The sequence below is a fragment of the Eptesicus fuscus genome, chromosome 22, assembly GCF_027574615.1.
Source record: "Eptesicus fuscus isolate TK198812 chromosome 22, DD_ASM_mEF_20220401, whole genome shotgun sequence".
Classification (NCBI taxonomy): Eukaryota; Metazoa; Chordata; class Mammalia; order Chiroptera; family Vespertilionidae; genus Eptesicus; species Eptesicus fuscus.
This window is the reverse complement of record NC_072494.1, coordinates 16,215,789-16,450,962: the sequence shown is the minus strand read 5'-3', so window position 1 is coordinate 16,450,962 and position 235,174 is coordinate 16,215,789. Positions and strand designations below refer to the sequence as shown.

The 235,174-nt window shown below is 52.3% G+C and overlaps 11 protein-coding genes, 2 long non-coding RNA genes and 1 other non-coding gene across 23 annotated transcripts; 8 read left to right on the top strand and 6 right to left on the bottom strand.

Annotated features, from left to right (window-relative positions):
• The first annotated feature begins 4,069 nt into the window (after positions 1 to 4,069).
• LOC129147874 (uncharacterized) lies at positions 4,070 to 10,826 on the top strand. The gene is made up of 3 exons (XR_008555092.1): positions 4,070 to 4,194; positions 9,812 to 9,888; positions 9,972 to 10,826. It is a non-coding gene; the product is annotated as an uncharacterized LOC129147874 (long non-coding RNA).
• Positions 10,827 to 17,320: 6,494 nt separating this feature from the next.
• RHBG (Rh family B glycoprotein) lies at positions 17,321 to 29,205 on the bottom strand. Its single transcript, XM_008155644.3, has 10 exons — positions 28,978 to 29,205; positions 23,572 to 23,758; positions 22,903 to 23,053; positions 22,634 to 22,781; positions 20,562 to 20,728; positions 20,121 to 20,258; positions 19,869 to 20,002; positions 19,041 to 19,162; positions 17,943 to 18,016; positions 17,321 to 17,758 (listed from the first exon to the last, which is right to left on the bottom strand). The coding sequence occupies exons 1-10, from the start codon at positions 29,162 to 29,164 to the stop codon at positions 17,690 to 17,692; spliced, it is 1,377 nt and encodes a 458-aa protein (XP_008153866.2). The 5' UTR covers positions 29,165 to 29,205; the 3' UTR covers positions 17,321 to 17,689.
• Positions 29,206 to 36,333: 7,128 nt separating this feature from the next.
• Positions 36,334 to 56,334, top strand: CCT3 (chaperonin containing TCP1 subunit 3). The gene is made up of 14 exons (XM_008155645.3): positions 36,334 to 36,481; positions 38,877 to 38,938; positions 39,736 to 39,786; positions 39,872 to 39,934; positions 40,887 to 40,983; positions 45,592 to 45,709; positions 49,417 to 49,603; positions 50,515 to 50,664; positions 51,559 to 51,691; positions 52,363 to 52,444; positions 53,316 to 53,496; positions 54,765 to 55,010; positions 55,287 to 55,418; positions 56,003 to 56,334. The coding sequence occupies exons 1-14, from the start codon at positions 36,451 to 36,453 to the stop codon at positions 56,105 to 56,107; spliced, it is 1,638 nt and encodes a 545-aa protein (XP_008153867.1). The 5' UTR covers positions 36,334 to 36,450; the 3' UTR covers positions 56,108 to 56,334.
• On the top strand, positions 50,819 to 50,942 carry LOC114227840 (small nucleolar RNA SNORA28). The gene has a single exon (XR_003613940.2). It is a non-coding gene; the product is annotated as a small nucleolar RNA SNORA28 (small nucleolar RNA).
• A 4,754-nt stretch (positions 56,335 to 61,088) lies between the features above and the next one.
• GLMP (glycosylated lysosomal membrane protein) lies at positions 61,089 to 64,066 on the top strand. Of its 2 annotated transcripts, XM_008155648.3 has the most exons (6): positions 61,092 to 61,253; positions 61,727 to 61,984; positions 62,184 to 62,384; positions 62,504 to 62,722; positions 63,184 to 63,440; positions 63,553 to 64,066. In XM_008155648.3, the coding sequence occupies exons 1-6, from the start codon at positions 61,134 to 61,136 to the stop codon at positions 63,716 to 63,718; spliced, it is 1,221 nt and encodes a 406-aa protein (XP_008153870.2). In that variant the 5' UTR covers positions 61,092 to 61,133; the 3' UTR covers positions 63,719 to 64,066. The 2 variants fall into 2 exon arrangements, with proteins under 2 accessions (XP_008153872.2, XP_008153870.2); XM_008155650.3 differs by lacking the exon at positions 63,184 to 63,440 and having other exon boundaries at positions 61,089 to 61,253.
• A 207-nt stretch (positions 64,067 to 64,273) lies between these two features.
• On the bottom strand, positions 64,274 to 70,682 carry TMEM79 (transmembrane protein 79). 2 transcript variants are annotated; one of them, XM_054712023.1, is made up of 5 exons: positions 70,617 to 70,682; positions 69,027 to 69,947; positions 68,541 to 68,754; positions 67,818 to 67,869; positions 65,160 to 65,349 (listed from the first exon to the last, which is right to left on the bottom strand). In XM_054712023.1, exons 2-5 carry the CDS (start codon positions 69,784 to 69,786, stop codon positions 65,224 to 65,226), a joined length of 1,152 nt encoding a protein of 383 aa, XP_054567998.1. In that variant the 5' UTR covers positions 69,787 to 69,947; positions 70,617 to 70,682; the 3' UTR covers positions 65,160 to 65,223. The 2 variants fall into 2 exon arrangements, with proteins under 2 accessions (XP_008153874.2, XP_054567998.1); XM_008155652.3 differs by lacking the exon at positions 67,818 to 67,869 and having other exon boundaries at positions 64,274 to 65,349.
• Positions 70,683 to 72,152: 1,470 nt separating this feature from the next.
• Positions 72,153 to 97,384, top strand: SMG5 (SMG5 nonsense mediated mRNA decay factor). Its single transcript, XM_008155654.3, has 22 exons — positions 72,153 to 72,365; positions 76,094 to 76,192; positions 76,822 to 76,945; positions 77,296 to 77,452; positions 78,939 to 79,028; positions 80,351 to 80,440; positions 81,127 to 81,205; positions 81,806 to 81,931; positions 82,036 to 82,104; positions 82,550 to 82,758; positions 83,380 to 83,517; positions 83,674 to 84,270; positions 85,739 to 85,914; positions 86,906 to 86,981; positions 87,715 to 87,890; positions 88,860 to 89,018; positions 93,093 to 93,152; positions 93,531 to 93,690; positions 94,353 to 94,443; positions 95,269 to 95,343; positions 95,729 to 95,867; positions 96,039 to 97,384. The coding sequence occupies exons 1-22, from the start codon at positions 72,292 to 72,294 to the stop codon at positions 96,120 to 96,122; spliced, it is 3,048 nt and encodes a 1,015-aa protein (XP_008153876.1). The 5' UTR covers positions 72,153 to 72,291; the 3' UTR covers positions 96,123 to 97,384.
• Positions 97,385 to 98,745: 1,361 nt separating this feature from the next.
• On the top strand, positions 98,746 to 102,502 carry PAQR6 (progestin and adipoQ receptor family member 6). Its single transcript, XM_054712024.1, has 8 exons — positions 98,746 to 98,793; positions 99,309 to 99,383; positions 99,685 to 99,812; positions 99,931 to 100,136; positions 100,268 to 100,394; positions 100,720 to 100,816; positions 101,032 to 101,182; positions 101,545 to 102,502. Exons 2-8 carry the CDS (start codon positions 99,333 to 99,335, stop codon positions 101,817 to 101,819), a joined length of 1,035 nt encoding a protein of 344 aa, XP_054567999.1. The 5' UTR covers positions 98,746 to 98,793; positions 99,309 to 99,332; the 3' UTR covers positions 101,820 to 102,502.
• A 202-nt stretch (positions 102,503 to 102,704) lies between these two features.
• Positions 102,705 to 103,522, bottom strand: BGLAP (bone gamma-carboxyglutamate protein). Its single transcript, XM_054712025.1, has 4 exons — positions 103,450 to 103,522; positions 103,194 to 103,235; positions 102,934 to 103,003; positions 102,705 to 102,834 (listed from the first exon to the last, which is right to left on the bottom strand). The coding sequence occupies exons 1-4, from the start codon at positions 103,511 to 103,513 to the stop codon at positions 102,705 to 102,707; spliced, it is 306 nt and encodes a 101-aa protein (XP_054568000.1). The 5' UTR covers positions 103,514 to 103,522.
• Positions 103,523 to 104,921: 1,399 nt separating this feature from the next.
• Positions 104,922 to 144,177, bottom strand: LOC103298870 (solute carrier family 25 member 44). 8 transcript variants are annotated; one of them, XM_054712020.1, is made up of 8 exons: positions 144,035 to 144,177; positions 136,708 to 137,345; positions 129,920 to 130,047; positions 126,300 to 126,487; positions 108,543 to 108,648; positions 107,410 to 107,510; positions 105,800 to 105,995; positions 104,922 to 105,357 (listed from the first exon to the last, which is right to left on the bottom strand). In XM_054712020.1, the coding sequence occupies exons 2-8, from the start codon at positions 137,330 to 137,332 to the stop codon at positions 105,304 to 105,306; spliced, it is 1,398 nt and encodes a 465-aa protein (XP_054567995.1). In that variant the 5' UTR covers positions 137,333 to 137,345; positions 144,035 to 144,177; the 3' UTR covers positions 104,922 to 105,303. The 8 variants fall into 8 exon arrangements, with proteins under 8 accessions (XP_054567995.1, XP_054567992.1, XP_054567991.1 ...); XM_054712017.1 differs by lacking the exon at positions 144,035 to 144,177 and adding an exon at positions 143,710 to 144,028; XM_054712016.1 differs by lacking the exon at positions 144,035 to 144,177 and adding an exon at positions 143,876 to 144,028.
• A 4,940-nt stretch (positions 144,178 to 149,117) lies between these two features.
• Positions 149,118 to 171,615, bottom strand: SEMA4A (semaphorin 4A). Its single transcript, XM_028131382.2, has 15 exons — positions 171,457 to 171,615; positions 170,477 to 170,644; positions 168,204 to 168,364; positions 166,563 to 166,625; positions 166,208 to 166,306; positions 165,894 to 165,999; positions 164,976 to 165,092; positions 164,485 to 164,609; positions 164,156 to 164,328; positions 163,004 to 163,157; positions 155,836 to 156,016; positions 151,509 to 151,627; positions 151,258 to 151,415; positions 150,855 to 150,955; positions 149,118 to 150,441 (listed from the first exon to the last, which is right to left on the bottom strand). Exons 1-15 carry the CDS (start codon positions 171,512 to 171,514, stop codon positions 149,849 to 149,851), a joined length of 2,376 nt encoding a protein of 791 aa, XP_027987183.2. The 5' UTR covers positions 171,515 to 171,615; the 3' UTR covers positions 149,118 to 149,848.
• Positions 171,616 to 182,916: 11,301 nt separating this feature from the next.
• LMNA (lamin A/C) lies at positions 182,917 to 202,941 on the bottom strand. Its single transcript, XM_008155664.3, has 12 exons — positions 202,371 to 202,941; positions 190,099 to 190,255; positions 188,253 to 188,378; positions 187,808 to 187,978; positions 187,508 to 187,633; positions 186,526 to 186,746; positions 186,206 to 186,431; positions 185,627 to 185,734; positions 185,412 to 185,531; positions 184,826 to 184,915; positions 183,823 to 184,092; positions 182,917 to 183,541 (listed from the first exon to the last, which is right to left on the bottom strand). Exons 1-12 carry the CDS (start codon positions 202,724 to 202,726, stop codon positions 183,515 to 183,517), a joined length of 1,998 nt encoding a protein of 665 aa, XP_008153886.1. The 5' UTR covers positions 202,727 to 202,941; the 3' UTR covers positions 182,917 to 183,514.
• A 3,269-nt stretch (positions 202,942 to 206,210) lies between these two features.
• LOC129147964 (uncharacterized) lies at positions 206,211 to 208,160 on the top strand. Its single transcript, XR_008555174.1, has 3 exons — positions 206,211 to 206,300; positions 206,687 to 206,795; positions 207,960 to 208,160. It is a non-coding gene; the product is annotated as an uncharacterized LOC129147964 (long non-coding RNA).
• A 21,525-nt stretch (positions 208,161 to 229,685) lies between these two features.
• On the top strand, positions 229,686 to 234,866 carry MEX3A (mex-3 RNA binding family member A). Its single transcript, XM_054712015.1, has 2 exons — positions 229,686 to 230,139; positions 233,751 to 234,866. The coding sequence occupies exons 1-2, from the start codon at positions 229,686 to 229,688 to the stop codon at positions 234,848 to 234,850; spliced, it is 1,554 nt and encodes a 517-aa protein (XP_054567990.1). The 3' UTR covers positions 234,851 to 234,866.
• Positions 234,867 to 235,174: the final 308 nt, after the last annotated feature.

Below are 235,174 nucleotides of genomic sequence, written 5' to 3'. Positions count from 1 at the left end.
TGAGTGGGTAGGAATTCTGAGGGGCACATCAGGGCTGGGAAGGATGCCAGGGATGTTACCGTGGGGAACACTGAGGCCCAGAGAGATTGAGAGGGTGACCCTCCTTGCTCAGCAGATCCAAAAGCAAACTGGGCCTGAACCCAAGGCACTGGGCCCCCAGCCCAGGCCCCCTTCCTGGGAGTGCAGAGCCTGGGAGTCGGGGTGTCTTTGAGAATGGCCTCTCCTCTTCCTCAGTGGCCCCAGCCCCCCATATCCAATGGTGCAGCCAAGGCCTTTGTGGGGAAACCATGGGGAAGAGAGGCCCCTTGTTGGCCCATTCATTGTGCCGGAGGCTCAGCCATGCCAGGCCCCCAGTACCGGCTGGGCTCTCCTTCCTGGGGGTGCTAGCCAGCCAGCCCCCACCTGCTGCCACTGCTCATTCCCCAGCTCTGTCATTTCCTGGAGCCTCAGGGATTTGGCCCTGGTCCCAACCGAAGGATGGCGGGGAGCCCTGGTCCCCACTCCCCCACCCCCCTGCACCTCGCCTTTTACATGCTGGCACCAGAGTCGTGGGAATGCTGGACAGCAGCTGGGCACCGGTGCCCAGCTCTGCCCACCCCCATTCAGGCCGACCTCAGAGAGGGGAGAGGAACAGGCCGCTCCGAAAAAGCCCCTCCAGGATGGGGCCCTAGAAATCCTTAGCACTAATTATGAATCCAGGGACAAACGAGACATTTGCAAGTCAATTAGTGAAAGAACTTTCCCAGGAAAGAGCTTCATCCCGGCTGGCTCCAGACAGGGCCACATACTGGGTCATCTTGTCCCTCCTCCTACCTCTGCCCTGCTCAGAGCCCACCCAGTGTTCTGCCAGCCTGAGTGTCAGCGGCCTGACCAGGCACGAAGGGCCCGGAGCGAGCGAGGCAGCACTCTGCTGAGGTCAGCTGGAGGTCATTATAGGGCTGCCCCAGGAGACCGCCTATCAGGGCCCTGCCCTCAATCCCACCTGCAACAGAACCTGGTGGCTCCTGGGCAGGATTGCCGAGCCAGACAGCTGGCCTGACGGGGTGGCCTGCGCGGATTGACAGAAAAAGAGAAGTCACTATGAAAGAGCCAGGGGAAGATGCTTGCTTCCCAGAGAACACAGAGAAAGCAGGACTAGAGGAGATGGGAGGGGGGGTGGAGGGGGGCGGGGGGAGAGAAATGGTCTCGGCGTCTCAGCTCGTGCCCAGGCAGGAGCCACACAGCTGGTGGGGCTCAGCTCCACTATGGGAACTTCAGGTGGACCGGCTGCCATCTGTGCATGAACTTGTTCCTCCCAGGGCTGGGAGGCCTTGAGCTGGGAAAGGGGCTCTCTGCCGAGGGGACCCCTTAATTGGGGGAAGAGAGGGAGGGGAAGGGGCTGTTGGGGCAAAAGCCCTAGAGCCAGCCTCACCATCTGAAGGAGATTAAGGGATTGTAATTAAAACATGTTTGAGAGACTCTGAGCAGGTGGGTTGGGGCTGGTGCTAACGATCTAATTGCTGCCTTTATTTGGCCAGAGCTTTCGCCAGGGCCTGGCTGCTGGGCTTGGTAATAAGTGGGGGTGGCTTTTTAAAAGGAGGGTGGCTGAGAGAGGCGGCGTTGAGGGCCCAGGAGCGATAGTCTTTTATTTTATTTTTTTTATTTCAGATACAATTTTAATTTTACTTGAATTTCACAAAAGAAAAAGAAGTTGACGGAATTGCTGGATTCATATAAATATTTCCTCTAGAAAGAGATACTTCCCCTAAAATATCACTTCAAGATTAAAAAAAAAGAAACAGTGAGAACATTAAAGGTCAAAGTCATTATGATTTGTTCCAAGGACATAGTTTCATTTTTGTTTGTATAGACTGACTTCTCGCTGTGAAGGATGAGTGCGTTGGCCCAGCCACACTGGCATGAACACGCAGTTCTGAAGATACTGAGGCCCTTCTGTACCCGTTAGAAAATGTCAGCCACTGGACTCCCCCCAGGCTCCCCCTCTCCCCTGGCTGCCCCATCCCACCGCCAGGACCAACCCCAACCCCCATCTCCCCCGGACCCAGAGCTACAGGGGAAAGGGGACTCTGGTCCCCTCTCCCAGCGCCTTCAACACCCACAACTTCGCCCCAAGCAGCTTAGTTTCCTTCTGTTGTATGTCATGGCCATCAGGTAAGGCATTGTTTGCAGAAAGTACTCAGTGTGAAAACCCTCTGAAGTCCCCTGCTCAAGGTCAGCCCTCGGGCCTTGCAAGCTTGCATGGTCCTGGATTTGGGAGAATGGAGGCCTTTCTCCCAGTTCTCCCAAACACTCAGCTCCTGATGAAGTCAAGTGCACGTCTGCATCCTGGTGTGATGACCTTGCCTCCAAAGGGACAACAGACACAGGCCTGTGGGTGTAGAGAGGACCCCTGAGCCGGCTCCAAATGGGATGAGGCAGAAGGTGCTGGAGCCCAGGCTCAAGTGGAGGCGGCAGGAAGGGAGTGGGCTTTGCTCCGTGCCCAGGCCTGTGCCAGGTGCTCACGGCCCAGATCCTCTCCAATCCCATGAGAGGTGTTTCTCTGCTCCTTTCCCTCCCTTCCTCCCTCCCTCCTTCCCTTCCTTCCGGCTTTACTGAGCACCTGTCTGTGCCAGGCGCTGGGGTACAAGGCAAAGGTAGCATCCCCAAGACCTCACCGCCCCGTGAGAGCATCATCAAGAAAATGGCTGTGACCGCGGTGGGTGCAGGATGCAGGGGCAGCCCCAAGGGACTCGGGGAAGATTCTCCAGTGGAGTTAAAGCCGGCTGGGACCTGAAGGCTGAGGAAGGGCATTCCAGGTGCACGAAGGCAGGGAGGCAGGAAAGAGCCCGCCTGGTCTGGGAACTGTGGGAGGGCAATGGAGCCCGGGTCCAGGGAATCTGCTGGGTGAGGTTGGGGTCCCAGAACCCACTCCCTGGACCCTCTGCCTTCTTGACCTCCTTTGCTCCCGGCTAAGAAGAGGCCCCGGCCCAGCTGCACAAATGGATGCTGTGACATTGGAGAGAAGGAGTGAGGAAGGAGGGGCCAGCTGGTGTGTGTTTTGGGATTGCTTCTCAGAAATCTGCCCCTCCTCCTTCTTCTCTTCCTCCTCCTCTTCCTCCGACACCATGGCAACCGGGAGGCAGCTGGGGAAGCCACCTGTGAGCTGCGCTGAGATGAGGGGCAGGTGGGCTGGGGGTAGGGACCTCTGCTCCCCCTCTCTGAGCCTCAGTCTTGGCATCTAGACTATGGGCACGGCAACCCAGTTGTGGGCTCCTGTCAACCCAGGTGCTCCAGGAAGCCCAGGCCCAGGCTGGACTCCTAGGGGAAGGCCCGGGAGGTAAGGGCGGGGCTGGGGAGTGCCCTGCCTCATCCTGCAGCTGGGGGCTGGGCAAGGCAGCAGGGATTCCCTGAGCCTCGGGGCCTGCGCTTCCCCACAAGCAGCTTCCCCCCAAGCAGCCTGCCTGGTGTGCCCACTGCACTGTCACTCCCAGGAGCCCCAGGGAGCAGGAGACAGGGCCCAGGCACAGACACAGGGATGGATCGCCCTGTGAGCCCTGCAGTGAGAGGTCTAGGGGGCGGGGGTCTCCCCAGACGGGAACATAGGGCTCAGCTGTTCCCAGAACCCGGTCAAAGCCCCAAAAGGACGGTCTATTTCCTGAGGCTGCTGCTCCGATGACTACAGACCGGCCTAAACCAACAGGAACAAGTGCTCTCCCGTCTGGGGGCCAGAATCTGAAATCAGGGCTCTAGGCTGTGCTCCCTCGGAGGGCTCCGGGGCAGGGTCCTTCCTGCCTCCTCAGCTTCTGGGGGCTCCTGGGGCTCCTTTGCTCCTGGCCCATCCCTTCACGCTCCCCTCGTCTTCACGTGACCTCTCCTCCGGCCTCACCTGACTCCTCCTTCATCTCCAGGTGCCCCCTCCTCCATCCTCACATAACCCCACACTGTGTTCACGTGTGCACACCCGGCTGGTCACGTGGCCCCGCCCCCTGTTCACATCCGGCTGTCCACGTGGCCCCGCCCTGATCACGTGCACACTTCTGGCCGTCCACGTGGCCACGCCCCCTGTTCACGTGCCCATCGTACAGGTGAAGCTACCGAGGCACAGAGAGGGCGAGTGGCTTCTTCCTTCCAGGGCACACAGCAGTGAAAGGACAGAACTGAGAATGGAACCCTCGGCCGCCCAGGGCCTCTGTCTCCGTGACCTGTGACCTCTGGGTAAGCGGCCCTTCACCCTGTGGCCATTTGCTCTGAGGGGCTTCACCCTTCCCCTCACCCCCTCCTCCACCCCCAGCAGACAGGGGCCCTGTCATGGCACCAGTGCCTCCGGGCGGCTGCTCTCTGTCCCTCGTCCCTCCCAGCTGGGAACCTTGGAGTCCCGCTGCCCTGGGGCGAGGGCCTTGCGTGGAGAACGTCCCGCCTCCCCTCGCCGTCTGTGGCTTTGATTACAAAGTGCCATGATTTTTCCCGTCTGGCTTACGCCGCCTGCCTCTCCTGGCAGATTTTGTTTTACCTCGAAATGAAATTGATTCGGGGTCTGCAAACCAGCAGACTTCCTGCATTCGCTCTGTGAGACGTGGCTCTGCCCCGGCGCCTCCTGGTCCAAGTCCCCGGTGCCACCCCACCTCCCTGGCAGCATCTTTCATCCCCTGGACCCCCATTCAGCACACAGCACCCTCAGAGCTCCCCTGCAGCTCCAGGGACCTGCTGAGCCCGGGCCACAGCCGGTCACCAGTTCCCCAGGTCCTGCCTGCAGCCCCAGGTCCTCAAACCAGTCTGGGAGGGGCAGGGGGGGGGGAGGTTGACCCCTTAGACAAAGGGGTGCAGACACCAGGTGGGCACTCCGCCCCCACACCCGCCTCCCCTCTCCCCGGAGGAAAAGCTGGGAGCACCGAGTCTGTGCTGACGTCCAGCTCCTGGAGGGCTCAGCCTGCGCAGTGCGGCCACCAGAGGGGACCCGTCCACAGGGTGGTAGGCAGAACAGGCCTCCCAGGGCAGCTGGGTGCCCACCTGGCCCCAAAGCCATCCTTCTGCCTCCCCCTTACCCCTTCTGAAGGGGAACCAGGTGTGGTTTCCGCCCAGCCCAGCTGCTTGAATTGGGAGGCGGCAGAGGCTATGGCCCTCTGCTGGCCAGTTCCTGTTACTGCAGAAAGTACGAGTCACCCTGCCAAGAGCCGGCCCAGCACATCATTCCCGTTCCACAGGTCAGAACCAGGCCTCGGCGCTTCCCTCAGCTGGGATGGAGCAGAGCTGGATTGGGAACCAGGTCGGTCTCTGCAGCTGACGTGTGTGGTCCCCATTTTCACGAACCCAGGAGGCTCCGGGGCCCTCTGTGCATTTGTAACTGTGGCTGTATTACCAGAGAGCCCTTCAGGGCCCAAGCTGGGACGAGGCGGCCAGGACCTGTACGCAGCCTCTAGGATTGGAGCCCTCTGCTCCTTCCTCCACACGCTGCAGGGACATCCCGCCAGGCGCTCCGTTCAGAAATAAGGGGGTCCCTTGCCTCCAAATGGGCAACAGACTCAGGCCTGCGGGTGTGGAGGCTGCCTCTGAGCCGGCTCCCAGTGGGATGAGGCAGAAGGTGCTGGAGCCCAGGCTCAAGTGGAGGCGGCAGGAAGGGAGTGGGCTTTGCTCGGGCTCGGGCTTAGCGCCTAGCCCTGTACCAGGTGCTCAGGGTCCAGCGGAGTGAAAGTCTCTTTCTTCACTTTGAACAACCCAACTCGCAGGGTCACGTGCCCAGAGAGGCCCTCCCCACTGCCCTCCCTGAGAAGCCAAGATAAGGCTGGGGCACACGGGAGTAATGGCAGGCCTGGAGAAGACTTTTTGGGGCCAGGAATGAGGAAAGAGAACACATAGGTCTCCGCAGAGAGGGGACATTGAGACGGGATGGTTAGGTTGTCCTTGGGACAATTATAACAGCCAACATTAGTTGAAAATGTACTCTGTGTCGAGCTTTGTATGGAACAGTTTGTACACTTAACCCTCACAACCACACTATACAGTAGGTCCCTCGGGACTAGACTGAGGGGAGACACCTGTCTAGAGCAGGGCTCAGCCCCCTCACCAAGCAGGTGCCACAGGTCCCACGACTCAGAGGAGCTCCTTTGGAGGAGGGGACCCGTGGACAAACCCTCTCTAGACTCCGAGAGACCTCAGGCTGAGGGTCAGAAACATGCAGGTTGTAGCCCAAAGGCCTCAGCGGTGCGAGTCCAGCCACTCCTGGGGGTGCAGCCTCCTCTCCTGCCTCTCCGCACCCTAAGCCTGTGCTGTCTTCTCCCCTGGGAGAGCCATCCCTTCCCTCGTCTGCTCTTCTGAGAGATCTTCCTTGCCCTCTGTCCCCTGGGACCCCTGAGCAAGCGCTGAGGGTTACTTGGGAACGCTGGTTGTCTCTGCACGCCGTGAGAACTGCATGGGGGGGGGGGGTGGCGAGGCAGGAAGGAAGCTTCTACTGGATAGTGCGCTTTTTTGTGCTTGTAAACTGAAGAAATTACTTATTCAGATATAAATTTAATTTAATTTAAATATTAATTATTGCACCTTTTTCAGGGTTGTGGAAGGACAGTGTTTAACCTCAAAGACCAGAGTATGAGCCTGGCTCATGTGGTTGAGTGTCGACCTATGAACCAGGAGGTCACGGTTTGATCCCTGGTCAGGGCACATGCTTGGGTTGTGGGCTCCATCCCCAGTAGGGGGCGTGCAGGAGGCAGCCGATCAATGATTCTCTCTCATCATTGACGTTTCTATCTCTCTCTCCCTCTCCCTTCCTCTCTGAAATCAATAAAAGTATATTTTTTAAAAAGACCAGAGCATGAGAGAACCTCTGAGACTCCTCATTTGAGAGGAAACAGTGGCATGTCAGTCCCTTCTCTCTACCTCCCCTTCCTTCACCCCGTTCCTGCCTCCTCCTAGGCCTGCTGGGCCTGGTTGCTGTGCCCCAGCCTCTGCCCAGGTCCTCCAAGAGCTTTACACGATTGGCTGGAGAGCAGACACGCCCCGCCCCCTCCCTATCCAGGTGTGTGGGCAGAGCTCCTGGACTCTCACTAGCCCTTGTGCACGTGGGCAAGTGACCGATGCTCCCTGAGCCAGCAGCTGGCCCTGTGAGGGGGACGGTGATGGCCTGGCTGCCTCCTTACTGCATCTGAGGGGCATGTGTAAGAGTTCACCTGGAGACCTAGGGCACTGCCGCCTGCCCTTCTCCGCGGAGGCCCAAGGCCCAAGGCAGTCTTGCTGCCCAGCCCCACCGTGGGCCCTGCGGATCTGCTGAGTGTTCCCTGGCGGGCCACGCCCCTCTCTGCACATCAGCGCCTCATCTGGGATGCGGGTGCACCCTGCCCTTCCTACCTCTGTGTGGCCGAGCTGAGGCTGAAGGAGCTCTGGGTGCCTAGTCTTAGCCTTCTCATCTGCAAAATGGGGATGTAAACAGTAGCCATAAGCCAGGGCTGTAGGGGACGTTAGATAAGATGATGGATGTAAAGTGCTTCTCACACGCAAGCCTGCTGCAGGGCTCATGAATGGTGGCCGCTGTTATTGGAGCTGTTAAAGGGAGGGACTCGGCAGAACAGGCTCCTCATTACTGCTCCAGCCGGGACTAATGAGGCCGGTGGTAATAGCTGCTCACACTGCAGGCCCCTCTGACAAAAGGACTCGGTGGTTGTGGATGAGCCCAACAAAGTGAGAAGTGAATGGTGCATAATGTGGCACTTCACAGGGCTTAGGGGGCTCAGCCCGGGGTGGGGGCGGGGCCTGGGAAGGACCCTCCAGCTGTGGCTCCAGGTGCTGAGGGACCCCACAGGCTAGAAACCCAGGCTGAGAGGCCACCTTTTTCCTGCTTCAAGGTGGTTCAGCCAAGAACCTTCAAACACAAACACAGCTCACCCGTGCCTTGCTAACGTGGACTGGGCACCTCCAAGTGCCAGGCGTTGCTCTGTGTGCTGGGCACCGGCCTGTACAGCAGACCCCAGGACCTCGGACCTGGTGAGGCTAGTGGGGAGACAAACCGGAATCCAAACAAAAAAAACACATCGACTGTCTGATGGTGAGAAATGATCTGGAGAAAAAGAAATCACGAAAAGGGACATGGAGGCAGGGGTTGATCGAGGAACTGCAATCCTATCTAATAAAGAGGGAATATGCTAATTGACCCTCACACCATCTCAAAGATGGCGGCACCCACAGCCAATAAGGAGGGGATATGCTAATTGACTATCCCGCCCTCAAAGATGGCAGCACCCACAGCCACAAGATGGTGGTGCCCAGTCCTCTCAGCCCCGCTGGGGTGGCGGGCCTGCCTCCAGAGTCCTCCAGTCCTCTCAGCCCCCCAGCCACCCAGGGCTGGCCCGAGGCGCAGGCAAGCCTTAGATGGTGGCTGCCCAGCTGCCCTTGGCCGCCCAAGGCTCAGGTAACCAGGGCCGGCCAAGGCTTGCGCTGCTGGCAGTGGCAGCAGCAGAGGTGTGATGGGGCATCGCCTTCCCCTGATTGCCGGGTCGCCTCCCGCCCCTGAGGGCTCCTGGACTGTGAGAGAGGGCAGGCCGGGCTGAGGCACCCTCCTTCCAGTGCATGAATTTTCATGCACTGGGCCTCTAGTTTAAAATAAGAGCTTAGGAAAAGTCAGATCCTTTTTTTCAACTCTTTCTTGTAAAAGTTTTTAAATAGGTGCAAAAATGCTCGGTGGCTCAGTGGTTAGACCGTCAGTCCACACACTGAAGGGTCCTGGGTTCAATTCCTGGTCAAGGGCGCATACCTGGGTTGCAGGTTCTATCCCCAGCCCTGGTGGGGCATGTGCAGGAAGCAACCAATCGCTGTGTCTCTCTCACATTAGTCTCTCCCTCCTTCCTTCCCTCCCTCCCTCCCTCCCTCCTTCCCTCCCACTTTCTCTAAAACTCAATGGAAAAAATATTCTCCGGTGCGGATTAACAAAACAAAACAAATAAGCAGACTAGTTTATGAAGCCTCACCGCTCAGTCATCCAGCGCCAACAACTGCCCGTCTTGTTCAACCTGCACCTCCACCTGGAAAGGTGGGAGTTTGGTGGCGCACAGGCCGGCTACATGGCCATCTCAGATGCTGAATAAAGGAAAACTGAATTTGTTTAAGGAAAAGGGGGTGGGGTGGGGATACCCAAAGGGAAGGGCTGCACTGCACTGAGCCAAAGGTGATGGGGTCCATGACGGCAGCAGAAATAGACGTAGGGCCGCGACACAAGGAAGGGCATAGAACAGCAACGGGAAAGCCCAGGGCGGGGCCGCTCTGGCCACTGGGAAGTCAGAGAGACGGGGGCCGGGGAGACGGGGCCGGGGGTGAGCCGGGAGGAGCTGCCGCTGCCCGTTGCTCCCGGGTTGCGCGTTTCCTGGGGTCCCTCAGAGGTTGGGATGTGCCAGTGAGGGAGTGGCACTGGGTCCTCTGTCCCGAGCATGTTTCTCTCTCTTGCAGGTGGAAGTCTTAGGGGAGGTCTCAGGGGAGGGTCTTCATAGAATCTCCAGCTTTCCGGGTGTGCGCCTTCCGGTTCCTGGTCTCCTGATTGGCCGGTGCCAGGGCAGGTGGTCATCAGTCGATACAGCCGGTGCTGAGGCCTCCGGCATCCCCTCTCTGGTTTTCCGGCTTTTCTGGGCCTGGAGCTGAGGCCTCGATGTTATCTTTAGGAGGAAAGGATCAGGGATCCACACAGCAGGACCAGTGACACGCTGGGTGGGGATAGGTCACCTGTGGGCAAGCTTCTTGTTTTCCCTGTTTTGCCCCTTGCTAGGCACCCAGGGCTTTCTGCCCTGGGGAGCTTCCTGGCTCTGCTCACGTCTGTCGGACACACCTCCTCTGCTGTTTAAAGCAAATCTCCTTTCAGGGAGGGCGTGATTCCAGCCAAGACCGAAGGAGACGAGGAAGCCAGTGGAGGAGGCCAGCCCTGCGGCGACTGGGGAGGTGAGCATTCCAGGCCTCCGCCGGCGAGGGCCAAAGCCTCGGGCCTGCTGTTTGAATGACCAGGCTCTCCTCTAACCTCACAGGAGCCTCTGAACTGCCCTGAACCGAGGTTTTGTCATCTGTGAATCGGGGCATTTGCAGGGGTGGAGTGAGAACCCCTGTGAGTGTTTCATAAAAGTGGAGGGATGCGGCAGAGTCCACGTCTCCTCGCAGGCAGGTCTGGCCTGAGAGAAACTGAGTTGGTGGAGATGAGACAAGACCCCTAGGTCTCCCAGACTAGGTGGAGGTTAGGGAGGGGGCCAGAGAGTGACTTCCGGTAGAAGGCTATGCTGGGACTCAGTCTAGTCGCCATAGTGATGGGGAGGGCGTGGCTGTGTTAGCTGGCCCACCCCTCACTCCCACCCGCCGTAGATGGGCCATGGGATCCCAGGCTGCCAGAGACAAGTGAAGGGCTGAAGGCTGAATGGCCAACTGTTCTCTGAGGAGGCTTGGCCCCCAATAAAGACCCTTATCACCACCTCCACCTCCCTCCCAGGGTGATTATCACCCAGAGGGGCCTTTCCTGGGGGACACAAAGAGACCCTCCATTCCCATCCTCTAGGCAGGACAATGGGCCATTCACACTGTGGGACCCCAGCCCACACCTGGACTCTCAGGCAGCCCCCGCGGCCCCATTGTCCCAGGCCGGCCGACAGGGGTGTCCCTGGCAGGGAGGCCAGCCCCCAGCTGGAGCGCTCCTGGCCCTTCCCCCACCTCTCCAGCCGTCTGGACTCGGGGCTTGATTTGGGGGGAGGTCGGCCCGCCATTCATCCCACAGTCCTTCACTGAATTTCTCTCCTCTTGAAGTCCTTACAGGGCAATGGGAAAATGGGAAGGAATAATTAGGAAAACCATTAGCGTCTCAAGGCCCATCTGAGAGGGATTAAAGGATTAAAGCCTTCCAACCCAAATCTCCTACTTTAAGGTTGTTGTGCGGGTTTTGTTTTCGGGACGTTTTTTCTCTTCTTTTTCCCTGGGTTAGGGGAGACTGAAGTCTTGGTGGATCCTTCCTTCAAAAGCTGCAGATAAAAGTCAGGACATTGAAGTTGGGGTGGAGAAAAGTGAAAGCAGGCTTTGGCGGGGGGGGGAGGGGGCCTTCCCAAGCTCTCCTGGGCCACCTTGGGCCTCTTCTGGGACATGAGTGGAGCGGGGAGGGGGTACCGAGGCCGGGCTGGGCCCGAGGAGGCCCAGACAGGCCTTCTGAGAGCCAACCGGCTCCTTCCAGTTCCAGCTGTGGCTCAGCGGCCTCTCTTGCCCTGATTAAGTCCAACTGAGGCAAACTGGGACAAAGGCCGACTTGCCATTCACCCTGCTCTGAGGGTGGAGGCCAGGGAGGGGAGGGCACAGGGGGCAAGGGCAAGGCTGCAGCAACAAAGCCTGATGGGGCTCTCATTGCCCGGAACAACGCACAGCCACGGGCTTCCCGTGTCCATGTCCGTGTCCGTTAGAACAGCTCCTGACAGCACCCTGTGAGAGAGGCTGGGTGTGAAAGGGGTGAGGACGCTGGAGGGCTTAGGGACAGTCCCCTGGAAGATGTAACCACTGGTACAGTTTATTGATGAAAGTACTCCGAAGGCCTGGCACCTAGTAGGTCCGCAGTCACTGTGCGGGGCGTGTTCTACTTAGAGGCATCACCCCCTTTTTACAGAGCGCCTCACGGTCCCACTGACGGTCCCCTAGCCACTGGAAACATTAAAACCCTCCATCCCCTGGCTGAGGGCAAGGGGAGCTGTAGAGGTGCCGAGAGCTCTGGGTGCTGGACAGCAGAGATGTGCATTAGGGTGTTCACCCCAATTCTCCCCGGAGTCTTCCCATGCTCCACCCCACCTGCCCCCGAAGGTCCTGGGGAAGAAAGATGCCCGCATCGCTGGCTCACACAGTCCCTCCCCCACGCACGCACACACCGGCGTCCCTGGTTTCAGTGTGGGGTCCCCAGGAGTGAAGGTTGTCCCTCTACTTCTCCAGAAGATTCAGCTAAGTCCCCTTGAGCCTCTGTACCCACCCACCTGTGCCTGGGAGGGCCTGAGGCCCGTGGGGCAGGCCTGGCAGGGGCAGCCTCCCCCAGGTGGAGGCAGGCAGATGTCACCGTCACCCTGGCGGATAGGTGCTGGTGGAATCGAGGCTTGAGGGGCATTGCCAGGAAGGGTGGATGGCTTGTCCACACAGTGTATAGTGCAGGGCCCGGCCACAGCAGAGGCCAGCCTGAATGGCTGGAAATGGGAAGAAGGGGGACCCTACCCCCCCACACCGGTTCCCACTGAGGGTGCCTTGACCCCCCCAAGGACACAGCCACCTCAGATGGTGTTGGGACAAAATGAAAGGTGAGGATGGCAGGGAGGGGAGACCTCTGTCTGGGCCTCAGAGCCAGAACTCAGACGCAGCCCGTGGGAGGAAGGCGAGTCTGTGAAAGCCCAAGTGCAGTGAGCTAGAAGGGGATTGGGAACAGGCTCCCAGTGTCCTGAGCGCATTCCTCGCCCTGAGGAGACGGAGATGGATGGTGCTGAGCTGGAAAGGAGGGGACACTGGAGTGTGTGTGTATTGGGGGGGGGGGGGGGCAGTTTCTCCAGCTGAGGATTCTCCTGCCAAGAAGAGCAGGGAAGGAAACGCAAGTTTAAGAATCCAGACAATGCCCGGGCACAACAAAGCCACTTCCTCTCTCAGCCTCAGAGCCCAGCTGGGCCTGCCTGGGTCCTGCCTCAGGACCAGAGGCCCGCAGAGCAGACCCACAGGGCCCTGCAGTACAGGCCAAAGGGAGAGGGCCGCACAGAGGGCTGGGGGGAGGCGGGAGGTGTGCTCTGGGGTTCAGGAGGCTCCAGCCCTGTGTGGAGACGTGTGAGCATGTGGGTTTGTCTTCTTTCTGAGGTGGCTGTCAGGGATGCGTTTCCATGAAACGGGGGCGGGGGGGGGGGGCCCAGGTCAGAAGGCTTTGAAGGAGAGCAGCAGAGTAAGAAGCTGCAGGAGGACCCCTTCCAAAGGTGGGGAGTGGGCAGGGTGCCGCTGCTTCCCTGCCTCCCCCCAGCCCAATCCCCTGGTCTGCCTTCATTTAATAGTCTCCCACAGGCTCCCCCAGGCAGCCAGGCTCTACTGCCCCCGCCCCCAAGACGGATCATTGCCCCTGGGTCCTCCTCCCGGAGGAGAAAAGCAGGGAAGAGCTCTCCTCCGGGGGAGGCTGGGCCAGCCCTAACACGAATAGGCTTGCAGGTAGCTGGGACCCGCCTCCAGGAAGACTGCCGGCCCTGCCAGCATCTCCCCGCTCCTCTCCCCTCACCCCTCCTCCTGCCACACTGGGGTGAAGACCTGGGCTCCCTGAGACGGCTCTCACGCTGGTGTTGCCCTGATTGGTTTTGTCCCCCTAAACCACGATGGGTCCGAGGAGCATCCCTGCACCGTCTCCGAAACAGCCTTTCCCCTGCGTGGCCTCCGCCCTCGATCTCAGTCTTCATGGGCATTTAGAAAAGATGGACTGGGGTCCTGCACTTGCTGGGTCTCAAGCCCATTTACCGGAGCTCAGCCTGGACCCTGGACTGTCCAAAAGCAGGGGCCGGGTTCCCAGCTAACAGGGACCCTGCTCTGCGCACAGAGCGCCCTTCCCACGGGCCAGGCTTCTCCTCCAGTGCCGGACCAGTAGCATCTGTTGGGGGGACACAGGCTCCTGGGTTGGGGTAGGTAGAGGGACTCGCTGCTTTCACTCGTGGGAGGGGGCTTTCTGTGGCAACACCCTCCCCCCCCCACCCCGACACACACGTCATTGGATACGTTCAGTCCAGTCCTGCCATGGCTGGCCTTTCTCCCAGTGAAACGTGTGGTTCCTTAACTGGTGGACAGCAGAGGGAGGCAGGCAGGACGGCCTGCACTGGTCTTGGGCTCAGAGTAAGAGAGGATCCCTGGGCATCTGAACAGTAACAGCCCGCTCTGGGGAAGCCAGGAGTGTTTGCCTTAGGGTTCTGGAAGGGAACTGGCTCCAGGGACCTGTGAGATCCCATTGGCTCAGGCCACGTGAAAAGGGGGCACAGAGATTGAGGAGGGGCGTGGTCAACAGGTAGGGAGCGTGGGAAGAGCACCAAGGAGGGACCAGGTGTAACGTCCCAGAGACAGAGCCTCAGAGGGAAGACGGCGGGTGACTGGGAGCGTGCAGGGGAGTGAGGCTGCGGCCCACCGGTCTGACCCTCCGTGGGGAGAGGCGCAGGTACAGCGGACAGGTGACCCGCCCTCCTTGGCCCCCCGGCCTGGTGTGAGCCACCTTCTGCCTTCCTCCCCGGGCTGGCTGGGGGGCTGGCGGTCAGACGGCGCACAGACAATGGCGCTCTGTCCCTGCGGGCGGGCGGGCGCCCGGCGGCAGCTCATCCCTATGCAGCGACCGACTCCCCCATCCCGCCCCTTTCAGGCGGCCGCGGGAATTCTCACAGGCCGCTGGCATTTGCATAGCCGGCTCGCCGCCCGGAGACATTGGCCCGCATTGTTCCCCGCGGTTCCCGGGGCGGCGGGCGCATGGGCCGGGGCCCTGGGCGGCGGGCGGCTGCGGGCCGGCGGGCGGGCAGACAAAGGAGCGGGGCGCAGGGCCGGGAGGCGGTGGGCCGGGCGATCCTGACGGTGGGAGAGAAATATCGAGTTGAGGTGGGGGGTCGCGGCTGCCCGGTTTGTCTGCCCCTGGACGGCTACCACCCCCCACTTTGGACACCCAGGCCGCGTCTAATGCCTACCCCCGCTGGGGCAGCTGCGCGCCGTGATGTGAATCCCAATGAGGGGGAGGGGGTCAGGTCTCAGGCCTCCTTTCCCAGGCCGCCTGGGCTCGGAGCCGGGTCCTCCAGAGGTCACAGGAGCTGCTCCTAGCCCCTGGCCAAGGCGCAGAAGCACCCTGAGGCCCTGGGGGACCTTGGGTCTCCCATCCGGAACTCTGGGCAGGTACTGCACCCACAGACGCTTGTGCCGAGAGGGACCGGTGGCCACTTCCAGAAACCCGGCTCTCCATCCTCTGGCTCTGCTGGCTCTGCACTGAGGGCCTCCGGGCCGCCTGCCTCCAGCAGTAGGGCCCTGGGAGACGCTCAGGGGCCGGTGTCCTCGTCCGTCATCGTCCCACAGCTCAGGCACTGGTGCCGGACAGAGTTCATGAGTGGCCAGTGTCTGACGGCCCTGCCCTGAGGGGAATAATGGTGGTGATCAGAGGGGCTGTCCCTGACCGGCCGAGGCCGCATTGTCCCGAGGGGGCGAGGAAGGAGCCCCTTGGCCCCTGTCCCTGCCATCTTCTTGACCTGCTCATTGTCACCCTGTTGACCCAGCCTGAATGGATGGGCCACCGTGTCGGGGACCAGCAGTGCTAAGTCAGAGACTGCAGAGGAGACGGGGGAGGTTGGTCCTGGTTCAGCCACCATGGGAATCTCACAGGTCCCTGGAGCCAGTTCCCTTCCAGAACCCTAAGGGAAACACTCCTGCTTCCCCAGAGCGGGCTGTTACTGTTCAGATGCCCAGCCGGTCCGCTGCCCGAGGGCTCCAAGGTTGGTCCTGCCCACTGAGCTCCCTGCCTGAAAGCAGCGATGGGGAAGATGGCCCCCCACCCAGACCACCAGTGATGGCTCAGCCCCACTAAGCAGAACAGTCTACGGGTGGCCCACTAAGGCGCTAGTCATTAGACGCAAAGTTGGGGAAGGGAGGGAGGGAAATGCAGAGTGAAAAACCAAGGGCCTGTTTTAGGAGAGTTCACCTCCAGACAGAGTGCCCTGAGCCATGGGGCCAGCGCAGGCGTCTTCCGGCCACAGGAGGACTCTGGGAGGGACAGAGCTTGGAACTACCCGGCTGCAGGAGAGGCAGGGCCATGGTTTGTGGGACAGCAGGCACTGTCCTTTCTCAGGGGCCTCTTGGTGGGCCTTCCGGGACCTGTGGCCTTTTCCTTTGGAAGCCGGCTAGATAACTGCTCTCCACCAGAGAGAGCTCAGTTGTCCCTCCTCCAGGAAGCCTTCCTGGATTGAGATGAGAGCAGTGACCAGCCTTTGTTTCAGACCTGGGGAAGGTTTAGCTGTGGCCAAGGAGGAACCAGCAGTGTAGGTCAAGGAAATGTAGGAGCCATGAATAAGTGAATATTCACAGCTTTCCCCACCAGAAGGAGTTGGGGCAGGGAGGGATCTCATCCTATCCTTGCATCTTCCTTGCCTGAAGTCTTCAGATCTGGGGACTGCTTGGGGAGCTTTGGGACAGAGCAGGTCAGCGGGACTGGGAGCCAAGACCCCAGAGGGTGGGATGCGGGCTGGGGCCTCAGTTCTCTCAAACTCCCTCCCGCCCAGCAGGGGCTGACAGGGCTGGGAACCTCTTTGCAGTATCAGCAGCCATCCTTATGCCTCAGCACCAGAATCTCCCCCAACACACCTACCCCGGCCAGCACTGGGCAGGGGAGGCTGCAGAGGAAGGAGGGGAGTGAAGGAGGGGGGCAGGGATGGTTCCCATACAGTGCTTGTCCCTCAGCTGCCCTCCCCTCTCAACTCTGGGCCTGACCTCTTTCCCCAGCCAAGCTCAGTCCATCCAACCACAGTGAGGATGGAGCCTGATGGGGTACCTGGGACAGGGCCAGGTCCCAGAAATCCCTCCACTGCCTCCTTGGGATCCTAGGTCTGAAGGGGTCTTGGTCGTGGGGGAGAAAGATCCGCAGTCATGCTCAATTCCTGCTAGAAGCATTGGGGACAGAGGGAGGTCCCAGTTCTTCAGGGTTGGGAAAGGAGTTTGGGTCTATTGGAGCGATGATTTCTCTGTTGGATGAGATCTGAAAGCCCTAGCACCCGCCTGACATGTAGTGGGGGCTGGGAGCTCAAAAAACGGTTGTGGCACGAGTGGCGAGGACCAGAGCTGAAGCAGAGTGGAAGGGTTAGGCTATAGGAAGAACTTCCATTCTTGATGGAGGGACAGAGGGGCCAGAAAGCCTCCTCCTCCTCTGCTGGGTCTGGAGTGCCCTCTGGTGGTCAGATGACTTGAAGCAGCGGGAGGCCCTTCTCAGAGGCAACTCGCCTGAGTTCCTCTACTCCTCAGACTTGGGACAGGGACCTCAGGCGGTGTCTGGCTGCTTCCAGCTTCTGAGGAGTGAACGGCAAAGAACTCCTTATGCCCCTCTTAGGCCCTGTGGGTGCCCTCTTCCTACCCTGCTCAGAAGCTGCCCAAGGTGAGGGTCAGCGTGACAGCAGTTCTGGACTGGATCTCTCCAGCAGCCCCAGGTTCCAGGGAGAGTGAGCTCCCTGTCTCTTCAGGCAGGCAAGCCCATGCCGGGTACCCACCTGGCGGATCACAGCATCCCAGAGGGCGTTCCAGAGACCCAGGGAGGCGAGACGTGTCCCACCCCACGTTTCTAACACTGCGAGCTAGAGGGTGGGAGGAACTCCCCGAATCCCCAGTGCACACAAGGAAGGAGTCAGCGTCCCTGGCGACAGTGGCGTTTATCACCCGCGGAGAGCCAGGCCCTGTCACACTGTAACGGTGTGATGTTGGGCCGGTGGGTCAGCAGTCACCTGGGTGCCTCACTGGCAGGGTGTGGCTGCTGGTGCTGGAGCTGAGGCTGCTGGGAAGTGCTCCCCTCACTACGGCCAGTTACAGCCCTGCTCCTCCTCCATCTCCCGCGCCTCCTACAGCCCTTCCCCGACTGCTGCCTGCGGAAAGGAGGCTCTTTCAGACGCGTGACTTCCTTCTTGCAGCGGGAAGGAAGGACGGGAGCGACAAAAGAACTTTCCAAGCGTAGCCAGGCATCATCTTCTAAAAGGAGAGCATCCTTTCAAGGGCTGGGAGCGAGCTAGGCCTGAGTGTCTCGTTCCTCCTCCTTCAGCGGTCCCTGCGCTTCATCTTCATCCTCCCCGGGCACCTGGAGGGCAGGGGTCGGGGAGCAGGTGAAGGGGTGGCTCCAGGTGGCTCGGTGCCTCCGCTCAGGGGCACACCCCCGAGGAGAATGAGCAGCAAGGAAGGGAAGAGGCAGGTTGGATCACAGGAAGTGGGGCAGGCAGGGTGACCGGGCCCTGTGGGCCGGAGGGGCTGCAGCTCGGTCTTACCTCCCAATAAACCCCGTCCTCGTAGCACTGAGAGTCCGGAGGGGCATCCAGGAAGGGCAGCTTGAGTAGGCACCCTGGTGGCGGTAGGGGAAGATGTGTGAGGCTTTCTGCTGTCCCCGTGGGAGAGATTGCCACCCAGTGCCACAGGCACAGAGGAGCCGGGAGGCCTGGGGTCAGCGTGATGCCTAGCCGCCCAGCCCAGGCAAGTCACAGCCATATTTGTGGAGCACCTACTGTGTGCCAGATGCCATGCCAAGGGCTTGACAAGCATTTCCTCCCCGAGGGATCGTAGTGATCCTGAAGGTGCATGTGATCCCTGTACTACAGAGAAGGAACTGAGGTTCAGAGAAGTTAAGGAATTAATTCACGTTTTGCACGGGTGGTAATGAACCAAACGGTGATTCTCTCATGAACCACAGCTGCTTTCCGTGGCCTCCTGTCCAGGAGGGTGCAGAAAGTGTGTACTGAATAATAATTAGATGGAAAAAATGGATTGAACCTTGTCTGAGAATGAAAGTCTCGAGTTGAGAGCAGGAGGGTGAAGATACCGAGTCAAAGCTTTTATTTTGAAGACCCCAAGGACCAGGGCCAGACATCAGGAAGGACTGCCTGACCCAGCATTCGTGGGCAGTCAGCCTCTGTGGAAGTTTTCTGTGCTGCAGTCTAGTGGTAAGCCAAGCCACCTCCTTGGCTCCCTACCCCTGCTGGGGGGGGAACAATATACACAGCCCTCCATCTCCTTCAGGGACTCAGCCTGAGCTTGGACTGCCCTCTAGTGGGTAGAGGGAGCAGCACAAGGAAGCCACAGAACCAGAGTAGAGAGGAACCCAACTCAGCCCCTTGCTGAGTGCTCCACCTTTCCTTGGCACCAGGAGGAGACAAGTGCCCTCATGCTCCTCCTTACCTGGAGGAGGTCACCCCCGAACTCGGCAACCCCACCCCACACCTGGCACAAAGTGGGTGCTCCATAAATATCCGAGTAAATAAATGTCAGGGGGATGGGATCCCATGGCCTTCCCTCCAGAGAACCCCCTTCCTCTGTCTTCTGCCCTCCCTGGAGCTCCTGCCAGCCCCCCACCCCCAGCCAAGATCACTCACCTCCAATACCCCCACCCACGGAGGCAAGTGTCAGTGTGACAAACAGCCCGAAGAGCTGGAACATGGCCTGAGACGTGGCAGTGCGCTGGCTCTCGGCGATGAGTGGAAACACGCTCTGGAGGCTGCAGGAGGTTGTGGGGAGGCGGGCGGTCAGTGCACGAGAGCATTGCGTCATGCAGCCGCTAAAGGGCCTCAGGGGAGCCCATCAGGCTGAGTCTTGTCTTTGCCCCAGTCAGGCCCACAGCCTGGAACCCCCACCCACCCTCGTGTGACAGCAGACACCCACATACCTTTCGAGACTCAGTTTGAGGGTCACTTTTGCCTGCCCTCTCCGCTGAGCCTTGATGTGCAAAAGTCGATCATAAGGCTCATTATCTCTCACTGATCCTTTAGTACAGTGGTCGGCAAACTGCGGCTCGCGAGCCACATGCGGCTCTTTGGCCCCTTGAGTTTTTAGCAAAGGCCAGCTTAGGAGTACCCTAATTAAGTTAATAACAATGCACCTACCTATATAGTTTAAGTTTAAAAAATTTGGCTCTCAAAAGAAATTTCAATCGTTGTACTGTTGATATTTGGCTCTGTTGACAATGAGTTTGCCGACCCCTGCTTTAGTAACACTATTGAAATCGTTTGTTCAATGACCTGCTAACCTTGACCGAAGACCAGGAAGGCAGTCCCCCTGGTTGGCCTTGTTCACTCTGGTTTCCTCATCATAGGGATGAATAAATGGAAATGCTTTTTTTTGTTCGTGCACATCGGGGTGAGAGAGGTCATTCCAAGGGGTAATGACTTCAGTGTGGACCAATGGGGCGGGGCGGGGGGACTTACCCATCTCCGTAAGCTTCGTGAGTGGCCAGCCCAGTCACGAGGACCCCCACGAGGGCTCCCAGGACCCCAGGCATCCCATGAAGGTTATGGACACCACATGTGTCTTGAACTTTGAATTTTGACTCAAGGATGGGCTGGAGGACAGGACACCAGTCATGAGTCTCGTGTGCGCCTCCCACCCCAGGCCTGTTAGAGAGGTGGGAGGGAGGGCCCTGAGACCCCGTTCTGCCCGGGGCTGGAGGGCATTTGTACCGTGAAGAACTTGTACCCCAGCGTGGAGACAGTCCCGGCCAGGAAGCCCGCTGCGAGGGCCCCGAAGGGTGTCAGCATCATCTCACTTGCTGTCCCCACCACAACCCCTCCGGCCAGTGCTGCATTCTGGATGTGGACCTGAGGGAGCAGGGGAGAGCAAGGCATTGGAGGCCCTTCCCCAGTGGTCACACCCACATCCAACCCTCGCCCATCCGCCACGGGGGCGCCCTCTGCTTCTGGAAGTCCCTCCGCCATCTAACCTCTGACTCTCCTGCTGCTGTCCCATCGTCTCCCACTCTGACCCACCGCCTCCAGGGCAGGTGGAACTCCATGTGCCTGTGCCCTCCCTGCGCCCCCGGGGAACAGGCCTTGCAGGGTCTCCGACCTCTCCTCCCCGTCCCAGGTCCTCCCTCTGCTTCTCCCAAGGCCTCCTTCCCATACCATGTCCAGCCGCCCATCCCTCCCGACAAGGGCTGACAGGGCAAAGGTGCTGAGGGTGCTTGCGGTCAGGGAGTAGTACGTGTTGAGGACTGTCCGATGCTGCCCGTCCCCCAGCGCAGTGGGTGCCGAGTTGAAACTAGGCCAGAAGATCCACAGGAAGATGGTCCCTAAATGGTGGGGAGGCAGGCAGAGTGAGAGGAAGGAAGTGGCTCCCCACGAGGTACAAGCTGTGTGACGGCAGGTAAGCCATCTCCTCTCAGCAGCCTCAGTTTGCTCCTCTGTAAAGTGGGGATAATAATACCTGCCTCATAAAGTGAGGACTAAATGAGATGACACACAGGAAGTGCTTAGCCCACGGCCTAGTAGGTACTAAATGCTCAACCAACAGTAGCTACGGAGGGGTTCTGGCCCACAAGGGAGCTACTTAATTGGAAACCAGAGGGCTGAGGGTGTGTTTTTTTAAAGTATCAGGAAAGGAAAGAAAAAAAAAGACAAAGCGCACTGCATTTCAGGCACTGAGCTGGGTACTGGATCTGCGTGTCAGGAAAACAATGTGGTTTATAACCTCAATGACTTTCTAGAAAGGTGGACCCTGCAGTGTGCAGGAGAGGCCGCTGTCTGCCGAGCAATGGCTGGGCCGGGCCTGGGCCTTTCAGGGTAAGAACTGGGGCTCCGTATGCCCTGCCTGTCCATGTGAGGGTCCCAGGGCGGTCCTGGAGGGAGAGGGAGGAAGGCTGGGACCGTTAGGGTAGGGTGAGCTTGGCAAGGAGGAAGGGGCTGGAGAGACTGCCCCTTGGTACTGAGTGGCCCTTGGGTGTGCCATGTAAGGTCTCCCTGCACCCCCACAGCCTGCCATAAAATCCACCCCACGTGCCCACGGGCGCTCGGAGGGAGAGCGTGGGGAGGAACCGAGGAAAGGCCACGTGTCTGTGTGGAAGGAGCTGGAGGCGGAGGAGAGCTGAGCATGTAGGCCTCTGGGGTCGCTCAGAAATCTTGGGGAAGTCTTTGGGCTTAAAGCCAAACGTATCTGGGCCTCAAAGGGCCGGGAGGCCTCCGCTGCCCTAGGGTTACATGTGCTCCGTTTCACAGCAAACCCGGAGCACGAAATACAAAGCCAGCCGCTCTCCAGTTGTTTCTCAATACTCCCCCGCCCGCACAAAGATTGGCCCGGCCCGGGTGGCCCAGTGGTTGAGCGTGGACCCATGAACCAAGAGTTCCCTGGTTCCAGTCCCAATCAGGGCACAAGCCCGGGTTTCGGGCTTGATCTCCAGTAGGGGGCGTGCAGGAGGCTGCCCACTGATGTCTCTTTCTCATCGATGTTTCTATCACTCTATCCTTCTCCCTTCCTCTCTCTCTAAAACCAGTAAAAACATATATATGTATTTTTTAAAACAGTCAAGTTTAGCAGTGGGGGTAAAATCATATCTTTAAAAAAAAAAAGTCAATTCCTTTCCTGGCTCGTTTATGAAGGTAGAGAGAGGAGCAGAGGCCAGGGTGGAGGTACCTGCTTAAAAGACTCGGGTGGTGACTGGTGCTCACAGGTCAGGCCCTACTGCTCCCAGGGGAGACGCACAAACTCCAACCCCCCAACCCCAGGGCGGGGGCTTCTGGGAGGAAGTGTCCTTAGGCGTGGGAGGCAGCCCTGGGGACAAAGGCCTGGGGGTACGAGGTGGGAGAAGCCTAGTGTGAGGGAGATGGAGTTGGGAGGGGGGAGGAGGGCGAGGGGCTGGGTGCCAGGCTGATGAGTCTCGTTTCTGACTTGTGGGTGGTGAGCCCTGGAGGGTTTAAGCAAGGGTTGGTGCCAACGTTTTTGAAAGGCCCATGGGAATGGGCCTCAGGGCCTGCGCATACCCCGGGCGGAGTTCTAAGAACCTGCCATAAACTGCTGAGGAGGAGGAGGGGCACAGGTCCCCGACTCTCAAGGAAGAGTCCAAGTAGGAAGGGAGTTCTCAGCCAGAACCCCAGAGACTACAGGCAGCACCCTGAGACCTTGCCTGGAGATCATCCTCTCTGGCCCCTAGCAGGGGCCCCTGGACCTGGTTCCCACCCCACCCCACCTTGGCAGGCCTCACCAATCATGGCAAAGAGGTCCGAATGGTAGATGGAGCCCTGGCGATGCTTGCTCTTCTCCAGCTGGGGCCGATAGAGCACCCGTGAGAGGACCAGCCCAAAGTAGGCACCAAAGGTGTGAATGGTCATGGAGCCTCCTGCATCCTTCACCTGGGGAGGCAGAGCTGAGGTGGAGGGGTGCCCTGCCCCACTGCCCCACCCCTCCCCCTGGCCCTGGTCAGGGCCCGGCCTTGGCCACCCCCTCCCTCGCTCCATCCCCATCCAGACTCACCCCCAGGAGACTAAGGAGCACAAACTCGTTGATGCCAAACAGTGCCACCTCCAGCAGGGCCATGAGCAGCAGCTGGGCCGGCCCGGTCTTGCCCAGCACAGCGCCGAAGGAGATCAGCACAGCCCCGGCGCAGAAGTCCGCATTGATCATGCTGGAGGGTTGGGAGAGGGAGGGTGAGAGCGGCCCGGACCCGGGGAGCCCTGGGGGGAAGGGCTCAGGGGAGGAGGCCATGAGCCGACTGCACATCTAAGCTCTTCCCCGGGAGGAGGGGGGAGAGCTCCTGCCTTTGTGTACACGAGGAAAACAGTCTCAGGGAGGGAGGTTTTGGGGCTCCGCAAACAAAGCCCACAGGTGGAAGAACCGGATCTTGAACTAGGAGCTCCTCCGAACCCTGCCGGTTTCCCTGAAGCGCTCTACCCTCCCAGCAGCTCTTGGGTAATAAGGGGCTTAAAGGAATGGGGAGAGAAAGGGGTGTGGCTGAGTGTGTGGAGCAAGGCTGGGAGAAGAAATCAGGCAGCAAGAACAGGCAGGGCCCCTAAGAGAAATCATCTGATGGGTCAGAAACCGGCATCCTTAGAGCAGACTTGAAGGTCAGGGCTTAAGTGGGGTCCTGGGAGCAGGGGCCTCCCAGGCAGACCTGGGGGAGCAGGGGCGGCCGCGGCGGCCCACCTCTCCACGCCAACGTGGATGTGGCCGCCGTGGAAGGAGTGCAGGAAGCCCTGGGTGAGCGTGGACCACTGCAGGGCGAAGGCGGCCAGGAGGAAGGTGAAGCCCACGCTGCTGAAGCCGTAGCGCTGCAGGAAGGCCATGAGGAAGCCGAAGCCCACGAACACCATGGTGTGCACGTCCTGGAAGCCTGCGGGGCAGTGGGGAGGCTCCGGCGACCACCCGCAAACCCAGCAGCCACCCAGCCCGGGCCCCGCTCTTGAGGCTCGAGCTGTCAAACGCCCCAGTGTTTGGGGAGCTTGGGACGCCCAGACTGAGCCACCTGTGCCGAGCTGGCCGGCTTGGAACAGTGGGACCCAGACCACCCCGATGTCCCCGTGTCAGAGCATGGGCATAGAGCCTTTTCCTGCTCTCTTCCCCGCCCCCCTCATTTGCCCTATCTCTGGTCCCTGACAACCACCTACCAAAAAAGTCCCACCCGTGTCTCTCCCGCTGCAACCCCTGTCCCACCGTGCTCACCATCCTCTCTCCCTCCGGGCGTCTCTCCAATGGTCCCTCTCTGCTGGGAAGTCCTTCTTGATGTCTAACCTCCCTCCCTCATACTTCAGAACCTATCCCTCTCCATTTTGAGAAATTTAAATTTAAAAAAAAAAATAATAATTCTCCAAATTAGCTTTAAGTTGTTAACAGATTACCTCAGGGAAAAGGGCATGGAGGGCGGGGCGGAACTGCTAGCACTCCACTCCAGGGCAAAGGATGCTCCTGGAGTTACGCAACGAGGCAGCTCTGGGAAGGAGGCTTTCGCCTTTTAGTTTGTCTCTCTCTACAGTACGATTTATTTTTATTTTTATAGAAGAATTACGTGAACTATTTTTATTTGTCAGTGGGGTTTCTGGGCAGGGAGATTTGGGGCCTCTTCTGTTTGCTTTCTGTTCTGCACTCCTGGGCATAAAAAACTACGCTAATAAAGTAACGTACAGCCCTCACCGGTTTGGCTCAGTGGATAGAGCGTTGGCCTGCGGACGCAAGGGTCCCAGGTTCGATTCCGGTCAAGGGCATGTACCTTGGTTGCAGGCACATACAAGTAGGGGGTGTGCAGGAGGCAGCTGATCGATGTTTCTCTCTCATCGATGTTTCTAACTCTCTATCCCTCTCCCTTCCTCTCTGTAAAAAAATCAATAAAATATATTAAAAAAAATAAAAATAAAGTAATGTACGGTAACACTGACAGTAAGGTACATACAAATAATTTGCTTTAGTGTTAGGTCTGTATCCCTCTCCCATCTATTGTCAATGGGGTTTGAAACACAAGCCAGTGTGACCTCGGGCGGGCAGCCCGGGGTCTCGGTATACAGTGCCACGCTCCGTATCGCTGGCTTTCACTTAAAACAGCACAGACATGCCGAAACCGGTTTGGCTCAGTGGATAGAGCGTCGGTCTGCGGACTGAAAGGTCCCAGGTTCGATTCCGGTCAAGAGCATGTACATTGGTTGCGGGCACGTCCCCAGTGGGGGATGTGCAGGAGGCAGCTGGTCGATGTATCTCTCTCATCGATGTTTCTAACTCTCTATCCCTCTCCCTTTCTCTCTGTAAAAAATCAATAAAATATATTAAAAAAAAAAAAAAAAAAAAACAGCACAGGCAGCGTTTCGTGCGTGCTGCTGTTGCATTTGTTGTAAATAAGTTATTGAGAAACAGGGTCAGCCATGACCCTAAGCTCCCCTGTTATAGCTCCAGGTGGGAACTTTTGCTTAGAACACAGTGCGAGGAAATGTCACTTCCCCCCGAGGAAGCAGCCTGCTTTCCCGCATTCCGGCGACAGGTGTTCACCGAGCCCGGGCCATCGGGCTCTCGGAATGCAGCAGCCACGGTCCCTGTGCTTACAGGCGTGGAAGACGGACATCGAGAAACCAAAGCATCACGTATGTGCGGCTTCCTTGGCTCTGATGAGAACACATAGCTGATGATATTCCCTTTTTGCCTTGGCCGCCTGGAAGCTCAGAGCTACACTGGAATCTCAACCGCAGCAACTACAGAGAGGCCCTGAAGGTGTTCGTCATTACGTTCCGCTTCCCTTTTCGTACACACATGGTTTTGTGGTGAGTGACCTCAAGTCCCTTGCAGAAAGAGACAAATCGTAAAGAAAACAAAATCACGGTCATCTTTTCTTGTTCAATCTGGAGGAGCACCGACAAGCCAAAAATGTATTCTTGAATTTCAGAATGTAATCAATGATGTGGAGAGAAGCGAGCTTTTATGCTTTTTTGTGCGGTGTGGGCGCTGACAGGAAAGGCGTTTGCGAGGCTGCCAGCCCCAGCAGCCCAGGGGAGTGAGGCTCTAGAGCCCCACCCGCCTTCCTAAACGGTCCCAACACCGCGTCCCTTCTCCAGCCCGGCCCACTCCCCACACCACCCAGACTCCTCTTCCCTCCCAGGTCGGAAAACCCAGGAGAACGTTCTCTTAGGCCTCACTGCCTGCCTGCGTCTCTCCTTGTGCAGACAATCAAGGGGATCCGTGTCGTTCTTTCGCCCAAGGACAGACAGAAAGATAACGAAGGGGGCTGGGTCGCCGGGCTCTGTGCCCATTACCTGCCGAAACCACTCCAGAACTTGTTTTAAATGGCAACAATATTTACATCTCCCACCTCAGGCTTGTTTGGAATCAAAACTCAATCCCTTGGCCTTTCAACTGAAGTCTAAACATCAAGAAATCTTCGGCGGAGAAGGTTGCTCACAGACACTCTCCATGGGCTATGCCAGCTGGAGGCAGGGGGATGGATAAGATGACCCCTCCCCGGTCCCTTCAGGGGGTCCCTGTGGGGGCAGGAGAGCCTGGGTGTAGAGAAGATAAAAGCTCTGTAGAGCCGTCTGGTGCCCTCTCTCTTTCCCTAACTGCCCCTCCCCAACCCCTCTAGATGGATGACTCCTGAACAAGATTGAGATTGTGGGACAAGGGAAGTTAAAGCTGGGGCTTTAGCATCTGACAGAGCTGTATTTAAATCCCAGCTCTCCCCTTTTAACTCTGTGACCTTGGACAAGCCACGTAACCTCTCTGAACCTCCGTTTCCTCATCTGTAAAGTGGGGATATAAAATAGGAGGAGCAGGACAAGTGAGTGTCAAGGTGGGGAGGCCATCCCCCCACTCTCCTGCTCCTGTCTTTCAGGGGACAGAGGGGCCTGCATTCTCCTAGAAGAGGTCACACAAACCACTCTGGTCCCGGTCACACCCCCTGCCCCGCCTCTTCCAAGACGGTTCCATCTATCCTACGGCCTTCTCCCGGGAGTGAGGTCCCAGAGGCGTATAAAAAGGACCTGCCTCTGCTTCTGTCTTGGACCCCTTTCTCATCTTTGTTTCTGTGCTCCCTGTAACCCCGTCTCTCTTCTCTCCTTTTCCCAATACCCGCTTAGCAGGATAAGGAGCGTGGGGAAAGGCTGCAGAGGGGGAGCCGAGAGACGGGGTTCCGGCCTGGCTAGCTTGCTGTGCGATCTTGGGCAGCCACACATTCTCTCTGGCTCTCCCCACATTTCGGCAGAGTCGACCCGATGGGCGTTGAGGGCCCTTCCTACAGACAACACAGACAGACCCTCACAGTGGCCATGCCCTTGGCATTGGCTCGTCCCCCAGCACAACAGTTGCAAAGCTCCCTTTCATCTCCCAAATCAAAGAGTGGTGGCTACACCCACTCTGGCCCCGATCCCGTCCCCTGTACACAAGGACAGGTGAAGACCCGGCTCATCAAAGCCACAGGCTCCAGGGACCTCACACCTCCCTCCTCCCCAACCTCCCCCCCCCCCCCCGCCCCCCGGACCAGGGTCCCAAGTCCACAGGGGTGGGAACCTGGGGCAGAAAACGAGGGAGGACTCCCAATGGCCATTCCTCTTACTGCACGGCAGGGCGGACAGCGGTGTCCAAGGCGAGCCCAGCACTGCCGAGGGGTGAGAAGCCGGCAGGTTTCAGGGAGGACTTGGGCTTGGAGGCCTTCAGTGAGGCCCAGGGGAGAAGCAATTGGGGGTTCATGGTAGGCAGCCGGGTCAGACCCTTGGACAAGAGCTTACTTCTCGCAGCCTGTGAACTGTTCCCTCCCAACGCCCTATCTCTCCGGACAATGCATGACCCCAAGAGTCTACCATCCCAGCCTATTGGCTCTGGCTGTGATCCCAGCTTCCATGGCTCACCTTGTCCAGCCAGGGCTAGGGTGAGGGAGGGGCTGTCATCCCCCCCCTCCCTCTGCCTAGGATGTCTGGGGGTCTGGCGCTTTATGCCCAGGTCCAATCCTCCACCTCACCCTCCAGATCCTCAGCACTGTGAGCTTCATTTTGTCACGCTGGGGCTGGGAGAGGGTCAGGTGGGGACAGCCTGCTGCCAGCTCTGCATACACAAAGTGGAGTAATAGCAGCCGGTGATTTTTTTTTTTATAGGAGACTCACACTCTGAGCCTTCTTTGCACGTATATCCTTCAAATGAGGCATCCTTCTCCCCATTGCCCAGATGGAAAAACTGAGGCTTAGAGAAGCCCTGCCCAAGCATTTGTGGTGAAGTTTGAGAGTCTGATGTCCTTGGTCTCAGCTACCCAGGGCCTGAATCTCAAGGCTGGGCCCCCAACCTTGAGAGGCTCTGTCCCAGCAGGGGTCAGGGATTAACCCTCCCCTTCCCAGGCCGTGTCAGCAGGCAGGTGAACTGGGGTGCAAGGAGCTTGGAAGTCCCACTCTGCCAATCACACGGTGGGGGATCATGAGCAAGTCACAACCCCTTTGAGCCTCTGCTTTTCCCCCTGTGAAATGGGCTGATGACCCTGCCCTGCCTCTTTCTCGGGGCTAGGGACTGCTACTCCGGTTGGCTGGTAGGTCGTAGGTCGTTGCCATCCTTTTCTCTCTGACTTGGGAGGGCCAGCTCTAGGCAACCAGGGAAAAAGTCCCTGAGCCCCCCTAGTCCAGACTGTCTTCTTGCGACCTGCCATTACCACCTGCTGCCCGCCGCGCCCTAGCTCCCCTGCCCAGAAGCCTTCTCCTTCCTGTGCTCAGGGTGGGCGCCGGAGGAAAGGCGAATTCTCCGCACCAGCCCCGCACACTGGGAGCGGGACAAGGGAGCAGTCAAAGCTGGGGCTTCGGCTCTGGGCTTCAATCCCAGCTCCCTCAATTCTGACAGCACGACCTCGAACGGCCCCTTAACCTCTCTGAGCCTCCGGTCCCCCACCTCTGTCTAGTTTACAGAGTAAAGGAGATAATGCATGTGCCGCCCTCAGCATAAACCCGGAGCATGGCAGACGCTGGGGAAAGGTGTTATTATAAATCTGGGGCATCTTCCTCTCAGGGCGAGAGGGTTGCCCACCTACCCCTAGAGGTAGATCTGGGCACCCAGATGCCCCCTCCTTGGGGTCCTTGCTCCCCGCGAGCCCTCGCCCACACTCACTTGGGTAGCGAAAGTAAAATTCATTGTCCGCGTTACTGTGGTTGCCCCCGTGCCAGAGGGCAGCGTCCGTTTCGTGGTTGTAGCGGACAAAAACCGCGAAGAGGATGGCGGTGGCGCCCTGGAGGAGGAGGCAGAGCAGGGGGAGCGGCAGGCGCCGGCGGGCGGCGCGGCGGGGGGTTCCGGCCATGGGCAGAGGCTCCGGCTCCGGCTCTGGGCGCCGACAGGCACTCCCGGGCGTGCCGGGCAGGTTTCGCGGGAGCCAGATCCAGCCCACCTGCAGGGCCCTCCCACTGGGAGGCCTCGCCCACGCCCACGAGGAGACCGAGCCTCTGCTGCTCCCGGGGGGTTGGGGGTTGGGGGTGGGGGGGAGAGCGGCGGGGTCCTGGGCCAGAGGCCTGAGGGGGGCAAGGACTGGGAGGGATGGGGGCGTTCGGACCCCAGATCCTGTTTCTGCCCAGCTGATCCTGGCGCTGCTCTGCTCAGTATGTATTGTGCCTGCTGGGGCACAGCGGCGGACCCAGTGGGGGAAAGGAAGGGAGGGGCCTGCACCCTGAAAAAAAAACAAAACACCCCCCCAAACCTGTGTTACTTTAAAGAGTGTTTCCCAAAGAGTAAGTTCCCCTTAAAGGCCCCACCTGCCCCTGCCGGTGTGGCTCAGTGGGTTGGTGTGGTCCCTTGCACCATAAGGTCTTTGGGTTCCCGTCAGGGCACACGCTCAGGTTGCTTGCTCGAACCCCTGTAGGGGGCGTGCAGGAGGCAGCCGATGGATGTTCTGCTCTCACATGGATCTTTCTCTTTCTCCCTCTCCCTTTACTTGACTCTCTCTCTCTCAAAATCAGTAAAGAAAAATTTACCCAGGCCCCTCCTGGGTTAACGTAACAAGGAGCTGAGGGGTTACTCAAGCTTTTCCAAACGGAAAGATGGAGAACAGAGATAAAGAGAAGGCTCTCCAGGCCTTGATGATTAACCCAGCTGGGGAGGTCTGGGCCTCAGCAGGCCAGGTGCTTACCCTGCTCCCACCTCCGTCTCCCCATCTCCAGCCTGCACCCCACCACAGTGCAGCAGGCTGGGCAGGGGCCTCATTGACACGGGGCTCCCCTGTGCAGCCCGGTCAGGATCTGGGAGGCTTTGGGCTGCCTCGGCAGCTGTAGAGAAGGGAAGCCAGATGGAAGGAGGTCTTCTCACTTAGGAGTCAACAGTCCTTGTTACAGGAGCAAGATTTGCATCCACTGGGGTGGTAGACGGACAGTGAGGACACTTACTGCGAGCCAGGCTTCAGAGGTGAACCAGATGACCCCTCTCCAGGAGCCCCCGTCCAGCTGGGAGACAGACACTGAGGAGGGAATTTAACTGCCATTGGGGTAAATATGTGACCTTGGGAAGCACAGAGGCCACGGGGACCTAGGAGGAGAGGCTGCGGACCCCACAGGAGAGGAGAGGAGGGAGAGGACCGAAATGGAGACTTCCCAGGAGGGGCTGTCCGCAGGCAGTCTAGAAGGACAACCCTGAACTGGGGCAAGTGAACAAAGAAGAGGGACATGTCGAGAAGAAGCTCGCTCGGTATAGGCACAAGCCTGGCTGTGTGAGTGTCCAGTGTGTTCAGGAACTGAGGCTGAGGGTGGGGCGTCTAAAAAGACCTTGAAGGCCCTGCTAAGGCACATGGCCTCTACCCAGTGGATGCTGGGCCACTGGAGGGCTCTGAACAGGTGAGGGACTTGGACTATTGCTTCTGACACCTGCAAGCCATAGGCTCTTCAGAGAAGAAAAGCTGAAGGCCAATGTCAGAGGGGCTAGTGAGAGGGGAGGCCCTCTGCCCCACCCTACCGTCTGAGGGGGCTGTCATGCTGGAGGGGATTGTGGGTGTTTGCGAAGGTGTTCCAGAGCCCTGCCTGAAGGGAGAGTTGCCCTTCCCAGGAGATGCGGTCTGGGTCCACAGGCGCCAGCCACTCCCCAGAGCAGATATGGAGTGGGGATCCTCCTAAGAACCACCCTGCCCCTTCTCAGGAGGCCCCAATCCTCCTCCTTTCCCCAGTTCACCTCCTCCCCCACCTCCCCTCATGGGCTGGAGCCTCTGGGCCAGCGTGGGCTCTGGGGGACAGTGTGGGCATTCTAGGTGTCCAACTGCCTGACCTAAGTGCCCAGCCAGGCAGGGGGGTTGGGGGGTGGGGGATCAGCCACTGGGTAGCAGCAGCCTCTGGTAGCACTGCTCTTAGCAGGCCAGGCATGCTCTCTGGCCATCAGTGGCCCCTGGCCCCTGGCCCCTGGCCCAGAGGCTCTCTACTTGATCAGCAGGAAAGCTGTTTTCCAGCTCCTCCTGTGGAGTGGTGTGGGCAGTGGATGTCTGGTCAACAGTCTTTGGGGTAATGATTCTTGGTAAATCAGCATCTGGATAGCCTCCCAGGCTCAGCCTTCTGCTCCAGAGACACAGCCTGCTTTCTGAGCCCTGTTTGGGTGTAGGAGTTGCTCTGGATCGCCCAGGCAGGGTCTGGATAGGCCCCACAAGGGGAAGAGTCTTCAAGAGCTGCAGAACCAGAGAGAGCAAGGCCTCCTCAGCTGGGCCTTCCTAGCATCTCCGGGAGTTTCCTCCGATTCTGGCCTCCTCCATCTCTTTCTTACCTGCTGACTCAGTTTTTCTAAATTCCTCAGGATCTCTGATTTTCCCTCTCTTCTGTTGCTCATCCATTCATTCAACAACTATCCATTTAGTGCCAATCCTGGCCAGCTCCTGGGGTTCTAGTCAAGGCCATAACAGGGTTGGGTCCTGGAGAACCCCTGCCCTGGCAGGTGTTAACCCTTTATGTGCTGGATTGTGGCGAGGTGGAGAGGGAGCCCTTGGAAGGGCCAGGATAGCTGGGCCAGCCCCTAGAGGGTACACTTGGAGACCTTTGGACAACAGCTCTTTACCAGCTTGTATGGGACAATGTTGATATTTTAACAACTAGTGAGCACCAGCTGGTTTCACCCTTCGGTCCAGCAGAGAGCGAGACCCTTGTGGAGGTTTCCCTGGCCCACCGCCTATTCTGGAAGGCTCAGTCCATGGTTTTCCTTTGGCTCACCCAGCGATGGCAAGCTCTCGGTGCCCCCTCCTGCCTCCTCTGGCCCTGGAAGCTCTGATGGATTTGGGGACCTCATCTCTCACTCCTTCCTCCACCTCAGACCTCCTCTTAGGGGCCCCTGACTCTGTCACCGGCTCCCTGCCTGCCTGGCCTGGGGTCTGTCCAATCTTCGACTTTCCATCTCTGGTTTCTGGCTGGGACTGGCTGAGCACCTGAAGGGTAGCCAAGGGGAACCAGTGTCTGCCGCTTGCCCTGGACCGGCCTGGCCAGGCCATCCATGGGGACCAGGGCTCAGGTTACTGAGTAACTCGGGGTTGCTAAGAGCTGCCCTTTATCAGGGTCACCTCCTCCCCACTCCCTGCTATTTTGGCTTAGAAATCCCAAAGCCACTTGGCTCCCTTAGTTCCAATGAACTTTCTCCAGGGTTATGGGCAACAAAAGAGAAAAGTAGCAAAGCACCAGAGTTAAGACATTTGTTTGTTCATTTATGTGTTGACTCATTCATTCACCACATTTTTTAAAATTATATTTTTATTGCTTTGGGAGAGGGAGAGGGAGAGATAGAAACATCAATGAGAAAGAATCATTGATCGACTGCCTCCTGCATGCCCCCTACTGGGGATGGAGTCCACAACCCGGATGTGTGCCCTGACTGGGAATGGAACTGTATGTTCCCTTATATATAGGAGTAATAATATTCCCCTTGCGGAAATGTTATGAGGATCCCAAATAATCGATGTAGAGAGCTGGCATTTCCTAAGCATCCAAGAGATGTGATTATTACTGTTCTCTCCTGCCCCAGCTTCTGGCTTCCTCTTCCTCCCACTTTCTTTGCCCACCCTCACCTGGAGACAGCAGGCCACCTGGCGGTGGAGCGAAGTTAACCCACTGGCCCCCCCTTTCTCCAACACCAGCACCGTCACCGTCACCCTGGGCTTGCAGCTTAGGTTAGCTCCCTGGAGGGGGCACCTGGGTGGGCTTCCACCATCGGCCTGGAGGGGAAAGGGGTGCACTCACTCATGCCTTTGGCTGGCCTATGTGTGCTCCGTGGTGGGTTCTCAGCGTGGTCTTCACCTTCCTTTCTTCTCAGCCAGATCATTTGTAAATAAAATTATCCTTCCCACATATTCATTCAATAAATATTTATCTCTGTACTTCATTTTATTAGCATTCAAATATGCAGCAAATATCTCTTAAGAACCAGCTATGTGTCAGGGACTATTCTATGCATTGGTTGTATAGCAATGGAAAAAAACTGTTAGGAACAGGAACAACCACCACCACCCTGATTTTTCATTAATGTGAAACATTAGTTTAAAAAATTTTAATTGTTTTTTTTATATTTTTATTGATTTCAGAGAGGAAGGGAGAGGGAGAGATAGAAATATTAATGACAAGAGATCAATCATTCATCAGCTGCCTCCTGCACACCTCCCACTGGGGATCAAGCCGGCAACCCAGGCATGTGCCCTTAACTAGAATCGAACCCGGGACCCTTCAGTACGCAGGCCAATGCTCTATCCATTGAGCCAAACCGGCTAGGGCTAATTGTATTGTTTTAAAATGTGTCACTACTTGAAACTGGTGACTTGACTATGCACAGAAATCCTGCCAAATAGTTTGTAAATGCCAGAAGATGAGAAAAAACCCAGTAGGTCCTGTGTTTGGAAGATGGGAGATGGGCTGGGGCAACATGTCTCAGGGAAGATGCTCCTTGGAGCCGGGAGGACCCCTCCAGGGTTCTGACTCTCCCCTTCCAAATTCTACTTTCCCAAGCTCTGTACACACCCAAAGCTCTGGATTCAGGCTGAAGTGCCACATCTAAGGTGGGCAATAAACAGAGAGGCAGGTTCAGATGAAAACTATAGGAAGGTATAAAAAATACCTGGGGATGCTTTACCTGGAGAATAGATGTCTTAGATTGTGAAATGAGGGCACAAATGGTCCCCATCTTCACCATGGAATTGGCTTACTAAACGCCTGGAGAGCCCTGGCCAGTGTGGCTTAGTTGATTGAGTACCATCCTTCACCATTTGAAAAATTTGTTAACTTCCATGCAAATGCACTTCTAAATAATTTGAGCCCTCCCTAGATATATGAGTACGCATTTCCTACTGGGTTGTAAGATTTGAAGAACACTTTACACACAATCCATACTAAAGAAGCCATATTTCTGACTAGACAATAACAGGATGAATTTGGGGAGCAGCAAAAGGTGGCAAAAGAGAAAATTCAAAAAGGTGCTTTACATTCTTTATTTTATATTTTATTGATTTTTTACAGAGAGGAAGAGAGAGGGATAGAGTGTTAGAAACATCGATCAGCTGCCTCCTGCATACCCCCCACTGGGGATGTGCCCGCAACCAAGGTACATGCCCTTGACCGGAATCGAACCTGGGACCCTTGAGTCCGCAGACCGACGCTCTATCCACTGAGCCAAACCGGTTTCGGCTACATTCTTTATTTTATATATTTCTCACAATAATCCTATGAAGTGGGTAGATTTATCCACATTTTGAGAAAACTTAAGTTGAGAAATTTGTTCAAGATTCCACCATTAGTATGTAGCAGTGCAGGAATCAAATCGAGGCCTGTAAACTCCAAATTCATGCTCTTTGCCACTGCACAACTAGCTCTGCAAAAAGAGCTAGTGCATTGATGTCTACACTACGACATAGTAGGCCTCTCAGATAAAGTAATCTCCTCCACCTACAGTTAAGTGGATAGTCCGATGGCCTCAGGCATTTCCCTGGCCACCAGTGTGACTGAATATCTGTTCGCTCTAGTCAACACTTTTGTCTTCTGGAATCACGGAATACAAAATCTTGTTCTAAGTATTAAGAGGAGATACAAAGGAAGAATATTATATTCATTTGACAAATAATTATTGAGCATTTACTATTTAGCAGATCCAGTTTAAGGCACTGGGAATACAGCAACATTCCCATTTAATGGGAAATGCAGAACAAACACGTTCCAATTAACCAAAGTAACAGGAAAAAACATATATACAACTAGAATCATTTTCCCAAATGCTGAGCAATTAAGGTCTGGCTTTTAAGGGAAGGGAAGCAGGGCCTCTGACACACCTTTTCTGTTAGGATGACTAGTACGCTGCTCTATCAGAACACCAATAGGTGTGGTGCCTGGGAAAGAATCTTAGGATCACATGATCAACAACCTGTGCTATTATTTTACTATTGACAATTTCACAAGTTCTCTCCAGCAGATCTTAGGCTGTTCCAGTTTGGGGAGGGAAAAAGTGTGAAAGGGTGTACTCTTCTATTTCATAGTCAAATATAAGTGATTCCTGTATTGTTCGTGCTCTCATGGTCCCTTCACTGGTTTGGAAAACAGCTGTTTTCATTATTATTGTTTCGTTTTTTTCGGGGGTGGGGGACACAAAAAAAGGAATAAATTTAAACCTTAACAGTGTCCTACGAACGGGCAATTACTCTGTGTTCTCCCCACGTTTAATTTTTGCAGTATCAGGCCTTTTCCTTTCCTATAAGGTAATGGACCAGCAGTTGAGTGGATAAAAAGGATAGGGGAGGCAATAGGTATGGAGAAAGAAACTCTCAAAAGCCTTACAGGGAACTTGAGGAAATGTTTTTGGATAGAATAATTCGGGGGAGAGGAGGGCAAATAGGCCATCACCATCTGGTACCACTCATAGCCTCAGTTTAAACATCTGCCTAAATAGGGTAAGGCCCAAGCACAGCAACGAGTCCAGAGGCAAAAAAAAACACACACACACAAAAAAAAACACAACTCGCAGCGTGCCCCCAAGCAATGCTGTTGACCACCTAGGCCAGCCCCATAGAACTACAACTCCCACATCACCCCGCAGCCAGGTCTTCCCTAACCGCCATTGAAGTCCCGCCCCTTTACTCCTCCACTTTGCTAAGGCTGAAGCGAAAGACTGGAAACTGTCACGCCGTTCCTGGCCTTTGCGGCCCGAGAGATGCTGAGCCGCAAGCCAGTCCAATGACCTACCCGCGTTATTCACTGAAAGCCTCAACCCCACCCAGCACCCACCCTGTAGTTGAAATACATGCGCAGTGGCGTGCGAGCCAAGCGCCCGAGCCCCCGCGCTTGCGCCTAGGTTCGCACCGCACGCGGCCGGGAGCGGCCACCTTATTGCGCAAGCGCCGGTGCTCTCCACTTCCAGCATCGCGCTCTCTCTACCGAGCTTGCCCTGCCGTTCTTGCGTGGAAGGCGGAGTCGAGAGTGTCCATTGGCCCATTTTCGTGCCTGTCAATGAAGGGCGTGCGGTGATTGGTGGCGACCCGGAGGGTAGCGGGTTTAGGTGTAAGCCCTGCGGAGGCAACGTTTTCTGGGCTTCTCTCAGGTTCCCTCTCCAGAAGCTTCTGCCGGTTTTCTCCGCTCTGGGTACCGGGCTCAGCATCGCGCCGCCATGATGGGCCATCGTCCCGTGCTCGTGCTCAGTGAGTTGTGGGGGAGCCGGGGGAGAGGCCCCGTCTTCTGCCCGCTCGGCCATACTTCTCGGGGTTGCCACAGCCCCGTCCCGCCGTGGTCCGGCCACTGTGGCTTCCAGTCAGCCTCCTTATTTGGGAAGCCCTTTTCTCCCTCGTTCCTGCCGTCCCTTAACCCGTTCCCGTCTTCACCGCCGCAAACTGCCCTTCCCCTCGCCCAGCCCCTTGTCCTTACGGCTGCTCGGCTCAGGATCCTTCCCACCCGGCCTTCGTTCTCCATCTCCCCCCTCCTTCCCCCGACCCCTTCCTGACGTGATTTTCAGTGTGTGGGTAAATGGACAATGTGGGGTTGGTTTGTTTTTTAGTTTGCCTAGCTTTATAACCTTGGTCCATCCCTTAGTAGCCGATGTGGCCTCGGCCATGTTGGGTGACTTAAGTGTTAACCTCTGTATCATTGGGGTTAACAGTATTTTCCCGTAGAATCGTGAGGATCCAATGACTAAGTAGATAAACTGCTTAAAAGAGTGTCTGGCCAACAGCAAGTAGGCATCCTGGCTCATTTTTCAGGATCAGCCCCCTTGCATTTCCGCCCAGCACCCCCCGCCCTCCCTTTTCCTGAGGGACTCGCGGGGCGGCCGTTACTCCCTCCGTGTCCCCTGCGTGGCCACCTTTCCCGCTAACCAGCCCGAGTTTCCCCAGATGTCTGAGCCGGCTCCCTTTACCCTTTGGGAACACCCCAGATTTCTTTATGACTAACAAGCACCTCAGTCATTGTCTTCCCCCGGTGTGTTTCCATTCTGTGTGTAACTTCTGCCTGACCACCTCAGATGGCCAGCTGGCCCTTTTCCCTGGCCTGCCAACTTCTGTTCAGAGAGTTCATCCATTTTCTCTATTCCTGGGAAATAACTGTTTTCAGGAAAAATTTCACTTAACCCAGAAAAAGAAACCTTTCTGATGAGTTGATCGGAAAGGTTCCTGCTCACTTAACCACAGTCCGGAATGGGAGCCTACATCCTGAGAGTCGTGAACGTTTTGATTTGAGGGGCCTGGATTGAAGTTTTCACAGATTTAAATTGTAGGGGATGTATAGTTTGGAGAGAGGAGGGAGACAGCACACGTTTGCTGGTTTGGTTATAACCACTGGCTTGTCTCCACTGAGCGGGCCCAGGGGTGAGTGGTGCATGGGGAAGGCCTTTCCAGGTCTGCATTGACCCCTGACATCAGTGGCTGTAACCATTTGGGTCCCCTGTTAAAATATACACACACGTCTTACTGATAGTAAGGGGGGGTGGTTTGTTGTTTTTTAAATAGATTTTTATTGATTTCAGAGAGGGAGAGAGAAACATAAATGATGAGAGTCATTGATAGGCTGCCTCCTGCACGCCCCCTACTGGGGAAGGAGCCCAGAACCTGGGCATGTGGCCTTGATTGGAATCGAACCCAGGGCCCTTCAGTCACAGGCTGATGCTCTATCCACTGAGCCAAACTGGCTAGGGTAAGGCGTTCTTATTATATCCAAACATGGAATGACTATCTTGCAAACTGTGTTCTCATTCCACAGGACACTGGGGGGAGAAGGGGCACGATCAATTTTTTTTTTTTAATATATTGTATTGATTTCTTACAGAGAGGAAGGGAGAGGGATAGAGAGCTAGAAACATCGATGAGAGAGAAACATGGACCAACTGCCTCCTGCACACCCCCTACCGGGGATGTGCCCGCAACCAATGTACGTGCCCCTGACCGGAATCGAACCCGGGACCCCTGAGTCCGCAGGCCGACGCTCTATCCACTGAGCCAAACCGGTTTCGGCACGATCAATTATTATAGAACCCTCAAACTCTTTCCCTTTTTACATAAAGCAGTGATTGGTGCTTTTTTAGCGCCACTAGCCCTTTGAGAATTCACTGAAAGCTATAGATCCTTTTCCCAGACAAAAGTACATTATCCCATTTTCTCATATAAGCTCAGGGATTTCACTTTCCTACTGAGGCCCATTCATGGATCTCGGTTATGCATCCTTGTTGTAAATACATGAATGTTTGGTTAGAGGGAAAGTGATGGCATGATTCCAAAGTTGAAGCAGTATGGGTTGTTTCTTAGTATACCAGGGGTTGAAGTACAATTAAAAAATTGTCTTTAAAATTTATTTATTGATTTTAGAGAGAGGAAGGGAGAGAGAGAGAAACATTGTTGTTCCATTTATTCATTGGTTGATTCTTGTATGTGCCCTACTGGATCTTTGATATATCGGGACCACGGTCTAAGCAAATAAGCTTCCTGGCCAGTTGCTTTCATCTACATATACACCCATGAAACTTGTGTGTTTTTCCAATGGTGAGGGAATAAATAGCTTATGTACAATGGTACAATCTTGAGCTGTTGTCTTTTGTTTTACCTGTATTAGGCCAGAACGTAAAGCGTGAATCTGGAAGAAAAGTTCAATCTGGAAACATCAATGCCGCCAAGGTAGCACATCTTTGAAGTTGTTTAAAGTATAATAGTCTTTCCTCCAGCTGTCTTCCCTAGTATTTCTGTATCTGTTTGCAGTTAGCGAGAAGGAAATCCCCCATCTCTGAATTAGGTCTAATACCCTTCTCATAGTAACGTTTTGCATAATTCCATTGCTGCATATTGTTTTATATTCTACTAGAGACCCGATGCACGAAATTCGTGCAAGGGGCTCTGCCCTTGCAGCCCCAGCTGCCTCAGCCAGCCCTCGCAGCCCCGGCTTCTCCAGAAGGTCGTCCAGAGGGTTGTTCTGCTGTTTGGGTCTAATTAGCATATTAGCTCTTTATTATATAGGATTTGTTTGTCTCATACTAGACTGAGTTACTTGAGGAGAAAGGCTATATTAATTCCCTTTTGTATTCCTAGTGCCACGGTAGATCCTGGATTGCTATTTAATTAATCTTTTGAATGAAATAGCTCTAGGTCTGATTTAGCATGGTGTGAAGGCCACTTTCATGGAAAGAAATACTAAGACATGGATTTCCATTTATCTGGACTACTGGGAAACTGAAGCTCTGGAAGGCCTGTCCCCATTTTTGGGAAAAGTCATTTCTTTCTACATCTACCCTGAAAGTATTCCCAAAAGGGAAAAACAAAGGACAGAATCTAGCCATAGGCATGAGGCTGCCAGCCCTACTTTAGAGGTGAAGTTGGTAAAACACTGGGCCTGTGGGTTACTGATGCCCCCTTTCTTAGCATACACACTGACATCATCCTCTGATTTGTACTTATGTTCTTTCTTTTCTTCCTAATAGACTATTGCAGATATCATCCGAACATGTTTGGGACCCAAGTCTATGATGAAGGTAAGGTTATTTCTTATTGAAACTCATCAACTATAGATTTTCCCTTATCTGAAACACTGAAATATAACTTTTGCTTTTGTCCTAGATGCTTTTGGATCCAATGGGAGGCATTGTGATGACTAATGATGGCAATGCCATTCTTCGAGAGGTGTGACTTTTCATTGTGCTTTCTAACAATTTGATAAAGTAACCCAAAAGATATGTGTAGATGATGCTTAGTTTCTTAGGGCTGCTGGAACAAATGAACACAACTTGTGTGACTTTAAGTAACAGAAACTTACTCTTTCATAGCCTGGTGGCTAGAAATCTGAAATCAAGGTGTCTCTCCTGAAGACTCTAGGCAAGAATCCTTCTTTGTCTTTTCTAGATTCTAATGGTTGACCACATCCTTGGCATTCCTTGGCTTGTAAACTTGGTCTCCTTCTCAGTTGTCATATGGCATTCTCCTGTGGCTCTCATTATAAGGACACCAATGTTTGGATTTAGAGCCTACCGTAATATTTGTATGACCTCATCTTAAATTGTTTATATTTTCAATGACCCTACTTCCAAATATAGTCACATTTACAGTTGCAAGAGGGTAGGATTTCAACATGTCCTTTGGAGGACATAATTCAACCACAACAGTGGTGTTCCCAGTAAATAAGCTGTAAGTTATTGTTCTGTTCTCAAAAAACTTTAGTAGTTCACTTGGCATAATACATTTTTCCCTAAAAAGAAAGGGACTTGGAAAGGTGATTTACTTAGATATTTTGGGGGCCACTTTTATTTATTCACTTACTTATTTATTTAAACCCTTGTGTCGAGGGCTGACTTTCAATAGATTGCAGCGAGGGAGCTGCTCTGCTACATACAAAACCCTGACCCAGAAGCAGGTCACCTACGAATGGTTTAGCACCAGGTTCCCCACGAACATGCGTTGCGTGAAGGGCGTGGGGGCGGCCGTTGGGGGCCACTTTTAATCTTTCAAGCTATGGTAAAACAAAGGAAAAGCGAGTAGGTATGGAGGCAAGAAGCTTAAGAATTAAGGCCAAGCAGAATAGATGAAAAGATCTTTGAGTAGTGTTGTTTTTAGTGGCAGTCTACATTTTTCTTCTCAGATTCAAGTTCAGCACCCAGCAGCCAAGTCCATGATTGAAATTAGCCGGACACAGGATGAAGAGGTTGGAGATGGGACCACATCAGTAATTATTCTTGGTAAGAGAAGAATGGAAGTTTGATAAGGAAAATAGGATTGAAACAGGAAGATTTTTGCCAGAAATAATGTCTGTCTTATTTTAAGAAGGAAATTGTTACCAATCTACTAATTACAAATATTTAAATAACATGTTGCTAATTATCCATGTATCCCCTCCAGTTGAGTATAAAATATTAATCAGTAGTATAGCATGGGCTGTGTAAATCTGGTTGAATAAAATACAGTCGATTCTCATAAGTCACAGTAAGTTACATTCTAAAAGTCACCACAAACTAAATGAGCAAATACTAAACCATCACTCCTGGGGGAAATATGGGGTTAGAGTCCTGCCAGCCTCTGGTCACATTCAACTGATAAATATATATATATACCTTATTTTATGTGTTTTTTATTTTATTTAAAGACATTTTATCTAATGTTGACTTATTAACACTGAGCTCGTGGCCAATAGCATTATAATTCATGGCTAAACAAAGCTAATATGCTTTTTCTATAAAGCACATCACAGCCTTCTTGCATTTAAAAACTAGACAGCACTTTAGTGCTATACTTGGGGGCCATTCTAAACAGTGAAATCAACACAATGAACAAAAACGTGAAAATCATTGTACTAAATACACTGAGTGGCCAGCTTATTGTGATCTCTGAACGCATAATAATTTGGCCACTCAGTGTATATCCTATATAATAAAAGGCTAATATGCAAATTGTCCCCTCAACCAGGAGTTCGACCAGCAGGCAGGCTGGCCAACTGCCCATGTCTCCTCCCCCTGGCCAGGCTGGCTGGACCCCACCCATGCATGAATTCATGCACCGGGCCTCTACTACACACACACACACACACACACACACACACACACACTGAATGGCCAGATTATTATGCGTTCAGAGATCATAATAATCTGGCCACTCCGTGTATATCACATAAAGGGAACTTGTTTACAATGTTTAGCTCTCTCTTTACAGTGAGAGCTAAAACAAGGCAGAAGGTTGTCTTATTCAACCTCATCTGGGAATGTATTCATTGTGTGATTCAAATTTCTCTGCACATGTCTGTGAGTGACCATGAAAGTGATGTAAATACCTATTTTGGTGTTACAAATTTTAATGAGTAGTCAAATTGAAAATGAGTCTTGATTGTTAAGTTTTAATGACTAATCGTTCCACTTATAGGATCATAAAGGATCACTTCTTAAAACTTGGTGTATGGCTTTTATTATATAAGTTTTAAGTTGGTGAAATTTTTTTTTTAAATATAGTTTTCTTTTTAAATATATTTTATTGATTTTTTACAGAGAGGAAGGTGAGGGATAGAGAGTTAGAAACATCAATCAGCTGCCTCCTGCATGCCTCCTACTGGGGATGTGCCCACAACCAAGGTACATGCCCTTGATCGGAATCGAACCTGGGACCTTTCAGTCTGCAGGCCGACGCTCTACCCACTGAGCCAAACCGGTCAGGGCGAGTTGGTGAAATTTTTATAAGAAAAACATTCATTTGAATTTTATTAAAAATTTTTTGTAATTGATTTTTAGAGAGGAAGAGAGACAGAAACATCGATGAGAGAGAGAAACATCGATGTGAGATAGAAACATCAATCTGCTGCCTCCCACACGCTCCCTTGACTGGGGATTAAACCCAAAACCTGGGTATGTGTCCTGACGGGGAATCAAACCACCACCATTTGCTGTAAGGGATGATGCTCCAACCAACTGAGCCACACTGGCCAGGGCCTGAAGTATTTTTTAAAAATATATACCGTATTTTCTGGCGTATAAGACGACTAGGCGTATAGAAGATCTTCCTGGGTTAAAAAGTCGTCTTATACGCTGGAAAATACGGTACATTTTTATTGATTTCAGTGAAGAAGGGAGATGGAGAGAGAGAGAGAAACATCAGTGATGAGAGCGAATCATTGATCAGCTGCCCCCTGCATGCCCCACACTGGGGATCGAGCCTGCAATCCAGCATATGCCCTGACTGAATCGAACCGTGTGACCTCCTGGTTTATAAGTCGACACTCAACCACTGGGCCATGCCAGCCAGGCCAAAAGCATTCATTTTTTAAAATCTGATTGCAGCAACAGTGTTAGGCAATGAGAAAAGAACTATATTTTAGAGATTCCAATTTCTGGTGTTGGCCCACATGCCTAAAAAATAGAGTCCTTCCTAGCGACTGGACTCTATTAAAAAAATTATTATATGAACTTTATATATTTTTAAATATATTTTTATTGATTTCAGAGACGAGGAGAGAGAGATAGAAACATCATTGATGAGAGAGAATCATTGATCAGCTGCCTCCTGCATGCCCTGCCCTGGGGATTGAGCCCGCAACCTGGGTCCTGGGTGTATGCCCTGACCGGGAATGGAACCCTGACCTCCTGCTCCATAGTGAACACTCTACCACTGAGCCACGCCAGCCGGGCTATTATATGAACTTTTTAAAGGGAGACATTTTAAATTATTTCTAAAATGCCTTTGTGTACTGCATTTTGAGAATGGTAAGTTGGGTGGCAAATTTATTTGTGTCACTAATCACATCTTTAGATTAAATTCTGTTGAGGATTGAGAATTATATATGACCAGTTCTGTACTCTAAAGAAAAACTTGGAGGATGAAACAGGGAAGACCAGATGCTTTCTCATTTTTTTAGGTAGATGATGAGCTTTAGATATCAGGCAGAATTTTCTAGCTAATAAATCCTAGTTGAATCTCCTGGAGATAATAGGTAGGTTAAGTATTCATGAATCTAGGTATCTCAGATATACTAGTATGTTGCTTTAAAAAAGAAAGAAAAGTGGCTGGCACCATTTAGAGGCTCAGCCCATCTGGTTTTCCAGATGGTCTAATCCTATATAATAAAAGCCTAATATGCTAAGTGTCCGACCGTTCGTTTTACCAGTCGCTATGATGTGCACTGACCACCAGGGGGCAGATGTTCCAACCAGTAGGTTAGCTTGCTGCTGGGGTCCAGCCAATCGGGACTGAGTGGGACTGGCTAGACATGCCCTAGAGCTCTCCCCGGCCCTGGTGGGGTCCCTCGGTCTGGCCTGTGGGGATCTGCCCGAAACCGGCTTTCTGACAATCTCCCAAGGGGTCCCGGATTGCTAGAGGGCGCAGGCTAGGCTGAGGGACCCCACCAGTGTACGAATGTGTGCACCGGGCCTCTAGTAAGTTCATAATTCTTTACAAAAGGGAGGGAGGGAATTTTGCCATCACTAAAGACATCTTCTGTTACTGTTCTGTTTAACAGGCCATATCCCCCCCTTTTTCTTTTTTTTCTTTTTTGCGTAGTCGGCAGGATACCATAATCCTTTTTAAGTTAACTTTTTTTTGTTCCTTACCTGAGGATGAGGATATTTTTTCCATTGATTTTTTTTTTTTTTTAAGAGAGAGTGGAAAGAATGGGGAGTTGGGAGGAGAAATATCGACGTGAGAGAGACTTCGATTGGTTACCTCCAGTACCTACCCTGACCAGAGCAAACCTGTAACCCAAGTATGTGCCCTTGACTGGGAATTGAGCTCTGGACCCTTTGGTGTGTGGACTGGCACTCTAACCACTAAGACACACTGGCCAGGGCTCTAAGCTAACTTATTTGAGCATCTTGTTAAAATATTTGATTATCTTTCAGTATACATAGTGGTCACTTAGAAATTAATATAAAGTATTGAATTCAAACATTTGAGTGCATAACAAGGAGTATACATGCAAACTTGGTCACATTTGTGTAAATTTAAAAAAGTATTGCCTGTGAGCAGGTAGTATAAGCAACTTGTGAAAAACCAAATACAGCCCTGACCCATTTGGCTCAGTGGATAGAACATCGGCCTGCAGACTGAAAGGTCCCAGGTTCGATTCCGGTCAAGGGCGTGTACCTTGGTTGTGGGCACATTCTCAGTGGGGTGTGTGCAGGAGGCAGCTGATCGATGTTTCTCTCTCATTGATGTTTCTAACTCTATCCCTTTCCCTTCCTCTCTGTAAAAAAATCACTAAAAATATATTTTAATAAAACATTGTAGTGGAAAAAAAAATAACCAAATACATTTACATTTTTCTTGTTAAATTATTTTTTTAGAAACAAGCTTTTGTGTTTATGTATTATTTTGTGTGTGTATTAATTACAAAGTAAAGACAAATTTGAAAAGAAAGGGACATTTTACTAATAATTCCTCTTCCAGAGAGTAAATTTTTTACATTTTTTGGGTATTCTTCCAGGTGTAAGGTTTCTGTGTTCTGTTTTTGTTTTTAGTACCAGCAATTTGCATCCTAGGTGTTGAAATAATAAGTCAATTTTCTGTTATGTGTTTTTCTTTCTATTTTAGAATCTTCGGAAAAATGTTTTCCTTTTGTTTAGAAAACTGATAACATATATAGTTAGATCAAGAAAATAAACCCTAGGATCAGTCTTTGATCATTATAATATGTACAATGAAGGTATTTTCTTTATTAATTGCCTTGTACAAAGTGTACAATTTGGGATAGTATTTACAGCCAAATGGACTATATTTTAGGACGAAAGGTAAGGTATCTCTAGAAGCATAATGAAGTTGCCTTTATATCCAGGTACTTTTTAAAACATTATGGTGTCTGTATCCTTTTTCAGCGGGAGAGATGCTCTCTGTGGCTGAGCACTTCCTAGAGCAGCAGATGCACCCAACGGTGGTGATCAGTGCTTATCGAAAGGCATTGGATGATATGATCAACACCCTTAAGAAAATCAGGTACTAGGGGAGGACCAGAAGTGGGTAGTATCAAATATGAGAGGCCTGGAAAAACGATCTGTTCTTAGGTGAAAAGAAGTCCAGGTATATCACACACATTGTGGTTTAACCCTTTGTATCATTTTGTGAGGAGGAACAAAGGGCAGAACAAAATGTAAAGGATAAGTGAAATAAAAGTTTTAGAAAATGGCAAAGAATACAAAGCAGCCAAATAATTTAATTCCTTGTAACATTTTGATTACATGCTATCTTCTGGTTCCCATGTTAGACACTGTGGTGGGAAATGTGTAGTAAGTAAAATAAACCTACCTTCTAAAAGCTTAGATTGTTTTTTAAATATATATATATATATATATATATTTTTATTTATTTTTTTTCAGAGAGAGATAGAAACATCAGTGATGAGAGAGAATCATTGATCAGGTGCCTCCTGCACAAGCCGGCAACTCGGGCATGTGCCCTTGATGGGAATTGAACCCCGGACCCTTTAGTCCACAGGCTGAGGCTCTATCCACTGAGCCAGACCAGCTAGGGTTTTGTTGTTTTTTAAAGAAAGGAGTTTAACTACCTCATTATTACTTTAAAAAATAAATAAATAAATAAATATAAATATATAAATACACACACACACACACACACATATATATCACACTCTAGTAGCCCATTTGCAGGAAGAATCCTGCAAGCGGCCGTTGGGGCTGCGTGCGCTGCCGCTGCCACCGCCTTTGCGGGCCACCACGCCTGCACCCGCTCGCCACTGCCGCCCGCCCCGCCTGGGCTTTCCCTTTGGCAGCCACCTTGCTTTCCGCTTTTCCTCCCTCTTCTTTCTAAGTTGTCTTCAGTCTTCGCTCCTCCCTCCCTCAGTGTATGCAAATTAGCTGCCATCTTTGTTGGGTAATTTGCATACTCGCCCTGATTGGCTGGTGGGCGTGGTGAAGGTGCGGTCAATTTGCATATTGTTATTTTATTAAGTAGGATATATATATGGTGTGTGTGTGTGTGGGGGGGTTTTGTTTTGTTTTTTTTCCCCCCAGAAAGGAAGGGAAAGGGAAAGGGGGATAGAAACATCAATGATGAGATAGAATCATTGATCAGCTGCCTCCTGCACACTCTGTATTGGAGATTGAGCCCACAACCTGGGCATATGCCCTGACCAGAGTTGATTCATGAGGTCAATGCTCAACCACTGAGCCACACCTGCCAGGCCGAGGTTATGTTTATTGATTTTAGAGAAAGAGAGAGAACCATGGAGTGGCTGCTTCCTGTATGCACCTCAACCAGGGACTGAACCCCCAACTTAAGCAGGTGCCTTGACAGGGAATCGAACCCACGACCTTTTGGTGAATGGGATGACGCTCCAAACAACTGCTCCACACTAGCCAGGGCATAGTTTAGATTCTTGTGGGGAGAATAAGGAGTTAGATAACGGTAATAACAGGTTTTTAAATATCCTACCATATATATGATTATAACTAATTCAGCCAGTATTCTAATAAAATGCTGTGAAGGATGGGGACTGTGACTGAAAATGCTATTTAAATCCCATGTAGTAATGGAAGAACTTGTTAATCTTTTTGTTGAGTCTAATAGGGTAATGAAAGGAATATAGAAACGCATGACTTCTAACTTCAGGGAATGTTATGCCCTGACCTGTGTGGCTCAGTTGAGGTCACTGGTTCGATTCCCAGTCAGAGCACGTGCCTGGGGTGTAGGTTCAATCCCCAGTAGGGGATGTGCAGGAGGCAGCCGATTGATGTTTCTTTCTCATCCATGTTTCTATCTCTCTCATCGATATTTCTATCTCCCGCTTCCTTCCTCTTTCTCTAAAATCAATAAAAACATTTTTTTTTAAAAATAACTTTAGGGAATGTTAGTTAAATCACATCATGCGGAATGCAAAATTCTTTTGATTAAAAATAAATTGTTTTAAGAGTAAAACCTATAATGTTCTACCCTTTTATATGGTTGGATTATTGGGTACATAAGTACCTAGTAATTTGGCAAGCTTTGTATTATATTGCCTGCTATTAATAAAGTATATGATAATCTATCTGGCACTCTTAGGGGATGAGGAGTTTGATTTAAATTATTTTTATGAAATAAATTTTATAAGACTGTAGAGCCACCCTAGCCAGTTTTTCTCAGTGGACAGAGTGTCAGCCTGCGGACCTAAGGGTCCCGGGTTTGATTCCGGTTAAGGGCACATACCTCAGTTGCAGGCTCCTCCCTGACCCGGGCCCTGGTCAGGGCTTGTGCAGCAGGCAACCAGTCGATGTGTTTCTCTCACATCAATATTTTTCTCTGTCTTTCCCTCTCTCTTCCACTGTCTCTAAAAATCAATGGAAAAATATCCTCAGCTGAGGATTTAAAAAAATAATAATTAAAAAAAAAGGAATGTAGATATACCCAAAGGATATGAGCATGTGAAGCAGAATCTTTAGAAAGCTTTTCTTTTTATCAAGCAATAACTGCATGTATATCTTAGATAATACTTTTGGAGCTATTGCTTCTCTAAAATGCATACTTCAACAATATTTAATGATTATATATTATGTGCCTTACACTGTTTTTATAAGAGTTAAGTAATATGTGAAAATTTGGACAAGATGATATCCAAGGACACTTACAATTTCATTTTATTGTTCTGAATGTTCTCACCGTGTACAAATGTTGTTAGGGGAGACAAACACATACTAGTAAAAACAATAACACTATGTGGTGCACCATGTATTAAGGTGCTAGATAGATTAGAACTAGGCGTTCAAATGGATAGTACAGACCAATGCTGATTATTTATCTTTTAGTTAATCCTCACCTGGCGATACTGTTTTCATTGATTTTTTTTTTTTTTTAGAAAAAGGGAAGGGAGGGGGTGGGGCAGAGAGAAACATTGATGTGAGAGAGACACATCGATTGGTTGCCTCCCTCATGTACCCCAAGTGGAGTGGGAATTGAACCTGCAACCTAGTTATGTACCCTTGGCAGGGAATCAAGCCCATGACACTTTGGTGCATGGCCTGACACTAACCATTGAGGAACACTGGCCAGGGCTGAGGCTGATAATTAAGAGGAACTCAGAATTTGCTAGGGGTCAGGTTTCAAAGACCAAACATTTCTTTCTTTTTTTTTTAATATATATTTTATTGTGTTTTTTTTTACAGAGAGGAAGGGAGAGGGATAGAGAGTTAGAAACATCGATGAGAGAGAAACATCTGTCAGCTGCCTCCTGCACACTCCCTACTGGGGATGTGCCCGCAACCAAGTTACATGCTCTAGACTGGAATCGAACCTGGGACCCTTGAGTCCGCAGGCTGACGCTCTATCCACTGAGCCAAACCAGTTAGGGCAAGACCAAACATTTCTTGACCCAAGTTGTAAAAGTTTTAGAATTTTTATTTGAAGCAGAAGGTGAAGAACAAATTATTTTACTGAAGGTCTATATGTAAGTGTAGAAGAGTTGTCAAACATGGGAACAGATTACTTGGGGGATTTGATATACCTTTCAGGGATGGGTTAGTTGTAATCTTGCTGAAAAGGCAGAAGGATGGACAAGATTACTTGATGTCCCTTTTAGTTTCCTACAAAGGAACAGATTCCCTAATTCTGCCTTTTGGCCCATTATTAGAGTCATTGAGATATAGATGAGGGACTTTTCTTGAATGTACAAGACTCCTATTGAGCATATTACCTGTTTTTCTTTTCCCCAGTACTCCCGTCGACACCAGTAACCGAGAAATGATGCTGAACATTATCAACAGCTCCATTACTACCAAAGCAATCAGTCGGTGGTCCTCTTTGGCTTGTAGCATTGCTCTGGATGCTGTCAAAACTGTACAGTTTGAGGAGAACGGTCGGAAGGAGATTGATATCAAGAAATACGCAAAGGTGGAAAAGGTAAACTTCCAGTTAGTACTTTGGAGACAAATTGTTTCCTAGCATGAGTCATCCCCCTTGTGGAGGAAATAGGTTTAAATCAGAGCAATATATCTTTATAGTGATAACTAGGAAGAATATTTGTTGCCTGGGAAACAAAAACTTGAAAAAGGGGGTATTCGTGGAATAATTCTATTACCTTCTCTGCTGTCTGTACACAAAGTTTATAGGGGCTAAAGAAAGGTTTATTGGTGTCTCCATGTTTGTGTATTTGTGTACATATCAGCCACTTGGTTGGTATATAAAGAAAGGCTCTAAAATATTCTGTTAATAAACCCCAGAATGCTTTCTGCATCTCCCTATTATTAATTTAAGATCAAAAAGTAGCATTAATAGCCCAGCTAATGTGGTTCAGTGATTGAACATCGACCTATGAACCAGGAGATCACAGTTTGATTCCAGGTCAGGGGACCAGCTCAATCCCCAGTGTGGGAAATGCAGTAGGCTGATCAATCATTCTTTCTCATCATTGATGTTTCTATCTCTCCCTCTCCTCTCCGAAATCAATAAAAGCATTTATTTTTTTAAAATAGCATTAATATGTTGTGGCCAGTAGATGGAGCCCCGAGCCTAAAATTCTGTGGGAATATCTTTCAGGAAGTAGAAGTCTGAGCCCCTTGTGATTAAATATTTGTCAGTCTCTGTTTCTGTGAGTCTCACCTGATCCTTCAAATTAGGTGTTATGGTCCAAGATTGTTGTGCTTCCTAGAGGAAAAAAAATGTGATTGTAACAGTATTTGTTTTTGAGGTTCATGGAAGAAAGATACTTTGGAAACCCAAAATAGTGATCCTTTGGGAAAGATGAACATTTGGGAAGAGAGTTGAGAAATCGTCTCCTCCTGGTTGTGAATTAAAGTGGATCTTTTGTGCAGATACCTGGGGGTATTATTGAAGACTCTTGTGTTTTACGTGGAGTCATGATTAACAAAGATGTGACCCATCCACGAATGCGGCGCTATATCAAGAACCCCCGCATAGTGCTGCTGGATTCTTCTCTGGAATACAAGAAAGGAGAAAGCCAGGTAAGGTTCCTGGTTCTATGCCTTAAAGTGGATATAAGAATCTAACTATTAATATGTACATGGGAAATAAAAGGTATGTTTATTACATGCCTACTAAATGTCAATTACTGACCTTTATATGTAATTCCTGATTCTTAAAACAATCCTTTATTGCAAGCACCACTCTGTGGCAGATGATCGACACTGTCTGACACAATTTGAGCTTGCTATAGCAACAAAGTCTAACCTATTCCGGTGCTCTCCTCTATGAGACAGGCCGTTATATAGACTTAGACAGTGTTCTGGCGGTTAGCTAACGTGCAGTTCAGCTGTGCCTGTGTTAACTTCATGAATGATGGGAGAGGGTGGTGAATGCTGGGTCTCCTGAGTCATCATTTTAATCTTACCCAACAGTACGTTAATATTTTGGAACATTCCATTTGTAACCTGAATACAGTGAATGCCTTTGGTCTGTGAATCCTCTGCGAATTTTGAGTAGCAGTGTGTTTGGTTTTCTCAGAGGAGGGTTCAGGAACAAAAGGCAGGGTTTTAAATATTCATGATGGGCAATAAGGTATAGAATAAGTCGTGATACTGAACTTTTTTGTTTCCTGGTAGAAAAAAAGAAAAAAACAACAACCCTTTAAGGCAGTTGGTTTTGACTTCCACTTTACAGATGAGGAATCTAAAGATCAGAAAAGTTGGATTAAGGAACACAGCTGATTCTGGTCAAATCAGGGTTTGAACCCAGCTCTGTTTGGCCTCAACTCGACACTACCATGTCACCTTTTCTAATGCATCCATAGAATAGTAGTTAATATAGTTTAGAAGTGCTAAAGGAAAATAAAGTAGTTGGAAGTTATTAAATAAGGATTGTGAATAAGAATCAATTTATCGTGACTTTCCACCACACAGACTGACATTGAGATCACACGAGAGGAAGACTTTACCCGAATCCTCCAAATGGAAGAAGAATACATCCAGCAGCTCTGTGAAGACATTATCCAAATGAAGCCCGATGTGGTCATCACTGAAAAGGGCATCTCAGGTGGGACTACACTTTTTTTTTTTAAATTAATTAATTAATTAATTAATTTTTTATATATATTTTATTGATTTTTTACAGAGAGGTAGAGAGAGGGATAGAGAGTTAGAAACATTGATGAGAGAGAAACATCGATCAGCTGCCTCTTGCACACCCCCTACTGAGGATGTGCTCGCAACCAAGGTACATGCCCTTGACTGGAATCGAACCTGGGACCCTTGAGTCCGCAGGCCGACGCTCTATCCACTGAGCCAAACCGGTTTCGGCAGGACTACACTCTTTTTTTAAAAAAATATTTTTTATTCATTTCAGAGAGGAAGGGGGAGAGAGAAACATCAATGATGAGAGTCATTGATCGGCTGGCTCCTGCATGCCCCCTACTAAGGATCGAGCCCGAAACCCGGGTATTTGCCCTGTCTAGGAATTGAACCAGGACCTCCTGGTTCGTAGGTTGATGCTCAACCACTGAGCCACATCTGCTGGGCTGGACTCTACTCATTTATTTAGCCTACTGTTGAGGTAGAAGAGAGTGGGTGATTCCCCCCCTCCCCATGTTGGCATAGATTGAATATAATAAACATGTGATGGTTAGGGTACATTGAGGATCTGAGGATAAACCAGTTCAGAACCCAGGAGTTCTGGTTTTTAGCTTACCTCTGCTCTTGGGTTTGCAGATTTAGCTCAGCACTACCTCATGCGGGCCAATATCACAGCCATCCGCAGAGTCCGGAAGACAGACAATAATCGCATCGCTAGGTGAGTAGGTCAGGTAAAAATAAGATTCTTCCTTTCCAAGTATTTCTATTTTGTATCTTCATAATGCAGTCATCATTTCCTGAAAAAGTCTAACATAGGATATAATCAGTCAAATCATTTATAGGTCCTGGGTTTAGCTGTCTGCCGTTTTCAGAAGTCCTTTATCTAATCCAACAGTTGTCACTTCTGTACTGCTCCTAACCAGTAGTGACCAGCTTCTACTTAAACATCTGTGATCGCTACCTTGGTGTAGGGGTCCATTGCAGAGTAGACTGTTTATAAGCTTGCCCCAACATCACAGAATATATCATAGATCCAAATCAAATTTTGGATCTGAAATGGCTCTGAGCATATGCACATATACTTAGTTGATTGTCTACATGTCCATGAGTGGGGGAAAAGAATGACAAATACATTATTGGTCCTGCATTTATTAAAATTGGGTCAGACATATACTTATGTACTTACCTTCCTCCTTACTTGCCTTTGCATCATCTTTAGTAGAGTCCTATTATTGGCCTTGAAATCTAACTAGGTAGTACAGAATGAAATCTTCTAGAAATGATTATTTTGTGGCATGTTCCTGTTAGATATGTGTAAGAGCTCATTTGTCCAAACTGTATCTGGTTATAGTAGTTACCTTAGCTGGGCACACTTTTATTTATAAAGCCGTATTAGTTTAGGGAAACTTCACCAATACATGTTTGAAAACCTATTTCACCAGGCAGCCAAGACCTCTTGAGTTTTGGGTAGCAATGTTTCTAGCAATCCACTTTTGCCCTTCTCCCAGCCACAGACTCTAGGGACTAGGGAGATGAGTAAAAATATCTGAAATCATCTGGTTCCTCCTACTCCCTCATCTAATCAATAGAGCCTGTGGGGCCCGGATAGTCAGCCGACCAGAGGAACTGAGAGAAGATGATGTTGGAACAGGAGCAGGCCTGTTGGAAATCAAGAAAATTGGAGATGAGTACTTTACATTTATCACTGAGTGTAAAGACCCCAAAGCCTGTACCATTCTTCTCCGGGGCGCCAGCAAAGAGATTCTCTCGGTGAGTCAGCCTTGGAAGTGTGACGGAGTTTCCTGAGTTTCCCAGAGGACTTAAAATCACCCTGTTGTCCATGGATAGCTATTTAATTTTGATCTGTAGCCACACATATCTGTCTCTCCTGCTTCCTTTAAAAAAAAAAAGTTTTTACTGTTTTTTTTATTTTATTTTTTTAAAATATGTTTTATTGGTTTTTTTACAGAGAGGAAGGGAGAGGGATAGAGAGCTAGAAACATCGATGAGAGAGAATCATCGACCAGCTGCCTCCTGCACACCCCCCACCAGGGATGTGCCCGCAGCCAATGTACATGCCCTTGACCGGAATCGAACCTGGGACCCTTCAGTCCGCAGACCAACGCTCTATCCACTGAGCCAAACCGGTTTCGGCTTACTGTTTTTTTTAGAAAGAGCAAGGAAAGGAATAGAGTTAGAAATGTCGATGAGAGAGAAATATTACCGATTTGGCTGCCTCCTGCGCGCCCCCTCCTGAGGATAAGCCTGAAACCCAGGCATGTACCCTGACCTGACCTGGAATTGAACCAGTGACCTCTTGGTTCCTGGGTTGACGCTCAACTGCTGAGCCACGCCTGTCAGGCCTGCTTACTTTTTAAGTATATTCACATTCTTGTAAAACAGGTCTCCAGAACTTTTTCTGGTTCACATCTTGCAAAACTGAGATAATACCCACTGAATAGTGATTCATCATTCCCCAGCCCCTGTTAATCATTCATTGCTTCCTTATTTTTTAAGTTGAAAATACTTTTTTCTTTTGTTAATCTTCATCCAAGGATATTTTATCCATTGATTTTTAGAGAGAGTGGAAGCGGGGGAGAGAGAGAAACATCAGTGTGAGAGAGACACATCGATTGGTTGCCTCCCACACATGCACCAACTGGGGCTGGGGATTGAACCTGTGACCCTTCGGAATTCAGGCAGACGATCTAACCATTGAGCTAGTGGCCAGGGCATAAATACTACTTTTTTTCTCCCTCAATGAGGTTAAGTAATTTACCCAAAGGCACATAACTAGTAAGAAACCTAACTCCACAGAGTGACACCTCTGTCCCAATCCCAGCCCTTTTGCAGTTGTAGTTACTGTGTTTGCCCAAGGTAACTAGCATCTGCCTTGCCCAGTAGGGATTCCAAGGACCTTTCTTAGTTGCCCTCCTTGGTGGGTTACTGAACTTGGCAGTCAGGAAGTCCTTTGGTGCCTCTGATTTGTCCCTGAGTCATCGAGCTTTTGCTTCATATTATCTGTTTGCTTTCCCAAGGAAGTAGAACGCAACCTCCAGGATGCCATGCAGGTGTGCCGCAACGTTCTCCTGGACCCTCAGCTGGTGCCAGGGGGTGGGGCCTGTGAGATGGCTGTGGCCCATGCCTTGACAGAAAAATCCAAGGCCATGACTGGTGTGGAGCAGTGGCCATACAGGGCTGTTGCTCAGGCCCTGGAGGTCATCCCTCGTACCCTTATCCAGAACTGTGGAGCCAGCACTATTCGTCTACTTACCTCTCTTCGGGTGAGTTCCTTTTCATGCTGTTCTCTTGATGGGGTAGAGAAAGCTGTGTTTGGCTTGAGGATGGTTGACATCTGTCTATCCAGGTTTTCTTTTATAGCTTGTTTTCTTAATGTCTCTGCTCCTAGTTTTTGACTTGTTTGTTGTCATTGACATTTCCTCTTACCCTTTCCTTACCAATCCAGTGTTTTTGGTTTAGTTTTTTACCTAATGTTCCCTGCTAGCTTACTTATTCCCAGTGTTTTCCCCTTTAACTGTTTATGCTTGTTCCAACTACAGGCCAAGCATACCCAGGAGAACTGTGAGACCTGGGGTGTAAATGGTGAAACAGGTACTTTGGTGGACATGAAAGAACTAGGCATCTGGGAGCCATTGGCTGTAAAACTGCAAATATATAAGACGGCAGTGGAGGTGAGGCACCCCAAGGCATATGCTATACTGTTTATTCCCAGATAACCAGAAACCAGTGTGTTCAGTCCCATCTTGAAGGGAGGGGGTATGGAAGGCAGAGTCTTCCCACAAAGACCCACAAGGAATTCCATTCCCCTGCTTACCTTTAGCTCATATAAAAAGGGCAAGGTGCCCTGGCCGGTATTGCTTGGTGGTTAGAACATTGGCCTGAGCACCAAAGTGGCAGGCTCAATTCCTGGTCAAGGGCACATACCTGGGTTGCAGGTTCAGTACAGTTGGGGCACATGCAGGAGGCAACCAATTGATGTGTCTCGTTCACGTCAATGTTTCTCTCCCCCTTCCCTTCCACTGTCTTGTTTAAAAAAAAATCAATGGAAAAAATATCCTCTGTTGAGGATTAATAAAAAAGGTGTACAAGCTGCATTCCTGGCTTAGGAAAAACTGCATTTTAATTTTAAGACTGAAAAGATAGCTTTCAGATGAAATGGTAATTGTGTAGGAGGAGCCAGGTGATAATGTCTAAAAGAAAACAAATGCCCTTCCCTTCTCTGCTGACCTCTTTGGGGCTGTGGTTTTTCTCCTAGACTGCAGTTCTGCTGCTGCGGATTGATGACATCGTCTCAGGCCACAAAAAGAAGGGCGATGACCAGAGCCAGCAATGCGGGGCTCCTGATGCTGGCCAGGAGTGAGTGGTGGGCAAAGTGACCTCAACACACAGAGCCAGCAGTCTCCTCCTTGCCTGCGCCAGACGGCCAGGGACACTGTGGATGTCTTTGTTTGGAAAGGATCAGGTTGAGGGGCAGCCCCAGTCCCTTTCTGTCCCAGCTCAGTTTGCAAAAGGCACTGACATGTAATTCTTCTCTATTGTAAGCTTTCCATTTAGTTTGCTTCCGATGATTAAATCTAAGTCATTTGAGACAGTTGTTATGTGTTTTTCAACCTTGGGTTATATCTCTGCCTCCTGGCAAAGAAGGAAGAGGCAGAATTCTTCTTTGGGGAGGAAGGGAGATGGGAATAGGGTCATTAAATGTTTTTATTTGCCTTGTTGAAGGGGTATTCTTCAGACTTCTCAGTAGATGCTGGTTGGAAAGACTCAAAGTTCAAAGGATGATACTATAAAGTTTAAAGAAGCTTCACCTTGCATTCACTACCCAAAGAACAGGAGGAACCTGTCCAAACCATGGATGTTTCTCATCTGTGGTTGTATGTAGAGCAACACCCAATTCATGGTAGGACTCAGACATGTGTCCTAAAGCACGTAGAACGTCTGTTTCTGGTATTGTAGCCTGTAGCTTTTAGAATCCTTCCTGTCTTACCTGGAATTCTTTTTCTCTGCCTTCTCCCAATGTTCTTCCTGATTGTGATCTATATTTTGACTTGTTGGCTTATTGTCAGGGCATGCTTTGTCAAGGTAGGACTACTCTGCCCTCCCTGCTAGCATAAGCAAAATAACTTAAAACTCATTTTGTGCTTTTTTTTTTTTTTAAGATTTTTAAACTGACTTTTAAGGAGAGAGAGAAACATTGATGTGAGAGCGAAATATCAATAGGCTTGCCTCCTTCAGGCCCTTACCAGGGATTGAGCCCACAATCTGGGCATGTATCCTGACTGGGAATTGAACTGGCAACCTTTCGGTGCACAGGATGACGCCCAACCAACAGCACACCAGCCAGGGCTGTGCTTTGTTTTTATCAAGAAAAAGACTTGAGCCGAAACCGGTTTGGCTCAGTGGATAGAGCGTCGGTCTGCGGACTGGAAGGTCCCGGGTTCGATTCCGGTCAAGGGCATGTACGTTGGTTGCGGACACATCCCCGGTGGGGGATGTCGATGTCTCTCTCTCATTGATGTTTCTAGCTCTCTATCCCTCTCCCTTCCTCTCTGTGAAAAATCAATAAAATATAAAATAAAATAAAATAAAAAAGATTTAAAACCAATAAAAACTTATTTAAAAAGAAAAAGACTTGAGTAATGGCCCTGGGATGTGGGAGGCTAGGTAAGCCTCGCCTTTGATTTTTCAGTTCCTTCCTCTTGGCTATTGGGCCTTCTACCCTTTGGCCTCATAATTCATATAATTAGCCTTTATCTCATACTTCCTGACCACAGGATTTACTTTTATATTAAGTTGAATACTAGGTAGAATAATAGTCTACTGTATAATAGACATGCTCTAATCACTTCGCATATATTAACTAATCCTCGCATGGCTATAGGATATGTACTGTCCCCCTTATTATGATGGGGAATCTAAAGCCATGGATAAAGAAGCTTGTCCAAGGGTCCCAAAACTGGTAAGTGGTAGACCTAGACTTTCTATGTAGGTAGTCTGGCTGAAGAAGGCACGCTGTTATTACAGCTGGCTGTGCTGGCTGGATTGAGGTATAAGGTGGAAAATGGCTTGTAAGAGGGCTTCTGGAGACTTGCTGCTCTGTTTATACCTAGTATTAGCTGCCTGCCTAGCCGTCTAAAGTCCTCACTCAGCCTTTCCTCATCTAGCCTACCTAACCTTTTTTTGAAATCCCTGCCTCTTGTGTTAATACTTCCCTCTAGAGTTTTAAGACCTTAGGTCAATTCTCAAATAAGTAAAAAGGATCTTGAAGAAATAGTACTCGTAAGACCTGCTAAATGATAGAGGAAGGAAGCTAGCCACACTGTGTGGATTCTTTTTCCCCCATTTGTCCCTTACTCTTCTAGGTTGATTCTGGTTTCAACTCTTAACGATTAAGCACTTGGATAACTGTACATGGCAATTTTCCCTTTAAGCATCTCCTGAACCTATGGAAATCCCTTCTGGTTATGTTAGATCAATCTGTACTCTTCTATCTGTCAAAGCCCCCTCGTGCTGTTGTTCAAAGCCTAAATTTAACATAATGATTAAATTTTGCCTTCTCTTTGTTCATGGTTCTTCCTACTGTCAAACTCCTAGATTCAGCAAAATTCTATTTCCCTTCTATAAAAGCAGTATCTTTTGGGTGGTGGAGAGACTTGAATTTCTGACCACTAGATCCTCGGTATTAAGCCCAGACTTGTTTTTACTCTCCCTTATCAGGTCCTAGAGGGAAAAAGTGAAATTGGATCCCTACTTGATTCATTACAGCAAAATTAATTCTGGGCAGCTGAAAGATTTAAATATAAGAAAAGGAAACTATAAGCAACCCAGGCTTGATCCCCAGTAGGGGGCGTGCAGGAGGCAGCCGATCAATGATTGTCTCTCATTGATGTTTCTGTCTCCCTTTCTGAAATCAATAAAAATATATTTTTAAAAATTTTGTGTAGCAAAAGACAAATGGGAGAGGGAGGATGTTTCAACAATACAAGAGTTAATTCCCTGAAACGGCTTTTAGGACTTGGAAGTCCTGTGTGGTTCATTGGTTGGGCTTGTCCTGTGCACCTGTGCACTGACAAGTTGGTTCAATTCCTGGTCAGGACACATGCCCGGGTTGTGGGTTCAATCCCCTCTAGGGGTCATGCAGCAGGCAGTTACTTTGACATCGGTGTTTTTTTTCTCCCTCTTCCCTTCTCTCTATAAAAAAAATAAAAATAAAAAAAGATAGGACCTGTAGAAAAATAGGCAGTTTGTAAATAGTTCCAGAAAAGCAAAAATAAATTACTGTAAAACATGACATGCTCACTCTTATTTATAAGGGAAATGCAAATTAAGTTTGATAAACACTTGCAAGGATGTGGGGAAATGGGCCTTCAACTCATGGTTTGAGCAGCAATTGATAAGTCTCAAAGGGCAGTTTGATCTGGCAATTCCATTCCTTGGTGTTTACCATATGGATTTGGTTACAAATATATATGAAATACTGGCCTGGTCTGGTACTCAGTTGGTTAGAGCATCATCCCAAAATGCCAAGGTTGTGGGTTTGATCCCTGATCAGGGCATATATAAGAATCAATCAAAGAGCCCTGGCTGGTTTTGCTTAGTGGTTAGAGCATCAGACTGTGGACAGAAGGGTCCTGGGTTCGATTCCAGTCAAGGGCACATGCTGGGGTTGCAGGCTTGATCCCCAGTAGGGGGCGTAAAGGAGGCGGCCGATCAATGATTCTCATCATTGATGTTTCTATCTTCCTTCTCCCTCTAAAATCAACAAAAATACATTTCTTTAAAAAAGAATCAACCGCCGAAACCGGCTTGGCTCAATGGATAGAGCGTCGGCCTGTGGACTGAAAGGTCCCGGGTTCGATTCCGGTCAAGGGCATGTACCTTGGTTGCGGGCACATCCCCAGTAGGGGGTGTGCAGGAGGCAGCTGATCGATGATTCTCTCTCATTGATGTTTCTAACTCTCTATCCCTCTCTCTTCCTCTCTGTAAAAATCAATAAAATATATTTAAAAAAAAAAAAAAAGAACCAAAGAATGCATTAGTAAGTGGAATAACAAATTGATGTTTTTTTTTAATCAATAAACTTAAAAATAACATTAAAAAACAATATATATGAAACATTACATACAGAGATATTCCTTTCAGCATTATTTGCCATAGCAAAATGTTGGAACTCTGAAGATTCTGGCTAAATATATCCATGCAACATCCTCCTGCAGTGAAATGCTTATATGGAGAGTAAGACCGCTCCAAGTGCACTGATACTGAATAGTGTTGTGAAAAAAACTGCAGAATGGTGGATGCCATTGTATTTTACACGTGTACCTAATGTATTATACACTTGAGTATGCATCAAGTATCTTTGGAAGGACACAAACTGGTAATAGTTTTCTCAGGGAAGAAACCAAGTTGCTAGGGAATAGGGGTGATACCCTGTGGTACCTTGAGAATTTTGTACCATATGCATTTATTATTAGTGAAAATAATTTTAAGATTAAGCAAAAAACAAAACCCAAGCACAACACAAAGTACATTCATTCAGCTGGACATGACAATGTTTTGCTCTCATATCCTATTTTCAAGTTACCTTTTTTTCTTTAGTTCCACCTGGGGGCTCAATAAATAGTAACTGACAAAAAGAACCTTCTAGAGCAGTGGTTGGCAAACTCATTAGTCAACAGAGCCAAATAGCAACAGTACAACGATTGAAATTTCTTTTGAGAGCTAAATTTTTTAAACTTAAACTTCTAATGCCACTTCTTCAAAATAGACTCGCCCAGGCCGTGGTATTTTGTGGAAGAGCCGCAGTTTGCCGACCACAGTTCTAGAGTATGCCGTTTTCCCTGCGGAATTCTTTCAAATTCCTCTCTGTGTCTTCTGTACCAGAGTCATTTGGGGGGATCTCATTTAGAACTTGAATCTAGACATCATGCCACTTTTAGGTAACTGTTCAGTGGGACTAGTTAGGTAGGAGTGGTCAGGAATATGTCTACTTGTCTGTCTAGTCCAGGGGTCCTCAAACTTTTTAAACGGGGCCAGTTCACTGTCCCTCAGACCGTTGGAGGGCCGGGCTATAGTTTTAAAAAAACTGAACAAATTACTATGCACACTGCACATATCTTACTTTGAAGTAAAAAAAACAAAACGGCAAAAATACCCGCATGTGGCCCGCGGGCCGTAGCTTGAGGACGCCTGGCATACGTCTTGCCAACCCAGCTGGGTATAACAAACTTCTAACCATTCTCAGTCTATTCTCACTCAAGCCTAGAGCTGGGTTAAGTGAGGCGGTCTCTTTAAGAACTGGTGTGATGGCTCCGCCTTTTAAAGAGATCAGCTGAGTCTGTAAGTCACATGACTCGGTGTCTTCCGCCCTCTGAAGCTGGAGCTGCATGTGCAGCTGTGAGGAGCCCCGCTGGGGTTGGGGGCATTGTGCCCCCAGCCCCATTCTCCTCCTGAGTCTTCTGTTGGCAGCTCCGTTTGGCCTGCTGCAGGGGGAGGAGACCCGCCAGGTGAGGGGCTAGAGCAGTAGCGGTTTCAGGAAGTGCTAGGCCTGAAGGGTGGTTGGAATCCAGGGCAATCAAGGGGTGGAGTGTGGACGGGAGGGTGGTTGCATAGAGAAGAGTTCTTTAACTTGGGGTTGGGGCCAGCCGTGGAGCTGGGCGGGTAAGAGGGCTTCCTGTCATCTTGGGAAGTCTGGATCCTGACTCAGCCCTGAGTAACCCAGGTCCAGGCAATGTTATTTTTTTCTTCCTCCTCTTAGCTCTATGCGCTCATCTCTTAACCAAGGTCAGGGCAGTTCTGGCTCATCCGCCCTCTCCTGTTCCCCACCTCTTCCCCTGCACCAAGATTCCCATACCTCCCACACGAACTTCTCGTGTAGGCCCCACCCTGTCCCCGCATTTTCCAAGTCCCCAAGCTTCTCCTTTGCCCTGTGTCTCTCCCTAATCCTGTTCTCTTGACCCTCCATTACTCCATGTTCCAGGTGACTCTGGAGGTCATCCCTGACTCGATGGGGCTCCCCCAAAACCTGCTTCATATCCGAGCAGTGGGCACCAATTCCACGTTGCACTATGTGTGGAGCAGCCTCGGGCCTCCAGCCGTGCTGCTGGTGGCCACCAATACCCCCCACAGCAACCTGAGCGTCAACTGGAGCCGCTTGCTCTCCCCTGAGCCTGATGGGGCCCTGATGGTGCTTCCCAAAGACAGCATCCAGTTTTCTTCTGCCCTTGTCTTTACCAGGGTGAGGAGGTTGGGGGAGAACCAAGGGAAAGAGGAGAGGGCTTATCCAATTAGAGGAAGAAACTGAAGCTGGGTGGGTGAAGTAGAGTCAGGTGTGAGAGCCCGAGCATGGGGTCTAGTGAGTGGTGGTGGTGAGGGGGGGTGGTTCAGGAGAAAGCTGGACTCAGGCAAGCCCCGTCCTGTCCCACCCCACCCGCCAGCTGTTCGAGTTTGACAGCACCAACACGTCCGATGTGGCAGCAAAGCCTCCGGGAACACCGTATCCCCCATACTCCTTGGCCGAGTTCTCCTGGAACAACATCACTGACTCACTGGATCCTGCCACCCTGAGTGCCACATTTCGAGGCCACCCCAATCACGACCCCACCCGGGCTTTTGCCAATGGCAGCCTGGCCTTCAGGGTAAGGGTGTGGGAAGAACTCAGAGGCTGGGTTATGAGGGTGGGAGTTAATGATGGTGGTGGCCTTCAAGGACAGGCCTCCATCTGCTTCCCATACTCCCCATGCTTCCTCCATCCTAGGTGCAGGCGTTCTCCAGATCCGGCCGACCAGCCCAACCACCTCGCCTCCTGCACACCATGGACACCTGCCAGCTAGAGGTGGCCTTGGTTGGGGCCTCTCCCCGAGGAAACCGCTCCCTTTTTGGGCTGGAGGTAGCCACCTTGGGCCAGGGCCCTGACTGCCCCTCAATGCAGGAGCAGCACTCCATCGACGACGAATATGCACCTGCTGTCTTCCAGGTCAGGCTTCCAGTGGGGAGACAGATGAGTGGGTGAATGTAGATGGAACCCCTATTAGGACCTCAATCATTCAACCATTTAATATTTAGCAACACTTTATTCAGCTCTGTTAAGTACTGGGTGCCATGCTAATGAATTTGGCCCAGTCTCTGCCCTCAGTGGGGAAGACAAGACAGGCAGTGCAGTGTGACTCAGTGCTCTGGCAGGGGGATGTGCAAGGCCTAGGGGCCCAGAGGAGGGATCTGGGTGCAGGCTTGCAAAGAGCCAGTGTTCATCCAGTCCAACTCCCCTCTCTATAGAGTGAAGATTGAGGTCCCAGTGCAAACAGCCTGTGAGTTCTAGAACCAGGCCAGGACTCAGGACGACTAGTGACAGATGAAGTCTGAGAAAGGCTGGGGGTAACAGAAGGGTCAGGCGAAGGTTAGTCCTCTTCACTCTGCACTGTCTGCCTTTCTCCCCAGTTGGACCAGCTGCTATGGGGCTCTCTCCCATCAGGCTTTGTGCAGTGGCGACCAGTGGCTTTCTCCCAGAAGCAGGGGGGCCGAGAATCAGCCCTTCCCTGTCAAGCTTCCCCTCTTCATCCCACCTTGGCATACCTTCTCCCCGAGTCACCCATTGTCCGAGCCTTCTTTGGATCCCAGAACAACTTCTGTGCCTTCAATCTGACATTTGGGGCTTCTACAGGCCCTGGCTACTGGGACCAACACTACCTCAGCTGGTGAGTCAGGTCCTGGGCCAAGGGACCGGGAAGTTGAAGGGGAGGAGGGCTGGGCCTCTTAGCCTCCCCTCCTAAGTCTGCTTACCTCTCTTTTCCACTCTGCTTGCTCTAGGTCGATGCTCCTTGGTGTGGGTGCCCCTCCAGTGGATGCCTTGTCCCCCTTAGTCCTAGGCATCATGGCAGTGGCCCTGGGTGCTCCAGGACTCATGCTGCTTGCAGGAGGCCTGTTTCTGCTGCTGGGCCCCAAGAGGTACTCAGAATATCAGCCCATAAATTGAGGCCCGCTCTCTAGACGGAAGGACGTTACTGGACCTGCCATGCTGTGTCTTAAAACCGCTGCAGGTTGAGGGTCAGTGTTCCCAGCCAGCTACTCCTTTCTCCCATCTCACTTTTCTGAAGAACCTGAGACTAGCCTCAACTCCTGGGAACCACCAGATGGACCTTCCTTCAGACTCTGTAGAGGGACCAGGACCAGGGTTATTGCTAGAGGGAGGGTGCCCTTCTTTGGAGCCTACCCACCCCTCCAGCCCCCATTTCTCTTGGATAGGACTCGGAGGCCAAAACGAAAGGCTGGCTGACTGGTTGCTGCTTTGCCGGCTTGAAATAGACTTATTTTTCCCACAGGACTTGTCTCTCTGAGTGAATGTTGTTGGGTTGGTTCCAGGGAATGAGAGGGCTAAGCGATGGGCATGGGAGGCAGGTGTCTGTGAATGGCCCCATTTTCTCACCAGGTCTGGTTCTCTCTCTCTCGAGGTTTCTGCCAGCCACTCTCCATGTGGAGCAGGGAGGTTTCTGATTCAGTATGAAGCAAACATGGAAGGGACACTTGAGAATAGGGTGCAAACACGAAGAAAGAGCCCAGTAAGACTGTGGTAGTCATTTATTGTTCCACCCACCCCACACACACATTCACACGGGGTTAACACCAGCCATTGTGCCTTCCAACCACTCCCCAGCCACCACATGCATGGACACGGATGGACACGCGCGCAAACACACACACACACACATCTCGGGAGGCAGGCCTCCCTGTCTGCTCCTCTCTTCTGGGCAGTTTGGAAGTGGGAAGTTACAGGGGCCTAATCGGTTGGAAGGCAGGAGGCAGCAGCTCTGTGCTGGGGCAGCTGTAATAGTCTTGACTGAGACTAAAGGGCTTGTGAGGGCCAGTCATGGAGGGTTCTCGACGCAGGCCCCCAGGATGGTTTTATTTACCCAGCGTGCAAGTCCCATTTGATCTGATGCCCAGCCTTTATCTTTAGGCAAGAGCAGTATTTCCAGTCTCCTTGAGGCCCTCTGCTTATACAGCTGGCACAGAAATGGTCAGAGTTTTGGCTGTGGCTCTGCCCACTGCCTCACAGGAGGCCAGAGAGTAGAAGAGTTCAGCAGTGGTGGGCGCTCGTGGCTGTGGTGGGAGGCAGGCACCTCAGGGAGGCTTCCCCTGGTCTTGGCCCTGTTCCCTCAGCATCCTTAAGGAACATAACTGTCCACCTTTCCCTGCAAGAAAACATCTGGTCTACCTCCCTCCCTCCCTCATGCCTATCCTGGGCTTCGAAGGTGAAGGCCAGCCCCGAATGGGGGAGAGCTGGGGGAGAGGGGAGGGCGGTCAGTCAATCCAAGCTCTGATTGGATGGGACCCTGTCAGGGCAGAGCGGGATTCATCTCACCAAGGTACCCAGGCTGGGGCAAGAGGACAGAACTGTTTCAGCCCCAGGGGCGGGGCCTGTAGTCCGAGCGGGCATAGTCGGGGTAGTCCAGGCGGCTCTCGGTGGCAGTGAACATGCGCTCAGGCTCTACCACGAACATGTAGTAGAGGTTCCACACTAGCATGGACAGCAGGGGCAGGAATGTCAGGCCGTAGCCAAAGCCGCGGAAGGAGCGGCCGATGGCAAAGGTCAGCCAGTATATCAGCCTGCCAGGGCGAGAAGAGAGAACAGGCAGTGAGAGAGGTTGATGGGTTGGTGGGTATGACTGATGCTTCTAAAGACAGCAAATGTTTATGTACAATGTGCCAGGCGCAATGCTAGTTACTCAAGGGGCACTATTCCCGATAGACTTCCGGATAGCTCTATGAGGTGAGTTTATTATTTCCCTCCCTCTGTTGTTTTTCAAATTTTAATTAAAAATTTTGAGTAGGCAATATAATCACATGGTTCAAAATTCAAAGGTACTAATGCATGTATTAAATATCTTCCTCCCTCTACTGATCCCTGCCACCCTTTTTGTTCTCTTTCCTCCCCTCCCTACCTCCACCCCTACCCCAGGTATCCAATATTATTGTTTCTTGTGTAAAAAGTGTTTTTTTATGCATGTATGAACAAAAAGATCTGTTTTCCTCCCCACCCCCTTTTGCAGTTTGGTAGCATACTATTTAGACTGTTCTGCACATTGACTTTTTCCCCTTTTTATATATCTTGGAGATTATTTTTATCAGTATACTAGAGGCCTGGTGCACGAAATTCATGCATGTGTAGGGTCCCTAGACCTGGCTGGCGGTCAGGGCCGATCGGGGCCTTCCTTCCCACTGTACCATCCCCTGGTGGTCAGCGCATGTCATAGTGAGTGGTTGAACTCCCAGTCAAACTCCCGAGGGGATAATTTGCATATTAGGCTTTTATTATATAGGATAGACAGTTTCCTCATTCTTTTACAGTTGTACCTTCCTTTTTATTTATTCCCCCTTTTGCAGATGAAGAAACTAAGATTCCATAGGGGTTAAGTAAGACTGATCCAAGGTCAAGGTCACATATGTGGGAAGTAGTAAATCTGTGATTTGATCCCAAGCTTGTTCATTACCCTTCCTCCTGCCATTTCAGAGAGCCAGAGGAAGAGTAAGGAAGGCAGCTTCCAGAGGGCTTGAAGCTCAGAGGGTTAGATAAGCCACAACCAAAGTTCTCTTGGAACATCCACTAAAAATACATACCCCTCCATGGGGGAGGAGAGCAGCTTCCTCTTAATATATAAAGGGCAACTTGTTATCAAGTTGATGTGCCTCCACATTTAAACCTGTTAAACAGAGAAGAGTAACCACTGCTTCTCTACCACACCAGGAGGCAACCTGTTTTAATAGTAAAAGTTCACGTTTAGCAGACCCTTACCAAGTGCCAGGCTACTGTACACACTCTACGTGAATTAACTCATTTAATCCTCACAACAACTTTATCTTATAGATGAAATGGATGATGAAAGTAGATACAGCCCAGCCAGTGTGGCTCAATGGTTGAGCATCAATCTATAAACCAGGAGGTCATGGTTCAATTCCTGGTCAGGGCACATGCCTGGGTTGCAGGCTCAGTCCCTCGTAGGGGGCGTGCAGGAGGCAGCCAATCAATGATTATCTCTCGTCATTGATGTTTCTATCTCTCCCTCTCCCTTCCTCTCTGAAATCAATAAGAAACGGAGAATAGCCCTGGCTGGGTGGGTCAGTTGGTTGGAGCTTCATCCCCCCTGTACCCAAAGGTTGTGGGTTCGATTCCTGGTCAGGGCACACATCTTTGTTGCAGGTTTTTTTTTTTTTTTTAATATTTTATTGATTTCTTACAGAGAGGAAGAGAGAGGGATAGAGAGTTAGAAACATCGATGAGAGAGAAACATCGATCAGCTGCCTCTTGCACACCCCCTACTGGGGATGTGCCCGCAACCATGGTATATGCCCTTGACCGGAATCGAACCTGGGACCCTTGAGTCCGCAGGCCGACGCTCTATCCACTGAGCCAAACCGGTTTTGGCATTTGTTGCAGGTTTGATCCCCAGTTGGAGCAACTACAGGGGGCAACAGATCAATGTTTCTCACATTGATGTCTGTCTGTCTGTCTCTCTCTCCCCACCCCCTCCTTCCTCTCTCTAAAGTCAATCAAAACATATCCTCAGGTGAAGATTTTTAAAAAATGCTTAAGTAACTTGCCTATGGTAGAAAAGAAAGGACCTTGGATGAGGGAGGGAAGGGACCTGGATTCTAGTCCTGCCACTTATGCTGACTGACCTGAGCGACTCTTCTCCCCAATCTGTCCTGATTTCCTCTGTATAAAATGGGTCAGATGGACAAGACAATCACCGATTCTTCTTTAGCTCCCTGATGATTCTTACAGCTTAAACCAACTTGTATCTGAAACCAGCATTCCCCGAGAGGGAGATGGGAAGTGGACTTTAATGGGCGGGAACATTTATCTTGGGAAACATCTACTGGGAGAAAATGCAGGGCTGTGTGATACAAGGCTGGTGGGACAGATGACCACTAGACTACATCAGAAGTAACAGGAAGATCAATTTCAGCTCAATAGGAATAGTGTTTTAGCAGTTAAATCAATCTGGAATCGTATATCGAAAGTGACCAAAGGAAATATATTAGAGAAAAAAATGTAAAGACAAATTCAAAGGTACCTTCCGGGTTAACAGTAGTTCACATGAAAGCACCTTTAAGGATTTCAGGTGGCTGTAAATTATAAATGAGAGTAATGAGGCTGCCATGAGGACTAACGTGGCCTTGGTTGGTATGAACAGAACAATACCCTTGACCAGGCCTCCCCACCCCATAGGACAAGTAGGAGAATTTCCTTCCCAGAGGGAAGGACTCTGGACAGCGAAGAAATCAGGGTCACTTAGCAAGTAAACACTAGGGGAGCAGGCTGTTATCAAATACCCAAATTTATCCCAGGCAGTTCCAGAGATCAGAGCCAGGGCAGCAGTTTTTAGCACAATATAAGGAACTTTGTAATAATTAGGGCCTTTGAAAAATGAAACAGACTGCCTTCTAAAGCACTGAGCCCTTGGTTATAGGGGGTGTTCAACAATGGCTACCTGACCAGAGCGTCACAGAGGAGTGGCTGCAATGCGTGGAGGTTGGTCTCTGTGACACCGGCAAGCCCGCTCAGTTCTAGGTGGCATAAGCGTCTCTGAAATCAACTTCTGGTGGGAAGACATACGAGCTGCTCCCCCAGGGGAGGCAAGTTGCAAGGGAGAAATGGACTCACCTTTCCGGGGCACACATTTGGGCTGATGCAGGATCCAAAAGCTCCCTGTCCCTGAACGGCTCTCCAGACATTCAGACCTGGGTCCCTCTAGCACCATCCCCTGCCCTGTGCCCTGCCCTCAGCCCCCACTCACCGGGAGACTGCGAAGAGGCCAGTGAGCAGAGGCAGCAGCTTGAGGGTGTCCTGGGACAGGTAGGTGGACAGCACGGCCAGGTTGAAGAAGTAGAGGATGAAGAGCTGGACCGACTGGGCCACGTACTGCCGGTGGATCTCCACCTCCCGCCGCGGCTCCTCAAAGGGTCGCAGGGAGGAAAAGCACAGCAGGCTCAGCCCGTACACCAGGAGCCCTGGGCGGGGGTGGGTGGGGTGGAGAACACGGGGTCAGGATAGAACAGGAGACAGGCAGCAGGGCAGGGCTTGTAGTGGAGAGATCAAAGGCACGGGCTCCCCACAGTGGGACTCGGGGTCCTGGGAGGGGACAGGCACACAGGGTGGCAGGGTGTGCGAGGCCTGAGGGTCCAGGCGGAGTGAAGGAAAACCCCTGCCCCCCAAGCCAGGCAGGCCCTGACCTCAAGGGCAGTTCCCAGATGCCCCCTGGCTTCTCGCGGCCCCGGCTCACCCAGCACGATGGGGAAGGTGGCGAAGACTCCGCAGCGCAGTGTGTAGACGAGGCGGGAACTCATGGTGGGCAGCCGAGGGGCGTCGAAGGGCAGGAAGGTGTAGGCCCCATACAGCAGGCAGGGGAAGAGGAGGAGAGCGGCTCCCACCGAGGCCACGGCCTTCAAGCCCTCATGGCCCCCGCAGCTCCCGCAGCTCCCGCAGGGGTGGCCCGGCGGCCTCGCCACAGCCTCGGCCCACTTGCGCTCACAGGGCTCAGGCTGGATGGTTCGGGCGGGCAGGAAGGCCCGGCGGCGCTCGCCCTCGCCCGCCTCACAGCGCACAACCAGGTCCTCCTGGGGCCGCCGCTCAATGCACTGTAGGTCGATGGGCACGAAGGCCCGGGCTGCCTTCTCAGGCAGCAGGTTGGCATCATCTTCAGGCAACTCCTCCAGTTTGCTGAGTGGCTCCAACTCGAGGGGCTCGGGCTCAATGTCCCGCCAACCAGGGGGATCTGGGAACAGGGCACTGGGCGGGGGGCCAGTGCCCCAGGGCAAGGTGGCAGCCTCGCTTACTGTGCTGTCTAGACCATCTCCAGTCCCCTCTTCAGCGGGGGAAGACCCAGCTGAAGACTCCACTCGAGAGGACTCAGCACCAGGGGACTGGGCCCCACCTTCCCCTTCCGGCTGCCTGCCATTGGGGACCAAGGCCTGGGGTGGGCTCTTCTCCGGGGCCTCGGGACTCTCCACTTCCAGCAGCTTCAGGGTTTCGGGTTCTGTCATCCTGGGGCCTCAGTTCTGGAGTCTACCCTGAGGTCATGTCACTGCGGAGGGTAGCAGGAGAGCTCTGTCAGAAGCTCCTGTCCTCTGGCCCTTAGGTTGGGTTGATAGAACTGGAACGTTCCAGGGCAGCCGGCCTCATGGGCTTTAGCCCCTTCTGGGACCTTAAGAAGAACATGGTACAGAGGAAAGTGTTGAAAGAGAGGGAGGCAGGAGGGCAGTGAGCAGCTGAAATGGAAGAACACTTTTGACATTAAATTCAATCCAGCAAGAAAGGGTGAGTCAGGGGGCACAGGCCCCGTCAGCTATGGCCTCAGCCAGTCCCCACCCATGCCTTCTACCGCCTCCACCAAAACGCCTGGGGTCACTGTCACCCTAATGCAGGAACGGGAGGAAGAGGAGGTGCCTAGAATTTTGTTAAGAGTTCCCTTCCCACTAAGGATCTCCTTGTGGACAGAGAAGCTGCCCCTTCACTTTCAAACCTCCCCTTCTCCTGTAGATACCCACTTGGAACTCGCCTCGCAACTGATACCAGTGATTTGCCAACAAATCTGTCCCAAGGAACTGGCAGTAGCAGTGTACCCTATTCTTTAGTCTCCAGTCTGGGTACTGGGACAATTTCTAAACCCCTCACTAGCGTACCTCATCCATTGTACGTCTGTGCATTCTGATTTCTAGGTCCAATCATGGCTGTTTTCTATGCCTCTTCTGTCTTCCTCCTCTCCCTGCCATCCGTCCTCTGTCTCACTGCTTCTTGGTGGGGCTGATCCCCTCCCTCCACCTCCTCGAGGGCCTCCTACCCCTTGCCATTTGGACCCATGACACCCTCTTACTTTCAACCTGGAGAGACGTGGAGGGTCCCCAGCTTCTGAGAAGGAGCTGCTCAGCTCCCTGCTGGCTCTGCAAGTAATCCTTTCTCTCCCTCCCTTTACCTGTGTCTCCAAACCAGTCTGACCAGAGCAGGTGGGGCCCAGATTAAAGGGGCAGGCCCCGCCCTGCTGAATCGGCCGACAGAAAAAGCATTAGAGGAGCATGTCATCCTTTCTGAAAGTGGGGGTGCAGCTGGGCATAGAAGTAAGTGTGTGTTCTAGGCAAATAGAGGACATGTAGGAGCTCCCAGCTCAGGAAAGCAGAGGGGGACCATTGGGTATGTGCATCAAAGGGTGCTTGGAGTAGGGAACACCCAGAAAAGAGGTGGCATTTGTACACTTATTCATTCAATATTTATTGAGCACCTATTATTAACTAGACTATTCTAGGCACAGACAGGTAAGAGAACAAGATGACAGGCAAGGTCTCTGCTCTTGAGGAGCTTGTTCTACTGGGGTAACAGATAATAAAGAAGCCTAGCAACTAAGTCAGTAAGACCATTTCAGTAGGGAAAACCTCTTTGCCAAGGTGCCATTTGAGCCGAGACCTGAAGGGAACTGAGCAGTATGAATGTTCCAGGCAGAGGAACAGAAAGTGAAAGCCCAGTGAGTGGGAAAGACTTAGGCTGTTTCAGGAACAGAAAGAAGGTCAATGATTGGAACAGGATCATATTGGTGGAGGGGGAACTTGTTCCCATAACAACATGACTCCCCCACCTCCCCAATCCCTTGCTTTTTAGCTTAGGTTTAAGGTCAAGAAAGCAATAGGAATCCAACGTGATCTTTCCAGTGGGAGGACCAGGGGGCAGAATCATGAGGGACTGGCCTATCCTTCCTGTGGGATCTTACCTCTAAAGTAATTTGAGCTTTGTGAGGGAGGGAGAGTGTCAGAGCTGCTCATCTTTGTGTCTCCAGAACCCAGCATTGTGGCTGGAAAACAGCGGGTGTGCAATCAATGTTAGGACTGGAAATCTTTGGGAGGGAGTGTTGAAGGGCCGAGGCACGACCCTTATAAAAGGTTCATGTCTTGGAAAGCCTTACTCTTAATGTTATGTTCGGCTCTTTACAAGAACACTTTCACATACACTTCTGTTGTTTGTTTAAATAATAGAAAAAAGGGAGATTTGGAATCCCTCTAGCCAGTAATCGGAAAGAGACTTGGTTCAACTGGTAGAGGGTGGGTGGAGGAGCAGAATGATGGACTAAATAACCACTGTCAGGGACAAGGCAAAGTCACGCTCCTAGCTCCTAGTTTGAGCCCATCCACCCCATCCCGCTTAGGTTCAGCTGGGTCCGCTGTCCGTTTTCTGGTAGCTTTATCAATAAAGTTTTTCTTAAGGGCTTGAAGAAGCCGGAAAAAGGTTAAGCTGCCTCTGCCCAGAGTTAGTTCGGGCAACTTCCCGGGAGGGAAAATGAGTTTCGCGAGATTTGGTAGCAGTAGGTCACTGGCCCGCAAAGGTGCAGCTGATATCGCGAGATTTGCCAGGCGGAGGAGGAGCTGTCGCGGGCAGCCGCCTTACAGCGATGGCGGCCGAGCAGGGCCGGCCGTGGTGGCGGCTACGGTCGGAGACTGCAGTTGCGGCTGTAGCGGTGGGCGGCGGGAGCCTGTGACCGGGAACCATCTCCGGATCCGGGCACCATGAGCCAAGGCCCCGCCGCAGGGGAGAGCAGCGAACCCGAAGCAAAAGTCCTTCACACTAAGCGGCTTTACCGGTGAGAGGGGCCGGGGCGTGCGTGCACCTGCGGAGGGAAGTAGGGGACAGCGAGGGGTGGGGCCTCTGGGCGGGCGGTCCCCGGGTGCGGGGCTGGGGTGCGGGCGACAGAGGAGGGTGCAATTTTGGAGGGAGCCGGGGGGAGAGGGCGGGGGCGGGGCCCGGTAACCCGGGCTGGAGCCGAAAGAAGGAATTGGGTGGGTGGGAGGTTTGGATGGAAGCACGTGGAGGAATCCCCTACGCGGTGCGCGGTGAGCCCGGGGCGGGCACCGAGCCTTGCGGATTTGGGGTAAGAAGGTGGGAATTGAGGGGTTGGGAAGGTAAAGGGTGGAGTCAGAGATGGAGAAAAACCCGGAGGAGAATGGCGCTAAGAACTCCGCGTAGGACTTCCTGGGAAGAGCCCTGAACTGAAATCAGGAGAGCCAGGTGCAGGTCCTTGCCTTGCCCCCTCTCACTGTGTGACCTTGGGCCCGAGCTTCCTCATCCTTAAAAGGAAAGATTTCCACTTGATACACATTGAAGCCTCTTATGGCTCTAGTTTTTGGGAATCTGAATGAAAAGAAAGGCCTGAAGACTGTGTGCTGGACTGGAAGGGCCATAAAGGACTTCCGAGTCCAGACTGTTCTTTGGTCACGGGAGCCCATTTCAGGGCACCTGGGGATTCCCGATCCCTGCCTTCCTCCCAGCCTCATGACTACAGTCCTCCGCCAGGCAACTTAGGTTCTTGGTTTCTGATTTCCACAGTGCCACTCTCACTCCTCAGTCCTCAGCCCTCTGTTGGGAACAGGCCAGGATGGACTCTTCCCACCCGGGGTCAAGGATTTTTTGTGTGAGGCAGCTGGAACATGGGCTGTAGAACTGGATCGAAAGAGAATGGACATAGAGATCAGGTTGAGTTCTCTGCTTTCTAGGCGGGAGTGCAGTTTTCATTTGGCTCAGGCCCTACTGAACAGAACTGTTTGCACGAGAAGACTACCCTCCCTCAGAGCCCTTGGCCCCATCTTGACAGCGAAAGAGTCAAGAGCATGTTGTCTTTTCCCCCTTTGAGTAGGCGAGCTGCCTGCTCTGGCTTTATAAATCAGAAGACGGGGCAGCATAGGCTGCTCCCAGAATAGAAAAGTGACCCAATCCAACAGTCCCACTGTGGGCTGCCCCGAGCAATCCTGGGTGAGGAGTTGGCTGGGGGGTGGCACGTGTGCCTTGTGGTGCTGCTGTCAGTGCTGCCTGTCAGACAGAGCGTGGGCAGTGGCTGCAGGATTCCTTGTCTTCTGCTTTTGGTAATGGTTCTGGTCATCCTTTTATCATTCTCAAATGTAGTTCTTTTTTGTCATTACCTTCACAGAACTGACTGATTTAAGCTGACATGCTTGCTTGCGTGGCTTACATGTGTGCACCTGGGTAGTATCTCTGCTTGTAATTGTGTGTTGTTGGCTTTGATAGGGTGGAAATGTGAGGCAGCAGGTCTCTTTTTATTTTTTATTATAGCAGTGGTGATTGGTGGAAGGAACTGGAAGAGGGAGATCTGATTTCTCTGTCCAATATAAGGGTATTGTTAGACTATGTCACTCTGAGCTTTAGTACATTTGGGACATTCCCATAGTGTAACTGTTTGCAGAAATGAAATTCTGAAATGGTTTAAGCACTTCAGAAGAAAAGGCAGCTGGAGAAGGGATGCTGGAAGGGATATAAGCACCAATTAATTAGGCCAATTAACTTCTAAAAAATATTTTTATTTTTTAACACTGTGCTTGGCCTGGGATTATAGTAGAGCATGAGGCACTGGACAGTTTTTGTGGAGGAGTTTATGGTCTGATGGGGAATGGAGAAGGAATCCTGAGTCCTCTCAGGTTTAAGAATTTGCAGTTAGAACTTAGAGTAGTGGTTGTTAACATTTTTTTGGATTGAGAATGTAAGGAGAGCTCTGGAGCCTGTCCATAAAAATACACACACGTGCACGCGTCTACCCCTGCCCTGAGGACGGAGCTGGTGTAGAGGGAATCACTGATGGCTGCATGGTGCTGCCCTGGCATCCAGGGCCAGGCTGGCTGAAAGGGCTTGGCTCCCCGCTCTAGGCAGCCCGCAAGGTGTTTGCAGAGATGCTGAGCTCTCAAGTTTGCCTGTGAGAAGGCCCTGATTGCCATCCCACCCACTCAGAGGCTGGGCTCTGGTGCTCACTTTGCCCTGGAAAGGGCCGCTTTTCGTGCTGTGCCACATGCACCACCACAGGGTGCTCACCTCCCCACCAGGAGCACAGGTTTCAGTATTCGGAAACAATCTTGGATCGTTGTAGGAGACACCACTCTTGGGTTTTGGTTGCTTTTGTGTCCAGAGCTATGCCTGATTCATCTGTTCTCACAGCTGCTGTCGGTCAGCCTCTGGGTTTTACTCATCCAGGGATGACACCTACCTCTGGCACTTCTTGGCCGTCCAGAGAGTTTCCTTGGCCTTTCTGTTAGTGTCTAGGGCCTCCTCCTCAGCCTTACAACAAGAAAAATGGGGGTTTATACTTATTGAACACTTAACCATGTGTGAGGCAGTTATGAATGCTTTTTAAAAATATATATATTTTATTGATTTTTTACGGAGAGGAAGGGAGAGGGAAAGAGAGCTAGAAACATCAATGAGAGAGAAACACTGGATCAGCTGCCTCCTGCACACCCCCCACCGGGGATGTGCCCGCAACCAAGGTACATGCCCTTGGCCAGAATCGAACCTGGGACCCCTCGGTCCGCAGGCTGATGCTCTATCCACTGAGCCAAACCGGTTAGGGCATGAATGCTTTTTATATTAACTAATTTAATCTCCACAAAATAGGTGATCATGTTATTCCCAATTTATAGATGGGAAAACTGAGATATAAGGAAGTTAGGTATTTTCCCCAAGACCACATAGCTGGTAACATTAGAACCAGGATTTGAACCCACGCAGTCTGGTTCCATAACCTAGACTCTGTATTAAACAATTCCTTCATCAGAATCCAGGAGACCTTAAGATAAGGCAGCTCAGGAACCCTCCCCCCTACTTTCCCATACCCCACTATTCCAAGGCAGAATTTTATACTAGGAATGCCTTTCCTTTCTGTCAGAGTTAGTAAGCCCTTGCATAATAATAATTTATTAATTCCACCATTATTTATTGGATGCCCACCATGTACCAGTGCTGTATATAAATTATTTTATTTAATTCTCACAATAGCACTCTGAGGTAGCTGCTATTATTTTGTCTCTTTTTATGGATGTGGTAACAAGGCTTAAAGAGGTCAGGTAATTTGCTGCCCAAAGTTACAGAGTTAGTAAGGCACAGCGAGGGTTCAAACCCTAGATTTTCTGCCTAGGATCACAGCCAATGCTCTTTCATTGGAAGAGTCTACCTTCCCGTATCACAGGGTTTCTCTTCCTTGACACTTGACATTTGGGCAGGATAGTTACTGTGGTGGACTATCGTGTGTATTATGAGGTGTCTAGCAACACCCACTAAATGATAGTGGCAACTCATCTCCTCCATACCCCCAGTTGTGACCATCAGAAATGTCTCTGTCATTGCCAGCTATCCCCCGGGGGTGCTGTTCCTCTAGATAGAGACTTCATTTTGTTTTGTACAGAGCTCAACCTGCAAAGTTCTCATTTCTCCACCCCTAATTCTTTAGCTTCTCCTTTCGGGTCAGTGCCCTGGCATCCTAGGTGGACCGTGCACATGGCTGAGGGGCTCTTTGCCTGTATTCCCTTGCAGGGCTGTCGTGGAGGCTGTGCATCGACTGGACCTCATCCTTTGCAACAAAACCGCTTATCAAGAAGTGTTCAAACCAGAGAACGTGAGCCTGAGGAACAAGTAAGCTGGGAGAGGTTCTTCTGTCTCTCGTCATCTAAAACCCTGTCACACATAGACACATGTTCTCTCTTACCTTCTGTCCTCATGGCACAGTAATGGGCTGTGAAGTCTCTGGCCCTCCTAAGAGAGGAGACGGGGATCCCTCACTCTGTTTTCAGTTTCTACATCTAATAGACTGGTGCCATGGAGTGGCATTTGAGATGGGGGAATTGGCCATACTGCACAATGAAAGGAAAATGAGGGGACAAATAGGCAGAGAAGAAAGAAGAGAAGTGTGCAGGGGAAGAAAGTCAAGTTTATTCAGATTCTTACTGCTCCTGTGTGTCTTTTGGGATTCCTACTGCCTTCTAGCATTCGTGCTGTGCCACATGCACCACCACAGGGTGCTCACCTCCCCACCAGGAGCACAGGTTTCAGTATTCGGAAACGATCTTGGATCGTTGTAGGAGTCATCACTCTTGGGTTTTGGTTGCTTTTGTGTCCTGGGTCATACTGACTGAGCCTGGATGTCAGTTGGGGGGCCCAGAGATTTGTGGGTAGGGTGTTGACAAATGCCTCCTTGCTCTCGGTTCTTGTGTCCTTCACCAAGGAATGGGCAGTCTCTCTCATGCTCCTCTGCACCCTTCCAGGCTGCGTGAGCTCTGCGTCAAGCTTATGTTCCTGCACCCAGTGGACTATGGGAGGAAGGCTGAGGAGCTGCTATGGAGAAAGGTATACTACGAAGTTATCCAGCTTATCAAGACTAACAAAAAGGTAAGGGGAGATCCTAGGTCTTGGGAAGAAATTTGTCTAAAGAGGAGAAGCTAAGGAAGGAAGAGACAGCTAGGCATGTGGGCCAGAGCATGGTTGGAGATGGGGGACCTAAGGAAGAGATGTCAGGAAGGAGGAAGGGCATTGGGTAGAATTAGGATTGGGGAAGGAGGGAGCCCGATCCCAGACCTCTAAGGGTGTTGGGGTAATTTGGGATTGAGAGGAGATATGGGTAAAGTTCCAGAGCCAAGACGAGAAGTTTATTTCCTCAGTGAGATGAAAAAGGTTATGGAGAGGGGAGCAGTACTCTGAGCTTGTTGCTTAGCCAGCCCCTTCCCTTTCCGAATCTCTAGCATATCCACAGCCGGAGCACCTTGGAATGTGCCTACAGGACACACCTGGTGGCTGGTATTGGCTTCTACCAGCATCTTCTTCTCTATATCCAGTCCCACTACCAGCTTGAACTGCAATGCTGCATCGACTGGACCCATGTCACCGACCCCCTCATAGGTTAGTGAAGTCTGAAGGTGGACTTGAGGAACCAGTTCATATGCCTCTGTCTCTGGTCTTATCCCCCAGGGTTCATGTCACTGTGACCCAGCCAGGCAGAAAGCATTCTGGCAAGACCTACAAATGGTTCATGAAGTTTGAATTTATCTAAGCAAGCATATGGGTTAGGGTGAAGATGTTAAGAAAAGACAGAGACCTCTGTTGGTGTGGGATTGTGGACTGGTGCAGAGTGAGTGAGGAGGAGGGGTGGAATGATCTAGAGTAGGTCTGGCACTGGAAGATGGTATTACTAGAATTTGCTTTCTTCTCCCCGTTGAATTTGGCTGGCACTGTTTCTTTGAACTTCAGAGATTGTTTCCCAGTGTTTGAAAGTATTGAAAATTTTAGAAATGTTGGGGATATTATGGACATTCTTTCAACATAATGTAAATCTCTTCTCAGCCGTCTCAGGCACTGGCAGCTGTAGTTAGTTTATACCTTCTTTTCTAGTTGGTAATTTTCTCTTCTATTTGGCCACCCGTTAGTGCTCCTTCCCTTTCTCCAACTCCCTTTGTTTTTTATATTCCCTTCTCTCCCCCAGCCCTGTGACCCTGCCCTCACCAGGCCATAGACGTAGTGTGTCAGAGATGAAGGTTGCGTTTTTTATTGACATTTCCCCCATTCAGCTAACTAAGAGGTGTCTCTGTAGAAAACAGTAGGGAGAGCTTTTCAGAATGGGGAACTGCACACCCAGGAGAGGGGCTGCAAGGTGGAGTAGACGAGAGGATGTCTCTGGAGCCAGATTGCCCTTTGAATCTTGGCTCTGCCACTTAACCCACTGTGCGACTGCTTTCCTTAGCTACCCACCTCATGGGGCCCCTGTGAGCTCAGCTAAATTAATGTTGTAAGACACGTAGACCAGTACCCAGCACAGGAGGAACTGCCTCTCAACAAGTCAGGCTTTCTGAACTGAAGTTCCAAGCCGGCGAGAGCCCGGCCACCACCGTCCTCAGGCAAGGCCAGCGCCCCTTGTCCTTCCTGGGTAGACTGCCGTCTGCTGCCGTGTCCTCCGTGCCCTCCTCCGAGGCAGAAGCCAGGAGCATTTACCTTGGTCTCAGTCACATTCCATTCTTCTTGGGCCAGTTTCCCTTCTTTACCCAAACCTTTTGCCTTTATGTGGGGATCTTCCAACCAGGGCACCCACAACTGTCCTGACACTTGAGCCTCACCTCTTCTTCCCTTTGAAAGAAGCCTTCCTATGATGACCTTTCACATGACCTTCTCCCCGGGAGCTATCCTAAATTGAGGACCCTAGCCCTTCTCTTCAGTTTCTTCCTGTCCTGTGAAGGAGTCCTACCTGCAAACCTTGTGTCTCTACCTATGTCCTGGATGAGTGTCTTCTCCGTCCTATGAGATTCTTGAGTTCCTTTCTCTACCCAGGAAAGGTACTTCCCCATAGGTAGGGGAAGAGGGAGGGGCTCATAAATTTCTCTCCTTTCTCTCTCAGGATGCAAGAAGCCAGTGTCTGCTTCAGGGAAGGAGATGGATTGGGCACAGATGGCATGCCACCGATGTCTAGTGTACCTGGGCGATTTGTGTAAGTGTATGAACCTTTCATTTTCTCTGTTTAGGCTCAGGACAGGCTGAAGCTGCTTCAGTTTGACATGCTTGCTCTAAGAGCAGAAACAGTTGGGGCCTGATAACTTTTTCCTTTTCATCTGTTTACAATGTTCCCTTCTTTTCATGGCTCTTCTGTGAGTTAGAAAAGATCAGTGAATACGGGAAGAAGGAAAATGTTTTTGAATTTTGAGAAAGTCAGGGTGATAACTCAGTTTCAGTAGTGTGTTAGGAAGCTTTACCTGTCTCCTTTTAAAAAAAAAAATCTCTATGGACTCTTAGAGGAATTGAAGTCAGGTCTCGGGGAGGACTTACTTGCCTGACAAATATTTCTCAGAATGGAAAAGTAGTCTCTCTATGGCTCCTGGGTCTCAAGTCCTGATAGACAAAGGGTCCTCCTTAGGCCGTTGGTGTGGCTGTTGGGTGCATTATCTTTTGTGGACCTGAGGCTTCTCTTCCTGCCCCAAGCCCACTCCTGGAGCCCTCAGAGGCAGGGTGCACAGAGAGAATCAGCGGTTTCTCATCAGACTGACCAGGGATCAGTAGTGATGTCTCCTCTCTAGAACTGAGCAGTTGCGTTACAGAACCAAGTTATCATACGTCTTTCCAATTAATTATATATGCTGTAGCTTACCTTCATTGGCAAGACATAATCAAGAAGAGCCTGTTTACTTTACACATACTAAATATTCTTTACATTTTGAATTGACCAGTGAGGAGGAGAAAATGGAATAATTCGCCCTTAGTCATGCACATTTAAGATTGCCAGAGAGTCCTGGCCGGTGTAGCTCAGTTGGTGGAGATTGTCCCTTGCACCGAAGGGTGGCAGGTTTGAATCCCAGTTGGGGCACATGCCCAGGTGCAGGTTTGGTCCCCGGTCAGGGTGCTTACGGAAGGCAACTGATCCATGTTTCTCTCTCACATTGATGTTTCTTTTTTCTCTCTCTCTCCCTCATTATAAATTTTAAAAAAGAAGAAAAAAAAAGAGGCTGTGGCAGAGAACCCTGGTGGCATAGCTCAGATGGTTAGAGCTTTATCCCGATATGCCAGGGTGGGTTTGATCTCCAGTCAGGACACATGTAAGAGACAACCAATGAATGCATAAATGGGTAGAACAATAAGTCAATCTCTCTTTCTCTCTCAAATCAGGAAGTTAGAGAGGGAGAGCTCCAAGCAGCCCGCCTCCTAGCTCAGGTGTCTTCCTTCCAGGCTCTTATACAGCTCCTCCAAGTGGACTCCCAGGTGAGGGAGGTTGTTCTGAAATATGGAATCATCGTGTTTCTCTTCCTCTCTCTCCTGCAGCACGATATCAGAATGAATTAGCTGGCGTAGACACCGAGCTGCTAGCTGAGAGATTTTACTACCAAGCCCTGTCAGTAGCTCCCCAGATAGGTAAGTGGACCCTTGCCCGGGCCTCCCAGCCAGCATCATTTCCCAAGAGGAAGATCATGTTGAGATGGCAGGTAGGCCATACTCATTCCCCTGGGTCCTTACCTCACTCAGTTCTCTTGGACTTCACCTTGGTTTTGCATTCGCCCCCTTGTACTGCACACTCAGAAGATGATGGAAGGGGAAGAGAAATGGGAAAGTCTTGAACTAAGAAGGAGGGAGGCAGAAGAGGAGGAAGAGAGAAGAGGGCTTTCCTGTCCCTGAAGTCTGTGTAGAAAGAGGAGACTGTACTTCATCTGCCCCCACAGGAGACAAAAGAAGAGAAAGGATTAGGCTCCATCACAGGGAGAGATGGGGATTAGAGGAAGGAGATATCAGAGGTGAGAAACTGAGTGGGGTTCGGGGAGAAGGCTCCATGGAGTTCTGTCAACCTTGGAAGAGTCACAGCTACCGCTGAAGGAATGGGACCCATCAGTGCTGAAATCCTTGGCCAGCCAGGCAGGAATAGGCTAATAGGAAGTGAGTCTATAATCAATAATCCCCTGGAGGAATAAGATTAAGCTGCTAATCACCTAGACACTTGCAAGCCCAACTCTTCCCCCCCAAGAGTTCTCTAATGCTTACTTTGGTTGGGCCTGGCAGCTTGGGGTGAGTATTGTGGCTACAAGCTGTGACTTCTCTCTCCCCAGGAATGCCCTTCAACCAGCTGGGCACCCTTGCGGGCAGCAAGTACTATAATGTGGAAGCCATGTACTGCTACCTGCGCTGGTGAGTATCTGCCACTCTTTTCCCAGCCCTGCTTCGTTTTCTCTCTTCCCTTCCTCCCTTCTCTAGCTCCTGCCTGAAATAGGGGAATCCTAAGATTGAGGGGTCCCTCCTGTCAGGGCCCCTTGACACTCCTGCTGCTTTTTATACAGCCACCTGGATTTGTAGGCACTTGGGCAGCTAAAATAGCTGTCCACTATATTATGCAAAATATAGGATTGCTGTTTTAAAGAAGGAAACAAATTTGTCAGAGTTGATGAAATGTTACCAAAGTATCCTCGGACAAGAACCTCAGAATTGTAGAGCTTCAGTGTTTCGAGGTGACAGTGCTAATATATAGGGGACCAGCTTCCCTGGGTCTGACACTCAGCTGTTAGGATAAAAGTTGGTGTATGTGTGTGCTTTATTAGGAGGGATAGCTTCCACCCTGAGTGTATATGGAATGGGGGGGGGGGGGGGCTGGGGCAGCCTTTATTTATAGAAACATTGTTTTGTAAATCCTTGGCAGAGTGACAGTTCCCTCTTCACCCCTCCCCACCTTACTCCACCCCATCTCTCCCGTGTCCCTGCCAAGACTCAATAGCTTGCCTCTGCCTCCTTCAGCATCCAATCAGAAGTGTCCTTTGAGGGGGCCTATGGGAACCTCAAGAGGCTGTTTGACAAGGCAGCCAAAATGTACCACCAGCTGAAGAAGTGTGAGACTCGGAAACTCTCTCCCAGCAAGAAGCGGTGAGAGGCCTGTGGGAGGGCGGGGCTCTTGCTGCATTTGGTGCAGGAGGGCCATAGGGACTCTGGAGCCACTCAGCATTTACCCTGGGCTCCTCTCATTTCAGATGTAAAGACATTAAGAGGTTGCTGGTGAACTTCATGTATCTGCAAAGCCTCCTGCAGCCCAAAAGCAGGTGAGTGGAAGAGAGCATGAGCAGGAACTGTGTCCTGTGAGCCCGTCCGTGACAGCTTCTTTTACCGAGGATGCTTAAAGAGGAGCGAGTGAGCTGCTGAATTCTGCTTCTCGGGTGGACATCCTCTAGCTAGTTAGCCTTTTCTTGACATCCCTACTGTTTTGCCCATTCTCTGGGCAGCTCTTCCTCTGGCTCAAAATGGGCTCTTGTTGGATGTTGAAGGAGCAACTGAATGGGAAGCCTACTCACATCGCTTCCACTTTGTGCCTGCCTTCCCTGTTACTTTGTCTGCTTTAGAGATCAGCTCAGCATTGAGTCCCCCTGTTGTGCTCTGAAGTTTCCCTGCAGGATTCCTTAGTCTTTTTTCGGAATCCTGTACTCCCAACTCTTTTTCCTGCCTCATCCTCCATCACTAACCTCCCCTATTACTCTTGCCCTTCCATAGCTCCGTGGACTCAGAGCTGACGTCGCTTTGCCAGTCAGTCCTGGAGGACTTCAACCTCTGTCTCTTCTACCTGCCCTCCTCACCCAACCTCAGCCTGGCCAGTGAGGATGAGGAGGAGTATGAGAGCGGATACGCTTTCCTCCCGGACCTTCTAATCTTTCAAATGGTCGTCATCTGCCTTATGGGTGTGCACAGCTTGAAGAGAGCAGGTAACTTCCTGGGTCCCTCTTCTCCACTGGCTTGTGGGATCCTCACTACCCTTTTCTGCAGCTTCTTCTTTATCAACTACCTTCCACAAGCAGCCCTTTGACTGCTGTGGCACTGCTTGGCTGTGGGAGAGGAAGGGACAAGGTGCCTTACCCTAAGGGACCTCCTGATGAATGAACAAGGCACTGCACATTCCCTTTCCCCCCTCCTCACTCCCTGTCACAAACACACACCCTTGACCAGGACCCAGGCAGACACAAGGGTCAGTTCTGCAAACTTTCCTGGTAGAATGTAGAACAAGGTTGGAAGGAAGGAAAGGAGAGGCAGGGCTGGATGTGAAGGTGCTTGGGGTTTGGGGAGGAGCCTGTGTGGAGGCATCAAAGCCAGAGAGGATGAGATGGACAAGAGGATACGCTTATGTGAGGAAGTGCCAGGTGAGCTGGCACCTTCTAGATTACAGGATAATAGTGCAGAGACCTGAGAAATTTTTTTTTACCTTAGAAGCTTTGAGAGGTAGTTTGATCCTTGGAAGGATTGAGAATAGGTGATATGGGGTTGGAATTGATGGTTCCCCCTCCTCCTCAGGGCCCTGAGCCCCTAATGCCTGGCTTTCCTGGCTTTAGGATCCAAGCAGTACAGTGCAGCCATTGCCTTTACCCTGGCCCTCTTCTCTCACCTCGTCAATCATGTCAACATACGGCTGCAGGCTGAGCTGGAAGAGGGGGAAAATCCCGTCCCGGCATTCCAGAGTGATGGCACAGGTACAGACAGGCCTGGGGGAGGATGTGACTGGAAATGTGAGCATGCGGATCCAGGAAGGGGAACACCGGCTTGGCGGGTGGTGGTGTGTACGATTACCTTCCAGCTTTCAGCCTCCAGTTTGTCCCTAGGCCCCCCTGACCAACCTCTTTCCTTAGATGAACCAGAGTCCAAGGAGCCCTTGGAGAAGGAGGAAGAGCCTCCTCCCACAGCACCTCAAGTGGGCGAGGTCAGAAAGAATCGGAAGTTCTCCCGCCTCTCTTGCCTCCGCCGTCGCCGCCGCCACCGCCACCTGCCCAAAGCTGGTGATGATAGTGACCTGAGTGAGGGCTTTGAATCTGACTCAAGCCATGACTCGGCCCGGGCCAGTGAGGGCTCGGACAGTGGCTCCGACAAGAGTCTTGAAGGTGGGGGAACAGCCTTTGATGCTGAAACAGACTCGGAAATGAACAGCCAAGAGTCCCGATCAGACCTGGAAGACATGGAGGATGAGGAAGGGACACGGTCCCCAGCCCTGGAACCCCCTCGGGCCAGGTCAGAGGCTCCTGAGTCCCTCAATGGCCCTCTGGGCCCCAGTGAGGCTAGCATTGCCAGCAATCTACAAGCCATGTCCACCCAGATGTTCCAGACCAAGCGCTGCTTCCGACTGGCCCCCACCTTCAGCAACCTGCTCCTCCAGCCCACCGCTGACCCTCACACCTTGGCCAGCCACGGGCCCTGTGTCAATGGGGATGTGGATAAGCCCTCAGAGCCAGGTACTTGGGCCTCTTGTCTACACCTCCATGCCATCAGCATTCACCTGAGAGGCCACAGTACTGTCCGTGAGCACCTCTCACCCACCTTTGCTGCCTTACCTTGGGTCCTCTGCACAGCCAGCAGTTTTTTCCTGAGAACCCTTCTCCTGCTCACTTCCTCATTCCCAGCTCCAGCCTCCTTCATGGTTTTACACCTTTTTCCCTTCACCCTGCCTGTGCGTTTGGGGTTTGCCTCTCCACATGACAAGTGCAGCTACGGTTTCTTTGCCTGGTGCCACCCAGGTCCCGCCAGGGCTCCTGAAAGTTAGAAAAACCAGTGGATTAGAGTGAGACTTACCTGCTGAGTGTGTTCCCTGCAGAGGGAACACCCAGTCAGCAGCAGCAGTGAGCACTGCTTGAGTCTACTCTGTGCCAAGCACTAGGCTGGACTCCTTCAGGGATTGTCTTACTTAACTTTACAGCAGTCTGGTGGGGGAGGTACTCTCCCTCCTCTAAAGGCTGTCCCTCCAAGTTGCTGTGCGTGGTGCTCCTTCGGTCTGTAGCTTACTTTTCCTCTCCTGTCCTGAGCCCGTTGCTTGGCTCATTTTTACTTGCTATATAGATTTTAGCTTGAAAGTTACTTGGTTTGGGACTTCACAGTTAGGTTAGATTTTCTTTCTGTGGGCTCCTCTAGCCTCTGCACTTAGGACACTTCTGGCCCTTTCCCCCTCAAGTGAAACTATCGATTTGTCTCTCTCCAACTAGCCTGTGAGCCTCCTGAGGGCAGGATGGTATATGTTTTATCCCTGGTACCTAACACAGTACCTGGTGTATGGGTGGGACTAGGAAATAGTGACTGAATAAGAGAAATGAGGAAATAGGCTCCGTGTTCAACCTACAAAGTTGAAGATCTAGGAGTTACAAGTAGTTATTTTAATTCTGTGCCACTTTTCTCCCTCCCTACGGCTTCTTCCTATCTGCCCTGCCTTCTAGCACAGAGTAGGCGCTTCATAAATATTGTTTTGAGTATGGCTGTAGACCAGTCTCACAAATTAGCTTGAGGCTAAAAGAATCATTTTAAAAGACACCAGGCCAAAAAAAAAAAAAAAGGCACCAGGCTCATGCTTTAAAAGCAGCCAGCTAATGCCCGGCCAGTGTGGCTCAGTTGGTTGAGCATTGTCCCACGCACCGAAAGGTTGCCTGTTCAATTTCCGGTGGGGCACATGCCTGGGTTGTGGGCTCGATACCTGGTAGGGAGCGTGCAGGAGGCAGCTGGTCGATGTTACCCTCTTGCATCGATGTTTCTCCTTTCCTCTCAAAAACAAAAAAGTTATGGGCCTGCAAAAATGAGGCAGGGGTCTGTAAGTAATTCCTTACCTTTCACATCAAAATTCTTCAGAGCCATCAGTCCCCCCACAGAGCAGAAGCCTGTTGTCACATACCCATTAGTCATCCCGGTTCTTTTCACCCCCCCCCCCCCCCCCCCCAGCCTCTGAGGAGGGCTCTGAGTCAGAGGCGAGCGAGTCCAGTGGGCACTCCTGTCGGAATGAGCGCAGCATCCAGGAGAAGCTGCAGGTCCTGATGGCGGAAGGCCTGCTTCCTGCTGTGAAAGTCTTCCTGGACTGGCTGCGGACCAACCCCGACCTCATCATTGTGTGTGCACAGGTGTGTCTCCCCGGCCTCCGCAGGCCTCAGGGCGCTGGGGGAGGGGTCAGGACGTGGCCTAGGAGTCCCACCCGATGGTCTGGTAAGAATTGTTGCCAAGCACCCCTTCTCTGGGGGCTCTCATACTTTCCACAGGAGAAGGATTGGGCCTGACCTTTGCCCTGGAATACAGATTGTGTGGATGGGCAAGTGAGAGAGCTGCTTACTCTGCTTTGTCTCTCCAGTGCCAGTGGTGGTGCCTGCCATTGGGATTCATGTTGATGAGAGGATGTGTTCAGAGTCTCGAGAAAGGAGAGCATCTGAATAGGGATGGGAGAGATGGGAATGGTGGGAGTTCCAGACAAGGGTAGGGCAACCGCTTAGGGAATAGCTTAGGTGTGCAGCTGGAATGGTGTCAGGGACTGATGGCTCGGGGGCCAGCTGGGGCAATGGCGGCCTTCTCAGGTTCAGAATCTTGGTCTTGACAAGAGCCTCTAGTGCCCGGAGGCTTTTATTCAGTGTTGCTTTGCCTTCCTAGCACACCTGCCCTGTGGGGGTCCCTTCTCCCTGCAGGTTGCCCTGGATGAGACAGTGGTGTGGGCTTATGCCTGATGACAGCTTAGTTACTTAGTTACTGTTTGTCATTGAGGGAGGTGTGGTAAGATGGAGATGTGAGGTCACATCCCTAAGCAATGTCCCAGTGGGCATGGTGAGAGTTCGTGCTAGACAGGGAGAAGTGCTCAGATGCTCTGACACCCCCCTCCCCCCCAACACACACACCAAGGTCCAGAGAGTCCTTCCTGGTCTCCTGCCTTCTCTTTGGGAAACCTTCCGCTCCGCTGGTGGTAAAGATCAGCAAGGCTCCATGGGCTCCTCCACTCCTCACGGGACCAGCTCCCTGTTCCCAAGTCTTCCACAGACCCCTTGGCCGCAGGCCTCTCGGCATGCTTTTCTTGCTCACTGCCATCCCCCACACGCCCTGGCTGAGGGCCTCTTCTGCCTCTCTCCCCAGAGCTCTCAGAGTCTGTGGAACCGCCTCTCCGTGTTGTTGAATCTGTTGCCAGCTGCTGGCGAACTCCAAGAGTCTGGTAAGTGAGTCCCTGGCACTACTCTCCTTTCCCCTCTCCCTCATTGGCCCCTCGAAGCCCATCCCCCTTCCTGGTAACCTGGCCCTTGGGGTAAGGAGGTTAATGGGATTCACTGCCAAGCCTCCCTCACACATAGCAGTCATTGTGGCCTTGGCCTCTCTGGTTTCTCGCCCCAACACTGCCCCACTGTGGGCAGGTGGCCTGGTCTGCCAGGGAGTGTGCTCCCTGGGGATGGCAGTGGAGAGGGCAAGAGCAGAGTGAGGGGAGCCTGGAGGCCAGCCCCAGTCGCTGGTGCCACACTGGTGCCTTGGTCATTGAGAACTGACCTTGACCTCCAGAGTTCATCTGTCTGGCTTGTTCCCTCCTACCATCTTCTAATTGGAAAACTCCACCTTCTCTTACCACTGGACTCACCCAAAGGTTATTCCTTCCCCCAGAGCCCCTCCTCTCTCTTTCATCCTAATGTGATTAATTGCCCTGTGGTCAGGGAGCCTTAGCCTGAGGCCTCCTGGTTCTCCCCACCTGCTCTGTTCCTCCAGCCCTTCCAGCTCTGGGCTTCTAGAGCGCTGACAGTCCCATGTGTTTGTCTCTTTCCTTTCCTCCTGCCATCTCCCCCCATTCTGTCCTAGGGGTGTGCCCTATTGCATTAGCCTGGGAATTTCCAAACAAGGCTGTGTCCCTTTGCCTAGGGCTCCCACAGGGCAAGTGGTCTCATGTGTCCTCTTTTCCCCAGGCCTAGCCCTGTGTCCCGAGGTCCATGGGCTTCTTGAAGGTTGTGAACTGCCTGACCTCCCCTCTAGCCTGCTGCTTCCAGAGGACATGGCACTTCGCAACCTGCCTCCCCTCCGGGCTGCCCACAGACGCTTTAACTTTGACACGGATCGGCCCCTGCTCAGCAGCTTAGAGGAGGTGAGGACATTACTTCTCAGGCCACAAGCTGTGTTGTTAGTCAGACACAGCAGCAAAGCAAGGGCTCAGAATTGGAGCGGGCAGGGAAGCATCCCCTCCCACCCCCCGATCTAGGCAGGGCGAGTGTCCTTGGGGTTACAGGCTGAGTCTTTATCAGTAAGTCGTTTGAGCTGTCTTTCCTTCTTGGCAGACTGTCCTGGGTCTGCTGGTGGTGGTCTCCTGTTGTAGAACAAGCCTTCCTCCCCTTTTCCATCTTTTGTAGAGGACAGAACAAGTGAATTACTAGGGCTTTGAAATCTTTTATCAGTTTCTTTCTACTGTGCGCCATCCTTCTCTGAATTGAACAAGCAATTAAGAGGATTAGAGCTGAGACGGCATACGCTGTCCACTTAGTGCAGTGACTTTTGCCCTTGAATCTGTGTCACTCCATGGGCCATCTGGGGGCAGCAGAGGGAAGCCAAGCAGACAGGCCTCCCAGGCTTGACACACACACCTTTCGGTGGCTCCCACTGTAGCCAGAGCAGTTGGGCTTTAGTCTGTTTCATGCTTTAAGGTTCCAGATAAGATTTTTGTTTGATGGGGAAGGAGGGTTCTGCTAATAAGAAAATAGTTGGGAATGTTGATGTAGTTCAGTCCCTCATTTTACACCTGAGGAACTGAAACTCAGGAGAGAGGTGGCCTGGCCTTAGAAGCTGGGTCTCCTCACTCCCAGCCCAGTGCCCGGCTCTTTCTTCTGAGCCCGAGCCCTGGTTTTCGGGTCCTGTGAGTCTCCTCGCCCTCCTGGCTCACTCCTCGTCTGGCAGTTGGAGGCTTTGGGCTTCGGTGCTCCTCTCCCCACCCACAGACCGTGAGCCTCTCCGAGGAGCACTGGTTGCTGAGGTGGCTGGCACAGAGGGAGGCAGGAGGGCGGGAGCCCTCGAGGGCAGCCCTGCTCAGCTGGGCTGGGCTCCTGTGTGTGTCTCCTCACAGTCGGTCGTGCGGATCTGCTGCATCCGCAGCTTTGGCCACTTCGTCGCCCGCCTCCAAGGCAGCATCCTGCAGTTCAGCTCGGAGGTCGGCATCTTCGTCAGCACTGCGCAGTCTGAGCAGGAGAGCCTACTGCAGCAGGCCCAGGCCCAGTTCCGCATGGTGAGTCCGCCCCACCCCAGGTCCGCTCTGCTCCCCCTGGGCTCACTGAGAAACCAGAGAAAGAGCCTCAAACTGGTGGCCCTTGACTGAAGAAGGTGGTGCTTGGGGTTGGGGAAGCCGAGCCTAGGGAAAGAGGAGGCAGGGGAGGGACCTGAGGGATGGCTGACGGACAGGAATGAGAGTTGCTTGGAGCAGAGGCCGCATGGCCCTGGGCCAGTATGCAGACTGCCGGGGGTTGAGGGCCGTCTCTGTCACCTCTGTGTCTGTGAACTGAGGGAGTCACAGGACCGTAGAATCAGCTTCAGGGGGTTGTTGTGAAGGTGGAATGATAGTACCTGTGAGGCACCTGGCACATCATCACAGCAAATGCTCCTCCCCTCCCCTCCCCGAGGGGTGAAGACTGAGGAACGGAGAGGTGTAGAGCAGGGGTGGGGAACGTCTAGCCGGAAGGCCAGGTAAGACCTACGACATCACTGGGTCTGGCCCTGCAGGGCATTAGGGGTGAGCTAATTAAATGTTGGGCCAAATACAGCAGGCTGCTTTTTTTATAATATACTTTTTATTGATTTCAGAGAGGAAGGGAGAGAGAGTTCAGCCACTAAACTACCAGCGGGCTTAGCAGGCTAATTTTTTTTTTTTTAATCCTCACCCGAGGATATTTTTCCATTGATTTTTGGAGAGAGTGGAAGAGAGAGGGAAAGACAGAAACATCGAGGTGAGAGAAACACATCAATTGGTTGCCTCCTGCATGCACCCTGACCAGGGCCCAGCCGGGGAGGAGCCTGCAACTGAGGTACTTGCCCTTGACTGGAATCGAACCTGGAACCCTTTGGTCCTCAGGCTGATGCTCTATCCACTGAGCCAAACCTAGCAGGGCTGGCAGGCTAATTTTTAAGTTGATAATTTGTATGGCCCTCGAATGATGTCATAAATATCCAAGTGGCCCTTGGCAGGAAAACGGTTCCCACCCTGGAATAGAGGGATTTTGGTATCAGACACCTTGCAGAAAGCCTCCCATCCCAGGCTTGATCCCATCCCACAGAGTCCAAACCGGAGGAAGTGGCCTATGCTACCTCTTTTCCATTCAGTAAGTCACTCCATAAATATTTATTGAGAGTCTGCTCTGTGTCAGACTGGTCAGTGTTCTGGTCACGGGGCTACAGCCCCGAACAAGGCAGACCTTTTTTGTGCGAGGCTGATACTTGGTGAACAACAGGCTGGGTTCCGCAGTGGGGCCTGCACAGTCCTGGGCTGTGTTGTCCTCCCTGAGCTGAGTGGGGGAGTGGTGTCTGGCACGGGAGGCATGGCCCACGTGGCTCGGCAAGCCCGTGTTCTTCCTTCCTTAGCCCCAGGCTTCCCTACCTGCCTCTCTGAGCACACCCTTCCTGCGGATGGTCTGCCTGTCTGGGAAGGGGTACAGGCTCCCTAGAAACTCCCTTCCTTATTGTCTTAAAAGCAAGGACATTTGCTAAAAACAAACCCTTTGTGTTAAGGCTTTCATTGCTGTTCCATAGGGGAAAACACGGGGTTACAAAAATAACTATGGGGAAGTTGCACAGCTTCAAAAAATGTTGAAGTTTTTGCAGGCATTTCCTTTAGCCTGAAGTTCTTGAAGACTCATCCTGGGGGGCAGGGAGTATCTGAGAGCCCCTCTCATGCGGTGTTGGACACCTGGACCAAGCTGGACATGGGCCACATTACCTATTGGGGCTGCCTCCTGCTCTGCCTGAGTCTCAGGCTTGCACCCAAAGGGTTTATTCCCTAGCAGCAGCATCAGTGTGGTCATTGTCTTATTGCCATGCCATCTGTCATTTCTCGAGAGCTTTCTAGGTGCAAACCTGGGCTTGCATGTGACCTCTCGTTTAACCCTCAGCAGTCTTGTGAGGTGGGTGCTGCATCCTCGTTTTATAGATGAGGAAGCACCAAGGCTATGGAATTGGACAGTCTGAAATTGTTCTTATTGTAAGCTGGTGTGGTGCTCAGCTTTAAAAAAAATAAACATATATATATATTTTATTGATTTCATAGAGAAGAAGAGAGAAGGAGAGAGAGAGAGAGAGAGAGAGAGAGAGAGAGAGAGAGAGAGAAACGATGATGAGAGAATCATTGATTAGCTGCCTCCTGCACGCCCCCCACTGGGGATCGAGCCTGCTACTCAGGCATGTGCCCTGACTGGGAATCGAACTCTAACCTCCTGATTCATAGATCAATGCCCAACTACTGAGCCGTACTGGCTGGGCCACACTCTTATTTTATTTTTTATTGATTTCAGAGAGGAAGGGAGAGGGAGAGAGAGAGACAGAAACATCAATGATGACAGAGAATCATTGATTGGCTTTCTCCTGCATGCCCCCTACTGGGGATCAAGCTGGCATGTTCCCTTGACCAGCATCGAACCCGGGACCCTTCATCCGCAGGCCGATGCTCTATCCACTGAGCCAAACCAGCTAGGGCCACACTCATATTTTAAAGAACCACTCCGCTGATGCCACTTTATTCATCACAGAGTCTTCAGTGGCTCCCCATAACTTTTAGGATAAGTTCCTATCCATAGCCTCATCTTTTATACCATACTAGAGGCCCGGTGCACAAAATTCTTGCACGGGTATGGTCCCTAGGCCTAGCTGGTGATTAGGGCCGATCAATTAGGGCCTATCAGGGCCTTCCTTCATTCTGAGCCGCCCCCTGGTGGTCAGCGCACGTCATAGCGAGCGATCAAACTCCCGGTCTCCCAGTCAAACCAATATATATAGATTAAGGAATTTTTATTTCACCCAGAAGCCAAAGGAAAACCATCAAAGGACTTTCAGTCAGAGCCATCCCTGATGGGATATCAGATGGTTTTTGGAAGATGCCTTGGTTACAGGCAGAAACAATGGATTGGATTAGAGGCAGAGACCAGTACTGAGGTGGTTATAATAGTCAAGGGTGGGAGGTGCTGGCTTAGACTAGGATTGTGCAGTGGAGATGGAGGGGTGCAGAAGGATTTGAGTGATATATATATATATATATATATATATATATATATATACACACACACACACACACACACACATACACACACACACACACATATATATATATTTAAACATTTTTATTGATTTAAGAGAGGAAGGGAGAGGAGGGAGAGTTAGAAACATCAATGATGAGAGACTCATCAATTGGCTGCCTTCTGCACACCCCCAATGGGGATCAAGCCCGCACTCCGGGTATGTGCCCGTACCGGGAACCGAACTGTGACCTCCTGGTTCATAGGTTGATGCTCAACCACTGAGCCACGCCCGTCGGGCCTTGAATGATATTTTAGAAGGTACAGTTAACAGGACTGGGAAGCCAGGAACTGCTGGGCTGAGAGAGAAGGAAAAATCGGCCACCCCAGCTTTCTGACTTGGTTCACGCACCAAGTTGGGGAACACTGAAGGAGGAGCAGGTTCTGAGGAGTGGATGGGGCTGCCACGTAGGCAGTTGGGTATGTGGTTCAGGGTGGTAGGTCTAGGCTGAAACAGGATTTGAAAGAAATTGGCAAGTGGCCTGGCCAGTGTGTCTCAGTGGTTGAGCGTCGACCTATGTATCGGGAGGCCATGGTTAGATTCCGGGTCAGAGCACATGCCTGGGTTTCGGGCTTGATCCTCAGTGGAAGCAGTGATTCTCACTCATCATTGATGTTTCTGTCTTTCTCTCCCTCTCCATTCCTCTCTGAAATCGGTAAAAATGTATTAAAAAGAAATTGGCAACTGGATGGGGATAGAGGCAGGGAAATGGGGTGCAAGGATAGTATTTATCCCCTGGGAGGGAGAAGGCAGAGGGCAGAGCGCAGACCCTGAGGCCCGGCCAGGTGCTGTCCTGTGCCGTGACGGTGCCCGCTGTCTGCTGCCTCCCTCCGGGTGTTGGAACAGAGTGGCCATGTTTTTCTCCCATGGTTCTCTTCTTCTCACTTGGCAGGATCCATAGAGAGCCATCCTGCTTCAGACCTAGCATTCTTCTTGGTCTTCATCGCTGGGGGAAGGAGCACAGCCTCAGCTCCTCGTCCCAAGCTTAGCACTTGGTTCTTAGCCCTTGGTTTTTCCCTTGTAGGCGCAGGAAGAAGCTCGGCGGAACAGGCTTATGAGAGACATGGCCCAGCTACGACTTCAGGTGCTCCTCCTACTCTTGATCTGGTTATTGCCTAAGGCCCATTGGCAGACCCTCACCCCTCCAGCTGCAGACCCTGTTCCCCTGTGGCCCCCCACTTTGCCCAGATTACTACCTTCGTGGCCTCCCCGATTGCCTCCCGAAGCCCCTTCTTCACAGAGCCTCAACGCCTTGCTGCTTTCACTTCTGCCTCTGTTTCTTCTCTTTCTCTTTACTGTAACCCTTGTTTCTGTCTACTTTGCCTCCGAGGTCATTGGTAGAAGGAGTCCCCTGTCCCTGGGGCAGCAGGAGGAGCCCTATACGAGCCCCTTTGAGAACCATTTCCCCCCTGCCAGGCTGTGGAGTCCACACAGCTCCACCCACTGTGCCTTCTCTCACCAGCTCGAGGTCTCTCAGCTGGAAGGGAGCCTCCAGCAGCCCAAGGCCCAGTCAGCAATGTCACCCTACCTCGTCCCTGACACCCAGGCCCTCTGCCACCACCTCCCCATCATCCGCCAGCTGGCCACCAGTGGCCGCTTCATTGTCATCATCCCACGGACAGGTGAGCATACTGGGAGGTGGGAGGACAGATGGAAGGTGGCTAAAAGGAACTGGGCTTGGGATTGAGAGACCTTTATTTGGAGCCCAGTTTATACACAGTGGCCTTGGTCAAGTCCTTCCAACTCAACCTCAGTCATTTCATCTGTGAAATGGGTATGATCTCTTAAATCCTGACTCACAAGATGGTTGGGAGAAACAGAGGAGAATATCTAAATGAAAGCAATTGGTAAATTGCCAAGTACATGACTGGCAGAAGGTTATACTTTTTTTTAAAAAAAAAAATATATTTTATTGATTTTGTACAGAGAGGAAGGGAGAGGGATAGAGAGCTAGAAACATCGATGAGAGAGAAACATCGATCAGCTACCTCCTGCACACCCCCCACTGGGGATGTGCCCGCAACCAAGGTACATGCCCTTGACCGGAATCGAACCCGGGACCCTTCAGTCCACAGGCCGACGCTCTATCCACTGAGCCAAACCGGTTTCGGCAGAAGGTTATACTTTTGAAGGACTTCAGGAGCCCTGTCGGAGCCACGGTCCGTCCCTTCTTTTCCTGCAGTGTGTGCTGGAGGCGCTCAGCTACTTCCTGCAGAGAGCCCCGTGTCACAGCACTCTTGAGTTCATCTGTTTTGTCTTTCCCCACCCCCACCTTGCCCACTAGTGATTGATGGCCTGGATTTGCTGAAGAAGGAACACCCAGGGGCCCGGGATGGGATCCGATACCTAGAGGCAGAGTTTAAAAAAGGCAACAGGTGAGTGCAGGCCCGCTGGACCTGTGCTGAGCCCCGTATGTGTCTCAGACAGCAAATGCTTGTGTTTCACTTGTGGACAAAACACACACACTTGCAGTCCCTGCGCACAGTTTGCTCACTGCTGGGGAGGGAAAACCAAAGACCTAATAAGTCAAGGTCTCAGGTGCTGAAATAGAGAAATAGAGGGTGATTGGAGGGGTCGGGAGCTGCGGGGGGGTGGGGGGGCACTGACCTGCTGTCCATTTGCCTCTGGGGCGAACATGAGATCAGCATCTCCGGGGAGAAGGGAGCAAACCCCAGCCCCAGGCTGTGGGCACCTTTGTAAGAGTTTCTCCTGCCACAGGGTTGGGCTGTGATCAGGTTTGTTAGGGTGGCAGCGCTTTCTTGGGGCTGCCTGGGGCTTCCCACCTCCCACTGAAGCCATGGTGATCAGACCGCAGCAGGTAGGTGCTCGGCCCACACAGGCCTTTCCTGGCCTCCCTGCTAGCTGACACCCCCAAACCCCACCCCACCCCCATATCTGCCAGGAAGCTGTACAAAGCCTACTTGTTTGGACCTTGTCTCCAGAAGCCCAGACTTGAAAAGCATCTGCTACTTCTCCCCTCCCAACTCCCTACCCTGGGAGGAACCGAGGAATTGATGTTATCGGGAAGAAAGGCGAGCCAGGGGCCAGGAAACTTGGAAATGGCTCCCAGCAGACCTGTGATGGGAGAGCAGTGCCCCCTCCTGCTCCCGTGGAGCTGGGCCCTTGAGCCACAATGTCTGCTTTGTGTGAAGTGCCCTCGCTCCTGTGCCCCCACCTCCACTCTCCTGTGTTCTTTGCAGGTACATTCGCTGCCAGAAAGAGGTGGGGAAGAGCTTTGAGCGACATAAGCTAAAGAGACAGGATGCAGATGCCTGGTAAAGTTTCAGCCCCTACCCCTGGACCCTCATAGCCTGCCTGCTTCGCTCCTCTGTGCCACTCCCCGGAGGGGACAGGGCCAAGGAACTCTGACTCAGGTGCCGGACCAGCCGGGGCCTCCTGCAAGTCTCCCCTTGGGGGAAGGAGTTGCTCCAGCACCCGGTTCCCTGGGGCCTTGAGATGCTGAGGCTTGGTGTCCTCAGTGCGCCTTTGCCCACTCCCCATGGCACATCCTCCAGTGCCAGCTTCCTCCTGCCTCAGCTGCCTGGTTGCTCTTGCTCCCTACTGGTGCCCTCCCCATCCCTAGCTTCCCCTGTGCCCTGGGAATCCTGGTGTTGAGGCTGTGCTAATGCCGGGGCTTGGCCACCTTCCTCTCCTCCCCAGGACTCTCTATAAGATCCTGGACAGCTGCAAACAACTGACTCTAGCCCAGGGGGCAGGTGAGGAGGACCCAGGTGGCATGGTGACCATCATCACAGGCCTTCCACTGGACAACCCCAGCGTGCTCTCGGGCCCTATGCAGGTGGGTTAGAGGGTGAGGAGCGGGGCCTGGGATGGGGAAGAGGTACCGGAGCAGGCTCCCTCCTCAGACCTTCCAGGCAGTGGCCCTTTCCTCTTCCGTCACCCCTTCCCCTCGGCGACTTGTCCCATGGCTCAGGAGGCTCTCACCCATCTCTCTTGCTCCCCTCCACAGGCAGCCCTGCAGGCCGCTGCACATGCCAGTGTGGACATCAAGAATGTTCTGGACTTCTACAAGCAGTGGAAGGAGATTGGTTGAGCCTGATTCCCAAGCCCTGCAGTGGGGCTGACTCCAGATCTCTCCTGCCCTCTCTGGCTGCTGGGACCACCACCTGTAGTCACCCCACCACAGACTCCCGCACGCACTCCGGAAGGAAGCCCAGCTGCACACAGGCTGAGGGAGGGCCCAGGAGCCAGCTGGGAGGGTGGGCGCCCCCTGTTGCCAAGACGACGTCAGGAAGTGAGGAAAGAATTTGGAGCAGGAGAGGCCTGTGGGCCCCTAGTCAGCCTTCCTGCCTCAACCCTCCTGCTGTCCCCAGAGGCGGGGCAGGCGTGGGTGTCTGAATTTCACCGGAGTGATTCCTGGACCTCAGGGGAAGGGATGGCAGAAGAGGCCCTTCCTCACCTGAGATGGGGTGGCTGGGCTAGGAGTTTGGACCCTCCAGTCCTGGGGAAGAGGAGGTAGCACCAGGTATTTGGGTGGTTTTCTGCAGACCCTTCCCCTCCTCAAAGACCACCCATTCTCAGTTCCCCTGGTGGGGCCTGGGCAGCTCTGGAGCTTTGGGGACTCTTCAAGAAGAGGGGCCTGGAGCTGGCTGCACTGGCAGGGGCCGGGCTGCATCCCTCCCGTGCTGCTGGGGCTGCACACCCAGTTCCCCACTTCTGCTCTCCCTCTGCCAGCTTCCAGGGCAGGGAGCAGGCCTCACCAGCAGCTGCGGGCGGTCTGGCCTGTGTGCCAGTGAGGGTTCTTGTGCCCACCGGGCCCACAGTCACCGTGCTTTGTGCTCTTGGTTGCTGTGCTGCAGCAGTGGGATGCCAGTAAAAAGGGGGGTGCAGTCTGAGGCCACCACCCCCTTGACTAGAGAAAGGAGAGGCCTCCTGAGGCTGCCGTCAGGGGCCCTGATCCTGATGGGCTTCCTGCTTCGGCCCCCCCCCCCCAGGCCTGGAGGCCTGGTGGGGCTGAGCATGGGGCTAGCTCTTGGGATGTGGAGAGGACTGTGGAAGCAGAGATCATGAATAGCTCAGGACAGTGAATGGAGCAGCAGGAGGGGCTGTGGGTGGGTCACTGGCCAGGATTGCCTTGGCCCCTCCCCCAGGGGTTGAGGGTGGGGATCTCAGCTCTGCTGTCCCTCACCCCAGCACTAGCCTAGCTTCCCAGGCTGTTCTCAGAGGAGAGCAGACATCCTGCCTCCTCCTTCCAAGATAGCAAGTCTGGGACAACCTGGGGGATAGGGTCACCCCCCTCCCAATCTCTGACAGACTGAGGCTAAAGCATCATTTAATAAAGACCCCTGAAGCCCACTCCCTGTCTCCAGGTGCCTTTCTGCGGTTTTATTGGGATGTTGGAGATGGCGTGCTAAAAAATGGCATTTTGGAAAGATTTCTTCAAGGTGAATGCATTGAAGCAAGAAGTTTGGAATTTCAGCAAAAGCTCCAGACATAGTGACATTGTCAAGTTCCTTGATCCTTTAAACAGCTGGTGCCTTTGTAAGGGTGATGGGTGAAAACAATTTTGAAGGCCTTATTTGCGGGGTCCTGTGAATCAAATTTCTCAAGGGGGAGCAGGGGATGAACCTTGAAGCCAGATTCAATCCCTATCCCTCTGCAAGGACTGGTACCTTAAGTGCGTCTTTGGGGAGTAAGCTTGGCAAATCCCTTGTGGTTGAAGCAACATTTGCTAAAGGCATTTGTTCTGGACTCTACCCAGCACCAGGTGCTCAGAGGCAGTGAAAGACAGAGAGATGGTTTCTGATTCCAAGACCAGGACTTGGGATTCTCTGCCCAGCTGATGGCAGAGCCCACCTTCAACTCCTGGGAGAACTGGAACGGTGGCGCAGCCTGATCTGAGGGAGCCTGCACCACACTGGCCGTGTCCTGGCGAGGGCTCCAGCCTCTTCGGGCCAGTCCTGGTCTCAGTGGGTCTGAGTCAGGCTGGAGGGGCTGGCTGTGTGCTGACGGCCAGTGAGCTGCCTGCTAATGGGGTTGGGCCACCCTGCGCTGCTCCCTGGAGGCTGGACAAGGCTGGGATTGTTTTCTGGCTCCTTTGTCTCCCATCCCCTGGCCTGCTGGCAGGCCACTCTGCTCCCTCCCGTTGGCCTGGCTGGCAGGAGCACCCGGGCCTGCGGACCCACCTGCTTGGGCGCACCAGTCAAGCTCTGGGTAAGGAAGCCCACCTGGGGCTCTGTCACCATTCTGGGGAATTAGGACCAGCTCCAGCCCCTCCCTCATCTCCAAGGCTACAGCACACTCTGCTTAGACCTCTAAACCCCGTGCTGAGGGAAGGACCCCTAGGGCAGCTAGAGCCCAGCCAGCATCCTGCTTTCCCACCCCTCCCCCATCCTACTCCTGGGCAAGGAATACCTTGGCGGCCTCTATCTTAAAGCTCAGCGAGGGTGCAGGGACTAGGGACCAGGTCTGTCTTGTGCCCAGCCCAGTCCCTAGGTCAGGGGCAGAGAGCCCCCAAACTGTTGGGGGACCCCGATTGGTGGTGTGAGGCCCACTGTGAAGCTGGTGACAGGAAGAGGGGCGGGGTTGGGTTGTAGAGTTGCTGGAAAGTTTTGGCCTGGGAGATGGGGGGAGTGTCCTCCCTCCCTCCTAGGGTGGTTCCATCCGCCTCGCTGGCCCAGCCCCACCGATTGTGCCAAGGAATGTGCCTGGGAGAGGCGGCCGGCGGGGCAGCAGAGCCACGGCCACCCGGAGGCATTGCACAGGTCTGGGGCTGGGGCAGGGGGCTCAGGGACGGAGACCCTGAATGTCCAGGGGCACAAGTGTCCTCAGAGAAGAGCCAGGCATCCCCCTAATTCCTTGCCCGGGCATCTGGCCTCTCCAGGAATTCTCGGTGCTCAGCCTGCACACTGGGCCAAGGGTTTTTGGTGATGGTGGGTGGCTTGGGGTCTCTCTGCACTGATCTCCAGGAGTTAGGCTTCTCCTGAGATGGAACTGGAGGGCTGGGGGATGGGACCCAGGCTCCGGGGTTGCTGAGACAGTATTCCAGCTGGGGCGGAGGCCCCTCCACTTGGTGTTGGGTTAAGGGGAAACTGAGTGCCCCCAGGCTAGGATGGGGAGGGGTCAGGGAAGCTGGGCCCGCCTCCCCCGGCCTGAAGGAAGCAGCTTGAGGCCAGCTACCCTGGCACTCCGTGACCAGGCCCAGCCTGGACCTGGGTGATAAGGAGTCTGTGGACGGGAGCAGATACCTGATTTCCTCCCCCCAACCCTCTGTCTCTAGGTCAACGTGGAGGTGCAGGCCACCATGCTCAGTCTCAAGCTACCCCAACTCCTTCAAGTCCACCAGGTCCCCCGGGTGAGGGGCTACACTGGCCAACTCCTACTCCCCAGGGGACGGCCTGGGTCTGAGGTTCTCTCTCAGCGATCGGGGAAGTCCCTCCTGCAAGCTAGCTCTTATCCCTCCCATCCCAGGGGAGACCCTTCTGCTCTCTAAGGAGCGGCTCGTTTAGAACCCCCTCCCCCAGAGCACCTGTCTGTGCCAGGCGACTCTCCCGTCCATCTTGTCCCCTTTCCCTGGCGCTTCTGTTTCTCATCTGCTTTCTGGGTATTGGAACCTGTGCTGAGAGGGAAGTGACCCCCACCCCCACCCCACCCAGGTGTTCTGGGAAGACGGCATCGTGTCTGGCTACCGCCGCCCCACCAGCTCGGCCTTGGACTGTGTCCTCAGCTCCTTCCAGATGACCAACGAGACTGTCAACATCTGGACTCACTTCCTGCCCACCTGGTGAGGAGGCCATCCCCGGCTTTGCGCTCGGAGGGAGGGTGCTCGGGCAGGCTGCGGGCGGAAGTCGGAAGTCGGAAGTTGCGGGACGGCGCGGCCGCCTGAGCACGTGCCGCTGCAGGTATTTCCTGTGGCGTCTGCTGGTGCTCGCGGGAGGCCCGGGCTTCCGGGCGGAGCCCTACCACTGGCCGCTGCTCGTCTTCCTGCTGCCCACCTGCCTCTACCCTTTCGCCTCGTGCTGCGCGCACACCTTCAGTTCCATGTCGCCCCGCGCGCGGCACATCTGCTACTTCCTGGACTACGGCGCGCTCAGCCTCTACAGCCTGGGTGAGCCCGCGGGAGGCGGGGCAGGGGGTGGGACCGCAGGGTTGGGGTTTTTTTTTGGGGGGGGGGGGGGCGCGCGGTATTCCGTCCGGAGCCAGCCCTTCGGGCCTCAGCTCCTGCCCCGCGCCCCCCAGGTTGCGCCTTCCCCTACGCCGCCTACTCCATGCCGGCCTCCTGGCTGCACGGCCGCCTGCACCAGCTCTTTGTGCCCGCCGCCGCGCTCAATTCCTTCCTGTGCACTGGCCTCTCCTGCTACTCTCGGTGGGTTCTTGGCCAGTGTTGAAGGGGAAGGCGGAGGGACAGGACAGGGCGCCGCAATCACACTGACACCTGGGATCGCTCTTGAACACCATTAAGAGCTACGGGACCGTTTATTGAGAATTCCTGTGTCGGAGCCTGTGCGCTAGCACCGTGCCTACAGTTTCCTTTAACCCTCCCAGCCACCCATTTCACAGATGGGATCATTTACAGCGGGGTCAGGGGTCATGTGTCACTAGCTACATTGACATTCCATCTTGGTCAGAGGCCTCCTGCCCCCTCTGACGCCCACCAGGATGGTGACCAACCTTTCCCTCCTGCCTCCCAGGTTCCCTGAGCTGGAAAGCCCTGGGCTCAGTAAGATCCTCCGCACTGGCGCTTTCGCCTACCCCTTCCTGTTCGACAACCTCCCACTCTTCTATCGGGTAAGGGGGCGTAGGGCTCCTGGTCAGGCCCCCGTTTTCCTGTCCTCTCAGTGCCCCTTCCAGTCCTGCCCCCTCAATCTCACCTCATCCTGCTGCCCACCCTCCAGGCCCAGCACCCAGCCTGGCTCTGTGCCCCCCTCCCCCCCATTAGATTCCAGACACATGTGGGTTCACTCTCCAATCCCTCCTGCTCAGCCCTGCTTTTCCTTTGCCAGCTGGGACTGTGCTGGGGCAGGGGCCACAGCTGTGGGCAAGAGGCGCTAAGCACCAATCATGGCTACCACCTGTTGTGCGCGCTGCTCACTGGTTTTCTCTTCGCCTCTCACCTGCCTGAGCGGCTGGCACCAGGACGCTTTGACTACATTGGTGAGAGCAGGCCCCGCCTGGCCGAGGAAAGGGCAAGGGCGACAGCTTCCCAGAACCCAGAGGTTGAACTGAGTAAATGGCGTATGCAGCCAGAAGACAGAGCACTGGAGGGTCCTCAGAGTCCAGGTCCACCCCCCACTTCGCCGATACCAGCCAAACTAGTAGCATGAATGCTAGGGGCATTGTGTTTTATGCCTATCAGCTCATTCACTCCTTCCAGTAGCTCTTGGAATCAGGTTTTCTTATTCCTAAATTTAGGATAGTAGCAGGCCCAGATGATGGGGTGACTTGCCATGGGTCAGGGTGCGTTGGGGCAGCCCTGGGAATGGGTATGTGCCCTGACCTGCCTACCTTCCCCACAGGCCACAGCCACCAGCTGTTCCACATCTGTGCGGTGCTGGGCACCCACTTCCAGCTGGAAGCGGTGCTGGCCGATATGGAATCTCGCCAAGCCTGGCTGGCCACACAGGACCCCCCCCTGGGCCTGACAGGCACAGTGGCCACGCTAGGCTTGGCAGTGGCCGGGAACCTGCTCATCATTGCTGCCTTCACAGCCTCCCTATTTCGGGCCCCTAGTACATGCCCCCTGCTGCAGGGTGGCCCGCTGGAGGGGGGTACTGACGCCAAGCAACAGTGAGGCCCCATCTCTGAGCCTGCCTCCGAGGCAGGCAACGGTGAGGCCTTGGTGCTGGGAGGAGCCCAGACCAGACCTGAGAAGGTGTGGGGCACTTATGAGCCTGGACTCCAAAGTGACTGCGCGAGTGCAGAGGAGAGAAGGCCGAGGAGAGGAGCTGGGGGGCTGGCAGAGCGCAGGAGGGTCGGTGCGGGTGCTCTTGATGGGGCTGGGGAAGTGCTGAGGATCTGAGAGGTGAGGTGTGCGTGTCCAGGCCGGAGAGCCTCCCCTTCCCCGGCAGAGGCTGGGACGGGGAGGTGTCGGGGCCCTTTCATCTAGTCCCGTTTCTGTGCTCCTAGAAGTGTGCTTAGCCCAAGGAAGAACTAACATGACTAACCTAGGCCTGCCCTGAGTGCTTGATAACCAGGCAGGAGGCCCCCTCTTGCCCCCACCCCCCAAAGCAGGCAGTGCTGTCTGCCGGCAGCTCTTTGCCTGTAGTGACGAGTCTGTTCTGGTCACAGTCGTGTACTCAGGATGTCCAGCTTTGGCATCCGGGTCTGTTAGGGTGTGTCATGGATGGTGCACTGGGTTGGGGTGGCGGGGAGGGTGCTGGGCCAGAGGGGGAGTCCTAGTCAGACTTTGGAAAGCCAACTTCAGTGCTTTGGAGTGAGGCAGATACAAATAAAAAAAGTCAACAGACTTTGGGAAGCACTTTTTGCCCCCCCCCCCCCAGCACCTCCCCCACCCTCCAGAGATAAAGAGTCAGACGCCACCGATTCCTCTTCTGGAGTTTATTCTGGAGCAGCTGGGCAGGTGGTGACCCCACACTTTAGGGCCGGAGGTCAGGGCAAGGGAAGGGGCAGGGTTCTGGGGAGGAGCCAGCAGGGGCCGCCGGCAGGGCTGCAAGCTCTAGGCTATGCCGTAGAAGCGCCGGTAGGCCTCCTGGAAGCCGATGTGGTCAGCCAGTTCGTCGCAATCCGGGTTGAGCTCACACACCTCCCTCTTGGGCTCCAGGGGATCTGGGTAGGGGGCTGGGGCTCTGACCGCCCAACACAGTGGCATCAGCCTCCACACAAACTGCCCCCTCCACTCCCGCTGCACCAGGGCCCTCCCTGTCCTCCAGCCTCTCCTCTCTCACCCCAGCCCGTGATCCAGGTAGCGCCGCAGTCTCTTCACCACCTCACTGCCCTCCTGCTTGGACACGAAGGCTGTGGGGCAGAGGGGCAGGGATCAGGTGGTTGTGAGTTTGGGGCGATAAGATGGGGGGGCAGGCTGGCCTTCCTAACAGCCAGAGAGGAGCCAGTAGGAGGGGGGAAATGGGACGGAGGGGGCCAGGGTGAGGGACCGTTGGGCAGCTGGGTGATGTGGCACAAAGCCCCTAGCAGGCCTGCCTCCTACCTGCTCCTCCTCTCTCAGACTCTGCACCACTGGGCTTGGCATCTGCAAAAGAAAGGACCCCAGTTCACCCCTAAGCCCCCCTCCTCCCCGGCCTCTCTGGCAGTTTGCTCTCCCCTCTCCTTCCACAAGGACAGGCAGGGCAGTGGATTGAGCCTACCCTCCTGGAGGAGGGGGTTAGACAGCAAAGGCACTGCCAGTGGAGGGGTGAGGAGTGAGTGCGCCCTCCTCACTGGCTGGGGCAGAGTGGGGGACTCACCTGTCTGGCTAGCGAGGCAGAGTGCGGCCAGGGCCAGCAGGGCGAGGAGCACGCGGGGCCTCATGGTGCCTCTGAGGTGGCTTTGGGTCTGCTGCTCAGACTCCGCTGTTCCCACCAGCCTCCAGCACCATTTATACCCTCCGGGCCCTGCCCTGGAGGCCAGGGTGGGCCGCAGGGGACTCTGCCAGGGCCATCTGGGGTCATCCGCCCCAGATCCATAGGCCAAACCCCAAAGGATGTTGTGGTTGGAACCAGGGCAGCCTGGGCAGGCCCCTGGGAGTGGAGGAGGAGGGTGGGTGGTAACCTGAGACTGCCAGCCTCTGGATGCCCCCCGTCCCTCCCTAAGGGGGCCACTCAGGTCCACCAGTCCTTACTCTCTTGGAGACCCAACCTCACAGCTGAACGGGCCAGGAGGGGGGGGGGCAGAGAGGGGGGGCCCAGAGGTCCAAAATAGATCGGAGCAGAACTGGCTGCAGCTCTCGAAGATTGTGATTTCCACTGTCAGCCGTGGGCAGGAGCCAAACCCCAGGGAGGGAGTGCCCGGTGATGGCCTCATTCACCCCTCGAGACACCGAAGGCAGGCCCGGCGTGGGGTGGCTGGACTCTGGTCAGGCCTGGGGGTCAGGACAGGTAGCTCAGGGCCGAGAGCCAAGAGCCAGCACAGGTGGGGCTGGGCAGGAGGTTAAGGACAGCCCTCTGCCTGGGGCAGGCCAGGGGGTCAGTGGCAGGGCCCTGAGGAGCAGGGAGATGGAGAGCACAGCTGGGCTCCTGACCCTCTGCTCCTCTTCCTGCCCTTGCAGGCTCCTCCTATGGAAACCCCACCCCACCCGAGCTCTGCTTCTGCCTCAGCTCAACCTGGAGAGGCGGGGGGTGACCTCACCCCCCCCCCAGGGCCTATGGCTGGGTAGAAGGGGATGGGGGGCAACTGGATGGTTGAAGGCTGCAGCTCCAGGGGGGTGGCAAGCAGGGGCCACCTGATGTCTTCCTGAGTGTCCCAGTGCTCCTAGGCAGACCCAGCCAAGCCTCTCTCTAGTTGGGGTGAGGCCCTCCCCTTCCCCCCTGGTCTGGAGGCACCTATCTTGCCGTGCTGAGCCCCTCCTGATGCTCTGCGGGCCCCGGGTGAGGGAAGCATGAGAAACGAGGACTGCGTCCAGCTATTAGGGCCGCCTGCTCTGTGCGCACTCAGCAGACGCGAGCGCTGAGGCCCAAGGTGAGTGCTTTGGCCCTGCTCTCAGGCACCTGTTCCTTTGTCAGGATTAACTCAAACTTACAGAGTGACACTCGGAAAGCTTGTCCTGCCCTCAAGGAACTCGGGGTCCTGGTTCTGTGATAAGGAGCGTCACTGCCCCTCTGCACGTGAAGGTCAGACACCCCCTGCCAACCCAGCTGAGGCCTCTAGGGGTCAGGACTCAGAAGCCCAGGAGGGGGTTTTGGCCCACAAGTGTCCCAGACGGCGGAAGCACCCTCACAGATTACAGTGCAGCGGAGGAAGTTTATTTGCGGATGTGGAGAGACATGGCACGGCCCTCAGCTGGCCAGCAAAGGGGCAATCAGTGGAGATTGGAAACAGATTTCCCAGCCAGGTCCTAGGGCGGGTAAGGAAGCGGCAGGCCTGTGTGGGGTGGTGGGGAGAGGCACGGTGTCTGAGTCCCAGGGAGGGGATCTGGCCAGGAATCTGAAGGTAGTGTGCATGACTCCAAGGGATCCAAGGCACAGTGGCAGTGGGGACTGCTCACACCTCGTCCCCCAGCCAATTCCATCATCGCTCAGGACTAGGCAACACGGCAGCTGTGCTCAGAGGCAGCTTTACAGGGGCCCTTGACCACCTTCTGCTCCTGGGCCGGCATCTCCCGCTCACTCAGGCTCCCTCAGCATGGCCACCAGCTCCTTCCGTCCTCTGTGCAGAGCCTGCCATCAATAGGAGAAGGAAATTGAGAGAGGAAAAAATCCAAGTCCTTTCCATCTACTGTCCCTGCCTCCAGGCCTGCGTTCCCCCAGAATGATAGGGGCCTGCGGCTCATGTCAGGACCCCGCAGGGCATGGAAGGAAGTCCCTCCTCCTGACACTCAGCAGGTATTTATGGCAGGTTGGTGCTTTGGCCACCTAGACTGTTTTCGCTAACAAGGGGAGATAAGGAAAGATGGGTCTGGTGAGGCAAGATTATAGGGGGTTCTGGATGCTCAGAATGAGGAAACGGGTCAGTTCTGACAGGCACTGGGGTAGAAGCTCCAGAGCAAGAGTCCATCTTCAATAAGGGCCCCAAAGTGTCCCCCACCTCTGACCCCTCTCGGTCTGTTTTCTCTGCTGCAGCAGGGGAACAGGTTCCTGAGGGCAGGGCCAAAGCACTTACCTGCCACGCCTGCCACCGAGCCTGGCCCTGCAGCTGCAGCTCTTGCACCTGCCTGCGCCCGGCCAGGACGGCATCTGCTAGCTGCCTGTTCTCAGCCTCCTGTTTCTGCACCCGGCGCCGCAGGGCATCCCGCTGCTGTAGGAGGTAGGGCACCAGGGTGCTGCACAGGTCTTTCTCGGGGATCCCACTCGGGCGCCTGGGGGATGGCAAGGAGCACAGGGTAAGAAGGCGGAGGACGTGTGCGATGAGGGCTCTACTCCAGCTCTAATCAGTGATACTCCCACCTCCAGTCTCAAATTGGACTGGCTTTTAAGGTCTCTTCTGGGGTCCTTCTCACCTCCTCAGACCCAATCGCATGGCTCCTGCTCCTGCTGGAAATGCTAACCTTCTGTCCCTCAGCTTTGATGCCCAGGAATCCACCTCCCCCTTCTCACATCACCTGTGTCTTAGCCTTCCTTCCCGTACCCCACATTCTCCTCTTGCCCACGTACAGTCCCCCATCTCGAACACTCCAGAGCTAGAGGTGACTTCAGCCTTCGCCTCTGTGCTGCTGACCATGTGCTCTGATGGTGCACCCCCTCTCGATGAGCTGGAGAGGTGGGGGTGGTGGCAGGATGAGCCCTCCCAGCGGGAGTGGCTGCCTGAGAATGGGCCCAGACCTGGAGAGGCCTGGTATTCCCTAACAAGGGGAGATAAGGAAAGATGGGTCTGGTGAGGCCAGATTATAGGGGTTCTGGATGCCCAGAAAGAGGAGACAGGTCAGTTCTGATAGGCACTATACATTCTTTTTAAATTTGTTTTTCAGTTATAAAACTTAATTCTTTTAAGTATTAAGATCACGAAGCATAAAAACAATTGGAAAGCACAAAAAGGATATTTACTTCCTCTGGACTAGGAATCCTATTCAGGCAGGAGAGGGTGGAGGGAGGCAGGCGCTCAGGCCACCCTGGTCTTAGTGGCCTCAACTCTCCACTCCTTGTCCCAGGCCCTGCCCTCTGTCCTGACAGGAAATACCAGGCAGCAGGGCTGCCCCCTGAAATGTCGGCTCCAGGAGAAGCAGGTCTTTGGTGTCCTGTTCTTTGTTGAATCTCTGGCGCCTATTGGGTGTACAGTCCCTGTTCCCTAAAATTTGTTGAATGAACAAATGAATAAAAACCAAATGTCTGGGCCAGCCTAATGAACATCAGTTTCCAAACCTATGATTCTGCCTCCTCCACCCCCATCCTCTCTCTCACAGGCCAGGAAGGTTTGCCTCAAACCCCTGCACAACATGTACTTGCCCTGGGACTACTTTTCACTGATGGGGGTTACTGTTTGGTGTCTGTCCTCTCTGTGAGCCCAGTCTCAGACCTATGGGTCCATCATAAAAGCTCCCTCAAGCCCTGGCTGATGTTGCTCAATGGTTAAGTGTCAGCCTGGGCACATAAGGGCCATGGGTTCCATTCCGGTGTTGCGTGCGGGAGGCAATCAATCAATGTTTCTCTCTCCCTCCCGTTCTCTCTAAAAATCAGTGGGAAAAATACCCTCGGGTGAGGATTAAGAAAGACAAAAAAGCTTCAAGATACTGAGCTGCTGCCCCTTTCTCTGAGCCCTCCCGTGGCCCCGCTCACCAGGCTGGCTCCTTCCGCTCTTTGCCTTCTTCCACAATCGTATCCAAGGCCGTCAGGACAGCTTCCAGGTTTCCCTCCGCTTTGATTTCGGAGATTTCCTCCTGAAGAGAAAGGAAGAAAGAGCAATAATGATACTAGGCAAACTTATAGTAGAAATATGCTAAACTGCTAACTGCATTTAGTACGACTTGGGCTAAATTCTGTTTCTTTACACAAACATTCTAGTTTTTCTACATGTGATTTTTAAAAATATATATTTTATTGATTTTTTACAGAGAGGAAGGGAGAGGGACAGAGAGCTAGAAACATCGATGAGAGAGAAACATCGATCAGCTGCCTCCTGTACACCCCCCACTGGGGATGTGCCCACAACCAAGGTACATGCCCTTGACCGGAATCGAACCTGGGACCCTTCAGTCCGCAGGCCGACGCTCTCTCCACTGAGCCAAACCGGTTTCGGCTCTACATGTGATTTTTACATTAAGGAAATAAAGATGGGCCCTGGCTGGGTAGCTCAGTTGGGTATTGCATTATCCTGATACACCAAGGTTGTGGCTGATGAATGCATAAATATAAATAAGTGGAAAAACAAATCGATGTTTCTCTAAAATCAATCAATCAGTAAAAGAAAGGATAAAGTGGAAGACATTTTTAAAAAGCCTGCAGCAAGCCTCTCCTCCTGCCCCTCTGAGCGCTGCAGGCCTTGCCGTTATCCCCTCACACACTTGGATGCTTAAGAGGCCCCTCCTGAGGTGTAACCACAGGACAGTTTAATTCTCTGGAGAGAGAATGAATGGGGTCCTGTCCTTTTTTGTGTTCCCTCTAGGATGCAGTTCCAACAATTTGTTAGATGTTGCCTCTGTGCCAGGCATTGCACCAGGTGCTGGAGAAACAAAGAATAAGACCCAGACATGCCCTCACTGAACTCACAGGTCTAGTGGGCAGACAGCATATAAACACACAATTACAATACAGGACATTGACAGAGGGGCATTTCAGATACCCACACCGTTTGAAGGGAGGGGAACTGCCACTGCAGCCGGACAGCACAAAGGACACTAGGGAGTGAAGACAGAAAACAGTGGAGGGTGGGGTCCCTGCCTCCAGTAGCTGCTGGGCTTCTTGTCACTCACCCTGATAGATGTCTGCAGCTGTGTGATGAACTTGTCATAGATTCGCTGTGTCATCTCAGGTTGCAGCTGGTAGAAGCGCTTATAACAGTCAGTGAATCTCTGGTAGCTGGTGGGAAAGCGAGAAGGCAAAGGTGGGAGGGTCAGACACACCAGTCATCAGCTTTTGCCTGGGCACCCCTTTTGTTTTTTAAACTTCACTAAGCATCACATCACCAGGAGGGCTTTTTAAAATCAGATCGCAGGCCCTGACTGGGTAGCTCAGTTGGTTAGTGTCATCCTGATACACCAAGGTTGCAGGTTTGATCTCTTGTCAGGGCACAAACAAGAATCACTGGCCCTGGCCAGTGTGGCTCAGTTGGTTGGAGTGTCATCCTGTGCAGTGGAAGGTCATAGGTTTGATTCTGGTCAGGGCATATACGCGGGTTGTGGGGTGTACAAGAGGCAACCGATGGATATTTCTCTCACATTGGTGTTTCTCTCCCTCCCTCTCTAAAATCAAATTTTAAGCTACATTTATCATCAATGAAAATAATTTTAAAAATGGTATTTACCAAGTTTCAAAATAGAAATGACTATTAACTGATTTTTAAAAAAGCATCAACCAGTGAGTGCATAACTGAGTGGTGCAACAAATCAATGTTTCTCCCCCCCCCCCCCCCCGTTCTCTCTCTTGCTCAAATCAGTTTAAAAAACCCCTCAGATCGTTGCCCTCCCCCGCCAATTTCTAACAAGCTCCCAAGCGATGCTTGGCCTGCTGGTCGGCACCACACTGAGAACCTTGGTCATTCCAGTGTCCTTTCAGGGCTGGGTTAGGCAGGGCATGTGGCCTCTGAGAACTTTCCTGATTCCTACAGAGAGCACCACAGGGAGGAGCTGATGCCTTTTCTGTAGGACATGACTGTATCCAGATGATGCCTGCAACTCTTAGCAACTGTGGGGGACCGAGCCTGAGGGCACAGTTTAGCCCTAAGGAGGCAGAGCAGAAAGAGGAAGAACTGGGGTCTCTAAACACCAACCTGGAGCCGCCCTATCTTGGGGCTTCTTGTTAGTGAGGTAATGGATTTCTCTTATTGTTCAAGCCATTTAAAGTCGGGTCCCTGTCACTGGCAGCTGAGAGCACCTCACTGATACATCCCTTGTATCAGAAGGTACCCAGTGTACTTCCAATGGCTGTTCCTCTTGTACAAAGAAACCAAGTTAAATGAACTCTCGTGGCTGTCTTCTCTCAGGCCCTTCCCTCCTACAAACCTTACTGAGGGCCACTATGTGCTGGTCACCCAGCAGGCACTGGGTGGTGTGGCCCCTGCAGCTTCCAATAGACAGGTGGCAGCAAACACAGAACCCCACACGTGAATGAGTGCCTCTGGGATTCCAGGGCTGAGAGAGTATATCATGGGAATCATCTTTAAGTTGGGGGGTGCCCTAGCCAGTTTGCTCAGTGGATAGAGAGTCTGCCCACTGACTGTGAAGGATCCTGGGTTCGATTCTGGTCAAGGGCATGTATCTCGATTGCAGGCTTGATTCCCAGCCCTGGTTGGGGTATGTACAGAATGCAACTTTAGGAGTACTTACACCTCAGAGACTGACAAACCCTGAAAGCCAGGGTTTTATTTTGAGAGCTGGTTGTAAGCATCCAACAGTTCACCTCTTGGTAAGGGTGACGAATCTCTTACCTTTTTGGCGGTACACATTTGATGTTCGTACACTTTGGAGGCTAAACCTGGGTAACAAAAGGACAATACAAAGAACAGATGATGGGCGTCCTTTCAACCCTTAGCAGAATCCCAGACATCTTGTGTTTTTGTTAATTGACTTTTTGAGAGAGAGAGGGAGGGAGAGAGAACATCGATTGGTTGATTGGTTACCTCCCATACTTGGGACCGAACCCACAACCTGAGTTTGTACCCTGACCGGGAATTGAACCTGCACCCTTTTGGTGTACAGGACGCTGTTCCAACTGAGCCACACCAACCCGGGCGACATCTTGTTGTTTTGCTGCTGGCCCTACTAGCCACGCAGTCTGTGGCCACGTGAAGGAAAGTGGAGAGACACATGATGTCTGACCAAGTGGGGCTGGAATCGAAACCAGGCAATTGTGGCTTGAAACGGGTTTGGCTTGGATATGGGAGATCTTGTTCCTCCCAGCCCACTCGACAGGCAGAGGGTTTGAGCTGGACACATCCCTCCTCCGTTCAAGCAGCTGGCAGGGGAGAGGGCCCAGGGATGAGGCAAATTCTGCCCACCAGTGCTGCTCATGAACTCTTCTAGTGCCCTCCTTGGGGTCTGAGAATTCAGAGAAAGTGAAGGACCCCAGGAAGGTGTGCATTTATATGAGATGGGGAATATACACTGCAAACACAAGGAAGGAAGGCAGACAGATTGGAGGCCAGTGTCAGTAAGTACAGGAGGAAAGAGATTCCTTTCTTCTTTTCCAGCTTTAAGATATAATTGACATACAATGTAAGATGTACAGAATAATGATCTGACTTAATGTATTATGAAACAACACAATTAAGTTAACACCCTTCATCTTTTGTTACAAAGAAAAAAAAGTAAAAACTTGTGATGAAAACTCTTAAGATTTACTCTTTGTTTTGTTAATTCTCACCTGAAGATATTTATCCCATTGATTTCTAGAAATAGTGGAAGGAAGGGGGGGAAGATAGAGAAAAATCGATGTGAGACACAATGACTGGTTGCCTCCTGCACGAGCCCCAACTAGCGCTGGAGATTGAGCCTGCAACCAAGACATGTGTCCTTGATTGGAATCAAACCCGTGACCCTTCAGTCCCAAGGCTAATGCTCTACCCACTGAGCAAAACTGGCTAGAGCAGGATCTGTTCTTAACAGCTTTCAAATATACCATATAGCTGTGTTAACCAAAGTCGTCATGTTGTACATTAGATTCCTTGAACTTATGACGGGAAGCTTGTACATTTTGACTACCTTCATTCAACTTCCCCTCCTTCCATCCCCCACAGTGATTCCTTTTTTGAGAGCCAGCTCACACTTGGGAATGATGTGAATGCTGGTACGAACTTCCTGAAAAAATATCCTTGGGGATCTCCAGGGTGCCCAGAACACTGTTGGATACGTAGTAGCACACAAGACCCTGCAGACCAGGCAACTGGGACCCAGGAGCTGCCTGGCCCCAGACTGATCCCACTCCCACCCTGGCAACCATCCCTCCCTTCCCCTCCTCCCCCAACCTGAACCCCAGGATACCAAGGCTTGGGTTGCTTGGGTAGAAGAATTCTCCCACAACAGCACCCCAGAGGCCTCTCTGCCAAGCCCCTTTGCCCTCTGCTGGATGGTCGCCCAGCCTTGGCCTTCCAAGGTACACCAGGGGCCACCAGCTGTGTGCTGGGTCAGTGCATGGCTCTGAAGACAGACTGCCTGGGTTCCAGTCCTACCTCTACCATTCAGCTGGGTGATCTCGGACAGCTCACTTACCTCTACAAGCCTCAGTTCTTCTGTCAAGTGGGGATAATAACCGTGTCTATAACTCATAAAATTACTGTGAGGATTAAATAAGGTTACATATATAAGTAGCACAGTTCACAGCACACTGAAACGCTCCACGTTAGCGACAATTACTAAGAACAGTCCTCACGCCCTCCTCTCCTCGGAAGTGCAGAACATAATGACTTGACTTCCCAGAGTTGAGAAGCCTCCTCCCCTGAGGAGACAAGTGCTTAGTAAAATACAACCTGATTACAATTTATGTGCAGAAACCATCCCAGCTGCAGGGAGAGCAGACTGGCCCCCACTAGAGAGAAAGTTAAATTGTGCCCCTCCCCCAAAGTGCTACATTTATCATCAATGAAAGTAACTGGTATTTACCCAGTTTCAAAACAGAAATGACTATATTAATTGATTTTAACATTTCTTATTTTTTCTCTTAAATACTTATGTAATATTTGAGACATGTCTGTTTTTTAACTCACTTTGTCAGCATTTCATTTACTGCATTTAAAAAAAACTCACCATAAACTGAATTTTCACAAAGTTTAACTTTAAAAAAATTGACTTCAAAATATTTAAGCCCAGAATCAAGCTCTGGTGGTTTGTCCATGTCAGTTAATATGCAGACAGACTGTGCAGGAACGGGAGGATGGGAGGCATACTCAGTAAAAGGCGCTCCTGTAGTGCTCAGGGAGCCCCGGCTTGCACTTCCCATAGTAACTTGCTTGTCCAACTTAAGGCCTATTTCACAGACTGTCCACCAGAGGGCAGTGAGGGACTGGCGCCTCATGCTGGGGATGGATGGATAGAAGGGATCCTTGTGACAGAAATTCATACTTTCCACCCCCTGCACAGCTGCTCTTTTCATTAAATGTTTCTCTTGTCTTTTCCCCTCTCCCCTTCCTCATCCTCTGTACAGTAGGCAGCCCCAGGACTGAGGAAGAAAAAGGGGAAAAAACAAACAGAAATGTCCCCTGATGAAAATAAGAGGTCATTGATTTATGATGAAGACTGTATTTAAAAATGTCATTTGGGAACCAAGATAAACGCCTGTACTCGCCGCCACCCACAACCACATCAAAACTGTTTCAGGATTCCAGAGCAGGAGAAATAGAGAAACTGAGGCAGGAAAGTTAAAACAAGGCCAAACTGCGTGGGCAATTTGCAACCAGCTTGTAACTAACAAGCCATTATCTTCCCCAGCTGAGGACACAGAGCCAATGGTTAAAAAAACAACACCTCCCTCATGAGAGAATGCAGAAAGGCAGGGGGAAGAGGGAAGGGAAAAAAGGACCATTTTACTCTCTAAGCAGAGAAGCCAGCAATCTCAAGGCTTGGTAAGAAAATTGCCAGGTGCTTTTCATGAATTCTGGGAAGGCCACAACACAGTAAAAAAAAAAAAAAAAAAGGTGGTGGTGGGGGGAACCTTGAGAATTAATCTATACCAAAATAGAGCAAGTTTGAAGCCTATAGACAGGAGGGTATAAAACGCCTCAGACCCCCATCCAAGTTGCTCTTCAGTTAGTTGAGAGCCCATCTGTGCTTCATAAGTCAGATGTGTTTGCTGGCTTTGCTTCTCCTTTTTCCAGTAAGGTGCATGCTTTAATAAATTGGCTTTTCACAACGCAGTCAAGGTCTCTCCTATAAATTCATTTATATGAGAAGACAAGAATCAAGGTTGGGGACAGCCTTCTCCCACTGGCTCAGGAGGCTACACCTCTCTGGTGTCAATGAGAGGTGTCTATAACAAAATTACAACTAAAATACAGAACAACTATCATTCAAAACCGCCTGAAAGTGGTTGAATGGAAGTCCTACAACTAGAAGTGAAAAAGAAAGCACCTTGAGACTGGTAGGAAGGGTGGAAGCACGGAACAGGCCGGTCCGATGCCCACGTGTGCCAGTTTTAGTCAGGAGGGAGATGTCTCTGCAGAGGCTGTCCATGAGGAGCAAGGGGTCCCAGCCCCACACCAGACCCAAGCTCAGGTTTCCTGAGCTGGGGAGAAAAGTCCCCACAACTACGGGGATTGTGGCTGAGTGACACGAGGGTGTTCCATTTAAAGAGCCAGTGCACAAACTTAGAACTTACTTGAACTCCCAGCACCAGGCAGCTTTGAGGGACACAGGGGTCATTGTTCCTGTGCTAGGACCTCCCCTGTTGCAGGGCTGACTGGCAGCCATAGCTGTCTCTCTCCATAAGCCTGTTTGCTCTGCCCCGGTGATTCCCTGAGACCCGCCCCATCCAGTTTCCAGCCCCACTCAAGCTTCAGACTGCCAACATCTCTCCAACAAGCTGTAGCTGGTGACAACATGCCCCAAACCTAAGATCCAGCTCAGTTGGATAAAAGGCCTAAATATCCAATAAAAGGCCTAAGATCCAGCTCAGTTGACTGGGAAAGCTGAGCCGCTGGGCTCTACTACACAAGGAAATTCTACCAATTTCAGGAGACACAGCAGCCCAGGCTCTGTAGCTAAAGAGTAGTGGGCATACCCACGGCCCATGTGTGAAGATGTACAAACAGGAAATAGTTATTGAGCACTGGCTAGAGCCAGGCATTATTCTAAGGACTACACAAGAGTAACTCATATCTTTTGAAAATAATTTTTCCCTTTAAAATTTTATATTGATCTTAGAGAGGAAGGGGGAGTCATTGATGTGAATGTACCCCTCCCCCCCACATGCACCCCGACGGGGATCAAGCCCACAACCTGAGCATGTGTCCTGACCAGAATCAAATTGGTAACCTTTCAGTGCACAGGACGATGCTCAACCAAATGAGCCACACCTGCCAGGGATGGAGGAACTAATTTACACCTCACTAACTTTACGAGGCAGGTTCTGTTATCATCATCCCATTTTCAGAAGAGAAACCTGAGGCAGAGAAGCTTGCCCGAGGTCATGCAGCTGGGACATGGTGCAGCGCTCTGGCTCTGGCTCAGGTGCCCTTTGCCTCCATGGCACACAGTCTGGACTGTATCATGACGGAAGGAGCTAGAAAAGGGTTCTAAACCTCAGACTGCTGTGTGAGGATGGATTCAAGAGGCACCAGTGACAGAGTGATGGCAAACTCAGCAAAGCAGACACAGTGGGGGTAGAGAGAGGTAGAGTGGAAACATATGAAGAACAGAATCAGCATGATGGAGCTGAAGCCGCAAACCACAGTCCGATGAGTCATACCCACTTCAAAAATGAATCAGACAGGAGCATGCATCATCTGTACATTCAAAGAAAGTGAGATATTTCTGAGGCATTTACTTAGAATAATTTATATATTTAACCACTCTTTTTCCTGTGAAGAACTGTTTCCTGTGAACACCAATAGTCTTTGCCACTAGTTTAAAACTACCGGGGGAAGACAGAAGGAAGGCCAAGAGACACATGAAAACATGTTCAACGTCACTAATTATCCAAGAGATGCAAATCAAAACAACAATGAGGTACCATCTCACACCTGTCAGAATGGCTATCATCAACAAATAAATGACAAGTGTTGGCGAGGATGCGGAAAAAAAGGAACCCTCGTGCACTGCTGGTGGGAATGCAGACTGGTGCAGCCACTGTGGAGAACAGTATGGAGTTTCCTCAAAAAACTGAAAATGGAACTCCCATTTGACCCAGTAATCCCACTCCTAGGAATATATCCTAAGAAACTGGGAACACCAATAGGAAAGGATATATGCACCCCTATGTTCATAGCAGCACAATAACAATAGCTAAGATCTGGAAACAGCCTAGGTGCCCATCAGCAGATGACTGGATCAGAAAACTATGGTACATCTACACAATGGAATATTATGCTGCCATAAAAAAGAAGGAATTCTTACCATTTGCAGCAACCTGGATGGAATTGGAGAACATTATGTTAAGTGAAATAAGCCAGTCAATGAAAGAAAAATACCACATGATCTCACTCATTTATGGATAATAAAGAACATTAAAAACTTGAACAAAAAGATACAGAGGCAGTAAAGAATCTAACAGTCTGTCAAATTACAGCAGGAAGGTTAGGGAGAGGTGGGGAAGATAAGAGATCAACCAAAGGACTTGTATGCATGCATATAAGCATAACCAATGGACGCAAAACTCTGGGGGGTAAGGGCATATATGGGAATGGGGTGCGGGGGCAATGGTAAGATACGTACACATATAATACCTTAATAAAAAAAATTGGGGGGAAAAAAAAAACTACCGGGGGGAGGGGGAGGAGGACAGTGCTAGAGATCGACCAAAGGACGTGTATGCATGCATATAAGCATAACCAATGGACACAGACAGTAGGGGGGTGAGGGCATGTGCTGGGGGGTGGGAGCAGCCGGGGAGAGGTCAATGAGGGGAAAAGGAGACATGTAATACTTTAAACAATAAAGAATTTAAATTATAAAAAAAATAAAACTCTACCAGTTCATGTACAAACACAGCTTTTTCCTTGGTTGCTGTCAGACATGGGCTTTAATCAATTTATTATGCAAATCACACAGGGCACAGCACATCCCAGGCTGGAATTCTGGACCAGGACAGACACTGGTCACAGTCTGGCATATAAGAACGTAAGAACTGTCAATCACCTCTCCTCCCTCAGCCCCATGGACTGACACCACATGTGGCACAGCTACTGGGGTGCCATGGGTACCTGTAGCAGACCCAGCTTTCTTCTGAAGTGCTAACTGGTCTTCAATCAGGGCCCCACCTATACCACCCCGAACCAACAGCCTCTTTTGGAGGGTCCTGATTGGTAACGAAACATAGAAAGGGGAGAGCCTCATCTGCTTCCTTTAGCTAAACGGGAATGGCTGTTTCTCAGAAGGTCCGGGGGTCTGTGAGGCTAGAAAAGAAACCCTCATTTTTGGAGGACAAGGCAGAGGTCACAAATGATAAGCTTCAGTAGGGCCACATTTCTATGTTGTTAAGTCTGAGAGAGGACAGCTGCAGAAATCTTTGCCTCAACAGGTCCAATGACAAGAAGATGCCCTGATTAAGACGGTAAGGCAAGGGCAGCGTCTGTGGGAACTGAGAGCCCAGCGAGGTCAATCATCTTCCAGTCACTCTTGGGTGCATCATGTAAACTGCCCTTCTAGTCAAGCTAACATTTTCATGAAAAATATGCCATTGCCCTGGCTGGTGTGCTCAATGGTTAGAGCGTCTGCCTACACACCTAAGGGTTGTAGGTTTTATTCTCAGTCAAGGGCATGTACCTGGGTTTCAGGTTCAATCCCTGGCCCCTGTCGGGGCACTTGCTGGAGGCAAACAAATCGATGCCTCTCACATGGATGTTTCCCCCCCACCTTTCCACTCTAAAAATCAATGGAAAAAAATATCGAGTGAGGATTAACAAAAACCAAACAAAAAAACTAAGTTGTGGAGAAAGGCCATCCAGGGTTTAAAATATCTCTTTGGGCCCTAACCGGTTTGGCTCAGTGGATAGAGTATCAGCCTGTGGACTGAAGGGTCCCAGGTTCGATTCCGGTCAAGGGCATGTACCTTGGTTGCGGGCACATCCCCAGTGGGGGGTGTGCAGGAGGCAGCTGATCGATGTTTCTCTCTCATCGATGTTTCTAACTATCCCTCTCTGTAAAAAATCAATAAAATTTTTTTAAAAAATGTCTCTTCTTTGGATCACTGATGAGAATTAGCTTTTATTATGGAGAGACATCTGGGTATAAGTACTGGTCCTTTGAGATTGAGGACTTTTAACGACTTGGGAAAGGGTCAAGTATTTGCATATATCTTAAAACTCTATAGTCATACATGTCATATATTGAGCCCTTTCTATGTGGAAACCAGCCATGAGTAAGTTCTATTTAACCAAATGAGAAGGATATTCTAGCAAGGAAAAGCTATAAGTAGACGAAGCAGGTGGCATGGATGGGGGACAGCGGCAGCACTCAATGCAGAAAAGCTTATGTGCGCGCATGTGTGTGTGTGTGTGTGCAGTGCATGCAAGTGTGCATGTGTCGGGTGCCCATGCCCTGACCACAGCTGGAGAGATGGGAGGGGCCGAGGAGTGAATGGCCTTGTATGCTGAGCTAAGGAGTTTACATTCGATTCTGGAACCAACCCTGAACCAATTAAACATTTTAAGCAGAAGGACCTGTTCAAATCTGAGCTGCCGACTTGAGGAGGGGGCAAGACTGAGGCTGGAAGGCCTATGGAGGCTGGTACAGCAATCCAGTGAGATGACGAGGGCGTGAACTAAAGCACTGGCACAAGGATGGGAAGGAGGAGATTGAGAGAGAGGCTGGAACCAACAGGGCTTGGTGGTTGACTGGAAATGAAAAGGAAGGAGGGGTCAGTGAGGACTCCCAAACCTCTGGCCTAGAGAATGGGTTGACAGTGGTATTTTCAACTAAGTTAGGGACGACAGAGGGAGGACAAATCCTGCTTCCATTGCACTGAGCTTGGTTGGTTCTGTAGGACACCGTGTGGAGGTTTCTAGTATTAAACTACTGGAGACAGAGGTCCGAAGCTCAGGAGAGAGCTGTGACTTGGGAATCTTCATTTATTCCCAAACTACTTACCGAGTGTCTCCTTTGTGACAGGCGCCACGATAAGCAGTGAGTAGCTCAGTGTGTGGAAGAGACCCAGGAGCACATTAGGCAGAGGGGCTTGCATATGACAAAGGGAGCTCCATAAAGCAATGGGGATGGACAAACTGTTTAGTTGACAATGACTGGGAAAACCAGAAAAATGAGACTGGCTGAGACCACCACCTTACACCTTACACCTTACTCCAGGCAGATTGAAGATTTTAAGTAGAGAGTAAAATGATTAGATAACAGAAGAAAACACTGAAGATTATCTTTGTGACCTAGGTATGAGTATAACCTCTATAAACAAGACTCCAAAAGCACAAAACCATAAGAGGGGAAATGTAATCATATGAAAATTAAGGGTTTAAAAATAGATTAAGCAAAACTAAATTTATTATGACTGTGTGAGGGATGCTGAGCTAGTCTGGAGGCTGAGAAAGGCGTCATGAGGATCCATACAGCTTGTGAGGGGGCACCTGGGATTGTTGCATTTCTCTTTCTGCTTCCTCCTCCTGGGTAAAGTACAAACTATAATCTGTGGGGCTTTTTATTTGACTAAAGATTTATATTCCTCAAAGGACATTACAAAGTTAGTACCTAACAGACAGAAAAAAAATATTTCCTTCTTCAGTCTAAAACTGACAAGTGATTGATTTTTTTTTTAATCCTCACCTGAGGATATTTTTCCGTTCATTTTTAGAAGAGAGTGGGAGAGGGAAAGACAGAGAGAAACATCGATATGAGAGAAACACCTGGTTGCCTCCGCACGTGCCCTGACCAAGGCCCGGGCTGGGGAGGAGCCTGCAACTGAGTGCACCTGACCAGAATCGAACCCGGGACCCTTTAGTCCCCAGATCGATGTTCTATCCACTGAGCAAAACCGGCCAGGGCAAGAGATTGATTTCTATATTATACCAGGAACTCCAGAAAATCAAGATAAAAACCCCCAATTAAAAAAAAAAGTTCTGGGCGGGGGGGGGGGGGGGGGGGGGGGAGGCAGTTCGCAGAAGAGAAGCCAAAATGACTAGCAATTAATTATATGAGGAAATCAATGACATGCAAATTCAAACAATAATAAAATATCTCTTTCACAACTTCAGAATAGCAAATGTTAGAATGGTGGATACCCAGTGATGGTGAGGATGTAGGAGACAGGAACGACATTTCTGGAAAGCAGTTTGACAAAACACAGGTAGACCCAGTGATCCCTTTCCATTATAGACCTCAGAAATGCTAGCACTGCTCCATGAGGGGATGTACAAGGACAGTCACCCTGGTGTAATCTGTCGAGGCAAAGTGTCCATAAGAGGCAGTGAATAAGAACTGGATGCTTATCATGGAATGACAAGCAGTGTTGAAAAGCTCTGAACCATATGCACTTACAGGACATGGTTAGATCATTTTAAAAATGGTGTTGACTGCTGGTGGGAATGCAGACTGGTATAGCCATTATGGAATACAGTATGGAATTCCTGAAAAAATTAAACATGGAACTGCCATTTGACCCAGTGATCCCACTTCTAGGAATATATCCTAAGAAACCCGAAACACCATCAGAAAGAATGTATGCACCCCTATGTTCATGCAGCACAGTTTACAATAGCTAAGATCTGGAAACAGCCCAAGTGCCCACCACTAGGTGAGTGGATAAAAAAGCTACAGTACATTTATACCATGGAATACTATGCAGCAGTAAAAAAGAAGAACCTCTTACCCTTTGAGACAGCATGGAGGGAGCTGGAGAGTATCACACTAAGTGAAATAAGTCAGTCAGAGAAAGATAAGTATCACATGATCTCACTCATATGTGGAATCTAATTAAAAAAATAAACTGATGAACAGAGTGGATCCAGAGACATGGAAGCATGGAACCGAGTGTGGAATCTTGGAGGAAAGGTGGGGGAGGGTGGGTGGGTGGATGAGAGGTAATCAACCAAAGACCTTGTATGCATATATGCACAACCCATGGACACAGATAACAGAGTGGTGAAGGCCTGGCGTGGAGGGCAGGCTGGAGGGGGCCAATAGGGGGAAAAGGGGGACATATGTAATATTTTCAACAATATATTTTTTAAAATAATTTTTAAAATGGTGTTGACCCTACAGTGCCCTTCAAATTAGATGTGCGTTTACTGTGTGTTATATAATTTGTGGTTCCTTTACCCAACATGCCTACTCCAACTTTTTTTCTCTAATCAATCACATCCTGGGATCCAATGTATAAATCCAGTATTGCATGTCTTGTGCATAATAATTCTAAAGGATATTATTTTGTGTATTATATGTATCAGAATAGTGCACACTGCCATTTAATATTAAAAGAGTATACAAATGAATGCAGCCAACTATCCAAGTTCACACCAACTAAAACACCAAATAAACCTTGCACAGTGAAAAAAAGGTGTTAAGTGAAAAAAGATACGTAGCACAATTATCATTCATATAAACTTAAAACATATACACACAAAACAACATATTGTACAAGAAAACAAACATAATCAAATGTCACTTCACTGCACTCACACTAACCCAGACCCCTTCACCCACTTCTATTCCTTTACCCTGATTTATTTTTCTTTATGGCAATAGAATGTCTACTCCATAAGAGCAACAACCGTTCTGTCTTAATCACTTATATCTCCAGCTTCTAGAACAGAGCCTGGGACATTGTAGGTGGCTGATAAATATTTGTACATGAATAAATGAATAAATGGAGGACATACAGCCAAGAGAAAAGAAAGCAGGGCCTATGGGGAAGGGAGAGGGAGGCAAAAATGAGTAGGGAAAAATGAATCAAAGGAGGGATCTTGCCTGCACATATAATAGTGTCATAAATGGTCCATAAAAATAATTATTATATCAAATTCAATACTGCTGAAATTAGACCCTGGATGATAAGGATGTCACCTGTCTGTCCAGCCTCCTGATTTTAATCTCCCTCTGATCATTATGTTGTAGCCAAGCAGGCCTCTGCCAGTTCCTAGAATGCCCTGACCATCTTGGGGCCTTTGCACAAGCTGTACCCTTTGCCTATACACTTCTTCTCTAGTTCTTTCTCTCACTGTCCCAGTTTCAGTTTAATGTCACTTCCTCAGAGTGGGCTCCCCTAACCAGCCTAGCTAGTGTGTTCCTTTCCCCCCAAGTTGCTCTTATCACATCACCTGTTCCTTACCTTACCAAGCTGTGATTGTTGTTTACTGAATGTCTCTACCCACTGAGTATAAGCTCCAATATGGGGCCCGGTCTGCTTCCCCAGCACCTGACACTGCCTGGCAGAAGAGGCACTCAAATATTTCTCAGTGGCCTGGCCGCATGGCTCAGTGGTTGAGTTGACCTATGAACCAGGAGGTCACGGTTCAATTCCTGGTTAGGGCACTGCCCTGGTTGTGGGCTCAATCCCCTGTGGGGGGTGTGCTGGAGACAGCTGATCGACGATGTTTCTCTCTATCCCTCTCCCTTCCTCTCTCCAAAAAAAATCAATAAAATATATTTTAAAAATATGTATTTCTGCCGAGACCGGTTTGGCTCAGTGGATAGAGCGTCGGCCTGCGGACTCAAGGGTCCCAGGTTCGATTCCGGTCAAGGGCATGTACCTTGGTTGCGGGCACATCCCCGGTAGGGGGTGTGCAGGTGGCAGCTGATCGATGTTTCTCTCTCATCGATGTTTCTAACTCTCTATCCCTCTCTCTTCCTCTCTGTAAAAAATCAATAAAATATATTTTAAAAAAATGTATTTCTCAGTGAATCAATGTGTGAAGTGGATAAATGAAAGGTCTCTGTAGGAAAGGAGGGAAGGAAGAACAAGAGGGAAGGAGGTTAGGAGAAGATAGGGTTGGGAGAAGATGGGAGTATTTTTTTTTTTTTTTAAGATTTTAAAATTGGTTTTTAGAGAGAAAGGGAAAGGGAACCACTGACCCGCTGCCTCCTGCACATCCTTAACGGGAATCAAACCCACAAGCCTTCCCTGCAGGGGAGGGCGCCTAACCGACCGCATCACACCTGCCAGGGCTGAGACGGTTGTCTTGATGAGATCAGAGAACAGGTGTGGGGACAAACCGCTTTAAGGAATAACAGTGTCTCATCATTAACATGCTCAGTGGTGGGATCACGGGCAACTCAGAGTGTCCAATATCGTTACAATACTGTTCATAGAAAATAAAAATCAAGACAGGAAAAATGTTCTATGGTAATACATTTAGTTCTCACAACCACCCAGTGAAGGTATTATTCCCATAACTACAACTCTAATGCTTTATATGTGGCAGGCACTATCTAAGCGCCTTTCGTGTACTTAATTCTCAAAACTACCCGTTGAGAAAGGTCCTACTGTTGCCATTTACTGATGAGACGGAGGCACAGCGCGGTTAGGTCCTGATCCTGATTCCGAGGCCTGTCTTTCCTCTCGGCCACCTGAAGTTTTGGTCAAAACCTGACTGGCTGGAGGACGCGGCACTAGTCCTTCCAAGTCCGCACACATCACGTGAGCCTCCGCTCGCCTGGACCGCCGGTCAATAATCCCCCAACCCCGGGACCCACGTGACCGCCGTTCGCCCCATCTGGTCTCGCGGGATTCACCTTCAGGCGGCCCAAACTCACTCCTGTTTGCCTCCCACCCGTCAACCTATTGTGAGATTTGCCCTCATCCCACTTCCTTCCCCTTACCTCCCAGCGGCGACCAGCTTCTGGAGAAAAGTATCCACCGTGGTGTCGAGAAGCTTCACCCTCGAAATGGTAGTGTCAGGGGACACGGGCTCGGGGGAGGACCCCTCACGCCCTTTTTCCTCACAGCCGCTGCCAACACTGGCGTTGCTTGCTTCGGCCATGTTAAAATGGAACCGCCAAATCTAACTGGCCAGGATGTCCCGCCCACCGAAGTCCCCGATTGGCCGCTCCCGGCATTGGGCGCGTCCAATTGGAAGTAGCGGAATGTCCATCACCGAGTCGCCGACGGGGGAGGGGAAACTGCTGGAGGCTGAGGGTTGTGCACAGGTGAGTAGGGTGTAGTGACTTTAGTACTTAATCCACAGGCCGGCAAAATAAGCGCCAGCCAAAAGCTCAGGGCTCAATCAATACAAACTTTTAATTACACTTCAAAGACTTCGTACAGTGCAACAGTGAATGAATGTTCGCAGTTAATATTCACAAGAGTCCACTTTATCAAATGTTAACCGCATCTATTTCCATTCCCCTGTCCCTCAGTACTCCTGTCGGGTTCCCGCCTTGCCTGGCCTCCGAAGTTTCTTGGACCGCCACATCAAAACTTCCAGCTGGACCGCTCTATGGTCCTGGGAAAACGGAAGCCCACTGTCCCAGTCCCACCAAGACATGTTTTATTCAAACCCGATTAGATAGGGAAGTAGGGGGCTGGGGTTCCATTCACTAAAAACAAACAAAAAAACTCGTCATCCTTTGAAACTTGAGTGTGTGTGTGTGTGTGTGTGTGTGTGTGAGAGAGAGAGAGAGAGAGAGAGAGAGAGAGAGAAGAAAATGGGTAAATGGCTATGAAATACTGTACAATAAATCAGAAGGAAAGGAGTCTGGGAAGCAGAAACATCCTAAGGCATGAGAGGCAGGAGACTACCCCGTCCATGATACTTTACCCATTTTGCCACCGTGGGGACAAGTTTCTAGGGAGGGGAAGGTGTGGGGCTGAAAAACAATCTCCAAAAGGGTCACCAGAGTGACTTTAAAGAGGAGGCTGCCCTGGCTGGCGTCGCTCAGTGGTTCGAGTGTCGGCCTGTGCACCAGAGGGTCTCGAGTTTGTTCCCAGTAGAGGACACGGTCAAGGACAGGTACCTGGGCTGCAGGTTCAATCTCCGAGCCTGTTGGGGTGGGTAGAGGAGGCAACCAACTGATGTGTCTCAACGATGTTTTTCTCTCCCCCCCCCCCCTTCCACTCTAAAAAAAAAATCAATGGAACAAAAGAGAGAGAAAGAAGGCTGGCTTCTATTGTGTTGGTGGTTCTTAAGGGAAAGGGGTGACTGAGGGGCAGGAAGATTCAGAATGATCTGTGGGCCTAACCCTTTGGATGACCGTCTGTGGGTAGGAAGGAAAAAGCAAACCAAAATAAGGGAAAATAACCCTCAAAGATAAAAGACCAAGACAGGCAGTGACAGTGGTGAAGGTAGAAAAATGTGTTTTTCAGATTCTGATCTGGCCAGGGTGACAGAATGTGGGGCAGCTGTAAGAAACAGCAAGGCTTCAAAAGGTAGCTAGCACCTTTCAAATTGGCACCATGGCCCTTCCCAGGGGGTGGGACCAATAAGAAGGTTTGAAGGATCACCCTGGCCAAATGTCTCAAGTAGAAGTGCAGGGTTTGATGTGCCTTCTTCTCATCCTTTTTGCTGCACCTCTCTCACCTGCCACACAGGCTTGGTAGACAAGGTAGGATGAGGCAGGGAAGGAACGCTCATCACTTAGCTCCTGAGAGCATCAGCAGCTAATCTCGGCAGTATCGGGCTGGTATGTGGTGGTCCTGGGATTGGGTGACTTCCTGACCCGCTCTTGACTCTCTTCCAAGCATCCCTCTAGAGCAGCAGCCGCCAACCTTTCGGACCTCACGGGCCAGCAGTGGTCCGTGGACCACCGGTTGGCGACCGCTGCTCTAGAGGGTTCCATGACTGGGATGACTTCACATTGGGGAGAAGAAAACACAAACAGTTCCACGTATCAGAGACTGAGACAACATTCGTTTCCATGAGTCCCGTGATTGGGATCTATATGTATTAGAACTGCCTGGGGCTGAGAACCTACACTGCCCTCTCCTAGGCCTGGCTCAGCTGGTCTGGGAGATGGGCTGGGGCACACATCCCCTCCTGTTACTTTCCAAGCCAGCTACTCTCTCAATCTGACTTTTCAGGGTAGTGCTCCAAGTTCCGTGTGCCCCGACAGCCTGATCTGCTTAGAATTGTGCCTATCACTGTAGTCATCTGGGCCAGGGGAAGCCAGCAGCTTGTAAGTCCTGGACTGCAGGGACTGAAGGGACATGGAAGGGACAGGGAACTGAGATCGAAGGAAAAGCTACATTATATTTTTCTGAGGAAAGGGTGGGCTCTGACTGCAGGATTGGATAGGTGCTTTAGTAGGACAAAGACAGTAACCTGGTTCACGGATGTTAAAACAATATAAACACACAAAATAAAGTATTAACATTTCTCCCAATCTAATAACTCCAAAGAGAGGATGAGCACTCTGAAGCTTTCGCTGTTACTACTCCCTGTGCAAAAGTGCCTGGCACCTTGCCCCCAGTGGCAGGAAAAAGCAGAGTAGTCTGGTGGGCAAATCAGTCCCAAAATAAAAATAAGCCTAAGAGACGAAGCAGGAAAAGGCTTGATGGCAACTGCTTGGAATCTGGGCTGACGGCCCAAGTGGAAGAACCAGTGGCAGTAAGCAAGCTCTATGTACAGCTCTTATCAGGATCTCGGGGACCCAGATGGAAAGGGGACCCAGAAGAAGGGTTAACAGGAGAGGGACAGAGTGGGACTAGTGGGGAGGGTGGGTTTCCTTAGGGCAGGATTGAGTACAGGGACTGAGTGAGGGAGCCATTTTGGTAAGAAAACTAAATAATGGGGGCAGGAGATGCAGGTGTGGAGCCTCTTCAGCAAGAGCAGTTCAAAGTGTCCGTTCCTGCCCGCTACAGGGCACCTGGCCCAGGGCAGGGCTAGGTGTGTGGTAGGGGCACTCAGAGAGGGTGCTGTCCTCCCTACTCTGTCCCCTACCCAGAGTGGTGTGGGAAACAGCAGGCTTTTCTCCCACACAGGTTACCAGTGTCTCGAGTCCACCAGCTCAGGTCGGAGGCTCAGTTTCTTGAGGCTCTCATAGCCTACCACAATGACAATGGTAGAGGGCGTGGCTGAGATGATTCTGGCTGAGAGGCCCTTCATGAGGCCCCAAGGCCCCTCTTCTGCCATCAGCTGTCTGAAGGTCAGGATAATGGAGTTCTTGCCCTCAACCTGGAAAAGTCAACACAGTGGAGGGTCAGGGTCTGCAGTCAAAGCTCCTCTGCTCATTCTCCCTCTGCCTTAGGCAAAACTGAATTTGAATTCTGCTCCCCAGTTTACTAACAGCATAACCTCAGTAATTTAACTCACTCTGCACTTCAGTTTCCTTGAATATAAAACAGTGATAGTTCCTATGCCATGTGGTTGTTCTGAGCGGTAAACAAAAGAATACTTGTAAAAGTTGGGAACAGGACCTGGCAGACAGTAAGTGTTCAATAAGCATCAGTCATTAATGTCATTAGATAAACTACACAGCTATGAGCCTTTGGACTGGGTACTTCTCTCTGGTCACCTCTAAGGCCCTCTGCAGCTCTGCCAGTCTGTGATTTTGACTCTGGTCATCTCAATCCCTCTGAACCCCCATGGCTAGAGTCCTCCCCTCTAACTCTGTTTTCTCCCAGACACTTACCTTCCCTATCACATTGGAAACCTGGCTAAGGCAGGAATCTTTTCTTTCTCAACAGTCCTGCCCCCTTCCCCTACCCCTATATCCTGCCACCGAACTATATCTTTAGATACCACCCACTCAAACCCTCAGCCAAGACAGGACAGGTGCACTCCTTGTTATACCTCCTCCTGTACTGTATGACCTTCACAAGGTGGTCCCATCTATGGCTAAGAACATCTACCCACTCGCCCTGCCTCCTTTAACACCCTTCTCCACACTCCTGTCTTCCTCTCAGTCCTCTCATCTGACCACCTCTGCTCCCCTAACCCTCACACTTATCCTTGGTCATGTCAGGGCTTTTAAGCCATACCTCTGGCCCTCATATGCACCTTGTCTCCTCTGGCCTGGCAGCACCTCCAAGTAGAGACCTATCCTTTCCCTGGATTTCCTTGTGGAACACCCAGGACAAGGCTCAGGAGAGAATGAAGATAGAACCTATGTACTTTATTACTTACAAACTAATTAGATGCCAACATACTCATTTTCAAATGTGTGTGGTGAGGGGAGGGCATTCTTTCTTGAGATAAAAATACCTAGATTTTCCCAGACAAGAATAAAGGAGTTCATCACAAAGGCAGAGAAGGACCCAGCAATTCCACTTCTGGGTATTTATTGGAAGAAACCCAAAACACTAATTTGAAAAGACACATACATCCCTATGTTAACTGAAGCATTATTTACAATAGCCAAGATATGGAAGCAACCTAAGTGTCCATCGATTGATGAATGGATAAAGATGTGGTACATATATACAATGGAATATTACTCAACTTTAAAAAAGAATGGAATCTTGCCATTTTCAACAACAAGAATGGACCTAGAGGGCATTATGTTAAAAGAAATAAGTCAGGGAGAGAAAGACAAATACCATATGATTTCACTTATATGTGGAATCTAAAACAATAAGTGAACAAAACAGACTCATAGATACAGAGAACATTTTTTTTTTAAATCTTCACCCAAGGATATTTTTTCCATTGATTTTTAGACAGAGTGAAAGGGAGAGGGAGAGAGAGAAACATTGATATGAGAGAGACACATGGATTGGTTGCCTCCCACACTTGCCCTGACCCGGGCCAGGGATCGAGCCTGCAACTGAGATACAAGCCCTTGACTGGAATCGAACCCGGGACTGTTCAGTCCGAGGGCTGACAATCCAACCACTGAGCCAAACTGGCTAGGGTTACAGAGAACATTTTGATGATTGCCAGATGAGAGGGGGCTTGGGTGAAAAAGGGGAAGGGATTAAGATATACAAATTGCCAGTTAGAAAAACAGCGCCAGGATGTAAAGTACAGCAAGGGAATCCTACATAATAAAAAGGTAATATGCAAATTGCATCACTCCACTACGCCCACAATTGGGCCGGCTGGAGGCACGGGGGTGGGAAGGGTGGGGGGGATGGGACTCAGGGTGGCCGATTGGCCGGCGGTAGGAGGGGGGGCGGGGACTCACAAGTCCCCATCCCCCCCGCGCCTCCCACCGGCCTGAGTGGCCAAGGCTGCAGAAGGACCCATGGGGCTGGCGGAAGACTCTGGTGGCGGAACTCGGGGTGGCCCATTGCGTGGCTGCCGGGCACCAGTTTTCCGCCAGCAGCAGTTTTCCTCTGGCCACCCGGTGGAGCGCCTCCTGATTGGAGTTCCTCTCGGGGTGGCCGATCGCGCTGGCGGGAGGCGCTCTGATCAGTGGGTGGCCAGAGGAAAACTGCTGCTGGCGGAAAACTGGTGCCGGCAGCCAGGTGAAAGTCTATTGCACGAAACTTCGTGCAACGGGCTTCTAGTGTCAGGTAGGTACTAGACTTAGCGGGATAATCACTTTATAATTTATATAAATGTCTAATCATTATTTTGTACACCTGAAACTAATACAATATAGTATGTCAACTGTAATTGAAAAATTAAAAAAATTATTTAAAAAAATACACCTAGATTTACCAGCCACCTCCATCCCAACATCCTGGTATTAGGGAAGCTAACTGCACTCCCAACCTGTAATGGTAATTTTTCTTCTCTCCCCTCCTCAGCTTGCCTCTTAAGCTATCCAAATCAGATAGTAAAACCCTCCATTCTCTTGACTTAAAGCTTTATACAGCAAAACCTGCCATTTATATTTTATATGTCATCATTCAAATTCTATTTCCTTGGACTAGGTACTGTGAAACTGTTTTTGAGCTGACTGAAGACAGAAACTATAGCTTCAGCACAGCACTACCAAGGGCTTTGTCGGTGTTTTTGCTGAGTCTACACAGTACAGTCTGTGAAACCTATTCAAGAACAGTCACTCTCGCCCTGGCTGGTGTGGCTGAGCTGGTTGGAGTGTTGTCCTGAACATAAAAAGGTTGCAGGTTCAATTCCCAGTTAGGGCACATATCCAGGTTGCAGGTTCAATCCCTGGTTGGGGCGTATACGGGAGGCAACTGATCGATGTTTCTCTCTCACATCGATATCTCTCTCCCTCTCTCTCTCCCTTCCTCTTTCTCTAAAATCAATAAAAACATCCTCCGGTGAGCACAAAAGGGGAAAAAAAAGAACAATTTCACTGTAAAGAGCTCACAGAGAGAAACCAAACAGACTTAGGAAATGAACTGAAATGGATATTTCTAAATGCAGGTAAGGAAAAGGTGGTTATAGGCTATGCTAATAGGATAAAAGGCTGTAAGAAACCAGCAAGAATTCCTAGAGGCATGGGCAACTGAAGGAATAGAAGCATGCGAGCTAGCAGACAGGATGAGAAAAACATTCTAGGTGCTTCAAAGTGCTCAGCTGGTTTCTGTAAATGATAAGTCATAACCACAAGGAAGGGGCTTGGATGACCCAGAGATGCTGGCTGAACTACACAGCCCTGACACCAAGAGGTCAGGGGAAGGCTAGAGGGCCTCAAGATCACATTTCTAATGGGTAATGTGGGAGGAGGGCTGGGGTGGAGGCTGGTCTTACCTGCACTCGGGTTCGGATGACGTCCATGGGATTGGTGATGATGGAAGCGGTAGCTGCAGCCAGGGGCCCTGAGATGGCTTGAAACACAATGTGAGGGCATTCCTTAGGACAGAGAGAGGAGAGCTGCTCTGGAATGGAGGGAAAGACAATGCCGTGAGACATGAGGTACCACCCTGTCTGCCCTCACACTGTTTCTACCAACTGGCCCAATGATGACAAACCTTCCATCCTTAGCCACCTCAGAGCCCCCCATCCACATAGCTCCCATCTTTTTTTCTCTTTGCTTCCTTCTGAACCAACAACAATTATAAATCTGAGGCTCCATCCAGAAGTCATCTTGGTTACGTCCTCTGGAGAGGGAAATTTCAAAACCTCTTTGCTTGCTGACTCCTTTCATCTGACAGAAATCCTTCCTGATATAACAATCTTATGCCTGTGTTCTGCTTCGCCCAACCCACAGGCTAGAAAAGCACACACTACATATTTTCTAGTATAAGCACTGAATAACTGGTTGGATACATTAAAAGCTGGTAACACTGCCCAGCCAGGGTGGCTTAGTGATTGAGCATCGACCTATGAACCAGGAGGTTACAGTTTGACTCCTGGTTAGGGCACGTGTCAGGATTGCAGGCTCAATTCCCAGTGTGGGTCATGCAGGAGGCAGCCAATCAATGTTTCTCATCACTGATGTTTCTCTCTCCCGCTCCTTTCCTCTCTGAAATCAATTTAAAAATATATTTAAAAAAAAAAAACAAAAAACTGGTAACACTGATTGTCTTTAAAGCAGGGAGTTGTATGACTGTGGTGGATGAGGGGCTTTTTCACAGTATACCCTCCTTTCCTACCTTTTGAATTTTTTAAGAAGTTTTTTAAAAATTGATTTTAGAGATGGAGGAAGGGAGAGAGAGAAAGAAACATCGATGTGAGAGAGATACATCAATCAGTTGCCTCTCGCACACAACCCCAGAGATCGAACCCACAACTAAGGCATGTGCCCTGACCTGGAATCGAAGCCTTGACCTCTGGTGCACAGGATAACACTCCAACCACTGAGCCACACTGGCCAGGGCCCTACCTTTTGAATTTTGAATCATGTGTTTTTACAAATAACAAAATTACAATTAAAAGAGAAAGTCATATCCTACAGTGAGAACTTTTCTCCAGCCTATATTAAGAGAAACAAAAATTTATTTTTCAAAATGCTGATGAAGAAGACTTATTAATAGCCCTGGCTGGTGTGCTCAGTGATTAGAGTGTTGGCCTGTGCACCTGAGGGTTGGAGGTTTGATTCCTGGTCAAGGGCAGGTACCTGGGTTGCAGGTTATATCCCCACCCCCAGTCGATTGCATTCAGGAGGTAACCAATCGATGTGTCTCTCTCACATCGATGTTTCTCTCTCTTTCTCTCCCCTCCCTCCTTTCCCTTCCACTCTAAAAATCAATGGAAAAAATATCCTCAGGTAAGGATTAACAAACAAAACAAAAGAAGACTGAATAATACCCAGATTCACCCATTCCCCGTATCACTGAGAAGTTCACCTACAACTGAATTTTTTGCTTTACACTCTCTGGAAGTGAAAGACAAGAGCTCATTAATATATTCAACAAAGATGTACTGAATGGCTACCATGAACCAGTCCTTGTGGGTTCTGAGGATATAACAGTGAATAAAAAAGCCTCAAAATCCTTGCCCTTATGACATTTACATTCTAACTGCCTGAATAAACAAAAAGCAAAATATATAGTTATGTCAGGAGGTGCTGTGTGCTAGCTAGATAAAAATAAAGCAGGAAGGGGAGACAGGAAATGCCAAAGGTAGGGTGTGAATGGGTTGCCATTTTAAACAAGGTAGTCAAGAAAACCCTCTTCAAGAAGGTGAAGTTTGAGCAAAGTCCTAAAGAAGAGTGCAAGCCATAAGGCTCTGTGGTGGACAGCTTTCCAAGCAGCAGTAACATCCTATGTAAAGGTCCTGAGACAGGAGCACACTTTTCATCTGCAAAGGGCAGCAAGGCCAGTATGCCTGGAGCAGAATGAGGGAGAGCACAGTAGATGAGGTCCAAGAGGTAAGTCATTTAGGACCTTGAAGCCATTGCAAAGACTTTGGCTTTTACTCTGAGACTGGATGTAAAATAGATTTATCATCTCAAAGATTCCCTCAGTTTTCTCTCTACAATTCAGTCACCATAATACCTTTAAATTTTTTTTTTTTATCATGCTCCTAGTTTGGGTATTTTGTAGCCAGGCAACTAAATAGTAGGGAATAAGTAGGATGGTAGGGGTTGGCAGGGCAGAAGTGAGAGCTTCTAAGACCCAGCAGCATGGCAGAGTTCCTTAAGCCCTACCAGAACCATCTCTCCCTGATTTCTAGTCAACTTTCTTCCCCAGGGTCAGCATACAAATAGAAACAAAGTGAGCTGGTGACTCCTCCTCATGGGTGTCCTATTTCTCTTGACAAGAAAGCATTTCATAACCATTAAAGGTAGCATCTGGGCTGGCACTGCCAGCCTCCTTGGGCCTGTCTGCACTAGCCCCCAGGCCTGTAAGCTGCAGTGGGATCCAGATGCCAATTCTAGTCGTACATACATGCCATTTTCCTGGGGCTTAGGGAGAGGATGGAAAAACAAAGGTAAGAGGGTGGGGTAAAGAGCCCCATGTCTTTCCTTCTCCATTATTCATTCAACAAGTGATTACTGGGCACCTATTATCTGACTTGGTTTAAGCCTCCTGGCTAAATAACTTTGGATAAGTAATATAAATCATTGTTTGTTTAATGCTTACTAGATGCCAAGCACTGAGATAAGCACTAGACAAAGAACAGAAGTGGACAGGGAAAGGCCTTCACGGAGCTTACAGTCTAATTAAGAAGCTGGGGTTGGAGATAAAATAACTGCAAATTATAACGAGTGCTCTGAAGGAAACAAGGTGCCGAAAAAGAAAACAGAAAGAACCCTCTTTCCAACTGGGTAAAGAAGTCCACTCTGCAAAGGTGGCATGGAAGCAAAGGCCTGAAGCATGAGAAAGACCCGGCCATACAAAGAACAGGGGAGAAGGTACTCCAGGCAGAAAGAACATTATTTGCAAGAGCTTTGAGGTGAGAACGGAGCTTGGTGTGTTAGAAACTGAGAGAAAGGCAGTGAAGACTGACCAGAGTGAGGAAGGGGGGAGGAGCACAAGATGGGGCTGAAGAGGCAGACAGGAGCCAGATCATGTAGATCAGTGCTGACCACGGGAAGCATTAGATTTTATTCTAAATGCCCACAAATCAGCACTGGTAGATTTTAAGCAAATGGGGTAACGAGAACCAGTTTATTCATTCAACAAATATTTACTGAGCACTTCAATTCACCAGAGTCTAAGAGACACAGTGGTCACAGAGCCTGGCACATGGTGGATATTCAACAAATGTGAGTTTCCGCCCCCTTCCAAGAAGCTTTCCAGTGAATTATATATCAGTATAGCTGGAAAATATGCATTAAAAATAAAAGAATCTTTCCACATTGTAGAAGAGATAAGGCACACACAAATAACACCAAGGAAAATGTTATAACTGCCTTAGGAAAGATTCAAGCAATATAATGGAGGTTGAAGGGAGGGAAAGGTCACTTCTGGGTTAAGGGCTACATGGAGAGGATGGAATAGGAGGCAATAAGGAGCACTTAAGTCGTGATTTCACCTCGGGAAGTGTCCCTGGAAGGCATTTAAGCAGAGGTGTGATATGAACAAAGCAAAGATAGGAGAGATGATACGTGGTTGAAGAACTGTACGTTAGCTGGCCTGGTTGCAGCACAGACTATACACAGGGGAGCAGCACGTGGTTTCACTATAGAGGGAGGCTAAAGCCAGGCTGAAGTGTTTGGATTTAACTCAGCAAGCAGTGGATCCACTGAACAACACAGACAGGGTTTAAACAGTTAATCCGTTAGGAAGTGAGTGATGGATAGGAAGGAAGAGGCTTATAGAGAACAGGCTGATGCTGCTGTCCAGGAAGGTGGTAACAGTGGCATGGTTTCCAGGAAAGGCAGTAGGAATGGAGGGAAAGTTTGGAAAGACATTTTGAGGTCACAAGGACTAGATGTGGAGCCAAGGAAGAGGGAATGGCCAAGCACAATCCCCAAGGCTTCAATCTTAGCAATTTGGAAAATAATATGATCACTGACACATAGAAATAAGTCAGAAGGGAAAGCCAGGTTGGGTTGAAGAATAGTTCATAGAGCCCTAGCTGGTTTGGCTCAGTGGATAGAGCATCGACATGCGGACTGAAGGGTCCCAGGTTCTATTCCAGTCAAGGGTACATGCCTGGGTTGCAGACTTGGGACAGGAGGCAGCCGATCAATGCTTCTCATCATTGATGTTTCTATTTCTCTCCCTCCCTCTCCCTCTCCCTTCCTCTCTAAAATAAATAAATCTATATATCTAAAGGGCTAAATGACTGACCGTACGTCCATCCGACCGACTGACTGGTACATATGACGTGCACTGGCAATTTAAAAATAAATGTTGGCTCTAACCGGTTTGGCTCAGTGGATAGAGTGTTGGCCTGCGGACTCAAGGGTCCTAGGTTCGATTCCAGTCAAGGGCATGTACCTTGGTAGCGGACACATACCCAGTGGGGAGTGTGCAGGAGGCAGCTGATCGATGTTTCTCTCTCATCGATGTTTCTAACTCTCTATTCCTCTCCCTTCCTCTCTGTAAAAAAATCAATAAAATATATTTTAAAAAAATAAAAATAAATATTGACTCGTGCATGCGTGATTTTGTACCCGTCTGACACTGGCCTCCCATTTAAATTAATTTGAAGACAGTTTCCCGTGATGTCAGCATTTGCGATGACTATTAATAAATCACAAGGACAAACTCTAGACAGAGTAGGAATACTCCTACCTGAACCCGTTTTCGGACATGGTCAGTAATATGTTGCTTTCTCTCGAGTTTGAAGAGCATGTGACATTAAAGTTGTAAATACTTCATCACAAGAGAAATTAGTAAAGCACTCAAAGTGTTTTTACTCTTAATGTGGTATACAGGGAGATATTAGAATAATTTTAATCAATTTATCAGTCATTGTTTTTATCAATATTGTTTTTATATCATGTCTTTGTTGTTATTGGTTATTTATTAATTTATTTATATATTATTTTCATATACATTTTACTAATTTTCTTTCATCTCTGACACTTCTATTATAGACAAAGGGTGAATAGCAATATTAAAATATTTCTTCTAATTAATTTCCTTTCAATGTACACAAATCCATGCACCAGGCCACTAGTATATGTACATATGAAAAAAGAATAGTTCATAGAGTAAAATTTCAGATGTAAATACATGCATCCACGTTGAGAGGTCAGTCAGAATGTTTGTCTGGAGCAGAGCTCTGGAGAGGTTAGTCTGGAAATGGAAATAGAGATTCTGGGACATATTGGAAAGTACAACTCAATTGTAAATGAAATCAAATGAAGAGAGAAGGGAGAAGATAGACTCCAGAGAACATGCTCACATTGCCTAGGAAGTTTTTTTAACATTAAGATTGCCAGGCTTGCCGAAACCGGTTTGGCTCAGTGGATAGAGCATCAGCCTCCGGACTGAAGGGTCCAGGGTCCAATTCCAGTCAAGGGCACATGCCCGGGTTGCAAGGTTGATCTCCGGTGGGGGGCATGCAGGAGGCAGCTGATCGATGATTCTCATCATTGATGTTTCTATCTCTCCCTCTCCCTTCCTCTCTGAAACCAATAAAAATATATTTAAAAAAAAAAAAAGATTGCCAGGCTCCACTCCCACAGAATCTGATACAAAGGATCAGGACTAGAGTCCAATATGTGAATTTTACCAGATACTCTAAATGAAATACTGTGTTAAACAGAAGAAGAAAGAAAGAGGAAAAAAAGAAAGCGAGCTAGTGAAGAAGAAGGAGAAAGCGATAGAGGGGGAGGAGAAGGAAGGAGGAAAAAAGAAAAAAAGGGTAGGAGGAGGAGGAAGAGGTACAATCAGAAAAACAGGAGAACTATAAAAGTACAGTGCCATAGAAACAAAATGATTATAGGTTAGGAAGTCCTTATAAAATTATCAAATCTGGTTAGAAAAGTTCCAGGTGCGATGAGACAGAATGCCCACTGCCAAGGGTTAGAGGCCAGCAGCAGGATTAGGGAGGTTGTAAGCACAGACTGCCCTAACTGGAATTTGCTAGTTACTCAAAGCTGCGATGCCAAGGGCAGCAGGCACACTCTTGGCAATGTGTTCTGCCCTTTCATAAGGAAATTTGGCAATATGTTTATTGAGGCTCTCAAAATTCTTATCTTTTAACACAGTAATCCCATTTCTGGGAAATACTTAAAAAGAAGTAAAATGTGTTATGAACAAAAAATACAGGAGTGGAGAGGTTCATGGTTATATCACATCTTGAATTAACAATTCTGAGGAAAGTCATCCAACTCAAAACCGCACTATTATTCATTAATTTTATCTTCAAATCCCAAATACCCCTTAATTTTGTCCTTTTCTATCTTTCAATTCTCTGCCAATATTCCACTAACCCTAGTTGACTGTAATGCACCCAGAATACATTCTATGGTCTACAATCATCTACTTTACTTGTCTGATTCCCCCCACTTTAATATAAGCTCCCTGAAGGAAAGAACTATGGATTATTCATCTTTGAATCCTCTTGAATAAAATGTTTGCTGAATGAATGGCCCATTCTCCCATTAAATCTCCCTCTGTCACGTGTACAGAATAAGGGTATCTTAGCCACATTAGTAAGCCCACACCCCACTCTCCTGGGTCCCTGCTTACCTGCGTAGAAGTGATAGAAGGGCCACCAGACAGCGCTGTTTGGGATGTAGGTGAGCAGTGAAGCCACATAGCCTCGGTAGAAGCCTCGAAGCCCATCAACCCGCAGGATCTGCTTGATGATGTCCTTGGTTTGGCCAAAGGCAACTACCCCTTGTCCCTCTGGGTTCCCTCGCACTTGGAAGCGGCCCACTTTCTCACCCTTACGCTGCATCATCAGGTGCTGGGAGACCACATCAATGGGCACTGTGATGCTTTGGGCCACGAGAGAGGCCGAGCCACCGGCCACAAGTGACTTGACTGTGTTGCTCTGGCTGTAGTCAGATACAAACTTCCGGGTGAGCTCGTAAGTGGTGACATAGCACTGGCCCGAGATGAGGGTGAAGGTGTTGACCAGGAACCCCCGGTAGAGGCCAGTCACACCATCGGCTCGCAGGATCTTAATGAAGGCATCAAAGGTCCCATGGTAGAGGCTCTTGCCTTTCTGAACCTGCAGCCGAGTGCGGATGAGGGTGAATGGGTAGACGCTGACCCGGATCATCATTGTCATTGCCACACCAAACACGTAGAACTTCTTCTTGTCCAGGTGTTCCCACTCAATGATCTGGATGTTGCGTTTGTCTTCCATTGTGCCCGAAGTCCTGGGGATTTTAGCAGGGTGGAGGGGTGTGAGGAAGGAGCTCAGAACTTCACACTTTCCCCTCCTGGCTAGACTCTGAAACCCCATTCTCAGGCTTCATCTTCCGGGGTACTTAACTCAGTGTGGCTCTGGATGTTCCTTCACAGACTAGGAGACTGCCCCCTTCTCTCCCCTTTATCAGTCCTTCCCAAGTCCAGAAACCTTTCCTTACCTCAGTGACTCCCGTGGTTTCACTCCCATGTCAGCTCCCTACCCCCAGCTCATCATCTATTCTGGTCTCTCTGCCTCTGCCTGGGCCCTGGTGTCATGGCCCATTCTCCTCCTCCTCCTCTGGCTCACCCAAGCCGAGCTCAGGATGCTATGGACAAACCAACCACCTGACAGGATGTAAGGCCTTTCGGTGGACTAATAGGATGCCAGTCTGTGACATTTAGGAGGTTCCTAAAGGCAGAGGGAAGTGCTCCATTTTTGAGCACTAGGCCCACTGAAGAGGCACTGCCTTTGACCTGGCATCCTCAGAAGAGTGCCTCTTTTGTCGCCCTTTACCAGCTGACTCACCTGACTTAATTTATGGTTTCTGTGCTGGCCCCGCTGAGCTCCCCTGGCCCACCCTCACTACACTTATACTTTCTCCAGTCTGCATTGGAAGAAAGTGTGGGGAAGAAGCTAAGTGGGGCTTTCATACCCCAGGGCACCCCCTCACACACACCTCCCCTCTCTCCAATGAGAGGAGAACATTAGGAACAGGCAAAGATCAGAGTCCTCTCTGGTTATTAGATAACTCACTCTAGAGAAAGAAAAGAACCACCTGAAGAGTCTTGAGAACTACAGGGTAAAGAACATGTTTGGCCCCTTTCATCCCTAAGCATATAAATCATTACCTCAGTCCCAGTTACAATGAAGGGAGATTCAAGTAACAGAAGATACTGACTCTGCTTTCGAGAAACTCACAGTCTGTTAAAAAAGACACAGTATCTCTCTGGAGAATGGATGTCAGATACAGCCCTGGCCCAGCAGCTCAGTTGGTTAGAGTGTTGTCTGTTCTATTCCTGGGCACATATAAGAATCAACCAGAGCATCAAAGCAATGTTTCTCTCTCTCAAAATCAATAAATAAAAAAATTTTATATGGAATACAGAGCAGCCCTAGCCGGTTTGGCTCAGTGGATAGAGCGTCGGCCTGCAGACTGAAGGGTCCCAGGTTCGATTCCGGCCAAGGGCACATGCCCGTGTTGTGGGCTCGATCCCCAGTGTGGGGCGTGCAGGAGTCAGCCAATCAATGATTCTCTCTGATCATTGATGTTTCTATCTCTCTCTCCCTCTCCCTTCCTCTCTGAAATCAATAAAGAAATATATATATATTTTAAAAAGGAATACAGGGCAAATCAATGTACACGAGACCCTCATGTTAAGTGTATCCATGGTTTAAAATTTCAAACAAAACTGCCCTAACTGGTTTGGCTCAGTGGATAGAGCGTCGGCCTGCAGACTGAAAGGTCCCAGGTTCGATTCCAGTCAAGGGCATGTACCTTGGTTGCAGGCACATCCCCAGTAGGAGATGTGCCGGAGGCAGCTGATGGATGTTTCTCTCCCATCGATGTTTCTGACTCTCTATTCCTCTCCCTTCCTCTCTGTAAAAAATCAATAAAATACATTTTTAAAAATTTTTTTCAAACAAAACTAAAAAGCCTACTAATGTAGTAATTACATGTAATGTGCTCCTGTGTAGGACAATGTAATGTGCTCCTGTGTAGGACATGGACATGTCTAGAGGGTTGAAAAGTTCTGCATAAGTAGTCCCAGTGCTAATGCCTTGGCAAAACTCATGTCAAGTGTTTAACCAGAGTCCATCTTCAACCACTTTACCTAGGCAAAGGCCCTAACTAGCCTAAGTCGTTTCTTGGTTTACCATGGAATTCAGTGAGGAAGCAAGGTTAGCTTTTCAGTATTCCCTGAGCTGGACGGTATCACTTTCATTAAAGTACAGGATTCCTGCAGTGCACACTGAGTGCATGGGAACTGAGGGACAACCTCCCTTCAAGGCAGGCACAGGTGAGGTACATGTAACCAAGACAGGCTTCCTAGAGGACAAAGCAGTGTGAATGAAGGAGGAACACATGTAGACAGTGAAAGGGAAAGACAATAGCTTGGAACAACTAGGTGGGCCAGAATGGAGACTCTAGACTGTGGAAAGTAAGCTAGAGGTGGGGTTCTAGGAGAACCCCTAGATGTGCCATTTGCTGTGGGCAAAAGTGGCCCTTCCTCCCCACCAAGTCCAGCCGGGCAATCTTCTCTCTTAAGGCCCTTCAAGAGAAGGTGGTCACTGTCTCCCCTGCCCCAGGGTATTTGTCATCCAGGGTCCCAAGGTCATGTTTCCATTACCAATGAGAGTTGAAGAGAGACACTAGGATTTACTGAATGGCTATTACCCCATGCAACCCTTACAACCTAATCTGTGCACAGTTGGATACTTCTGCTAAGGAAATAGAGGGTCAGCTATATTAAAAGGAACAGACCCAAGGTCACGTAGCTGGTCAGTGGTAAAGGCAGGATATGAGCCAAGATTTGTTCTCTATGCCATCGTGCCTTTTACTCCCCTGGGAGTTGAAGAGCTCCAACACAAATCACTCTGTTCGGTCTAAAGCCAAGTCATTCCCACGGAGGGAGCAGAATGAATGCCCTCAAGACTGCCAGTCACCCAAGGGTTAAGCACAAGCTCCTGGCCCTGCAGATGCCTATGGACTTCTTAGCTTTGTGCTAGAGAAACCAAGAGCTGCCTCTGCTTTCTCGGTGTGCTTGTGGAATGACTGAGCAGGGTGACTGAGCAGTCACATTGTTGTCACAGGACAAACACAGCAGGGCTTAAGCAGGAGGGACTCCTACAGGGATCATGCAAATTGTATGCTCAGCAGGGCAGAGAAGCAGAGCAACAAAGGATTCTGTTCCAGGACCTCGTTTTGTGGGCACCATCTCAATTTGTCAGCTGAATCACAAAGTACTAACATCTCCTGATGAGGAATCCCAAGGCAGGACCCAGTGCCTACTTTCCTCCATCTCGGACATGTGCCGGTCTATTTTATTTCTTTTTATATTCTTTATTTATTGTGTGTGTGTGTGTGCGCGCGCGCGCGCGCGCGTGCGCACCGCTCGCACCAAACTATTTTAAATTCTCAGAAGGAAAAGGGACTCTCCAAGGCTGAAGCAGGTACTTCTATTACTGCCATGGTAACAGAAGAAGCCACTAAGAGTCATGTCTCAGAGAGAGAAGCCTCTACAGTTGAAGGAGAGAATCATTACATCTACCTGTTCCCTTCAAAAAGTAGGACTGCTCCTAAAAGATGGAATCTCAACCTGCTCTTTTCCTATATAATAAAAGGCTAATATGCAAACTGTCCCCTCTACCGGGAGTTTGACCACAGGGCGGGGCCAGCCAGCCAACTGCCTGTGGCCCCTCCCCCCGGCCGCCCCCGGCTGCCCCATGAATGCACAAATTCATGCACTGGGCCTCTAGTATTATATAAACGCCAAACTTCCTGCTCAAATAACAAAACCAGTACCTCTTGTTTTACCCTCTGGAAAATCCTCCTTGCAGATACCAGTATGCAAACTTCCTTTAGCCTTCCCAACTCAATCAGCCCAACTTCATTATGGCTCTTCCCAGACCCTTATTTTGTGTACATGGCTCCAATTGTGAATTTCCCCCATCTTTTAACAATGCTTGGATACGAAGGCTGAAGTGTTTCCTATGAAGACCCAACAAATGACTCAAGATGCTCTGAAGTAATCAAATGAGATGTCAGAGGCAGAACCCTCACTACCAAGCCCAGCAGTGGAAAGGAACAAACTGGTGGGTTCAGTACACGTCCTCTCCACTTCCAACTTTCCTTTGTAGAAAAGTCATACTAGACTATTCACCAGGTTCTGAGATGAGATGACGGTTCAGGACAAGGCAATGTCACCTGGAAGGCAAGGCCATGCTGTGGCAAGAACAACAGTATTCAGGAGGTCCAAGTTTAAGTTCCACTTCCATCACAGAGTTAATTTACACAAAACCAGATTGTGTAGCCTACTGTTGGTAGCTGTATGGTATAGTCTATTGCTCCTAGGCTACAAACATTTACAATATTATTACTGTACTGAATACTGTAGGCAACTGTAACACAATGATTAAGTATTTGTGAATCTAAACATAGAAAAAGTAGTATAAAAAATAAAAAAATGGTACACCTGAATAGGGCACTTACTATGAATGGAGTTTGTAGGACTGGAAGTTGCTCTGGGTGAGTGAGTGAGGAGTGAGTGAATGTGAAGGCCTCGGACATTGCTGTACACTATTGTAGACTTTATAAACACTGTACACTTAGGCTACACTAAATTTATAAAACACTAGGTTAAATCAAGCACAAACAAAAATAATGCAATCAAGAGATTTGGCAAACATGAAATAGGTGAGGCTGCTGTCAGTATAACACAGCAAACTGATTATAGCAAACTTTTTTTTTTATTAATTCTCACCAAGGATATGATTTTGTACTGATTTTTACAAAGAGAGAGAACCATGGACCTGTTGCCTCTTGTACATGCCCTGACCAGGGATCAAACCCACAACCTCTTGGGGTACAAGAAGACACTCCAATCAACTGAGCCACCCAGCCAGGGTGCAAAGTTTTTTTTTTTAAGTAGAAAGAGTATATTCTAAAATAATGATTAAAAGTATAGTATAGCAAGCCCTGCCAGTGGTGCTCAATGGTTAGAGCGTCCATACATGCACGGAAGGGTCGAGGGTTTGATTCCCAGCCCTGTCGGGGCACATGCGGGAGGCAACCAATCCATGTGTCTTTCTCACATCGATGTTTCTCTCTCTCCTCCCCCACCCCTTCCACTGACTCTAAAAAATTAATGGAAAAAATATCCATGGGTGAGAATTAACAAAACAACAAAAAAAGTATAGTGTACAAATACCTAAACCAATAACACAATTGTTCATTATTGAGTATTATGTACATAATTGTATGTGCTTTACTTTTTAAATTATTTTTATTGATTTCAGAGAGGAAGGGAGAGGGAGAGAGAGAGAGAAACATCAATGATGAGAGAGAATCATTGATCGGCTGCCTCCTGCACACCCCCTACTGGGGATCAAGCCCGAAACCCAGGCATGTGCCCTTGACTGGAATCAAACCTGGGACCCTTCGGTCCACAGGCCGACGCTCTATCCACTGAGCCAAACCAGCTAGGGTGTATGTGCTTCACTTTTATACAACTGGCAGTGCAGGTTTGTTTACGCCAGCATCACCACAAATGTGTTGTGCTAAAACATTACATTACAATGACCACAACGTCACTAGGCAATAGAAAATTTTCAGCTCCATTACAATATTATGGGATTACTGTTGTATATGTGGTCTGTCATTGTCTGAAATGTTGTTATGTGATACCTGACTGTATAACAGTGTGATGCAACTCATATGAGCTAATATCATTTCTATCATTACAGAAAGCTGTACTGGAAAATGTTGCTCTAAATCACTGCTGTTTAAAGTGGTACACAGACCAAGCAGCATGGACCTCACCTGGAGCCTGTGAGAAATACAGAATTTCAGAATGCACCCTAGCTCCGTTGAATAACAACCAACATTTTAACAAGATCTGGAATGATTAGTATGTCAGAATTTTAGAGACATTACTTTAAACATTAAGGAATCTCAGCAATATAAAAATGATTACAATACTCCAAAAGTCCAGGATCCTTATGACGAGGTTAGGAGCCCTTACTCCCTCCTGACTTGCTACCAGAACTTGGCTCAATGTCTACTACTGCCCGGCCCAGCGTGGCTCAGTGGTTGAGCGCCAACCTATGAGGTTCGATCCCCAGTGAGGACACATGCCTGGGTTATGGACTCCATACCCAGTAGGGGGTGTGCCGGAGGCAGCTGATCAATGATTCTCTCTCATCATTGATGTTTCTCTCTCTCCCTCACTCTTCCTCTCTGAAATCAATAAAATTGTATTTTTAAAAAAATCTTTACTAGACTCATTCAGATCTTTTCAGTCAACCACCCCCATCAAATTAAATCACCTTCTATAACACCTGACAAGACACCCATGGGGTTTGACCCCCCCCCCTTCTCAACTGGAAATAAGATCTTTGCTCCCTCCTCTGTCCCCTACTGCATCGGCATCAACGCTCTGGATCGTGGAAGCTAGCTACAGGAACGTGAACATGTTTACATGCTTGACCGCTTGTCTTATTAATGATGGAGGAAGATGTACTCCGAATGTATGCATTTCTTTAGAGGACGTCCTTGGTGATACCTCTGACCCCTCCCTTCAGATTATCTTCCTGGGATTAGGTGAGATACCCACCAAGCCTTTTGGTCTTCAAGAGGTGCTCACGTGATCCCTCACCAGACACCACATGACAATTCTCTCCACCTACTCCCCCTTTAGACACTTCGGTCCTGGCCCCCGCACAGCCACCTCGGGGTCCTCGGACAGGCCCCTCGCCATGCTTCTATGGCTGTCAGCGAACCTCATCCTCCTCCGGCAGGAAAAGATGCCTCTTTGGAGTCGTCCTTCATGCCCCAAACCGCGTGCGGGCTCCCACGGAACTGCAGCCGGGCACCGCCGGCACCCGTTGTCTCCTTGACAGGTCCAGGCCCTTAGGCGCTCCAAACCGGCGGTTTCTTACCTTCTCCGATCAGGGCGGCCCCGCCGCGGCTGAGGCGAGCTCCACGCCCAGACCGCTAGGCCGCAGCTCCCAATCTCTCCGCGGTACCCGGCGACTGCCAGCTTCGGTGTACATCTTCCTCCATCTCGACCGGGCTCCTGGTACTAACCGGAACCGGAAATCGGGACGCTGTCATTCCGCCCCCTCCGGGGGGCGGGGATGAGCGGTGGGCAGCTCCACCAATGGTGTTTGGAGTCCGGGGCGAGGGCGGGCTGTCCCGGAGGCCATCTTGGATTCGGGCAGAAGCCACGCCTTTATTAGCTTCGTTATGCCCTCAGCTCTACGGCGCGTGCGTGTCCTTTCCTCGTTCGCGAAAATCGAGTCAGCGGCTGCTTCTGGAAGGTGCAGGTCTAAATGTGTCACCTGTGTTTGGGATCTATTAGAATCCTTTAATTAAAATCTGATCTGTAATTTTTGTGTAGGGTGATGAAGGCCGGGGTCGCGGGGTGGGGGTGGGGGTGAGCTGGAGGGGGTCAATGGAGAAAAAGGGGGACATATGTAATACTTTCAACAATAAAGATTTTTAAAAATAAAAAGAAGAGAAACTGGGGAAAAAATCTAATGGTCAGAGCACATGTCCAGGTTATGGTCTCCGTCTGTTTCTATCTCTCCCTCTCCCTTTCTCTCTGAAACACACACACACACACACACACACACACATACACACATATATATATATATATATATAGTTTTTTTTTAAGAATTGTTCTTTGAGAAAAATCTAACGGAGATTTCAAACTTAGGGTGATAGCTTTATGTCAGTTTGGTTAGACTATAGTACTGACTCACTCAAACACTAATACTGTTGCTGTGATGGTATTTTTAAAATAATAATGTTTATATATTTTATTTTTTTAAGAAAGAAAGGAAGGGAGAGAGACATTGATGTGCAGGAGAAACATCAACTAGTTGCCTCCTGCACACACCCTGAAACCTAGGTATGAGCCCTGACCAGGAATTGAACCCTCGACCTTTTGGTTTATGGGACACCAGTCCAACCAACTCAGTCTTACTGGCCAAGGCTGTTGTGGTATTTTGTAGGTGTGGTTAACATCTACAATAAATTGACTTTCAGAGAGATTACCTTGATAATGTAGGTGGGCCTCATCTAATCAGTTAAAAGACCTTTAGGGCAAAACTGGGTTTTCTCTGAAGAGGAAATTCTGCATCAAGACTTCAACATAAAAAAATAATAAAAAGACTTCAACACCAGAACTATATCCCGGAAGAGGCTGCGGAAAACTGCCCCTCCTGCCACAGCTCCACCAGGCTAGACCAGGTGTGGTGGAGCAGCAATGGCCTCATCAGAAGACCCCAGGATCCAGAGAGCCAGCCCCTAAATCATGGACCTGGAGACCGATCTGGACACCAGTTCAGGTGGGAAGCCAGCCCACCATCAAAAGGCCACCCACAGCTCTCCTGGCTTTCATTATCCACCGTGCTCCTGGGAAACAACTCTCCCTGGCGCCATTCCCCATTGCTGCCCCAAACCCCAATTCCAAAACAGGACCTGTCACCTCTCCAATGAATTCCTACATCTTGTTCTGTGGGGACAGCCAACCCCATCTGACTAGGAGGCACTCTTGGGTGGGGGATACCTTGCCCAGGCCAGTGGCACCCTGCCACCCTGCAGAGGGACTGTGACCTCAGCTTCTTCCCCAGTCATCCCACTCTGCCCCCAGGAGCCTCCTAAAGCCAAAAGGAGCACCTTAAAGAGGAGTGCCCACAAGGTGTTGGGCTTGGGGAACAGTCATGGGGTCACTCAAAGCTTTCTCCTCCTGTGTCTGTGGGCAGGCAGGTTAACTGGAGAGCCTGACCCTGGGAGGAGAGGGCTGGCGGGCCATGCTCAAATGTCCAGGGGCTGCAAGCCCCAGAGCCCACTGCCTCTTTGCCAGGGGCTGCAAAATGCCAGGGGAAACACCATAGCTTTCTTGGAGTGGGGGAGATGGTGTCGGGGGAGGGGAGGGAAGCGGGTTAAACAACTAAATAAATAAAGACGATTTTGAACAGTGACACAGTGAGTGCTGTGCAGAAGCTGAGACCGGGTGCTGGGATGGAAAGTGATTGGGGCAAAGAGCTTTTCTGATACGGTGGTTGGGAAAGGCCTCCCTGAGTGGGCGGCAATTTAAAATATGATCTAGAAAGTGTAAAGGAGCCAGCACTGTGAACCCCCCTCCCAGGGCCCGTGGGCTGGCACCTTCTCCCAGGTCAGGAAGCCCCAGCAGGACAAGCAGGGCAGCACGTTGGCAGCTGTCCTCTTGGCTCACATACAAGTGTGAAGGTCACTGAAGGGCATGAGACAGAACAGGGAAATTTGAGAACCTAAATGGGACCTGGCAACCTGAGAGTAAATAAAAGGAACGGGCTTCTCCAGAGGGGCGGAAGTGCGCAAAAGGGAACGGAATGTCATCTTTGAACAAATAAAATAAAGATATTTATTGAGCATCTACTGCATACCAGGCTGATGCTGCCCCCTAGAGATACAGGAAAAAAAAAGGGACCGGGGTTCTGCTCCATAGAGAAATCATGTTCCCCAGCAAGAAGTGTGAATGAAAGTGTGTGTAGATGTAAGAGAGGAATAGCACTGTGAGAAACACTAAATCAACCCATCTGAGCTGAAACCGGTTTGGCTCAGTGGATAGAGCGTCGGCCTGCGGTCAAGGGCACGTACATTGGTTGCGGGCACATCCCCAGTGGGAGGTGTGCAGGAGGCAGCTGATCGATGTTTCTCTCTCATTGATGTTTCTAGCTCTCTATCTCTCTCCCTTCCTCTCTATAAAAAAATCAATAAAAATATATTTTTTTAAAAATCAACCCATCTGAGGAAGTACCTCAGGACTCTCAGATGAAAATTGTTCAATGTTCATTTAAAAAAAAAAAAGACCAGTCCAACCGGCGTAACTCAGTGGTTGAGTGTTGACCTATGAACCAGGAGATCAAGGTTCGATTCCCAATCAGAGCATATGCCCGGGGTTGCGGGCTCGATCCCCATTGTGGGGCGTGCAGGAGGCAGCCGATCAATGATTCTCTCTCATCATTGATGTTACTGTCTCTCGCCCTCTCCCTTCCTCTCTGAAATCAATACTATATATATATATATATTTTTTATTTTTTTAAAACAAAGAGCAGATGAAGTCCCAGGAGCCCAATCCTGGCCCACTGCCCTTGCCATTGCCCCACGCCGTCCCATTGCCCTTGGCCTGGAGGTCATCTGGGGAGTCAAGGAGAGAAAGTTTGGAAAGGGTGCTTGGAAAGCGAAAGTCAGACCGCAGGGTAAAAATGTTGGGTCATGGGAGGATGCAAAGGAACTGGCAGAGTAGAAAAAAGAACCAGAGAAGCCGAATAGCGCCAGCAAAGGAGCCATAGCAGACAGGGTCTGGAAGAGAGCCTGCACACACATGTTCACTGAGCATGCTCACAACAGCAAAGACATGAAACAACCCACATGTGCGTCAGCAGATTAACGGCTAAAAAACATGTGGTATATGTATACAATGGACTGTTATTCAGCTTCAGAAAGGGAAGCATATCCTGTCACATGCTACAATGTGGGTAAACCTTAAGGATCTTATGGTGAGTGAAATAGCCAGTCGTATAAGGACTACTTTAGTGAAATAGCCAGTCATATATTGACTACTTTAGGTACTTCGTTTAGGTGGAATCTATCCACCTAAACGAAGTACCTAAAGTAGTCAAATTCACAGACAGGGTCAAATGTTGGTTGTCAGGGGCTGGGAGGAGGGGTAATGGGGAGCTGTTGTTCAATGGATATAGACTTTCAGTTCTACAAGATGAGAAAGTTCTAGAGACACATTATGCGACAATGTGTTACAGTAAACACTACTGAAAACTGTACACTGAAAAATTGTTGAGAGGATACATTTTATAGTATGTGCTTTTTGTCACAATTAAAAAACAAACAATAAACAAAAATAAGCAAGCATAGCAGAAGAGAGGGGTGAGAAGATTAAGGGTGAAGATTGCATAAGTCAAGATCAGTTGCTTATGGGTAATTGTGGAAAGTCATTTGAGCAGAGAGGTGGGGGGGGGGGGAGCCAGACCACAGGGGATTAAAGGTGAGGGTGACATTGGGGGTGGGGTGGGGGAGGCAGCCAGTACCTACCGTCTCTGGTGTTTGGTGGTAAAGGAAAGAGAGCGCAAGTAGGGGGGAGGGCATAGAGTCAAATGTTGGAGTTGGGGATGGTTATTTTTTTAGAACACCTAGCACACCTGAGGGTGGGAGAGAGGAGGGTAAGCTGAGGGAGAGGTAAAGTGAGGGGCCATGCTGGGGGTCTCTGCAGAGAGAAGGGGGCAGAGGCACTGGTTAGCCATGGTTGGAAGAGGGTCATGGGCCTTTGTGAAGGGAGGGTGAGGGGGAAGGTGGTGTGGGGGCGTGGAGAGGGCACTGTTGGGTATTGGGAAGGATGTAGCCAGGATGGGGAGGCTGCATGGTGTCTTTATTTTTATTTTTTTTAATATATTTTGATTTTTTACAGAGAGGAAGGGAGAGGAATAGTTAGAAACATCAATCAGCTGCCTCCTGCACACCCCCTATTGGGGATGTGCCCGCAACCAAGGTACATGCCCTTGACCGGAATCGAACCCGGGACCCTTCAGTCCGCAGGCCGATGCTCTACCACTGAGGCAAACCAGTTAGGGCTCTTTCGTTAAATTCAATCCACCAAGAGGTGAAACCGAGGGCTGCAGTGGGAAAGAGGGGCGGAGTTGGAGTCACAGGAAATGTGGGGGAGTGAGGGACAGCAACAGCAGGCTGAGCAGGGACAGGAGCTGAAGCTGATCAACAGTGTTGGCCTGAAAGGCAAAGTCTGAGAGACTCTCTAGCAGCGGCTGGAGTGGAGGAAAGGACTGTCGAGCTGGCCTGGTGGGGTGGGGGGGGGAGCAGGGAGCTCAGGGCAGAAGAGCTCCAGGGAACAATCACCCCCCAAACCTGGCCTCCTCCCACTGACGCCTCCATGCCTGCTCCCCTTACATCTTGCAGTCCTCTGCTGGAGAACTCTGCTCCCACAAAAACAGCACAGGTCCGAAGCTTTGTCTTTTTAATAAAAAATAAACTGTGACAGGCAGTTTTCTGAATCCCAAAGCAAAGGAGAGGGGAAAGGACAGAGGTCCAAGGGTCAGCCAGGGTAAAGGCATGAACAAGGCTCAGATTACCGCTGCCATTCTAGCCAGGCCAGAAGAGATCACCACCTCCCCCACCGGAAGCAAGAAGGAAGTGGTCAGCCTTCAAGACTTTCCGGGAGGGAGTCGGTGTGCGCATAAAGGGGGCAGCTCCCTGCTGAACCCCGAAGATCCCTGCGAGAGGGGAGAATTGGTGTCCAGGGTGACAGCTGCTATCAGCGTGGGGTCTCCAGGAGCGGCGTGCTATCTGATGGATGCTTAGATGTTTGTTGATTCCCATAGGGTCCTGGAACAGCCAGATGCTTGAGGGTCTCCTGGAGCAGTATGTTTCTGGAGGGTCCCGGCATGGCCAGAACTGAAGGATCCTCTCTAGGTCCTCCTATCATAGCCTCAGTCCAGGCCTGGGGCAGCCCCGTCTGAGAGGCCATGCGCTCAGCGCACGGGAATCCCATAGGGGAGCCGGCCACTGTGCCCAGCCCACTGAGTGCTATTGGAGGCACAGAGTGGCAGAGAAGTTACTCTTGAGGGAGGAAGGTGATCTTTTGTGCTGCTCCCCCCTAGTGAGGTCCGCGCTGCTCCAGGCACCCCGGTCGGCACGGCCAGGCACTGCCCCACGGCTCAGTCTGTGCCCAGAGTTTAAGCCACCTCGGTGCTCAGGTGGTTGTTGTCGGAGTCCAGATCACTGGCGGAGGTCCTGTGTTCCTTGGGAAGTTGGCGGTGCTGCTCCCTGCTCAATGGGGCCTTCTCCCCAGGGGGCAGGCTCCCACAGCCCTGGACCTTGCCCCGGGCTCGGAGTGCCCCCAGTCGGGAGAGGAGGAGGATGATGAGGGCTCCGGAAAGCACTAAGGCAAGCAGTACAGTGACAGTGAGGAAGTGGGGCCAGTAGGACCGCTGGGCAGCCAGCGCGGCCCCACCACCGACCCTGGTCAGCGAGGCCTCCATGCGCTCCCGGGGAATGCCTGCCAGTTCCGGGTCCAGGGCCAGGGGCGGCTCTTGGCTGTCCACCCAGTAGGAGACCACAGGATAGGAGAAGCCGTTCTCGGTGGCCAAGCACTGGTAGAGGCCGCCCTCCCCAGCCCGCAGCAGCAGCAGGAGGGAGCCGTTGTAAACCATGGAAGAGGCTCCTGAGACTGCTGCTGTCCCGTGAGTCCAGCGGTAAGAGGCCAGGGCTGAGAGGCGGGGGCAGGGGAGCTCCAGGATGGAGTTGGGAAGGGCCAGGACTTCTTTAACTGCAGGTGAAGAAAAAGGGGCAAAGAGTCAAGGGATGTGGGGGGGAAGGAAGAAGGAGAGTGTCTCTAATCCTACGCTTGGCCTCCCAGTGAACATCTCCAATTTCCATTTCAACTCCCAAACTCAACTGACCCCTTCCCTGTCTCCAACCTGGACCCCAAACTGACTTCCAGTCCATCTCACTCCAACTCTGACACCAAAACCACTTTACCCTCCACCCTGAACCCCACCTTAGAACTCCTATGCCCTCTCCCTACAGCCAAGACCCAAATCCATCGCAACTCTGGGTGCTCAGGTCTCAAGCCAGGCAGATGCTGGGGGAAGATATTGAGGCAAGAATGCCTGCTCTGCCAAGAAGCCACCCCACCCCACCCCCCGCGAGCCTCTGCACCTCCCCTGGCCCCATACTCACTGATTTCGGGGCGGCTCGGAGGCCGGAGGCTCCTGCTCATGGGGCCATTGGCACACGCCCACTCTGGGTTCCCTTTCTCCATGTCCTGCCTCCAGGACTCCCTGAGAAGGCAAGGAAATAAAAAAATCATCCTTGAAGACAAAAGTGGGAAGAGCAGGGAGGAATAAGTGGGAAAGAAGGTTGTGGGGGGGCAGGGGGAGAAACACATGAGGTAGAGCGGAGTGGAGGAGAGACCCGGGATGCTGGAGCAGCTTCTGAACTGCTGGGTGCAACCTGTCCCTGGAGGAGCCCACCACGGGAGGGGGATCTTGGAGGGACTGTGTCAGTAGCCCCTAAAGAGAGGAAGAACAGGAGCACGAGCGGGGTAGAAAGGGTCCTGGCACCATCCAGGACTGGCACTCACGGGATGGAGGTGGGCAGGAGGCGGCAGAGTCTGGACTCAGGGTCCCAGGCACAGTGGGGGTCCCGGGCAAGGACACAGTCCACACAGCTCTCATAGACACTACAGTTGGCTCGGGGGACCCTGACGACACCTCCTGAGAAGCCTACAAACAGAGCACCCTACAAGAGAGACGGAGAGTGTCAGGGTGCCGCCCGCACACCTCGCAAGGCCCCAGCCCCCTCGGCCCGCCTCCTTGGAAGGTCCCTCCTCACCTGGGTTGGGGCCAGCTGCAGGTTGCGAACAGGCTCGGGCTCAGGGAACAGCTGGATCTCCTCTACCAGATGCGCTCTGCTGTCCCCACTCACCACAGCCTTGTGCAGGAGCCCTGTGGCTGTGGAAAGACAGAGTTGAAATGGCCTCACCTCTTCCTCAGATCCCTCCCTTCTCCCTCCCGACTCCAGGTGGCCTCCCCATGGTCAGCAAGTGCTTTCTGAAGTTTCACATGCACTGGACACGGATCTGCCTGACCGTTTCCCTCTGTGCCATGGAGATGGGAGCTCTTGTAATAGTTGTACCGGTTAACAATGCGGATTTTTTCAATAGATGGAGTTACACTTATGTTGATATATATGCAATTTGATATGTATGCTATTTTGTTGTATTGACAGCAAGCTTCAAAACTTCCTATGTCAAATTTGCTGAAGGTGTTAACATCATAGATATTTTTACGCTTAAAAATGTTGAATTTCGTGCCAGAAAAAGAGCATGTGCGGGAAGTTTTAATTCATTACTTTATTTTGAAGAAAAGTGCTGCTGAAAGTTATCGTATACTTCGGGAAGCTTATGGTGAACATGATTCATCTCAAGATACTTGTGAATGCTGGTTTAAACGCTTTAAAAGTGATGATTTCAATGTTAAAGACAAAGAACGTCCAGGTCAACCAAGAAAGTTTGAAGACCAACAATTACAAGCATGATTGGATGAAGATGTGTGTCAAACTCAAAAACAACTTGCAGAAAGATTAAACGTTACTCAGCAAACAATTTCCGATCGTTGACAAGCAATGGGAAAGATGTTAAAGGAAGGAAAATGGGTGCCACATCAACTGAACTAAAGACAAAAAGACAAATGGAAAGCCGAAAAGTTATCAGTAAAATGTTGCTTCAACAGCATGAAAGTCTTTTTTTGCATCCAATTGTGACTGGCGATAAAAAGTGGATTTATTTTGAGAATCCCAAACGCACAAAATCATGGGTTGATCCAGGTCAACCATCAACATCAACTGCAAGGCCAAATCGCTTCAGAAAGAAGACAATGCTCTGCATTTGGTGGCACCAGGAAGGTGTGGTGCAGGCGTCCTCAAACTACGGCCCGCGGGTCACATGCGGCCCGCTGAGGACATTTATCCGGCCCGCCGGGTGTTTTTGCCGTTTGGTTTTTTTACTTCAAAATAAGATATGGCAGTTTGCATAGGAATTTGTTCATAGTTGTTTTTTTTTAAACTATAGTCCGGCCCTCCAACGGTCTGAGGGACAGTGAACTGGCCCCCTGTTTAAAAAGTTTGAGGACCCCTGGTGTGGTGTATTATGAGCTTCTAAAACCAGGTGAAACCATTAATACTGATCGCTACCACCAACAAGTAATCAATCTGAATGACGCTTTTAATGTGAAACAACCAGAATGGGCCAGAACAGTGGTTGGCAAACTGCGGCTCGCGAGCCACATGCGGCTCTTTGGCCCCTTGAGTGTGGCTCTTCCACAAAATACCACGTGCGGGCGCGCACACACAGTGTGATTGAAACTTCGTGGCCCATGCGCAGAAGTCGGTTTTCGGCTCTTAAAAGAATTTCAATCATTGTACTGTTGATATTTGGCTCTGTTGACTAATGAGTTTGCCGACCACTGGGCCAGAAGACACGGCAAAGTAATTTTGCTTCATGATGATGCACCATCACACACTTCAAAACCAGTTAAAGACACGTTAAAAGATCTTGCCTGGGAAGTATTAACCCACCCGCCGTATTCACCAGACCTTGCTCCTTCAGATTACCACTTGTTCTGATGGATGGCACACGCACTTTCTGAGCAGCACTTTAAAACGTACGAAGAAGTAGAAAATTGGGTCTCTGAATGGTTTGCCTCAAAACAAGAAAAGTTCTATTGGGACGGTATCCACAAATTACCTGAAAGATGGGGGAATGTGTAGCTAGCGATGGACATTACTTTGAATAAAGCACTTTTGATGTTTCTCTTCAAATTATCGTGTTTTCTTTGGATTACAAAATCCACATTATTAACCAGTTAATAGTTAATCCGCATTTTTAACTGGTTAATAGTTAATCAGCATTATTAACTGGTTAATAATTAATCCACATTATTAATCAGTTAATAATTAATCTGCATTATTAACGGTAATAATGCGGATTTTGGAGTCAAAGAAAACCCGATAATTTCAAGAGAACACAAAAGTGCTTTACTCAAAGTAATGTCCATCGCTAGCTACACATTCCCCCCCATCTTTCAGGTAATTTGTGGATACCGTCCCAATAGAACTTTTCTTGTTTTGAGGCAGACCATTCAGAGACCCAATTTTCCACTTCTTCATACGTTTTGAAGTGCTGCTCAGAAAGTGCGTGTGCCATCGATCGGAACAAGTGGTAATCTGAAGGAGCAATACAACAAAATAGCATACATATCAAATCACATATATATCAACATATGTGTAACTCCATCTATTGAAAAAAATCCGCATTATTAACCGGTACACCTAGTAAACAGCTTGAAATCCTGCCCCTGTGCTTCCTTTGCAACCACCTAATAAAACTCCATCCCTGAAGCCCTCATCGGTTTGGCTCAGTGGATAGAGCGTCGCCCTGCGGACTGAAGGGTCCCGGATTCGATTCCGGTCAAGGGTATGTACCCTGGTTGCGGGCACATCCCCAGTAGGGGGTGTGCAGGAGGCAGCTGATTGATGTTTCTAACTCTCTATCCCTCTCCCTTCCTCTCTGTAGAAAATCAATAAAATATATTTTTTAAAAAACAAAAAAACTCCATCCCTGAAGGAACACACATTCTCTGTGGGCATGGGCCAGTGGACAGCTGAGTGCTTCCTGGAAAATCACATCACCAGCCTCCCTCACCTCCGTAAGTGTTTATACTCAAAGGCACTTCAGGGAGTTCTATCCTGGCCACCCTTTTATTTTTATTTATTTATTTTTAATCCTCACCCGAGGACATTTTTCCATTGATTTTTAGGGAGAGTGGAAGAGAGAGGGAAAGAGAGAGAGAAACATTAATCTGAGAGAAACACATTAATTGGTTGCCTCCTGCACGAGCCACAACCAGGGCCCGGGCCAGGGAAAAGCCTGCAACCAAGGTACGTGCCCTTGACAAGAATCGAACCCAGGACCCTTTGGTCTGCAGGCCAACTCTCTATCCACTGAGCCAAACCGGCTAGGGCCACCTTCTTATTTTTATTTTTAAAATATATTTTTATTGATTTAAGAGAGGAAGGGAGAGGAAGAGAGAGAACTAGAAACATCAATGATGAGAGAGAATCATTGATTGGCTGCCTGCTACATGCCCCACACTGGGGACTGAGCCGGCAACCCGGGCATGTGCCCTGATTGGGTACAGAACTGTGACCTCTTGGTTGATAGGTCGACACTCAACCACTAAGGACTGACCACCCTTTTAAAAACTGCAACCACTCTGATCGGCATTACTGAGCCTCAGTTGGTTGGAGCGTCGTCCCATACACCAAACGGTCTTGGGTTTGATTCCTGGTCAGGGCACATACCCAGGTTGTGAGTTCAAACTTGTCAGCGTGTGCACAGTGGCAACCGATCAATGTTTCTCTCTCACATGGATGTTTCTCTCTCTCTCTCTCTCTCCCTTCCTCTCTCTCTAAAATAAATAAAAAATAAAAACATATCCTTGGGTGAGAATTTTTTAAAAATGTATTTTTTTTAAAAAGGAGCTTCCTCTGCTTCCTGCCCACCCCCAGGCTATACATGCCCGCGGACTCCCACCCCTGCAGAGATGCTGGCCCTCCTCCATTTACAGCTGGTCCCTCCACCTATGTCCTGGACTCTGGCTCCCTGCTCCTCTGCAACCTCACCTGCCCATTATCCCCTTGCCTGCCCATCTCTCACCATCTCTCTCCTTACTGGATCTTGACAATATTTCCCATATTTAAAAAGAGAATGCTGGCTGGACCCCACACCCTCCTCCAGTCACCCCCTTGCTCTCTTCCCCTTCACAGCCCAGCCTCCTGAAGGAAGGATCTCTGCACTGGCTGTGTCCGGTTCCCCTCTATCCACTCACTCTCCACCTCTCTGACATGGCTTCCCCCATAGAATAAGCAGCTCTTGCCGAGGCCACCAAAGCCCTTGTGTGTATCTCCCCAACCTGACTGAAAGCTCACACAAGGTAGGGATGAGCTGTTTTGCTTCCCCACTGTATTTCCAGAGCCTAGCAGGGTGCCAGGCACACAGTAGGTGCTCAGAAAACACTTGGTGAATAAATGCATGAGTGAATAAACTCAAAGATTCCCTGTTTCAGTCCCCTGAGGGGTGGTCCTGAAGCCTTCTACTCACTGGTGCCCAGGTACATGACCAGATGGCTGTGCCCGTCCAGGCCCTGGGCTGTCTCCACTGCAAGTCGGGTGTACTCCACACCAGACTTCACCAGCAGGGGCGTCCCCACCACCTGTTCATCCATCAGGAAATGGTTCTTCATGAAGGTCAAGGCTTTATCAGAGGAGGGGCCCACCGAGCACTGCAGGGGGAAGAAGGGAGATCAGGTCAGCTTTCTCCTTCCTGTAAGCCCACCCATGGCCTCTTCCCTCCCTTCTTCCCCCTCTGCTGATCTCCTTTGCTCCCTCCTTCCTGGCAGTCCCCATCTCCAGATGGTGGTTGGGCTCTGAATCCCAGCCTCCGCGTGCCTGAGGTTCCTGAACAGTAAAATGGGCCTATTACCAATATATGTCAGGCTTGCTGTGAGGATGAACAGTAAAATGCATGGAAAGTAATTAGAACAGTGATTGGCATGAATTAAGGACTCAATAAATGTTAGCCATTGTGGCTTTCCTCCTCCTCCTCACCTCCATCAAGGCTGCCTGGCAGCCGGCAGGAAGCAGGGTGAGAGTGCTTTGCAGGCAAGAACCCTGTTTCACGCATGTCTGTAGCTGGAGGCTTAGCATAGGACACGGTGCACGATCGGTGCCAATAAATGTTTGCTGAGCCAGTGATTAGACGAAAGATACATTATAAAAGGGTGGTGCGGCAGGGCGTGTTTCTCGCCAAGGTTTTGCATGAACTTGCTACATGACGCTGGGAGAGTCTCTCCTCCATTCTGGGCCTCCTTTTCTCTCCCATAAAATGAGGGGTTGAGCTGGCTGTTCTCTAAAGGCCCTGCCAACACCAGAACGCTAGGGCTCTTGGGACACCTGTGTTACGATCCTTAGTCAGGACCCTTGTCCTTCCTATCCCAGAGCACTGTCTTAGGGCCAACCCCAACTGTCACCTACAAGCTGTGTCCTCAGACAAGTTACTCCACTTCGATGAGCTTCAATTTCCTCATGTGTAGAGTGAGGTGATAACATCTACGTCGCATTTTGATACCAGGATGAGCACATACACCTACATTTGCTTCCTCCCAAAGGGATTCTTTCTTTCTTTCTTTCTTTTTTAATATATTTTTAATATTTTATTGATTTTTTACAGAGAGGAAGGGAGAGGGATAGAGAGTTAGAAACATCGATGAGAGAGGAACATCGACCAGCTGCCTCCTGAACACCCCCTACTGGGGATGTGCCTGCAACCAAGGTACATGCTCTTGACCGGAATCGAACCTGGGACCTTTCAGTCCGCAGGCTGACGCTCTGTCCACTGAGCCAAACCGGTTAGGGCCCCAAAGGGATTCTTTAAAAAGGGATGGGAAGAACTGGAGAGAAGGCATTTGGAAGCTGGAAAACAAATGAACAAATAGTAAGAGACTTAGCCGAAACAAAAAGTCTTCTTAAGATGACCCTGAGGTAGACCAAAGCTATCTGACTTGTAAGACAGTTTCTAAAGTTCATGAATTAGTGGCCCCAGTCACTTCTGGAAATGACTTAAAGGGGGCCGGGGGGGGCGCTGAATAAAGAGAATTATTTGAAAATCTGTTTAAAAAGCAGGCAGATCTCCTCCCAGCCCCATGTTCCTGTGTGACTGTCCCTTCCATGCCCTGGCCCAAGACTGGAGGTTTATTCGCTGGAGACGGGGGTCTCTGGATGGAGAACAGCAGGCACCGTTAGGAGGGACACCACCATGAAGGGGGGCAGTAAGAGCAGGCAGGCACAGTACAGGCTGAGACTCTTCCCCACACCCAACCATCTTCCCCCAGGCACCCTGACTGACACCAGGAATGGGACCGTCTCCTTCCCAGCAAAAGACGAGAGGAGTCTGCTCTGGGAACACTGACTAGAGGTCCCAGAGGAAAGACTTAGAGATACTAACATTAAAGAGCCCCACCAAAATAGCCCAGCTTCACCATCCTCAGTGAAGCTACCGTGGAGCTCAAGTTGCCATGTCATGCCCATGGGCACAGAGTTTCCAAACAGCCTCATGGCCCCCTGCTCTTAAATATGAGGAGACAGCCAAGGATGACCAGACCTGTGAGGAAAACCATGACCGTGAAAGAGACCATGCAAACAAATAGAAAATATGACCAAATGGAAACCTAAGAGGAAACAAATGATTCAGAGAAAAGAAAACTTCACACCAAACTATCATTACTATTTTTTAAATATATATATATATTTTTTCTTTTTTTGAGAGAGAGAGGAAGGGAGAGGGAGAGAGAGATACAAACATCAATGATGAGAGAGAATCATCAATCGGCTGCCTCCCACGCGCCCCACATGTGCCCCTAACCGGGAATAGAACCATGACCTCCTGGTTCATAGGTCAACTCTCAATCACTGAGCCACAGCTGGGCTCATTACTATCTTAAGAGAGATAAGTGAAGATAGAGGACAGCCAGATATTACATACACCTTGAAGAAAGGACACACTACCATGATGAAGTAGTCTTGCCCCTCCCCCCCAGTCAATTTTAATTTGATCAAGTCTCTAGATCCAACCACCAATTTACAGAAAATACTTCAATTCTGCCACCAAGATGCAAAATCACCAAGATCCAGACTGTGGAATATTCTACATGACAAATAAATTGCAAGCAAAAAAAAAAGGAAGCTAGAAAGGAAACATATAGATTAAAAGAGACTTAAAAGAACAACCAATCCAAATGCATAGATCTTATTTAGGTTTTGACTTAAATAAACAAACTGTATTTAAAAATACTTTTATGACATCTATGAGACTATTAGAAATTTGACCACTAAGTGCATATTATATTAAGGAGTTAATTTTTTTGGTGTGATAATGGTATTATGGGTACTTTTTAAAAATATATATATTTTATTGATGTTTACAGAGAGGAAGGGAGAGGGATAGAGAGTAGAAACATCGATGAGAGAGGAACATCGATCAGCTGCCTCCTGCACACCCCCTACTGGGGATGTGCCCGCAACCAAGGTACATGCCCTTGACCGGAATCGAACCCGGGACCCTTGAGTCCGCAGGCCAACGCTCTATCCACTCAGCCAAACCATTTAGGGCCTATGGGTACTTTTTAAAGCCCTATCTTTTGGAGATACATACTAAAATATTTATAGATGATGTAGTAGGTTATAAATGAAAATATGTCCGTCTAAAATCTGTGAATGTTATATTGTCCAGGTCCAGCTCTCAGGTCAGAGGCCATTGCTCATACTCAGAGATGACCTATCTGTGGAATTCCTGGATACCATTCACTCTGTGGGAGGCCATGCTGGCAAAGGCGAAGTCAGAGTGAAGGAAACACCCAGGGTCTATTGTGTTCCATTTTCTATCTTTATACAACCTCTGCTTCTGCTTCTGTCACAGCATCAGTACTTAGGTATGAAGGAGAGACACCATCAGCTTCTGTAACGACTAGTGGCCTGAGTTCCCACTGCCTGAGCCATCAAGTTGCAGGGAAGTCTTCAGCGTGGCAAAAGGCCCTGGGTGGCCTGGCCCCTGCTCCTCCCTCCAGCTTCATTCACAGTTAGATGGCAGCCGGAAGAGTGGAAGCAGCCATCTGTGTACCCACAGTACCACGAAGTCCACCAAGATTCCCAGTTTGTCCACTCCTTCTCCAGATCTTCCATCTCTCCCTCAAGAGCGCGTGAAGCTCCCTGAGGAGCCCTAAGCTGCAACTCCCCTGTCATCTTGCTCTACTAAAGTGATATCACGGAGGGGATCTCTTGCATGTCAATAATTTTGCAAAACCTGATAAAATCTTTGCTTCTTATCCCAGAGAACAAATGTTGCCTTCCAACACGTACACAGGCCAAATAAATATGTGAAACTAAAACACATGTCAAACTTACATCTTTAAGCATTCATACATTACCAAAAAAATCACCTATTCCTAAAATCTTTGAATAGTGATCACAACTAAAGTCATAGGTAACCTAAGTAAATATTTAAGCTTTTTGCTAAATAAACAAATAAAACCGGTGAGTGTGACTTTATTTGCAAAAGAGGTCTTTGTAGATATAATTTAAAATCTCAAGATGAGCCCTGACTGGTTTGGCTCAGTGGATAGAGCGTCGGGCCTGCGGACTGAAGGGTCCCAGGTTTGATTCCGGTCAAGGGCATGTACCTTGGTTGCAGGCACATCCCCAGTGGGGGGTGTGCAGGAGGCAGCTGATCGATGTCTCTCTCTCATCGATGTTTCTAACTCTCTGTCCCTCTCCCTTCCTCTCTGTAAAAAAAATCAGTAAAAATATATTTAAAAAAAAAATCTCAAGATGAGCTCACTGTGGATTATGATGGGCTCTAAAGCAAATGACAAGTGTCCTTATAAGGGAAATGGAGGAGACACGCAGAGGAGCAGGCGAAGTGATGACAGAGGCAGAGCCTGGAGTGATGTGCCTACAGACCACAGAACACCAGGATTGCCAGCAGCCAACCGGAAGCCAGGAGAGAGGCCTGGATCAGATTCTCTCCCAGAGTCCCCAGAGGAACAAACCCAGCTCACACTGATTTTGAACTCCTGGCTTCCAGAACTGTGAGAGAGAATAAATTTCTTTGTGTTCAGCCACCAAGATGGTGAAAATTCATTATGGCAACCATAGGAAATTATAGATGAAATGATATAATGTCCAGAATTTGCTTCAAAATAATAAGGGAGGAAGTGGGTGAAGTAGCGATGAAACAAGTTTGATTGGCTATGAGCTGAAGCTGACGGATGGGTATAGGGAAGTCCAGTACACTATTCTGTCTACGTTGGGGATGTTTGAACTTCTCCATAATAGAACATCTTAATTTTAATTCAATTTAACTTTTTCGTCAATTGATTTTTAGAGAGAGTGGAAGAGAAAGGGAGAGACAGAGAGAAACATCAATGTGAGAGAGACACATCGATTGGTTGCCTCCTGCACGCACCCCGACTAGGGCTGGGGAACCTGCAACCGAGGTACGTGCCCTTGACCGGATTGAACCCGGGACCCTTCAGTCCATGGGCCGACGCTCTATCCACTGAGCCAAACTGGCTAGGGCAGAAAAATTTTATCAAAAAGATATTTAAAGCTTGAAAAATCTAGGAAATGATATATTTTACCAGAAATTTAAAATCTGGTAGAAGGATCAGAAGGTAAAATTGCGACACTCTTCCGAAAAGTAGAACACAACTAAAGCTTTGGAAAATAGGAAAGGTTTTTAAAAGTCAGAGGACCGTCTAGGAGGTCCAGGAAGAAGAGAAAAAACATTCTAACATTAGGATGTCAGCTTCGTGAGGGAAGGGACTTGTTTTATTCACTGCGGTATCCCCAGTGCCTAGAGCAGTGGCACGTGGCTCCAAAAGTATTTGTTGAGCCCTAGCCACCTAGCCGGGCTATATTCATATGTCTTTGTTGAATGAAATAGGAGGAAATAGTTCAAGAAAACTTATTAGAACTGAAGGAACTAAATTTCCAGGCTGAAGGGGGCAAACTGAATGTCCAGCACAATAAATGAACAGAGTCTCATTAAAGCTCAATATTGTGAAATTTTCAGAACAGCCAGGGACAAAGAAAAGGCCCTACGAGACTCCAGAGAGGAAAAACCAGGTGACATTCAAAGAGCTGGGGATCATCAGAATAGCTTTGGACGTCTCAACAGCAGCACTGGAAGCTAGAAGATAACAGAGCGAGCCTTCCAAGTTTTCAAGGAAGATAATGTCTAGTCTAGAATTACATGAACCTAGCCATACTATCAAATGTGAAAGTAGAATAAAGACATCTTTAAAAAAAATGAAATAAAGGACATTTTTAGACACTCAAGATCTCCAAAGATTTTACCACTATAGATCCCTATCTAGGAATCTACAGAGACTATCCTCCATTAAAATAAGATAGAAAAAAGAAGAAGAAGCCACGAGATGCAAGAAACATGACATTATTACAAGGAAGAGGCAAAGGGAATGCCCAGAATGAGGAGGAGGGGAGATTCCAGGGTGGCAGCCGTGCACGAATGCAGCGGCCTCCCGTCTCGACTGCAGTAGACAGGAAGGATTTCCAGGAAGATGAGACTGTTAGAACATCTAAGAGGTCTGTCTTCAGAAGAGATTCAGATAACTGAGTACGAGCTTGGAGTTGGCTGCTCTGTTTGTGGAACAGCCACTCTCTGCCTCACTGTTTCACTACTAAATTCTTTCACTTAAAAAAAAAAAAAAAAGTCTGGGGTTAAATTAAAGGTAAGAGTTTAGAAAACAAAGCAAGCAAAGAAACATCAAAATAATTACTAACCCCAGGGAAAATTTTAAAAATGCAAAAGGGCTTGCTACTTGGCTCACTGGTGAATAATAATATAAATCTTGATCTAACCAAAATTACTATAAAACTGTTGGAAAATGAGGGTTGGGTGCACTCGTGTGTTCGTAAGGCAGCTCTGGAGTGGGGGTAGGGGAGCCCTGATTTGTAGTGTTTGCTGATTTCCATGGTTTATACTCCCACATGGTTGATTTCAAGTTACCAATGTAATGTCACTGGACACGAATTTGGAAAGAGAACTGCAAAGAGTTTTTGCTAATTGCTGCAAGCCAGCTCCAGCACACGCCTGGGTGGGGGAACACAGGTAAATCCTCACCTCTTAGAATGGGAATGCAATAGATACTGCCTGAAACTGAAACATCAAGAGATAACAATGAAAGTATATTATTTAGAAATTTGGAGATAAATACCAAAAGAATCAGCTAAAAAAATTGAAGCTGGTTTTCTCTAGGAAGGGAACTAGGGCTTTTTTGGTAACCAACACATGTAAATCTATATGATTTTTAAAATAGTGTACATATACAATTCTGATAAAATAAAATTAAAAACACCAAAAGTTAAATAAGAAATGCAGGTGAAGATGCCCAACACAGTCCCTGGCACAGCCCATGCTCCCTTGTTTTCTCAGTGAGATCCCTCCGTGGTTGGATGTGTACTTAGCTGGGGCAGAAGGGGATGCTGTATGTATGGGATGGGGCTGGATACCTGTGGAATGTGGGCAGCTGGACCCAGTGTATATCTCAGCAGTCAGGACTGGTGTGTGTGGGGGAGAACTAACATTTATTGGACATTTATTATGCCAAGATAGGTACTTTGATAAGTGCATTATGTGTGTGTCTCAGGTCAGGGGGAGAGGGGCTTTGCTCAGTGTGGGGGCTGGTACTCACGCTGCCTGGTCGAGGATTGATATCATCAGGGACCCCAAGAGTAGTCCATCGTGAAGTCTCTTTGTTCAACTCCTTGTACTTCCCCTCAAAGACACGCTTGATGTCCTTGAGAGAGAAGGCACAGACAGCTGAGCTCCTGGTCCCACCGATTTGCCTGGAGACAGCCAGAGGGGGACATTGTCTGTGATCTCCTCTGCTCTATCAGGAAGCTCCCCCTCCAGCCCGGGCCCACCATTGGTGAGGGACCCCAGGAGGGCAGGAATGTGGAGGGCTGTGCCCGCCCAGCCGCCTCTCCTTCCCCTAGTTGTGGTCCTAAGGGCTAGGAGGGCCCCAGAGTCTGGCCCATTTTAGGATCTGAAGAGTGATGATCCTTAAAGAGAATTAACTGGGGGTCAGGCCCTGGGGTTGTGCCCAGGGGAAGGGCAGCGTAACCTGTGCCTGACGGCTCCAGAGGAAGCCATCCTCCTTTATGTCCCGTGGCTTCCTGGTCCTCAGAGAATGAACCGGAGCCTGACTACATGACTCTTATTCCTTCAGCCCTGGTCTGTGGGTGGACAGGTGTCTTTCCTGTTCTCCTTAACTTATTCTAAGTTCTGGATGCCATAGATACCAGACCCTGCTTACACCAGGTATCTCTGGTACCGGACACATTGTCAGCAGCTATCTGAAACGCTGCGGGACCAGACCACAGCAAATCACCTTTCTTAGCCTCCAAGCCATGGGTATATTTTTATCTTATGACGCTGGTGGTGTTTCTCTCCTTGCTCTGGCCATTAGGAAGCTCAGAGCTAAATCGGTGACTGGCATCCGGGGACTGCATACATGACAAACATTTGTAATGTGTTGATCCTGTCCTTGGCTGCTCTTATTCTCCTTTTGTTCCCACTTCCTTATTGGATATTTTATCTTACTTTCCTTTTTTTTTTTTTTATTTCTTTTAATGGTTGCGTTTTGTAAGCTGCCTCCTATCCTTTCTGGAACCAGCCAGGATATAAACCAGTAAGAACCTCTCTGAGCTTTATTTTTCCCATGTCCAGGAAGGGCATCAATCAAACTCCTGGGAGGTAGTGACGACCTGCGCGGGACTCACGTCAGTTCCTAGCTCCCGCCCCCCAGCGAACCCCCCCCCCCCCCCCCCGCCCTGCGGCTCACCACTGAGAGGTGAAGACTGCGTAGACGCGGAGGTCGGCGGAGGAATTGCCCGGCAGCAGGACGGCGTGGCGGATGACGTTGAAGGGCAGCTGCCCGGGCTGGGCGCAGACCAGCTGGGCCTTCAGGAAGGTGGTCCACTTCTTCTGCAGCAGCCGTTCCCCGCCCACGTCGTTCTGGGGGCGAGGCTGGGTGAGGGGCGCCTCTGGCCCCACGTGCCCCCGCCCCCTGGCCCGCCTTTCCCTTCTCCCATTGGGCTCTAGGCTCAGTCCCGCCCCTGCCGTCTCCCCATTGGCTCTCCCACGTCAGCCCCGCCTCCCGCCCAGGCCGACCTTGCAGACTCGGGCCACTCGGGACGTGCGGAGCTTGTCGAAGAACTCGAACTCGCTGGCTGTCTCCTCGAAGAAGAAGTAGACGACCTGAGTAGAAGGGATGGCTGCCACAAAGGAGGCGTCCGCTGCGGCGGGGGTGGGAGGGTAGGCAGAGAGGCTTAGGGATTGAGCACCCGGATGCCCTGGGCTCCCCTTGGTGCAAACCCTTGGTTTGGCTCTGGCGGCCAGGAGACTGGATGCCTCGGGCCCCACGGTTGACCCAGGGTAGCCGTGGGGGCGGAGGGGAGGAGGACTGATGCTTCTTTTTTTTTATGTCACATGAAAGCTTCTTGAGGACGGGAGCTTGGTCTCCTTCCCTGCTGTACCCCCAGTGCCTAACAGGGCTGCCTGGAACGTGATATCCCCTTACCAATGAGTAGACTGACTCGCCAGGCCTCCAGGACTCGGGGGAAGGGGAGCAGACCTGTCCTGGATGGGGCTCAGGTGCTTACGTTGCAGCCAGCGGAGGAAATTGTCCGTCTTGAGCACAGGCAGGGATCCCAGCGAGCGCATCAGGATGGGCTCGCTGCCCAGGAAGTTGTTCATGGTGCCAGAATAGAGCATCCCGTCTGGGTGGGAGGAGGACGGACATGACCAGTTGGAAGGGGCCCTACCCCCCCACCTCAGACCTGCCTCTGCCTGGGGCCAGCATTCACATCCGTCTCATTCCTTGTACACCTTCCTGTGGAGCCCCCAAGCCCAGCTCATAGCCCCACTGAGCACCCTTCTTAGGTCCCTCTGCTCACAGGAAATGGCCAAGCCTCCCGGCCTTCTGTGTCTGGGCACTTCCCCAGCCTTTTTCTCGCTACTCCCCAACACAACCAGCTGAACCACTTGCCAAGTAGAATCACTCATTGTTCCCAGAAGGTGACTGGTTTCCTGCTTCCACACCTTGGGTCCTACCCTTCTCTTCCTGGTGTACCTTCCCACCCATCTACCTGTCTTGCAAGGTCCCACTCAAAAGCCAAAGGCCATCTATCTTCTCCAAGAAGCCAAGTTGGGAAGTCTGTAATGGTTTGTGTCTGGGAGGGTACAGGGCCATTTCTTCTCTGAAACCCCTACGGGTGTGAGCACACTGCCTGGCGCACAGAGGGGGGTGTCGCACAGAGCCTGTCTGTGGAACAGTTGGCTGGATCTCGGGCCTCTTCTCTGCCTGAGGCCCTTTCCAGACCTTCCTGCCTCTCTCCCTACAGCCATCTCTCTTCACCTCCTTTGTAGCAGCTTCAGCAGGAGCTGGTGGTTGGGGTGCCCAATTTCCCCTCGGATCTTATGCTCTGCGGCCCCTGGCTTTCAGGAAACTCAGATTCCATATGTCACAGAGTGACTTGGGAAAGCAGATGTTGGGATGGACCAGGGAACCTGATACTCACCTACCAAGACAGCCGTGTGCTTATGGGCAGGATCAAAAGGGCTTTGCCCTTTCCCCTCCACAACCTTGTCCTCCGAGATGGGCAACAGATAGGAATTTTGGAGTTCCTAGAAGGGGGAAGAGGATGGGAGACTAGAACGCTAGAGTCTCACATCTGGAAAACGAGGGGTGTGCGGGAGGAAGGCAAAGGGACATAGAGGGAAATTGGTCTGGGGCCAGGAAGCTCAGGAGGTTTCCAGAGCTGCAGAGGATGGGCTGGGAGTAGCTGTGAGGAGGGAGGCTCGGGGCCTGAGAGCTGGGTGCCAGGTAACTCACAATGAAGGTGCAGGCAGGGCTGAAGGCAAAGGTGCCGCAGGCGTAGAGGTGGGTGGCATTGAAGGAGACCAGGACGCGAATAAAGTTGAAACACTGTGTCTGAAGGAGATAGAGAATTCAGGCCTCCAGGACATTTGCCCCAAACTCCCGGGCCCCCAAACTCCAATGCTCCCTCGCTTCCTAGTGGGAAGAAGGGCTGGGCAGTGCGGAGGCAGTCCATGGATGTCTTCACAGAACATGATGCAGGCAATAATCATGCAAACAAGCCGCCTCTGCTGCCTGCCCCACCTGAGATGAAGGCCTGGGGACACCAGGGTTCTCTGCTCAGAGCCCCTACACCCCCACCTCTGCTTACCTCATTGCTCTTCTTCTTAAAGGCACAATCACTCTTTTTTTTGTCACTGGCTGGCCAGGATATCTGATGAGGGTGGGGGGAGATGAAGGGATAGGAGGTGTTCAACTCTAGCTTTGACTTGCCATCCCCTCCTTGGCTCTGGTGTGAAATCACCAGCAGCGATAGGTGACCTGCTGATGGGCTATGATAACATCAGTTGGTGACCAGAACTATGACTCTGAGGACACTGCTAGTCGTTAGGATAGCGCTCCATGCTACAACATGGCCTGTGGGATCAGGCCCGAGTTTGAAGCTAGGCTCAGCCATTCACTGGCTGAGGGATCTTGGTCAATTTCACAGGCTTCTGGAGGCCACAAGTGGGCAGTACATGCAAAGCACCTAAGTAAGCCTTTGGAAGGGGCCCTAAGGAACGCATGGTGTCCAGAGCAGCAGTTGTCCAACCACACATTTCCCAGGGAAATTGTTTGAATGTCAGTCCCTAAGTCACACCTCAGAAAACCTGCCTTTTTAACCGGTAACCCACATGTGTAGGTAGCCTGCAGACCACACTGAGAAACACAAACCCTGGCGATGCTCCCTCATTGCCAGCTCCCTCCCTCCCTCCCTCCCCTTTTTCCTTCCTTCTCCTTTCCCCCTCACACTGTTGCCATTAGCAGGGTGACTGAAATGTAACGGAGGCACGCTCTCCCTCTCCGGGGGCGCACGCCCACACCTTTCTTCCCTCTCAGGCGTGCATCTCCTAAACTCTAAGGCCCCCCAGGAGACTTGCAACCAGGGGAGCAAGGGGCGGCAGCAGCTTGTCCCGAACTAACCCCCTGGACCTGTGTCCAAGACCCCCTTTCCTCTGAGTGTCCAATGAGCCAAAGCCGCCCAGCCTAGGCTCTCCTCCCCGGTTGCTTTTTCTATCCTAAGCCTCTTTCGTTTCCCTGTCCACAGCTTCAATAACCGTCCTCTAAAAACAACAACAACAATGAACACAGAAGCGTCAGTGGTTTCTACCAGTGGGTGGGTATCACATTATTGATACAATTTGAGTCAATGTTTCTCTCCTGTGTCAACGATTTCCATCTCAGCCATTGAAGCAATTAATATTATTCAACCCGTAATCATAATACCCATGAATAGTGAGGCCACTATAGCATTTCTTGCCTGTTTACCGACCAGATGTACATAACAAGAGTTGCTGATTGTTACTGAATCCAGTTGACCTTCGAATAGCACGAGGGTTGGGAACAACACCCCCTTGCATCGTGAAAAGTCCTCATGTAAGTGTTGACTCCCCAAAACCCAACTACGCAGTCTCTCAGTATCCATGGGGGACTGGTTCCAGGACTCCTATATAAAAGTCCCTTATATAAAATGGGGTAGAACCTCCATGGATTCCCAACCGCAGATGGAAAACGCTGGTTGAATTCTCGGATGGGAAATCTGAGGACACAGAGGGCCAACTGTATTATTGGGGGGGGGGGGGGGAATCTGCATATAAGGGGACCCGCATAGTTCAATCCCATCTTGTTCAAAGGTCAACTGTATGGATGACAGAAGTTGGGCGGTTATTCACCCATAGGCAGCACAGGCACAGGGCCTCTGCTGGCCCCCTCCTCGCTCCCACCCCACACCCTTTACCCCTGGCCTCCTCACCGTGTCCTTGAGCCTCGGCACACCTGGATCCTGGATGTTCAAGGCCAGAATGGCCTCTCGGGCCCCCACGTAGAGCGTGCCTCCGTCAGCACTCAAGAGCAGAGTGTCAAAGTCCTGGAGGTTCTTGTGGTGGAAGAGGCTCAGAACCCTGCGTCCGTCCCCTGTTAGGAAGTGGTGAGAAGGGTGACGAGTGAGGAGCAGCTGGTGGGCAAGCGCCTGATTACTGAGATACAGGTGTGGGGAGGGGAAGGGCTGGCAGAGTGTGCTCCTCAGGCCTTGGCAGCTGGACCCGCTCTACATCAGCAGCTCCCCCTTCGCCCACCCCGCCGGCAGCCATAGGAACTTGGTGTGTAGAGCCCACAGTAGTGAGGAGAGGCAGCCAAAGACCAGTAATGACAGCCTGGGAGACAGACCAAGGGACAGGAAGTAAAGTGAGGCATGACGGATGCTCTCCCAGGCCTGGGGGGCTGCAGTGGGAGGAGGCAGCATCGGTCCTCCCTGGCAGGGGGAGCAGAGGCAGAGAAACTGACAGGAGGTGTTAGCAGCCACAAGCAGGAAAGCTGCGCATGGGCCTGTGTCAGCGTAGCTGTGGGTTGTAGGGTCCCACTCACCAACCCCACTTCCTTACCCTCCTCTTGCAAGAAATTTCCACCACAAGAATGACTACCTTAGGCTGAACAGAAAGGAAGCATCTCTCTTCAAAGGCCCATGGGCAGCCCTAGCCAGTCTGGCTCAGTGGATAGAGCATCGGCCTGCGGACTGAAGGGTCCCAGGTTCGATTCCAGCCAAGGGCACCTGCCTGGGTGGCGGGCTTGATCCCCAGTAGGGGGCGAGCAGGAGGCAGCTGATCAATTGATTCTCATCATTGATATTTCTATCTCTCTATCCCTCTCCCTTCCTCTCTAAAATCTTAAAAATAAAAAAGGCCCATGGGCATGCCTGGATGTCACCTGGACAGGGAGGTGAGCCTAGGTGGCTCTTCCAGGACCTCTCTCTCGCCTGGTGTAGATGGGGTCTGTGTGTTCCTGTCCCGCTGGCCATCAGCAACGGGGAAGGAGCTCCTCAGACCCTCTCTCACGGACACATTCACACGTTTGCATTCGTTAGAGGACTGACTAGCTAAGTGTTACCTTCGAAGGCTCAGAGTGAGGCAGGACCAATAGGAGGAGTTGGGGGAGTCGTGTGTGCCAGGGGCCGGCCTCCATCAGACCTGCATAAACCCCCCGTCACAGAGCTGATCGCCTGTAGCACGACTGTCTGCTCGTTCGCTTCCCCTCGGGACTATGAGCACCTTGAGTCTTGTTCCTGCTGCACCCAACACAGAGGAGGCCTCTCCAGCAATGGGCAGCACGCATTTCCTTTAGACATGGCCCCAGAAAGGTGCTAAGTGCCCAGGACCCCCTGCCCCCCCCTACTCCTACAGGCCCAGGTCCTTTCCTGGATCTTCTCCCTGGAGGCGAGAGTACCAGCAGCCCTACAGCCTCAGTAAGAAAGCAGTGCCTCCAGCCGGAACCGGTTTGGCTCAGTGGATAGAGCGTTGGCCTGCGGACTCAAGGGTCCCAGGTTCGATTCCGGTCAAGGGCATGTACCTTGGTTGCAGGCACATCCCCAGTGGGGGGTGTGCAGGAGGCAGCTGATTGATGTTTCTCTCTCATCGATGTTTCTAGCTCTCTATCCCTCTCCCTTCCTCTCTGTAAAAAAATCAATAAAATATATTTTTAAAAAAAGAAAGAAAGAAAGCAGTGCCTCCAGGGCTCCAGGGCCTGCACCCCAGCTGGGCCACCCTCACTTCTCGTATCCCTGGGGTCCATGGTCCTAGGCTTGCCATGGTGCAGCCTGATCTGTGTGGTTGGCCTTGGCCTGGAGTAGCCTGAGCACCAGGTCCACAGATGACCTACGTGGGCCTTGGCTTTGGGGGAAGCTGAGGTTAGGAAGCAGTTTCGGTTTGGAGGGCCGGCTTGCGGGCGGCGGTAGTGAGGGAGGGAGAGGAAAACCACCGGTTTTGGAGAACCTGAAGGAGGGATGCCCCGGCCACCTGGCCCCTCGTCTCTCGTTCCTCTCTCTGCACCCCAAATGGTTTCATCTCTCACTTCGGACTCAGTCAGAACTTCTATTTCTGGCTCTCAGTCTCTCTGAGGCCGTCTCTCCCTGGACATCTCTCTGCTTCTCCATGTTTCTTCCCCTCCCTCCACGCACCTCGCCTTCCTGACGCCCCTCCAGCTCGCCGCCGCCGCCGTTGCCATCCCCGCACTTCCAGGACATCAAACACTTACCTGCGTAGTATCGGACCCTGGGAATGGGCTCCTGCCCACCGCCCCCTGTGGCCGGTGTTGGCAGCAGCAGCAGGAGCAGTTGGAGGAGGAAAAGGCCGATGAGGCTCCAGGGGTCCAGGCCCAGGGCTGGAAGGGCCATGCTCAGCCAGAGGCTGTCACCGGATGGCTCTGGGGAAACAGACACAGGGGCACTCTCTGGGTAAGCAGTCCTCACCACATCCCCCCCCCTCCTGCCCCCCGCCCCCCTGGCCAATCAGAGAGCCCCAGGCAGCAGAAGTGTGTAGAACAGGGATGACAAGGGAGGGGACAGTTTCCTCTCTAGAGGGCCGTGGAGGAGTCTCACTTCCATCACCCTCACAGGCCTCAGCCGGCAGCTCTCCCCTCTGGGTAGGAGGGAGTTGTTCCCCATCCTGCCCTTCTGATCTCTTTTCGCCCACAGCCCCCCTCTGCCTCTTCTCAGCTGACTCTCAGAGAAGTCCTTGCCAGCTACTCTTTGCCTGCCTTCCTGCCCTAGCCCAGGGCCCACGCCATGGCCTGGCCCCAGGCAGGAGACTTTCTGGGGAACCGATTCCTATGCTCAGATATGAATCCCTCAGACCCGACTCTCCTGGCTCTTTCAGATCTGTGAGCACCCCGTCTCTCACTCGTACCCCTGCCCGCGGACAACCCAAGCAGGGGACGACGTCTCCATCAGCTGCTCTGACCTTGTCCCGGCTGGGCTCCGGGCTTTGATGTCAGGCTTACCTGGCCTCGCCTTGCAGGGTGGCAATGAGAGTACATACAGCCCCCAGGCTGGCTAACAGCACTGCCAGGGAAGCGGCCAGGGCAGGAAGTGGCTCTGTCTCCCAGCCTCTGCAGCTGCCCTCCATCCCTGGACGCTGTGCTGCTGCTGTCTGTGTCCTCGGGTCTCTGCATAAACTTCTCCTCAGGTCCACCAGCCCCAGCAGCCCCTCCCCCCCGCCCCGTCTCATCTCACGTACCCTTGAGCCAGCCACAGTGTAGAACCCAGGTGTCTGGACTCTTGGGTGGAGGTGCCATCCAGAAGAAAGAAGGTGAGTGGGGGGTCCAGGCCCCAGCGGCGGGGGACCGAGGCTCAGCCTGGCTGGGCCAGGAGTGAGACCCTCCAGGTACCCATCGTGCCAAAGCCAGCACTGGGAGCTCTGGGCCAGGGAAACCAGAATTTCTACCTCTCGAGTTGTGACAGATCCCGGGCTTGGCGGAAGTTGGGAGTGGACACACCTCTCTCTTTCCCCCTCCTCTCGCCTCTGTCTCTCCAGAGAGTTTACTAGGAAAAGGCCAGAAAGCCCTGCCAGCACGGCTCAGTGGTTGAGCGTCAACCTATGAACCAGGAGGTCATGGTTGGATTCCCAGTCAGGTCACATACCCAGGTTGCAGGCTCGATCCCCAATGTGGGGCATGTGGGAGGCAGCCAATCAATGATTCTCTCTCATCATGGATATTTCTATCTCTCTCTCGCTCTCCCTTCCTCTCTGAAATCAATTATATAAAAAAATTTTTAAAGGCCAGTCCTCCTCTCCCCCTAAAAAAAAGGCCAGCCCTTGCCAGTTTGGCTCAATGAAGGGTCCTGGGTTCGATTCAGCTCAAAGCATGTACCTCGGTTGCAGGCTCAATCACCAGCCCTGGTTGGGGCACATGTTGAAAGCAACCAATCGATGTGTCTCTCTCACATCGATGTTTCTCTCTCTGAGTCTCTCCCCCTCTCTTATAGAAATCAATGGAAAAATACCCTTTGGGAGAATATTAAAAAAAAAAAAAAAGGCCAGAAAGTTTTTAGATCATTTCTTGTTCCTCTGTCACAGTGGCAAACTGCGGCTCTCGAGCCACGTGCGGCTCTTTGGCCCCTTGAGTTTTTAGCAAAGGCCAGCTTAGGAGTACCCTAATTAAGATAATAACAATGTACCTACCTATATAGTTTAAGTTTAAAAAATTTGGCTCTCAAAAGAAATTTCAATCATTGTACTGTTGATATTTGGCTCTGTTGACTAATGAGTTTGCCGACCACGGCTCTATCACACACAATCTAGTCTAATCAGCCTAGCAGTGGTTTCTCCTCTTGCTCAAGCTTTCCCAGACAGGAGTCATGACACCGTCTGCCATATTCCTTTTTCACCCACCCACAAGGCGGGGTCTTTCCCCTCCTACCTCCTGGGAAGTCCCTGCAGTGGTCTACACTTGATCTTAGCCAAAAGGCCGAGAAGCGATCCCTGCAGTGGTCTAAACCCGCGGTCGCCAACCTTTCGGACCTCACGGACCACCAGTGGCCCGTGGACCCTCCACTGGCGACTGCTGGTCTGAACTTCAAACCTCCCACTTGCAGCAGAGCCATCATCTTTTAAAAATAAGACAATCGCACTCGGCCTTATTCGTGGCTTTGCGAGGGAATTCCTCCTGTAGTCTAATCTCCATCACCCTGAGGGCGGCATCAGGCCAGTGGGAAGCCCAGAAAATGTCCCATCTGAGCTCATACTTCTCAGTGCTGCGGCCCCCACCCCCACAGCGGCTGCTCACTTCTCCCCAGTGGCTCCAGGGGGAACCTCATAACGCAGGGCTAATGAGGCATCCAGCACCCAGAGCTCCGTGACCTACAAAGGGGGTAGTTTCCTGCCCACTCAGCCCAAGACAGCTGACAGCTGGTTATAAAGAGCACAGCCATCCCAGGGCAAATGGACTCCAATAAACAAGCCATCTCCTTCTTAAGTGCACATTCCTCACTGTCAGGAAGTCCTTCCTGTGTCGGAACTTCCATCCCTCTCGCCACAGCACCAGCCTGCAGGGCGATGGTACAGCCCGGTACAATCCTTAGAAGAATTCCTGGTCAAAGGCTGCTCAGCCTTCTTTCCTTCTCCCTCGGCTCCCATTTCCTCTCTTTTCCAGAAGGGTTGGTCTTACGCAGACCCCCCCCTGACAACTGTTTCTGTCAAGACCTGCCTAAGACTCCCCCAGGTTCTTCCGGAGGCTGGTGGCCAGGTCCTTGGGAGAAGCCGTGGACCAAGCCCCCCAGAGAAAGTTTTCTTGATTCTCAGAATCAAGGGACACTCCCACCCAGACCCCACCTTCTGTGTCTCCTCAACCCCAGCTCAGATTTGGGAACCTACCCTGCCCCTGGGCCTCCCTGCTTGAACAGATTGGTTTATCTGGGTCACTGGGAGGAGTTCTATGGGGGAGTGAGGGGGGTAGAGAGTCCAGCCCCACCCTCCCAGCCTGATGCCCTGTTCTGGCCTCTCTGGAAGTGTTAGATTAATACCCTGGAATTATCCTCCTTCTCCAGATCCCAGGCGTTCTCCTCCTAGCCCCAGGCCTTTCCCCAGCCCCTCCAGCCAACATGAATCAGGCTGCGGCCTACCCACCAATTTTAGCAGATAGGTACCCCCATGACCCCATCTTACAGAGGAGGGAGGTGATTCAGGGAGGTTCCACAGCGAAAAGTCAAGTAGGCTGAGAGACCTTGGCATTGAAAGAGACCAGGACACGAATAGGCAGTATATGCAAAGCACCTCCAGACACCAATAAAGTTGAAACACTGAGTCTGACCGGCCTCATTCAAAGCTAATTCCTTAGCTCTACTGTCTCTATAGAGTCCTACTCCAGCCCTCGTCCAGGAAACTCAGCCTCTTGGACGGAGAAGGCAAGCAGGTAGGGGTGGCAAGCTCTGGCTCCTCTGAGCTGAGAAACAGTATCTCAGATGATTCCTGAAACCTCTGCGAAGACAGGCCATCAGGTACCACCTCCTGCCTCCACAGGGCCTCCTGGTCCAGCTCCACGGGAGAGCCTGATGGAGAGGCAGGGCCACCTGCCCCTACCCACTGACCCTCTTTTTTTTTTTTTTTAATATAGTTTTATTGATGTCAGAGAGGAAGGGAGAGGGGGAGAGAAAGAGAGAAACACCAATGATGAGAGAGAATTATCAATTGGCCACCTCCTGCACACCTCCTACTGGGGATCGAGCCTGCAACCCAGGCATGTGCCCTTGACCGGAATCGAACCTAGGACCCTTCAGTCTGCAGGCGGACGCTCTATCCACTCAGCCAAACCGGCCAGGGCTACCCCCTGACCCTCTTGCACCAGAACCTCTGGAGTCAGATTCAGATTCACACTGCCATCTCTCTTGCTGCAGCTGGCAGAGCCCACAGACAGGGCCCCACACTCAGAAGGGCCCACGTTTCATCGAACGCCGTCTTGAAAGTCTTGGTCATTTCTGAACAAGGGGCCCCACGTTTTTAGTTTGCACTGGATCCCACAAAAGGCGAGGCAGGTCCTGCCTCCAGCGTCAAGGAAGCTCTGAGCTGACCCCCTCACTGCAGAAATGAGGAAAGCGGGGCCAGGAAGAGGAAGAGGAAGTGTCTTGGCTGGGCCGGAGTCAGGCAGCGGTTGAGGTGGGGCGGTTGTGTAAGGAGTCAAATGTTCAGGGAGCACACTGAAGGGGCCAGGCAATTTCATAGCCCTAATGTGGGGGTTCCCCAGCTCCTTTCTCCCCTAGCCCTGGAGCCCAGCATGGGGACCCGCTAGACAACAACGCTGAGTTCAACCCCATCCCCCTACCCCAGGGTCCAGCTCTTCCAGGGACTTCTCCCCCACAGCCCCTAGGCCACATCACACAGTAGCCCCTTCCTGCCAGGCCTTCTGGCCCGGGTAGAGATCCAGATGTGGGGGTGGTCGTGGGAGGGGAAATGGCGATGTCACGCCTCACCCCTACCCCGTGCTCACCCCAGGGCTCTGTCTCTTCTGCTCCCTTGGAGCATGGATACCTCGCGGTGGGGCAGGAGAGAGCCACTCGGGGCTTCACCCAGCAGGTCCAGTGTCCCCTGCCCCCTCTCCCCTCCGGCCTCTGGGACAGACCCAGGAGAGCACACCCTGGAGAAGAGCAGCGTGCTGGCTCCCCTTCCTTAGCCCCACCTGCTCTGGTCCCGCGTAGCCCTCCTTCTGTGATGGCCAGCAAGTCAAAACAACTTACATTTGCTACGCGCCTACTGTGTGAAGAGCCCGGGGATGGCCCCAAGCCTCTGCTCTCCCAGATCCCCACCCCTGCTGTCTCTCAGCGTTCTTGCCACCTGCCCAGCCAATCCCGCCAACCCCTTACCCAGCGCCTCCTGGGTTTCCTCCTCCAGCCTGCCCAGTGCTGGAAGGCTGAGCTGAACATCGCAAACAATGGCCGGACCCCCTCTGTCTGCCCCCTCCTCGGGGGCAGAGCCGGCACCAGACAACGGCCCATCCTCTCCTTTCGGAACTGCCCCCTCTCCTGCCTCCTTACCTGGCGCGTGGGGATGCTGCCGCGTTTCCCTCCCCCTGGAACGCCAGGCTCTCTCTCGTCTCCCAGAGCTCAGTCCTGCCACACCCCCGCCCCCATCCCCAACCCCATCCCACCTCACTGGTCCTCAGTCACCATGGCGACCGCATCTCTAAGTGGGAGGGACTAGAATCTCCCCATATTCTTCCTCCTCCTACCCGTGTCCCCCTGCACCCCACCTTCTGCGGCTTCTGGATCCACATGTGGAGAAGGCAGGGCCCCAGATGTGGGGGGCGGCGGGAGGGGTCCTTGTTCCGCTCCCTGGCCCACTGTTAGGCAGGCACCACGGCACAGCTGTCCCCAAGCTGGGTTCAGGGTCAGCCGGGGCCACTTCTCCTCCCTTATGGTCACTCCCCCTGGGTTCCCTCTTCCTGCTGTTTATACGCAGGGTGGTCACACCTGGGTGCCAGCCAGCCTGACCTCATGCAGACTGAGCGTGCCAATGAGGAGGCAAATGAACACAGAAACATCGACGCAAATACGCCCAGGCAGGGTCTCTTCTCTGCCAGGAAGCCCAAGAAGCCCTGGCCGGGTGGTTCCGGTGGTGGGAGCATCGGCCCATACCCAAAAGGCCGCCATTTCCATTCCCGGTCCAGGCACAGATGTACATTGTGGGTCCCATCCCCGGTCAGAGGCAACCCGTGGGTGTTTGTCTTTCACATCTCTCTCTCCCTTCCTCTCTCTCTCTCAAATCAATTAACACACACACACACACACACACAACACATCCTTGGATGAGGATTTAAAAAAATTAAAAAACAAAAGGAAGCCCTAGCCGGTTTGGCTCAATGGATAGAGCGTCGGCCTGCGGACTCAAGGGTCCCAGGTTCAATTCCGGTCAAGGGCGTGTACCTCGGTTGCGGGCACATCCCCAGTGGGGAGTGTGCAGGAGGCAGCTGATTGATGTTTCTCTCTCATCGGTGTTTCTAACTCTCTATCCCTTCCCCTTCCTCTCTGTGAAAAATCAGTAAGATATATTAAACAATAAAAGCAAGCCTAAGAAGCCCTCTTCTGTCAGTATTACCCTGGCTTCTGTGGGAGGGGCGCCTCCAGGTGGGGGTCTTCGGTTCTTCCTCAGCCGCCTAATCTAGAAGACAGTTCTCCCGGAGCCTGTGACTAACCCTGAGACCTCCAGGAGGGGGAGGCTGTGCTGTCAGAAGCGGGATGGAGGGCAGACTTCCGAGTGGACTTCCCAAAGGCCGAGACCAGATGGGGATAAAGAGAGCCAGGCCTGAGCTGGGTCCTCTCCCAGCCACGAAGGAGCAGAGGCAACGGGAGTCTGGGTGGGAGCGTGGGAGCGGGGCCTTGAGTCCTCTCCCACCCCTGGTCCCCCGGGCCCTGGTGAACAGGTCTCCTGTCCTCTCTGACGGCTGCCCTGGTGCCACGGAGAAAGCCCCTTCAGGCCGGCCTCCCTCCGCTGTGGGAAGACGGGGAGGGAGGCACGCTGGCCCTGGGGAGCAAGAGCCCTGGGTCCCAGGCCTGACTGCCTCTTACTTGCTGTGTGATCCTGGGCAGGGGGCTTGCCCTCTCTGATTCCCGCAGGTAAAAAATAAGAACAAAAAAAAATTTGTTTTGCAGCCTTCCTGGCAGAAGCTTGACTCATTTCTAGACTCCATAGTATTTGTTTAGGAAGAAGGAAGTGAGTGTGCTGGTGCCAGCCCCAGGCAGAGGGTTTCACAGGCCACGTTTGGTTCCCTTTTGGGTCTGGGCTGGGGTGGCGGGTGAGCATGTCTGCCTGGGGCGGGGAGGACAGGGCATGTGTTGAAAGCAGAAGTGAACTCTAAGCAGAGCTGCTGTCCCATCCCCCACCACTCCCGACTCCCTGACTCCATCCTTGCTGCCCTCAGCACCTGGGCCTTCGGGAACCGGGGTGCCTGCTGGCGTAGGCCCTTCTCCCCCAGGGCTGGGGCACGTGGTAGGAGGGGAAGAAATCACTCGGAATCAAGGTGGCGGGGACCAGAAGAAACGGAACTACCGCTGTAACAGGAAGGAAGACTTCACACCCTGTGTCCCTGCCCCTCCCCCCCATTTCCTTCCCTTTTGAGGAATTGGGTCCAGTCTCTGTGGCAGAGTTGGAAAGGGCTCCATTTCCGAGAAATCCAAGGGAGTAAAGTAAGGGAGCCCACAGCTTCCCCTGGCTCCTGGTGACCCAGCTGGGCGTCGGGGAGCCTCTCCTGGCCACGCCCCCAGGACGGTGCTGAGTTGTCCTGAGGAGGGAGGGAGGGGGACCTGGCCTAGGTGCTGGCCATGGCTGTAGGTAGGAACTGGCTGGGGCAGCTGGACACCCAGTCCCCTATGTCCAGTTCTATGGGGTGGAGAAGAAGGAAACTTTCTGCAGCCTAATCCCCTTTTCTCCTCCGCCTCACACACAATTCCCTGTCCTCTGGTTTGCTGAGCCTCAGTTTCCCCACCCGTGAGAAGATGGAGTGTCAGGGCCCTATGTCTTTTATTGCAGGAGGGACCGGGAGTGGCTGGTGGAGTGTAGTTAGTGAGGGTCCTGGGGAACGAGATGGGGGAGTGGAGGGTGAGGAGACCCACACATCCTGCCCCCTAGGCTCTGCCCCTCAAGATCCTCTGCCCCTGCCCCAGCCTGAGGCCAGAGGACCACCCGGCCAGGGCCCCCTACATTATCCACTGAAGTTGGCGCACAGACACTGCCTGTCCACAGAGCTAGGAAACTGGCATCCCACATCCCCATCCCAACCCAAGGAACCATGGTCCCTTTTCCCCACCACCTTCAAACCTTACCCCCAGCCCAGCAGTGGAGACCCTAACCCAGGCGTCCAAGACTTCCAGCAGAGTCTGTACCAGTCAGGGGGAGGAGCAGAGGCGGGCATGGCAGGGTAAGCAGTGGGGGCCCTGCCAGCCCCCTCCGGTGCCCCAGTTCCCAGGCAGCTCTTAAAGGGACCAAGATGAATTAGTTAGGAGGAGCTCAAGGGGGGTGGGTGCAGGGGAAAGTGGGTGGCGGGGAGATGATTAGCTTCTCCAGGGGCAGGAGGGCCAGCGGAGGGGCCTGGCACCTCCTCTGCTCCCCTCGAAGCCTTCAGACTCCTCAGTCTCGCCTTTCCATCATCCTATGTGACCCCCATGTGGGGCACCCAGCTTCTGACCGCCACCTCCTGCGTCTTGGTCCCTTGGGCCCCTGCCCACTTCCTCCCCCTTCTCCCATATTGGTGCCACCTCCGTCTCCGGTGAGAGCTGCCAGCTGGCACTGACTGGTACTAAGCATGGAGAATCAGCCCAAGGATTGTAAGGGGCTGAGGCCCGGCCCCAGAGGGGGAGGGTGGCCAGCACCTCAGTCACTCCAGGGGGGTGAGAGCAAGAGGCTCCCACGCACCTCTCCAAGTCTTGTTTTCTCTGTTCCTCCAGGGGCAGAGCAGGGGGCACTGAGGTGCTGGGGAGGCTGACACACCGATCCTGCCTCATCGCCTCCCTCACCTGCACCCTGAGCGGTTGTCAGGGTGGTGGCATGGAAAAGAAAAATGGCTCCCCCCACCCCTTACTTCTGGCCACGGAAGGGCTGAGGGCAGTGAAGGGAATTTAAAGTAAGACCAGTCATCAGGGGACTCATTAGGATTCCATCCTAAGAAATTACCTGAAATATTTAAAGAAAAGGCATCCACTGTAGCGTTATTTACAATGTAAAACTGGGAGCGAATGAAATGTCCAGAGGGGGATTACAGGAAGTGCTGTCTAAACATCCCGCCATGAAAAAGTACGTTTATATCATAAACATCCTGAACAAAATATTTCCAGCCCTGACCGGTTTGGCTCAGTGGATAGAGCGTCAGCCTGCAGACTGGAGGGTCCCAGGTTCGATTCCTGTCAAGGGCATGTACCCAGTAGGGATGTCCTGCAGGAGGTGGCTGATCGATGTTTCTCTCCCATCGATGTTTCTGACTCTCTATCCCTCTCCCTTCCTCTCTGTAAAAAATCAATAAAATATATATATTTTAAAAAATTAAATAAAAAAATATTTTCAAAACATATGGTCTTAAAAACCAACATGAAGAAGATAATCTTGGCAATAAAAAATGAGCAAAAAGGTCCCACCTGGTAGCTCAGTTGGTTAGAGTGTTGTCCGGAGAAGCTAAGGTTGTGGGTTTGATCCCTGGGTCAGGCCACATACAAGAGTCAACCAATGAATGCACCAATAAAAGGAACAACAAATCGATGTTTTTCTCTCTCTCTTTCTCTTACCCTCTCTTTCTCTTCCTCTCTCTAAAATCAATGGGGGGGAAAAAACAGAAAAAAATGAGCAAAAGGGATAGAAACATGTTATACCAACAGAAATATAAATAACCCATACACATTAATAAAAAAAATTTCAATTTCTCTTCAAAGACAAGTAACTTGAAGCAGTAATGAAAATAATTGCTCTCTTATGAAGTCAGCTAACATTAAAATGGACAAAACGTGTGGCGTTGGAAGAAACGTGAGGGGGCGTGGGCTCCGCTGCAGGTGAGAATGACAAGGGCCCCATTTCACTTGGAAATATTACCAACGGCCTTTTTACTGTGTGTAACTCTGAGTCAACCAGTCCCTGGCTTAGGATTTATTTCATGGAAATTCCCAGAGATATGAGTAAAGATGTACATTCCAGGAAGCATTATGTGTAATAGCCAGTAAGAAATTGTAAATGTCGTACATATTTCAAAATTGAAAAATAAAATGCTCGAAGGCCTCTCCCATTATAATGTTCATGATGGTTTCCACTGGGATGATTTTTTTTTCCTTGCTCCTTTTCTACCCGCTCTGTGATGGCAAAGTATTACTTCCATGAAACCGACAGAAAAGGAATCCGTTATTTTTAAATGATGTTTATAAACTTTGAAATAGCATTGGAAAGTGCTTATGCATTTTTAGCTAAGACAAGAGCAGAAGCAAATGTCGAGCCACAGTGAGATTTTCACTATGTAGTATATGCTCAGGAAAAAAACGTCCGAAGGAAATCCATCAGTGGGTGTCTCTGGGCAATGGAAAAGGGATGACTCTTTGTTTTCCCCCTACTTCTTTGTACTTGCCTGTGTGTTCAGTTTTACTACAGAGGATGTGTAACATTCTAACTATATGCATATTTTAAATAATCCCACGTGGCCTGCTGAGGGTGGTGTCCCGTCATGTGAGTGACCAGCTTGCAGCAGCGGACAAGGCAAGCTTGCCGATTGGCTTTATCCCTTCAGCCTTCAGTCTTCAAGAACAGGGACCTCGCCTGCTGGTCGCGGTGTCCACCCGCCCGCAGCCCACGGTCTCCCGAAGGCTTCCTCTTTAATTCAGAGCCAGAGCCATCCCCTTGCTGGCCATGGTGGGGCTCTGGCGCCCCCGGGTGCCCAGGCCTGGAAGTGCATGTAAGCGCCCTCAGAAGATAGGTCTCCTGCACTGATGTCCAAGACCTGCCAGGGCCCCGGGTCCTTCGTCCAGGGCTGGGAGAGGGGTTTCTTTCTGTTTCTTCTTTTATTATTATTATTATTATTATTATTATTATTATTATTATCATTTTTTTAAAAATATATTTTTATTGATTTCAGAAAGGGAGAGGGAGAGAGATAGAAACATCAATGATGAGAGAGAATCATTTGATTGGCTGCCTCCTGCACGCCCCCCCACTGGGGATTGAGCCCGCAACCTGGGCATATGCCCTGACCGGGAATTGAACCGGTGACCTCTTGATTCCTGGGCCGACGCTCAACCACTGAGCTACGTTTCTTCTTTTAAAAAGATAGATGTTTATTGCTTTCAGAGAGGAAGGGAGAGGAAGATAGAAACATCAATGATGATCGCCTGCCTCCTGCACGCCCTCTACTGGGGATCCCGCCACAACCCGGTCACGTGCCCAGAGGGAACTCACACCCGGACCGCCTGGTTCACAGGTGGATGCTCCACCCCTGAGCCACGCCGGTGGGTGATTCCTTTCTTTGGAGCTGCCCACCGGAGGCAGGGAACTCTTCCTCTCAGAACCCCTTTCCCAGCCCGTGGGGAACAGGGGTTTCCAGCGTGAATTCAGAGGCTCATTTTGCTTTTTCCAATATGTTTTCCCATCATCCCCGGCATGCTTTCTCACACTGACTTGAAAGTAGGCGCAACAACTCTGCCCAGGGAATGTAAACTTACATTTTATCATCAGTATTCTGTGTTCAGAGGGGGAGTGTGATGCCAGGGGAGCAGACACCCCGGCTTGCCCAGAGCTGTGTGGCTTTGGGCAAGTTAACTCTGAGTCCCCGTGTCCAGGGGCAAAGGGGACAACAGCTACCTCTCAGGACAGTAAGAGGGTCACATGAGACGGGCAGAGGTGCTTTGGGATGTACAAAGGGCCATGGAAAGGTTGGCCCTTTGCCTTAGTCCCGGCTCCTCATGCCCCCAGATCATAAACCACCTCCCCCTCGGAGGCTGCTGCTCTGCCTGACACATCCCCTTGTCCACAGGAATCCTCGTGTTTTGGCTCTCGGCGGAGTGTGAGTCCCCTGAGGACACTGAAGGTGTTGTCCTGTTCACTTCCTCCCCAGCCTGAGCAGAGCATGGCACAAAGGGGCATTATCTGGGTGTTTGCAGTGGGTCCCACTCCCTTCCTGTGGCCTCCCTAGCTTCTGCTCCCCGAGATGTCACCACCCTCAGACTGGGCCCACATGCAGGTGCCCAGTAGGTAGAAGGTGCTGGGTAACTGCTGTGGGATGAAGCGGGGAGCCCCCCAAGTGGTGAGTGCTGCTTATGCCACAGCCTCTGCCCACAGCCGACACTAATGTGTACCCGGGATGCTTGTCCCCCTGGAGCGGGGTGTGTGTGTGGGGTGGGTGTCTGGGCAGCAGTGAACATGAGGATGCTGGTGACTGAGCAACGTTTGTGTGTCTGTCTGTCCCTCAGAACACATGGTGACGCCCGCCAACAAAGACACCACAGCAGACAGGAATAGAAACAACTAGTGTATTGATTTGAGGAGGAGAGAAGGGGTGCAGATGGGGAATGGGGAGCCAAGGGGATCTTTAGTGTTTGCCAAAAACGACTGCCACACACCCTCCACCCCTTCTCACCTTCCTCCTCTGGGTGGGGCCCCACAGGCTCTCACCTGTTCTAGGGAGCCTCCCTTTCCCTTCTCCTTGCGCCCACTTGACCTTGACCTCCAGTGACCAGCAGACCCCAAACGAACCCTTCTTCCCCCTTCCCTTACCGCTCACCTCATTCCCATCTCTTGTCTCATAAAATACAAAAAAAAAAAAAAGCAAGCGCAGCTGGGACCTGGGAGAATCAAGTCACCCTGGGGCTGGGGGCGGGTGTGGGACTCGGCCAGGTCACTGGAAGGACGGGGGCCAGCCCAGGGCCTGGGAAGGTGGCACAGAAGATTGCACAGCTGCCCCCGTGTTCCCGGGGCCCCGGGTGGGGGCTGCAGGCAGGCAGCAAAGCAGGAACTGGGCTCTGTAAAAGCACCCCTCTCCCTGGCTCCTGGAGGAGCCTCTTTGGTTTTAAGGCAGCTATGGAGTTTCCTGAAAGCTGGGAAAATGCAGGACAAACTGAGATAAATGCTTTTTTTTTTTTTTTTGGTTGTGTTCTCCCTTCAGTATAAAACCACCGTAGAAAATAACTTCTCTTAGAAAAAAAAACACAAAACACAGAAGAAAAAAACCAAAGGGGTATTTTTCTTTGGCTTCAAGGCCCCGCCCTGAGGTGCAGGGGTGGGGTGGGCAGGAGGTGAGGAGGAAGCAGCAGGCCCGCGTCCCCGCCTCTGCCTGGCAGGTCCCAGATTACATGATGCTGCAGTTCTGGGCAGCCTAAGAGGGAAGAGAGGACACGTGTGAGCGGCCGTGCCCGGCCATACCTACCCTCCCTCCCTCCTCACCCTCAGCCCCGCCCCGCCCTCCAGTCTGGGGCTCAGACCGGAGGGGCAGGATGCAGGCGTGACTGCAGAGGACCCTGGGCGGCGGCGCCGGGGAGGCTCCCACTCCCCCGGGCTGCGGAAGAGAAGGCTCTCCCCTCACAGGGCCACCCTGCCCTGACCCCCAAGGACCGGGGTCCTCTGTCGGTGGGGTGTGGAGACAAAGAGACAACTCACCTGGGTCCGGGGACTGGAGTTGCCCAGGAGGTAGGAGCGGGCGACCAGGCTGTCCCCGAAGCCGCCACCCCCACTGCCCCCCACACTGCGGTAGCTGCGAGTGACTGTGACACTGGAGGCGGAAGAGCCAGAGGAGATGGATCCGCCCACCTGGGCTCCCGAGCTGCTGGCAGACGCCTTATCGGCCGGCTGCCCGCAAGTCCCGCACAGCACAGTGCGCGAGCGCAGGTTGTACTCAGCGGGGTCCCCCGAGCTGCTGCAGTGGGTTCCCTGAGGAGGGAGACAAGGCTCAGGGGCTCCGGCGGGACGGCGAGTTTGGGACTGACTGCTTAGGCCTAACAACCAGCTCCACGCTCCTGGGGGCTCCCAGCCACCAGGTAGGAAGGTGGGGCTCTGTCCTCAAGGGGCCAGCGGGCAGGCAATAGGGCCTGAGAGGCTGGGCTGGGAGCAGGGGGCGGGGAGGTATGAGAAGGGAGAAGGGTCAGGAAGACTGGAGGACAAGGAACTGGAGTGTGGCTTTGCCTGTCCCAGCTACTCTAAGCTTCAGGGGCAGAGGAGGGAGCGGACAAGCTCGGAGGGCAGCAGGCATGCAAAATCAACCGGAGAGGGTGGGAATGAGAGAGCATGTTCTTGCGAGGAAATGGGGAAGAAAGGACATGCATGCAACAGAAACGGGGGGAGAGAGGCAGGGCTGGGAGCCCCACGTCTGTCCTCCCATCCCCTTCCCCGGAGACAAATCCAGACCGGTGTCCACCGCTCCCATGGGAATACTCCATGGCATCAGCGTTCCCACTCCCTTCTTTACCAGAGTAGGGCACCCAGACACCTGGGCCCCCTGTTCAAGGTACAGGGAGGAGAGAGAAGAAAAGCCAGGGCAGCGAGTGAAGTTCCAAAACATTCTTTAATGAAGAGATTTTTGGCATGGGGAGGCCGGGGGGAGGCTGCCCCGGGCCTGGCGGGCTGCCCCAGTGTGGGCGTGGCCTCAGCGGCGGCTGCCACTCACGTGGTGGTGATGGAGCATGTCATCTCCGTCCTCATCGTCATCGTCCTCAACCACAGTCACTGAGCGCACCAGCTTGCGCATGGCGACCTCCTGTCAGGTACGTGGGACCAGGCCCGAGCGTTAGGGGCGGGGCCAGGGAGGGGTGCGGTGCATCCACCCCCAGGGACCCCCCAAGAAGCTTTCCTGTGCTCTGCCCTTTGTCCAGCCCGCTGCTTACTTGTCTCTCCCCACCACCCCCTGGAGGCGGGGGCGGGCGGGCGGGTGGGGGGGGGTAGTTGGAGCTAAGGAACTGGTTTCTACCCCAGAGAAACAATGTCCAACTGTCTGGGTAGGAAGGTGGTTCTGCCTTTAACAATCCTCCCCGTCTAACGTCCACCACGCAGGCTGATGGCGGGGCATCTTTTGGGTTGCCCCCTGGTGGCGAGTTTGGGGCCTGGGGCTGCACCACAGAGACAGAAGGACGTGGCCCTGAATTGGCTTCCTTGGCTTGGGGGCAAAGGGCTCTCCACCGTCCCTGGGGCGTCCCCTGGAGTGTGGCCCCGAGGGGAGCCTGGCACAGGGCGAGGGCAGCCCACAGCTCGCTCACCTCCCCGTTGGAGTTGATGAGTGCCGTGCGCAGGCTGTTCCCGCAGCCCCAGGTGTTCTGCGCCTTCCACACCAAGTCGGTCGGGGGGCTATGGGTGGCCCCCGCGCCGGCGGCCCAGATCTGGAGGGAGGATCCGGGAAGGGCACTCAGTCCAGTGCACCCATCCTGAGGCCAACCAGTCCCCACCCCCCGACTCCAAACACCCTGCCACTCACCGTCACCACCTGCCCAGCCTTCAGGGTGAACTTCGGTGGGAAGCGGTAGGTCAGCAAGGGGTCATCTCCGTTCTGGCGCTTGATCTGCCAGTTGCCCAAGGACTGGTCCTGCCGGGGAGGGGAGAGGAAGGTGGAGGGTGCTCGTCCGGGCTCCTGGATTTGTACCACTCAAGGGCCCAGACAGGCACACGTGGAGGCCTCTCCCTCCACCTCCCCCACTGCCCTCCCCCTCAAGGCTAACAGCTGCGACCTGTGGGCACTCGGCCACACGAGATACGTTCACCTTCTCCACGACTCAGAGCTAGGGACTATGGTTCATCCCCATTTTACAGATGCGGAGACTGATGCTCACAGGTCTAGAGCTAGCGCGTCGGGGAGATACACACACACACACACACACACACACACACACACACACACACATACACGCGCGCACACACACACACACACGCACGCACGCACACACACACACACACACACACACACACACACGCACACGCACACGCACTGGGTCTGCCTCTCCCCATCCTTCATCCCTCCACCTCTCTGCATCCCCTCACACCCAGCCTGGGCGCCTACCTCGTTGGACTTGTTGCGCAGCCGCACGAACTTGCCTTCCTCGTCCACCTCCTCCACGGCCACGCGCCCGCTGGTGCGAGCGTGCTGCGAGAAGCTGCTGCGGCTCTCGGCGGCCGACTCCAGCTTGCGCTTCTTGGTGATGCTGCCCCCGCCCTGGGTCTGGGACGAGTGGGAGGAGGCGCGGCCGCGGCTGCGCTGCGAGGTGGGGCTGGGGGACAGGCGTAGCCTGGGGAGGGGGAGACAAAGGTGGGGGCCTGGTCAAGGCCGGCCACAGGCCAGAGCGGCCGCGAGCGCCTCCCGCCGCCGGCCGCCCAGCCCACCTCTCCTCCTCGCCCTCCAGGAGTTTGCGGTAGGCGTGGATCTCCATGTCCAGGGCCAGCTTGATGTCCAGCAGCTCCTGGTACTCGTCCAGTTGCTGCTGCATCCTCGCCCGCATTTCCGCCATCTCCCGCTCCTTCTCGGCCAGCAGCCGGCGGCTGGTGTCGCGCTCGCGGGACAGCGAGTCCTCCAGGTCCCGCAGCTTCGCCTCCTTGGCTGCCAGCTGGGTGAGGAAGGCGGGAGCTGGTGAGCTTCCCAGGGCCCCGCGTGTGGATAGGTAAGGGGTGGGGGGCCCCCAGCCACACTCCCCGGGCACGCCAGGCTCCTGTAAGAGACTATCACGGGCTCTAACGTGGCCCGGAAGCTCTTCCCAGGGTCTCCCTGAAACCCCTCGTTCTGAAGGTAGAACCTCTTTCTTCCTGTCACAAATGGCACAGACGACTAGAGTAACCCTGATGCCTTTGTTTGTTAATCCTCCCCGAGGATATTTTTCCCATGGATTTTTAGAGAGACTGGAAGGGAGAGGGGAGAGAGGGAGAGAGGAAAAGAGAGAGAGAGAGAGAGGAAGAGAGAGAAACACTGATGTGCGAGAGACACATCGATCTGTTGCCTCCCGCATGCACCCCTACTGGGCTGGGGATTGCAACCCAGGTATGAGCCCTTTACCAGGAATCGAACCCGAGACCCTTCGGTGCACGGGCCGACGCTCTAACCACTGAGAGCACCGGCCAGAGTGATATCTCACGCGGTCGGCCCCCATTTTCCAATGGGAACAAGGCTCTGAGAAGTGGAGGTCATACAGCTGAGAGAAGAGGTCGTCCAGGAACAGCAAACAGGTCATCTCACTCCAAACCTGTGCCCTTTCTCAGCCTGTGGCCCTGGGAGCATGTTCTGTCCCTTACCGCTCCCCCTCCTCAGGCAGCCCCCCTGGACTTCCACCCTCCGTCCTGCCCGGACTATTGGCCGCTGGGCGAGGGGCCTCACCTGCTTCTGCAGCTGGCTGAGCTGGGCCGAGAGGCTGTCGATGCGGATGCGGGACTGCTGCAGCTCCTCGTGGGCCGCCCCCATCAGGTTGCTGTTCCTCTCGGCTGACTGCCTGGCGTTGTCCAGCTGGAAGGGAGACCCAGGGTCAGGGCGACAGGGAACGGGAGGGAGGGCGGGCCCGGGAAGGGCACCCCGACTGGGGTCACAGGTCCTGGGCACCCTGAGCCCTCCCCCCCATCCACCCGATCCCCTGTGGGACATCCCAGGGCGGGCAGGGCAGGGCTGTGGGCAGGGCAGCACCTTCGCAGAATAGGTCTTCTCCAGCTCCTTCTTGTACTGCTCCACCTGGTCCTCGTGCTGGGCCCGCAGATCCTGCAGGGCGTCCGACAGCCGGCTCTCAAACTCCCGCTGCTTCCCGTTATCGATCTCCACCAGCCGGGTCTCATGGCGGCGCTTGGTCTCACGCAGCTCCTGGAGGGTGAGACACCGAAACCAAATGAGAACGAGGTCCTTAGAGGCTCAGACCCAGGTGACCAAGCTCCCTCCCCAATCCTAACCCGGTGCGTCATTGTCAGCCCCACTTGAACCTGGAGCTGGGTGATGGCCACCCCCCACCCCCATCCCCACCCACTAACTAGTGCAAGGGAGGCAGGCAGGTGAGCTCCGCACGCAGCTGGTCCTCCAGCCCCAGCTCTGGTGTCCGTCGCGCCCAGCCCTGGCCCCGGCCCGAGGGCACAGTGCCCACCTCGCTGTAGATGTTCTTCTGGAAGTCCAGCTCCTCCTTCAGCGTCTGCAGCCTGTTCTCGGCATCAACCCGCCGCAGCATCTCATCCTGAAGTTGCTTCTTGGCCTCACCCAGGGCTGCCTCGAGCTGGAGGAAGGGGGCAGATGTCAGGAAGCTGGAAGGAGGCTGGGGAGCGGGCTGTTCCCGGGGCATCCCTCTATGTGTGTGAAACAGGCCCCGGGGAGTGAGAGCCGGGAAGGCCCACAGAGGTGAGGATATCTCCTCACTCAGAGCAACGACTCTGGGTAGGAACTTGATAAGAAATGAGAGATAGCAACTGCCCGCTCTGGCATAACACAGCAATAGCCATAAAAGCAGTATGTCCCAAATCTGGAGGGAGCAGGAGAGGAGGAACCAAAGTGTGCCAGAGGTGGGTCTGAGGACAGGTGAGTGGGGCCTGGGGAGGGACACTGCGGACTGGGGGGCAGAGAAGAGCATGTGCAAAGGCAGGGAGGTAGGAAGGCACATGTGAACTTCAGGGTCTTCAGGAGGGTCAGTACTACTGACGCCTGAAGGGCGGGGGTCAGGGCGGAATGATGGGAGAGGTGGCCGGCTGGCAGTTTGAGCAGGGAAGCATCTTTGTTAGATTTTCATCTCAGGAAGCGCAGGCTGGCAGGGCAGCTGGGAAGGGCTGGGGGGAAGGGTAGAGCTGGAAGAGGAGACCCCAAGGAGCATGGCCCCTTCTTGGTTTTGTCATCAGCCAGCACCTCCCCGTCCCCCGTGGTGTGCTGTGGTGGTAGGGCCCGGGAGGGGAGGGAGTCCAGGACAGAATCTTGGCAACTGACTAGTGCGGGGCCTGCTCTGAGCAGATGAGGCTGTGACGTTGACAAGAAGCCAGCTTTTTAAATAGTTTCCTAGATGGTAACGTGAGAAATTAGAGGATGAACTAGACAGCAGTGTTTTGAAAGTAAAGACCAGCCCTGGTGGAGTAGCTCAGTCAGTCAGAGCTCCGTTCAGATACACTGAGGTTCAATCCCTCGTCAAGACACATACAAGAAACGACCAATAAATGCATAAATAAGTGGAACAATACATCAATGTTTCTCTCTCTCCCTCAAATCAACAAATAAAATTTTTTAAAAAAGAAAAGAAAGTAGCCCTAGCCGGTTTGGCTCAGTGGATAAGAGCGTTGGCCTGCGGACTGAAGGGTCCCGAGTTCGATTCTGATCAAGGGCACATGCCTGGGTTTTGGGCTCAATACCAACAGGGGGCATGCAGGAGGCAGCTGATCAATGATTCTCTCTCATCATTGATGTTTCTATCTCTTTCCCTCTCCCTTCCTTTCTGAAATCAATAAAAATATATTTAAAAATAAATAAACTAATGATTAAAATTCTGTGGCACACCAAAAAAAAAAATCTTATAAAAAAATAAAAAGAAAGTAAAGACCACCATATATACATGCCAATCATGAAGGACATGTGTCCTATGTGTGGTTAACCATCAGCTCCCTGACTATGGGTTCTGTGGATGGTCTACACGCCTCTCCTGTCTCCAAGAGAGGTTGCAGCTCTTTATAAGGAGGCCAAACCAGGAGCAGGAGGAAATCCAAGGCCAAGCATAGTTCACTGCGACGTCAAATGGGAATGCTTATGGAGTATTTTAAATTCACTCTGCTAGATACCATGGGCAGCAAAGAGAGAGGAAATATGGTCTGGAAGGGGTGAAATGGTGCTAGGACAGGTGCGTGGCTCTGAGGCTGGGATAGGCCAGATCAGCCACCCCCAGAGAGCAACTGGGATAGAAGAATGAGTGTGCATTTGTTTGGGGTCCGGGGGTCATGGGCAGGCCCGGAGCGTGGTCTCACCTTGGCCACTTGCCCCCGCAGGTCGTGCAGCTCGCTCTCCAGCGTGCGCTTCTCGCTGAGAGCAGTGCTCAGCGCAGCCTCCTTGGAGTTGAGCAGAGCCTCCAGGTCCTTGAGGCGGGCCTGGGCGGCCATCAGGTCTCCCTCCTTTTTGGTATTGCTAAAGAAGCAAGGAAGAATACGTTTAAGGGGAGGAGTCTGTGTCCCTAGAGAGAGCCAGGTGAGAGAGAGAGAGAGAGAGAGAGAGAGAGAGAGAGAGAGAGAGAGAGAGAGAGAGAGGTCACTTCCCCAGAGGTCAGCTGTGGGGCCTGGCTCTGCTATCCCTCCAATTGCCAGCAGAGGGCATCCTGGGATTTGGTTTGTTGGCCTCTGCCTGCCTGTGAGGCTGGACTCCCACTTCCTCCAAAGTCCCCCAAACCCCTCTCCTGCTTCTCCACCCTTCCCATGACTCAGTGCTCAGGAACGTGCCTGGGGCCAAGGGCAAAGCTGGATCCCGTGAGATGAATGCATATGCTTTTCCCTTTCTCCCCTCCTCCCCAAAGAAACAGGGCCACCTTTGTCTCTCCCCCCTTCCCACGCTGGGGCCTTAACCTTCTCCTCCCGGACGCCACCCACCTTCCATCCAGCCAAGCCTCCCCCGCAGCAAGGACCCCGACGCCCAGCCCTGAGGTCTGTGCATCCCTCCTGGTTCTCAGTTTGTGCCCTGAAGGTGCCAGTCACCCTCCTCTAGTCCCTGTGACACTCTGGGGACTGGGGACTACGCCTGGTTAGAACTCAGGGAGGCCTGGGATGAGGACAACCAGGCGAGGTATGAACGCTTCCCTTTCTCAGACTCAGTCTGGGTCCCGTGATCTGGGCAGAGCACGGGGCTCCCGGCCTCCCTCCTCTGGGCCTCCTCAGAGCCCGAGAGAATGCGGGTCCCTATGGTCCAACCATGAGCCTCAGCATCTGGCTCCAGATATGACCTCCCCGCCCCTCAAGGCAGGTAAAGCCTCAGCTAGAACCGAGCCAACAGGTTGCCTCTGTACCCTGCTCCCCTTTCTGGGCCCCTGATTATTTTTGCTGGATAGTGAACTGGAAAAAATAGAGGGGTCCTATTTTCTTAAAAAAAATCCTGGGGAATCCAAGGACTCTCCAGATGTTCTGCTCCTTTCACCGATGTCTGCTGAAAGGAAGGATTCATACCCAGGGGGTGGGGGAGAGGCCAAGGGCCGGGTCCCGGCTGCCATCTGTAACCCATCAGGCCTTCCGCACAAACCCACCGCAGCAGATGGAAAAAAGAAAACCAGACGTAGGCAGGGGGAAAATATTCTGTCCTGGAAAGGGGGAAAGCGGCCCCGCCCACATTCTTCTCCTGCCACAAAAGCGCTAAGTAAGCTCCGCAACAATTCACTGCGAAGCCGGAGGGGGAGGCCAGACTGGAGGCCGCGCTGGAGGGAGAGGCCAGGACCCAGGCAGCATTCTGCCACCTTCGCAGATCCAAGCAGGAGTCACTTCCCCTTCCCCTGGGCTGCACTGGGCGGGGCCCGGGGACGTCCAGACAGGCCCGGGAAGGATGTGAACCCCTGGGGGGAGCACCCCAGCCTGCATGCTTGCTCCTGTCGAGGCCTCTGGCCACACCTCACAACAAGCTGCTTAATGCCCCAGTGTCTGTCTCCTGTGAAAGGAGGCCCTCCCAGAACCGGAGGAGGAGGTCTCCCCTCCTCCGTCTCAGCCTGAAAAGCTAAAAATAAAGTCAAAACCCAGCTCAGGTTTTGGCCGCCATCCGGCCCAGCCCCTGGCTGGGAGCACAGCCCCAACTTTCCATGACTTCAGAACTTTTCCGAAGCCGAGGCGGCTGTAGGGGGAGGAGGGAGAGAGAAGAAAAACCGCTGGTGAAGTGAAGACGCGGCAGACAGATTCCGAGGGCCTTGACCTGACTCCAAGGCTGGCCGGGGCTTCCCAGAAGTGGCCTCTCTACCCTGCGGGCCAACAGCTGCCGCTGGCCGTGCTGGGAGCTCTCGGGGTGCAGACAACTAGAAGGAGTTTAGAGTGGGTTCAGCTCAACCCCCTCCTTTTACAGAAAGGGAAACTGGGGCACAGAGGAGGAAGGTCCAAGGTCCAGTGTCAAGCACTGCAAGCCGCAGCGGGGACGGGGTCCAGGAGGGCTCCCCCTCGCTGCTTTCTAAGCCCTGGGCCTAGGGAGAGTGGAGCTGGCGGGAGGGGGGGGGGGCACATGCCTGAGCTGGGGAAGCAGGAAAGAGGATGCCTGCAGAAGACACCTCCAGGGCATCTCTTCCTAGTCCTGCTCCCTCACCTCAGACTCCAGCAGCGCAGCTCCAGTTCCCCTGGGAAATGCCCTTCCGGTGGCAGACCTGACCCAGGAAAGCAGAGGTGCAGAGCCAGGCCCCCTGGCAGCTTACAGGTGAGCCACGGCAAGCATTTTCCCTTCAGTCTGACCCCTGCTCTTCCTACTGCTCCCAAAGGCAGGGTGGTTATCGTCACAATAATATCTAACAGCAAACACATATCGAGCTGGTTATGTACCCGGCGCTGCTCTAAAGAGTTCCCTGTTCACCCAGCCTTCACATGGCATGGCACGGGCCTGGGGCAGGACACGGTAGATGCTGTTACTGGGTGATGGAGGAAACTGAGGCACGGAGAGCTGAGTCCCGGGTCCTGAAGCAAGTCAGTTCACAGTTGGTGGCTGCGCTGCTTCAGCGCCTGCCACAAAATAATGGCCCCCAGGAAATTAAGGGGCTCGTTCCCGTGCCGTCCTGGAGAATTGGATGATCGCCCGAGTCAGGTGCCATGAAAGGACCAAGGCCCACCCGGCAGAGGAGGAGAACCGTGAGCCGAGAGGGAAATGAGGAAGGGCCTCTGTGGTTTCCTCAGCGGGGCCCGGGGAGCTCCCGGCGGCGGGGAAGAAGCCGCTATCACTCATGGCTCATGACTCAGACCCGGGAGCTCTGTGGTGAGGAGCCACACGCACGCCCTCCTCCCCAGGCCTGCCCGCCCACCAGCCCCCAGAGCCATTTCCGAGCTAGTTGGGGTCTTCAGATCCAGCCCAGACCCCAGACAGACACTGGCCAGGGACTCGGCCCCAGAGCGGCGGTGCCGCCGGTGCTGGAGCCCGCTGGGGGTTGGCAGTGGGAGAACTGGGCACGTGCCGTCCCACGCCGGTTGGCAGGGGGACAGGGTGGGGCAGGCAAGGGGAGCTGGGAAGGGTGGGAACCAGGGGCTCTGCACTGACTCATCCTCAGGCAGACAATACCCGGGCAGGGGTCGGGAAATCCTCTAGTGCTCACAGGGGAGACCCTGGCTCTGCCCGTGTCCTGCCCCAGGCCCCATGCCATGCCAGGGCAGGGGCGACGCTCTCCCTCGCATCCGCCAGGTTCCCCAAGCACAGGAGTGGCTCCATCCCAGGGGCCTCGTGAGGCAAGAGGGGCTGGGCAGCCTGTTGCTGACTCTTCCCACAGCTGGCAAATCTGAGCTCGGCAGGAGGGCGGAGAGCGGGGTAGAGAAGGGCAGGGGTGCGGGGAGGAAGAGCATGAGGTAGAAAGGAGAGCCGAGAGCGGGCTGGCCCGGCCCAGGGCTTGGGGCCCACGAGGCTGAGGCTGGCCAGGCCTCTGCGGGTCAGGGCTCTGGGGCTGCTTTTGGGGAAGAAAGGAGCCCAGCATAGCTAAGGGGCTGGGTGGGCACGGGGCCCAGCGTGACCCACCCGCTGAGTCACCCTCTTCAGCCGAGCTCGGATGCCAGATATGGAAGCCGGGGCCTACCGCAGGCCTGTTTGGGCCTGGTTGCTGGGAGCAACTTGCTAGGCCCCCAGGGAGGGCCCCCATTTCCTCCCCTGGGCTGAGGGGAGCAGAGACCAGGGCTGGGACTAAAATAAGAAGTGGGAGCACCCATCCCAGGCCCCTGCAGGCCCCACCTCAGCCCCTCAGCCTCACCAGCCAATGGAGTTCCCCATGACTGAAGGGAGACCCTGGAGACGTGGGGAGAGGAGAGGCAGGGTAGGGGAGCAAGGGTCTCGAAGCCCCGGGGCATTTCCTGTCTCACAGGAAAGGGCGCCCCCTGTGGCTGGGCAGGGCGTGCTGGCCCTCCTGGCTCAGGAACAGTGCTCTCCTGCCCTCCCAGGTGTCTAAACCTGTGGCCAGGCTGTCTTCCTGCCCAGTGATGGGATGGGGCAGCGCCTGGGGCCACCCCAGCCTGCCTGCCCGTTCCTCCTCCTCCTTTTCCCTTTGTCCCAGCAACCCCTCCCACTGGACATACCCCTTCCCTCCCTCCATCTGTCTATCCAAATCCAGCCCCAACCTGGAGCCCGCCTTAGCCCTGCCAGTCCCCCCAACCCCCCATCCTCTTCCCAAATGTGTTCATCTGTTGTTTTACCTGTTGATTTATTCTCTTTCCACTTACACTGCATCTCTGGGGCTTTTTCCCTATGTCCCCTGACGCCCTGACACTAGGGGGGTTCATACGTATGCTCAAGGCTTCTAGAGGGACCTCTCCCCGGGCCAACTCCTGCACTTTGACAGATGGGAAACTAAGGCCTAGAAAGGGGGCGGCTCAGACCCCAAAAACCTGCCCACCCGGTCACCTGAGGACACTCACAGCAGATGGACGGGACACAGACAGTGGCATCATGCATGCAGGGGGCGCAGAGGCACAGGGAGGAGAGGGAGACAGAGGCCTAGTGAAGCAGCCCTCCCACGTCACGCCGCACATGGTGTGCAAAGCCACGAGGGTGGCACCCTCCCTCCAGAAGGAACCACTGCTTGGTTTCGTGGCCCGCCTGTGGGTCTGGCCTCACTCTCGGGGAACCGCAGGGTGTGGGCAGGCTGGGACATCTGGCTTCCCCGCTCTGGGGAGGCGGCCTTCCATAGAGGAACTGAGGGGAAGGTGTTCCAGGGACAGAGAAGCCCCTGGAGGCTTCCTCAAACCCCACCCTGTGAGCGCCTAGTGTCTTTCACACCCAGAGAAGTATATGGTAGGCCCCCCAGGCTGGCCCCCTCACTCCCGACGCCCCACCCGGGCACAGGCACCCACAGCAGGCACAGCTCTGCTTCCACATGCCTCTCTCTTGGGTGTCACCCCCGCCACACATGCTCGGTGTCTGAGCCCCATCAGATCTCCTTCCAGAGCCGCCAGGCTCTCAGCTGTCCTGCCCCCAAACAAAGCCGGCTCTTCATTCCAGAGGGAGGGCTGCGAGGAGGGAACCAGTGGGGAGGAGGGGGGCAGGAGGCCTGCTGACATGTTCAGACACTGGGCCTGGCCGGGGGCCCAGCCTGAGTCACAGCTGCTGAGGATATCAACGTGGCACCGTACAGAGCAAGAGAAGCCCGCAGCCACGGGCCCGGGCGCGGGGGCCTGGGCCACAGGAGGCTGGCTCCCTGACCCACCGCTCCCTCCAGGTCCCCGGCCAGACTCCACGTTCCTTCTCCTGGCCTTTCTCTACGGAAACCATTCCTGTGTTGTCACAAAAATGCAGGGGCGAGGTCTGGGGACAGACGAGAGGTGGGGGCATGGAGGGAGGAGGGATGGCCTAGGAAGAGAGAGAACTTCTTGGGGAGTGGGAGGGAGGGAGGCCACGGGCCAAAGGCAGGGACAGTTAGGAGATCCCCACGAGAAGGTGCCTGAGCAGTCCCTTCTTAGGACATATTGGCCTTCCATCCGCCTTGGCCAGTGTGGCTCAGTTGGTTGGCGCGTTGTCCAGTAGACCGAAAGGTCGCTGGTTCGATTCCTGTCAGGGCACATACCGAGGTTGCGGTTGGATCTCTGGTTGGGGCACATATGGGAGGCAACAGATCAGTATGTTTCTCACATTGATGTTTCTCTCTCTCTCTCTCTTCTATCTCTCTCTTTCAAAATCAATAAAAACGTATCTTCAGGTAAGGCTTTAAAACAAACAAACCCCATCATGGTAATTAGCCCTGACAACAGTGGGAGGGGTGGGAGCAGCACCCCAAGATCAAGAAAGGAGGTGGGGGCTGGCGCCATCTGATTTTCCAGATGACCTAACCAAAAAAAAAAAAAAAAAGAAGAAGAAGAAGGTGGGGTAGACCTAGGAGTTCCGGTCACACTGCATTCCTGCTCCGGCCTGGGGAGATGCAGCTCTCTCCCCACCCAGCAGAGGGAGGCAGCGTGAGTGCTTTGGGAGGAAGGGGGCCTTGGCAATCCCAAACTGCCTCCTCTCAACGGCCCAGGACTGGGCCCCTCAAAATGAAGGGTCTCCAGCTCCCCTGAGCCCGCCTGGAAAGAACTCATCGGTCCTATTCCCTTCCACGCGTCTCCCATCAGATTCAGACTCATCCCTCTCGCTGCTGCTCAGCAAAAACACCCATGGTCGTTCTCAAAAAAGGCTGCCCCTCGGCCTTTCCTTTGGCTGGAGAAGCTCAGGGTCTCCTCCCCACTCTCTGCTCTGCCCTCTACTGTGACTCAGCTCCTCTGCTGGGCCTGGGATCCCAGCCAGAATTATTCCTGGCTTCACAGGCGGGACTCGGGCTTCCTCTCCCACTAAGGGTCGGGGAGCACCCCCCTCCAGCCCTGTCTCCTTCCCAAACTATACCTTCCCTCTTGAAGGATTGTTTAGGGCCAAGGCCTCACAGCCCAGCCTCAGGTCGGGGGAGCCAAAAATGGGTACAGGAAGGGTAGAAGGTGGGCTTCTCAAGGTCACCTTGCACCTCCCTCTGGCTCCAGACACACAATGTCTAATCCTGGTCCGCTGTAAGGTAACAGCCCTGCCTTTCTTTCCCTGGGCCTCCTCTCCCTCCCGCCTACCCCCAACACATGTCAATGGGACTCGCCCTCTCCTTCTACATGATACAGCCCTTCCCACTGTCCTGAAGGGAGAGGCACCGAACACGAAGTATCCTTTCCCACTAGCAATGAAGACAAAGCATAAGCCAAGAGTGTAATGTCATCATTCACACATTTTTGGGGGGCGAAGAAAGAGGCACGTATTTTTAATTCCACAGACTGTAGGAAATATTTCTATGGAGAATAGCATTGGCCATTTCATTATATTTGATTTTAATATTTACAGCTTGGTGTTTAGAAGGCTGTTTTCTCACTTTGTGGGTCATTGTACTACTGTGAAACCTGAGGGATCCCTGGAGACCTGCCCGCACCCCTTTCTTTTAGAGCTAAGGAGATCCAGAGAAGGGAGGTGATTTGCTCAAGGGCACACCGCAATTTAGTGACAGGGCTCAGCCTAGAACTAAGGACACCAAGGGCCAGGGCTGCTTCAACTCCCTCACACGACTTTGTTGGTGGACCCCCGTGCGTCTTGTTCAGGGCTGAGACTGCAACCTCCCCGGAGACAGCTCCAAGAATATTCGAGCTCGGCCTGGGTCACCTTCAGTACAAAGGGGGCTAGGCGGTAGGAATGGGATAAACTGTTCTAGCGTGTGGGCCTCTGAGCCAGACCCGATCTTGGCCGCTACAGCTGCTAGAGGTGGTAAGGGGCTGGCGGGGGGGGGGGGGGGGGGGGGGGGGAGGGGGGAGAGATGGGGGAGGAGAGCAGAGGGCACAGTTGGTAGGTGAAGGCCTCTCCTACCAGTTGTCCCCCCAGCTGTCTCTGGCTTCAGCCCTGACACTGAGCTACTGAAACACTGGGGGTGGGTCTGGGAGTGGGGGCAGTGGGCACATCCCAAACAAGAGCAAGTCTCAGACTCCTGAAGGCCAGGGGAAGTGCCAGCCAAAGGCATCGACTGTGGGAAGGCAATCAGGGGCCCTGGTAGGAATTGTTGTCTCTTGTTTCTCCTGGGCTCCTTAAGTTCTGCTCCACCCCAGGGTTAGCTGTACCTTCTTCTTTTCCTTTGAATCAGAATGTGGAGCGGGGGAGAGGGGCAGAGATAACATCAGGAGGCTCCCTCAAGTGAGGACTGAGGCCCAGGTATACCCAAAGGCCTCCATGAAAAGGGCACATCCTACCCGGCCATCATGGCTCAGTGGTTGAGCATCATCCTAGGAACCAGGAGGTCACGGTTTGATTCCTGGTCAGGGCACATGCCTGGGTTGGGTTGTGGGCTCGATCTCCAATGGGGGCATGCAGGAGGCAGCCAATCAATGATTCTCTCCCATCACTGATGTTTCTATCTCTCTCTTCCTTTCTGAAATATATATATCTTTTTTTTTTTTTAAGGGCATATCCTTCCTCTGGTCCAGGTAGACAATTCCCATGACAAGTCCCAAAACAGAAATCATTAGCCTCCTGATCCATGGCCTGGCAAGGTAGGTCCTGGGTCATTCAGGCTGGGGCAAAGGCTGTTATTAAGTGTTAACAGGCTCTGACATAAGAGAACCAAGATGGCGGCATAGGTAAAATGCCACCTCCCACAACCACATCAAAATTACAACTAAAATACAGAACCACCATCATTCAGAACCACCTGAAATCTGGCTGAATGGAAGTCCTACAACTAGAGAAGAAGAAAGCACACTGATACTGAAACTTTGCAGACCAGAAGAGAATGGCAAGAAATATCCCAAGTGATGAATAGCAAGGACCTACAACCAAGATTACTCTACCCAGCAAAGCTATCTATCATTTAGAATTGAAGATCAGATAAAGAGTTTCACAGACAAGAAAAAGCTAAAGGAGAGTTCATCACCAATAACCCAGCACTACATGAAATGTTGAAGGGTGTTCTTTAAGAAGAGGAAGAAGAAAGAAGGAAGAAAAAGAAAAAATATGAACAATAAAATGGCAATAAATACATATCTATCAACAATTGAATCTAAAAATAAAAATAAATGAACAAGAAATCCAATGAACAAAATAAACTGATGAATAAAATAGAATCAGAGGCATGGAAATATGGAACAGAATGATGAATCTCAGAGGGAAGGGGGGTTGGGTGCTGGGATGAGATTAACCAAAGACCTTATATACATATATGCATTACCTACGGACACATAGACAACAGGATGGTGAAGGCCTGGGGTGGAGCGGGAGGGAGCCGGGCGGAGGGGGACTATGGGGGGCCGGGGGGAGAGGGATATCTGTAATACTCTCAATAAAGTGCTAACAGGCCCTGGCAGAATAGCAGAGCATTGAGGTCCCAGAGCAAAATCTCCAGACTCCATCCCATTCCCCGCTCCTGACCCTCCAACCTGTTCCCTAAGCTAGAGGAGTACGGTTGAATGGTATGATCACTCAACGAGAAGGCAGACCTGGACTTGTGCTCAAGCCCTAACGTGTCCCTCCCCTGCTGTGTGACATGGGACCTCTCTGGCCTTGGCTATTCTTGTCCTGATGAGAGCTCTGAAGACGATGAGCCTGCACCTCCCCGCCTGTCCCCACTGAGGTGGGCAATCCAGGAAGTTGTCGAGTGCACGGGCCTCGTCTGGATGGAAGCAGCACTTCTGCTTTGCGGGCCTGGGATATCCCCACTTCTGACTCAGCCTTCCTCCTCCAGTTCCGCTTGGGAAGGCACAGACCCCGGCACTGTCCTGCGCCCAAGCTCATAACTCCAGAACCACTTGTGCACACTGTCTGCCCGGAGCCCTGGTTCCAGACCTCCACCAAGAGGTCCTAAGGGAGAAGGCAGGAAAGGATCCCAGGGTGTTGTGGGGAGTAGGGAGCAGGAGGTTGGGATGGAGATGCAGACATTCAGGCCCCCATCCCTCCCTTGAAGACATCTGCTGTCTCCCGCAGTCTCTTGTAAAGCCACCGGGGTGGGAGGGCGGGGGGGGGGGGGGCAGCACATGAGTCATCTACCCAGCTGTCCTGCCTAGGGTGGGGCCCAGCTCCAAGTCTGGACCCCAGGCAGGCCTTCCCTGGTGCTTTCAATCTCCTTCTCCCTGGACTTAGGCTCCAGAAGAAAAGAATGTGTGTGTGTGTGTGTGTGTGTGTGTGTGTTGGAGGGGAAGGAGGAGAGGAGTGTTTCTGCTTGGAGCCTATAACCCAACTCAGCAAGAGAGCCTGACGCCCGGGGGTGATCCACAGGATCTTACAGGTGGCTCTGCATCCCAGCCCAAAGCCTGACCCTGAACTCTGAGCTCTAATTAAACATTAAACCAGACAACACCATCTCTTTAAGCTTTAGTGGGAGGAGTTAGGACAATGCCTTTCCTCCTCTCCCAAATCTTCATTTGACGCTTCTCTACCTCACCCTGAGTACAGCAGACACAAAAGGGAGCAGCAGATCCTAGCTCCTCCCACTGGGGACATAGAAGGGGATTGTCACCCCATTCTGAGCCCCCTTTGTCTCCACCCTGCTGTCCACCAGCCTGGGATCCAGATGTGCAAACCCACCCCCTTTTCCCGGAAGCCCAGGCAGGATCAGTGGGCGAGAAGAGAGTCAGGTGGCTAAATATAACAAGTACACACACCACCCGCACCCCTGCCCCACGTGCGCACACCTCCCTCTGGTGTCCCAGGCCTGGACAGCTGCAGCAGGAGGCAGAGGAGACAGACTGGTGCTGCCGGGTTAGCAGAAACTCCACTTGTCCCATTTCCCGATCAGCGTCAACCCCAGAAAAAGGTCTGCAAAAATGCCCTTCACAGGGATCTGCAACGGGGGCTGTGGTGGTTGAGTGGACAGAACACCGACATTCTCCAGGACTCCTGTCTCCCCTGCTAACTAAACAGTTCACATCTCTAGTGGGAAACAAAAACCAAAAAACCAGGAGTGATCCCTTTCAACAGAAAGAAAACTCAGCCTCTCTCTCCACACAACTTCCATCTACTCTTCACTAGAGGACGGATCTGCCATACCCACCATACTTGGGACTGGGGCTAGTAAAGTGGTGGAAAGAATACAGAAGGGGTAGAGACTTAAGAGCAAGAGTCTGGAGATGAGGCAAAGGGAGAGGGGAACGGAGCTCAAACCGTAGTCCCCCCTGCTCTCAGCCCAGGCATCTTCAAGCCCCTTTAGAGCTCTCTTTACCTCTCTTTTTACGATTTTTTAGAGAGAAAGGAAGGGAGAGGAAGGGGAAAGAGAAACATCAATGTGAGCGCCAAACATGGATCAGCTGCCTCCTGCACTTGGCCTACTGGGGACAGAGCTGAAACCCCGGCGTGTGCCCTGACCTGGAATCTAACCTGCAACCTTCGGTGCACAGGACAACGCCCAGCCACCTGAGTCATCCTGTCCGGCCGCGTTAGAGCTCTTCAGTTTGAGCTTCATGGAGAAACGGGCAACAGAGGGGAGGAAACCAAACTCCTGGGGGCTGAACGACGGCCTAAACCTCCAGGCTCCAAAGGCCTTTTGATTAAAGAGGGTGGAGTCGAGTAGGGTGGGGTGGGGTGGGGCAGGGATGGGGCAGGTAGGAGTGGCCTGAAGCTCCCAACGGCTGGATTTCAAAAATGTCACTGTATTCCAGCAATTTATTAAGGCAGGGATCCAAAAAGGCAGTGGCTAAGAGTTCCGGCCAAAGTAAAGACCGCTCGGCTGGGCTGGGAAAATGAAAGTGGCTCACTCCGCGGAGGGAGGCAGAGAGGGACACAGCCCTAAACCAGACCAGACACCGGGCAGAGAGGGCCCTGGGAGGCTGGGGGGAGCCATCAGACCTAGGCATAACACAGCTTCCCGAGGTGGAGCCTCTGCCCTCCGTCTCCCTCCCTCCCTCCCTTGCATTCCAGGCCAAGCAGGCCAAGGGCTGTGGGAGCTGCGGGGGAGCCGCTCTCCTGGAGCTGGCCGGTGGGCCTGTCAGGGCCCAGGGAAAGTCCCAGACACGCAGGAAGGAAGGATAACTTCCCAGCTCTTAGAAAGAACCCCAGGCAGGGCCAGTGCCAAGAGGGGTACCCACATGCCCCTGCAGGGGGAAGAGGGGTCACTCTGCCTTAGTGACCTCTCCCCAGCACCACTGGACATCTGCCAGCTTGGGAGTTCCGTCTTAATGGTCATCATGTGTTTAGAGGCCAGTCTGGGCAAAACTGGCACTGTGCCAAGCCCGCCAAGAAAGTTCTAACAGGCCCCTTTCACCCACTCCGATGTGTCCTGGGGTGCCCAGATCTCTCAGACCAGGCAGGGTCAGTTCTGCTTTGCTCAAGCCCCTACCCCAGGCTCCAGATGGCTGGAAACCTGACCCTGATTGAACGTGGGCCTGCCACCAGTCCCTACTTGGCCCTGATGTCCCCACCATTCCTTATACACCCCACCCTCTCCCAGAGACCCCTCCCTTATCTGTCCTATCCAGGCGACTTCCCTTGGCACTGCCAGGCACCCGCAGGGGGCAGTTCGGAGGGAGGAGACTCTATGGCATCGTTATCAGCCGCCTGGGGCCGAGCAGGGGTGACCAGCCGGCCCGCATGCCGTCACCTGGGCCCGCCGCCACCTGGGCGCACTCACCGCGCTTTGAGCTCCTTAAACTCTTCCCGCACTTTGCTCAGCTCCAGCTGCAGGCGGGCGCGCTCCTTGGCCACCGAGTCGAGGGTTTTGCGGGCATCGCCGAGCTCGGCCTCGTAGGCGGCCTTGATGCCGGACACCTCGCGGCTGACCACCTCCTCAGACTCGGTGATGCGAAGGCGCAGACCTGCGTTCTCCGTCTCCAGCGAGCGCACACGGTCGATGTAGACCGCCAACCGGTCGTTGAGCTCCTGCAGGTCCTCCTTCTCCTGCAGCCGGGTGATTCGGGTGGGCGACAGAGGAGTGGAGCTGGCCTGCGCCCCGCTACGGGTGGCGCGCCGCTGGGACGGGGTCTCCATGGCCGGCAGGGTGGCAGCGCTGCCCGCAGGGCAGGGGTCCCGGGAAGGGCACGGGGCTCCGGCGGAAGGATAGAGACGGCTCGGGGTTGGAGCGCACCGGCCGGCTGGCTCTCGGCTCGCTCCTGGCAGACGTGGAGATCTGGGCTGGGCGCTGTCAGATCTGGGACTCGGGTTGGCTGGAGAGGCTGCGGCGCTCCCGCGAACACTGAGTCACCGGCGTCCGGGCAAAGGCTCTAATAGGTCCTGGGAATGGGAGGAGGAGCCACTGCTCTTAAAGGGGCCGTCGCAAACCCACCGGGGTGGGGGCGGGAGGGGTGAACAGGGGAAAGGACCGCCCAGCCTTGGCGGAGTCGCGCCCCACCCTCTCCCGCGCACCCCACTGTGCCAGGAGCTTTGCTGAAGCTCCCATCTTGGTTCCTCAACCCTCCTACAGTCTCAGGCCTTAGGGGTAGAGGGCAGAGCCAAGGGGTGAGAGTGGGTGGGTGAAGGGCAGTGGGGAGAGGGAAAGTGGGGGTAAAGCAAGGGAGGGCGCCAGGCAGGCAGATCCAGGAAAAGGGGGCGGTGGGGGGGAGGGGGGGAGGACAGAGGCTGGTGCCCATCAAGGGTGACTCACTCTTCTTCCACCACCCGTTCCCTCCCCCCCCCCCATAGTAATAGTGAGTCACCCCTGCCCCCCCTCCACACGTGGGCAGTCCATTCAAAGCTGCATCTCAGTATGCCAGGATGGGGTGGGGAAGGAATGCCTAGGGGGAGTTGGGGGAAGTGCAACGAAGTCCTAGATTCTGAGTTCCTTTTACACCCTCAGTTTTGGGGTGGGGACCAAGAATTTGGGGTCCCTCTTTTCCCATTTTCTGCTCCAATTAATCTCCCTTCCAAACCAACCATTGCAACAAGCCACACACCCCAGAGAAGGCCCAAGTAACAAGCCACAGATCTGCAGAGAAGGCCAAGAATAGGACCCAGGCGTTTCCCCCTCCAACCCCAGCCCCCTTCCTTTGGCCCCAAGCAACTGGAAAAAGAGGTTCTTTCCCCCCTTCAGTCCCTTCCTACTGCTTACTCCACCCAGCTAACTGCAGCACTGTACTGACCCCCCCACCCCCCAGGACTGTATTTATTTTAATGGATAATTTAAAACAGATACCAAAGCTGTGTGCACACTCATCATGTTGCCAGGACACCAGGTCCCAGATTTTTGTGGTTCCCAAAGGGGCCTGAAATGGGGAGAAGGCAGGGAGCTGAACAGCCAATGATATGCCTCCATCTTGGGTGCAGTCAGAAAGGGGTAGTGGAGGGCAGGGACAGCAAAGCCCCCCACAACCTTGCCAGCACTGCACTTATCTCTACACCCCTCTCTGGCCCCGCCTGCTTTGCAGCAGGCTCTGGGGAGGGGCCAGGTCCTCTCACAAAACAGGATCATCCAGGTCCCCAGGCTTCCCACCCCAAGCGCTAGGGACTCCCATCCTCAGGCCTCACCAAGGACCTCTTTGATCAGTCCTTCCACTCCTGTCCCCTAATTCTGGCCCTGGCCCCACCAGCCACCTCATCTTCTCTAAGAGGTAGAGAGCTGAGGTTCTGGAACCCATGGGTGCCCTTCCCCTGCGCCTCCACAGCTTCTTCCGATGAGAAACCTGGTAAATTAAATTATGTTGCTAACGCCTACAGCTCCAGGACAGCAGGGTTCCTGTAATATGCAAGGGAAGCAAACTGGACAGGCCCTCTGTTCTGGTTCTGGAGCTGGCCTCAGGTGGATAAGGGGTTGGAGTGGAACTAAGGCAGGGACTCGGAGTTCAGAGAGGGGCACCTGGGAGGGAGTAGCTGCTGGGGTTCCCTCTCTAGGAGGGCCCTGGGCAGTGTGGTGAGCATCCAGGTGAGGACCCAGGATATGGCTTCCCCTCCCTGCAGCCCTCTCCCCCAGAGAGCAGCCCCCATACTTGGCTTCCCAGAGAAAACAAAAAGTTTTGTTCTGCTTCTCCCTCTTCTGTTCCCCAAACCACGAGTGGAGGAGGGGTGGGTGAGCCAGTGAAATGTGAGGGACAGGGCTCCTGCTGTTCCCACTGCCTTAGGACCCCTTGGCACCCCCCCACCTCTGCCCCACCCAGTCCCCGCCTGGTCTGGCTTCTTCTCCTCCTGGCTGGGGAAGCAAAGCCACACTTAACTCTTCCCGTCCTAGACCTCCCTATCTTGGGGGGAAAGAGGCAGGAGAAAGGAGAGGGGCATCTCACCCCAAACTGCACTCTAGACTCTTTCCAAAGAGTCCCCTGCCTCCCCACCACCAAATGGCCTCAATCCTAAACCTGAACTTCCAATATCCAATCCTAACTCTGGACCCCAAGTGCCATCAGTGGCTCTCCTCCTACCAGGGCATAGATCCCAGTCTCTGGAGAAGCAGGAGAAAGCAGGGGAGGCCAGCCAGGCCAGAGGAGCAGAGTCTCCCGGGGTGAGAGTGATGGAAGTTGTGGCTGGGTGGGGACCAGGTCCCAGTCCTGCCTCTCACTTGCTGGGTGATGACAGATCTACCGAATTATCGAGGCCCAAGTTTCCTCATCTGGGCAGAGTGGCTATCAAGACGTGGGGATTGAGCCCTGACTGGGTGGCTCAGTTAGCTGCAGCATCGTCCTGTACACCCAAAGGTTTCAGGTTTGGCCCTAGAGTGTCGGCCCATGGACTGAAGGGTCCCCGTTCAATTCCGGTCAAGGGCACGTACCTGGTAGGGGTGCCTGCAGGAGGCAACCCATCCATGTATCTCTCTCACGTTGATGTTTCTCTCTGTCTCTCCCTCTCCCTTCCACTCTCTCTAAAAATCAATGGAAAAAAATATCCTTGGGTGAGGATTAACAAAACAAACAAACAAAAATAAATAAATAAATAAATGAGGTTTCAGGTTCGATTCCTAGTCAGGGCACATACTTCGGTTGTGGGTTCCACCCCTGATTGGGTGCATATGGGAGGCAATGGATCGATGTTTATCTTTCACATCAGATGTTTCTATCTCTCTTTCCCTTCCTCTCTCTAAAATCAATAAACATATCCTCAGGTGAGGGTTGTTTTTTTTTTTTAAATCTTAAAAAAAGAAAAGACATGACATAGGGATTGAGCTACTATACTTTCTCTCAAGGGAGTTGCCCACTGGTAGAGAAAACAGAGGGAGAAGCAAAACCAAGCACCGTGGTTCAAGAGCAGCATAGGACCCTGAACTGGATGAATCCCAAATAGATTCCAGAAGCCTGGGAGCTGGACCATTGAGTGATATAAAAATATTCATTTTGGGGGTGCATTGAACTATAATCATGTTCTGTTAAAAAAAAAAAAAGAAGAATATAGTGGTTGAGTCCAAGGGTAATTTAGGCAGTAAAGGGGCACATGTCTTGAAGACCAATGACCTTGGGGCGGGGAGGGGGGTGCTCCTCTGTTCCCATAGCATCCTGGGCCTCCCTCTATGACCCTTCACCCCACAAGTGCTGTGAGGGATAGGAAGGACCACGTCGGTGTCCCTAATACTTGACCCAGTGCCTGGCATACAGGAGGGGTCTAGTGTTTTTAAGTGAACAAATGCATCTGGCCCTGACACGTTCAGGTGAGTGACTGGGCAAGTTTCCTTACCGGGAACGTGAGGATGCTGCAGTGATTGTGTTACAAGCATCTGAAGGGAGGTTTCTCGGAGGAGGTAGAGTTAGGGGCTTTACAGAAGTGCTTATACATAGTGAATTCACTCATCCAACAAATATTTATTGAACACCTACTATGTGCCAGGCACTGCTCTAGACACTAGGGGTACAGTAGTGAATAAAACACAAAAATCCCTACCTTATCCTTATGGAGCTGACATTCTAGTGGAGGGAGACAATCAATAAAAGACAAAGCTACAGCTTGTTAGAAGGTGGTAAACACTATGAAAATAAAAAATATTAAGTGGGATAACGCTCAACAAACTGAATAACTACACGTTTACGCTCTCTACAGGCATCTGTTTTCACCTACATTCTCACCTTGGTCACAAAACCACCTCATGGCTTGGAGATTATTTTCCTATTTTATGGGTGAGGCTGACTTCCTCAAAACTGGACAGGAGGTAATAGGCCAAGCTCAGACTTGGACCAGGCATCCTGGTCCAAATCCAAGATGTGCTTGACTATCTTCTGCCACTTTGGCTGGAGGTGTGGGAGGTGTTGGGGTGGATGGGGGCCAGGAGGAAGCCTGCACAGAAGGAGCCTGGCCTGGCCACCAGAAGTGAGGCAGGAAAAGTGTGGGAGGAGGGGCAGGCTGGGAGAAGTGGGAGAGGAGGTAGGAGCTGGTGCTGGGATGGGGCCTGAGGGGGAGGATTCTGGCTGTTTGATAAGGCTAGGGTCACAAAAGGAGAGAAGGGAGGCATGGAGACCTGCAAGGAAGGAGTCAGAGGCACTGGCCTGGCAAGAAGCAAGCCAAACAGACTGGGCTTCGCAGAGGGATGAAACCAGGAGGCATTCCAGAGGCGGACTAATTATGATTGTATAGGGAGTGTTTATGAGGACCTACTTGTTCTTAGGCACTAGGTATTCCCATTATCTTGCTGGACCTACACAATAGCTCCACAAGGTAGAACCTAGTATTAGGCCTATTTGACAGATGAGGAAACAAAGCCCAGGGAGGTTAAGGCATGCATATAAGGCAGGGTGTTTCTCCTTTGGCAATCTTGACATTTTGGGCCAGATAATTCTTTGTCGTTGGGGGAGGGGCTATGCATCATGGGATGTTTTGCAGCATCCCTGGCCTTTACCCACTAAATGCCAGTAACACCTCTGCCCCTAAGTTGTGACAATCAAAAAAGTATTCAGACATTGCCAAGTGTCCCCTGGGAGACAAAATCTGCCCCCAGTTGAGAACCACTTGTCTAAGGTCACAGGGTTAGCAGCAGAACTGGAATTTTAATACAGGCTGGCCTGACTGAATGCCAAGATCTTACCATTAGGCTATAATCCTGGACAGGTGGGGATGGGAAAGAGCATTCAAATGCATCCCTAGGCCATTGGGGAGATAGTTATACTCCCGCGAGAGGTGGAAGGGGGAGGTGGAAGGGGTGGTCTTTGGAGGAGGATCTAGGAAGTGGAGGTTTATTTGAAGAGTTAAGGCCATGGTTTGGGAATCCCTTTTCAGAGGGGTCCCTGTCTTGTTCAACCTTTGATCACAGGGTTTGGTGCTAAACAAGTCTTTTTTTTTTTTTTTTTTTTTTAATATATTTTATTGATTTTTTTTACAGAGAGGAAGGGAGAGGGATAGAGAGTTAGAAACATCGATCAGCTGCCTCCTGCACACCCCCTACTGGAGATGTGCCCGAAACCAAGGTACATGCCCTTGACTGGAATCGAACCTGGGACCCTTCAGTCCGAAGATCACCACTCTATCCACTGAGCCAATCTGGTCAGGGCGCTAAACAAGTCTTAAACTGCTGAATCACTCATGCCTCAAGCACAGGTGATTATTATAACCTTGAGAGCCTAAGGACTTGCCTGTTCCTTAAGTGGTTGCCATGTACTAGAGTCTAGAGACCATGGGCTAGGAGCTATCTGGAGGTGATCCCATTTAACCTTCACCTCAACCTTAGGAGGCAGGGATTGTTATCTGCATTTTGTATGCCAAGAACCCAAAGCACCAAGAGGTTGAGTAACTGGCCTGAGGTAGCACAGCTGGGCAGACTGCCTTCTTTCCACCCAGACTCAGCAAGGAGAAATAACGCAGGCTCAGAGTGGACTGGCTCAAGTTAGTTTAGTGGGAAAGGCTCTTAGAAGGAGTGGTTGGCAGCCATTGGTGAAGCCAGAGCACCCCTCATTTGAGTGAAATCTCACCCCTAAAGCCCAATACGCTGAATGACAGAGGCAAAGTCCACTAGGGAGGTTTGGGGGCCCTTGCCTAGTGATCTTTTACCCTCACCCAGGAGGCTCCCCCTTTTCACAAGGGGACTCCTGAGGCCAGAGGAGGAAAGGTCTGCCTAAGGCCACACAGCCAGGACTGCCCAGAACCCCCAAGGAGCGCTTTGACCCCGTCTCACACTAGCACAGGAGACAGGACATCACTCCGGGCGGATCTGAAGGGGCTAATGCATCTTAAGGGACCGGCATGAACGTTTCTGTGATGTGGGGAGGCCGGCTGCGCAGCCAGAGTTGGCTGTCTGCCCTCACCGCTCCAGCCGGGCCGGAAATAGCTGGAGGACACCTCACACCTGGCAGGTCTCCCTGGTGACAGCCCTTTCACAATCCAGATCACTGACTACCTTAAGCCTCTGTCGTCTCTTTGCGGCGCACCGCGCAAGCGCCATTCTCCCCATCACACAGATGAGGAAACTGAGGTTTGGGCAGGTTCACTGATTTGCTCAAGGCCACACAGCTGGCAGGTGACGGACGCACGCCCCCCGAACCCCAGCAGAACCACACCGCCCCTCTCTCCCGACCCCAGGAGCCCAATCCCAGAGCAAAACCCGGGCGCTCCTTCCCACCTCCCAAACCACCGCCCCCACCTGCTGTTATTGGGTAACAGGTATCCGCATGACGTGGGTGAGTCTGGTGCCCCCGACCCCCGCCGGGAGCCGCACGGTTCCTCTCCCCTTTCCCACCCCCAGCTTTGGCCCGGCCTCACCTGGTGGGGCGGGGGAGGGGAGGAAGGGGCGGGGAGGTGCGGGGCCGGAGAGGTGGGTGGGGCCATGTGCACAGGCCCGGCTCCCGCACCGCAGTTGGAACGACTGGGCCTCCAGCCCCGCCGGGTTGTCCCGCCCCCGGGCCGGCGGGGCGGGGCGGGGCGGGGCGGCGCTGCCCCGGGCGCTGACGCAGGCGCCTGCGTGTGGGCGGCCGGGCGGCCCGCAGAGGCGGTGTGTGTCTGTGTGTGTCTGTGTGTGTGTGTGGTTGCTGGGGCCTCCCCGGCCGCCTAAATAGGGATTTCCTCTCCCTGTTGCCAAGGAAACAAACAGAAGCGCCACAACTCTTGGAAAGGGGCTAAAGGGGCCCCCAAGTCCCACGCCCCTAGGCACTTCGAGGAAATGAGGCCGAGAGGGATTCCCTCTCACCCTCCCCTCATCCAGGTGCCGACCTAGACCTATGCTGTGGGGCCTGGAACTAGAGCAGCCATCTGCCTCCGTTTGCAGAGGAGTGCCCGAGGCTTCAGTGTTAAAACCGGGACAACCCCTGGCAAACTGTGACAGTGGGTCTCCCGACATGTTCTTCCAATGTTTGTGGGGAGTCCCTCTTTAAAAGATGGGAGACTAGCTCTGGCTGCTGTTGCTCAGTGGTTAGAGCGTTGGCCTGTGAGTGGAAGGGTCGTGGGTTCTATTCCCGGTCAAGGGCACATACCTGGGTTGCAGGTTCCACTCCCAGCCCTGCCTGGCTAGGGGTGCGTGCCAGAGGCAGCCAATCGGTGTGTCTCTCTCTCTTCCTTCCACTCTCTAAAAATCAATAGAAAAAAAAAAATAAATAATATATATATATATATATATATATCTCCTCGGATGAAGATTAACAGCAACAAAAATATATGAGAATATCTTTTTACAAATTTCACACGGGTATGTGACCATGTGGAAACAGGCAGGCTCCTCCCGCTCTTGGAAGGGCCTGTGCAACTGAGGTGCTCTGAAGCTTCCCCTGCATTCACCTCCTGATAAATCTGCCCCTGTCCCCAGCCCCTGCGCTCCTCAGAGTCCCCCTGGCACGCAGGCCACTGAAGTCAACTGGGAAAGGAAACTCCCACAGGATGGTGGCTAATCAGCAAATGTCCTGAAGATGGGCAGAGCAAGGGACCCTTTCTGGAGAAGGGGCAGGGAATGCCAGGTGGGGCAGGTGGATGGGCAGAGTCTCTGCCCGATCAGGAGCTCCTGGAGGTAGGGCCTGTGGGATGGAGTAGGCACTGCCTTGGGCCAACACTTCATCATTCATTGCCTAGAAGCCAGAACTTCAGAGCCTGCAGGAGTCTTAGGGCATCAGGCAGGCCCCTTCCTTTCTACACCTGCTTCAGTCCAACTCCCCAGATTCCTCTGTCCCACTGTCCCTAAACCAGTCCAAAGGCCAGGCCCAGAGCAGCACCCCATTAGCCATATTGACCAAAGAGGTCCAAAACTTACAGAGCACTTTGGCCCTCGACCCCTACGGAGCTCTGCATCACAGTGACAGGTAATGGGAAAACTGGGGAGGGGCGGGGAGGGGCAGTGGGAGCCTGGCTGGAGCTACAGGATGTACAGGCTGAGGCTGGCGGCTCTCAGGCTGCCCAGGGAGGGGCCGAGGGGGCATCTGTTTCCTCTTGGCCATGTTTCTCTCAGTTCTAGCCCCTGAGGAGGTGAAAATGGTGCTGGCTTCCTGAAGCAGAGCTTCCTGGCCTGAGAATGGAGGATGGATAGGGTGCCCATCAAAACATCCTCCATCCCCGCACCCCTCGCCCCCTGGAGCTCCAGGGAGCTGAGTTAAAGCTCAGGTGGCTTTAACTTAGAACAGAGAGGTGAGGTCCTGAGGCTCAAGGAGTCGCAATGATTATCAAACGCGATAGCCAGGCTGGGCTCCCCGTGGGATGTGGTCAGGGAGAAGCAGGCGGCCTGTCTGGCTCAGGGGTGGGGTGGATCAGAGGCGGAGGACTGACCGAAGGAGCTGAGCAAATTGGCCCTGGCCAGTTGCTCAGTTGGTTAGAGTGTTGTTCCACGCCAATGTTGCGGGTTCGAACCCCCATCAGGGCACAGACAAGAAACAACCCATGAATGGGTAAATAAGTGGAACAACAAAGCGCTGTTTTTCTCTCCCTCTCTCTCTCTCTCTCAAATCAGTAAATAAAATTTAAAAAAGAGCTGAGCAAAAGGGTAAGGGGATGAAGGAAGAGATGAGTAGGTAAAGGGACATTGGGGAGAAAGTCTACATGAGAGAGGAAGGACTGAGTTTTGAAGTGAGGGGATTAGGAATCACATCTGGAATTCAGGCCAGAGGGGCCAGGGAGTGGGGACAGGGCAGAGGAGACCCAGGAATTGAGGAGAGGGGCAGCTGCCCAGGCTGACGCCACAGCTCCAGCCCCAGATCCTGGTGGGGCAAATATTTACCCAGCAACGGTTGCTAAGCAGAGAAGAAGGTGGAGGGAGGCCAGTAGCCAGAAGGCCTTTGAAGCTCCACCCCATCCCTCACAAAAGACAGCTCAGAGTGAGCCACACAGTCCCCCCCATCCTCCCCCCACCCCCCGCACCAGCGCCCAGAAGGCTAGCTTTATCCCTCCATGCACACATACCTTGGGGTCACCTCTACCCACCCCAACCTCAACCTGGCAACAGGCCAGAGGGCTGACTAGGGGGAATTTAATTCCTGGGCTGCCAGGCCTTCCCCCACTTCAGTCCCCCAGCTGAATGGGTAAATGGGGGACTCAAACCTTCAAAATGCCCCTTTTCTACCCTGCTGTTCAGTGTGGGCTGGAAAGGGGAGTGGTCCAAGGAGTCAGGACACAGTGAGGAAAGAGATGCTGAAGGATGGAGACAAGACGTCCAGGGGGTGGAAACTGGAAGAGAGGATGAGGAAACTGAAAGGAGGGGAAGGAGGGGCGCTGAGAGGCTGTGATGGGCAGGTGGAGGGTTGTTGATGGCCCAGAGAAGAGGCGTCCTCAGAGGCACTCCCTGCTCTGGCCCCTGGGCAGGGGGGGGGGAGGGACAAAAGATGGGAGGCGCGCTCAATCGGAGCCAGATGTGGCCCATGTGATGTGGGCTGTCGTTGGCATGGGCACAGCAGCGGCAGGAAATGCAACTGTTGCCAGGAAGGACTAGACAGAAGCTGGGCGGGGGTAGGGGAGAGGGACAGCTAGCCCAAGACCCCCAAGGGAGTAGATGGGCGTTTTGGGGAGGGTAGAAAGGCTCACTGCAAGGAGGAGCCAGCTATGGGCAAGGGCTGCCCTCCCCACCCTCTCCACCATCCTCAAGGTTCCCAGCCATTACCCTGGCTGGGACTCTGTCCATGCGCAGAAGGACGCGCCTTCCCAGGCCCCAGGTGTGTCCCGCACACAGGGGCACAGAGGCCTCGGATGAGGTCTTTGCAGGCTTCCCCCCGGGGCTGACAGGTTCTCACCCTCTGCCAAAGGCCCTCTGGAACTGGGGTGCAGAAATGGGAGGGAAGGGCCCAGAGAGGAAGCTGTGGGGCTGAGAGGAGGTTCCTGGAGCTCAGGCTCCTGGTGCTGATGCAGGTTCTTAACGTTGGAAGAGCTGGCCAGAGGGGCTACAGGCCCCCGGGGCCACCCTGCAATGGGGGCAGATGGAGGGTTGTCACTGCGAAATGCAAAGACTGAAACTCTACCCCAGGAGGGAATTCTCCAGGCCCCTACAGTCGCATGAGCTGGTGCCCCGAGGGGCCGGGGATCCCAGGAAGCAAAGCAGGCCTATAGGGTGGGCCAGGACGCAGCCGTTAAGGGGAGACCTCCAGACACAGAACAAGGGGCCCCTGAAGAGCCAGGTCCAAGCTGGCAACCGAAAGAGTGTTGTTTTCCAAACTCCCGTTGGAAAGTTTGAAAAATACACATGGAAACATGACTCACTGCCCCCTCCCCAGGGCTCCCCTTTCCTGGTTTCTGTGATTTTTCTCCCAAGAGCTAATTCAAATCACATTCCCCCAGAAACCACGCGTAATGAGGGAGGGCAAAGAGCAGCTGAAGGAGGCACGGAGGCGCCGAGGGAGGGGCCGGAGATGGAGCAGTGTGCTGAGCTGGCCACACAGGGCTTCAGTGATTGTCCATTGTAGTCACCGGGGTGTGGGTGTGGGGGGTCCTTTACACCAGCACCCCGGAAACTGCGGTGTGGCCACCACACCCTGGTGCCCTGTGCACTCCAGGACCAGAGAGCTTGGCTTCTGGCCTCTTCCTTGGAATCCTCCCCAGGGGCCACACCTGAGACCAAAGGCTGGGGGTGGGGTGGGGGTCGGGGAGCTCCCTGAACTCACCTGTCATTGCTTCTTCCCCTGAAACACGTCCTGAAGCAGGAAGGGCACATCTCTCCCCTTGGGCCAGGGAGGGTTCCACCCCTGACAGGGTGCCTCTGAGCCCGTCCCAGAGATGGGAGCCCGGCACTGGGCCGAGGGTGAGTGGCCGCTCCACTCCAGAGAGTTCCCAGCGGAGGATTCCAAGCATTCCCAGGTCAGGGGTTACCCCTGCTCCCATACTTGCCAGGCCTCCTTAGATGTCTCAGATGGAGTTCTCCCTGTCTTCCCAACACACCCAACCCCACTCTGCTCCCCCTCCATTTCTCTATTCTGTGCACTGCCTCCAGCTCCCCATTCTGATCCCCATCCCCCTGGCCTGGAACCTGCAGGGCGTCCCAGCTGGCCTCCCTGCCTCCACCCTTGCCTCTGCTCGGATCCTTCCTCCTCCCTGAACCGCAGCCATCTTTCCAAAATACCAGCCTCGGCCTGTCTCCACAAGACTTCAAACGAGCCCTGCATCCCACTGTATTTGGGATCGAGTACAAATTCCTTGAGAGGGCTTACAGAGTCCTCAGTGACCCAGTTCTGCCTGTACCTCCAGCCTCATCGTTTGCACCCCGGATTCCAATAATCCCGACCTCTCTGCTTACATCGAAGGCACCCTGCTTGAACTTGGCACATGCTTTGCCCTCTGACCAACTCCTCCTCCTCCTCCAGCTACAGGTGTCACCAAGACGGGGCTAGGTGTCGCCGCTAGTGACTCTGTCTGCACACCTCTGTCTTCCCCCATCAGGGGAAATCCTTGCGGGTAAAGGCTGTATTCCCAGCCTCCAGCACAGGGCCTGGGACACGCAAGGGGCCCTTTCCACGCTTGAGCTGACCATCTCACCAGGCCCCCATCAGGAACCAGCACTCTCAAAGCGCTCAAGTCCCCCCTCTACATTCCCCACCCCCACCCCCCACTCTTCCAAACCTCATTCTAGCCTCACCTGCCTCCCAAGTGCAACCTCACTATCTCTCTGCATCAGAGCTCCGCGTGTGCCCCGCCCCTAGGCCTCCCTCCACACCGACCCTGGGGCATGGTCACAACACCGCCAGCCCCTGTAGAAACAGGAGCTACTGTTTATAGAGCCCTCGCTGTGTGTCAGGGCCTGTTCTAGGTTCTTTCCATTCATTGACTCATTTGATACCCAGCAGGAGCTTAAAAAAAAAAAAAAAAAAAAGGCTGGCTGCAGAACTTGACTTGTCTGATGGTTCAAGACAAATCTCCCCAGGAGCTTATAACTCAGTAGTCACCGTGTGTAAAGGAGATAGGGTATAGGCTAGGCCCTTAATAACTGTTTGTTGAGGGAAGGGATACTATAATTGCCTACCTTTATAGAGGGCCTATCAGGAAGCATGATCTCCAGGCAGCCCTGGGAGGGGGGGCGTAGCTAGGACTCAGTCCAGGTAAATGGGAGGGACCTGCTTCCGGCCACACAGGTAGTAACCAGCTCTCAATCAAACCGCAGCGCCTCTAGGGTGGTGGAGAGTCCAGTGTGATTCAGGGCGGGGAGCCACTGTGTCAGTGACTGGAGAGTTTTCAGGGGTCAGGGCCGGGGGGGAACCTTGGAGACCACACATCCAGGGGTCTCAACCCTCCCTGGGCATCAACATGGCGTCGGGGAGGGGACTTTGAAAACTGCTAATGCCAAAAGAAAAAAACACACACAAAAAAACAAAACTGCCGAAACTGGTTTGGCTCAGTGGATAGAGCGTCGGCCTGCGGACTCAGGGGTCCCAGGTTCGATTCCGGTCAAGGGCATGTACCTTGGTTGCGGGCACATCCCCAGTAGGGGGTGTGCAAGAGGCAGCTGATCGATGTTTCTCTCTCATTGATGTTTCTAACTCTCTATCCCTCTCTCTTCCTCTCTGTAAAAAATCGATAAAATATTTAAAAAAAACAAAAAAAACTGATCATGCCAAAGTCTCAGATATCTTGATTCATAAATTGGTCTGGATGGGACCTGCACGTTTATCCAGCAAACACCTCTCCAATCTGTCACTTTGCAGGTAAAGAAGCTGAGGTTTGGAGTGGGGGTTATAATAACAGCTAATACGTGCTGAGTACTTACTACGCCAGAAACTGTTCTAAATCGTGCAGGTGCATTAACCACCTGACCCTCACTATAACCCTGCACACAGGGACTGTTCTGTGTTTGTTAATCCTCACGGAGGATATTTTCCCCATTGCTTTTCAGAGAGAGAGAGAGAGAGGAAGCGGGGGGGGGGGGGGGGGTAGAGAAAGAGAGAGATCAATATGAGAGAGACACATTGATTGGTTGCCTCCCAAAAGTGCCTCTATCAGGCCAGGGATCGAGCCTAAGCCTGCAACCCAGGTACATGACCTTGATGGGGAATCGAACCCACAACCCTTCGGTGCCCAGGCCAACACTCTAGCCACATAGCCACTCTGGCCAGGGCAGAAGTGACTGATATTTATTTATTATGTATTGATTTTAGAGAAAGAGGTGTGTGTGTGGGGGGGGGGGAGAGAAACATCCATTTGTGTTACTTATTTATGCATTCATTGGTTGACTCTTTTTTTTTATTTTTTATTTTATTGATTTTTTACAGAGAGGAAGGGAGAGGGATAGAGAGCTAGAAACATCGATGAGAGAGAATCATCGACCAGCTGCCTCCTGCACACCCCCTACCAGGGATGTGCCCGCAGCCAATGTACATGCCCTTGACCGGAATCGAACCTGGGACCTTTCAGTCCGCAGACCGACGCTCTATCCATTGAGCCAAACCGGTTTCGGCCATTGGTTGACTCTTGTTTGTGCCCTGACCAGGATTGAGCCCGCAACCCTGGTGTACTGGGACGATGCTCTAATCAACTGAGCTACCCGGCCAGGGTGAAGGGACTGTCATTAAACTAGTAGCTCAGTTTTGCAGTAAGAAAACAAAGCACAATGGATCCAAGGTCACACGACCAATAAGTGGTAGAACTGGCTTTGAAGTCCACACTCTCAACCTTGACCCCACAACTGTCAACTCCAAAGTTGCAAAGAAGCCCATGAAAGTGCCAGGCCTAGCTCCCACAAGCCTGGGCAGAAACATCTGGAAGCCGGTGAGAGTGGGTAAACTGAGGTCAGAAAAGCTACAGTCCAGCTGGAGGCCTGGAGGCCCCTGAGGGGCTGAGTGGTGTGGGGCTCGGCCGCCCTTTACCTGCCTGCCTCCCTCCCCTCCTGAGGGGGAGCCCTGACCAGCCCAAGTGAGCGGTCACCCTCCCTGTGCTAATGGATGCAGCCTCCTAATTGCTGATCACAAGGAGGCAATTAAGTCCAATTAGGGAGGGAGAGCTAATTAGTGTTTAGCTTCCCTGGCCTCTAGGCACCCCCTCCCCCTTTTCCAAGAAACTGCTGCCCAGTTTGGTTGATCCCAGGGAAGAGAATGGCTGCGTGTGTTAAGCATGTCAGAAGTTCATTCCTTCCTTGCTCTCCCAGGGGTCAAGGGTCAAGCACTTTGGTTTGTCCCCACCTCTGCACCATAAGGCAGCTCTGTCTCACTAGACAAGGACCTTCACGTCAATCCATAATTCACAAGTACTTGCCCAGCATCCCCTCTCTCCTCCCCACAACCCTGAAGGGAGGGTACCCCTCATTACCACTGGGGCTCAGAGAGGGTAAGTCATGTGCCCAAATCACCCAGTCCACCTGGACCCCAGATCTCGTACACCTGATGTGCTTATGTGATCAGTCTTTCCGATGATCTCACCTCCATTATTCCTGATGTGACCTGGTAGAGAGGTGGAACAGGAATCGCCCGCCTTCTTCCCACGGCTACGCTCTGTGAGGTTATCCGATTTCATCTGCTGCCTCCCTCTGTTCATCTGACTGACTGGTCCCAATCACCCGGTGCCAAAGTCAAGAGTCAGGAGACAAGGGACCTAGTTCCCTCTTCCACGAATTCACCCAGTAACCTTGGAGAAATTGTCTTCCTCCTATGGGCCTCGGTTTCCTTACCTATCAGACAAGGAGACGGAACTGGAAGAGTCCCAAGGCCCTTCCGACCTTCATCCCTCTGCTGCAGGGGAAGAGGTGGTAAGGGGCTGGGCTTCCCTCTTGCAGGCCGTCAAGCTCAGGGGTGGGATGGGGATACCCCTTTCATACTGAAATTGTGGGGCCCCCACAGCTAGACAAGAAGGACACTGTCCTGCCGAAACCGGTTTGGCTCAGTGGATAGAGCGTCGGCCTGCGGACTGAAGGGTCCCAGGTTCCATTCCGGTCAAGGGCATGTACCTTGGTTGCGGGCACATCCCCAGTAGGGGGCGTGCAGGAGGCAGCTGATTGATGTTTCTCTCTCATCGATGTTTCTAACTCTCTATCCCTCTCTCTTCCTCTCTGTAAAAATCAATAAAATATATTTAAAAAAGAAGAAGAAAAGAAGAAGAAGAAGAAGGACACTGTCCTGATGGCAACTGGAGGAGGCCCGGAACTCCCAGACTTTAGAAGGGACTGTGCTCTAATCAACTGAGCTACCCAGCCATTGTCCCTCACTGTGTCTGGTTCCTCACCATTGGGGGTAGGGTAGGGCAAACATGATGATCACAGAACACACACACACACACACACACACACACTCTCTCTCTCTCTCTCTCTCTCTCTCTCTCTCTCCTGCCCCTAGGGCCAGAACTGGAGGAGACACTCTGGCTAGTGGTTATAGCGTCAGCCAATGCACTGGGTCTCAGGTGCGATTCCCAGTCAAGAAGAGCATGTACCTTGAGTGTGGACTTGAAAGCCAGCTCCACCACTTACTGGTTGTGTGACCTTGGATCCAGTATGGGTTGCAGGTTCGATCCCCAGCCCAGTCGGCATGTGTGGGAGGCAACCAACTGATGTGTCTCATAACAATGTTTCTCTTTCTCTCTCCCCCTTCCTCCCTCCCTTCCTTCCACTCTCTCTAAAAATCAATGGGAAAAAATATATCCTTGGGTAAGAATTAACCACACACACACACACACAAAGAATTGGAAGAGAGTGAGGGGGGCTGGACCCAATTTCTGGCCCACATCAGGCCATCCATTTTGCCAGCCTCCCTCCCTATCAGTGTTGGGCACACAGGGCAGGGCAGGAAGTCGAGGCTGGGGAGATGGAGGACCCCTTCCCATCTCCTCCAGAGTCTTAGCCACAATCTAACTTCCATGCTCCTGTTCTTACTTTCCGGCTTTCTGGGTCTTCACAAGCAAGGTTAGAGTCTCCTGGCTCCGCCACTCATGTCCTGTCCTACTGTGTCATCTGGGCCAGGGTAACGGTTTCTTTTCCTATAAAATGGGTGAGCCCGGCCCGCGCAGCTCAGTGAACATCCATCTATGAACCAGGTCACGGTTTGATTCCCGATCAGGGCACATGCCTGGGCTTCGGGCTCGATCCCTAGTGGGGGGCATGCAGGAGGCATCTGATCAATGATTCTTCCTCATCATTGATGTTTCTATCTCTCTCCCTCTCCCTTACTCTCTGAAATCAATAAAAATATTTTTTAGCCCTGGCCAGTTTGGCTCAGTGGACAGAGCATTGGCCTGGGGACTGAAGGGTTCCAGGTTCGATTCTGGTCAAGGGCACATGCCTGGGTTGCGGGCTCCAGTAGGGGGCATGAAGGAGGCGGCCGATCAATGATTCTCTTTCATCATTGATGTTTCTATCTCTCTCTCCCTCTCCCTTCCTCTGAAATCAATAAAAATATATTTTTAAATATATATATTTTAAAAAGTTTTTAAAAAGAGGTAACAGTAACCCCACAAGGCCGTTGTGAGCAGAAAGTCAGATGTGCATGTGCAGCGAGAGCCGAGAGCTCCGTTCCCCTCCTAGTACCTGGCAGAGCACAGGCCTGTGGGCTGAGGTTGGAGGAGCGCGTGCTAAGCACCGCGAGGAGCCACAGGCATCCGGTCCCCAGCACCCAGTCCGTCCGCAGCCTTCCCTTTCCTGTGGTGAATCACGGTTTCACAGGCCCTGGGGACTCAGGAGTCCCCAGCTTGCCACAAACACTACTATTGTCATAGAAACCGGGCCTCCCCTTCCCTTCCCGCTGACTGATTTCACCACATTGTCCCCCACGCTGTGTCTGGTTCCTAGATCTCAGCTTTTGACTCATTGATTGAACTGCCTCTCATTTCAGGTCCCCAAGATACTGTCAACCTACCCCCACTCCAGGGTCTGTGCCTCAGCCCCTCCAGCCAGGGGCCCCCTACTCCCTTCCCTGCCGAGTTGGCGGGGCACCCCCTAGGAAACTACCTGTTCCTGAGCAGTGAGCATGCATCACCCCTGCCGCCCGGGCCTGGCCCAGTGGATGCCTCGGCTCGGAGATGTGAGACCAGCAAGGGCCAGGGAGGTGGCCACTGGCTGAGACTGGCAGGCACTGGCGCCACCTGCTGTCCTGGGGGAACCAGCCCCCCCTTCTTATGGGTGGCTGTGCCCAGGCTTGTCCTGAGTGGCCGCAGCTCCGGGCTCTCGGTCCTCTCCCTCCCCGGGGAGGCAGTCATCCACACCTTTTGTTCCTCCATCCACTCACAGATATTTACCATCTGGGTGCCAAAATGGGTCCCGTCCTCCTGAAACAAGCCATTCAATGACACAGCTCAGGATGCCGGGGGCAGGGACCAGACACGGAACCCAGGCCATGGGTTTGGAGCAGGCCTCCCTGAGGAAGGGATGACTAAGTCCTAAATAATAAACACATTTATTAAGCACGTTCTGTGTACTTTAGATGTTATTGTCAGTCCTTCACATGCCTCTTTCCACTAATCACACAGCGATCCCATGAGGTCATTGCGACTGTTATCTTCGTGTCATTAGTGGGGAAACAGGTTCAGAGACATGCATTTGCAGCCAGGGAAGAGGCCTGTTAGGCTGAGGACACTACAGCCTTGGGAGCCTCTGGCCGTGTGGACGGAAGAGAGAAGGGCCGAGGAGCAGCACCCAGGGAGATAGGAGAGATGCCAGGGAGGGAAGTTTGGAGAAGGAGGGAGGGACCAGCAGGGTCAGAGGTCAAGTAAGGTAAGAACTGAGACTGGACATAGCCCCTGCTCTGAAGAGCCCTGGTCAGTGTGGGAAGGAGGGGCACAGACACACAGGGAGTAGGTAGGCCCGCTGCGCAGGTCCGACGTCAGGGCTTGGGCCAACCAACCGGCCTTCAGTCATCGGCGAAGGCTGCCTGAGAGGCATGTAGTGTTCCCCACCTGGAAGGGCCTGGAAGTGCTGCTAGAAAACTGGCACTAAGGGGCACCGGCACCAGACAGCCTGGCACGTCGTGTCCCTCCTCTCTCTAGCACCTCGTCTGAACGCGTACCCAGCGGGAACTCCGTGACGGTGCGAATTCACTGGGAGGACTTCTGACGATGGCTCAGAAGGGACCTCTAAGCATGTGACCCCTCCCCTGAATCACGGCTGGGAAGGGGAGTCCTGCACATAGTGTGCCCGTGAGAGGGCAAAAGCGTGTATACGCGCAGGTCAGCTGCTCCTGCCAGACCCCTGGGCCTCTGCAGGTGCTCCTGCCTCTGCCAAGAGCCCTCCCGGCTCCACTCATCCCGGCTGCCTCCTCCTCCTCCTTCAGAGCTGAGCGTAGGAGGCATGTCCCCTGAGAGGCCATCTTGACCATGGCCTTCGATGCCGTGGCATCCAGGACCTACCTTTTGCAAGCACCTAGCCCACAGTGCGTTCAAAGCAGTTTCCACGTTCGGCAAGTGACACCAGACTGGAAGCTCCCCCGGGACCAGGGAGGTGTCTCTCTAAAGCCTATCACAGGGGAGACCCTCGATAAAAAATTTTGAGTGAACGATGAACTGAATGAACACAAGGAAGAAAATTACCGTGTGGTACTGAACAGGGCACTCCACATCTTTGGGCCTCAGTTTCCTCTTCCGTGAAGTGGGGGCAGGAGAGTGTGGAGCAGTGGCGTGTTTGTGCATATTTAATAACCCGGGGAGGGGGAGAAGCCCTGGTTTATGGCAACTTCCAATTTCTATGGTTGAATTCTCTCACCATGGCTGATTTCAAGTTGAACAAGGGGCTCTCACCTGCAGGTACAAGGCATCTCCAGCTCACCACTGCACACGGGGTGGCTTGAGCCAGGGGGCCTCCGGGGCACTTTCTAGCTCCAACATCCTCACACAAGGTCCCTTCCCAGGAACCTGAGGGTCAGAGGTTAGGCTGCTCTCCACTCTCACTACCTCCCTAGCACCTCCAGTTATCTCTCGTGTCCAGTTCCAGGCCCCACTGTGCTTTATTCCCATGGTGTGCTCAAGGCACTGGGGGAAGATGCATGTGGCTGCAATGGAGAATGGGAGGGAGGGCAGGATCAGCTGGACAGGCGTGCAGGAGCCAGAACATGAAGGATGTTTTAAACCACAGGAAGGCCCTAACCAGGTAGCTCAGTAGGTTAGAGCATCGTCCCAATACACCAAGGTTGCAGGTTTGATCCCTGGTCAGGGCACATACAAGAATCAACCAATTAATGCATAAATAAATGGAACAACAAATCAATGTTTCTCTTTGTGTGTCTCTCTCTCTCTGTAAAAATAATTTAAAAATTTAAAAAACACATGAAGTTTGGTCTTGAATCTAATGGCAATGGGGAGCTACTGCAAGGTTTTAAATAAGAGTTTCATGGTCATGTTTTTTTTTTAAAGTGATCTCTCTGGCCACTGTGTGGAGGACGGATTGATAGGGACAGGGGAGACAAGAGCAGAGGAGGGAGACCAGTTAGAGGCTCCTGCAGGCAGATGCTGGGAGCTCGGATCAGGAAGGTAGCAGTGGAGGCGAGAAAGCGATGGATTTGGGGAATGTTTTGAGGTGCAGTTGAGAGGACTGGTTGATGGACTGGATGGGAGGAAGTTTGGGAAAAGGCAGGAATCACAGAAGGCTCCAGATTTCTGGCTTGAGCAACCATGGGGAGGGTGGTCCTTTCCGGAAGCGGGGGAAGCTGGGGGAGGAGCAGGTATGAACCGTGTTGGCAGTGCCAGGACTGAAAGCTCGGGGCTCCTGGTTCCAAGCCAGGAAAACGGGAGCGCCTGCTGTTCCTGTGGGGGCCAATGGGAAAAACGTGGAGAAAAGTGGGACGGAGGAAGGGGCACGTGGCAACAGAACGGGGCAGAAGCCACGGGCACAAAGTAATGGTGACAGCAGCCACCACAATGCCGAGCACTATGCTCTATATACGTCCAGTTAAATTCTCACAATAGGGCCATCCTTTCTAAATGCATCACCTCATACCTTTCTATCCCCATAGCCTGCTTTATTTTTCTTCAGAGCGGTTACCACTACCAGAAATCACACGATCTACTTCCTTACTGTCTGCCTCCCCCCTGCCCCTACCGACGATCCGCTCTGGGACAGTCAAGACTGTCTGTCTTGTTCAATGGCGTTATGTCCAGGGCTTAGAACAGTGCCTGACACAGCAAGTGGTCGAGGCATATATATATTGTCTCCCCCCCCCCAAAAAAAAAAATGTATACACACACTTTGAATAGTTATAAAGGCAGTGTTTATTAAACTATACGTCATTTTCAAAGTGAAGCTATCAGCTGTTAAAGTGTGTATACATTTTTGGGGGACGCCCGTATTTATTTTAACTTTGTATTGGGTAGGTAGTATTAGAATTCCCCTTCCAGGCCCAGGTCATTTGGACTCAGTGCTTGTTTCCTTAGCCTGTTCCCTGTACAGTTTCTCCCCTGGACACGAAGCCAGTCTTACACAGCTGGAGGGGGCTCAGGTTAACCATGGGGACAGCCAGGTACCGGCCACCTGGGTTTTGGTCCTGGCAGCCTCTTCTCGTCTCCCATGTGTTGGATGCCCTGCCAGAAGAGGGCAAGGTGGGAGCTTGAGATGACACCCGAGGAGACCCAGTTGGGCGGGAAAGAAACATCTGGTTCCTAGTATCAGAGCCCGCTGGAGCTGCTCCCCGTCGTTGGCCTGCAACGCCACCTCGTGGCCAAGGTTCGAAGGCGCTTTTCCTCTGACTGTCCCTGGCCCCTCAGGACCCACCCAGGCAAGCTGGCCACCTGCCCAACCAGCAAGTTTCCCAGGGAACCTCTGGCATCAACCTCTAGACATCCCTCTAATGCTTTCCCTTCGAATAAACCTCATTCATCCGTCAGGGACTCCAGATCTACTGCATCCAGGAAGCAAGCCTTTCCAAACTGCTCCAGCTTTTATTTTTTTTTATTTTTTGATTTTTAAATTAGGAAGGGAGAGGGATAGAGAGTTAGAAACATTGATGAGAGAGAAACATAGATGAGAGAGAAACATCGATGAGAGAGAAACATCGATTAGCTGCCTCTCGCACACCTCCCACTGGGGATGTGCCCGAAACCAAGGCACATGCCCTTGACCAGAATCGAACCTGGGACCCTTCAGTCCGCAGGCTGACACTCTATCCACTGAGCCAAACCGGTTAGGGCAGGTGCACCAGCTTTTAAAAGCGATGGCTCCCTTCTCAGCCTCCAAAAACTCGCTGGGTGTCACTGTTTACCTCTGGGGTCCTAGGCTCTGGGTCAGACAGATCTGGCTTTGGACACTGGAGTGTCCACTTACCAGCTGTGTGACCTGAGCAAGTTACTTCATCTTTTTGAGCTGTGGGTCCCTGATGTTAAGGAGAGCTGGCAATTCCAGCCTCACAGAGGTGTGGAGAGGATCAGATGAAATCGAGAGAGCCTGGCAATAAATAGGCACTCAGGCAATGGCAAGTCCCTTCCCATCCCTCTCCCTGACTTCCTCTTTCTTTTCCTGAAAAGGGAAGCATGATGGAACAGAAGGCACAAGAAAAGTCACAGGGCCTGGGTTCTCTGGGCCCCCGTCTCCTCTGTAAAACAAGGCCGTTGGATAATTGATGAACCTGTTAATTCACTCATCCCCTTCATGTTCACCTATGACATTCTACATAGACTTCATCTGTGCCAGATTGTGCCTCATACTTCAGTATCCCCTGTCAGTATCGGGCACGGTGCCTGGCCCAGAGAGGGCAATTGGAAAAATCCCTCAACAACCTACGAAGGGGATGTTTACTGCTTCCCCCTCCCTGCCCCAAGAGAGCACTCAGCCCTGGCTGGCACCAGGAGCCCTGCCCCTCACCCCAGCACGAAACCAGAGCTGGCGCCACTGGGTGAGGAATCTGGGGACCAACTGTCACAGCTCCGGTATCACCGCCTCCAGGACGCCTGGGTCTGGCTCTGAGTCCCAGAGGGGCCCTGTCAGCCAGCTGTCCTGGGGGACCCTGGTCCTGCCCCTCCCCCTCTGCGCTGCTCTCCCTGGGGAAATCAGAGAGTGCAGAAGACCTGGTGGGGGGAGTGCCGGGTGGTGGTCCCAGGAGCGGAGGTGTTTCTCTGTCCAGGTCCAAACCTCAGGCTGGGCTTCAAAGCCCTTGGAGAGCGGGTCCATAACAACAGAAGGACCCACGGCGACCTCCTCTCTCCTCTGAGCTCTGCAGCCCTCCAAGTCCCAAAGACTGTTTTGCCCGCACATTTACTCCTGTTTGTCCATGTCACTGGGTCATGCAGACTAGCTTCTGTGTCCTGCTGAGGGCAGAGATCAAGTTGGATGTCTCTTTGGCGTGACCTGCAAACTTCTCCCCAGTACATTCTCATTGATTGAAATGAATGAGCTGAGCTGTTCCAGCGACAGACAGAAAACTGGCTGGTGTTTACATAACAAGGTGGACTTCCCCTAAGGGAGGGGTATTTAAAAAAAAGAAAATAGAGGTCCCATAAAGCATAGGAGAAGAGACCCACCTGCCTAGGACAGATGGAGAAGGCATCCTGAGAAGAGTAGGGAGATGGGTCCGATAACCTCTAGAAGGGCCAGCCAGCTAGGCAGGGCAGCCTGGTGGGTGTCTTCCTCCCTCCCTAGGGGCAGGGAGGGGCAGGTATTAGGTGTATGCCCCCTTCCCTTGGGACTTGGTGTGTAGACAGTGATAATAGGTGCCCAGGTTTGCTTAGAAAAGAAAGATACACAGATCTACACACACACACACACACACACACACACACACACACACACACACCCCAATTCTTGTCCTCCAGCCTCCCTGTGAACCTTGGGCCACCCATCTCAACTGGGTCACCTTTCCTGTCTTGCAGCCAGGCCTGTCTACACACGTATACACACACACACACACACACACACACACACACACACACACACACACACACTACACATACAGCCAACTCCACAGGTCCCTTTGTTCCTCAGGCCTAAGGCCAGGAGCCTGGTGTGTGTGTGTGTGTGTGTGTGAGTGAGTGTGTGTGTGAGAGAGAGAGAGAGAGAGAGAGAGAGAGAGAGTTTGCCTGCATTCCAGTGCTCAACAGGAATTATTTTTGGAATTATCTGCTCTTTGTTTGAGATGATCTTACTTCTGCAGGTCTAGATCTAGAACCGACTTCAAGTGATTCACAGTGGGTCAGGATCTCCAGTGCCGGGCACATCCTAAGAGTTCAATAAATGAATTCATTTGAAGAGCTGAATAAATGAATTACATTTAATTAATAAAGACCTCAGTCTAGCCAAAGTCAGCTGCACGGGGAGAACAGCCAGGGCCAGGAAAGTGACACTGACTGAGCACCTAAGAGGAGCAGGCTCTGTGCCAGGAGTTTGGCTTATTATTTCCATTTCACAGATGAGGAAATTGAGGCTCAGCAGCAAGTCAGTGCCCGAGGGGCAGAACTAAGAGGCAGCAGCTTGGCTTCAGAGGCCTGCTCCTTCCCCTCACACCATGAAGCTTCACATATGCCGTTACACTCAACACACTCTTGCTTCTGTTTTAGGCGGGGCCCTGTGCCGGCTGGGCACTGGGGGGCCACGGTGGGGGTCCATGACACAGATGAGAGATACAGTCCTGTTCGCTAAGGTCCTGGCGGGGAGAGAGATGCCACCTACACACTTTTCTGGTCGTAAGGCAGAGAGTGAGGGGTAGGGTGGGGTGGGCAAAGCCATCTATTTCTAAGCCTGGGGCCCTTATTGTCATAATTCTAGGTTGGCCTTGGAGAGAAACCTAGCGTGGCCAACATGAGGGCCAGTGGAGGAGGGGCGTTCCCTGGACAGAGGAGGCCACCAGCCTCTGAAAGCAAGGGAAGGGCTCATGGAAACCCCACCCTGGAATGTGGCTCCTCAAGGCGCCCCCCCTTAAGCTCCTCTGCTTCGTGGACACTCTGGTGGCCGGTCCCCAGTGCGGATGGACATGCCCCGTGCCATATGCAGGCACACACTCCCGGGTGTACACCGGTGCCAGAGGCCTAAGTGCACTCACTCGTGTTCTGCCCTCCAGGGCCCGGGTTCCCAGCTGCCTGTCCCACCTTGGAGATCTGTCTGGAGCCTCAGCAGGACACCCGTGGGTGGACCTATGGAGCCTTAACACTCCCAGGGGGCTGATGTGTCTGTCCTTGTTGGACCAGTGGAGTGGGTCCAGCAGGGACCACTGTCTCCCCTACCCCAGCCCTTTGTCTACCCTTTCCCATCCGGCAGCTGTCCCCCTCCCCACGCATACACACAAGTTTCTGTCCTTTGTTTTCCTCCCCGGCCAAATCCCCAAGGCTTCTGTGGTCATTACCCTCCTGCTTTCATCAGCTTCAGTGGGGAGGAAAGCAGGGCCAATTCAATGGTGGGTGTCTAGGGGGCAATCTCATTTGGGTGGGGACAGGAAGGCTCAGACCAGCTGGTGACAAAAATGTCTGGCATACAGTAAGTCCCATGCAACTGTTTGCTTTTCTATTAACGTGAAAAAAACGGTCACCTGGTCCGCAGAGTAGGAACCTCTACTCAACGAAAGCCCCAGGTCCCCAGTGCCACAGCTCCCCTCATCCAGGCTCTTGGGACAGAGAGGGGACCAGAGTAGAGAACAGACAACTTCCGCCCGGCCTTATCTCTGCGTTTCTTCCTCTCCCACTCTTGCTTGGAGACAGTGGCACCCAACTCCACAATGAGGTTTGTTGTTAATCTCATGTTAAGTCCCTGATCCAGGGGGCACCCCTCCCCAACTCCAGGGTTTTCCAGGGGTTCCTCAGTGATGGCTCCTCTACCTGAATCTTCTTAGCAAAGGAGCAAGAGCCCCCTTCTCCCCCCCACTCCCCGCACAGTGTCAATCCCTAACCTCTCAGAGTTCCCACCCTCCATTGGTGTGCATTTTAGGGAACGGGTTTGGCTCAGCCCTCCCTCTGGCCTCACAGTGCCAGGTCTATGAAGCTATCTCATCTGTCCTCCAGCAGGACTGTACCTCACAAACGAGTTCAGACTTTTGGTTTCCAAGGTGCTCCAGAAAAGGACACCTACTATTGTAGCTCACCCACCCATTCTTATACAACTATTTTGGGAAGTTCGACTTAAAGTCTGACCTCAAGCCCTCATGCTGCAGTGCCATCCTTTCTCCTCTCTAGAAAGACCAGGCGTAAGAGGGCAAAAGAAATGCTGAAGATGTAGGGTCAGGGGAGAAGAAAAGAGTGCATTATCCCCCAACTTCCCCAATCTCTCTCTAAAAGTACCCAAGTGCCCAATTCATGCCTTAAAAACTTATTTTCACTTTCACCAAATTTCCAGAGTCACAGGAACTAAATTAATGAGTTTTCAATGCGGAAGAGATGGGTGGAATGATGGTGGAGGATAACCAACCGATCGCCTCCCACCTGTACGCATGGCCCAGGCCTGAAGGAAGTCTGGGTCACAGTCAATCGCCTCCCTCCCTCCTTCTGTGGCACCCAGAGCTCATGACTCTCACCCGAAAACTGTTCAGTCACATCATGCCTTTAAGACGGACTCTGCCTCCCCGCTCTCTGCGCCCCCCCCCCCTCCCCATCTCTCCTCTCCCTCCACCCCCTCATCCTCCTCACCTCCTCACCCCAAAGCCCTCCAGGCTCCCCTCCAATGATCAGAAGGCCAAGAACTAACTCACCTCCCAGTCGGTGCCTCTCAGATCTCCGAGACTGGGGGGGCGGTTGGGTATGAGGGGGGATGGCTTGCCGCTTGGGTATGAGGGGACCCCGTCTTTTGCCTGGGGGTCCCACACTCCAGCCCAGCACCCCATTCTGGCCCCCACTGCGCGCTGAGCCGGGTTCTCCCCGCATCGCAGCTGCGGGCTTTGTCTGCTCTGCGGAGAACCTCTCCCGCGGCCCAGAGCTGGATCCACTCAGGAAGAGCGGGAGGGGGAGCGGAGAGGGAGCGCGGCAGGGAGGAGGGGAGAGGAGAGAGGGAAAGCCGCAGTGACCTAGCCGGGACCGCTCCCCGCCCTCGCGTCCCCCCCCCCCCCTCTCATTACCATGAGAAAGAGGGACCTGAGACCTGCCGGGACCGCGTGGGAGCCAGTCTTGGGAGGGGGGCGCGCTCCATTAGTCTTTTTTTCAACCCTTCCGTTTCTGTACACCGACTCCTCTCCCCTTGCCCGCGAAAAAATTAGGGACCTCGGCTTTCATCCCACCCCCGGCTTTGCCTCCGAGCCGCGGGTAAAGACCCAAGGCACATCCCGAACCTCCTCGGGTCAAGGAATTCGTCCCCGCGCCCCCAAGGGTGGGAAACTACAACTCCCGGCATGCCCCCGGCGCCCCCGGCGCGCCCCCCTCCCGTCAGTTCCATGCTGCTCCATCCAGTTCATTTAAAACAAAAGAGTTTGAGCGCTGGATGGGGCTGGTCTCTATTGGGGGCCACTGAGTGCTACTCCTAGACTGGGGCTTGGTGCGGGAGCCTAAGGGGGGCGTCTGGACGGCGGGGTCTAGAGACTCCGGGTCCGAGGAGGGAGGGGTGGGGGCAGAGATCCCGCAGCCCCCGGTCCCCCGTCACCCCCGGAGAGGAGAAGAGATCTGCTTTCTTGGTTTTGTTTCTCTTTCCCCCCACCCCCACCCCGGGGGCTGGGGCGAGGGGAGTCGGGTTACAGGGTGTTTGGGGAGGGGGGCTTAGGGGGAGGGTCTATCTTTCTATCTCGCCGTCTTTCCCCCTCCCCAGTTCTTTGTTCCCCCCTCCCCACACACCCCCTCCTCTCCTCTCCCCTCCCCTCCTCTCTCCTCTTTTCCCTTCCACCACCTCTCTCTCCCTCTCTCTCTCTCCCCCAGCTTTTGTTTCGCCATGCCTAGTCTAGTGGTATCTGGAATAATGGAAAGAAATGGGGGCTTTGGAGAACTAGGATGTTTCGGGGGAAGCGCTAAGGACCGAGGGCTGCTGGAAGACGAGCGCGCCCTTCAGCTGGCTCTCGATCAACTCTGCCTCCTGGGTTTGGGGGAGCCCCCCGCCCCCACGGCGGGCGAGGACGGGGGAGGTGGGGGGGGCGGCGCCCCTGCACAGCCGGCCGCTCCCCCGCAGCCGGCCCCGCCGCCGCCGCCCGCGGCGCCCCCGGCCGCCCCGACGGCGGCCCCCGCAGCGCAGACGCCTCAGCCCCCCACCGCCCCCAAAGGGGCCAGCGACGCCAAGCTCTGCGCTCTCTACAAAGAGGCCGAGCTGCGCCTGAAGGGCAGCAGCAACACCACCGAGTGTGTACCCGTGCCCACCTCCGAGCACGTGGCCGAGATCGTGGGTAGGCAAGGTAAGAGGGCGCCCAGATCGCGGCGCTGGATGGGGGGGGGGGGGGCACCCCATCCCTAGCGCGGAAAGTTCATTTCCTCTCCCGTCCACCTATGGCTCTGTCCCTTCTCCACAAAGGGGGGCCCTCCTCAAACCCTGATTTCCTAGTGCCACAAAGTTCCCTGGTACCCCCAGTCGGACTGCTCTCCAGATCCTTCCTCCCCCAGGGCCCGGCCCTCAGACAAAGAAATATCCTCTCTTCAGAGAGAGGGAAAAGGGAGGGGATTGGTTTTCCAATCTGGAGAGGCTGTCTATCCTGAGGGGGTGTCCACTCAAAGCCAGAAAAACTGGCCGAATGTGCAGAGAGTTTCTCCGAAGCCCCTGCCCTGGTATCTGCTAGTGGATTGGGGAGGGGGGTACCCCTGAGACCCCCAGCTGCCTGGAGTTACACACTTTGGGGGAGACCTGGCCTGGGGAGCCAGTCTGAGGATCTGTCTCTTTGTTGGGCTAAGTGTAGGAATGGAAGGGGGTGTGGCTCATGGGAGGGTCCCAGCCTGGGGGGAGAGATGGGAAGGGGGGCTCCTGGGAGGAGGGAAGCCTGCGGTCACCCACACACCGAAGTTGAACAGTCTGCGGGGTTTGGGAAGGGGCGCCTCCAAGGAAGTGCCACATCCTGGTGTGGCCCTCTCCTCCTCCCTCTCAGGCTTTTGTTCTGGGCTAGCCTAGGCCAGGGGCCAGAGGCCTGGATGGGGGTCTCCCGTAGTGCCGGAGTAGGACAGGGGGGTAGGGGACATACTTGGGGGGAGGGGTGCGAAAGCTTCACCTGGAGATTGGGCGCAGGGCGTGTGTCTGGGTGCGTTGGGGGAGGGATGTGGAATTAATACAGTGTAGTCAGTCTGATACCACACCCTCCTCCACTCCAGCATCCCTGGACGGTGGGGGTCGGAGTGTTGATGACTGTCCAGATTGAGCAGACGGAATCTTGGGGACCCTTCCCTCTCCTAGTTTCCCAAAGGGGAGTTGTGGGGGGGGGGGGCGGATTTGGAAATTGCAAGGCTGGGCTGGTGAGGTGGGGGTGGGGAAGGAGCAGGGGAGGAGCTGTCCCACAGTAGGGAACAATAGCGGAGCTGCATTCCGGCTGGGGAGGGAGGGAGGAGGCCGGCTGCTGGCAGGGGAAGAGGGGAGGCGAAGCCAGGGGGCCCTGCTCCTCACCCCACCGCATCCCCCTTGTAGTGCTGGGGATTGGTGGGATTTTGCTGGGAGATCCAGAATGGAGGAGGGGACGATGCCACTGGCCTACACAGCCCTCATTCCCACCCGCCCCACTCCATCTCTTGAGATTTCTGGTTTGAAAAGTTGGATTTCCTCTTTATCAGAAACTAGGGACCCACAGCCCTGGAATTGGGTGGGGACACTAATATCTTTCTTGTGGGAGGGTGGTCTTGGGAGGCCCCAGAATTTCATGGAGTCATTTTTCCTCTCCTGCCTCCGCATCAGATGGAGCTGTCTCTCATAAAAGTAGGGGGGATTTCTCTCTTCCCCCCTCATTCCTCCTCAAGTCCTCCCTCTCGTCTAACCTCCCTGCTCCCGCTACCGTGTCAGTGCCCCTGTGTTTAACCTCCAGGACGGTGAAGCCCAGGGGGTCTTCCCCTCGAGAGGTGCTTCTTTAGGCTTGCAATAGAGTCAGTTCCCCCACCAGTTCTGCACCTCCGGGCCGGGCCCGCTAGCTTTTGTGCTTAAAGTACTCTGCCCCGGCCTGTCCTCCTCACCCCGCCCCAACCCCCAAAGGTATTTAGCTCACTTAACTTTATGGACCCAAAAGTTAGAGCCAAAACCCAGGTGTCTGTCAGACACCATGTGAGTAGACACTGTGTGAGAGGGAATGCCACTGTTCCCCCACACTCCGTGCCTTCTGCACCGTCGTCTACTGGCATTAAAGCAGCAAGGATGCGAGCTTGACAACAGGTAGGACTTCTCAATGTCCAAGAAGTCTGAGGACGAAAGGGAGGGGCCACTTCTCCTTTCTAAGGTCTCTTGGAGGCTAGGAGAGCTGCCCCAACCCATTCTACCCTCCCGTACGCCAATCTGCTGTGGTTGAAGAGACCGTATGGAGTGGAGGAAGGAGACTGATAACAACAACAACAATAATAATAAGCTCTCCTCAGGCCTGTGGACGGAGAGTTGGGGCAGAGTCAGAAAACTGGAACTACTAGTGTTGGTTTTGGGGGAGAGGTAGTGTGGTGGGGGAGAAAAGAGATTGTGAGTCTATATAGTGAGGATATACCTGAAGAGGGGTGTGCATGTATCTCTACGTGAATGGGGTGAAAGTTGTGGGCGTGCATAGGAATGTGCTGCTTGTGTGCTGGGGGGGATAGGGATGGAGGAGTGGGATGGAGGAAGGGCTGAGACGGGGAATCGCGGTGAGGGTGAGAGGTGTGTGAAAGTATTTAGAGAAAGGCACATAGTACTTCACGGCGCTCAGGTCCTTGCGTGTGCAAACTCACACATGTGGCATGTGTGCTTCAAGAAAGGATGTGAGTCTCTGTGAAGCTGGGTGCAGAGAGAGGGAACCCGGGAGAGGAGAGAGAGGCTTGGCCAGTCAGCCATTGAGGTCGGCACCCTTTAGAGGTGGTGTTGCCGGCCCACCCTCGCTCACGCTTCTCTTTCCCCTTCTCCCTCTTTGTCTCTTTGTCTCCGATTTCTTCTTTCTTTTCCTGCCTCTCTCCCCAACCTCCCAGCTTTAACCCACTCCTACTTCAGAGTGGAAATAAGGGTCCAGAATACCTCTCCCTCACTCTAGTCAGCCCCCAGCCCGTCTCAGCTCTCCTGCTCCCAGGGGACAGGGTGGCAGGAGTGACTATGGGGTTCAGTCCTGTCCCTTTCACGACATTATCTTCATCTTCATATTCCTCTTGTCGCTCTTGAAACTGATTCTCAGGTCCTTCCCAGCCTCCCATACTCCACTAGTTGCTGCAAACCTGCTGTGAATTGGAGACACTGAGAGACACTAATGGGTGGATGCTAGGATGGGGGGAAGATGGCGGGGGAGGGGATCATAGAACAGATGGGGGTCCGTGGTCCCTGGGTAGGTTGGAGGACACTTTTAATGAATGGAGGTCCAGTGATGAGTAGATTGTGGGGTTACTGAGTGCATTTGGAGTTCTGTGGAAAGATCAGAGTCAGTGACAGATTGGGGGGTGGGGGGTAGAAAGGCAGTGTGATAGATGAAGTGATTTGGAAGTTGGTGAGTTGCCAGGAATCAGTAGAGAAGTTGAGAGAACAGCTCATGGTTGGGGGGGGGGGGGGGGAATTAGTACGTAGATTTGAGGTGAGCAGCTTTCTGGGAGGGTTATTTCCGGGTTTCAAGGAGTACATGAATTTGAAGGTCCTGAATGGAATTCAAGGGAAAGTTGTTACATTTTGAAAAACGTGGTTGATAGAGACCTTGTGTAGATCTGAAATGAGTGGATTGTTCAGATCAGGGTGGTTGGGGGGGGGGGGGGGTGAGGCAGGGTTCAAAGGGTAGATTGAGAGGTTCCAGGGGGCGGGTATCTGAATGAGGATCGGGAGCTCATTGGTCCCAGCACAAATCTTGTACAGTGAGTTTCTTTCTCTCCCTTCCGTCTCTCCCAGGCTGCAAGATCAAGGCCCTGAGGGCCAAGACCAACACCTACATCAAGACCCCGGTGCGGGGCGAGGAGCCAGTGTTCATGGTGACCGGGCGGCGGGAGGACGTGGCCACGGCCCGCAGGGAAATCATCTCGGCGGCGGAGCACTTCTCCATGATCCGAGCATCACGCAACAAGTCCGGGGCTGCCTTTGGCGTCGCGCCTGCGCTGCCTGGCCAGGTGACCATTCGCGTGCGGGTGCCCTACCGCGTGGTGGGGCTGGTGGTGGGCCCCAAGGGGGCAACCATCAAGCGCATCCAGCAGCAGACCAACACGTACATTATCACGCCAAGCCGAGACCGCGACCCGGTGTTCGAGATTACGGGGGCCCCGGGCAACGTGGAGCGCGCGCGGGAGGAGATCGAGACGCACATCGCGGTGCGCACCGGCAAGATCCTCGAGTACAACAATGAGAATGACTTCCTGGCCGGGAGCCCCGACGCCGCCCTGGACAGCCGCTACTCCGAGGCCTGGCGGGTGCACCCGCCCGCCTGCAAGCCCCTCTCCACCTTCCGGCAGAACAGCCTGGGCTGCATCGGCGAGTGCGCCGTGGACTCGGGCTTCGAGACCCCACGCCTGGGTGAGCAGGGCGGGGACTTTGGCTACAGCGGGTACCTGTTCCCTGGCTACGGTGTGGGCAAGCAGGACGTGTACTACGGGGTGGCAGAGACCAGCCCCCCGCTGTGGGCCGGCCAGGAGAACGCCACGCCCTCCTCGGTGCTCTTCTCCTCTGCCTCCTCCTCCTCGTCCTCTTCCGCCAAGACGCGTGCCGGCCCCCCAGGAGCGCACCGCTCCCCGGCCACCTCGGAGCTGGCGGGACTCCCACGACGCCCGCCTGGAGAGCCACTTCAGGGCTTCTCCAAACTTGGGGGGGGCGGCCTGCGGAGTCCCGGGGGCGGGCGCGATTGCATGGTGTGCTTTGAGAGTGAGGTGACCGCCGCCCTCGTGCCCTGTGGACACAACCTGTTCTGCATGGAGTGTGCAGTCCGCATCTGTGAGCGGACGGACCCCGAGTGTCCCGTCTGCCACATCACAGCCACGCAAGCCATCAGGATCTTCTCCTAAGCCCCCCGCCCCTGCCCCCGCCTCCTGGGGCCACTTCCCAGGGGCCTGCCCCGGGAGCTGGTTTCCACCAGAGCCTTTTGGGAAACCAGCAGTTTGAGGGGCAAGGTGATTAGAGAGACTGGCTGGGGAGCGGGGAGGGGAGGTGATGGTGGCTGGAGGGTGGTCCACTTTGAGACCCTCTGGTCACCCTGTCCTTGAAAGGTTGGGAGGGGGCCAGGTTGGAAATTTTACTAGAGTTACAACTCTGATACCTCAACACACCCTTCAATCTGAAAGCAGCTAAGAGAAACTTTTGTTTTGCCAGCGGCGGCAGCTAAGGCATCC

What these genes read in the sequence shown, in the direction of transcription:
- CCT3 (XM_008155645.3), top strand. Translation starts at nt 36,451, where the DNA reads ATGATGGGCCATCGTCCCGTGCTCGTGCTCA. An exon ending in GAAACATCAATGCCGCCAAG is followed by an intron (nt 38,939 to 39,735) that starts GTAGCACATCTT and finishes TCTTCCTAATAG; the next exon opens with ACTATTGCAGATATCATCCG. An exon ending in GTCTACTTACCTCTCTTCGG is followed by an intron (nt 55,011 to 55,286) that starts GTGAGTTCCTTT and finishes TTCCAACTACAG; the next exon opens with GCCAAGCATACCCAGGAGAA.
- SMG5 (XM_008155654.3), top strand. Translation starts at nt 72,292, where the DNA reads ATGAGCCAAGGCCCCGCCGCAGGGGAGAGCAGCGAACCCGAAGCAAAA. An exon ending in CACACTAAGCGGCTTTACCG is followed by an intron (nt 72,366 to 76,093) that starts GTGAGAGGGGCC and finishes ATTCCCTTGCAG; the next exon opens with GGCTGTCGTGGAGGCTGTGC. An exon ending in GTCAGTAGCTCCCCAGATAG is followed by an intron (nt 80,441 to 81,126) that starts GTAAGTGGACCC and finishes CTCTCTCCCCAG; the next exon opens with GAATGCCCTTCAACCAGCTG.
- PAQR6 (XM_054712024.1), top strand. Translation starts at nt 99,333, where the DNA reads ATGCTCAGTCTCAAGCTACCCCAACTCCTTCAAGTCCACCAGGTCCCC. An exon ending in AAGTCCACCAGGTCCCCCGG is followed by an intron (nt 99,384 to 99,684) that starts GTGAGGGGCTAC and finishes CACCCCACCCAG; the next exon opens with GTGTTCTGGGAAGACGGCAT. An exon ending in AGGACGCTTTGACTACATTG is followed by an intron (nt 101,183 to 101,544) that starts GTGAGAGCAGGC and finishes CCTTCCCCACAG; the next exon opens with GCCACAGCCACCAGCTGTTC.
- SEMA4A (XM_028131382.2), bottom strand. Translation starts at nt 171,514, where the DNA reads ATGGCACCTCCACCCAAGAGTCCAGACACCTGGGTTCTACACTGTGGC. An exon ending in GCACACGGCTGTCTTGGTAG is followed by an intron (nt 165,093 to 165,893) that starts GTGAGTATCAGG and finishes CCTCCCACCCAG; the next exon opens with ACGGGATGCTCTATTCTGGC. An exon ending in TGCAGCTGGCCCCAACCCAG is followed by an intron (nt 151,416 to 151,508) that starts GTGAGGAGGGAC and finishes TCTCTCTTGTAG; the next exon opens with GGTGCTCTGTTTGTAGGCTT.
- LOC103298870 (XM_054712016.1), bottom strand. An exon ending in CTTCTATCACTTCTACGCAG is followed by an intron (nt 130,048 to 136,707) that starts GTAAGCAGGGAC and finishes CCTCCATTCCAG; the next exon opens with AGCAGCTCTCCTCTCTCTGT. An exon ending in TCATCCGAACCCGAGTGCAG is followed by an intron (nt 126,488 to 129,919) that starts GTAAGACCAGCC and finishes TGACTTTTCCAG; the next exon opens with GTTGAGGGCAAGAACTCCAT.
- TMEM79 (XM_008155652.3), bottom strand. Translation starts at nt 69,786, where the DNA reads ATGACAGAACCCGAAACCCTGAAGCTGCTGGAAGTGGAGAGTCCCGAG. An exon ending in CACCTTCCCCATCGTGCTGG is followed by an intron (nt 68,755 to 69,026) that starts GTGAGCCGGGGC and finishes ACCCCCGCCCAG; the next exon opens with GGCTCCTGGTGTACGGGCTG. An exon ending in GGCCTCTTCGCAGTCTCCCG is followed by an intron (nt 65,350 to 68,540) that starts GTGAGTGGGGGC and finishes TCGCCCTGGCAG; the next exon opens with GCTGATATACTGGCTGACCT.
- LMNA (XM_008155664.3), bottom strand. Translation starts at nt 202,726, where the DNA reads ATGGAGACCCCGTCCCAGCGGCGCGCCACCCGTAGCGGGGCGCAGGCC. An exon ending in AGAAGAACATCTACAGCGAG is followed by an intron (nt 187,979 to 188,252) that starts GTGGGCACTGTG and finishes CTCACCCTCCAG; the next exon opens with GAGCTGCGTGAGACCAAGCG. An exon ending in TCATCAACTCCAACGGGGAG is followed by an intron (nt 184,916 to 185,411) that starts GTGAGCGAGCTG and finishes CGTACCTGACAG; the next exon opens with GAGGTCGCCATGCGCAAGCT.
- BGLAP (XM_054712025.1), bottom strand. Translation starts at nt 103,513, where the DNA reads ATGAGGCCCCGCGTGCTCCTCGCCCTGCTGGCCCTGGCCGCACTCTGC. An exon ending in CTGCCTCGCTAGCCAGACAG is followed by an intron (nt 103,236 to 103,449) that starts GTGAGTCCCCCA and finishes TTTCTTTTGCAG; the next exon opens with ATGCCAAGCCCAGTGGTGCA. An exon ending in TACCTGGATCACGGGCTGGG is followed by an intron (nt 102,835 to 102,933) that starts GTGAGAGAGGAG and finishes TTGGGCGGTCAG; the next exon opens with AGCCCCAGCCCCCTACCCAG.
- GLMP (XM_008155648.3), top strand. Translation starts at nt 61,134, where the DNA reads ATGTGCAGCTGTGAGGAGCCCCGCTGGGGTTGGGGGCATTGTGCCCCC. An exon ending in AGGGGGAGGAGACCCGCCAG is followed by an intron (nt 61,254 to 61,726) that starts GTGAGGGGCTAG and finishes TCCATGTTCCAG; the next exon opens with GTGACTCTGGAGGTCATCCC. An exon ending in ATGGCAGCCTGGCCTTCAGG is followed by an intron (nt 62,385 to 62,503) that starts GTAAGGGTGTGG and finishes CCTCCATCCTAG; the next exon opens with GTGCAGGCGTTCTCCAGATC.
- RHBG (XM_008155644.3), bottom strand. Translation starts at nt 29,164, where the DNA reads ATGGCCGGAACCCCCCGCCGCGCCGCCCGCCGGCGCCTGCCGCTCCCC. An exon ending in ATTTTACTTTCGCTACCCAA is followed by an intron (nt 23,759 to 28,977) that starts GTGAGTGTGGGC and finishes ACTGCCCCGCAG; the next exon opens with GCTTCCAGGACGTGCACACC. An exon ending in CACGAAGCTTACGGAGATGG is followed by an intron (nt 19,163 to 19,868) that starts GTAAGTCCCCCC and finishes AACCTCCTGCAG; the next exon opens with CCTCCAGAGCGTGTTTCCAC.
- MEX3A (XM_054712015.1), top strand. Translation starts at nt 229,686, where the DNA reads ATGCCTAGTCTAGTGGTATCTGGAATAATGGAAAGAAATGGGGGCTTT. An exon ending in CGAGATCGTGGGTAGGCAAG is followed by an intron (nt 230,140 to 233,750) that starts GTAAGAGGGCGC and finishes CGTCTCTCCCAG; the next exon opens with GCTGCAAGATCAAGGCCCTG.